This window comes from Camelus dromedarius, chromosome 22 (genome assembly GCF_036321535.1).
Source record: "Camelus dromedarius isolate mCamDro1 chromosome 22, mCamDro1.pat, whole genome shotgun sequence".
Lineage (NCBI taxonomy): Eukaryota > Metazoa > Chordata > Mammalia > Artiodactyla > Camelidae > Camelus > Camelus dromedarius.
Genome location: NC_087457.1, coordinates 13,034,306 through 13,317,391, shown reverse-complemented (window position 1 = coordinate 13,317,391; position 283,086 = coordinate 13,034,306). Strand labels below are relative to the sequence as shown.

Here is a 283,086-nt window from a genome sequence, read left to right as displayed (position 1 = left end):
GGCGGGCTCTCAAATATTTCCAGGATTTATCTCCCACTGTCTATAAAGTGTGTGTCTTGCCGACAATGCCTCCAATATACTTGTCACTTCTTGTTAATCCTCGGAGGATGATCAAAATGGCTTTAATATTGTCTACCGTGATGACGTTCAATGGAACGTCCAGATGGCCTAGGTTCCTTCAGGCTTTATTATGACAGAGGGCAGAGGAGTTAACGCAGCCCTGGGCCAAGACATAAAGGTATACAGTCGTCCATCTCGTATGAATGTGAGCTGCTTTGATCTCCCTGATAGGTATGGGAAAAATGCACTCACCAGATCAAAGGCCTCTACCTGAGGCCACGCTAATCTGTCTAGCACAGATAATGCATCTGACAGAACTGCAGTCAGGGCTCCCGCTTGGCTGAGTTCGTGTTAGTTCACTGTCATCCCTCAAGATCACCTGTTTTCTGCAGAGGCTAAATGGGTGGCTTAAATGAGAAGATGATGCAGACAATCATCCAGGCGTCCTCTAGATCCTTAAGAATGACACTGATTTATGACACTTCCTCCTTTCAGGGTGCAATATTGGTGTTTATTTCCTATTTTGGCCAAGAGGTGGGGAAAGGTTCAGAAGCCACTTGGCCATTCCTGTTCCAACGGCTCTTACCCCACATGCAGAGGAACCGATGTTGTGGTCCTGCCAACTACCAACTTTATTCCAGTTATACATTCGGGGAACAGGGAACTGACCACTGGGTGCATCTGAAGACCCAATAGACCCACATGAGCTGGACTTAGCCGGAGGGACCTTACCGATGCTCCAGTTTCCTGAGAGGCAATGCCAACACAGATCCTATATCCTAAAGTCCTTGATAAGTCTGAGGACTCCCTTGTCCCAGGGAATGGCCACCCAAGTCAATGGCCACCTGTACCTCTGGGGAAGGTTTAAAGAAATTAGTGCCATTGTATCTTAGCTGTGGCATTACAGGGTCCTTTCCACTGGGGACCTGATCTCTCCTTCAGTTGATGGGTCCTAGGTCTAAACATTGACTCAGGTCCAGAAACTGGGCAGGAATCATAACTTTTTATTGGGGGCAACTTCCTGAGCACTGATTTCTCCCGGTTGTACGGACTGAACCATGCTGTTAGGGACCTAGCAACTTGCCCCCAGGAACTCTGTTCTGTTCACTCTGTTCGTGCTTCTCTGCAGACCAGGCCCCCCAACCACCACTCCGCCCTTGCTCTCATGATAACCACGCCTACCTTGCTTCTGGAGATTGCTACACCAGCTGGCCTCTCTAATTCGGGGACCCTAGCATCTCCTGCTGTAACGGAGTGAAGCTCTGTGACACAGCCTCCGATGGCCAGCCCCAGCTCACAGAGGACCGCCACCACTGAGTCTGTCAACAGCGCCGGTGCCGAGGGAACAGTCTGTATTGCTTTCACAAATGGGGGATGGGCTGGGAGGAGTCCCTTGACTTCCTTAAGGAATAATCAGTGTGGGTTTTCCAGCCTTACGTGTAAATCGGCTCTGGCATGGTCACTTCTTCAAGCCTTTCCACCCATTCTTCCACTGTCCACCCCGGCCACTCTGGAATGTCTACATCACTGAGTGTGGGCCTGCGTCTTCTCCAAGCTTCCAACAGTCTCCCTGGCAGCATGTGTTAGCGGTATCTCCCGGGGTCCTTGCTGTGTGGTTGACTCCTGAATGAGAGGAGAGTGTTCCCAGGGCAAACAAATAAAAATGAACAAACGTAAAAGAGCCCTCTCTGATTCTCGTTTTACCTCTCTTGATCCAACACCTTCAGAAAGCATCTCCCCACAGCATCTCCCAGCCTTGGGAAGCACCTGCCGGCTAAGTCCACATCTCCTTTGGATAGAAGCCCTTTCTTCCCTTAGCCGGCCCAGCCCTCTTCTGACCAGATTCTGTCACGACTTCTCCCTGGTTATCAGGCTGGTGGCCGAGAAGGAGGAATGGCCGCACCCTGAGGGGACTCGTGGGGTCCTGCAAACGCAGAGGCCTCGGCACTGTCTTCCAGCCAGGGGTGGAGGAGGGGAGGGTTGGCCCTTAACAGGAAGGAACAGGCTGCCTCTGCCTGCCCAGAGGGGTCAGGGGAAGCTGAAGAGTCAATATTTTTTAATGTACTAACCCAGATGTCCCCATCCCAAGTCTCAGGACCCTGTCGGACAGGCTGGAGGTGACAATCCAGCCTTCTCTGGAGCTTGGCTGCCTTTATCATAAAGTCCTAGGCCTCGTAGTCACTTTTTTCCCCTCTAGCTTCAGGCAATAAGATACTCCTCTTCTGGAAGGAAGCCCTTGGTGTTAAGTTGGTGATTAACTGTCCCCAGCCTCCATTGTCTTTCTCCAATGCATTTAAGAGCTCCCAAGAACAGCTTTGTTTCCTTAGTCCTTATATTTACTACTGCCCCCAAGCCCCTCAAATACCTGAGACACCAGACCTGCCAGAGCATCTCCCTCCATCAGTGTCCCACCTCACCCCACCACAAGCGAAAGGCCTAACAGTGGCACCGCGTGCCAGCTTCCATTAAAACATCACCCATCACCAGGGACGGGGGCCCCGCAGCCAGTCGGCTGGCAGACGATCCAGCTCCCAGAACCCATTTTAACATGTGCTTCCTGGCACCTCTTCCTAGACCAACCGTGGCAGGTCCAACTCCCCCAGAAACAGACTTTGAGATGGAGACGTGCCTGCAGGTGATTTACTGGGACGTGTCCTTGAGAGGGTGTGAAGGGAGCAGGATTGGGCAGAAGGTGAAATTTGGTGGCCATGAAGCTGCAACCCACAGAGAGATGTCCCACCTTGGAGGCAAGGGGACCAGATCTTTATACAGCATGTGCCCAGTCCTTGGGCGTGGGCTGCCCCTGGAGAGGGGGCTCAGCCTTGGGTGAGGGAGCTCCCTTCACTTGCAGGCAGTGCCCAGATAGGGATGAAGCCAAGTCCAGCAGTAGCAACGCTCCCAGCAGCAGGGGAGATTAGTGCCTTTGTCCCCAGCGGGGATCTGGGCAGTCCACACTCACAAAATTAGGACAGTAAGAAAAATCCCTATAAAACTTTTGGTCTGTACCCTCAAGCAGCAGTGTATGATGCCTGAGCAAGGAGAGGTCTGTTCAGACGATCCCGACGCATGCAGGCCATCGCCCATGTGGATGCGATGGTCACAGGAAAGGAGATGGGGGAACAGAGGGGGCTGTTTTGCTTTCATGTTTCCACGGCGAGCAGATCTGTTCATGGAAATGATGCTGTATCACTGGTTCTCAAAGCAAATTCTCACCTAAACCAGAGTTGCCTGAATATTTACCAAAACCTTGCAAAGTGTTCTTAGACTATGCTCCTTGGCCCAACTGCCTACCCAGATGCAGAGAAGGGCAGGACACGAGCAGAACTGCTAGACAGAAGAGTTGTTGGGTGAGCAAGCCACTCGCCGACACACACACACACACACACACACACACACACACACCACCCTTCGCTCAAACTCACCAACAAGAGGGACAGGAGGGCATCTCCTGGAAACAGTAAGAGAAGGAATTACATTTGCTGAGTATGTTTCATGTAACATCATTCTAGGCCTTTTAAATATGGTATTTCCGTTAAACCTCACAACTCTATAAAGAAGGCATTAGTCCTTGTGAAGGTGGAAAAAACCCAAGGTTCAGAGCAGTTGATGACTCGCCCAGGGTAACACAGGTAGGGAGTGGAAGAGCCTACGCTGAGGGCAGGTCTGTGTTCATTTGAAGCCCACACTGTCTTCAAGCAAAACTCGCCCAAGGATGTCCACTCTGCAGAGATGACTGCCACCCCCCGCCCCACCTTCTCCACCCTGGACCACCTGCAATGTACTGCTGTCCGCAGCAGCTACGATGCTCCTTTTAGTCTCTTATTTGCTTCGAAAGCAAAATTTCTGATTTGTTATCCAGTTACATTTGCAGGGAGAAAAGGCTGAGGGCTCAGCAAAAGCCCAAAATCGGCCCTACAGTAACTGAAGCATGGCATTCGGTGTGTTTTTTAATATTACAGACTAGAACACTCAGGTACTCAGAATTGGAAGCATCCGAGAATGCTTGTCCAGATAACAGAGGAGTTCTGTTTCTTGAAGAAACACAACTTTTTATTACGCTTTCTACAATTTCCATACATCCTTTCCTACATCCTTAAACAGGAGTGATAAATTATATGGCATTAATTAATGTTTATTTTACAATAATGACTCCCAGGGTCCCTGACCTAAATGATCCCAGGCTGTTGTGTTTTTGGAGTCCCTGTGTCAGCTTTTTATGGTTCTTGTCTCCTCCCTGGATGTTGGTCACTGTCACGGCTGTCAGTGTGCTGTGTCTACATCAACCTCAGTTTTGCTGTTTCTAATTAAAGTGGGCTTGGAAACAAATAACCAGGCTTGCCGGAATTACGTGTTTAATCATACTACCTAGCTTTCAAGTGAGAGTATGGCGGGGGTGGAGGCTCTTCCTTGAGAAGTCCATGAAATGTTAATGCATTCATTCAGCAATAATTTATCAAGCACTTAGAATGGGCCACTAGGAGCTGGGTTTACAGTAAGAAACAAAATAAACAAAAATCCCTTCCCTTGGGGAGTTTACACTCTACTGGAACCAGAGGAAACTGGCTGCTTCTATTCTAAATATACAAAGGCCGTTTTTGCTTGCTGCCTAGTCCCTTGTTGTGTTCCACGCGCATGGGATGAACAGACAGCTGAGTTCCCCATGCTTGAGGTCTGACTGTCCAATCGGCGGCAGGTACACAAGTTCCGAGGTGTTGTTAGGAGCACAAAGCTAACAGAGAGATGTTAGTTCTATAATTCTGACGCACTGTGAATTAAATGGGCTTTGGTGGGTGGGTCTGGGAACCTGGCCACCAACTGTACCTCTGTTTCTATAGGGAAATGTATTCTGAGTCCAGACAACTGACTTCCCAATGAAGTTTTGGAACAGAACTCCTTTGTAAGTTTAGGACTGTCTGTGTTTCTCTGTAAATGGTCCAAATAACAAGGGTATATCTGACCTAAGGGTTAGAAGGGAGCGTATCTGGGTACCATCCAGCATACTCCACTAACGAGCGTGGATGCCATGGGCAAGCCCCAGAATCTCTCTGAACTTCAGCTCAGACTCTTGCATATTGGGTCTCACGAGTATTTTGTTAATTAAGGGTTCTGCTGATAAAGACAGAAGTCTGAAGAGCACCGCTTAAAAGAATCAATGCATATTTCTCCAATGAATGAATAAATAAGCAAATGAAATGAGTGAACAAGGAAATTTCACTTACATTCCTAATACACTGGGCGTCAAGTCCAAGATGAAGAATATCTCACTAAGAAGTATTTTTCTCTTTTTTCCCCTTTCCAGGTGGCTTCTGACCCAACGTCCAGTCATTTTTGAAAGAAACAGAATGACTGTTCTCACTCCTGGGGAGCCCACATGAGACTTCGGACCTCAGCAGGACCCCAGAGAGAGGGTTGTTTATGCAAGCCCATGGAATGAATTATCAGAGCTGGGAGTGGCTGGAAATCAGGCAGCATGCACTTGTCTGGTGAAGAGGAAGAAAATGAGATACATGAGGAGAAAATCAAGGAAAAGAACTAACTTCACGAACAACCATCCACCCGTTCCCCAGGGCAGGACCAGTTTCCTTCTGGACCTGCCTTCCCCTGGCTGCCCGGGAGGGCAGGGCTGGAGCAGGACAAGGGAGGTAGCTGGCCTGTGTACTTCTAGGCCCAGCTGCTGTTAAGGTCCTAACCCTGGATCCCAAGGTCACACTGATGCCTGGGGATGGTCTTTCTCCCACCTCCCTCCTCTTTGGGGGCCCCATCCCTCGCCCCTACCCAATCTTCTCCAAAGAAGGATGGCTTCAGGGAAAAGCAAACACACCAAGTCTCTCTTTGTGTAGATGACATTCATGGGAAACAGAGAAGGGAGTCCAGGAGGCCTGGGGAGCTGTCACCTCATGAGCAAGTAAGGAAGATTTATGTCGAGGACCAGGATGTGGACATACTAATGAGTTATCCTTTTGTGCCAAGGTAAATTGGATGGGGGAAAATGTGTGTCAGAGAGACAGATCCTGGACTTGGCTGCAACCCTGGCAGCACGTGGGGAAGCCGTCCTCCCTACATTCTCATAACGCAGAACTATCCAGAGCCAGTGATTCTTCCAGACTCTCCTGCAGAAGAATAACCTACGTGCATTGGGTACTTTTTAAGGCCAGCATCTTATTTACATTAACTCATGTAACCCTCTAAAACCTATGAGCTCAGTACTATGACCCTCCCCACTTCGAGATGAGTACACGGAAGCACAAAGAGCTTAACCTGTCCAAGGTCACACAGCTTGGAAGAGGCTAAGCAAAAGCATGAACTTAGATTTAGACTTCAGATCTGACTCTTCCCCACCAAACCGCACATGCTGGAGCCACAGAAAGTGTATAGGAAACCTTGAAGCAAGGGAAGGTGATACGGCCCCTCTCTCCTTAGAGAAAGACACTTCCAAGCTCCCCCACAGGACACTTGGGAAACAAGGACAAAGATGGCAGGGATGTCTATAAATAAGAAGAGTGCCCTGCTATTGGCACAAATACCTTCTACAGGTTCCCAGCAGCCTTTAAGAAAGGACCAGGAACAGAGGAACCCAAGCATTCTGTATGCTTTTTGTTTTTAAATTTTTCAGGGATAACCACTGTAAAAATTGGGATGCGTGGTTCCCTCCATCTTTTTCTATGCATCTATAAATATCCCAGTAAATTCATAGAGATGTGCTTTCATATTGACTTAATTTCTCAGGGCCATGTCCCTTCTTTCTGAGAGGGATTGAGGTGTAGGGGTTAAGCCCTCAAGCTGGACCATGGGAAAGCCTGGGTGCAAATCTTGGCTCTGGCACTCTGAGACCGCTCTGTCCTCTGGACTTTAGCCCTTGGATTGGTGTAATGGCGTTTTAAAAACTTCTTTGAAAATTGACAAATTGGGTGGAAAGAATCAAACATTTGCACTGCCTTTCCTGTATCATCTCTTTGTCAAGCCAACCACACAGCTGATGAAGGAAGGAATCCTTTCCAGAAGGGTTCCAACTAACAAGCACAGAAGGAATGTTAAAATTGTTCGAATCACCCACAAGGATGTCCCTGGCATCAGGTACCTCTCACACTTCAGCCCCTTTGAGGCCCTTTTCTATCATCAGCTGGAGAAAATCCTCTGCTCTTAAAAGGCTGACATGTTTGGATAGGCCCACCCAGATAATCTCCCAAATTTAAGGCCATCTGATTAGTAACCTTAATTACATCTGCAAAATCTCTCTGTCCGCATGCTATAACACAGTCATGAGGGTAACACAAGGGGGTGAAGGCCACAGGGTCATTTTGGAATTCTGCCTATTCCCCTTCCCATGATGTGTGATCTGCCCTTCTCGTGTGATGTCCCTGCCCGCCACCCCTTCCCTCTTTCCTGGACCAGAAGGTTCCCATGTTGGGCTTGGAAGAGTTGTTTGTTTGGAGGAAGGAAAGGAATTTAACAATTAGGGGGAAGTGCTTTATTTTTCTCTAAATTTTACATCCTTCTTTTAGTTTTCGTCTATTAGGGGCCCAGAGAAATGGAGATGAGCAGGGGCTGACACTGAGTGGCTAGTGCAACCTCAGGCAAGTTATCTACCTTTCTCGTGCCCCTGTCTCCTAGTTTATAATGTGGGAGTAATCACAGTCCCTACCAGACAGGGGTTCCACGAGGAATAAGTTAGCTGATATACGTAAAGTCCTTAGAATGCACCTGGCACATAGTTAATCTAAGTAAGTGTCAGCTATTAGCATCTGTAAAAATGTGAATAATTACGGTAAATACTTTATTGGGTTGTTATGGAGATTAAATGAGTTCCTTGGTGTTAAATACCCACTTCAGCCCAGAGCCAGCCACGCAGCCAGTGCTCAGTAAGAGAGCTGTTATGCAGCTGACCCAAGAGCCCCAGGGGCACTGGACAAGAGCAGGGCTCCCTTAGCACAATTCGGACCCCAGAATTACTCACAGCAGCTCACCGATGGCTCCTGTTAACCCCAAAGTAAAGCCCGAACACCACAGGGGGTTTCAGAAGGCCCTACAGAATCTAGAACCTCTTCAAGCCTCATTCTCCACATTCCTGCTCACTCCCCAGATAGAGTCTTTCCTTTCATGCTGAATGTCTTCAGAATGACGCAAAGGTCCCAGCTTACCCTGACTCTCCCTCCTACCCTGACCCCCAATCTGTACTTAATTCCCAGCCATCAGTCTGACCTCAGATGGAAAGTGAGAGCCTTTGAAAAACCGTCCCTGACCGACACACGCACGCACACACATGCACACACACGCATGCACACACGCACAAGTGTGCTGTCCCTCCCTAGGTCCACTTATGGCCTCCTCTGCTCCACCCTCCTGCATTAAAGGGCCTCGGACTGCAATGTCATGGCTGGTTTACCCCACGCCCACCCCCACCACACTGTATACTCTATAAAGCTGACTGTGTACAGACAGGTCTCAGCACATTTTAGTCAATCTTTGTGGGAAGAATAAGGAAAGACATTAGAATGAGCAGTGGAAGTCAGGGTTCCGGTCCCAGATTTGACTCTAATGAGTTCTGTTCTGTGGACAAGTCATTCTCCCTTCCTGGGCCTCCGTTCCTGCATCTGAGACATGCGGATCGGACAGGGTCTTGAGGGGATGGCAGGACTGCCCAAAGGGACTGGGGGTGGGGACAGTGAGGATGGAGAGGGACAGCAAGGAGAATGGGGGGCAGGAAGGAGGAGGAAGGGTGCTAGGCATGAGCCGGGCTGAGTGGGAGCCTCCGCAGAGGCACTCCAGCTGCAGGCGGCTCCCACGCTAGGTATCAAAGAGTTCTCAGTAACAGACGTCCTTCCTGCTCAGAGCCTTTGGTCACACCACCACCAGGAGAGGCGGTGGGGGTCAAGGAAAGAGACGGTGGGAGTTTGTGCAAACCCGGGAAGAGTTGACTTATAGGGCGACGGGTCTCCTGATCACTGTAATGCAGCCAGCATCCCCACGGAGAAGGCTCCAGTCCTCCCACCCACGTTTGCCTCCCCAGGAACGGGGGGCACACTGGCCCCACGCCGGCGGGACTGGGTGCACAGGAACCTATGAAATGTGAATCCGTCACAGGGATAGTATTTTCCCTCATTTTGTTTCCTTTTCCCACTCTTTTTTCCGAAAACAGGGCCTGTGCCTCGACGCCTCCGTTCCACACATTGATTCTGACAGCTCAAATTAATATGTCAGATGCTGTGATCCTCACTGGCGACAGGCCTTCTGACCCTATCAATGCAATCTGCCTCCCTGATTGAAAATCTCTGCACCTCAAATTGATTCAGAGTTTTATAAACATCCTGCAGCCACGATCCAAGGAAGCCACCAGTGAAAAACCTGGGAGAGCTTAATTTGCCCTCCCGTGACCCAGGCCCTCCAACCAGCAGGGCAGCAGGGTGGGATGAGCAAAGAGTTTAAAAGGAAGACCTTAGACTGGGCAATCCTGCAGGCTGAGAGTCTCAGGGACTCCCTCCGCCACAACTGAGCTATGCCCCCGCTTGCCCTGCCTGCATCCTAAAATGCAGTTGGAATGATTTGGTGAGATGGAACCTGATTAGTCATCAGCACTCCTGGGCTGTCTAGCTGTGTGACCTTGGAAAAGTTCCTTAACCTATCTGAGCCTTGGTTTTCTCTCTATAAAATGAAGATAATAATAACCATTCTGCTTAACTCAGTGGGATTGCTGTAGCGATGGCATGAGATGATGCATTCGGAAGCATCACTGATGGAATGCAGGGAATTGTGACTGGTTTTATAACACACTGGGGAAATGGATGAAACAAAATTGGCAAAATGCTGATAACTGCAGATGCTGGGAGATGCGTACGTGGGGATTCACTATGCTCTTCTCTCTAATCTTGCGTATGTTTGAAATTGTCCAAACTGAGTTTTCTTTTTTAAGCAAAATGCACTGAGCCATAAAGTACGTATGTTTTAGAAATATGTGAGTGAGTGTGTGTGTGCAGTGTGTGTGTGTGTGTGTGTGTGTGCACGCGGGGAGGAGAAATAATTTCCCAGTAAGCCCTTCCCCATCTCACATATTTAGGGGTCCCCAGAACCGCCCATCGGAACAGAGTCTTAACTAAATAGTGGTGATGGAGATGAATCTGGATCAACGTGAAAAGATGTTCATAATACACTGTTGGTTTTAAAAGTAGGTTATCAAACATCCAGGGAAAGCATCGTTTCCTGAAAAAGTGTCAGCAGTGGGCAGGGCAGGGCAGGGCTCTCTGCACAGCAGTTCCCTGTCCATGAAGATACTTTCACGCAGAGCCCATCTGACTTCCTCCTCCGTGTGCACCCAGCGCCCTCCTGGACCCCAGCTCCCACTTAGCACTCGGGATGATGACTGATCATTTATCTGCCAGCTCCTGTGAGCCCTCAGAGTGCAGGGCTGGAGTGTGCGGTGGGGACCTCGGTCCCTGGTACCCAGTACAGCACGTAGCAAGTGGTTGTTAGAATCAGCAAGACCGCTCCTCACAGCCACTCAGCCGCTCTGCTGAGGCCTCCCTCCAGCTCCCAGAATCTTCTGTCCCGCAGGTGCTGTCCCTGCAGACCCTCAGGCCCAGCCACCCACAGGCTGTCGCCCCATCACAGAAGACCAGCATCTGTTCCAAGGGTTCTCAGAGGTCTGGGAGGGTCTCAGGACCCGTTTTTGCCAAACATGCACAGGTGACTCTGACAGGCGCTCACACTCAGAGTGGCCTAGCCTGAGCACCATCAGCAGGATGGGTCCTTTACTCTTCAGCCTCTCCGGATGAGGTTCTGGCAACAGCAGGACCGGACAGCCAGCCCCCTGACGATGGCTGCTGCGTTTACCTGCCTACATTGATGCTGCAATGGAAGGATCACAGAACTTCCTCCAGATTCCTCCAGGGCCTCAGGGCAACTCCCAGGGGGTCCTCCAGGCCCCCCACAGAGAGGTCACGCTCTCCATCCCTTCCACCCACAGCTGCCCCAATCAAGCCATGCAAGGGAGGGAGAGCGGGTGGGCAGGAGAGGACAGATGCAAGGAAAGGGAAGGGAGAAACTGAGTCCGGGGGAACCAAGAGACACCAACCAAGGGCACACCCACAGGAGGGCCCCAGCTTTCGGCCTCAGAGTCCATCTTAAACCACAAAGGAAGTTCTCTCCAACCTCAGTTCCTCCTGGTGGAAGCTGACAGTCAAGAATGTCATGGGGAAGGAGGGGACAGAAAAAAAAAGAATGTCATGGCTCAGCAGCCTAGCGGACACTTCCTCCCACAGTCGCCTCCCTGGGGCTCTGGAGAAATGATGAAAACAGGCACCTCCTCCTTACTTCCTCAGCCCTCCACTTCCCAAGTTGTCACAAAACAAAATGCTTTCCAGCTGGTCTCCGTGACTGTAAGTGAAACTACTTGCTCACTGCAAGCTGTCTCCAAAATAGACAATGGCAACCAGATACAGCATTTGTGCCTTCAAAGTCCATCCGTCTAGAGCATGCTGGCTCTGCAACCCTGCCCAGCTGGTGTCTGGTCCCAGGTGTGTTGAGTCTATGGCAAAGTGTGGCCTTGGGCTCAGATCCTGGCCCCCTCGCTCACCAGCTGCGTGAGCTGGTGCAAGTGAATTAATCTTTCTGTGCCTCTGTATCCTCATCTGTAAAATGGGAATCATAAATTGTGTTTACATAGGGATGTTTGGAGGATTCGCTGGGTTCCTATTTGTAAAATGCTTAGCACAGTGTCTGACACATAGTACATGCTCTGTGTCAGCCATCATCATCATCACCATCATCATCATTATCACCATCTCCATCATCACCATCACCAACTCCATCATTGTCACCATCAGCACCATCATCAACACCTCCTTCACCATCATCATCACCATCTTCATCACCATCATCATCATCACCCACCATCTGTATCTCTATCATCACCAATTCCATCATTATCACCATTATTACCATCAGCAACATCAGCACCATCTCCATCATCAGCACAATCACCATATCCATCATCAGATCTCCATCATCATCACCATCAGCTCCATCATATCACCATCATCATCGCCATCTCCATCATCACCATCTCCATCATCATCAACATCATCACCATCATCACCATCACTATTACTGCTTATTAAGAACCCTTGTTTCTGGCTTCCTAAAAATTTATTTTTTTCTTCTCTCCTTCCAAATTGAGCCTCCTTACCTCTTCATTTACCAAGATGTCTATTCTCAAAGTCCAAAGCATTTCTCAAAACCAAAATATGATTTTCCTTTCTCAAGCTCTCTCTCCTCCTTCCTACAGGCCAGACTCATTCATTCATGGTGTTTTATGATCTGCAAGACATTGGATTTTCTCTTGCAAAAGCAACAAAATAGCTTTTGTTCACCCGTGAGTTTGTATTAATAACTGCGGCCAGTTAACAAAGCTCTTTTACTTACACTCTGCCATTAATCCTTTGTGGAGGCCGAAACTGGTAAGTGGGTCACCCAGGGCCCTTTCCTTCCCCATTTACAGCTTGGAAATGACTGAGCTGCAGCTGGACTCCTGGCCTATCTGATCCCAAGTTCAGTGTCCTCCAAATCTCACCTGCCTCCAGGGAGACACAGGTGACTACACACCTGAGAACAAACACTGGCCACTGGGAATACATCACTTCCTGGTGAATCTCACCATTTCAGAGGTCTCTGCAACTGCCCATTGGAACAGAGTCCTAACTAAAACAGGGTGATGGAGACGAATTTGGGTCAGTATGGAAAGATGTTTGTGATACACTGTCGATCTTAAAAATAGGTTACAACACATCACGTGCAACAGGATTTCATCTTCACACACTATCCAGAAAGAAAAGAAACTGAGAGGACATCTACATTCGGTGTTGACCATAGTAGAAAGAATACATTTTGTAATTCTTTTGTTTTGTCTGTATTTTCTAAATACACAAAACACACTATTTCATTGGTCATTTAGAAAAATTGAGTCGGGGGGAAGTGGACACAGATGCACAAAAACTTTACTGTCCACGAGAGTGATGTTGGCTTGGAGCTCTCTCCTTAACGAGGAGAAATGGACTCACAGGAGGAGTCTGGCCTCTACTCAGGCTCGCCGCATGAGACCTGGGTGCCCCATGTGACAGCCGCCCCCACGTTTCCAGGAGAGCCTCCATTCTTCCTCAAAGATAGACTGAGACCAGGGATGGGCACCAGCATCCCAGGCGAGAGAAACAACCATCACCTTCGTCACCAGCCCTAACACGGGCAGAGCACTTACACGGCTTCTCATTTAGCCCACACCCCAGACTGGGAGGTAAGTCAGGCATGTGTTATTCTCCCCATGCCACAGATGAGGAAACTGAGGCCCACAGAAGTGAGGGAATTGGCACAAGATCCCACAACGGGAAGGACTAGGTGGCTATCCATCAACCCCACATTTCCTGGCACTAAGTTTGCCTCACTCACAGCAGGTTCCACTAGCACATTCACCGGCCCCACTCCCCAAAACCTTCTTCTCCTTGCCTGGGGTCTTCCTACCCCAACCTGGTCTCAGAACTTCCTGGCTGGAACCGCTCCCAGCCGGGTGGCTGCAGAAGAGGCCAGGTGAATTTCCTAGCTAGCGCTGCCACACAGCATGCCATAGATGGGGTGGGGGGGGGTGGCTTATACAATGGGCATCTGCTGTCACACAGTTCTGGAGGCTAGAGTCCAAGACAAGGTATGGGAAGGACTGGTTTCTTCCAAAGCCTCTCCTGAGCTTAGAGATGATTATCTTCTCCCTGTGTCTTCATGTGGTCTTCCCTCTGTTCCTGTGTCCAAATTTCCTCTTCTTATAAAGACACCAGCCACACTGGATGGGGACCCGCCCTCATGGCTTCATTTTAATGACCTCTTTAAAGACCCCGTCTCTAAACAGAGTCACATTCTGAAGTGCCTGGGATTAGGACTTCAACATACGCACCTGGGGGGACGTCATTCCTCCCATAACACCAGGGGAAGTCCCTCTCACCTGGAAGGGTTCCCCGAACCTCTCCTGTGGGCACTCCAGCAGGGACTGATGACCCACTGATGTTAGTAACCCCTCGAGTCCTGAGGGGGATGAACTGCCAAGAGGCAACAGTGGAGAAAACTGGGAGTGACGAGTCCTGGGATAGGACAAAGGGGACACACACAAGGGAACTGGGAGGAAGGGCGCTGAAGACGGCGGGTCCCCCACAGGCCGGTGTGGAAAGAGGAGGCTAGACCAGGGCCTCTGATGGTCCAGGCTCCATGGAGACGGTCATGCCATCGGTGAGTGAGGCAGAAGTATGCATCATATTTTTGCCTGTAAAGGAGGGTTATAATAGGACAATTGCTTTCCTAGAAAGGAAAACAATTAGAAAGTTCTGGAACTTTGGGCAAGTCCCTTCCTTATCAGTAAGAGGATCAATAGAGTCCATGGTTTCTATCTTCCCTTCCAGCTCGAACATTCTCAGATGCTAAGACAGTGATTCTTTTTCATGATTTCACTGGAGCTGATCAAATGCTATCTGGAACTGACACATAGTAGGTACTCAAATCAATTCAGCTTCCTTCCTTCATCTGCCCCCTCCTCTTCCCACAGCTGTTCTCAGTTCCCAGGTCCTCTTCCTGGGTTAAAGAAGAGAGGGAAGGAAGAGAGGGCAGCAGAGAAAGCCTCAACAGTTTACACCAGAAAAGGCAAATCTAAGTGGAAAAGAAACATTTATGTGCACTGACAATGGTAGAGGTGCCTGTCTACTTTCAGAGAACTTGGGCCGGACAGATGGCTCTTAAGGCAGCAGGGAACCCACAGATACAACAGGGAAGTAAACGTGTTACTGACCCCAAGGCCCCAGCGGGCACTTTCCTTTCCCACCCCCTCCAGGTGAAGGCTCTGCTCCAGCAACCTTCACTCAGCCTGCCTGGGCTGGGCAGGGATCATCCCATCTGGTCTTGGCATTCACGAGCCAATTATTCTCTGAGATGAGATTCGGGGCACCCTCACACTTCAGCAGGTAACTTCCCAGTGCCAAGGACCCTGGGGAGGAAAGACACACCCCATGAGCCGTGAGCCAGACCTTCTGTCCCCAGACCAGGCTGAGCCTCGAAGCTGGGGATGAAGGTCTGGGGGCGGCGATGTCCAGCAGGACCACAAGGAGAAGGCGCTCAGCTGCTGCTGCTGGTCTTGGCGCCGGGTAGGGTGAAGAAAGAGATCGACTCCTGGCACCAAGTCCAGAACCTCGCTCCAGGTAAAGCACATCTCTGAGAACTTGATGACAAGTTGTTTTCATCTTCAAAGTATGTTTCCTTACCTCACCTAATTTGAGCCTCGTTACAATCTTCTGAGATACTCAAGGCAATTATAATTTCCATTTTGCCGATGAGGAAATCGAGACACGTGCCCTTCTCACCTCGCTGCGGGGGACTGCTCTCAGCTCCCACGCCCCTGTGATCTTGGGTTTGGAAATGAAAACCAGTAACAGCCCAAAAGTCTGAGTAAATGCAACCCCGCTCCCTGTCTTCAAAGTGTCCGTATCCTGCCCTTAGAAGCCAGCTAAGATGTGACAGAAAAAGCCATGGAGTAAATGTCACTTCGACCCAGACTCCAACGCCACCAGCTACTAGCAGGTGACCTAGGACAAGTCAATGGCCTGCTTAAGCTTCAGTCTCAGCCAGGACTCTGTGGAAGGCGACGTAGTTTCATGGCGAGGGTCTTTGTGTCAACCTGAGATTGGGTCTGAATCACAGCTGCCACTTCTTAGATGTGTGACCTTGGGCAGATCACGTCACCTCTCTGAACTTCAAGCTCCCCGGTTATATAATAACAACAATTCACATCTATCCGCCCACGTCTGCATCTGGTGATTTTCATAGATAAGCTCATGTAATCCTCTCCACAACTCTGATGATGCCCTCCCCCTCCTCCGCCCATTTTACAGATGAGGCATTCTTGCCTGAGAGGTGAAGAGACTTGCCGGAGGTTGCACAGCCAGTAAGTGCTGTGGAAGGAATTTCAACCCGGCTCGGAGTGGCTCCCGACCACTGCCCTTCACCTCCACATGCTGCAAGACCGCCCCACGGACCGCAGAAGCCCTCCTGAGCGGCAGCTGTTATTGCCATGACGATGTGGCAGTGCTACTTAACCTACAAACCACTTGTCCGCCTGGTGCCTGGAATGCCCATGCTGGTGACCTCAGATGGGACAGAAGGGCTACCCCTGGCTGGGTGGTGTCCCCTTGAGCAGGGGAACTGGATCTCATGCATGGCTGTCCCTCCCACCAGGACTAATGCCTGTATCACCATCCCCTCCTTGTCCTGGTCAACCACCACCTTACAGCCGTCTACACCACACCTTCCCTCCATCCTGGTGAAGTCTTAGGCCCCAGTCTCTCTCCCCCACCAAGGGCTGCCATCATCCAGGGTGGCTTCCATTCCTGCTCGGATGCCCCATTTCCCAACCCGGCCCCTCACTTCCTTGACCCCATTGCCACGACCCTTACGTTTACCCCTCCTTAGCTACTCTCCCTAGACACCATTCCCAAATCATAAACTCACAACCCATCATTCTTACCACTATCCTTCCCAAAGCCTCTGGTTCTTTGACCCCACCAAGATTGTCAGCCCATAAACACAAACACGCTACTTTCTCCTTTATTCCCACATCTTCATTTTGCTCTCTCTCCAGCCCAGATTCCATGAGCCATCACTTCAACATGCTTACCTGGCTAAGCCGACACGTTTCACCTGGATATCCTGGTCTTGTCCAAGGTCCTCGCATCATACACACCTGGCCAAACGCCAAGCCAGAAAACCCAAGTGTCCATAGCTACACTGGGATCACCAAGCACAGACAGAGGAAATCCTGCAGGATGACAGACTGGCTTCCCCATACTGTCCTTTAGATTAAGTCGAAAATCCTTAACATGGCCTTCAAGGCCTTGGACAATTACCACCTACCTCTCTGGCCACATCTCTTTAACCCATTCAACAGATAACTCCTGACCTACCCCATGTGCTCACAGAGCCCTGGTGGCCCTCCTGCTCACATCCTAGCTTCAGCCACAATAAATGTCTTCCAGTTCCTGAAATACGATCCTTCCTTGCCCTGCCATGTGGTGGGGGAGATGGCGTAAGAGCTGCAAGACTCTTGGGAAGTTTTCCACAGACGCTGGACAGCACAACCTACATTACTCGCCGTCCTCCCAGCCCTCTTCCTTTACGACATCTCGCGAATGACCACGGCCCATACGCTTCCCTAGTTATCACTGTTGTTTCAGGGAAGTTTTCTTATGTATTGGGATTGGAAAGTTATAAATAAATGTCTCAAGAGAAAAAAATAGTAAAAATGTTTAATTAGATGTTATATGTTCCGAGAAGTAGTGATAACAATGGTACCTACCTCATAAGCCATTACTGCAAGAATTAATTCATATATTGTGTGTATGATTATGAATGTATAAATATAAATATGAATTAATCCATATGGCTATGAATTAAATGAATTAATGTAAGTACTTAAAACACTGCTGGACCCATGGTAAGTCTAAATGAGTATTAGCTATTTTCATCATCATCATCTTTATATGCTGATACCCCAGAAACTGGTGACAGCGGCTGCCTCTGGGAATAAGGACCAGAGTACTTAGGGGACAAGAAAGGTAGCACTTTCCTTTTCTATGCATATTTCTTTGTAACTTTTAAACCACTTGCTTGTATATTATCTATTAAAATAAAATAGTTCTAAATTTTTTTAATTGCAAAAGAATGGTATAACCAGCATGCCCAGAGCCCTGGGTTGGTGACAGTCACTTGGCTCTTGGTCTTCTGCAGTCCAGCTCTGTCAGTGGATCCCAGTTCTCCATCTTCACTACCATGTTGGTGACACCATCTGCTGAGCTATGGTGCTAAGTCACCCCACACACCAAATCATTCATAAAACCTTCACACCAACCGTGGAAGATGGGGAATATCACTGTCTCCATTTTAGAGGTGAGGACATCGAGGACCCCAAAAGACAAGAAACTAACCCAGGATCCTACGGATAGTAAGGAGCCGAGCAAGGATCCAGCCGGGTGTGTCTGCCTCCTGAAGACACACTCAGGACCATCTGTGGTTACGGCCCCGAACCCCCCTGCCTGCATCCGACTCCCACCCGCCCAATCTGTGCATAGCCTGGCCCCGCCCCTCCAGAGGTCAAGTTTCTACAGAAAACAGGCTGTGTCATCTTTCTTTATATTTCCAATGCCTTTCCCTCCCTCCCCCCACCCACCCAAAATAATAATAATAATAATAATAATAATAATAATAATAATAATAATAATAATAATAATAATAATAATAATAATAATAGCTTTCCCAGCCCTGGGCAGGAACAAGTTCAGTATTTGCTGAATTGAATTAAATTAAACTTGTCAAAAACAGTCCCCTTCCAGGCCACACTGTCTTCATCATCATTATCATCATCACAGGCAGCTATTTCATGAGGTGTCTACGTGGTGCTAAGTCCTAGAGAAGATACACAGATCTCTAGGTCCTAGCAGATCTAGAAAGAGCTTCCGGATGATACTTCAGGGAAGGGAGCAAGGGCAGGAATTTACTGAGCACCCGGGAAATGTTCTCAGGGCTGCTGTTTCTCCTTCCCCATCCCACACACCCATATCCAAGCCCATGAAATACCGTTGGTTCAGATAAGGTGCTTCAGCCATAAATCTATCATGATGGGGCAAGAGGTTCTATTAAGCAATTACAGAGGTGCCGTTGCACAACAGCTATCAACCTCAAGAGGAAAGGAGCTTCTACCCGCCTACCTCCTGCGTCTCCGGGCTCTCGCTGAGATACCTGCCGGATGCCTATCGGCACCCGAGCTCGCAGGGCCAGCGGGCTGCATTTCAGGTCTAACCTCTCCAAGGCCTTGCGATCCGGGGCTGGGCCCGGGGGCCAGACAAGGCGCTCCCGCACAGAACTGGGACCAGGCGCCCTCCTCAGATGGAAGGGAGATGCTGTGCCCTTCCTGCCAAAAGAGGACATTCTCCCTCACCACTTGGATCCTTGGAAGAAAGGGCCCACCTTGCCCCGTAAACCAGGCATCTAGTCCTTCCAGGCAGCCCAGGAACAGGAGCATCTGCCCCTAGAGCTTCCCCAGAGAAAGGGATAGACTTCCAAGTATTTCAGGGAACAAAGGAGGAGTCATCACCGCGGGAACCAGCCTGTTCAGATCGCCATCAAATTTACCAAACACCTGCTGTCCATTCTCTCATTAGCTGTTATTTCCCAACAGCAGGTCGAGGTCAGCAGAACCAGTGTTAGACTCTTATTTTTCAGGTGAGTCACAATGAGATGAAGTGAATTGTCCGAGAGAACACAATGAGCTAAAGATACATACTAGGTCGGTCCGCCTGAAATTGCTGATAAAGATGGGGCACCCCAGGTCCTCTCCCTCTCAATTCTGAGGGCAAAGGGAGGTCTTGACCCGGCTAAGCCCCAGGGGAGACAGAGCCAGTCTGACCACAACAGGACCACACACAGATGGCAAAGCCACAGGGTCCCAACGTGGACTGGGGGGAGGGGGGTCCTGCCTTAGCCCATCTTTGTATGTTCCACTCTTCTTCATGCGCAGGACCAAAGGGGCATCTGGTCAACCTCAGCAAACCCTCAAATGATCTCAGAACAAGGAGCTGAGTGCAGGGTGCACCACCACATGCCATCCTGGCTCAGGCTGTTCTCGTCCAGATGTGGAGAAAGCATCTCTTCTCGTGACTTCGGGCGTCACCTCTGTCCTCCAGGCTGAGGCCCCACGTGGCCCTCTCTGCCCTTGCCCCGGGCTCCAGGCTCCCTCTCTAAAGCCAGAAGGACATTTGCATGCGGCTGTAATCTACACGCCTAGAAGGAGAGGGATTCTGGTGCTCTTCTGGGTCCCGCCTTCCCTCTTTCTCTCTCTCCACCTCTAAACCCTCTCCACCCCTCTGCATTTCCAACCCCCAGAAGTCACAGCAGTCGTTTTCTCAGTGTTAGATTTCATTGCATTCTACCGAAGTTTCAAGGTGACTTATGGAAAGAGCCTCGCTGTTCACTTCACGGGCAAAAGGCAGGAAGGCCAGCCCATCTCCTACAAGGAGTCCCTCCTTCCCTCGCCTGTGGCCCTGCCTCTTGAATTGAGCTCTGAGAGATTGGATGGTGTCTCTTTTCCTCACCACCCTGCACACAGGCCAGTGCCCAGCATGCAGTACGGGCTCAGAAACTCGCCCCGCACCAGGCACTTGACTTACAGTTCTTAGCACCAGTTTATTTCTAGGGGTCTCCAACTACAGAGAAAAAAAAAAAAAGGCAGAAACAAACAGAAGGGGCAGCGTGTTTAGGGACTAGCTTCACTCTGTCTGGCTTCTTTCCATTTTTAAACCTGTCTGACTCCATCCATCTACCCAGCCTTACTCCCTGACAGGTCCTGACAAACACACTCTGAACTCTGGACACACAGATCTTGGCCAGAGCAGTGTAATTCAGGAAGCAGTGCCAAGCCCTGCCTGCCCTGCGGAGTAGGCAACTAGGATGATTTCAAGGGGTGAGAATCACAAGTCCCTGCCTCAAAAATGCACTGCCTCTCTTCTCACCAGTGCTAGAAACTCTACTGACAGGGAACAAAGCCCAGCCCTGTATAACCATAGCCAGGGATGAGGCTACAAAATAAAACACATCTGCTGGAGCTAAATATTGGCTTAAATTCATACTAGGGTGTAAATGACTGCCAGCAGATCCCTTCCTGAGAGCTAACTGATGAGGATACCTGAAGAAAGGGGTGAAATCTCCTGACAGCGGAAGAGAAGGAGCAACCAGAATCAAGGCTCTTAAGGGGCTTGTCCCAGTAGGGAAAGTACTGGACTGGGGGTCAGGAACACGAATTCTGGTCCCAGCTCTGCTGACTTTAGGAATGTTGTTCTACCTCTTTGAGCCTCTATTCACAAACCTATAAAATGGGGTAATTAAACTAGCCATTCTCTAGGTCCTTTCAAGATTTGGCAAACTGTCATTCAATTATTTCAGCCTGGCTCCCTGCCTATTCATCTCTATGTTCTTACCCTAGCACTGTTCTTAACAGAGCAACTGCTTGGCATGAATGTGCCTGAAAACCCCCATTGTTCAGACCATGAGTCAAACAATGCCTCCCAAATCAGTTCAGAAACCAAGGTCATCACAACCTTCAAGGACATAAAGAGAAACAGAAGACTGAGCCCAATATGCCTACAATCCTTCGGACTAGCAGGAGCTAAGGCTCAATGAGACATAAAAGAAAACTCTGGGATGGAGCATGTGAAATTACCAAAATCCCTCCAGTCTGCAGAGTGATTTGCTTTAACCATCCCTTTTCCTATCCAGTATCTACTTTGATCCTCTCTAAATTCGTGTAAAGTAGACAGGACAAGACAGTTGTCCCCATTTTTCAGATTTAGAAACTGAGTCTCTGGCTGAGGCATCGCAGCAAGGAAGTGGCCACCAGGACTCGAGCTCAGATGCGAGTGATTTCTCTCCTTCCGTCCCCTCCACCACCACCCCACGGTGACCTCAAGATCCAAAAGCGAGCTCAGAAAAGGCAGAGGGAGATGAACCCAGGAGAGAAACCTAAGTAATCTGAGGCCATGGCTGCCAAAGACTCCCCCTTAGCAGGAGCCAGAAACCATCCCACCAGCTCCTGCTTTTAGCTGCTGCCTCCCTGCAGCTGCGGGGCTGGGATGGCTCCCCTCCCCGTGTGCGCACCCCCGTCAGCAAGGTGGTGGGAGCCTGTAGTCTGCTTTCCCATGAGCTCCGCCCAGCCAGGGCCAAGTTCACTCTGGGATAATTGCAAAGCAGGAGACTGCTGCTCCTGACTAATCAAGCAAGTAGGACAGAGGTAAGAACAAACCCAACCAGGAAAGGAGGTGGGGGAGAGAGACAGAAAGAAAGAAAGAAAAATAAAGAAAGAGAAAGAAAGAAAGCCGCTTTAATAATAGGGTAATTGCCCTGTTTAGGATTACAATCTGCCAGTATTTCACTAAACTTTATGACACATGATGACAAGTTAATAGGCCAGATACCTCACCGTGCGTGTTACGCAGAAGCCCCAGCCTCCGGCACAGGGAATTCACCCCCACAGCCAAAAAAAAGAAAAGAAAAATCCAGCCAGGTGTGGGGGAGGGGGCAATAAGGTGGGGAAACTGGTTATTTCTGTTGTCAAAATGGCCCCAACAATAAATCACCATTAATAATACTGTCATCTATCAAAGAAGAGCTCTGGTGGCCAAGGCCTTTGAAGTGGCGGCACCTGTAATTTCCCACCTATAAAAGGTACCTTTGTGTATCTGTCACGCTGGAAGCTGACAGGACCGAGACGCCGAGGAGTTCATAACTTCCCCACGCCCTGCCCGGCAGCTGCCCCCCGGAGCTCCCCACCCAGCAGGGCCTGCGGGCCAGGCTGTCTCCACTCACTCAGCCACAGTGGCCAGGCCTCCGGCTGACAGCAGAACCAGGAGGCAATGGGGAGGGAGTGCAGGGAGAGGGCGTGTGTCCCGGCAGATCCAGGGGCTTCCAGCCTCCTGGGTGACTGAGGAGTGACACCTGCCAGCGTCCCCTCAGCACTAACCCCTAGGAAGGCAGGCCTGGGTGGGCCCGAGGGTGAGACAGTATCTCCAACAGATGGACCCCATCATCAGAGACACCAGGGCACCTCCCCAGGGCACCTCCCCAAGCAGGACTAGATAAGACTCCCATGGGGGGGGGTGTGGTCATGGAGTCCCCCTCATTAACAGGTGCCCCAGAGGAGATTTTCAAACACACGAAAGTCTGTAGTGGCTGCACCAATTTATATTCCCACCAACAGTGTATTAGGGTTCCCTTTGCTCCACATCTTCATCAACGTTTGTTACTTATGATCTTTTTGACAGTAGCAGTCACTGTGGAAAACAGTATGGAGGTTCTACAAAAAGCTAAAAATAGAGCTACCATATATGATCCAGCTTTTCCACTCCTGGGTATGTATCCAAAGAAAATGAAAACACAAATTCAAAAATATACACGCACCCCAGTGTTCATAGCAGCATTATTTACAATAGGCAAGATATGGAAGCAACCTAAGTGTCCATTAACAGACAAATGGATGAAGAAGATGTGGTATCTATATACAATGAAATATTACTCAGCCATGAAAAAGAGTGAAATTCTGCCATTTGCAACAATGTGGATGGACCTGGAGGGTGTTATGCTTAGTGAAATAAGTCAGAGAGAGAAAAATAAATACTGTATTTTATCCCTTATATGGGGAATCTTAAAAAATAAAACAAATGTATGAACATAGCAGAACAGAAATGGACTCACAGATGCAGAGAGAAAACTAGTGGTTACCTGTGGGGAGGGGGTAGGGGAAGGGCAAGATAGGAGTAGGGGATTAAGAAGTACAAATTAGCATGTATGAAATAAATAAGCTACAAGGATGTAATGTATGGGACAGGGATCTAGTCAATATTTTGTAATAACTCTAAATGGAGTTTAATCTATAAAAATATCGAATCACCATGTTGTACACCTGAAACTAATATACTATTGGAAATCAATGATGCTTCCATTAAAAAAAAAAAAAAACCCACACACACAAAGTCTGAGAAGCAGTGCTGGTCCCCGGCCCCAGCCCCTCTGCCAGACCAGGAACATGGGCGCCGGGAAGGGGCAGTCGTGGCTGCGTTCAGGCCTCAGGAGGCTAGAACCAAGGCAGTCAGCTCTGGCGGCCGTAACCACATACCACAGGCAGTGCGGCTTCAACAGCTCAAATGTACTTCCTCACATTTCCGCAGGCGAGACGTCTAGGATCCTAGGACGAGCAGGGTCATCTCTGAGGCCTCTTTCCTTGGCTTGTGGATGGCCGCCTTCCTCCTGTGTCTTCACAGAGTCCTCCCACTGTGCCCACCTGTGTCCAAAATGCCCCCTCTTGTGAGGGCCGGCTCTAATGACCTTACTTTAACTTCATGACCTCTTTAAAGACCTCCATCTCCAAATACAGTCACATTCTGAGGGAGTGGGGCTTAGGACTCCAATACACAAATTTGGGGAGACAAATTCAGCCCATAACAGAACCCTAAAGCTCACCACAGGGTTGAGTCCCCCAGAAGGAACAAAAGCCTGGAAAGCCACCAGATCCACCCACAACATCTGAAACTGGGGTAAGTCTGCATTAATTGACCCCAGCCCCGTCACATCCCATGTCGCTGATTTGCAGCTAGCCTTCAACAGACCCCAAGTGTCTGAATCCTGTCCAAAGGAGCAGCGGGGTCCTGCTTGGTTCTTCCTCCCAGAGTGAGATCCTTTTCAATGTGACCTGGACCAAGATCCCAGGGGCTCTCTAAAAGGGGACATTTACTGAGCACAGACTATGTCCCCAGCACGGCTCCCAAAACTGATATGGTTTCATCTGTACCATGTCCTACGAGGTAAGTACATCAGGAAACCAAGGTCATTTGCCCAAGGTCAACATTTGGCGAGGGCCCAGCCTGGCCTGGACCCCAAGTTTCTGTGACCCCTGATGCCCCGTCTCCATCCCCTTCGCTTCTCTGCATCCTCTTTACACACGGAGATGCTCAATGGTCAACATTTGAGCAGCATCACCTCAGCCTCTGAGAGCCTGCCGACCTGCTAGGAGTTAAGGGCTTGCCTTTAACATTTTATAGAGGATTTAAAGCTACTTTTATCTGTGGAGCACTTTTCCAAAATCGTGGCCATCTATGTTTATGTGTTTTATATAAGCACATACACGGTTTATCGACAGCAATGCCTATGTGCCTCTGTTTTGTGAACCGGCTCAGGCTGGAGGGCGTGGGAACCTGCGCCAGACCCCAGGGTCTCCGTGACGATGGCGTTCCTGCATTAGGTCCTTCCTGTCCCTCTTGTTTTCCTGGTGACTAAGTGAAGGGGTTAAGCTGTTTCTACCACCTCTTCTGAGTCTTAGGAAAGAGAATGGTGGGTTTTGCCAGAACAGTCCCCTGGCCCTTCCTAGAGAGCTCAAGTCTCACCCCTAAACCCGCCAGCACCCTGAGGCAAAGACAGGGCCATTGAGGGCTTCTGCACATCCACACAAGATGTTCCTGAAGCCCACTCCCCGCAAGATGAGTCTGTCTGTCCAGGGAGGGGGCGCCCTCCCCGCCCAATGGATTCTGAGATCTTCCGCCTTCATTGCATTTTCTCCTCCAGCATCGAATTTCTCACGGGTGTCAGTCATACAGCCCCCGAGGTGTCCACAAAATCCAGAGGCACGGCCTCCATGAATGCCAGACAGGGGTCAGGAGGGACTTACTAAAGCCAAGGAGCCCTTTCTTGATGTTGCAAAGCCCTCCCGACACTTCCTGAGGTCCTGATGCTCTGCTCTGGACCAGGAGCCAGAAGATCGGTACCACGGTCTGGCTTCCTGATGAGCCTGAGCTATGTGTGGAGCAAACTCTTCCTCCTCCTGGGCCTCCATCTCTTCTGGAAAATGAGGGGTTTGAGTTCAAGGGTTCTGTCTCCCTCACCCACATCCACCCACCTGTGAAGGTATCCACAAAGCATTTGACAACCACACACACACACACACACACACACACAGGCCATTCCTGGACCCCTCACCCTCGCCTCCTGTTCCCAGGCTCTGCCTTCTCTCCCCCTCCACAAACAAGCACATCTCCAGAAGCAGCTCCCAGGAATGGAGAGGCCCGGCAGTGGCTCCAGAGAGGACAGCTTCTTGGCAGAGACGGCAGTGGGTGGAGTAGAGCACATTTTTTCCTTTGAGGCCCAGAGGGCTGTCAACCCTCTTCAGCTGCCCTGGGGCCTGACAGCCACAGAGATTTACGACCTGGACAGCTCTGATCCAGGCCTCTGATAAACATGAGGAACAGCTCAACTCTAAGCCCCAGAGAAGGAGGTTTATGGAGGGGAATTCAGCCTCCCGGAGAAAGACAGATCCCAGGAGGGGGTGCCTGGGGCAGGTCTGGCCTAGAGGCCTCTCATCAGGCAGAGCTTCCGGCTGGGGTTAGCCTTTGCTGTCTGGGGAGAGGGCACAGGAGCGGGGACCTCCAGCCACAAGAGGCACTGTTCCGAGAGATGTGAAGCTCCCATCAAAAGTTACCCCGGGGAGGGGCCGCCCGCTGGCCCAGGCATCTGAATTTCCTTACACGGACTCACCTGTTCTTCCAAACACACTCCCCACGGTTCTCTAAACACAGACAGACCAGAGACAGAGAGCCGGGTAAGACCCAAGCCGAGAAAGGCACATTTCGCCCCCGCAGGCCCACGGGTTCCCATTCTTGTTGATACTGTTGCTTTCAGCAACGTTGGGAGGTCAATTGCCGGGTTAGATTTCATCCCCGCCTCCTTTCGGAAAGGACAGACAGCAGGACAACCTCCAAGTGGCCACAGAACCCCCCGGCTCTTCCTCTCACCCTCCACTTGGCCCCTCGGGAGGCCAAGGGATCACAAAGAACACCGTGGAACATCTCCAGCTTTGCCGCCTGGAAAGACATCCCAGAAGCAGAGCTACCTCCGAGGAGAGGGAGGAGCCCGACTGTTTCATCCCGACCCTCCTCTTGGACTGGTTGCCTCAAGGTTTAAATCCTGGCCACTTGCATAAAACTGCTCCCCTGGGGTCAGCGGGCTCAGCCCTGGGGACGCCACAGAAGGGCCTTCACAAAGCGGGCCAGACAGGCGGGGTCTCTGCCCTCTGGGGTTTGCCAGGTAACACGGACACCAGGAGACACACATCTTAAGAGACACCCCCGGAAACTGGCAGCCGTTGGTTGGGCCGGCGAGCGCGTCTGCAGCCGTGCAGGCAGGAATAGATACATGTGCATCCAGCACCAAATTGGGTCTAATGACCCTGGCCCGTCTCACAGGGTCAGCTTGAGAAATAGCTGATGTCAGACCCTGAGCCGGAGCAGCTGTTCTCCATTTGCACTCAACAAGAGGAAAGGGCCTTGAATTACAGCACGAGGGATTAAGGTTAAACATTAAGAACAGCTTCCTGGCAAGGAGGGTTGTGAAACACGGGAATGCGTTACCCAGGGACAACCGCGGACATGCCTTCTTCAATGAGGCTTTAAAGGAGAAGGAGGTTGGGAATCTGCCCCGGTCATCTGGTCCATCCTCCTGAAGGCAAGGGCTTGGATTCCACACCCACCAAGCAAGGCCCCTCTGGACACAGGATGACCTCTGCGGCTCCTTACCATCAGAAATGTGATTCTGAAATACTCCCCACACCCTACACAGTAGAAGGAGCATCCAGAGCTATCTCAGGACTACCCTCCGGGGCCGACTTTCAAGCCTTTGTTATCAGCAGTCAGTATTCACAACAAGGGAGGAAACAGGCCGATTTCCAAACGCTCTGGAGACCAAGACAGAAAGTGATCAACCAGCACCAAGAGGAAGCCCTGCAGCCCCAGCAACAGAGAAATCCTAAGTTCATAACCTTTTATTGCCAGGGGGAACCATCCACCCATTTTACAGATGGGGATACTGAGGCCCACGGAGACACAGGCAGTTACTTTGAATCAGAGCTGGGACTGGAAAACCCTGGTGAGGAGCCTGGCTTTACCCCCAACCAGCTGTGTGACCTCCAGCCAGTCACTTAACTCCTCTGGCCCTCAGCAGCCTTATCTGAAAGATGGGAATCTTATAAACATTAAACCTAATACATGGGGCCCCATCATCCGTTCTAGAATGCGACAGACCTAAAGTGATGGCTCTTGCTATCATTCTCAGTTTGCAAATCTTTCTGTTAGTCTGGCTGCCCTGAACGAAGACCTCTAACTTGGAAGAGATTCTTCTAAACTTCCAGATGAAAGGAAAAATAAAATGTTTGGTCCCTAAGACCAAAGAAGGTATATAACTGGCCTTCGATATCTTCCCATCCAAGTCCACTCATTTCACAGGTGAGGAGACGGAGGGTGCCCACAGGAGGGGACGCTGAAGGCAAGCTCGTGCCCCTCAGTGCCGTGGGCAGCCAGCCCGCTCCATGGCCCTGGGGATGGTTTTCAATTCATTCACTTGAAATCCCAGGTCATTCCTTAGTGGTCACCCCTTCCACTGCCTCCAGGTTTCTTATCCTGGGGATGGTACCCAGAGGGTCCCGCAAACCCACGGATTAACTCAATGACCCCAACATCGGGGGTTGCTGGCACCAGAGTGGGCAGGGGTATGTCCAATGGCTTGGCCTCCCCAGCCCCGCCCTCCACAGCCCTCCTGCCTCTTCCCTTCTCCAGCCCTCCCCTGCACACTCTCCATCCGGCTTAGCCCCATGGCCACCTCTAAGATCAGTCCCCACCCAAGACACACAGACATTTAGTGAGCCCTTCTTATTTGCAAAAAAAATTTCTACGTGAGCAAATAGTATCTGATTTGATTCCCCACCCCCACCCCTGACTTCATGCAATATAGTTCTCATTACCCGCCTTTCAAGATAAGGAAACCAAGCGTCAGAGAGCTTGACCATGCTGTCCTGGTCACACAAGGAGCAAAAGTGGCAGGTCTGGGGATTAAACCCCAGTCTCTGAGTTCTGAAGCCAGCCCTCCTTTCTGGGGCAGCTGCTCCAGCCCAGCCCTGGGACGCCACACCAAGCCCTCTTTCTGAAAGCTTCCCACATCGCTTGCCAGTTCTGATGCCACAGTCTTTATCTTGTCCCCAGGCCTGAGTTCTCTTCTCGGTAAAATCTCCTGGGATTGGCAGAGCCCCCTCCCTAGTCCCCAGGTCCCTGAGATCCATGATGAAGAACAGACATCCCTCAGTCACCTGCCTACCCTGGCTTTCAAGCATCCAGATCCTCTGTCATTATGAGCCTCCTGCTTTGAGGGAGGGTCTGTCCCCTCTCTGTCACCTGGATGACCACCCTGTCTGTCTCCACATCCTTCAGGTTATAAGAAATGCCTGGGGAAAGGGACTCCTCGAAGGACCTGCTGTCAGACTTTGCCCCCCAGCCATTCGTGGACCAAGATACTGCAACCAGGCCTCCTGGAACATCCCAGAGAGGACCACAGCAGCAGAGCAGGCAAGAGAACAGACTCTGGAATCAGACTGTGCAGCTGGAAACTCTTGGGTGAGCTCTTTATCTATGTCTCAGGTTTTCCATCTATAAAATGGAAATAGGGAGAGGGGACAACTCAGTCATAGAGCCCATGCTCAGCAAGCACAAGGTCCTGGGTTCAATCCCCAGTCCCTCCATTAAAAAATCAAATAAAATTCAAAAATCATTTAAAAATACATAAAGAAACCTAATTACATCCCCCCTCAAAAAAATGGAAATAGGAGGAACTACTGCATAGTACTCATTCATGACACTAGTTCATATTTGTAAGCAATTAGAACAGAGCCTGGCACATGGTTAGTACAACATCCATGGAATTAAATGACAGTAAATGCCTGTCCCCTCCAGTTTTAAAAATCACAGACCAAGAAACCAGTCCCAGGCCTGGGGAATCTCAAGGTTGGAAGGCGCCATCTCCCTCCCAACACAAGAGCCCTTACAACCGCAGCACCAAGGATGAGCAGCAGGCTCTGGAATACCTCTAAGGATGGGGAGTTCACTACCTTTCAGTCGCCTATCCCAATGTTAGACTGTTTTAACTCAGTTTTTTGGTTTGGTTTGGTTTGGTTTTGACTCTGAACTAAAAGTAGCCTGCCTGGCCCATCCACCTCCTGGCCTGTGACCTGAGCCTGCTCCCTCCCACATGACAGCCCAGCATCCCCTCTCACCCCCGCTCTGGCCGCCCGCAGCTGTGCACCATGATTTACGCGCGGTTTCCATGCTGGCAGGTAATGCAAAGCCGCTTGGCACATCCTTGCCTGCTCCCGGCACCTTTCCTCCCTCAAGCCCCCAGGCCAGCATTCCAGCACGCACACCCCACCCATGCTGACAGCTCCCCCAGGCAGCTCGGCCAAGCTAGGCGTGTCCAGGGCCAGCAGATGGTGCCCAGGGACAAAGCAGGGAGTGTGGGCTCGGAGAAGAGCCTCCAAGCCCACGTCCAAAGACAGGGAAGGGAGAGGCTTTTCCAGAATCTGCCTTAACACAAGCCAAACAAACAGGTGGGGGCAGCTGGGAGGCACTAGCAGATCTCCTGCCCTCTTTAAGGTCCTGTGCTTTGGGGTTAAGCATTGCCCTCTTCCTCTTGACCTTTGTTCAATGTCAAAACCGATGAGAAAAGTATTACATAAAGCCTGTGATCCTTTGGTGTCTCCCAAAGACAGTCACTCAGTAAATGACAGCATTCGAGTTAACCCCAGTTCTAACTATACGCCTGTTCCCTCTGCCACACAAGCTCTTAGGACACAAACACGCTTTTATCTCCTAATCGGCAAAGTTTCTTAGCTGCCAAAAAGGCTTGGAATCAACAGTCAGGTGGGAGTCAAATAGGATGTAGGAGCTGACAGTCAGAGAAGGCTCCCTTCACCATCAAGCAGGCACACACAGCCACTCACTTGACCCTTCACAATGGGATGTTCTTTCCACCCTGGCCACCGTCCCCAGACTCTCTAATCAAAATCAAAGCCCAGTTCAAATTCCACCTCCTCTGAAGAGCTCCCCTCCCATAACACTCCCACCCCACCGCCGACACACACACACACACACACACACACACACACACACCCTTTCTCCTTTCTCTCTTGTTCCACCATAGGTGCTCACAGCTTGGCTCTCAAGATTGTGCAGTTGTTTTCTGTGTTTGAAGTGTGACACAAAGGCTCTGCAGCCAGACAGCCGTGGGTCTTCGCTTCTATTGCAGAAAAGTGTGTTACAGCTCAGTGTTACAGCTCAATTGTGACAGCAACCTGGATCCAGGAGAGAGACCAAGCAGCACTCAGAGATTTGGAGAACTCAGGTTTATTACGCCAGCGGACCCAGAAGAGTTAACACTCCAAGCTCTAAACCCCGTCTGTAGGTTTACACACACTTTTATAGGCTACCAGTTTACATCTTGCAACATCATATGCAAATAATGTGTGACAAAAGTTAACTAATTAGGAACAAGCTTTGTAGAAATGGACCAATCAGGAGAGAGAGAAATGACCAATCAGGAGTGAGGGAAATGGACCAATCAGCAGCGGGAGAAATAACCAATCAGGAATGAGTTCCATGCAAATGAAGTGCTACAAATGGACCAATCAGCAGTTAGTTCAGGGAACCAATAGAATTTCAGGGGTAAGTTCCACTTTCCTAGAAGCAAGCCCTTTCAGAGGCAAAAAAGTGAGATAGAGCTGCTGGGCCAGGGAAACGGATGGTGCTGGCAGGAGAGTAGTGGCCCTGCCTGGGGGTCTTGCCGGTCTTTTTTATGGGGCTTCCCACCTCACTATCTCCCCCTTCCTAGCTTTGTGGCCCTGGAAAAGTTGCTTAACGTCTCTGGGCCTCATTCTCCTTACTATTGAAGGGGGATAATGACAAGACAGACAGCAGAGTTACAAGAGCTAAATGTAAAAGACGTGTCTGCCACAGAGCAAAAGCCCAATCAGTGGGACCTAGGAATACAGTTTGCTTTTTCTAGCATAGGGTAGCTTCTGGAGTTTTGGACATATTCTTTTTGGAACCCCCCCAAAGGGTCCAGCACAGGGCTGGGCACAATCAAATCATCCGTGGGCTGATACAGATGAGCGCCAGCTCAGCCACCAGCCAGTGATAAGCGCTCACCCCTCTGGCCTCCGTTCTCTGATCTCTCCTGACCCAGAGCACAGAGCGGGTGACAAACTACACTCTCAACAGCACAGATGGTCCTCAACTTAACGACGGTTCAATTTAGGATTTTTCAACTTCACGAGGGTGTGAAGGCAATACGCGTTCAAGTAGAAATCGTACTTCAAAATTTGAATTTTGAGCTTTTCGCAGGCTAGCGATCCTGGGTACGATGCTCTCGTGATGCTGGGCAGGGCACCCCGCCACAGCTCCCTGCCAGCCCCGCCATCTCAAGGGGAAAACACAAATGTGATCACTGCCATTCTGCACCCAGACAGCCAGGCTGTTTTCCACTTTCAGGACAGTAGTCAGTCAATTAAAGGAGCGATTTGACACTTGATGATAAAATAAGCTTGGCGTCAGCTGTTTTCGCCCAACTGCAGGCTAACGGAAGGGTTCTGGGCACTTTGAAGGTATGTCAGACTCACACATGAAGCTTGGTAGGTCAAATGTATTCAGTGCATTTTCAACTTAGGATATTTTCAACTCACGATGGGTTTATGGGGATGTAACTGCATCGTGAGCCAAGGAAGACCTCTATCTGTGAAGGGGAGTGGCTAAGTACCTCAGGAGTTATTTGGACCTGGGTCTGAACCCTGGCTCCACCATGAGCAAGTGGCGCATCCTCCCGGAGCCTTCACTTCCTCATCAATAAAGTGAGGGTGACAAGACCGACTTCACAGCACTGTTACAGGAACGGCATCACGTATGCACATCCCGGCACATGACGAGCCTGCGATAAAGGCATCGGTGGTGGAGGTTCCTAATACTATTATTGTTATTATCAATCCCCAGAGTGAAGGGCGAAGGAGGGACACAGAATTCAAGTCACAGCTGCTGTGACAGTAATGACTCAGGATAATTGCTTCTGACAGAGCTGGTAGTAAAAATTTGAAAAATCGCGAATTTTACGTGAACTCCAGGACCTCTTTTGTCTCCAATACTCAGTGTCAGTGGATTGAGCCTCACACCTTTCCCAGAACCCCTCCTGCCAGGTACAGAAAGAAGCTAGACAAACGCTGTCCTCTGCTGTGTGTTGATTCAAAGACACTCATGGCCATCTGGGCTTTACTCTGGCTTGTCTGGTCAAGGCCACATAGCCAGGGTGGCACCTGCAAGGCCTGGTCCCCACTGGGGCTGAAATCACAGGCTCCCTGCCCCTGGGGACAGCCCTGCCTGCCCAAGGTCCATCTCCAAAGAGCAGAACTGCCCGGCAGGAGCCAGGTCGGAGTTCCTTGGCGGACACCGGCAGCCAGAGCATCCTGTCCCACAGCCACGAGGCCCAGGTCATCGCTATGACCCTCTGGGAGGGCCCAGATGGAGGAGGAGGGAGAGGAAGAGTCTCTCGCAGCCCAAGAGAGGAGTCAGGCATGAAACCCTTCTCCCAGCAATGACACTCCCAACTCCCGGAAGCCAAACTGAGCGCATCCCACCCACCCCACCCCACCCCACCCCCAGGCCTCCTCTGAGGCCACTGCAACCAACTGGAGCCTGGCCACCTGCCAACCCGCAAGTGTCCCCTCTAGGTTGGGGACACAGCAGCGGACTTTCCTGCCAGGGTTTGCTGACAAACACCTGTCATAGGCGTGAGTGCTCATGACAGCCCCAAGTGAGTGGCACTAAGGGTAACATCTGCCTTAAAGACGTACCTTTCAGAGGTCAAGGGTGCCTGTTTCAGCAGCCCGAGGGGAAGGTGGAGGTGGGGGCGCTGGCCACCTTGCAGTCCAAGCAGGGGCTCCATTACCGGCACGAACGCGCTCCTCAGCCATCCGCGGACTTGAGGTAACTCTGGGCTCTTCTGCCCGTCACGCAGGAGCAGAGGAGGAGACAGAGGAAGGCACGTGTGTCTTAAGCAGGCCCTGCTTACTTCTGTTGGGAGCGTGCGCTCCCCCTGTGCTTGCGGGAGATAGGCGGGTAGGGGCTCGTGGATGCCAAAACCGCAGCTCCTTCCCTCGCCTGAGAGAACTAAGGGCCAAATCACGCCGTGAGGCCGAGTCCACCATCTTCTTCGTTCGGCTCCCAGGACTTGTTTCCTCGAGCCGCTTCACTCAGGAAACCTTCCGCCCTCGGGCCCTCCCTGTTCAATTTCCAGCCCTTTGCGTCCTCCCTGCAGCATCCTCCGCTCCCACCCCCAAGGAGCCCACCCAGCTCCGCCTCGGGAATTGGAGATCGCGCATCCCTTTGGAAGAACAGGAGAAATTCAAAGCAAAGTTTTCCCCCAAAGTAGGAACCATTACCCACGGGCAAGAAGGTAAGCAAGAAAGAAAGGTCTGCTTTGTGCCAGACAATGAGCTAGATGTTGGAGTTAAAAGACACAGCAATCCCTCAAAAAGGAACTAAAATAGAGTTGGGTGGATAAGGTGTGTGTTTAGCGATTCCCTGGGCAAAGGGAAAAAGTGAAAGATGCCAAAACAGACATGCAGGTAAAGAAAGAGTCGTGGGAGCAAAAAGAAAAGAGAGTCCATAGCCCATGGGGAGAATGAGGGAGGGCTTCTCGGAGTGGGTGGCGTTTGAATCTTGAAGGATATGAAGATTTGGATGCGAGGGAACAGCACATTTCCCGTGGAGAGAAAGAGCAGAAAATGCAAGGACTCAGAGGGAAAGTGTGACAAAGTGTTCCCGATGACAGCACGCCCTGGATGGGCCAGGCGTTGACGTAAAAGTTGAGAGGAATTTATACAAAGACAACTGCTCCATTTCAAGAAAATGGAACAGGTGTCCCAGGGAAAAAAAAAATCCTGACGCTGATTTTTAAGGGGTCTGTGCACGTGATACATGGTGGGTGGTGTTATTATTGTAAAAGATGTCAGGAATAAACCACAGGCCTCTCGGCAGATGCCACAGCCAGATGGGAAGACTGGCAGTGTTCTGACCTCACTTGCTCCCGGTGTCCCAGGATCCCCCCACCCCCACCCCCGCAAGGGGCCCAGACACCAAGTGCTTCCATCAGCAAAACAGACAACAGAGAAACTGCAACACAGCAAAGCCCGGAGTGTAAATACCACCCTTGGTGTCCCACCAGGGCAGGTTTATTACCCCACATCTTCTAGTTCCCATCTTCCCCCAGCCCTGCAACTCACCTTAAGAGGCCATCTTCCAGCTGGGGAAAACTGAGACCCCAGGCACAGAGCTTAGCTCAAAGCAGAAACCAGGAATGGTGATACGGTGACAGGTAGTGCTTATTCTCCAAGCTTGGTGCTAGATTCGTGCTAAGACAATTAGTTCACGCAGTCCTCACCTTGTTATAATCTCCAGTCTGTGGAAGAGAAAACTCAGAGAAATTGAGGGAACTGCCCAAAGTCACACAGCCACTTAAGGGGTGAGAACAGACACTCAAACCCATCCATTTGGACTCCAGGGTGGTTTTTAACTGCTATGCCTGGGGTCAAACCAGGTTCAGGATTGTGGCTGGGAGGGACAGAGCCCGCAGGGAAGGGTGCAGGAGTGGATGGAGAGCCCCAGCCTTTTCAGAGAGCATCTCCCTTCCTTGCAGAAGAGAGAAGTTCCCCAGGGCTGGCAGGGAGGAAGGCCCCTGGGGTTTAACCCTGTATTGGTCCCAAGACAGATTCCTGCATGGGGAGAGCAGTGAGAGAAGAGAAATCAGAACCGTAAAACTTCCCCTGCCACCTAAGGCAGGTAACGGGGAGGAAACAAGGCAGGCAGCCACGTACCCCTCGATCCGTATTTCATAGGAAAGATGATAACAGTTGGACTTGTCACTCCCAAAAACCAGAAACTCAAAGCAATTTGAGATGAACTTTCAGAATGATGAAAGAAACGGCTGGGTTCGTGTTATACACCAAATAAATCACACCAAAATGATAGTTGTAATTCCCCAAAGTACACAGAGAATTGATTTTACTATGACACTTATCATGATGTACGGGTCCACCCCTGCCAGGGCCCATCTTAAGTGGCTCTTCCTTAACCCCTGTCCTCCCAGGTCCCGCTCTTCTGAGCCCCGACGTGCAAAGCTGCCCTGTCCCTGGGTCCTGCTTACATGGGTCACCAGCAGCTTCCAAAGCCCCAGGGACAGCAGAAGCCTGCAGTCAACCAAGCTCCTCTCTGAAATAAGGACCAGCCTCACTGGCTGCGTTTGTGTCTGAGTCTGAGTGAAGGGAGAAAAGAGCGGTATGTTCACAGGATACCTGCTTAATCTTTTAATCTTCCCAATTCCCTGTGCGATGGGTGTCATGACTCACTCCCCTTTACCAGATGGATTAATTGAGGCCCAGAGAGGCCAGCTTACCCAGAGATTTGAATAAAGGTCTTAGTGACTACAAATTGCATTCTCTTCCAACACATCCCCTTGGCAAATGCGCTGCTAAGATGCTTCCCCCAACCCTGGGCCAGAATTTCATTCATTCATTCATTCATTCAAGGGTCGAAAAGTACTTCCTGAGCATCTGTAGATGCCAGGCACCGGTCTGGGGACCGAGTTGAGAATAAGACTCTGTTTCTGCCTCACAGAGCTCACTTGACAAGAATGAATGAAATTGAATGGATTGTAGCAGTGATTCAGTGCTTCAGGGACATGTGTGGTGCTGTTCCACCTTGAGGGGGAACTGTCTGGGTCAGGAAGGCAGAGGAGGTCACTTCCCTGAGGAGGTGACCCCTGAACGGAAAGGCCAAGGATGGGATGGTGCCAACCAGGCAGAAGGATGGCTGCATAGTGGGGCCCGGAGCCTGGAGGCAGCCGGTGTGGCTGGAACGGAAAAGGAGGGCATAACCAGCAAGTCAAGGAAGCTATGGAAAGCCGTCGCAAGGATTAAGCAGGGGAGATAGGGACATGATCAGATGTGTGTTTCATAGTTCATACAACTCAGTAACAAAAGAAAAAAAAAGCCCAGGGGCCAGGTATAGCTCAAGTGGTAGAGCGCATGCTTAGGATGCATGAGGTTCAATCCCCAGTACCTCCTCTAAGAATAAATAAATAAATAAATAAACCTAATTATCTCCCCCCACCAGATAAATAAATAAAAGGACATGCATTTTTAAAAGAAAATTTTTAAAGAAAAAAAAGCCAATCCAAAAATGGGCAGAAGACCTAAACAAACATTTCTCCAGTGAAGACATACAAATGGCCAGTAGGCACATGGAAAAATGTTCAGTATCGTTAATTAACAGAGAAATGCAAATCAAAACCACGATGAGGTATCACCCCACATCAGTCAGAATGGCCATCATTTAAAAGTCCACAAAGTACAAATGCTGGAGAGGCTGTGGAGAAAAGGGAACCCTCCCACACTGCTGGTGCAGCCATTATGGAAAACAGTATGGAGAGTCCTTAAAAACTAAAAACAGGCTTACCATATGATCCAGCAACCCCACTCCTGGGCATAGATCCACAGGGAACGCTAATTTGAAAAGATACATGCACCCCAATATTCATAGCAGCACTATTTACAATAGCTAAGTCATGGAAGCAACCTAAATGTCCATTGACAGATGAATGGAAAAAGAAGTTGTGGTATATTTATGCAATGCAATACTACTCAGCTATAAAAAAAAAAAAAGAATAAAATAATGCCATTTGCAGCAACATGGATGGACTTGCAGATTGTCATTCTAAGTGAAATAAGCCAGGAAGAGAAAGAAAAATACCATATGATATCACTAAGACGTGGAATCTAAAAAAATGACACAAATGAACCTATTTACAAAACAGAAAACAAACTAATAGACGTAGAAAACAAACTTATGGTTACAAGGGGAGAAAGGGCAGGTGTGGAGGGATACTCTGGGAGCTCAGGATTTGCAGATACACACCACTATATGTAAAACAGATAAGCAATAAGGTCCTACTGTACAGCATAGGGAACTATATTCAAAATCTTGTAATAGCCTATAATTAAAAGGAATATATATATTTATATATAACTGAATCACCATGCTGTACACCAGAAATTAACACAACATTGTAAACCAACTATACTTCAACTAAAAGAAAAAAGATTTGTGTTTCAAAAGCTCACTCTAGTGCCGATTCGAGGACCAGGCTGAGCTTAGGCAGCATGGAGGGTGGGCTTGATTTCAAATGGGGGGCCAGGAAGGCATGCGGCATAATGTACCTTTACAGGAATATTTGCATTCTACCAACTGGAAGTCAGAATTATACTGTTCACCATCAAAGGCTGCTGTAAGACTTTAAGAACAGAGACTAGATAGAACAAGTTCTATAAAAGAAGCTATAAACATCAGCCCAGGATAAAATCAAAGAGCCTTTCTGGAAATAAAAATAGATAATGTTCCAGAGTTCATGTCATAAATGAAATCTTTAGCCCCAGATGGTTGTATGTTTTTACATCTCTAACTTCAGCGCTAAGATTAATTCAGCTGTTTTGTTTTTGTCAAGGTTTTTTTTCTGGTCTGGTTTGGTTTGGTTTTGGGATTTTTGTCTTTTTGTTTCCCTGATGCACCTGGTACAATCTTGGTTCTACCTCTTACCAGCTTTGTGATCTTGGGCACAAGCCTGGACTTCTTTGAATTCCAATCTTTTCTCTGACTCGACAATATTATGATCCTATGACTTACAGAGATTCTATAAGTGACACATTTATATCAGACAGTAAATGCTTGTCAAATGGAAGCTCTGGGAATTTACAGTCAGATACACTCCAGAGAGCAAATAACAGGAAAGCCTTCAACACCCCCCACATCAAACCCCCTAGACTCAGGTCTGCTGGACTCCAGCAGTCTGGCTCTGGGCAGAAGACATTCTTTTAAATCAGTATCCACGACAACGTGCCCTGTGGTCTCTACGGTGAGAAGTATGGAGGCAGTGATCAGAATCCAATCAAATGAAAATCATAAAAGGACAAAAAAGGACTCCAGTAATTACCTCCCAATAAGTTTCTTCTCTCTTGAATTCTCCAAGTTGTAAACACTTAATGAGTCAAACTAGAAAGGAGAGAAATTTTTTTTAACATTTTTTATTGATTTATAATCATTTTACAATGTTGTGTCAAATTCCAGTGTTCAGCACAATGTTTCAGTCATTCATGGACATATACACACTCATTGTCACATTTTTTTCTCTGTGAGTTATCATAACATTTTGTGTATATTTCCCTGTGCTATACAGTGTAATCTTGTTTATCTATTCTACAATTTTGAAATCCCAGTCTATCCCTTCCCACCCTCCACCCCCCTGGTAACCACAAGTCTGTATTCTCTGTCTGTGAGTCTATTTCTGTCCTGTATTTACGCTTTGTTTTTGTTTGTTTGTTTGGTTGGTTGGTTTTGGTTTTGTTTTTTAGATTCCACATATGAGCGATCTCATATGGTATTTTTCTTTCTCTTTCTGGCTTACTTCACTTAGAATGACATTCTCCAGGAGCATCCATGTTGCTGCAAATGGCATTATGTTGTCGGTTTTTATGGCTGAGTAGTATTCCATTGTATAAATATACCACATCTTCTTTATCCAGTCACCTGTTGATGGACATTTAGGCTGTTTCCATGTTTTGGCTATTGTAAATAGTGCTGCTATGAACATTGGGGTGCAGGTGTCATCCTGAAGTAGGGTTCCTTCTGGATATAAGCCCAGGAGTGGGATTCCTGGGTCATATGGTAAGTCTACTCCTAGTCTTTTGAGGAATCTCCACACTGTTTTCTGTAGTGGCTGCACCAAACTGCATTCCCACCAGCAGTGTAGGAGGGTTCCCCAGAAAGGAGAGAAATTTAAGTAACGTCACTCCCCTGCCCAAACAAGTTTAGGACAATTATCAGTGACGATAGTGTGACTGAGCAAAACCTAGATACAAGCTCCTACCAGATGCGTTTAAACCAGCGATTTTCAGACTGAAGCAACAGAGGATGACACCATATTTGAAAGGAAAAAGTATCTCACCATTCCCCGTGGGGCTGACTTAAGTTATTTTACGCTAAAGTTAACAGATAAACCGAGTATAAACCCAGTGCTTCTAGCTCTTACGCAAATATAAAACAAAAACAAATTTATGGAATAAATACAATTAAAACTAGCAAACCAATAAAATTCAAATTAACTGTATTAACTTATAATGATGGATAATGATGTCTTGTAGAAGCTAGGTCTGGCACTGGCCACACCAGCAGAAAGATATCATTGTTTTAACCTTCAACTCTGTGGTCAACTTGATTCTTTGGACTTTAACATGATGGACCATCATTTAATCCAGAGGACATCATTTTCTTTGAAAGGCTAGATTGTAAATATTTCAGGCTTTGCAGACCGTATGGGCTCTGTCACAAACTACGAACTCTGTCGTTGTAGCGTGAAATCAGCCGTAGACCATGGTTAATGGGTAGACCTGGCTGTGTTCCAATAAAACTTTATTTACGAAAACAGGTGCCTGGCAGGATTTGGCCCGAGGGCCAGAGTTTGCCGACTCCTGATTTCATCCATCATCTTTATTATGTCATCATTTGGCCTTTTGCCTTGTAACGGTGAATTTCACTCTTAAACTATTGATTTATTATTTTTATGGACCTGTCCATCCAATAATTCACTCCAAAATTCAACCTTGGAAAAAAATCAAACAGAACATATTTCTTGCTTATTTACTGCTTAATCACTGCTAAAGAGTTGATATGAAAAAGGCAGAATCTGAGCAATACACCTTCTAAAGGGGGTACATTTGGGTTCTGTGTGCCTGTGGTTCCCTGGACCACGTGGCAGCTTCGTCCTCTTGGTTCTTTTCTCTGTTTGAACCACAGATTGGACCTCAAACAGTAGCATCCTTCCCCCTTCATTGGACATGAATGTATTATTTAAGGTTGTCAGCCTCAGCTGTTTTCTCTTTATTTTACCATTCAGTCATCCAAACAAAAAAACAATCATTGAGCACTTACAAATGTCAGGCACTATTCCAAGCACTTGAGATCTTAAGTAGGAGAAACAGAACGAAAAAACCCCTGGCTTCACAGATCTTACATTCAGACTGGGGAGTGAGCAGCAGAGATAGACAGTAAAAATAAAAATCGTCTATTAATATCTAAATGGTGTCATTTTAATGAAATGAAGTGAAGGTCTGTGTTGAATAACTTAAGACACCAGCATCTTCACCTCAGAAAATAATCCCCAATTATGAGTTAGCATCCCGAAGGAAGTGTTCTGTGTTTACCCAGTACAAGAACTCAATGCCGGCAGACAGCGAAGGTTTGCTTTGTTTTGTTACTAAAACAGGTCAGCCTAACAGGAGCCAGGCTTGCTCGCCAGCCCATTGGAAGCCCCCATGCTGTCACATCTGGGGCTCCTTAGGTGTCAATGTGCTCAAAGCGCAGAGACTCCAGAACTGAAAGTAGCTGGCACTCTTTGGTACCTACAGGTGACCGGGGATACGCTGGGAATGCCGCTTAGGTGGGCTCACCCCTGGGCAGCCCCTCGCCGATGGCCTGGAGATGATGCAAGCAGACTCAGGAAGGCTTTGCTCAGGTCCTGGCTCCACCGCTGGCCGCTGTGGGAGAGTCAGCCACCCCGTTGGAGTCTTGGTTTCCCTATCTGTAATTCTGGAGAGATAGAAATGCCTTTCCCAGACTCACAGACATAGAAAATGAACTTAGAGTTTCCAGTGGGGAAAGGAGGAAGGTGGAGGGATATATTGAGAGTTCAGGATTTGCAGATAGAAACTACTATATATAAAACAGATAAACAACAAGGCCCTACTGTACAGCACAGGGAACTATATTCAATACCTTGTAATAGCCTATAATGAAAAAGAATATGAAAAGCAATGTATATATGAATCACTATGCTGTCCACCAGAAATGAACACAACATTGTAAACCAACTATATGTCAATTTAAAAAAAAAAAAGAAATGCCTTTCCTGTCTCCCTCCAGAGTTCTTGAAACACCAGATGAGATAAATTACGAAAGAGTTTTGAAAATTAATCAGCTGAGAGCTGGTTTGGCACTAGAAAATAAGTTGGAAGCCTCCAGAGAGGGCAGATCTGTATTGATATGCAAGATGGCCCCGGGGCCACTCCAGCCCCCGGACCCTGTTCATTTGCACTGGGTCCTCACTTGTGTTCAGCCGTGTGTATAGGCGATCTATGAATGGAATGCAGCCAGGTTATTACAATTGGTATTAATATTATTATTATTATTATTATTATTATTATTATTATTATTATTATTATTATTATTATTACAGTGTGTTGGAAGAACTACTAAAAGCCAAATTTCTAAATGCTCCTGGTTGAATCCTCTTTACAAAGGGGACACCTTTATCTTTATTCACATTCATCTTAACTTCATGCTCATAATTAGTTAGCAAGCCTAAAGATTTTTCCCTCTTTTATTTTTCCTGGCAAAAACCCTTTATAGACTGACAATATATATTATTTCTATTATCTTTTGCTTTAATCAGTTTCAAAAAAAAAACTATCCCCCAAGCCCCATTTCTATTACATTTTCCTGCAGACTTTGGAGAAGAAAAAAATCAAAGCCAAATAAAACTCCTGGCCTGCAGACTATATGTCTGCAGGGTCATGGAGAGGAATATGAATGAATATTCGTATTTCCTGAATATGAATGGACGGGAGGACTTCTTTCCCAAAAGCTCTTGAACAAACGTCTATACACACACCCTCATCCTACCCAGCCCCTACTGTGTGAGAGCACTGAATCAGAACATAGACTCATCACTTATTAAGCCCTGACTGTATGCATCTCACTGTCCTACATACATTAATACCAACCGGTGCTGTTTACTGAACTACTGGGGGGAAATCACCCTACGATTATACAGATCTAAACAAACACATAGGCTTCTCTCTTTCTGTTTCCCTCTCTCTCCAGCCGGCTTTCTCCGTCCCGTAACCTCCGACCACGGACCAGTTGATCTCAATCAAACACTGCCCAGAATTCTATCTCATAAGCGCCCAGAGCAATAGCCTGAGGTTTACGAAGTCTAATAATAATGTGGCTCCCAAGAGGAATAAAACATCCCCTCCTCCCAGCCGCCAGGAACCCCACTCCCAGGAGACAAAACAAGGCCAGATAACCCCCCAGAAAACCGGCCCCCGAAGATGACAACATTTTCAATTTGCAATCTGACTTTTTTTTCCCTTTAATATGTGTGTTGGGTGCTTTTCCCATTGTCGAAAGAGCACAGGCCTTTCATTTTCCCTTTTATTTGTCTTGCTGCCGGTACAGTGGAAATGTATTGGCTTTTCAGTTAGTGATTACACATCGTCACATATCCAATTTATAACACCAGGCCCCAAAGAACAGATGTAATAAAGCAAGGGCCGGAAGTCGCAACCTTATAAAACTGAGCTGCCGACTCAAAGGTCTTTACACGTGTGCAGGACACAAAACAGCGCCGACTCCGGGCCTGGGAACTTGTATTTCGCAAACAGTTGCAGATGTTAGGGACACAGCTCCAGTGCGTGGGTGGCACCGGGAATAAATAAAGTGCGAGGCCACATTTCCTAGCCCAAGGACACAAGACCTGGGGCCATAGAGCACTGCAAGAAAGGGCAGAGGTTAACTTCGCTTCTGTGCCCATTGGAGCCAGCCCAGAACAGATCCCCTGAAATCAGGGAACTCTTGTGTGGGAGGTCGGTCTACCTCTCTTGCGGTTTGGAATTCTACTTAGTTGTTGCAAGAGGTTCCCTGGGACTAGGGTCTTGAATAGGGTTTTTGGTTGGCCACCTGCTGGTGACACCTCCCCTGGGCCCTCCCCGGAGACAACCCCCTCCCCAGACTGCAGAAAGGATCTGTTTTGAAGGACAAAGATTTCTTGGGTTCCATGACCGTATGAACAGAAATTATATCACTTATCTCTCATTTTACTCTTTTTTTGATAAAGACAACTAATGAGAAATACAGCTTTCTGTAATTTTCTGTATGTCTGGAGTAAATCATAAAAAGGGTCTTTAATCAAAGGAAGGGTCCTCATTTAAACCAGATCCCACAGGGAAATATACACAAGATCTTGTGGTAGCTCACAGAGAAAAAAAGTTGACAATGAATATATACATGTTCATGTATAACTGAAAAATTGTGCTCTACACTGGAATTTGATACAACATTGTAAAATGATTATAAATCAATAAAAAATTAAAAAAACAAAACAAAACAGATCCCAACTTGGCTCTGTAATTGCTAAGCTGGGGTCTCCACCTCTCTCACACCCTGGAGGAACGGCACCATTATCGTCCTCAGACATCCCGAAGGCGGTGAGAGGTGTTGAGCCCAGGCTGTGTGGAGGGCAGCCCACTCAGGGAAGGGCCATCTCAGAAGCTGGTCACTGCAGATGTTTCCGTATACATATGCCCTTGGACAGCAGAGGTTTGGAGATTGTGAACCATGAATGGAAATTTGAGGAGAACTCCAGAACAGATTCACATCACATTTTGAGAATCTGAGTAAACAGCATACTCATTTATATTTTAATTTTTAAAAAAATTTTTATTATAAAAGTAATCATAGAAAACACAGAAAGGCAAATATATATATGTATATACAAGTAACATAACATATATAGAGATGACTACTGTTAACAATTTTGAGTGTTTATTTGAATATAGTTGAGATCAGCCTGTATAAAATATTTTACATCTGTTTTCCAGTTCATGGTACTTATTATTATACAATTAATTTCTCATGTCATTAAAGACCTCTTTAATGACATCTTTAATGACTCCATAAACGTGCCCTCATTTGGAGACCACTAATTTATTTAACCATTCTCCTACCCTTGGCCATTGAGGTTGTAACTACTTTTTACCAAAACAACTTTTTTTAATATTTTATTTTTATTGTTTAATTAACTAGTTTATTTGGGAGGGGAGGTAACTAGGTTTATTTATTTATTTTTTAACAGAGGAACTGGGGATTGAACCCAGGACCTCGTGTGTGCTAGGCATGCACTCTACCACTGAGCTATACCCTCCCCTCTACCCTAACAACTTTTGGAGCTCCTTGAAGGACACGGCCCAAGACCAGAGGTGAGAAATCTGCAGCCCATGGGCCACAGGTGCCTCTGCCCCCACCCACCCAGCTCCACGTTAGGGTCCTGCTTTAATTACAGCATGACGATCCGAAAGCCACCACCACGAATACCCCTTTGCTCCCACATCCAGAATGAACATTTTAATGGCTAAAGAGCAGAGCAGTTATTCTCACAGACGTAATTCTAGTCAATAAGATAGGTGATCTAAATTGTAGAGGAATCAATTTTTACTCGAAGTCCATGAGGTTTATTGAACGAAATACAACCCATAAATCTTTTCCTTTCTTCTTTTCCTACCTTTGATCTGGCTGATCCTAGTCCAAACTCTTTTAATGGCAAGAGCCAGAAGCCCACAACAAGGAGCTCCAGTGAAAGGCTGGGTTATTACAAGGCTACACAGAGGTCCCGAGGGAAAGAGGAAACACTCAATCGGGCCTGAAGCAGGGCAAAACCAGGGACGTGTGCGCTCGCTCTTTCTCTCTTCACTCACACGTGATCTCTCTGCTTTTCTCTGGGTCACAACCCTCCTCCTCCCTCCTGATCAACTTCTCTGTGTCTGGGTCTCTTATCTATTCAACAACTATTAGTCCCCAAATAGTGCCCGTTGCCCCCAGCTCTACATGGAACTTTCAGCACACGTGCCCAGCATTGGCCAAGAAAACCTTCTGATGCCTGGTTCAGATTGCCGAAAGATGGACTCTTATTGGCTTAGGAAAACACATAAGCCAGTGGTAGCCCTCTGGCCAGCCCACAGTCGGGCTACTTCTGTCACCACCTGGCCCAGTCTATGACAGGGGAGGTCACACGGGCCCTGCTCACCCAGGGGAAGACAGACGTTTCCCTGGAAAGAAGGTTTTGAGCCCACAAGGAGCCCCTGTGGTCTTGATTCTTAACAATTTTAGGGGAGGAGGCTGGACACTGGCAGAGAGGGGATTCTGGGGTTCTGGTAATGTTCTAGTTCTTCATTGGGGTGGCGCTTCCGTGAGTGTGTTTCCTTCGAGATGGTTCATCAAGCTGTACATTTATGATATGAGCAGTTCTCCAAATGTACATTTTACACAGACTTTTAAATATTCATTCTTCACAAAGGTCATAACTATACAACGTAATACACATAACTCTCCCCAAACATTATTAAATCCCATTACCTAGATGCAGGACAAACAGGTTAAGTGATTTCCTCGACGTCACACAAGTAGTTAGTGGTGAGCCACGTCAACGCAGCTTGTCAGACTCCAAGGTCAGTCCTCTTCCTATGACAATCTGATGCTTCCATTTAAATATCAGAGCCTCAACCATGACCCCCAGGCCTGGCAAGACTGATCACAGAAAGAAGAAACAATTGATATTGGAGACTTTTTTTGAGTCATGAACTAACCTTGATGCTGTGTCAGTGGGCACTAGCCAAACTCAACACTGAATTCTTTCGCCTTGCCTAAAGAAGCCATTCCTGCTGAAACACTTCATCAAGAAAGCACCAACCCAAGGTGGTCCCCCTTCCACCAGCCTCCGCAGACAGCGGCTGTACTGCTGAGCTCATGTCTGATACTGTAGCTTTGGCAAGGATGCCTGAGAGCTCTTCCCAGGGCCATTGTTCTTTTAAGGGTCTATTTGGTTCAAATTCAATCAAAAATAAAGGAGTAAGAAAGAAGAAAATTATAAATTGTATTAAATTAAACAAAGACAGAGAGTCAGCTGGCTGGGTTGCACCTGGACCGGAGGCTTCTCTGGAGATTGTGGGTGTGTCCCGTGGGAAAGAAGAGCTTTGTCTCAGGAAGAATTTCCCATCGCAGAATTCATCACAGTTGAAAGGGACTTTTAAAGTTCAACATCTGAGAGCAAAGAATAACATGGACAACACTTGGAAAGCATTTTACAGGTTCCAAAGCCTTTCCACACTCCTCAGTTGATTCTCAAGGCAATCATTTCAGGCAAGAGAGTATCATTATCCCCTTTTACAGACCAGGAAATCAAAACCCAGGCCATTTGCGGACTCACTAAGTAGTGGCCTCCCCTGATTGGTCTCAGGTTGGTTGAATCCAAATCCCAAGCTCTTTCCAACTCCTACACTAGAAACCACACCCTGCTCCAAGGGGACACTTGAAATTTGTCCTTACTACTTCTTGAGAAACCCTGGAACCAGAGACCAACAGAGTTCCCAGAGACCCAGCGAAAGGATGGGTTAGCCCAAGTCTCTGGCTGGTTCCAGGATGAATGTCTGTGGATTTTTACAGAGACACCTGTGTGTCAGTAACACACTGCATTTGTGCAGAGTAGCCCTCGGCCAGCCCTCTAAGTCTGCAAGGTTTAACCGCTTCGGAAGCCTTATCCCACTTGGTGGTGGCCCAGGGCTGCGTGAAGAAGGTTATAAAGTTAATGGGAGCTAGTGGAATCAGTATAAAGGATATAACCCTACTCTTGGCTGCTCCTCTCCAGAGATGAGGGGCTGCCCTCAATGCACCATCATCTGCAGTCCACCGAGAACCCACGTGTTCCTGAGCTGACTCCTGCGAAGCCACAGAGCGAATCAGCTGGAGGGCGCGTGTCCCAGCAGATAGGCGGGGAGCACACACGACCAGCAGGTCCAGGACGATTGCCAGTCCAGGAAAGCGAAGGGAAGTTCCCCCGAATCCCCGACTTCTCCCCAGAGCACCTCGGAGCCCTGCCACGTGCTTCCCAGCGAGACTATTAACAAGAGCCTCAGACTAGAAGGTTCTCGGCCCAGATCTCTCCCAGCAGCAGAAGCAAAACCACCAGGAGCCCATTAGGAGGCCCCTTATCTCCCAATCCCATCCACCCTCCGGGGGCAGGAGGCTGCCGTGGGATGAGGGGGCCCACCCGGTATTTACAACGCATGGCACCTGGACCAATTTAAAAACCAATTGCTTTTGAACAGTGACCGTTCCTGTTCGTGGTCCAGCCCTAAGCATTGACCCAGGTGAAGGAGACCACTGTTCACACAAACGAGGAAGGAGAACTCACAAGGAGCATCTCCCTTGTGTTAGAAATCTCACCTCTAAAGAACTTCCCCTTCTCAGAATCACCTCTCTCTGCACACATGCTCGGATGACCCCATAACAAACCCTCTTCGCTGGGCCAAATGGAGTGATGGTTTAAACATTGCTGCTGCCATGCTGTGCCACTACCTTCACAAGCCTGCCACGGAGCCCCTGCGGTGGGCCTGGCCGGGTGGCTGGACATAGTTGCAGGCAGGAGTCAAACCCCAAGTAGCCACTCACCACCTTCTCCTCCTCGAGTTTCCTAAAGTCCTGCTGATCATGCCCCAGAGGCCCTAACTCTGCCTGAAATGAACACGATGCTCACAGGCTGGGCAGGAAGGGCTCCTGCTGAACCAGAGGGCCGGCTCCCATGGCCGGGAGGACTGGGCCAGGCTGCTTTTCAAAGGAGCCAACCCAGACAGCCTGGGTTCCAACCTTTGAAAATCCCTCCCTATAGCGAGATGTCTATGGGCTGATCATTCCCCTGCCAGCTCCTGCCTCTGCCGTTAAAAGGAAGAAAAACCTGGGCCTGGAAGGGGAGTTGCCGTGGGCTGGAGCCCAGCATGGGAGGACAGACACCCAGATGTCTGTCAAGAGCAGCTATTGACATTTATTGACTGTCTGCAGACAGAGGCTGTGTCAGGAGCTCTAGGGGTCACAGGAGATCAGCCAGGGAGGAAGGCCTAGGAATGCCACATTACCAGGGCAGAACACTCTTCAAACTCCAGCCCTGTGCAGACAGTTGGTCTAAACTACACAACCAGACGAGACACAACACAGTTCCCTCCGCCAAGATGATCCTGCACCAGAATCAAGCAACTGTCCCTTGATCCAGTAGTTCCCAACCAGGGCAGTACCACTCCCTCACGGGTCATTTGGAAATTCAAGGGTTTGGGTTGTCAAAGTGCCCAGGGGGATGCTACTGGCCTTTGGAGGGTAAGAACCAAGGATGCTAAGCCTTCGGCAATGCAGAATTCAATCCTGCACTAAGAACCATCCCACCCAGAATACCAGTCATGTCTTTGTTGAGAAAACCCAACATGTACCAACCCTGGCCTTAATTCTCAGCCTGATTTGGTCTTGTGTCCCTTGAATAAATGTCACAATCTCACACGGTGCCTGCAGGGCCAGGGACTCAGGGGCATCCACGGGGAGGCTGTTCCTCAGGTATAGTTGGCACGGGAAGCTGGGTGATATCAAGTCACAAGCATGGGCTCGGGTGAGCCTTCAAAGCTAAATCCTGCCTGTGTGACCGCGGTCGGGTCTCCAGCTGTACACGTGGATAATAACGTCCTCCTCCCTCGTAGAGTGGTCATGAGGATTCAGTGAGATTGTGTGTTCACAGGGCTGTGCTCAGAAAGTATAGCAATTTCTCCTATTTAGGAACTGTTAGTCCTGAATTCTGGATTTTGGGTTTTCAGTAGCCAACACAGTGGGATACAGAGAAGACTGAGTGGGATGTAAAAATGGAGCTTCATACTCCAGATCTACATTTTTACCCATAGGCAAATGAGCTGACCTCTCAGAGTCCCACCCTTTCATACTTGAACAAGTTCATGTAACAGTAAGTCCTGGGGGAGGGTATAACTCAGTGGTAGAGCGCATGCTTAGCATGCACAAGGTCCTGGGTTCAATCCCCACTACCTCCTCTAAAAATAAGTAAACAAATAAACCTAATTGCCTCCCCCTGACCAAAAATAAATACAAAAAAATAAAAGGGAGAAAGAGAAATTTTCAAAACATTTTAAAAAAAAGTTTTTTAAACAAACCAAAAAAACCCAGTAAATCCTTCACAGGGTGATTGTGAGAATTAACAGATATTAAGAAGTAAAAATGACTTGACTGCTATAAAGAGAGTCACAAACAGAGTGTGTTTCGTCCACATAGAATCATCTAAAGCTAGACCATCCACCTATATGCTGGTGTTTTCTCCTTCACTTAAGATGACATCATTTCTTCTGTGATTCAAAATAATCAATGCAATGACAGATAGAAAGATGTTCAACCTCACTGATAATGGAAGATGCATATTAAAATGTCAGGAGGCCATTTTTCACGTAGCACGTTGGCAAAGATTCCAAAGGCAGATGACATTCCATGTTGTTGAGGGAAACAGGCTTCTCGAATATAAACATCGTGGGTGGAAATATTAATTGATACAATATTTCTAGAAGACAATATGGTGAAATATGCCAAAAATTATATATGTATATGCCTACATATAAACATACAAAGGAAATAATTATTACTTACCCCCAAAAAACTGTACAAAAATGTCTACTGCCACATTCCTTACAATGGATAAAAATTAGAAATAGCCTAAATGTTCTTTCACTGGAGATTGGTTAAATAAATAATACCATCCATATACTGAAATACAGGCAGTCATTACAAAATGTAAAACAGAGCTATATGTAGTCTCATGGAGAGAAGTTTGTATTAAATTCTTGAGTGGTAAATAGCAAATTATCAGACAGTACTCTGTACAATCTCACTGTCACAAGGGAAAAAATACAAACATGTTATAGCTACATTTCAAAAGACCGAAAGACAATATGGTAGATCAGTAGTTATCCCCGAGAAAGAGACTAGGGGTGGGGAGAGGAAAAATAATTCAATTTATATCTACAGGGGCATTATATTTAGTGGTCCATCCCACCAGAATGCAGAATGGTCAAGTTATTTAAGTCAGCCAAAGAGGAGGCCAAAACCTATACATCATTTTATATTAAAATTTTATTATTGCCATGGAGGGTATAGCTCAGGCGTAGAGCACATGCTTAGCATGCATGAGTTCCTGGGTTCAATCCCCAGTACTTCCATTAATAAATAAATAAACCTAATTATCGACCCCCAAAAAGTAACAACTCATGTGACATGCTTAGCATAGTACTCAATAAATTGTTTAAAAATTTTTTTTCTTATAGCAATTTTGTATTAAAACTATAGTGAAAAAAATTTTAAAGGCCAATAATCATTTTATTTTATTTTGTGTGTGTTTCATCTTTTTAAACAATTTTTAAGGGCTACTTTCCAAAAAACTATAGTGAAATTTTGAGGGTTGAAATACAGCGCAGAAACAATTTTTCTGGACCATTGGCTTAAAGGGGTGTTCCCCAGTCCCCCCACTGCCAGTCTGTGTCACTGAAGAGGAACCTACTTGGAACCAAGGTAGGTGAGAAGCAACCTATTTTGAGGGAAGTCTCATTTTTCTTGAACAGTGTCTTTTTTCTTTACTCTTTTTATATTTTGCATTATGTCTGAATCAAGGGCGATTTATCTCAGATGTTGTTTGTGATTCTGGAGTGTTTCCTCCTTGTGAAATGTGAACATGGTAAAGTTGACCTTCCATCTTTTATTCACCTTCATACGATGTGAAGAATTCTCAGGCGAGGTTTTCCTTGAAATACCCGTGGCCTGAATAGAATTAAACATTTAAAAATTTTTTAAAAATTGTTCTGAAAGGTTGTTTGATTTAATGACATGCATGTTGTTATAACAAATAATTCTATAAAGTGAGCCTTAATGACACTATCTAATTGTCTTCGTCGACTGGGGCCGCTAGAACAAATTACTGCAAACTTAACAAATGTTTGTTTCTCACGGTTCCAGAAGCTGGAAGTCCAAGATCAAGGTGCCAGTAGATTTGATGTCTGGTCAGAATCCTTTTCCTGTTTTACAGACAACAGTCTTTTTATTTTTTTAAAGAAATCTTTAGATTTACTTTTCTTAGTTATAAAAATAATAGATGCACACTGTAAAAAGTCTAGAGAACAAAGAAAAGTGAGGGAAAAGCATCACTTATAACTCAGAGACAATCATGGCTAAGATGCTTCCAGCCCTGCCTGTTTGTTTATAACGGAGAACAGAGATTAAGCAGTTTAGTGTGCCCTGACCTTTTTTTTTTTCTCACTGAACATTATAACACAGGCATTTCTTAGGAGAGAACTTTAAACTGTTGACCTTTTGCTACTGGTAGCAAAAACTCTTCAGAAAATGTCAGAAATGCTCCCTGTTTGTTTTAGGAGCCAGAAAGTCCAGAAAGTGGTGAGAGTGTTCCCACTGTCAGCAGGCCAGAGAGCAGGGAAACTCTGGTGGACAGCCTGGTGGCAGCGGCAGAGAGCAGGCAGCCAGCCCCTGGGGGCACGTGGGGCTGAGAAGCCCTGGCAGGAAGCTGAGCCCCACGCAGCCCTGTTCCCTTCTCCCTGGGACCTTCTCCCTTACATGCCCCCTGTCCTCCAGCCCAAATCCTCTTCTTCTCACCAGCCCGGTTCAACCCTTCAGCCCCGTCTTCAGGAGCCTCCATCCATGCTCTGAAGCATCTCTAATCCTCCTGCTGAACAAGAGGGGAGTGGCTGCTGGCAGGAGTAAGAGAACCCCTGAATCATTGTAGCAGGGGAAGAGGTGTCTCAGATGCAAACTTGGAACTCACATTTTCCTAGAACTGTTACTCCGTGTGCTAGTTCAGTTACAGTTCAGTTACTCTGGGAATCTTCCTAGGTGCCCTGAAGATGCTCCTGCAAGGCACGGGCATCTCCACCCCAAGGCCGTCAGAGGACATGGGGTGTACAGTATAGCCAGACAGCCGTTCTCCTTCTGGGTCTGCTTACGGCAGAAAGAGAGCTGGCTCCCTGGTTCTCTTCTCACAAGGGCACATGTTCCATCGTGAGGACACACCTTCATGACCTCACCGAAACCTCCTTACCTCCCAAAGGCCTCACTTCCAAAAACCATCACACTGGGGGTCAGGGCTTCCAAATATGAATCAGTGAGGGGATACAAACATTCCGTCCATAGCACTAATCTACGTTTTCGTCTTATTATTTTGTAGGTGTTCATAATATTTTTGGCTCCCGAAAAGGAAGTAAGGATATCAGATTTTTCCCAAACTTGCCTAGGTAGCCTGCTCTCACCTATCATTCCTATAAAGTGCCAGCTGTTCCCTACATATTTAAGTATTTGAACGTTCATAGATTTGTGCATAAAATGAACACCTTTCACACAGAGTGACTGCATCACTTTGCTGTCGCAATTATACATACACATTTCTTACTTCCACTGATCGATAAGTTTCCAACATATAAAGCATCAGAGATATTCTCACTCCAAGCTACATCTAGAGGACTCGCTTCTATTTCAAAATGAATGTTTAGCTGGTAGTAAATCTGAGTGCTATGACTTGTTCATATCACTGCTGTTGTGATGATTAGATATGAAGCAATCACACAACTGTGGGTCACACACAGGTCCGAGAGGCCAGAAATGCTGATGAAGCCGGCCTCAACTCTCTAGCCTCCCAAAAGCGAAGCCCTAAACTGAGGCCAAATATCAGATTTGGGCCAAATAGTAAAGCCAAAGTTGGCCTTTCATGCATCTTGAACTTATTTTTGTCTACATTGTTTGATTTTTTTTTTACAAGAAGCATGTATTTCTTTCATGATTGAGAGATAATTCTATTAAAATCACCCACCAAAAAAACCAGCACTGTATCCTCAGAAAAAAAAAATAATAAATATATATATATAAGTGGAAATATTGAACTGAACCTTTAAGTAGTTCCCAACCTTTTTGAATAGTGGTCGTTGTCTGGTTGTTGCTTGATGGTGGATTCTGCGATCTGAGAGCTTGTGGTCTGCTGGGAGAGCAGGGTGACCCACAATGCCTCCCACTCAGATGTTCCTGATGGAGTCAGCTGTTTCCCCCGCATCAGACTCTCTGCCCTGCTCACCATGCTCTGAGGCAATGCAGAGGCAGCTGGCTCCAACACAGATCTGACTATCTCCATCCAGCCCCCATGCAAAAATTTGCTTTCTTTCACTGGCAGGATAAAGCTTAATCTTTGAGGTGACATCTTCCAAAAGATGCCTCCACCCCCGACTTTTTCAGTCCATTTCATGCCACCCTTCCCTCTCAAACCACGCTCTCACACCCTGGACTCTGTTCTTCCTGTTTCCTTCACCTTAAGTTCTCTTCCTGGTAAACCTGTACTCGCCCTTCAAGATCTAGCATCAACATCGCCCCCATGAAGTCCTCTTCCCCAATGTCCCAGCAGAATTCATCTGTCCATGCTGCCTGTAGGCAGAGAGGCCCCCCTCCCCAGCCTGCAGATACCTGAAAACAGTTACCACATCATTGTCATCATTCATCCTCAGCCTACGACTCAGATGTAGCAAATACTTCCAGCAAACAGAAGGATCTCAGCCAATGGTGATGGTGAAAGAAAGAATGAATGGATAAGTACAGATAATTTGTCCCAAATTTTGGTGTGAATTTTACACCCATTTCTTGATTTTAATGGAAATGTTTTGAACAGATTCCAAAATCAGAGTTGGGGATCCCTGGACCAGCTGGTTTTCAAGCCCCATTCTCCAGAGACCCCAAGTCCCAAGCAATGACTGAGGGTGGCTGTGGTGTCCCAGGAGAAGCGGGACCCTCCCGACTTAGCCACATGGTACAGCACAGACCCTCCTTGGTCCTTACATGCAGGTTCCCAGGAAGAGTGTGTTTGCAAGGGGTGGAGGGAAGTCACTGCTGCCAGAAAGAGGCTGAAAACCACCAACGTAGACCAAAAGGCCACTATTTGATGAGCAGCTCCTACCTGAGAAGTTCACCTATAAAGCGAGAATGTCATTGACGGAAGAGGTGTTGGCTTGAGAGTGGGATTGGAGCTTCTTCTGAAATGAGCTGTGTGGGAGCCTCAGTCTCCCTCGCCCCCTAAAGCAAGGCCACCAGTCCTGCCATCTGTGTGTGACTGGGGGTGGGGGGAGGAGGAGGAGGACTTGAGGTATAAAAATAGAGTGTTTAAAGTGCACTAAATCTCAGATTGGCAGAGAGATGAGTTCCACTTTTGAATACTCTCTGTAACCCTCCACTCCAATCGAGACATAGAACCTTTCTTTCCCAGGGCCCTGCTGGCCTCCCCACGCCCCCGGCCACTTCCGGCCCCGCCCCCAGTGATAAGCGCTCTCTGACCTCTTTCCCCACAGATCAGCTTTGCCTCCTTTGAAATGTCACATGAGTTGAATCCTAGAATATGTGTTCTTCTGTGTCTGCCTCCTTTCATTTAACCTCATATCTGGAGTTTTATCCATGCTACTGGGTGTTTTCTTCAGTTGTTGAAACAGCCAAATACCAGGGAAGAAAAGAATTTAGAAAGCAGGACAAACACAAACACAGGTAGGAGTGTTAGCTGAGTCTCCGGCAATCTGGAGACCGGAAGCTCCTTGAGAGTAAAAATGATGTCTTATTCATTTATTTGTATTTTCATCTCTTCAAATTATGCCTAGTTCATAATCAGGGCTCAACCAATTTTGGTTGAACTGATAATTATTGTGATTGCATAAGCCATCTGGCCTTTTATATCCTGTTTTTGTTTTTTTTTTTTAATCCACAGCCTAATTGTACCCACCACCACCTCCCGCCGCCTCGTGGAACCCTATCTCCCCATCACAAGCCCGCCCCGTGGACTCTGCCCCTTGTCTTTCCTCTCCGGGCTGTGCACAGGATCTGTTCCTGTTTTCAGCCCTGTTGCTTCCATCTCCAGATGCTAGAATGACTCACTGGGGTGGAGAGAAGGGAGCTGGGAAGGCATAAGGCTGAGTGGCTCAAAGGTCTAGAGAGAAAGCTATCAGGAGAGGATGCTGGCCGGGCCTGGAGAATTGCTGGGAGCAGGCTGGACGCAGTGGTCAGACAGGAGACAGAGGCGGGCCCGGCGAACCCCCCTCCTCCAACCCACCCCGCCGGCCTGAGCTCCAGACACGAGCACCCTGGAGCCCCCCGGTCTCAGTCTGAGCTCCACAACCTTCTGTCCTGGATATGCACTGCGGCCAAGTTCAGAGCTCACCCCAGCTGTCGGGACACACTGTCACTCCAGCTGTTACTGAGCAATGGATTCCTGTTGCCAAGATATGGATTTGGTTTTAATAACAGTTAGTGCAAACACTGTAAATTTACTGCTGCGAGAGAGAGTTTTTGAAAACGTCCACTCTGGCTATAATTTTTCAGCCGCGCCAGCTGTTTGTGCTCAGCTCATACCTGACATGGTGCTTTGAAATAGCAATCACTGTATTTATAAGAAGGCAAGGACTCATAAATATGTCACAAGTGGAATATACAACGCCATATTTCACCATTTTCTATTTTAAAATTGTGAGTTATGGCTGCAGAAATGCACGCCCATTAAAGGTGATATGATGTATTTTCTGCCCTGTTCAGGAGCCCATCCATCATCGAGACAATAAAGAAAACCGCACTTACTTTTTTCCTGTCGTCTGTAATTTATGATCCCCAAAAAGCTGTAACCTTTTGGCAGGCTTTGCAGAAACCACTGCACTGTTAGCAACTAAATAACCTTTTATAAGGTTTTAAATGTGTTGCCACAGTCTCAATGCACTTGCTGTATTGATCCAGAAGATCTTGGGGAAAAAAAAAAAAGAAGTGGGAGGAATGGAGGAAGATGATCTATAACAAGATCGATAACGGCATATAGATTGTTGAAAGATGCTTCTAATGATTTTTGCCAGCCATCATCTTTCAGCGTGCCACGCCCTATCTCTTAGGCTCCGGTCTCGGCTGGAATTGATTGACCTTGCTTTTTCGCTCCCTCCCTCCCTCCTGTCGTGCAGCCAGACAGAGGAGAAGTAGAACGAATTGGCCACCACGCGCTATTTGCAGAAAAGCTCTCAGGATCACAGGGCTGGAAGATGCCAGCAAGATGATCTCAGATGCCCAGATGAGGAAACTGAGGCCAGCCCAGTGGCTGTGACTTGCCCCAAGTCAAGAGGCGTTTTGGAGCAGAGCTCGGATGCAGATACCTGGTTCTCAAGTCCACCCTTCCCCAGCTCTTCCACTCTGCTGTCTCATGTTTGCCCCGGAGGAAGAGGGTGTGCACAGCGCAGGTGAATGCATTTCTGATGAGCCCTGCAGACCCAATAAATCTGCCTGGCAACAAGGTGTAGTGAGAAGATGATGATCTGGAGAATCAGGCAGAACCGGGCTGAATTCAGACCCCACCTCTCACTCCCGTGGGCAGAAACTAGCCTAGCTGGGTCTCTGCTACCCCACCTACAAGATGGCAGTCATAATCCACCTTGGATCCAGTGTCTGGGTGACACTGAGCTCAAAGCCTGTATGTGACAAATGAGCAATAAAAGTGACTGGCTCCGGTCCTGCCCTGTTCAGCCTCCTCCCATCGCCAGCATTTTCTGAGTTCTCCTTCCTCTCCCTTTGCCCCACCTTATCCTCCCGGACGATGGAAACTGTCAGGAAAGAGTCAGCTGTGGAAGAAAGTAAGACGCTCTTTCGTACCACAAAAATCTTTGGTGGAGATGCGTTTCCTTAATTGCCAGCAATGAAAGCAGCTGAGGGGAATATGACGCCTTTCCTCTCCTAAGCACCAGTGGAGCCAGAGTTTGGAGTTTGGAGACCACGCCTGGTCAGTTCCCCCTGGACGGGCCCACAGGTGACCATGGGTAATTGAGCTTTTGACGCTATATTCTTGGTAGGAAAAATCTGCAGGGAAAAAAAAGGTCCTTGTGAAGCAACCGGACTGTGGTGCAATGGATGGGTCTCAGGGAACTCTCCTTCCAGGCAGCCTTGAGTTCTCAAGAGCAGTGCTTTCAGCCCCAGGAACCTGCAGCTCAGGAGCAGGAGGGGACAAAGTATGGCCTGCAGGACAAATCCAGCCACAGCCTGGGTTGGTAAGTAACTTTCATTAGAACGCAGCCACACCCATCCAAATGTGTCCTGTCAGCAGCTGCTTCCGGCTACAGCTGCCCACGTGAGCTCGGTGGTCCCTCCTTGTCCCGGTGGATTGGTTCCAGGACCCCTGTGGATACCAAACTCCACAGATGCTCAAGTCCCTTATATAAAATGGTTTAATATTTGCATATAACCTACGCACATTTAAATCTAGAGATTTAAATCATCTCTAGATTACTTGTAACACCTAATACAATGTATAGGCTGTGTAAACAGTTGCCTGTGTGTGAGAAATTCAAATTTAGCTTTTTGGAAATTTCTGGAATCTTTTTCCTGAATATTTTCCATCTCTGAGGATGAGGAATCCAATGGATGAGGAGGGCCAACTGTAGATCTGACAGAGGCCATAAGACGCACCAAGCCTAAAACAGTTACCAGTTAGCCCCTTCCAAAAAAAGTTGCAGACCCCAGCTCTGGAGTCCACCCAGCGACGCTACGAGCCAGAGGGACTTCCCACACTTGCAGGTGATCTATAAATATATGTGCGGTGATTTGTGCTTTACAAAGTGCTTTCATGAACGTGATCTTGGGTAAGTCTCCCAGCAGTCCTATGAGATGGAGATTCTGATTGTCCCTGTGTTACGGAGACGCACACTGAGACCCAGGAGCCAGATAACTTGCCCAAAGCCCCACGGAGAGTCAGAGGCAGAGCTGAGACCTGAACCCAGGCTGGGTGACCTGAGCGGCCCAGCCTCCCCACCACCCCACCCACAGCGGGAAAGCCCGCGCCCCTCCCACGACCCCTCACCCTGACCTACGGCCAACCAGCTGGCCGCCTGGGAGGGGCCCTTGGCTTTTCTGGGCCTTAGTTCACTTACATCCGAAATAAGGAGTTGCTAAAAAACTCACTTTGAGTGTTGCTAAGGGACACTCTCCAATAATGCTGGCACACTATGGAATATTTCCTGGAGGGGAAAATCTCGCTTCCTTCATCCCGTCTGACCCACCCACCGACAGGCCACAGGAGAAGCTAGTGAGGCAGGCCTGAGGGTGGGGAGGAGGGAGAGGAGGAGCCCCGCTCTGAAGAAGCCCCCCTAAACCCACAGGGCCCCTGGACCCCACACGCCAGGTCGGAGCATGGAGATGGTGGAAGCAGGCCCAGAGAGGCTGCCCGCAAACATGGGTCCTCTCCCTGGCTCCTGGTCACCTGACCCCAGACAGAGAGCAGCTGTAAGGCCAGAAAAGCCCCACTGCCTGTCAGTGGAGAGCCGCCCCTCACATCTCTTGCGTAGCACGAGTCGGGGGGTGAGAGCCAGCATCCCTTTGTCACGCGTCCTGCCCTCTCTCTGTGTCCACATCACCGTCTCTCTCTCTCACTCTTTTCTGCCTTTCTCCCAGAGCACCCCCTACCCCAAATCATTATTAACATTATAAATAAAAGCGAGAGGCAAGTTATTAAATGTAAAATATGCAGAGTTCCTCCCAGAACTCGCCGGGCAGTTCATAAACGTGACGGCTTAATTTTGCTGCTGATCCAGGCAGCCGAGCTTCTCCAGCTCCCGGGCTAATTGAAGTTGTTAACGAAGTGGACGAGAGAGAGAGAATCCCAGTGGCTCCTTTCTGCCTGCTGGGAGCAGAAGGGCGGAAGGACAGCCCTGGACCGGGTAAGTCTGCAGTCTTCACCCCGTCACTGCAGCCACACACACCAGGGGCCTGGGAGCTCCCCGAAAGGGAGCTCCTTCACTGCACTCACAGCTCCGCTCCCCAGCCCAGCTCTCGGGACCTCCATCTGGAGCCACTTTAAGAGCAAAGCCCCTGCTCCTCCCATGTAGAAAAGTGGTTTCAAACAGAGATCAGGGTCGAGTCTACATAGGGTTGGTTTTAGGACAACCAGAGGGATTCCGGCTCCCAGAGGCCCTTGCCCTCAAAACCCAGGCTAATTGGAAACAATCCAAATATCCATCAACAGATGGATGGATAAACAAACCGTGGCATAGCCATACAACGGAGTATCACTCAGGCATGAAAAAGAAAACAGAATAAAGCACTAACACCTGCTACAATGTGGATCATCCTTGAACACAGTATGCTGAGTGAAGGAAGCCAGGTACCAAGGTCACATATTAGATGATTCCATTTATAGGAAATGTCCAAAGTAGGTAAATCCATAGAGACAGGAAGTAGATTAGTGGTGGCCAGGGGCTGGGGGAGCAGAAAGAAAGAAGTGACTGCTTCTTGGGTACAGGTTTTATTTTGGGGTGATGAAAACATTTGTGAGCTGGAGAGATGTGGTAGTCACACGATACTGTGAATTACTAAATGCTCCAGAATTGTTCACTTTAAAAAGATTCCCCTTATGTTTATATGTATTGTACCCCAGTTTAAGAAAAATGCCAAAACCAAACCAAACCAAGGCTGCGTTTAACTTGATCCCTCCACATCTATGAAAGTGGCCCCTTTCTGTGGGCTTCTGACCATTCAATCTAGGATGTGCAGAAAAGGAAACCCTAGTACACCAGTGGTAGGAATGTAAATTGGTGCAGCAACTCTGGAAAACAGTATGGAGGTTCCTCAAAAATCTAAAAATAGAACTACCATTGATCCAGCAATTCCACTCCTGGGTATATATTGAAGGAGAAGAAAACACTATTTCAATACATATACATGTACCCCAATGTTTGTAGCAGCATTATTTACAATAGCCAAGACATGGAAGCAACGTAAGTGTCCATCAACAGATGAATGATAAAGAAGATGTGGTATCCATATACAAAGGACTATTACTCAGCCATAAAAAAAGAATGAAATTCTGCCATTTGCAACAACATAGATGGACCTGGAGAATATTATGCTTAGTGAAGCTTTATAGTTTCCTTGTTTTTAAGATGAGAGAGTTAGCTTTAAATTCCTCAGAGATCCTTTCTGGCTTTAAAAATCTGATCCTAAGCAAAATTAAAAGACAAACCAGGAAATATATGTTTCATAGATATGTCAGAAGTTGGATGTTCTTTATATGTAAAGAGCCTTTGAAAAATCAATAAGAAAAAGATGAATACCCCAAAAGGAAAAAAATAGGTCAATGATGTAGGATTTTGTACAAAGATTTTCCCATTAATTGTAATCAAGAAAAATTGAAAGCAGACTAAATCCAAAGCAAGAAGGATAGTTTATGTCTTAACCACAGCACAGCCATATCACATAGTCATTGGTGACATTTTTTCATAACATTTAATGATAAAGTGTTCATAATAAAGAGGGAAAAAAATGAAAACTTTCAGAATTCCAGTTTTATGTTTTGTTTGTCTAAAAAAAGATATTTACAGATAGATGATAAACAGGCTAGAAGGATATGCATCAAAAAGTTAATATTAATCTCTGAGGATAGGTTAATCATTTTATTTCTCCTTTATACTTTTATGTTTTTCTGAATTTCTATAATGAGCACATTATTTTCTAATTTAGCAAAAATATGTTTAATCTATGATGCAACAGAATAGCAAATTCAGGTTTTACATTCAGCTCCATTAAAATTTCATCCCAGCACCAAAGTGATAAAACCTTCACTGAAATAAATTTTCAAAGGTTATTAAAATCAGTCTTTATTATTCTGCAACTGTTTCTCTATAACAGCATCTGTCTCACTTAATTGTTGATTAACCTACCTAAATTCTCAACTATTCATAAGATGTCTTGAGGGCCGGCATCTAGTCAAGTTTATTCCTAGCACCAAATACCATAATTGGTGCTCAATAGATGTTGGTTGAATCCAGGGTAAGAGTCGAGCTAGCATCAGTCTGGAAGAAATTGAACAAGAGGCAATAGAAGGTGAGGTGGGGAGGGGCCTTGAAGGATGGGCAGTCGTGGACTATTTATAAGTTTGTCCATCTGTTCAGTAAATGTGCTAAGATCACTCACTGTGCTGACACTGAAGATAATGTGTTAAATAGGACCCAGGGCCTCGCACCTTAGGGACAGAGGTAGACCCACAAAAAATGATGGGAACAAAATAATAAAACTAGAACAAGGAGCACAAATGAAGAGACTGTTCATCCTGCTGGCTCTAGAAGGCAGAAAGAAAAGCCAGGAGAAAGGGCAGGGCCATGGGACCAGGATTAGGGGCCACGGAGAGGGTGGGCATTAATCAAAAGCAAGGCTGGGATGCTGGGGAGAGAGGTGGGCTTGGGAGGCAGCACACTTGAGAATACCAAAGAACTCTGCATCCTTCCCCATCACCCGCGTCCACACGAAGCTCAAGGGGAGCCAAGGCACTGGGAACATGCACATCTTCTCAGGAGGGCTCATCCTGCAACTGGACCTGGGTGGGTGTCCCAGCAACTGAGCCCATCACTCTCTCCCTCTGACCAGTGTCTTGGACCTCAATGCCCATCTCTGCAGGAATCTTGCTTCCCCACCCCCTGGCTGGAGGTACATGCCCAGCTCTATGTGGGAAATTATTTTAACCTTGAGGGGAGGCATTCCTCAAACTGGGGAACCCATAATCATGCCACCTGCATCACAACTCCATTGCTTCACGGTGATAAAGGATGAGTCTCTTTTCCTGCATGGCTCCCTGGTTTTAAAGGGGATTACCCTGCTGGGTAAGCTGGTGGAACTTCTCCCAAGGGATGCCTTGAAAGCACGCACAGTCTCCTGCAGACAAGGAGAGGGTTTTCTTCCATCCAGGAACTGCCAGCATCTACCTCAGTGTCGTTGCTGGCCCCGATCTGGAATGCATTATTTGAATGTGGGCAACTGTAAATTAATGTAGTCTTCAGGTTGGCCTTCTCAGCAAAGTAACAAAATGTTGACATCAGCCTGAAAGTCAAATTAGGCTCTGCATTATGTGGTGTGACCTGAGGTGTTGACACCCTGGCCGTGCGCCTTTCGGGCTTCAGGAAAGCACGTGATTGGGAACAGAGCTCATGACTTCAACTGCTTCCCAGAACGCCCCTGCACAGCAAAGAATCTTTGGTGAGCAAATCTGTGATGTGGCTTCAGCCTCTTCCAGGAAATGTGCAGGATGCATTCAGTCATTCTTCACACCATTTCTGAATATCTGCCATGTGTCTGACACTGTGATAAGTTCTTGAGGAACAGCGGGTGACCTCCAGCAGATGGAGATCCAGCCAACAAAATCTTGCCAGGATCATTGTCCCTAGCTACCACCCCATAATTCTCCTTCCTTTCTTGGCCAAGTTGGTTTTACCATGTGTCCTCCCTTCCTCATCTCCCAATCACCCCTCAGTCCATGGCAGGCTGCCGCTGCCTCCCACTTCTCCATGGAAACTGCTTCCACTGAGGACACTGGAAATCTCACTGTCAAACCCAGTGATGGGACTCATCCCTCTGGTACCCAACCTCCTTCCAATGCTCACACTATTGATACATCACTCCTTTCTGAAATTCTTCTCTCTTGTCTTGAGTGTCCCTGCTCCCTTATGGTCTTCTCCAACCTTTCTGACATATAATCCTCCGAAAAGCCCTCGAAGGCATCCCTAGCTTCTACAACTCCAGGATCCAAGCTTCTTGGCGTGAAAAACCTCCTGAGACCCAGCTCCTGCCAGCCTCTCCAGACGTGTCTCCCCACCACTCTCCCCCTCTCCCCGTGGTAATGCCACAGCAACCCCCAACCACGTGCAATGTTCCTCCAGACACCTCTGCGTTGTCTTAAGCCACTAAGTTTGTGGTCATTTGTTACAAACAGTGACAGAAAAGTTAATACAAAAGAGGAAGTTTATTCCAATACAAAAACAAAAGGAGAACTGATCAGTACCAGCCAAGAGGCCTCAGTAGGTGCTGGTGGGGTTCAGTGAGGGGAAAGGGAAATTTCAGTTGAGAGACTTGGCCACACCTTCAGGAAAAGATGACATTAGAGCTGATCTTCAAAGGATTTGGATTTTAGACACAAGGCAATGGGGGAGTCCGAGTGCTGGAGGTGGAGGGAGATGCGAAGAGAAAAGCAGAAGCGGGGGTCCCGAGAACAGGTCGGGGTGCAGACAGGTCTGCCTCTCCCCAGGGTGGGGGGTAAAAAGGGAGGCATGGAAACCAGAGGGAATGACTTCCTCATGTCCGGGCTCCTTGGACCCTGCCCCGCTGGGGAGCACCCCACTCCTCAGGAAGGCTGGCACATCTCCAACCTCGACCCTCATCCCACAGACCAGACTCAGATCTTCTCCCTGATTTAAATAAGCCTGAATCACTGAGGACCTCCCTCCCCAGCACTGAGAGCCCCTGGACAGGGGCTCTTATAGCCTGGCTGGTCGACAACACTTACCCACAGGAAGTAATTAGAGACCAAAACAAGACAGACAATACACAACATAACAGCTAACTAGACTACCACTGAGTGCTGAAGGTGTATTTGAAGTCATTAATGCAATGTGAGGCCAATGAAGAAAGACGTGTTAGCTGGTTTTTTCGGGGACGGTTTTATGGAGGTGGTGGGACTTGAGCAGGGCTCTGAAGAAGAAGCTTCTCCCTAGAATTGAGGTGGAGTCTCTTGCTAAATGCCGCTTTGAGCTCTTGCTGTTTCCAGTTTCTAGATGGGAGGGGGGAAACCTGAAATAAGAACAATTTACGCTCCACGGTGCCCCTTGGGCAAAATTAGGACTGTGGGGGAGCATCTTCTCTGAGCTGCTGACGGCCAACTGGAAGGAGCTGATCTGCTCGGAGCGTGTTGCCCCATGTTCGTGTCGGAAGCATCACAAACAGCAAAGAAGTCTGATCGCAGGGCACTCGGGTGGCCCTTCTGGGCTCTGCTTGGAGGCTGAATCGGGAACAGACCAGAGGATTGCACCAGAGCACGTCTAAGGAAGGCTCGGAGTCCCCCCACCCAGTGTCCCAGCCTTCTTGGGCAGTACAAAGGGGGGCCCCGAGGTCCAGGAACAAGACAGGATTGCCCAGGAAGCGGGTTAGGGAGTGAACATGGAGTCAGCCCAGTCGAGCTGCAATAGTCGGGCAGGAGTGGGGAGCGTGGACCACAGACTTGTCCAACGTGGTGTCACTGGTCTGCCTACGAGATGGAAGGCTGAACACCCTGTTGGTCAAGTTATACCAAAGGGCTCGTCTTTTGTCTTTATTTTCTACCTGGATGAAAATTTGGTTTGGTTTGGCTTTACACTGCCACGAGACGAGGAGACCCGTGACTTACTTTCACGATGTACAATGATTTCATGTGCATTTGGGGGCGTGTGTCCTGCCACTGTCATTTTTTCCCCATCTGGAAAGATGGGGGGAGGGAGGGGGGAGCGGGCAGAGTTCACGCTCCCTGTGACCATGGCCTTCCAATGTCATGGTTTGCCAGCTCACTCTCCCACACACACCCCGACCCACTAACGGGAGGGCGGGAGTGATCCTCAGGGTAGGTGCCATTAACAACCAAAACCAGCTGTGCTTAAGGGCCCCCAGGATACGGAAGGATGGACTCTGTCACCTTGGCAATGCTAACACATCCTCTTCCAAACCTTCTTGAGAAGGCAGAGCCCTGAGCTCTGGGAAGAGGCCAACTGACTCCAGACACGAAGAAGGGCTTTTGAAAAGTGGGGGTGGCTGGAAGACAAACGTAGGAGCCCGGTGCATAATGTTATGTTTTAAACCACTTGCCTTTTTCCAGACTGGGTTATTAAATTAATTCAGAACTTATGCTCACACTTAAAAGATTTCTGTCATATTTTATGAACACGATGATCTCAGAGTAATTTGCACTGGAAATGTGTCATATTAAATCAGGGGCACTAATAAACTTTATTACTTAAACTCCACATGGATCAGACGTGGCAGATAAACCATCCTCCTCCTGCACTCGTACTCATGCCATTGAAATACGGCTCCTCCTATGGGAAAATATAAATAAACTTGGTAATATTCCGTCTGCCCCCCCATAAACGTACCGGTCAGGCTGGAGGCATCACCTGCCCGTCCTGCTTTTCCACACAGAAGCTTGTGATGCGAGTGGGACAGGTTGACCCGGGCAGAGATAATTCTTTGGGATTTTAAAACACTTTGACTCCCGTGGCTTTCCGACCTTCCATTCACACCAGCACGGCCTGGAGGCTGGACTGTGTGTAACTGCTCAGAAGTGTTTTAAGGTACAAGCGTGGTATAAAAAGTGCTAGATGGTGAATTACGACACCTGAGTTCTTCTGGTTCTGCCACCAGCTGGCTCTGTGATCTGAGCACAAATCAGACAGGATGGTGTACGAGAGAGAGCCTGGGCATTGGAATCAAAGGTTTATTTCCATCTAACAGATGTTTTTTTGAAAGTGTAACACAATCCAGGCCCTGCCCAAGAGATACAAGAATGAATAAGAATTCAATTAGAATCCTAGCAGGATTATTTGGGAAACTAAATTAATTATCAAATACGTACACATCTGTATAGGTCTATCTGAATTCTTTGTGATTTTTTTTAATTCATATAAATAAACATGTGTCTGAGACTAGTCAAGAAAATTCAGAAGAGGGAGAAAGGACTTGCCTCCCCAGATATTAAATACAAAATCAACATATTCAAAGTGGTGTGGTATTGACAAGCTTGTACGCAAACTTCTAGCCAATAAAGCTGTGGATCTGGGTGAAAAGAAGGGAAGCAATTGGAAGTCTGTATTTGGAGCACGTGGATAAACAAAATGTGGTAGAGCCATATAGTAAAATCCTATTCAGCAATAAAAAGAGACAAACTACTTTTACCTGCAACAATTCGGACGAGTCCCCAAAAGTATTGTAAATTAAGGAAGCCAAGCATAAAAGAGTTAAGTATTACACGATCCCATTTGTAGGATATTTCTAAAGAGGTCAAATCTCTAGAAACATAAACACTGGTTGCCTGGGACTAAGGGCGGGAGTGGAGACTGACTTTAAATGGGCACTAGGAGACTTCTGGGGGGATGGAAATGTCCTAAAACTGGATTGTAATGATGGTTGCACAACTGTGTAAATGTACTAAATTCATCAAACTGTACATTTAAAATAGGTGAATTTTATGGTAGGTAAATTATACCACAATAAATCTGTTTCATTTAAAAAAAAAAGTGGTGTTGCTTTTTCCCCCAACACTTACTGTAGCACCCAAGGAGCTTTGTTCTGAAATCCTGAAAGGGAGCAGGTGAGGCCGGCAAAATGAAAAAGATGAAATATTGTCCACTGAAGTACTATATGACGCCCAGAAGACAGAGCTGCAGCCTTCAGGGGCTGCTCCATCACAGTCCAAGGAGACAGAGAGCCAGGGTGGGGCCAGGGCTCTCGTTCCTGCAGTGGGAAAGTCACCAGCAGCAACAACGCCCTGTGAAACCGCCAGGTGCTGTTTCTCAACCTCCCGCTGGGACATCAGAACCCCAGGGAGAGGGACCGAGTATCTCCTCACTCTCCCAACACTAAGGAGAAGGGAGGAGTCATTAACACTGAGTGGTTAGAGGGAAGGAGGGTAGCTGGATCTGTGTGTGTGTGTGTGTGTGTGTGTGTGTGTGTGTGTGTGTGTGTGTGTGTGTGTACATGCGCCCTGGCATGCAGTTAAACTCCAACACAGAAACAGACCCATTTGGTTTTTGTTTTTTTATTGAAGTATAGTTGGTTTACAATGTTGTGTTAATTTCTGTTGTACAGCATCATGATTCATCATGATTCATATATATATATTCCTTTTCATATTTTTTATTATAAGCTATTACAAGATATTGAATACAGTTCCCTGCGCTATACAGTAGGACCTGGTTGTTAATCTGTTTTATGTACAGTAGTATGTATCTGCAAATCCCCAACTCCCAATTTATCCCTCTCCCCCTCAACTCCACCCCTCCAACAATAAGTTTGTTTTCTATGTCTGTGAGTCTGTTCGTTTTGTAAATAAGTTGATTTGTCTCTTTTTAGATTTGACATATAAGTGATATCATATGGTATTTTTCCTCCTCTTTCTGGCTTACTTCGCTTAGTATGGCAATCTCTAGGTCCATCCATGTTGCTATGGATGGCATTATTTCATTCTTTTTTAAGACTGAGTAGTATTCCATTGTATAAATATACCACAACTTCTTTATCCAGTCATCTATCAATGGGCATTTAGGTTGTTTCCATGTCTTGGCTATTGTAAATAGTGCTGCTGTGAACACGGGGGTGCATGTATCTTTTTGAATTAGGGCTCCCTCTGGATGTATGCCCAGGAGTGGGACTGCTGGATCATAGGGTAACTCTATTTCTAGTTTTGTAAGGAATCTCCATACTGTTTTCCACAGTGACTGCACCAAACTACATTCCCACCAACAGCGTGTGTGGGTTCCCTTTTCTCCACACCCTCTCCAGCATGTATCGAGAAACAGACCCATTTGTATGTATGACATAAAATATAAAGTTTCATCACAATCATATCACAATTATGTTACACATTTTTAATTATAGGGAAATGATGAGGAGGGAATACACTCAAATGCTGCTCTCGGTTGGTTGCTCATTTTTAACTAGGAAATGAAAAAACTTTTTTGGAAAAACTTCCCTTTCTACATGGGTTGGCCCATATACAAATTGGCAGACAGAATCTGTACAGAGAAAGTTTCTTTATCTGGAAAGGTAAATGCTAAATTCAAGCTTTTGTGTCATGAAATTAATTCTAATCTAAAGATTTTAAAGGATAATCACAGTCTCAAATGTTAATTTCAAAACACACACCATTATTGAAAGAACGGACATATTAGGAAACAGGGAAGCAAATTAAAAACACTCACATTGGGTTAAAACAAAAACCTTTTCTAGCTTCATTAGTTTGGCACTCAAGGTCCTTTATCGCCACCGGAGCCATGTGGTTGCTGGTGCCATTGTCATCATTAGGATGTAAGATGGCAGGGAGGACCAGGAAGGCAGACGTTAACTCTGGGCAGAGGAAAAACCTAAAAAACACAGGTCCTCGGAGATCATTCTTGTGCCTGCATTTCCAGAGTGGCCGGTTCCATAATCAGATTAGCAAAACATTTATAGAATTTCTGCTTTCCCATTATGCTTTACAGACATGACAAACAGCGTGATTAGTTTGTGTGGAAAAGTTCATTGAGGTCAAAGGTAGGAACCACGCTTGACTCTGCCACTCACAGGCTGTCACCGTGCATGTGTCCCAGTTGCTCATTTTCAACTGCGTGTTTCAGATAGAGAGGCTCATTTCCACCTCCAGGGTCGTCTTGAGAATTAATAGTGGAACGTCTGGCAGAGCAGTTGCCACCAAGAGGCCACCCAGTAAGTGGTGGGTCTTTCTCCGTCTCATTCCAGACTTCACCCACTGTTCCTCATCCTGCCCAAACACACACACATGCACACACACACACACACACACACTTACTTCACAAGTCTTACACTGACAATTCCCATGAAAAAAACAATTCCCATCTTCAAGAAGAAATCAACCACACCCCAGATGAAGAGGTTAAGGGCACATCTGCTCCCGGGGAAGGGGAACAGGACCCCTATCTCCCCCTTCCCTTCCCCATTTTGACGGCACCCAAATCTGGCCAGGAATCTGCCGTGACAGGCAGAGCCTGGTGGCCTCGGCTGATTCTGAGGTCAAAGTGGCATATTCAAGCCCCACCAGGACATTCATCCTGGCAACAATCTTTCTCCTGGCCCAGAGCATGGGAAGGGCTGCCCACCACGTCCCCCCAGCCCAGATACACTCTTTATTTGCTGTCATGACAACTTAGGGGTGTGGAACCAGGCACCAAAGAGCTCACTGTTAGGTCAGAAAGGCGGCCTCCTTTCAGAGCACAAACTTCCTCACTCCAGCTGTGTTCCCGCCACTGTTGCCAACACAACGTGACTTGGAAGAAGAGCGGCCACCCCATCCAACGTGGTGGGTCCACAGGAGCATCTGCCCGCCCGTCAGCACTGTGAACTGTTCGGTCCTGCACCACTCGTCTGATGAATCCCAAAATGCTTTTCATCCCACGCTAGTCTGCTTTTTATTTTATAACCCATGTGGGTTTCAAAGCTTGTATTTCCAGATGCATTAGTTTCAATACATAAGATCTATAAGACACATTTGCTCGGGTGACCAAGTCATCCTAGTGTGCTCAGGACCATCGTGGTTTGGGCACTGAAATCCATGCATCCCACAAAGCCTCTCAGTTTGGGGCAAACCAGGACAGTTGGTCAACTTTTAATGGTATGTAATCTTCATCATCCTCTGCTGACACGTATGTGTTTAGATGAACAGGATGAAAAGCTCGGGAAAGAATGTTTAAGTAATTGCAATCCTGGAAAGTTCTTGTAGGGACCATAGTTACGCCCAGCAAGATAGACACAGGCGTGGAACGTGGCCAGACCAGGTCCACCCACCATCCCCACCCCAGCTTTCATGGCGACCTCAGTGCAGAAAGGCATGACTGCAAGTCAGCTCCCTCTTTTCTGGGCTCCCTGAAACAGTCTCTTCCATAAATATTTTAGATAATTTGCTGAAGGAGAAAGGAGATCCGGGCAGTGGTTCTCAAACCGCAGCACACTTAAGAATAACCTGAAAAACATGATAAAAATATGCCTTTCTGAGCCCTATACCCACCTCAGCCCAAAAAGTTTAGCTTGGGTGGGAGTGTCCAAAGAGCTGTCTTTTTAACAAGAATGCCGAGGGGTCCTGACGCACGTCGTGGGTGGAGCAGGGGAGGGTGTGAGAGTTGTTCCCTCTCTCAGAGCAAGTAAGGCAGAACCGTGCAGCAAGGAACTCTTAGTGTCAGGACTGCTGTTTGCCAAAAGGCACTTTCCTGTAAATCTGGAGATCGTTGGAGCACCCAAAGCAAAGCCCGTGAGAGTTAATCCAGGTATCAGTGCTCCACGTACACATACGTGCTGTGTCGTGTACAGATGAGACCACAGCCCTTACAGTGACACTGCAGAACAGGCACTTGATAAGCATTTATCCACATGGATGAAACGGTAGTGTGTTCATTAAGAAAGGGTGATGGGAGTCAGAATGGTGGTTAGCTGGCTGTGGGCGTGTGGGGAGAATGGCCTGGGAAGGGGCATGGGGGAAGCTTCTGGAACACCAGTAACATGCCCCATCTTGACCTCAGTGTGGTTACATGCGTGTATACTTTGTAAAAATTAATCAAACTGTGTGCTGAAGGTTTGTGCATTTTACTGTATTATGTCATACTTTAATTTTTTATGTTTTTTAAAAGCAAAGGGATAATAAACACAAAATTCAGGCTAGTGGTCACTTCCAGAGAAGAGACCAGGAAACAGGACAGAAAAGAAGCACACACAGGCTTTAAATATACAAACATGATGCAAACATACATTCTTTTGTGTGTATCAAATGCCACATTAGAAAATCTTTTAGTAAAAACAGATCATTCAAATAGTTAAAACTCAGGTGCTGAACGCAGGAAGAATTTCTCAAGAAAAATTAATAGAAATGACTTCCAGTGATATTTAAATCCAGGAAGACCGTTGCATTAATTGAGTAAGTGTCCTTCGAGCATCACGCTGATTGTCCCTTCAAGAGACCACTTTGTACGAGGTAGAGCAATAATAATGACAGGCATTACTGAGCATATTCTGTCTGTTGGGTGCTGCTGTAAATGCTTTACATGCATTTAATTGTCATATAACCCTATGAGGCCGGGGCTGTTATCACCCCAATTTAACAGATGGGGAAACACACACAGGGAGTTCAAGTGATTTGCCCGTGGCCTCACAGCAGGCCAGCGGGAGAGCCAGCATTTGCAGGCTGGTTTTGAATTGCAGTCTGGTTTCAGAGCCTGGCTCACTTAACCTCTGCACCACTCTGCCTCTTGCAAGAGGCACGTCTCCAATTTCTGGGAGTTCTCAACCATACCCGACTCCTGACAAGGCCTGAAATGGAGTTCCAGAGTTTTCCAACACCTGCCTCCTAGAGAAGGAGTGTTGTGATGTGTCTGCAGTCACAACGGCGATGAATTATATTGTCATTACCGCCAATAACAGCAGCGATAAACAGGAAGCCCACACTGCACGATATTACGGAGCAGATTTGAAAGTTGTCATGACTGAAGAGTTAACATGTGTCTACATGCCAGACTTTCAGTAAGAAAGAAGTAACTTGGTAACTTGGATAAATTCTCTTTTCTCGCTGAACTTTTTCCTGGCTTTTCCTGGCTTTAAACCATGCACTCGATTTATTCACAACGTGTGTCTTATCTCTCCTCTGGTCTTCCTTGCCAACTTGTGCACAAAACTTAGACCTTGTAGGTGCTTAGCAAATATGTGTGTGATGAGAGCATACATGGCATATAGATAAAGATAAGGTCAAACCCTGCGGTTCTTTGTCAAACTTCCACCTACCCTTTGACCTGGGCCATCAAATTCACTGCCATATTCCCAGGACTCAGAGAAGAGCCTGTAAGGTGGTAAATATTAAATACCAAGTTTGGGTTGAATGAGTGAAAATACGAAGCATGGATAATTCTCCCACACTGTGAAGTGTCTGTGTCCCACTCCTCATCTCTGGGAAAGGTCTCACTGACACCTGGGATGGGTCAACATGTCTCTCTACTCAGGGGAATGAGGAACTGGCTGCTGCACTGCTGGGTCTTGGTGGTGGAATGAGTGAGTTTACAATGGAGTGATGCACAGCTGGCTTGAGAAAACCCTGCACACTGGCCCAAGCCTGTGGCCATGGTGGTGGCCTGTCTTTGGGATTTGCAGTGAGCAGTTCCTACCATGCAGTCTGGGGGAGGATGGAGACGGTTGTAAATGTCTTGAGTATCTTTGAGAATTTTCTTTTTATGGTTTATGAGATACAATGGGATAAATGTAGAACATTGTCTCCATTTAAGGTGATAGACTTTACCTTAAAATTACCACCCTAGTGTCAGCTAGCATCTCCATCTGATCATAGAATTACCATTTCTTTTTTTGTGATGAGAACGTTTAAGATATGCTCTCTTAGCAACATTCACATATATAATACAGTCTTATTGACTATAATCATCATGCTGTAAATTAGATTCCCCAGAATTTATTCATCTCGTAACCAGAAGTTTATATGCTCTGTTAGCCATTCTAACAGGTGATAGTTCATTGTGGGTTTGGTTTGCATTTCCCTAATGATTACTAATATTGAGCACCTTTTCATGTCTCTGTTGGACATTTGTTTACCTTCTTTGGAAAAATGTCTATTTAGTTTCTCTATTTTTTTTTTCCATCGGATTGTTTGGGTTTTTTTGTTGTTGTTGTTGTTTTTGCTATTGAGTTGTACGAATTCTTTATATATTTTGGATATTAACCCCTTATTAGATACATGATTTGCAAATATTTTCTCCCACTCTGTAGGTTGCCTTTTCATTTTGTTAATGGTTCCCTTTGCTGTGCAGAAGCTTTATAGTTTGCTGTCATCCCACTTGTTTATTTTGGCCTTTGCTGTCTTTGCTTTTGGTGTCAAACCCAGAAAATCATCACCAAGACTGACTGACATCAAGGAGCATGACACCTAGGTTTTTTTCTAGGAGTGTTACGGCTTCAGGCTTTAAGTTCAAGTCTTTTTTTTTCATTGAAGGATAGTTGATTTACAATATTACATTAGTTTCAGGAGAACAACATAGTGATTCGGTATTTTTATAGATTACACTCCATTTAAAGATATTATAAAATATTGTCTATATTCCCTGTGCTGTACAATATATCCTTGTGGCTTATTTATTTTATACCTAGTTGTTTGTACCATGTTCAAGTCCTTAATCCATTTTAAGTTGATTTTTGTGGATGGTGTAAGACAGTGGTCCAGTCTCCTTCTTTAGAATTTTCTTTCTTTGTCTACTAAGAAGTCACCACATTTTCTTGGGCTGGGCATCCAGCCCCATGGCAGGGGGAGGGGAGGAATTCCCCCTGCCCAACTTCCATTGCTTGTTTTCTTTGGGGAATTACTCCTCTATCGATAGAGAAGCCATGTGACCGCCCTTTTTAGATTCGAAACATCACGAGTCAGGGTGAGCTATGCCTTCGGGCACCTCTGGAACGGGCGTTTGGGGAAGACTCTTCTTTCCTTCCTGAAATAGCATGCCTTGTTCTTCCAAACTGGACACTGCATCTCCTTCCTCACTCCTCCCCCGCCCTTCACCTCCTCCCCAGCCCCTCCTTCAAGCCCAAAATACAGCTGTCCTCTCTCCTCTTCTCCCTACCCTGCCTCCTTCTGGTCTGCAGTGGGGCGGAAAGCCAGAGTTTGATCCCCAAAGCAGAAAGAACCTGCAAAGCAGCCCTAGAGCCCAGGAGAAATGCCCCGGAAGTGGTTCTTAGGGCCTCGCTCAGCAGAGCATCAGAACCTAACATTCAGTCCCGTTGGTCTGTTCAGATCCATTCGCTGCAGAAAACCCAGTTCTGGCCATCGCATGTTTAGATGTCTGATCCAGAGCATCACTCCGCAAAGCACCAAGCTCATGTCCTCCCACCTCCACCCCCTTGGCTCAGCAACATTTGGGGGTTGCGGCGGGGATAGGAGGACCCTCACCTAGATCACTCTCTGACACAGACTCAGAACCCAGTGACCGAGAAGTTCCTTCAGACACCTCCTTGTCTTCTGCAAGCATCTATTCATTCCTAACATTCGGGGTGAGTTATGGCTCCTGTCTCCACCACTTTGGGTGTCTTCCAATTACTTCCACCCTTGGTCTATATTCTCAGGCTCTCTCTCCACTTCTGTTCTGTCTCCTTCAGTTTCTTTCTGTCCCTGTCTCTTTGGGTCTCTCTCTGCCGTCACATCACCCTGACTCTATGCCTCTGTCTGTCCCTGGGTCCTCCTCCATCCTCCGTCTTCCGGGAGACTCTGGGAAACGCTTGAGCGCGGCCGCTCGGGGCGACAGCGCTTTCATCCCGATCCAGGTGGCTAGAATCCAGTACAGGATTTACGGTGCCCTGACCCTGAGCCGTCAAGAAGGAACAGCCAGATTAATGGGGTGGGCGGGCTGGGGTAATAATCGTTTGTTTGATGTGACAAGCCTGATAGGCGTTGATTTACTTACAGACTGATGGGCTTTTAATTGAGCACCTCCATCCCAGTCACTTCAAAGGCAGGGGAAGTTGACAAGGGGCCCCTTTCACGGAGGACTCCCGGTGACTGACAGCCCCCCTCTGCCCACGCTCCGCTCGCCCCGGATTGGGCCCGACAGCCCTTGACCCGGCCCCTCTGGCAAAGTAACACGTTTTTCTGTGCAACTCAGAAATGGCCTTTTGTCTGCTGCCAAGGAAGGCAGGCCCTGCTCGGAAGGGCCCGTCTCCCCCGAAGGATGAGGAACGGAGGGGAGTGGGAGATGCTGAGACGGTCCAGGAGGGGACCCGGGGGCGCGGCGCTGACGCCGCCGATCCTGCGAATGCTTCGTGGCTTTTCCCTCTCTCGCTGGTCCAGCTCTCCTCACCGCCCCTCTTCCTCCTTGTTTTCGCTTCCTCCCTCTGTTTCAACCCCTCTCTTGCTTTACCCTCCCGAGCTCGCAGCCTCTTCCTCCTCCTCCTCCTCTCTCTCCTCCCACTTCCTCCTTCCTACTTCTCAGGAAAAGGCCAGAAAAGGTGGAGTCGGCTTCTGCTGTCCCTGGAGTGTCCTGTTGACACCAGTCCCCTCCCCATCCTGGGCAGCCACCCTTCTTCTCTCGGGCTGCATGCGGTGAGGCCTCAGACAGGGACAGCCTGGACCCTTCAACCGTGCAGTGAATGGGGCCACAGACCTCTGTGGCCATCCCATTCTTGTTTGGTCTAGAAGAGGCTTTGGTAATAGACATTTCATCCTGTCTGAAATGTTAGAAAATAGTCTTTATTGGGGAAGTACCATCAGAGTGGATTTGCTTTGCTTTTATCAGTTTGTTTTGTTGTGTTAGGTCCTGGTCTGCAGGCTGCCGGTCTTTCTCTGCTCCCTGAAGATACGCCCCAAGCTCTCTCCCAGGGTCAGCTCACTCGCTGCTGCTGGGCTGGGGTCAAAGGGCCCGAGGCAGTGAACACTGAAGGCTCGGCCACCATCCCCACCCTGGGGGCAGAGTCCCTGGACTCTCCAGGGATCCCCTGCAGCCCCCAAGCTTCCGCACTAGGTTGGGGGTCAGTGAGACACAAGCCACCTGACCCACAGCCAAGAGGAGCTTCAAGTTCTAAGTCAAGCTGCTTTAGTGACTGTGGGAAGCCTCGTTCCCTGAGTTTTCTTTTTCCCCTGTAGTAGCTGGTCCCAGATCCTACAGCCAGGAAGTGAGAGAGCAAAGGGCCCAGCCAGGACAGCAGCGATAACTCACATTTGCATAGCATTATTGAGTTTGGAAAGTACATTCACATATATTATCCTAATTCATCTTTCAAGTGCTGTGTGAGGCAGTAAGTACAATGTCGCTGTGCCCTTTCGACACAGGCTAAAATTGAGATTCAAAAGCTATCGTGTTCCCAGGAAGCAAAATAGGTCTCACACCCAAGCACTCTCCATCCGAGCTGGCTGCTTCCTTCACCACGCACCTCCCTGCAGCCCAGAGACTATGGTCCTGTTCCTTCGGAAGCTGCATTTTCTTACTCCAAATGGGTGGTTCGTTCCTGTTTCTCTCCTTTATTTTCCCCTTTTCCAGGTCCTCCCCCAGCTCCCCAACCTCCTGTTTGGTTGTCCAGGGACAGAGGCTCTGGCCCTAGCATTGATGCCAAACCTCTCCCTGTGTCTCTGCCCCAAAGCCACTTCCAAGCCTTGCCTGAGAGCATGATGGTCCCTTAAGATCTGCTTCCCTCAAGGCTCATCCAGGGTCCACATACATACGCGACACGCCTGTGCTTTGAGTTCTCTGCTGTTGGAACGTGTCCACACAGGTTCTCACGCCTAGCATCTGAAGATCCACCCAACAGATCTTTCAGAGCCAAGAAAACATGTGTCTCTCCTAACCTGCAGGAGGGGTAGCCTCTACTACAGAGCTAAGCCCAAAGGCGAGGCTTTTGAGAAACTAATTATCTCTCCCTTCTTTACTTCCAAGCCTTGGATGTATTTCCAGTGATGCACTTAATGTCCTGAGATATCATGATTTGTCTACATGTTTGGTCCCCTCACTGGAGTCTGTGGGCAAGTACCTGTCTTTTCATCTTATATCCCCAGTGTCCAATGGTGAAACTTTTTTTATTAAAGTATAGTTGATTTACAATATTATATTAGTTTTATGTGAACAACATAGTGATTCAGTATTTTTATAGAGTATACTCCATTGAAAGTTATTCTAAACTAGTGGCTATATTCTTTGTGCTATACAATATATCCTTGTAGCTTACTTATTTTATACATAGGAGTTTGAATCTCTTAATCCCCACCCTTATCTTCCCCCTCCCCACCACCCTCTTCCCACTGGTAACCACTAGTTTGTTCTCTGCATCTGTAAGTCTGTTTCTGTTTTGTTATATTCATTCATTTCTTTTATTTTTTAGATTTCATACATACGTGATAACATACAGTATTTATCTTTCTCTGTCTGACTTATTTCACTAAGCATAATACCCTCTAGGTCCATCTATGTTGTTGCAGATGGCAAGACTTCATTCTTTTTGATGACTGAGTAGTATTCCATTGTATATATACACCACATCTTCTTTATCCAGCCATCTGTTGATGAAAACTTAGGTTGCTTCTGTGTCTTGGCTATTGTAAATAGTGCTGCTATGAACATTGGGGTGCGTGTGTCTTTTCAAATTAGTGTTTTGGTTTTCTTTAGATATATGCTGAGGAGTGGAATTGCTGGATCTCACTGTTCTATTAACAGTGAATTTTTTTTTCATGGATGGATCATTTTATTCTACCACTTGAGAGTGGAGACCTTTCTAAAGTATAAAAATCAGGGCCAGAAGTCATCAAGGAAACAACTGATAAATTTGACCTACATAATTTATTTTTACATATTTCATAAACAAAGTCAAATGACAAGAAACAAGTGTGTGAGAAACAGTTGTGCAAATACATGTGTAATAATAATATTGACATCAGCATTACTCAGTGTAACAACAGACCATTTGGAAAAAACAGCCATTAAGAGGGACCAGGTAAGTTAATTTCCATCCCGTAACAGTGAAAATGTTGCTGAAATGATCATTGCTGAAAGTTTTAGTGGAAAACAGTAGAGTCAGGCAGCCTGGAACACATTCCCAGCTCCCCTGCTCGCCAGTAGGAGCCCTTGAACAGGTCATCTAAACGTTCTATTGCCTCTGTTTGCTCATCCATAAAATGGGACCAAAAAAGCATCTACCTCGTAAAGTTACTGTGAGGATTGAATGAGTTTATAACATATTTCATCTAATAACCTACATTACACCATTATCTCAGGTCCAACAAAGAAAGAAAAAAAGGCTGAAAATCTGTGACGCAGGCTTTTAAAAAAAATCAGTGTCAGAGATGTTTAAAATGCAAGGAAAAATGTATCTTAGGATTGGTGACACGTGTCTGTGCAAAATACAAAGAGAGACTGTGCACAGTCCACGCAAGTGAGCTACTGTCCATTGTTGAATTTCATTCTCACAAGAACCCTGTGATAGGCGAGTTAATCCTCATTTTACAGATGAGGAAACAGAGATTCTGAGTGGGCTGACAGAGCCGTGAGCCCCCACCTGCCCTTGAGGTGCTATAATCCACAGTTAACATGAGAGCTGGCAGCTGCCTGCCAAGCTACCAGGGAGTTCGGAGCTGGGTTTTGTTCTCAATTGCATTTGCTTTCCTTAATCTCAGTGTTTCCCCCTCGGGTGTAAATATTCTGCTGCCTCCTCCCCCTTCCTCCTTTATCCTTGGCTCTGATCTGGTTACTTTTCTGCTAATGGCTTCAAGTTTTACTGGACCTGGGTTTCGAATTGTAAGGGACCTCAAATCTTTTCTGGAGCAGGAGGGATGCAAATAACTATAAAGGTAAAAGTCAGCTTTTTAAGATGATACGTAGCCAGTAAAAGTGAGAGAGAAAATGCCCACGAGGACGCATAGGCTCGGCGCCAGTGCCTGGAGAAACTGCCCGCAGCCCTCCCTGCAGTCCTCCCATCGAGGGACGGTGATGCCAGGTGTCCTCATAAGACGCACAGAGCTCAGCTTGCCCCTCAAGCTAGGCTGTCTGCCACACCTGACTCTTTTCTCATGACCCGGTGAGACACTGTGGGTTGGAGCTGGGAGAGGTGACTGGGGGCGGGGAGCATGGGGGTGGGAGAGGGGACAGTTAACTTTTCTACGACTTTCGCTGGTTCTGCTTGGTACCACCCCACCCCCACCTCCAAAAGAAGCATCTCTTTGAAAGAGTGTGAGTTTCTAGCTCGCCATTGCAGTGAGTCTGAGGCAAGGGAGGGCATCCCATTAGCTCCCAATGGAACAAGTGTAAAAGGTCTCCTGTTGTTTTTAACATCAGAATGGGAGCTTTCCGGACATATTTTATTGGGGGTTTGTAGCAGTCTCCCCCGCCCCAGCCCTAGTGGCTGCTCAGGACCCATGGCTGTCAAGATCACAGAAAGATGCCATTCACCCCGTCTGCTTCATTTCCCCAAGTGAGGAATCCCAGTATTTCTACCTCTTCTACCAGACTTGTGATGCTCATGGTAAAAGATAAGGAATAAACTAGGACCGAGTATTGTACTGGGTTCTTCTCTCCCATGTGAGGAAGCCACGAGCTGGCGAGAGGATCATATCTGTGAATTTGCTTGGGGTTTTTGGGATGGAGAGGCTTTTTCTGGAATTTCAACTTTCTCACATGCTCTGAGACCTGTTTGAGTAAAGAGTGGGGCTGAAAGCTGGGTGAAGAAGGGAGTTTAGGGGAGGGGACAGCTCAGTGGTAGAGTGCATGCTTAGCATGCATGAGGTCCTGGGTTCAATCCCCAGTATCTCCATTTAAAAAGGAGGGGGATAGTTTAAAAAAGACAATTGCATTAGGGAGCTTTGCCATGGGGCACAGAGCGTGCCGTCCCTCGGTACTGTTCTCCCTCCAGGACCAAAGAAAATGTGCTGTTTTGCTATTCGTTCATGTACATGTAGCTCAGCTCTAAGTCACCCAAGAAAGAAGCCACACACCAAATCCCTTCTGATGCCCTCTGTATCCAAGACTCCTGTGAGATAATCCTTTTAATGGAATCTTTAAGAAATGGGATATAAATCAGCAACCTTTTATCTCACCTGAAGATTCACACGGTGTACATGTCTATCTACGTGTAGATGGTAGCAGGTGACTTTTTGGGTAGATGTCCCCATGTTTTTAGGCTCTATACTTTTCCAATATCCAAATCTATTTTTTTCTGGGTACAAACATATAAATTTTAGAGATCAGAGCCCAGAAAACAGAGGCACCTAGAGACATTTCAAAATTAAAACACACATCCCTCGGAAAAATCTTTTTTGTCATTTGCAACCAACAAAAATGCCTATTGTTATGACTCGCTCATAAATAACTTGATTTTGGCATATGCTTTCATACCAGACAGAAGATGAATAAATTAAATTTGATTTACAACCTTTTTCATTTTTATTAGCACTGCTCTGAAGAGTTTATGTAAAGGACGTGCCAGAGCAGTTATGCCAAATGTTTTAAGGCGTTGGTATTGATATTATATAAATTAAGGTGTTTTAATTTGCATTCTTTAATTAACTAAATACTGGCAGAAAAATAAAACACAAGGGCAGCCCTGACTTATTGCCTCTATTAAACTGCTGACGTCTCCGAAAAGATGCTTTAAGTAATCCAATTCATTCGGAGTGGGGGAGGGCAGGGGGATTAACACTCTCTTATTTGGCAAAATATATTGGGGTTTAAAAAACCAATATCCTGCTTGGCTGGCAGGGTGGTTGTGGGGGTGGGGGTGTTCTAAGAAGGTCTGAATTTGTGTCCCTAAGGAAGAAGCTGACCAAATGCTTTAATTATCCATCCTGTTCAGGTCAGAGCTGAAGGGCCAGGGTAGCCCAGCCCTGCCAGTGGGTGTGGGCAGGCCCCTGAGCGCAGGGCCCTGCAGACCTGGGCTGGTTGGCTTGGTGACTGAGGGCTGTATTACTGCCCATCTTGGAAAAGGCAAGCTGGCTGAATTAATCCAATGGCCCAGTGGATCCCCTAGCAATATAATTATGTCTAGAAACCAAGGAGAAAACTAGTCAAAGATCCTTCAGTGGAATTAGCTGCTTCTGGTCCATCTTTTCCATCACACACAGGACCCCCAGACCACAAACCAGACTGAAAAAAAAAAAAGAAAAAAACACTTTCTGAAAAGCCAGGAGTGATCTAATTCCTTTCCAACCTGCCCAGAGTCCTGTCACCACCTCCAGAGGGTTTTTTTGAATTCACTCTTACGGTGAAGACCATAGCTTCTTTCCCATCCAAGGTCTTCCTTTCCCCTGCTTTCTGGATTGTTCTGATTGTTGCTGTTTCTCCTCTCCTGGTCACGGCTCATCTCCTATCACTTCCCCTCCAGACTCGTAGGGAGGACCTGCTGTAAGTAGAAGGTTACCACCTCCTGTGGTTGGCCAAAGGAAAGCGTTTGCTCCTGAAACATAGGTGAGAACATTTTATTCCTCTTCCCTGCACCCACCGGGAATGAGCCATCTGCATGAGGTCTGACTGTTCTACCATTCCCGGAGTGTCCGACTTTAATTCTCTGCCTGGACCGAGAAGCATCATGTCAAAGGCGGACCTGTTGGGACTCAAGGACGTCCGTCAGGCTGACCAGAGACATCACCCAGGGAGAGGCGGGGCTGGGGAGCCGAGTCCACCTTCCTCCTCTGTTCTCACTGCCTCTCCACCTCCACCCACGTGGTCCCTTCTGAGGGAGCCCAATCAGAAGCAGTTCAAGGGCAACGCAAGCCCCCTGGTCCAGACCTCTGAGTCCTGTCGCCATGCAATGTCCCCACCCCAGCTTTCTTCCTGGATGCCTTTCTTTACTTGCTCTAGGAAGAAAGGATGGATTCCAGCTTTTAATAAGGAAAATACTGTTCTCCTCTGCCAGCATCCTACCCCTCTGCTCGTCCCCACCCCCACCCCCAAATCGCACTTCCTCGGCATTTCCCATCTTGCAGCTCTGTCAGTTGTTTTAAAACAAAAACATGTCTCCTGTCAGAAATAAGATTGTCACTATGCATTTTGACTGCAGTGGTGAAAAATTCACCCAGGGCCTGACGTGGAAGAGGAATAAACATATGGAGAAGGACCCAGTCTCTTGGTGGTTCTTTAACTACTGTAGCTTTTCTGGTTTGGATTGTGTGGGTTGTTTTTATTGTTATCGTTGTTGTTTTTAATCATTTGATCAATGATTTATTTACTTAAGGAAATGAATGAGAGAAACAAAGACCAACGGACAGAACAAGGTCGTGTTGAACGTTATCAAGAGAGGCCTTGGGAGGGGTGGCTCAGGGCGCCCGAGAAAGGTCTTCAAGACGTTAGAATTGTACTTTGGACAGCCTGGAATGTTCCTTTATCCTGATTTCACAGCCCATCAACACCCGACCGCCCAGTCCTGATGGTTCCTCCCAGTGTCTCAGGGTCAAGGTCATGCACAAAAAGTGAGACTCGGTGGCTCCAGGAGGCCCAGGCCTTGGAAGGAACAGGAAGGAACAAGAGAAGGGCTCGGGCTGTGCATTTTTGCACTGAGAAGCTGCAGGTCCCACAACGCCTGGGGACTGGGATACCCGGCTGCACTTTTTTTTTTTCCTGGATAAATGGTTGATAAAGCAGAAAATTCTTATCCTCTCAACCCTTGTTGAGAAATCATATGTCCATGCCTTTTGGTACCTTTGAATTCTGCAGGGAATACTTATTCAAAAATGGAAAAATAAAAATAAGAAGGAAGTGAAGACTGCTTATCCACCTTGGGGAGTGCTCTTCATCATAAATAGGTAAGTGCACTTTTCTCCAAAAAATGAATCATAATTTAAATCTACTTTTAAAGAGAAGTGATTTTGTAAATCCCCACTCTGAACAGAGCACTAGACTTGGATACTTCCAGCCATCGGTTTGGTTGAGACCCCACCTCTCGGGTTTCCTTCTCCCAGCAGAGGCTGGCAGAGGGCCACAGAAATAAACACTCCTCGAAATTGTTCTGACATCTTGGAATTTGGTTTTATCAAATCCAACCAGTGGTAATTGGGCCACTGCCTGAGCAGCTCTCCCCTTTGCTCTAATCATATTTGTTGAAATGAATTTAGAGCTACACACCCCCAGCTAGTTGGGAGCCCAGCCTAGAAAAGGGCAAGTTTAGAGGTTTATCCGCCAGAAGGAGGCGGGACCAGAGAAACATCACCACCTTCATGGCTGAAGCCCACGGAAGGGTCAGAAGCAGGTGGGACATCCACCCTGTGCAACTGAGATACACTTTGCCACCACGATTCTCCTGGGGGCCCAGTGGTTCCAGCTGGGGGGTGCTCAGAGCATGGGGGCAGAACGCTTGGGTAGACTTGGTCCCTGCTCCCCTCCACTTTGCTCTTGGACTCACCTTATACCCCAATGAGAGATGCTATGTGAACACACTTAGGATAAATTCATCCTGGCACCCAGAGTGCTCAGTAAATGTGGTGGAATCTGAACCCAACTTAGAGCAAATGCACTTTAAAACAGTGGGCAACTGGTCCAAACTCCCATGTGAAAAATATGTAAGCTACAAGGATATATTGTAGAGCACAGGGAATATAGCCAATATTTTATAATAACTGTTTTTAATGTTTAGCCATTTTTTAGCAATTTTTTATTTATTTAATGGCGTTCTTGGGGCGTGAACCCAAGACCTCATGCATGCTAACCACATGATCTACCACTGAGCTATACCCTCCCCCCTTATAACTTTCAATGGAGTATAATCTATAAAAATTGTGAATTACTATGTTGTACACCTGAAACTAATATAATATTGTAAGTCAACTATGCCTCAATTTAAAAAATAATAAGTAAAAATTTTTTTTAAAAGTGGGCAACTAAACTACAGGGTACTGAGCAGGATTTAAGTTAGGGCCTCCTGGCTTTTTCTTTTAATCTGCAAAAGAAGCCCACAGCAGCCCAAAGGAAAGAGCTGCCCTGCCTTTTAGGAGCAGGGAATGTGCGTGCCAGGGAGGTGGGAGGCCGGGACTGGCCGGCTCGCTCTCATCCTTACTGTCGTGGGACCTCGGGCCTGCACCTGCCAAGCGGCCAATAAACAGTAACTGGATGAATTCCTTCACTCTAGCCCAATCCATCCAGTGAATGTTTGCCTCACTTCCTTCTCTGCCTCAGTTTCCTCTCTACCTTAGTCTCCTTCCTGGAGAGGAAAAAAAATCCTGGTTGCAAAGACCAGCGTTCCCCAGAAGACGGTTGAAGTCTGAAGTTACTTGCTTCCCATTTCTTCTGCTCCTCTCTCCCCGGCTCCAGCCTCCCTCGTACTCAGCCCTGCCCTCAACAGCCTGGCCCAGAAACAGCTCTGTGCATCTGAATCTCGGTTCTACACTTTCTGACTGTGTCACTTGGGCAAGTGACTGAACCTCTCTGGGACTCAGCTCCTCATCTATAGAACAGGCATAGTAATCGTCCCCACCTCATCTGTTTGTACAGTGAGAAGAAAATGAGTTATTCCATGTAAGAGACTCCGAGTCTGGCACACAGCAAGGCTCAATCAATGGTATTATTTACCCCAGGTAGCACGTGCACTGCCAATCGCATTTGAGGTGTTGGCAGACTACGAAAGTAAGTTCCCTCCCAGCAGTATTTGCAACTTAAAAGAGGAGTCTCTAAGGAACTTGAAGGCCCAAAGGAACAAAGTAGTCGAGGGTGACGGCCCAGGGCTAAGGGTGATGTATGGGGCGGGGCAGATGGAGGGAGGAGAACTTCAAAAGCACACCTCCTCCGGCCCCCTCTCCCACCAGCCCCGCCTATCTCCCCGGGGCTGATAGGAGATAAACGAAACCACTTCTTCAAAGCACGCTGCTCAAGGACCAGGATCAAACATGGGGCTGGAAGATAAACTTCAGTCTACATTTCCTTTGTCCATCCCTTCCCACCGAGCCTCCAAAGGAAATTAAAGGGGGAGGAAAAGTAGTTAATTCCTCCTTCTTTTATCAGAAGGTATCACGGCCCCATCCTCCCTGCAATGGGCTGGGATAGGAGAACCAGGGAGATAGGGAGGCCTCTCCTTGCCTCGCTGGCGGGGTTGCTTGACTTTAGACTCCTCCAGAAGCTCTCAGAGTCCCATTCTTCATCTAGCAAAAGGGATAAAAAAAAAACTGCCGAAAATAACTCAGCATCTTGTGAGATGATAAACACAGATTTGGGAAAAGATCCTTTAACAGGCTCATAGGGTTGACATTGTGCAAAATGCTAAGTCATCCACCATGAGTCTTTTTGCTAATACGGTGAGAGGAGATAGAAATAAACAGCCCTCCATATGTAAAATTCTTTTTCATTCACCAACAAACTTTCATGGGGCGCGTAGGGCATTCAGACTGCCTGGATTCACACCCCTACCTCTTACCAGCTGAGGCTTGGGGCAGGTTACTAAACCCCTCTGTGCCTCTGCTGCCTCCTCTGTGAAATGGGGTAACAATAGGGCCTACTTCCTTGGGCTTCCACAAGGATCAAACGGGATAATTCGTGCAAAGTGCTTACATGAGTGTTTGGCTTTTGGTGTTGGCTGGATGTCATTAAACACCCTGGAAGGCAATAAGAATACAGAGAGGATGAGGACAGTAGGGAAGAAGTCCCAGTCCAGCGGGAGAATGGAAGTAAATAAATAATGGCAGATGCCCTGGGATGGGTGTAATAATGGAGCAGAATCGGAGCTCTGAGAACACAGGAGAGGGGCTGCTGGAGTGGGCTCCTCTGCAAGGCTGGCTTTGCCTGACTCATGCCCCTCTGGCCTTCTCAGGCCCGGGGCTGTGATAGGACGGACGGAGGCAGGGCCTCCCAGGGCCCTGAGCACACTGCGCTAAATCAGGGCTCCTGGCCAAGGCAGTAATTACCAGCCGCTGAAAGATATTAAGCGCCAGGGAGGAAAACCAAGTCCTTCATGAGGCAGACTTTTCAGAGTTCTTACAGCTTGTTTAAAAAAAAAAAAATGTAAATAGTTACCCAGTGAGATATTATTTCATGTTGTAGCCATTAGGGTTTGAGTGTTATGCAGAGAGAGGCGATCATTCAGGCAAATTCCACCTCGGCCAGGACTGAAACTCAGCATTAACCCCACACAGCAAATCCACCACCTCTCCGCTCCAACTGACTCAGGTGTTTTTTTCCCTGGGCAGCGAGTTTTATGTAAATTAACGTCGTGAAAAAAAAATCTATACATATTCAGAATTTCCTAAAGGATTTTCTTGATGGCTTCTGAGAGGCGATTTTTTTTTAAGGCCATAGTTGGCTGGAGGGGTGAGGGGTACTCTCCTTTGGGTGGAATTTCGGGCCAGCTGGGGTGGGTGCTCAGGGCCTCCAGATCCAGGTGTGCAATGGCTGTTCTCCAGAGCAATCCCCCACAGACACAGACGATCACTTACCTGGGTTTTTGTGGCAGGTCCCAGACGTGGGACTTGCATCGTCTGGTCTCGGCCTCCCGACCCTGAGGTGACCACTCTTGGGTTTTCTACAGGAGGAAACCGAAGCTTGGGGAGGTTTCCTCGCCAGGGCCACAGCAACCATGTGGTTCAGAGGCCCAACTCCCAGAGACCTGACTCCAGTCATGTGCCTTTGGGTAAGTGACTAACCTCCCCACTCTGTAAATGGGAATGATAAACGATGATATCTGAAGCTTGTCGAGTCTGACACACCCAGTTGTCATTCTCCACCACCTTGGCAGGGGGCATTCTCAAGCAGCCCTAGTGGACTGGCACCCCGCACTCCCAGGGCTCTCTGGGAGGGGCCTGGAGAGAGGGCTGTCCCTGAGCCGCATGTCTGCCACTTTTCTGCAAGCGGAGGACTTGTGCGCTGAAAGTCCGCCATGTCTCACATGGCTTTTTCAACCACACCCCATCACCTTCAATAAACACGGCCCAGCCCAATACTAAGCCTTATTCCTTCCCAGGTGACAAGCCATTCCTTTGAATACGGCCCTTGCTTTAGGCCACTAGGGCCCCATTTAGAACTCTGTGGAGGTTAGCGTTTCAGCTAAGTGAATGTCAAGTACTGATTGTAATAATCGTCTAGTATCTTTTAATTAGGCCTCTGGCCTGGCTAAGTGTGGTTTTCTATTTTCCCTTCCAAGACAATCAAATTGATCTGGCCAAAGGGGCCCTGATGCCCTCATCAGCACCCCAAAGGGAAGGGTGCCTCTACTCCCTTGCTAGCACTTTCCAGGAGCAGGGCAAACAGGCCTAGTTTCCACCTAAGTGTTGTCGGCACCCCCTGTTCCTAGGGATTAGCTGTGAGCTAAGGGAGTGGGTTTTTTAAGGACAGTATATGATGCCCTGGGCAAACTCCCCAGCCTCCAGCTGGGCCATGCTGTCCTCACCTCCTCCTTTCTCCCTTCTTTCACTCATTCCTTACCTTCTTCCTCCCTTTTCCTCTCCAAATAGACTAAATATTTTATCACCCTCCATTCTCTCCTCCCTTTCTGCTGCCTCCTGCCCCTCTATTCCTCCCAAATTCTGAAATGCCTTTGTCTCTCTCCCCTCCCTTTGCTCCCAGCTGATTCTCCATTAATCATCCCTAACACACATCTGCTTGGGTCCTAGCAGTTCTTGGCTGGTGCTCACAGCTGAGCTGGTTACAATAATCAAGAAGGGGTCTTTCGTCTTTTCCTGTCTCCTAGCTCTCCTCTCTTCCCAGCTCCTCCTGCTCCTCCAAGGTGCCCACAAAGGCCCACCCACTTCCATTCTGGAAGGTTCTCCCAAGGGCCAGGTGGCCTTGTCGGCTGAAGCAGCCCTGCAGTGGACTTCAAACTTAGTATTGGCAGTGGCAGGGATGTCACAGTACCCAGAGGCTGGCGTGAGCAGATTGAGGGTGCGGGGGATAGGGACCACTATGGTAAAATAAATGGGGTCACCCCCCTGTCTTGTACCCCTCTTGCTGCAGTATGGACTACATCACCCAGTCAGGGCATCCCTTGGCATTCGCTGTAATCTGATAATTGAGGTAGGGAAAGCCTGAGTCATTTCTTAGAGGTTTATACATACTGCACCCCTAAACAGACGGATCCAGGGAGTAACTGATATGGCCTGGGAGTGGTGCCTGCTGCCTTCTTTATTGAGCTAAAGGTTCGTGACTGCCACTTGTTATTTCTGATAGTTGTTACTGTCTGTTGGAAGAACCCCTTTGAAATCATCTATCCCCATCTTGGGTTCTCATTGGATCTCAAGGCGTTGATGAAAGAGTGACAGTCAGGGACCAGTAGTCCTGGAAAAAGATGCCCCCAGTGACAGGCCTGACAATCGGAGTGACGGATTCAGGCTGGGAAAGTGGAACTCTAAGCGAGTCAGTGACACCAGCGCGCCTCCACCGGTCGCCGAGAGCACGGAGAAGTGGTCTCTCCCCGGAGGCCGGTGCACAAAGGACCAGCTTCACCTTCTGATGGGCGGACCAGGAACTTTACGGTTCTCAACGTCAGGACTCTGACTGTAAAATCTCTGCCGAGTGTGAAGCTGCCGATATAAGATTTATCCAGAAGACGTAGGGGGAGTGGGTTGGAGGAGGGAGATACTGTTATTTTTTATTAGAAGTTTTTATTCCGAAATTTCCGTGGGAAAACCTAGTGCATTTTTCCCCGCAAGAAGAAAAGGATGGGGGAACGCACCTCTGGAGTTCGTATCGACGTGCAGCACTTAGAGATGCCCCCTCCTCCAGAGAGATCCCCTCCTCCTCCTGGGTCCACCCCACCCCCGACAAAAGCAGCTAGTCGCGGCGCAGTGAGAGAATTTATGCCTCTAAACAGGACACTGTAAGAAACCTGAAACACACCCAAACATCGAACCTATAAATCAGTGCGCAGGCACCGCGCGCCAGGCGCGCCCTGGCGGTGCGCATAACCTGCGGAACCGCGCTTTATCGCGACCATCTCACCCCGGAAGGGAGTCCTCAAACTTGCAGGCTTCGGACAGGACTGGCTCAAAGTAGTTGGAGCGGTTTACGCCGCGTACCGAGAACCATGGATGCGTCCAAGGCTCGGGAGCTTCCGAATGAGCACACCCTGGAGAAGCCAACTAGAGGAAGAGAGCTGGACCGGAGCTGAGTCCGAGCAGCGCCCGAGCAGGGCCCGAGCAGAGCGGGGGCTCTGGAGGCGCGGCCCACCCCTACGCGGCCTGCGGGAGAGGCTCGGCCTCCGCCGTACCGGAGCCGGAGCCCGGCGCTCCTAACCATCCACTCCACCCCACCCCACCCCAGACACCCACGGCCTGGCGGGTGCCAGCCCCCGCCAGCACCACCCCCCGGAGGTGCGAAGGGAGAGAGCAGAGAGAGACAGGAAAGCCAGCGGAGGATAGGGCGCAGAGCCCAGGGTCCCGGAGAAGTCCTGTCCTCCCTGGGACCCCCGGCAGGGGCGGCCCAGCTGGGGGGAGGGGAGGAGTACGGCGAGCGGTAAAGGCCGAGGCGGTGGCGGCGCGCGGGCGAGGCCCCTTTAAGGCCCTCCCCTCCCACCGGCAGCGCCGGTCTCCGCCCGCCGCTCTCCCCGCCCCGGGGTCCCGGCGAGAGCTGCGATTGGGCGAGCGCGGCGATCCCTTTGAAGTGTGGCTGCCGATCGCGGCTATTTGACGTGCGGCTCGCGGAAGGCAAAGGTTTTTGTGTTGCTCGCCGGGGCTAGCGGCGGCGGCGGCGGCGGCGGCGGCGTCGGTGGAGGAGGGGTGGAGGCGCGGCGACTGCTGCACCGCGCTCGGTGCTGCGGAGCGAGCCCACCCGCTCCGGGAGCTCGCCTCCCCGGAGCTACCCCCCCTCCCCGCCCCCCCCCCAGTGGCGCTGCCTCCTCCAAATGAGCGATTCGCCCGCTGGATCTAACCCAAGGACACCCGAAAGCAGCGGCAGCGGCAGCGGCGGCGGCGGGAAGAGGCCAGCGGTGCCGGCGGCGGTGTCCCTCTTGCCCCCGGCGGACCCCCTGCGCCAGGCTAACCGGCTTCCTATCAGGGTCCTGAAGATGCTGAGCGCTCACACCGGCCACCTCCTGCACCCGGAGTACCTGCAGCCGCTGTCCTCCACTCCCGTCAGCCCGATTGAGGTCAGTCTCCTGGTCGCTGCCCGCCCAGCGCCGGCCCCATTCCGTCCACCACTGCTGGGCCCACGACCCTGCTCCCTGCGCCCCGGGCTCCGTGCGACGCTCAGGTCCGGCCACACTGGCGGATGGAGTGAGGAGGGACGGAGAACAGAGGGATCCGAGCCCACCCGGTTCTCCCTAGGCTTCTCCGGGGAAGGTTCCCCTTCCACACTCGCCTTGCCGAGCTACGTGTTTTCTCCTGGATTGGGTTTGCTCTTGGATTCTCCACTGGGTCCTTTACTTTTCCTCGGCACCCAGTTTGCAGGCCAGAGATGATCTCTCCTGGGCCTTTCCTGCCCCCACCCCTCCACCAGGGTTTGTTCTCTTTGAAGCCCAGTCGCCCCCGTCCCACTCCTCCTCTGTCCCATCCGGTTAGAGCGCACTACGCCCAGGCACTCCCGATCCCAGGTCTTTCTTCCTCCCACTTCCCTGGGTGCCCTCCCCGGGAGGGAGGGGCTACGGAGAGAGCGCCAACGGCAGCCCTGGCTTCCAAACGCGCGTCTCCCCGCTCCTACCCCGCGGCGCCACCGCCAGAAACCCGTCCCAAGCGAAGTTCCCCAAACTGAAGGAATAAGTTTTTGCCTAGACAGAGAGGAGGGGGAGATTAGAGGGAAGGGGGCTGAGTCACAGCCCTTCCCCCAGCCCCGACTAGAGAAGTCACCTTCTCCGGCGGTGGCCTTTGGTAGACTACTTCCAATGCCCATTCCCCAAAGCCTGTGGCGCATTACAGGACCCGGTGGAGCAAGGGATCCCACCGACGACGATTAGTGTGAGCGCAGATCCTCCAGCTGCCCCGCCCGCCCAGCGCTCACAGACCTCTCTCCAAGGCCTTCCCGCTCCGTCGCGCCAACTTGCGAGCTCCCTGAGCCCACCCAGTTCCCCAGGCGCCCCGCTTGCCTGATCGGTGGGTCTCTAGTCTCACCCCCTTCTCCCTCCCCTTGCCGCTGTCTCCCACAGCTGGACGCCAAGAAGAGTCCTTTGGCGTTGCTGGCGCAGACTTGCTCGCAGATCGGCAAGCCGGACCCGCCGCCCTCGTCCAAGCTCAATTCGGTAGCGGCGGCCAACGGGCTGGGAGCGGAGAAGGACCCTGGCCGCTCCTCCTCGGGCGCCGCCTCCGCGTCTGCTGCCCTCAAGCAGCTGGGGGACTCCCCGGCCGAGGACAAGTCCAGCTTCAAGCCCTACTCCAAAGGCTCCGGTGGCGGCGACTCCCGCAAAGACAGCGGCTCTTCCTCCGTGTCCTCCACCTCCTCCTCCTTGTCCCCCGGAGACAAGGCGGGTTTCAGAGTCCCCAGCGCCACCTGCACGCCGTTTCCCCCGCATGGAGCGCCGGTCTCCGCGTCGTCGTCCTCGTCCTCTCCCGGTGGCTCCCGGGGCGGCTCCCCGCACCACTCTGACTGCAAGAACGGCGGCGGGGGCGGCGGCGGGGAGCTGGACAAGAAAGACCAGGAGCCCAAGCCCAGCCCTGAGCCTGCAGCCGTGAGCCGCGGCAGCGGTGGCGAGCCGGGCGCGCACGGCGGCGCCGAGGCCGGGGCCTCCGGGCGCAAATCCGAGCCGCCCTCCGCTCTGGTGGGGGCTGGCCACGTGGCGCCAGTGTCGCCCTACAAACCGGGCCACTCGGTGTTCCCGCTGCCACCCTCCAGCATCGGCTACCACGGCTCCATCGTAGGCGCCTACGCCGGCTACCCGTCTCAGTTCGTGCCTGGCCTGGATCCGAGCAAGTCCGGCCTCGTGGGAGGCCAGCTGTCGGGGGGCCTGGGCCTGCCACCGGGCAAGCCTCCCAGCTCCAGCCCGCTCACCGGGGCCTCCCCGCCCTCCTTCCTGCAGGGATTATGCCGCGACCCCTACTGCCTGGGAGGCTACCACAGCGCCTCGCACCTCGGAGGCTCCAGCTGCTCCACTTGCAGCGCGCACGACCCGGCCGGGCCCAGCCTGAAGGCGGGGGGCTACCCGCTGGTGTACCCCGGGCACCCGCTGCAGCCCGCCGCGCTCTCGTCCAGCGCCGCGCAGGCCGCACTCCCCGGCCACCCGCTCTACACTTACGGCTTCATGCTGCAGAACGAACCGCTGCCGCACAGCTGCAACTGGGTGGCGGCCAGCGGGCCGTGCGACAAGCGCTTCGCCACCTCGGAGGAGCTGCTCAGCCACTTACGGACTCACACGGCCCTGCCCGGCGCGGAGAAACTTCTGGCCGCCTACCCGGGGGCCTCGGGCCTGGGCAGCGCCGCCGCGGCCGCCGCTGCCGCCGCCTCCTGCCATCTGCACCTCCCCCCGCCCACCGCCCCGGGCAGCCCCGGGTCGCTGTCATTGCGGAGTCCACACACTTTGGGGCTAAGCCGGTACCACCCCTATGGCAAGAGCCACTTATCCACGGCCGGGGGCCTGGCCGTGCCGTCCCTCCCCACAGCCGGACCCTACTACTCACCATACGCGCTGTACGGACAGAGACTGGCCTCAGCCTCCGCGCTCGGATACCAGTAACTACAGCCCTGCCTCCCACCCCGACCTCCTCTCCTCCCCGCACCCCCACCCGCCTCCGCTGCTGCCTCCACTACCGCTTAGCCCTGACGGATCCCCGCCCAGACCCTCCCCACCGGACTGTGTATTTATTTACTATAATGTTAGCTTACAAGCTGGGAATATAAGTGCATTAACGGCCCACACGAGTCAATGGTATGCAAAAAGTCCGTCCCCCCTTCCCCCAAATAATAATATTAATCACGCAAGTAACTACATGTCCCACCCCCTCTTCCTTTCTTGACTCTTTTTCTTAGATGTAAGTTTTAAATTTTTTTCCTTTGGCTTTTTTTTTTTTTTTTCTTTTTTGATTGGTTTGGTTTTTAGGGGAAGGAGGGAGAGTTCGGGTTCTGTTTGTTTTGTTTGCCCTTCCTGGAGATTTTCTTGCATGCTTCTTAACTGTTCAAACTACATTTCTTCCATCTCTTTTACCCCCTCTTTCCCCTTCATTCCTTCTTGTTTCCGTCCATTTGAGGTTCTGTTGTTTTTTTTTTTTTTTCCTTTGTACAAGTAACAGAGAGGAGGATTTTTTTTTTTTTTGTAACTCATTTGGGGGTGCAGGGAGTGGCCTTGGGAGCTGGAGGTCTTGTGCTTTTATTAACCTGGAACTCTGCTCTGTGACTCCTCCCTTGCCACCCTCTCCGCCCAGGGTCCTTGGTCTTCACCCTGGCCCTCAAAATTAGAGTCTTGTTCCCCTGTCTTGCTCTGAGCAGGAGCCAATGGCCCGAGAGGCCTCCAACAGAGCTACTCTTCTTCCAGGCCCCAGACACCCCGGTGGTCACACTGCCTGCTGGTGGGGGACCTGCAGGGCTCATCTTACTCAAGTAAAAGTCCTAGAAGGCTCTGCTGGCATGAAACTTTGCTCGTATAGTTTGCGAAGTGCTTTTATAGCCATTGTTTTTCGCTCGGTCATTGGGGCAGTGGTCCCTGTCTTGGCGGTAGGGGCTAGGTGTGTGATTCTTGCTAGATCCTTCCAAAGCAGACCAGTGGTAATATCAGCTGGCAACACACCCATGTTAGCGCTTTTGGGGGAAGGTGGGAGAGTCAGGGAGCACACGGATCGCAGCAGTCCCCGTCGCCCCCTCCCAGGCCTGACCCAACAGAACCCCCAAAGTTGGCCGTGGGCTCCCTCAGTTACTAGGATTGAAGACTCCAGCCCCTGGGTCTTCTCCTCACACCCTCCCTCCCTCCTGGTCTTATGCAGCCGAGCGGGGGCCGCGGGGCCTGTTTGGGATGAATAGAGCTCTCCCTTGGTAAGACTTATTTTGTTAATAAATGGAATACTTGGCTATATTCACACCGTGGTGTGTTTCTCTCTTGCTCAGCCACCGTCCTTCCAGACACATAAGCAGACGCCCTTCTTTTACTCTTGTTTAAAATACCTGATGGTCTCCTCAGATTGCCATTCAAGGACGAGTTTAAGAAAGGGGAGAGATGAAAACAAAACTTCTGCCAACGCATTACAAATAACATAAAACTGCCCTTTTTTTCCCCTCAACTTGGTTATTTAGCTCCCAGCCTCACTTCAAAGGCCTTGACATTTCCTGGGGACAGGGTGGAGGGAGAGTGTAAATGTGGGTTTTCCTCTGGGCCTAGATTCGAGGTGCAAGGGGCTGAGAAGAGAACCAGGACCCAGGGCTCAGAAAATTCTTGGCAGCACCGTCCCGGAGCCCTGCGGGCGAGGAAGGACGATGTGCCTCGGGCGCCACCTGGTGGCAGGAAGGCGAGAGACTGACGCCAGCCCCCGACACCTTCCACGCTTCGTACTCCAAATACGGAGGATTTCCTTGCCCTGACAGTGCCTTCTACACACCTTGAAACCAAAGGGTGCAGGCACCTGCTGAGAAAGGTGCTTCGCAAGGCTTGGGGGCTCCCCCAAGGCCAGCACTGGATTGTTGACCCCGGTCATCTGCACCCCCAGAGACTTATCCGCACCGGCTTTGGGTTTTGCCGAGAAGGCGCAGCCATTGCTTGGAACCTGGAAGCCACCCTCAGTCCCTGTTTTCTTGAGCTCTCACGATTGACACCGACTTCTGGAAACGGGCAGGCGAGGGTGGGGTTGCCATTTGGCGAGATGGTGCTAGAGGGCACCTCCCCACTGCGCGGGAAGTCTCTGGGGCCCGGAGGAGAAGACGCTGGGTGCCCGGGGCCTGGGCAACCATCCCGATGCTAACTCGCGTCCCACCCCAACCCCTGGGCTGGAGGCGCCCCTCTGCCCACCTCCGAGGCCGGCCTCGCTCAGGTTCCTGCTGCCGGATGCCGGGCGCCCGCCGCTCACGGCGCTGCGGGCCAAGGTGCACGGCACCTGTTGGGCGCACGGCAAGGTGACCTTCCTCGCCCCCTCCTGGCCGACCAGCTCTGGGAGCTGCTGTTGCTGTTCGTGTTGGTTTGCTTCGCTTTCTCTGTGAAGAATGCGAGTTTGGGGCAGTTCCTGCTCCACAAACACTGTGCTTCTGAAACGTCAGTAGACCAGAGGTCAAGGGTGGAAGAGGGCTGGAGGGGTGCTCTCTCTGCCCAAGCTATTTCAGCCCGAAGTAGGCCCCAAACTCCTCTAGAGAGTCACAGAGTGCGTCTCAGCCTCATCCTGCGGCATCGCGGATTTTGATAAAACCTCAGCATAATATGTTTTTTGAGGGTCTTGGTTTGGGCTGGGAGTTTGCCCGTATATCCTTGTTTCTGGGCAAAATCCCTTCCCTAGTCAGGAGAACCTGTTTTCTGCAGAAAATGGCAGTTTTGGAGTAAGACTGTATGTGTGTCCCAGGAGAGGGGACTTGGGCTGCTGGCATCATTGTGCATGGGGTGGGGCGGGGAGTCAGGGAGAGGCTGAATGGGCTGGAAAGGTCCCAGTGAGAGCAGCTCAGGCCCTTCCTGGGGAATCATCCTTATCCCACTTGTCAGTTCAAATTGGCCCAAAGCTTTAAAAGACCTGAAGTGTAGTGACTTGCTTTATTTTGTCTTTTTCTCTGCTGTTTTGCTTGCTCTTGGTTATTTCCTTTCCCATCCTCCCTTCCTCGCAAATCCCCCTCTTTCCTTCAGATACCTTTTTTGGTTGGTTTGTTTATTTGTGTTTTTCTAATGCCTGCTAAACCTGCCAGAAATTGCTCCCTCTGCAGGGGGACGTCTTAAACTTTTCTTTTTCTTAAACTGTGCTCTTCAGACCTCCTGACCTAAGGACCACAGGGCTCCCCTGTAAGGACAGGAGAGAGGAAGAGACTATCTCCAACAGCAAACTCTCCATAGAGCAAAAGAAACTTCTCTCTAGGTGCTTGGCTTACCAGTGAGGTGTGAGAAACCTCCCATGATTGAATTGCCCCCAGAAAATGCATTATCGGCCTTTGCATATGGAGAAGGATGCCATTGGCCTGATTGGAAAAAGCTGTCCCCAGCTACCACTGTGACACCCAGAGCAGGCATTGTAGCCTGGAATGGCCCAGTTCTCACCCTCAGATGTCAGCTCTCCCCACCATAAATGGGAGACGATCCTAAGACAGGTGGCCCTTTTCATTAGCTAGTGGGGAGTTTTGTTACTTTCAGGAACCATCTTCTCCTTAAACTCCGTGGTGATTTTCAAAGAGATCAGTGCTCCCCATCAGCTGCTTATTTGCATAATTAATTCATCCAGCAACTCTTCTTGGAGAATCACCTCTACCTTCAATTGCTCCATCTCCTTTCCTTCCTCACCCTCCGAGCCCCCTTTCTCCTAATCTCTCCCTGGTGCCAGAAATGGGGCTTGTTGTTCCCAAGACACCAGGAAGGGTGGCAGCCCCAGCTCTGGAACTTGAGACCCTGGGCGTTCCTGGCTCTAGTTCATATTTTCACACCTCTTGCCTGGTTATTTTTGTGGCCTTGTGGGCAACAGTGGGAGGAAAGGAGGAGAAGGAGGGGAAGGTCTCACCCTCAGATCTAGATCTGACACAGAATTTCAGGGTAACGTTTTAACTTCCCAGTCATCCCCCTAAACCCAATCTTGAGAATCCATAGCCCAGGTGGGAGGTGTGGGGCCTGCCACCATTTTTATGGGGCCACAATTGCCTTGGCCTACCCAGCATCCTGGGATGCCTCTCAATATCTGGGCTCACTCCTTCCTGAAGTACATCTCGGTTTCCGCAGAATCCATCTTCCAATAATACCATGGCTCCGTACTTTATTCATCATTCTGTAGAGGAAGCTGCACTCCAGTTTTCTATTTGATTTGATTTCATTCATCCTGTCTTTTTGCAAAATAGATGGCAGGGCGCATCCGATAATGTATGGTTTAATTTGGAGCACTATGGGTTTGAATTACCATTTTCATAATGCGCTGCGCATTAATGTGTTACATCATTTATAAAGAGGGATGTGCTGGGTTGCAAACTTTCTCCCGAAAGCCAAAGTCACCTCGCGGAAACAAAGCCAAATCACATCGACCCAGCTCCTTACCTCGCTGCCAGAGAAATGCTGGCCTCCCCACCCAGGTGAAACCTGCCAATGCACAGAAAACCCCACGTGAGGGTTTTGTGTTCATATAATGCAGGTGGGAGTCCAGGTTGTGGGGGGAACTTGCACATGGCTGCCCGGGAGCCGTCAATAACAGCACAAACCCTCATGATTGCATAACAACAGCCCTGCAGCCAAGCCCCTTTGCGGAGACCTCCAGCGGTGGCTCTCCCTCGACCCTAATCCCAGCACTCCCTCCCCAATGGCTGTAATAACACCAGCTGTCTGTTACTCAAACTCTGACTGAGGAGGAAAAAGCACTGATTATCCAAATACAGTCATTAAAGGGGAAATGTGTTTTTAGGACTGTCAGAGTGATTAATGAGGGCTAGCCGTCTTTGCAAATGCACTGTTTAGTCTAACTGGCAGCTTCTATTTTCCTATTGATTTATTGCAGCCGTTGCCGGGCCTCGGTGTGTGCGAAGTCAGGGCACTTCACAACTGTGCCCTGTTTAAACAGGAAAAGCGTGCACCATTTTGTCCGGGAGGGAGGGAGCAGCCCCAAATCTCTCCCTTCAGTTCGGTCTCCGGGGGCCCAAACCAACAAAGAAGACATTAAAAACCTGCAGCCCCGGAGAGGGAAGGAAACAGCCTCCCCCTCGGTCGTCCCCAGACGCTCAGTTCCAAGGTCAGCGGAGGCGCACTGTGCCCCCCCCAACCCCGGACAAAGCCCGCCCTATTGTCACACTCAGCATGCCGCATTCTCTCCTCCGGTCCCCCCAAACCAGCTGCCAGCCACTGGGGCCAAGAACAGGAAAGGCACCCAGCAGAGGGGGAGGTGGGGAAGGGGGCTGATGGGCTCAGCCAAGCTGAAACAGAACCCAAGCCACCCCACCGTCCAGCCAGGGGTGGGAATCAGGTCAGAGGGTATGTAATAAATTGATGGGGTCCCAGTGGTTGATTTCAACTTTTAAAAAGAGGTGGTGGGTTGGGGGACCTGAAGAGGAAGACCAACTCCACTCTGCTAGTACAGTTAACATTTTGACAAATGATGTATCTAATGACCAAAACAGAGAAATGGCAGCTTGAAAACAGAGACCCAGCATTGGGGGAATTATACTTCCAGGCGGCCAATCACGAAAGCAAACAGAATTCACAGAATTGTCCAGTGCAGCGCTGAGTGATGCCAGGAGACACAGCAGAACAGTCAGACCACTTCCCTGCCCAATTTAGCTGGGGAAGACAGGGAATGAGACCGCATTTTATAGCACTTAGGCTGATCCAATGGTCCAGGAACGACAGTGGTGAGCAGGGCAGGATGTAATGAGAGGCTAATTGTGCAGATCCGAGGGTCGAGCTGGAAGAAGATCTCTGAAGATCTTCTCTGAGGAAGATCACTGAGGCTGGACGTTGGGGAACTTCCCATGGGAGCTCCGATCTGTTGGGAGGCCCCACAGTGCCCCGTGGGCCTGCCCATCCTCTTTTGAAGGTTGGAAGAGGATGAGGCCTTCATTCCATGGTGGTGAGAGGGCTGAGCCTGAGCCCCAAGCCAGTGGTCTCCCTCTAAGGCAGACTGAGCAACAGGCTTTCCTAATCAGCTTGCACCTTCCAAGGAGAATCCCAGACATGGAAATGGTTTGTGCCTCTTCCCAGATGAAGCCTTCTTTCCCGGGGGGCAGGGGGTGGCATGTCACCAGCTTTATTAACACTTCCCAAGGCAGGAAAAGCTGTCAGTGGATCTGGGTGACAGATGACCTGGGAAAACTTTCTTGAAGAGAAAAGAAACTGAACCCGCTGGCTGGAGTGAAAATCAAGTGACCATATTGTTCAAAATGGAGACCAAGGATCTGAGTGGACTTTGGTGAGTTTGAGGACTGTCCTGAAAAGTCCAGAAAGTCTAGTCTTTGTACGAGGAGTAGAAAGAGCATGGAAACAGGAGTCAGAAAACCTGGATTTTCCTCTGGTTCTGAAACTAAATTGCTGTGTGACCTTGAATAAGTCACTTAATCTCTCTGAGTCTCCCCCCGCCCCATTTCTGAAGTGGAAGTTGTTGGACCTTGTAATCTTTAAGCTCTGTTTTTTACAGGAAGCATTTTATCTTATTTATTTTTTTAATTGAAGTATAATTGATTGAAATATTATATTAGTTTCAGTTGTACAACATAGTGATTCAATTTTCTTACAGATTATACTCCATTTAAAGTTATTATAAAATATTGGCTATATTCCCTGTGCTGTAAAACATATCCTTGTTGCTTATTTATTTTATACCTAGTAGTTTGTATCTTTTAATCCCATACCCTTGTCTTCTCCCTACCACCGCCTACTTTCCCTCTTCCCACTGGTAACCACTAGTTTGTCCACTTTATGACTTTGTTTCTGTTTCATTATATACATTCCTTTTATTGTTTAGATTTCACAGATATGGTAACATACAATATTTGTCTTTCTCTGTCTGACTTATTTCACCAAGCATGGTACCCTCTAGGTCCATCCACATTGTTGCAAGTGGCAGAATTTCATTGTCTTTTTATGGCTGAGTAGTATTCCATTATATATAGATACCACATCTTCTTTATCCATTCATCTGTTGATAGACACTTAGGTTGTTTCCATGTCTTGACTACTGTAAATAACGCTGCTAGGAGCATTGGGGTGCGTGTTATCTTTTTGAATTAGTGTTTTCATTTGCTTCGGATGGATACCCAGGAGTGGAACTGCTGAGTCACACAGTAGTTCTATTTTTAGTGTTTTGAGGAGCTGCCGTACGACTTTCCACAGAGGCTGCACCAACTTACATTCCCACCAATAGGGAGCAAGCGCTCTCTTTTCTCCATGTTTGTCGTTTCTCGCTGGAATCTTCTGTGAGTTTATAAAATGTTTAAAGGGTGAAGCATTACGGTGGTCAGAGTTGGTGGTTCCCAATTACATGCAATTCCAAGTTCCCATCAGGACAGTCAATGTGGAAGAGCCAGAAAAAGAAACCTCACGACTTCCCCTGGGTGATGGAAGGCGGGTGGAGAGTACCCAAGAAGAACATTGTAAGGTTGACTTTCCATCCAGGGAACTGGCCCCAACAAAATGAAATAGTAAAAAAAAATTTTTAATTTGATGAAATGCTGAGTATTGGATGACACAGGGATTTCGGAAGCTGCTTGGGTGCTTAAGTGGGTCAAACACTATTATTTTAAATAATGCCAAGGCTCCTGTGAGGTTAAACCAAGGTCTACAAGAATCATCCTATTTTTCATAGCCTCCAGCCAGTTGCTTTCGGAAATATAAGACTGGCAAGGGAAGAAATGAAAGGCAGATAAAAATCAAACCACAGCCAGGGGACCTTTGCCCTGGGCAGTGGGAATCTCCTTAGCTCTTTGGAACATTAAATAAAATCATCCTCCTGGTGTTTAAATCAGAACCAGATTTTAGGATGGAAATAGTCATTTAGAAAAAGTCACTGCACGTTCCCCCATCCTGATTGTTCTCCTGGGGATGTGAACATTCACACGTGTGAATGCATGTGTGTGTGTGTGTTATATACGGGTTGGTACACAGTCCATAAAGGAAACAGCATGACTGTGCTCTTCCTTCTTACTCTTGACAACTTCAAATACGGGCAGCACTAAACCAATATACAGAAATAGTAGGCCAAGCCTACCCCAGAGCAATCTCCACAGCCTCATTGTGCCTGTGTGCCCTGGCACCATTAAATACAATCACATGTGCTGGGCATTTAAAATTTACCACAGACCTCCAGTTCACTCTCATGAGACAACTGGTAGTTGGAGAGGTTAAGGAAATTGCTCAAGATCTCACAGTTAAAGAGCTGTGAGGAACCGGGATTCTAACGCGATTCTGACTATTAAACTCTTCGCACTGAGCCAGGAACTTCAGACTCCATATCCAGGAGGGTTTAGACTGCAGGTGGGTACAGCAAGGGGAACTGCCCCATCAGAATGTCTTGGCCAGAGTGCCTGCCTGTGTTGGGACCTTGCTGGACACCAAGCAATTGATGCTACATTGGTCCTGTTGCTTCCTTCCAGGAGCGGAGATGCCACTCAGTGCACTGGGTTTGACTCACTTAGTAAATGTTACAGAGCGCCCACTGCAGACCAGGTACTATGGTTTTCTCTGGGCACTAAAAAGATGGAAGAGACCCCGGCTCTTGTCTCAAGAAGCTTATAGTCTACTAGGAAATAGATATGATGAATTAAGAGCTTCTTAATACTGTTGCAATAGTCAGTAGAGGCTAGATTATGCTGTGGTAACAAATTAACCCTGAAAGCTCAGGGGCTTACCACAACGAAAGCTTATTTTTCATTTACACTACACCTCCATTGTGGATTGACTAGGATCTCTATATCAATCAGGATTTGACCAGAGAAGCAGGACCAATACTGCAGTAAGGCATTTATTGTAAAGCGTTAGCTTACACAGTTGTGGTGGCTAGCTAAATAAGCCAGAAGCCTGTATAGCAGGCAGGCAGGCAGGGAAGATCACAAGCAGGCTGAAACTCTACTGGCCTGAGCCCTTTGGAGTCGCTGAGCTCAGGGAAGGCCAAAGCCCTCTTTAAAAGGGCTCACCTGATTAGGTCAGGCCCACCCTGGGAAATCACCCTTTTGACTTAGTTGATTAGGGACTCCCAGCAATCCTGCAAAATTCCTTCCAGGAAGCAGAGTTTGAGTAAATAACCAGGCTTCTAATTCCGTCTGAACAAGGTGACACTTCAGAAAGCATCAGAGTATTGAGGGCCTAGGGTATAGCTCAAGTGGTAGAGTGCGTGTTTAGCATGCATGAGGTCTGGGGTTCAATCCCCAGTACCTCCATTAACAAAATAATTAAATAAATAGACCTGATTAGCTCCCCCAAAACAAAAAACTTTAAAAAAAAAAGCAAGCAAGCAAGCATCACAGTATCCCACAGAATCAGTCAGGCCCACGGACAGCCTCAGTGGTCACAGCAGAGGGAGAGCTGGAGGGTCTTGCATGAACAATTACACAGCTCAGGCCAAAAATGACACCCATCACCTCTGCTCGTAACCCTCTGGCCAGAACTGGTCACATGGCCCCTCCTAATTGCCAGGGTGCCCTTGTGCCCAGAAAGAGAGGAGAGCTGGAGGGGTGCCCCATGGGTACTCTGAGCAGCTTCCATCCTGCCCTCCCCAGGCTTAGGGCAAAACTGAGTTTGTGGCGAGATAAAGACTTGTGGTGACCGTCAAGGGCTACTTGGTGAGTAAGGCAGAAGCCAGCACAGGAGTCTCCTCTCCCTCACTCCAGCTCACCTCCACCCGGCTTCCTCAGGTCCCAAACAGAAGCCCTTCCAAATCCACAGAGCCCTGTTTACCTGGAGAATATTTACATCTGAAATTGTAGGAAACAGGTGCAGAGATGGAAGGCTGTAGTTAGACAAGGCTGGCCTCACTACAGTTAGGACAAATCTCCAAGGGCTATGAGACCCCAAATTTCAAACAGGTTCGTGACCTTCTGCATATCTCATAGTCCCAAGATCTCCACCAAGTGGCTGGCACAGAACCACATATTTGAGTGTTGAGGCAGCACATTTAGAAGCCCTCCTCGAGGGGAGGTTATAGCTCAAGTGGTCGAGCTCGTTCTTAGCATACAGGAGTCTGGACTCCAGCAAAGCTTCCGCCTGTAAAACTTACAAAAAGCTAAGGACTGATTCAAAGGGATCATGATCACTGGTCACCAACAAACAAGTGCCATCAACAGCACGTCCTCAGGGAAACGGGCCCGAACACAGCCTTTTTCCTTCTCTAACATTTATTAAGTGCTTGCTGTATGCCAGGCGGACACTGTGCTAAGCACTTTCCATACAAGGTTTTATTTAATCCTAGCCACCAATCTTTGCAGGAAGTCTGCTCTTGAACACATTTTGCCCAAAGCCAGTAAGCAGCAGAGGCAAGATTCCTACCAAGTCTATCTGATTCCAAAACCCTCTACACCTGCCCCCAGAGCCATCTGGCCAAGGGAGCACGAGGAGGTCCACAGCCACCCATAACACCTGGCCTGGGCTGCGTCAGCCTGGAAGGGGGCATTTCTCTAAATCCTCCAAAGGCCCCGGCTGGGAGGGGGCAGGAGAGGCAGAGCCCTGCTGACTTCTGATCCTCTCCTCTAAAGACCACTGGTCAGAAAGGCCCTTAAATCCCCTGATCCCAGGCTCACTTGTCACAACTGAGCTTTGAGTGCACATACCCTTGTGGAAATATTTCTCGAGAACCCACTAAGTGTGCTAAATGCTGTCAGAGGACAGAAGATGCATAAGACATGACACCACACATCAAACTGCTTGCAACCTAGTAGGCAAACCAGGACAAACACCTACTAATCACATGAAATAAAATGTGACGTTAACAAATGAAGGGGACCCAAGAAGAGTGCCAGGCGTTTGGAGCACGCTGGGAGCTGGAAGGGCTCTTGTTCACTCGGCCCCCTGAAGAGGAAGGAGGGGTCTTCCAGGCCAGTGGGGGGCAGCTGAGCAAGGCCAAAGCCAGGCTGTGCGAGGGGTATCGGGGGACCTCTCCAGCCCATGCCAACCAGCTGCCATCTGCAGGGAACACCAAGGCATCTACAAATGTAACTTAAGGGCATCCATGCTTGGGGCCACCAGCAGAGGTGGGGCCACCCAGCAGGCTAGTCAAAGCAGTGACAGCCTCAGTACAGACACAGCACGGTGAAGGGACCACAGCAGAAGGAAAGGGAGGCTCTTTACAAACTTCAGCTCTGGCTCCCCCAGCTTGTGGGTCCAGCTCACCTTGTCCCAGCCGCCCACCCTGGTCTCTCCTGCTCCAGGACCCACCTTCCCGGCTTCAGTATCAGCCTCAAGGTCCAGAGCAGAGAGAAGTGCTCGGGAGTCTCTGGACAGTGACCCTAATGGGTGGGGCCCCCATATCCATCCTTTACTTGAGACTCATCTGTCTTCCCCCAGCCCCGCTCCCTTCTCTGGGAACATGGGAGGAGAAACTGTACTTGGATGCACCCTTCTTGGCACTCCTGGTCCCTAATCATCACCCTCCTCTCTACCCCTCCCCCCCACGCCATTCCGCCCCCCAACACACACACACTCTCCCCTTCCCTCCCCTCTCTGCCCTCCCCCACCCCTTCCCCTCCATTTGTTTCAATGAACAGCCCCTTTTATCTATTCTGTAGGTACAAATGAAGCTGTCAAATTTGATCAGGCGCTTGATATGACAGGCTGTGGGAGTCAGGACCCCTCGAACAGAGTGTGTCTTGTCTGTCACAGCTGGCCTGACACTTCCCATAATGCCCGGACTGATGAGATTCTGAGTAGGGCCCAGCACATTTTCAACTCTATTTTGGGTGAAAACCCTTCTTGAAAGATCTTGAAAGGAGCTGGCAGTTCAGCCGCCCAGATGATTAATGAGGGTTGGCTCCACTGGATGGATTTCTCCTGGTGCCAGCAGGCTAGAGCGTGTCGCTGGTGACGTCTCCCAGTGCCACCCCTTCGCAGCAACACCCCCCCAAAAGCCTATCCCCAAACGTGGGACATCCCCCGCGCCACCCCTCACCTCTGCCCGCACCCACCTCTAGCCCCGCGCGGCCCCGTCCGCCCCCTCTGTCTCTCTCCGATGAGGGAACAGCCCAGCATATGGAAAAAGTTAGACGGCGCAGCTGGATGAGGCCCGGCTGGGTGAGCGGGGCCTGCTGGGGGGCTCTGAGGGCCTGCGGGGCACGGAGGGCGGGCTGAGAGGGGATGACAGGCAGTGACCCAAGCTCTCCTGGAACGCCATGTCGCACGCCCCAGTGGTCAGGGTCGTGGGCCTATCCACTTTTTCTCCATGGATCTCAGGAGATCTGGGGACAGAAACTAGCGGGCATCTTGCACCCCAAAGAGTTAAGACACCAGATTCCTTGTTTAGCTCTCATCTCAGTGTTTCTCAGAGGGAGCTCCACTGACTTTTGGAGCAAGACAGTTCTTTACTGGGCAGGACCCTCTTGTGCAGGGTGGAAAGTTTAGCATCCTTGGTCTCAAGACACTACTTGTTGGTAGCACTATGTCATGGTTGTCATGGAGACAACCCCAAAATATCCCCTACAATCCCATCGCTCCTGCTCCCCCAGGGGGGCGTGGTACCAGCCCTGGTTGAGGACCACCACTGGGGTAAAGAGTGTCTCTCCATCCCTTGCGCCTTGAGGGCTGTGCCCACTCCTCTGCCTCCTCCAGCTTTTGGACTCCATCAGAGAAGAAAGTGGGTCCCCATAACCAAGGCCGTCACCCAGGATCTCTTGTGGGGGAAGCTAAGCACATTCCATGGGGCCAGGCCATGGGGAGGGTTCCTGAGAACACCAAGCCATGCCTGCTTGCCTCACTCCCCATTTTCTTCTCTCCCTTTCCTTCTGAAAAAGAGAGAGAAATTTCATAGCTTACACACCCCCAGGCCACTGGGTAAATGTCCGGCCAGCTCTGAGATCATCCAGACACCAGATGGACCCAGTGCATTCACTGTGCATCATTTCCTGAGCATCTACGACACGCCCAGGCGCTGGGCTAGACTCCGGGCACACGCTAGTGAGCTAAAAGACACACAGCTCCTGCCTGCATGGAGCTTACAGGCTAATGGGGGGGGGGGAGCTAAACAAATCAATATATAATTATAAACTGTGGTAGCAGCAACGATGGAAAAGCGAAGCATTCCTTAGTGTGTGCAGAGAGGGTGTGACAAGGAACCCTCGTTTAGAATGAAGGTCGGAGAGAGCCTCTTTGAGGACACGACCCTGCAGCCGAGCCCTGAAGGCTGAGTGGGGTTGGGCAGCTGAGAGGGAAAGGGTCTCCGCTGGGGAATCTGCCAGGTTCTCCTGCCATGAAGGCACTGTCCCGCGTAGTTGTGCCTCTGTGGAAGGACAAAAACTCAGCCTGAGCCCTGGAAGTACCAAGAGGCGGGAGATGCCAAGGGGCCCCTCATCACCCTCCACCGGACCATAAATTCCTTAAAGGCAAAAAAGTTCTCTTAGTCATCTCTTGGTCCCCTGGGACAGGACCATGTACGCGATGGACAACCAATCAAAGTTTGCTGACTCCTATTTAAGTGGAAAACAGCGAATGGGCTTAAACATTTGTCTTTGACCTGAAGTCATTAGTTGAGTGAAAGAAAAGACATGAGGGTAAAACTCAAAGGAGGGACAAAAGACAGAGCAACCAGGAAAGAGAAAAGAAGGCCTGCCCTCCTCTGATGCCCGGAACCAGCTGCTCCAGTGGCCTTTTCTTCTCTTCAGTGCAGAACAGGAGGGGTGGTCCTGGGAGCCAGACAGGGGTCCCTCTGAGGACTCTGGTTAGAGCAGAAAACCCGGGAGGCAGGCAGAGGAGACCCACCTGGGGACAAGGAGTCACTGACCTTCCTCTGCCAACTCACCTTGGCGGCTGAAATCCCCCCACCCACTCAGCCCTTGGAGTTAAGGAACAATGTCCTGAAAAAAACATCACAAAACGTGCTTGTGAAAGGGGTAGCAGGAGGAAGCAACCTCCTTAGTCCATCGGTGCTCACCTGTTCAGGAACAGCCCCTACCTGCGTAGGCAGAGAGCAGGGTCTGCAAGAATCAGATGTAAGACCACTGAGGAGCAAAGGAGCTGGAACACGACCATTTTCCCAGATGCTCGCCCCCTTGGGAGGAGCTGGCAGCCAGGAACACACACACCAAGAATGCAGTGGAAGAGGACTTCCCTTCAGATAGCAAGCCCTCAGATTCTCTATCTGACCCTCCTCTCCCTCACTCAAAGCCACAGCTGTGAGGGAGGGAGCCAGTGTGCATCACTGAGCCCCCAGGGTCCCGTCCATGCCTGGCACACAACAGGCACTCCATAGATCTTTCTGGAAGAAATGAATGAATGCATAAGGTCGTAGAGAGATTTTGAGAATGGACCCCAATGAGAAACAGTCCCCCTCTCTGCAAGGGGACCCAGATGACCAGTGAAAATTCAGACCCCAGTTGCTGGAAGCCATCCCTGAAATCAATCAAGGTCCCCCCAACCTAGCAGATAGGGGTCCCCACCTGAGGAACTGACCCCACCAGCTTTGGGAACAGAACCGAGGTCCCTGTCGCCTTTCAGAATTTCTTCAGGGAGAAAAAGAATTTTCCTTGCCATTGGGCCAGAACAGAAAAACAGGCCTAAGAGGGAAAGGGTCGGCCAAGAACAATATGCTCCTCTCTGCCCCGTTTTTTTAGGACCTCAGCTTCTCTTCTCATCGAGGAGGAAGAGACAGAGGAAGTGGGGGGAATCAGCCTAACGACCCCCCACCCTCCCCTCCATGCCCCCTTGCTGGGACAGAGGCCCTCATAGGCAGAGTCGAAGAAAAGTTTTCCAAGACTGATTACCAAGAGGGTAACCGGGTACACGGAGCACATGTGAACAGGCTCCTCGTTTCCAATTCAGGACTGTCAGGTGGTGATTAATGACTAACAGCCACAGAGCGGCCTTGATTGCCAAGTGCCGTATTGTTAATGCCGACATTTAATGATGCCGGACACGACTCCAGCACAATTCCACGCCATCATCCGCAAATAGCGCTCGACAGACTTAATTGGTTAAGTATTTGTGTGTGTGTGTGCGCGTGTGTGTGTGTGTGTGTGTGTGTGTGTGTGAGAGAGAGAGAGAGAGAGAGAGAGAGAGAGAGAAAGGCAGAGGAAAGCGTAAAGGGCAGAAGAAAGAGGTGAGGCGTCTATGTGGGAATCGACCCTCCATTCACATCTGTATTTTATCTGCATAGCTGTGTTATCACACGAGTTGGGGAGAGTCCATAGGACTGTATCTGCAGACCCGCCATATGACCTCCATCCCCAGCAGAAATGTCTCTGATCCAGCAAAAGCCCGCACGCCACCACCCCCCTGCTCCCAGCCACTCCACCTGACCCCTCCTGTGGTCTCGGCACCACCACTACCACCGCTGTCTCTGCGGGGCAGCTGGGAACTGGCATGTTGGTGAAGGGTAAACACACGAGACAGCGTTGAAAGAAGAAGTTGTCTAGAAGTGGGCCTGGATCCAGGGGTCCTGAGAAGCCACTTTTTCACTGGATTCAGATCAATGGTGTCCTGGCCCGCCTGACTGGTCCGTTCTCCCTTTGCCAGAAGAGAACAGTTACCCCCATTCCGGAACTCAACCCTCTCCTAGCAGAGGAACTGAGTCCATCCGATTGTTCCAGAAACAGAGTCCCAGGCAACAGGGACAGAGAGATGGACCCAGCGAGGATTCTCGGGACCAACTGAGGAAGGTGACAAAGGGCACAGGAGAGGTGATCTTGGCTCCAAAAGGGCAGATCAATTCAAGGCATCCATATTCGTGGAATCCTGGCGATGCTGACGCGGTGGCCTGGCCTTTCAGGGACAGAGGGAGAGAGAGGGGTGAAACCCAGAGAGCCAGCCATGTGGTTGGGAAAGTAACAAGGAGACAGAGAAGACCAGCCTGGACGATGGTTGCTGAGGACACAGAAGCAGCATGGATGGTGCCACCGGCATTCAGGGGAGAGGTCAGTTCAGGGGAGGGGCTGGAAATGTCTAGAAAAGGCAGAGAATACACAACTGGTCTGAATGACAGCAGCCCTCAAGTACAAGGGGCTGGGAAGGCCATTATCCAGGTGAGGGTTTGGAAAGTTGAATTCCCATTAGTTCCCCTTTAAAGTCTTGTTCCTGGAAGTGTGAGTGGAAGACCAGCAGCCTCCCATGCCTGTTAGCAATGCAGAGTCTCAGGCCCCACCCTAGACCTGTAGCTCCAAGTCTGCATTTGAAAGGTCAAGTTTGAGAATCACCACTCTAAGTGTCCTGGTCAGGAAGCCGCACACAGAGGCAGGCTTGACCCAAGGGCCTGGTGTCGGGAAGTCCCCTGACACCTGCCCACAGTGCTGCTCACCCCAAAGGAGACCAGGGTTCCCTCATCTTCCCTGTCCCCCCGTCCCACTCCTGGGGCCCAGGGAACCATGGCCCAAACACCTTGGAGAATCATCAATGTAGGTCCAGGTGCTTTTTTCCATTCAGACCAGAGGCCGGGCAGGCTAGGATTTTAGGCCTTGCTATACAACCCAGAGGCCCTGGGTGGCTTTGTGGGGCTCACCCCCGGCTGATGCCCTCTGTGGGCTGAAGGGCTTGGGTCATACGAGCAGGTGGCTCTCTCCTGTGGGGTCCTGGGTCTGGGGTCTTTGTCCCAGCCCAGTGGTTGGAACCGATATGCCCCACACTGGGGAGTCCCCTTCATCACTGAGGCTCATGGAATGACCGCCCGGCCTGCACTGTTAGGCCTTCCTGACTCCCTGACCGCCCTGCTCCCACCACCCTGGCTGGGACAGGCTCAGGCTCTGAAAATAATAATTAAAAGCTAATTTATTTTTTCTTGTGACTCCGGGCCTGGGGGTTCCCCAGTTGTGACCCTCACCTTCCAAACCCCTAAGATGAAGCGCACATCTTCCTGGCCTTAGTCCCTCCCCCTTGAAATGAGACACCGTTATGGACTTTTCCCACCAGCTGCCTCATCTTCCCCCTCCTGCCCAGTTAAGCTTTCCCCTCAGGCTTCTTTAAAGGCTCCTGCGACCTCGATCCTGAAGCTTGACCCCACTCTGAACACACTGGAAAGAACTGGAGCCCGGACGTGGTTCCGGTTCTGGCTCCACTGCTCCCTGGGGGCCCCGGGGTGAAGCCCATCACAGATCTGGGCCTTGCTTTCCTGCTCCTTGAGCCAGAGGACGGGATAAGATGGATGGTCTCCTTTCTGCTGTAACACCGTGATTTCCTGTCCGAGGATTATCGCGAGGACCAGATAAAATGAGAGCACGGATGTCACGCTGGCCGGAGCCGTTCAGGACGATACACAAATATTTGGCCATAAGGCGTCTCCTTCCCTCTGATCACCCACCAGTGCGAGTCTTTGTAAGTGTCCTCTTGTGTTCGTGGTTTGTGGTTTCCTCGACAGATTGGGAGCAACACGAGGTTAAAGTTGGCGGTTTCTATTTCTTTTCCATCCGCCCTCAGTGACTAATACTCACAGAAGCCACTCAGCAAGGTTGCTTCCCAGGTGATAGACTGATTACCCTCCCAGCGGCGTGTTCATGTAAATGGACTGGTAAGAAACGGAACAGAAAAGTGGTCCCCTTTGCTTCTCTGCTTGGGAAGGTGAGGACCCTCTTTTAAATATGCCCCGCCTTAAAACTAGTTGGACATGAAAATTCAAATAGAATTTTTTTTTATTCTGAATAGAGTTCCATTAAGGCCTCTGGAACTCCCTTTTTTAAAAAATTATATAATTTATTTATTATGGGGGAAGTAATTAGTTTTACTTATTTGTGTTTTTTGATGGAGGTACTGGGGATTGAACCCAGGAGCTTGTGCATGTATGCTCTACCTCTGCGCTATACCCTCCTCCCTTCAAATGGAATTTTAGTACCACCTTGCAAATTAGCACATACTGGCGTGCCTAAAGCTTAACTCCATTCCCAAGGAATTACTGAGTGTCCTGCGTGCTGGGTATTGAGCCCCTGCTCAGGAGAAGGGGAAATGTGAAAGAAGTACTAAAAAGTAACAATTTTTTTTTAAACAAATGTAGCAGGACTTAGATATCAAAACAAATACTGTCCCATTCAAAATGGTTACTTTGGAGATCTCTTTTTTGGGGGAGGCAGGGAGTAATTAAGGTTCTTTTTTTTAATGGAGGTACTGGGGATTGAACCCAGGACCTCGTGCATGCTAAGCACATGCTCTACCACTGAGCTGTACCCTCCCCCTTCAAAATGGTTACTTTGGAAAGATGTTCCTCTTATTCTGCTATCTGACCTTGCTCAAAACTCTTTGGAACTCTTTAGAAACCATCTTCAAAGTCCTTCACATCCTTCATTGACAATGACGAAGCTGTCTGTGTTGATGAGGGGAGAGAAAGGTCTCTGGAAGCCAAGCTGGATGGTCAGGCTTATTCAGGCAGGTCAAGAATCTAAATCATGTGCATCTTATAATGACTCGTAATACACAACAGGAATGACAAGCTGCCTTCCCACGTGAACATGTCAAGGGTCCTCTGTCACTGACTTGCAGGAGCTGGGCTGTGTCTGTAAAAACTGATCTCATGATGGACTTCTTTGTTTCTACTCTTTCCCACCCGCCCACCCCCAACCCCCATTGTCTGTCCTCAACCCAGCAGCTAAAAACATCAGTCAGATCATGTCACTCATCTGCATGAAACCCTGCAAGAGCTCCCATTTCACCCAGAGTAGAAGCCAAGTTAATAGGGTGGCTTCTGAGACTGTACCTGACCCAGCTCCCTGTTCCCTGTCTGACCTCCTCTCCCACCCCTATCTTCTCCAGCCACTGGGCTCCAACCACACAGCCTCTTTGTCGATCCTCCAAATTAGCAACTTGGCTCTAGAAATCTTTCCTCTGTCCAGAGATCTTTTCTCCCAGATATCCACTTGGGCAAAATCCCTCATTTCCTTCAAATCTTTGGTCAGTTCTCACCTTCTCCATGAGACCTAGTCTGACCTTGTATTTAATACCTCTATTCATAATGCCTTGTATTTAATAGTGTCCATTTAATAACTCTACACGCACACACACACACACACACACACATGCACGCACACCGAACACACTCACTCCTGATCCCCCTTACCTGGTTCTTTTTCTTTTTTCCATGGCACTTACCACCTTTCATTAGGCAATGTAATTTATCTAGATATTATTTATAGTGTTTATTGTTGTCTGTATCTCCTGGTTGGAATCTAGGATCAGAAGGACCAAGGTCTTTGTCTGTTTAGTAGAAGCCCAAAAGCCTAGACTCAGCTCATAGCTGGCACTCAATAAATACATGTTGAATTGAATTGAGCTGAGTTAACTTGAGCTGAACTGAATTGAACTGAATGACAGGTCCCAGATTATATATAGTCCCTGCTTCCAGTTGCTTACAAATCTGATGCTTAGGACTAGAGACACACACATGAAAGCGACAAAACAGTACAAAACAATACATGACGAAGTGGAATCCACAGTGATGCTGTAGGAACTGTGGCAGAGATGAGTGCAAGGGGGAAGGAGGGAGAAGGGCTGACCTTTCTGTCTAGTGGAGCAAATCTCCTTCTTGTCCCCAGCACATTCCCGGATCATTCCAGGCACTACTCATTTGCTCAGGTCATCCCTCTTTCCTTGATCGATCTAGCCCTCCCAGACTTCTCTCTCCTCCCAGTTCCTACAGTACTTACTTCACGTATCTATGTATTAGATACTTACTTTATGTATGTATGTATGTATGTAGTCTTTAAATAGAGACTCCACGTTCTGTGATGTGTATTATTCCCCCAGCTCAGGACCACATCTTTTGCTGCTTCTTGCTTTCGAAGGGTGCCCGTAATGTGCAGCAGAGGCAGCTGACAATGAGTGGCACAGTTGGCTGGTCAACACGCAGAGAGAAAAGAGGAGGGCGTTCCAGGCACAGGAAACTCAGGAGCAAAGATACCACGGTGAGAATTGACGGGATGAGCCTAAAGATATTACACCCATAGTTCTCAGCCCAGCTGAGATTTGAATCATCAGAAGGTATCTCCATGTGGGGACTCCACCGCAGACCAATTTTATCAGTAAGACTCAGGGAATGTGGCTTAATCATCACTATTTTTCAAATGCTCCCCAAGTGATTCTAATGTGTAGGTAGTTAAGAACAACCACAGTAATAGAAAAAACAGATGTTTAAAAAAAATGTAAAGAAAGTTATAAAACAGGCCTAAAAAAACTGTATTTGCGCCTGTCCTTTTCCATTTTGCTCCTATTAGTTTGTCTTGGGAAGTCATCTTGGTCACAGTAGTGTGGACAGATCAGCTGGGGGCAGATGCTGCTTCCTCTGCCAGGGAGGGAACAGGCAGCACCAGCCAGGCCAGACCAGGGCCAATCTCTATCCAGGGGATTCAGAAAAGTTTGTGGAAACCAGGGGATCAGTTTAGAACACTTGAAATGTTATGTTACAATTTCTCCCCGTCCTAGGCTGGCAGCATTCGGCTCACTCTCGCTCATGCCTGCCCATCGGTAGAGCCAAGACGGATGCAAATTATGGTCAGGCTACCATTTCAGAAATTCCTGGCTAATTCTTCACTCCCCCTCCTCCCTCCACATCCTCTGAAATAGAGCAGAAGTGGCACTTCCTCGCTCTAAAAGGTCACTTGGCTCAAGCGCATTGAAGGACACGCCAGGAACTCGAAGAGCTAGTGAGTCGACGCCTGGCCTGGCCCATCCCCTCACCTTTCCAGAGCTGGTGCCTCCTCTCCTCCACGTGCAAAACTCGAACCGACCTGGCGACCAGGCTGCACTTCCCGCGAGCTGCCTTCAGGGGGCGCCTGTGCAGACGGGTCGGTCCTCCCACCCCACCCGCCGCCTGCACCTCCCACACACAAACTATCACTGTCACCAAAAGTCGCTAGTCGCCAAATGCCACGGTTAGGGATGAGGCTGACAATACAAGTGCCTCTGGGAAAGGACACGGGCTTCCATTCAGAGGAGGGCGTAAAGGATTGAGATGAAAGCTCTTCCTGAGCGCGAGATCTGCTTATTTGGGAGCGGAGGGTAGCTGGTGGGAAGAGTAGGAAAGAAACAAAAAGGGTAATATGTTGGCATTTGGTGGCCGAAGGAGGGGGAGAGGGGAGTGCCCGGGAATGGGGGGGGGGGGTAGGGTGAAAGACGAGGCTGGGGCGCTGACGACAAGCTTCCCCAGCTCGGCGGGCTCGCCAAGTCCCAGCCTGCATCCCAGGGGCCCGACCTCGGGGGCGGCCTCCCCGCACATCCTCGCCCCTGGTCCCTGCGCAGGAATCGCGGGCTGCCAGGCTCTGGCCAACCTGTGGCCCCTCCACGCTGCAGATGGCCCCTTGAAAAGTCGAGGGGGAAGAGACCAGCCCCCAGCAGCGAACCCCATATATACGGAGGTAACTCGAAACCCCAGAACTGGGCCACGGGAGGAGGGGGCAGGGGAGAGGGGGGTGAGGTTTTTCCACTTCCATTCGCAACTGTCAGGCGGGTGATTAATGACCAACAGGTTTGGAATCGCCTTTATTGCCAGATCAGTATTGTTGCCCGTGACAGCTAATGAGGTTGGACAGGCTTCTCCACACTGAGCTTTATGGGGCCGGCTCCCTCCCCTGCAGAGCTCACAAGCCCTGCCAGCTTTTGTGCACTGGAATGTTCCAGCCCCACCACCACCTCCCTTCCTTCTTCCAAACCACCTCCCCCCAGTGCCCTGAACCACCATCTCACCAGAACATGGCCATCCACAAAGGAAGCTGGTACCAGGGGTTCCCATCCCCAGTCTGCTTAGAGAGACCCATCTCTTCCACCCGGGTGCCCCCTCCCTACCCTGCAGGAGCCTGAGCAATGGGATTCGTGGGAAAAAAAGGAAGGGAAAGGAACAAAAGCAAACATTAGGGCCCTTGGGTTTACATCCAGGGGAAGGTGCTTCTGCACACCTCCTCTAGACAGTCCGACCAGCTCCCTCCACCAGCCTTTCCCCCATCGGCTGTAAAGTTCAAGAAGTGCTTTACACACTTACCACTTCAACCCAGCAAATGTGTTGAGGGGATGAGGATGCAGGAGTGAGGGAATTTAGGAAAGGAGGTCTAATAACAGTTAATAAGGATTTTTAACCAAAAGCCTAGATACGCAAAGCCAGGTTTCAGTGCAGAAACCAGCTTGGTCCGAGGGCTCCAGGTCAAGAAATGCCAGCTTTGTTTTCTGCTCTCTTACAAATAATCTTTACCTTTGTGCTGGTTCACATCTTGACACAGTTAAGCACGTGTTTGCCTGGGGTTTAATATTTGAAGGAGTTGGAGCAATGTAATAAGCAAACAGCTTAAAAGGCCCAGAAAGACCCCCCTCAGCTTAAAAAATCTATTACTTTTCAATGTGATATAAATGTATTTTGCCTCTGCTCAGAGCAATTTCCTAGTTTACTCTTATTAAACCAGGAGACGGCTTAGCAGAGTTCTTGATTTATGAAACACATACTAGATTCATTAAAACCTTAAAAGATTTAATACATTTTATCAGGACATTAAATCCGTGCAGGCTTTTTAAATCAAATACCTGCCACCTCTCATCCCCCACACCCAGCACACTTACTCAAGAACACTAAAATGTGAACTGACAAACATTATGAGTGTTTCAGGCCTGATTTCTAAGTGGCATTAAAGTCCTCCCCTCCAGGATTTACAGCTCGGCCTCTCCCCACGTCTGATCTTCTGAAGAACAAGTGATTTTCCTCTTTGGAATTCATTTCAGTAGGATGAGCTGAGAGCTACATTCTGAACAGAGACACGTGTTTCCCCCTCTCCCATCCCATAGCCAGAGGGTTTTATCATCACAGGTTCTCCAGGACCCACCAGCAGTACCTGCTCCCCCCACCATCTTCCAACCTCCCCAGAACTCCTCCTGGGCTCTGCGTCCATTCATCCACATTCACGGCATCGCCCCCATTCTCTGCTCCCCTGACTCTCTTAGCCCATCCGGCAGCTCCTGGATACCACGTCTATAACCCATTGGGATGCCTGTGAAACTCACTTTCTCATTCTCAATCCCCTCCGCCCCCATTTTTAAGTCTTGCTGTACAAGAGTGGTTCTCAGCTGGGGGCAATTCTGTCACCCCACACACCCGCCCAGGGGACACTCATCAATGTCTGGAAACATTTGATTCTTACAACTGGTGGGGGAAGGGAAGGGATTGCTACTGATTCTTAAGGCTAAAGACCAGAGATGCTGCCAAGCATCCTGCGATGCACAGGACAGCCCTCCTCCAACAACAACAACAAAACAAAAACAAACACGAAGAATTATCCAGCCTGTGATGTTAAGAGTGGCAAGGTTTAGAAACCCTGCTGTAGAACCCTACCAGGTACAAGTGGTCTCCCTGCCCCTTCTATGCTTTCATCACTTAGGACTATGGTTTATAGCAAGTAGATGTTCAATAAATGTTTACTGAATTGAACTAAATTTCTGTCCTGATACACTGAAATTTTCTGAATTCACAAATAGAGGGGGGAAAGTTCATTGCATTCACACACAGAGGACCTGCCCATGACCTTGAGGAAGTGACCTAACCACCTAACTTGCATGTCCTCATCTGTAAAATGGGTCATGGATTATTATGAGGATCAAATGAACTAATGTAACTCAAAGCACTTTTAATCTTTAACCAGGAAGGTATGACCAAAAGGAGTCTATCTGAGATGTACAGGGATGTATGGATCAATATTTGCAGACCAAATGCCATAACACCTTTTTTTTTTTAATTCCTAATATTATTATTGATTCAGCGATGTCAAATGAAGGGGCATCCCAGGCAAAACAAGCCAAGCCACACCTCACACACCCAAGCTCCTTGCATAATTTCTCAGGGTGGCTGGCTGTTTTCTCATCACTTCCCAAATTCACTGTGGACCTTGACCAAGCCCCTCCTCTCTGGAGACTTCCTTCCCTTTGCCCTCTGTTTCTCCATGAGTGAAATAAACAGACTGGATTAAAATCACAGGCTACACTGTCTATGTCCATCAACAGCTGGGTGGGTAAACACGTTGTATAACTGCAATGGAATATTACACACCAGTGAAGAGGAATGGACCATTGATCTATTTAACAACATAGATGACTCTCCAAATAATTATTCTGGGTAAAAAAAAAAAAAGCCAGACAACCCCCTCCACAAAAAAGAGTGCATAGTGTAGGGTCCTATTTATATAAATTCTTTACATGCAAACTAAGCAAGAACGACAAGAGACCAGCTGTTGCTGCTTGAGAATTAGGGGGTGGGGGTCATGGAGAGGGGTGAGAGGGAGAGATTACAAAGGGGCATGAGGAAATTTGGGGGGGTGATGCACATGTTCATTATCTTGATTGTAGCCACGATTTTACAGGAATATACGTACGTCAAAACTTATCAAATTGAACACTTCATCTGCACTTAATTGTGCGTCAATTATGCCTCAATAAAGCTGTAAAAACATATAATTATGAAATGATCTCTAGGTGACTTCCAACTGATTTCCAACTCAATTTTTTTTCCCATGATTCCTCTTTGATCCCTTTACAGAACTCCCTTGAAGGAACATCATTAGCCTCAAGCAAATATCCTTTTGTTACTAGAAGGCACCGATCCTGGGTTTGCCAGCTGAAAAACTTCTGAGTAAATCTCTTCATAACTAAGGATATAGGGAATGGGGTATAGCTCAGTGGTAGAGCACGTGCTTAGCATGCATTAAGTCTTCAGTTCAACCCCCAGTACCTCCATTAAAAAATAATAATAATAAATAAAATTAAGGAATGGTTAAGATTTTTAAAAATAAAAGCAAAAAATCCTTTTAATATTTAAGGCTATTTTAAAAAATAAAAGAGCAAAAAAAAATTTTAATATTTAAGGATATAGTTCCTCATTCCTCTTCCCCCAAGCTCACCAGAATCTTACTGGGATCAAATGTCCTGAAAGATGACCTCTATGCTCTGTTTAGGGCTTTAAGTAAAGAAGAAAAATCAAAGTCAAACAAATTTTTTTCTAGCAACTTCCACTGTTGTGATATAAATGTATTGAAGCCAAAGATTTTAAGAGTTGCCTGGTTCCTTTGGGGCTAACCTGCTTACTGATGAAAAGGACTCTGTGAAAGAAGGGGTCTCTTCCATGGTTAGAGTGGCAACCCCCACAGGCATGTTAGCTTGCTGGTGGACAAAAGAGCAATGCAGAGATCGGGAAATGTGGGTGGCTGTGGCTGGAGTATTTTTTTAAAATCCCACTTCAGCCTCCAACTGCAAAATGAGCAAGCCCCATTTAGAGTGTTGCAATTTCTGACCACTGATCTACATTCCTGAAAGGTTACATGTAAAATAAATGAGGGGTGTGTGTGTGTGTGTGTGTGTGTGTGTTTGTGTGTGTGTGTGTGTGTGTGTGTGTGTGTGTCTTGAGTTGAATCATTATCTTCTGATTCATTTACTATAGTGAAGAAATAGACTTGAGATCATTTGAATTCTGCCTGGGCAACTTACAAGCTTTATGATCTTGGGCCATCCCTTAACTTCTCTAAGCTTTAACTTCCTCCTGTAAAATGAGCTGAACTCAAAGGGCTGAGCTGAAGATTATATAGAATGAGAAAGGCACAGGGTCTGTTACATGGAAAGCATTCAAGAACACTTTATGAAATCCGTATTGTAAATATCTATGGAGGTATAACTTCGGAGTCTTATTGCTTCTTTTGATAAGCCTTTATTTGGTTATTACTCAATTCTACATGACTTAAAGCCTACCCTTCTCGCTTCTTCTGGGATAGTAATAATCTGAATCCACAAACAGGCAAGAACACGCTAAGGAAATTTGCTATTTAAAACAGCAATAGCTAATATTTATTGAACATTCAAAGTTTGCCAAATATTGTCATATGTGCTTTTCTTGGTTTGTCATTGAATCTTTACAACAGTCCTATGAGGTTCCTACCATTACCTGCATTTTACAGATGAAGAAACCAAGCCAAGAATAAAGTCATTTTCCCAAGGTCACACAGCTAATAAAAGGCCGAGGGAGAGGAGGTGGCCAAGGATTTAAATCTAATCAGTCTGACTGGAATATCTACACTTAACCACTACTCCATAAGTTTTTTTTTAATGGATTCTTAAACACTTTTGTTAAACAAATCATCACAGACTTACTTCTTTGGTAATTTTGGATATTGAGTCATAAAAATCACGGGTCTCTTAAGGAAGGGATTTTCAGAAATGTTAGATCATCATCTACCACCCCCTGCCTCTAGACAGGGCCATAGTTAAACTCAGGCCTGGTTAAAAAAAATTTTTTTTTAAAAAGCCTCCTGAGAACAAAATCCCACAGCTTGCCTCATAGTTCATTCCAAAGTAGTCAGGAAATTCTTAAATTACAACTAATTTAAGTCCTTTATCTGAACGCGAAGCCCCATTCCTTGGGCTGATAAACCCCAATACTTCCATTTCTCTTATTCATTCACTCAACTATTAAATAAACACTTATTTAGTGAACTATTAAAGAAATATTCATTAAGTGTGCTGGGCCAAGTTCTACCACTGAACATGGAAAGAAAAGCTCTTAAGTTCTGATATAATCAATCAGGAAATTGGCCAAGTGTGTGCACATACGCGTGTGTTGGGGCGGGAAGGTGGGGGAGGAATTTGCAGTAACAGGGTGGGGAGAGGAGAGACCCTTATCTACGCAGGTGGGAACAGAGCTCCCAGGCAGCACCATGCAGCCCGCTTGTGGCCTTAAGGTATCATGAAATATCCCAGCAGAAAGTCATGCAGAGCAAACCCCCAGGAGGCGGCGGGCGGGGTGGGGGTGGGGGGGGTTGGAAATGGGCCAGTCCCAAACAGCCATGCCTGGAAAATCTACACTTTCCTTTTCCTGCGTCCTAAATCTGTCTACCACCACCAGCTTGCCGTCTGCCCAGTGTAAAAGCGTTCCATGGAGTGAAGGCTGTAATTAAGTGGACTCTTTCTCTTCTGTGAACAAAACTTCAGTGGCTGAATAAGAAACGGCCCAGTGTGATACCGCCGCCCAGTGAAGGCTGCAGTCTGGGAGACACAAAGCCTGGATGCTGGGCCTGGTTCCTCTGTGCCGTCCGCCTGTTACTGAGCACCTGAGCGCCCGGGATGTTGAGGGAAGGCGCAGTCCCCGCCCTCAGGGAATTTACCGTCTAGGCGGGGGATGCTGATAAGCACCTTGCCCTGTGCGCGGCGGCAGGAGTTAAACTCCGGACGTTAAAACAGCTCAAAGCAGGTTTTCATCCACTGCTACCCTCCACCTCACTGAACCTAAATTTTGTTCACTCAAATTGCGATAATTCCTTCTTAATCTACTTTACGGTGCTGTGGGGACCTCAAAGGCCAAAGCTCCTAGAAAAGCATAAAGGGCAATTCAAAGTAGGGACTCTTGATTAGCGACGTAATGGTGCTAATCTGCTCATTTAAAGGATGTGTTTCATTCAGCGGAGCTACAGGAAAGCGGAGCAGAGGGCTGGAACGGTGGCAACTCGGCGGTACCTGCTCCAAAAAAAAAAAAAACAGGCTTCGCCTAATGCGGAGGGAAATCCGGAGCAAACTCCAGAGTCAAAACCTCGGAGAGGGACACCTCGGTCCCAGCACCCGCAGCCACTCGGGTCGTCCCCGGGGTCACTCTCCAGGCGCCCGCACCACCCCCACCCCGGCAATCCCAGAACATGGTCCCGATCGCCCGGAACTAGTCTCGGGCGCCCCCTGGCGGCCAACCGCGGACACCGAGCGTTCGGAGCGCGGGGGCGGGGCCGGAGACCTAGGGAGGAGAGAGGGGTGTGATCTTCTCGCGTGAACTAATGGCGTCATCGAAGCGACGGGCCCGGAAGGAAGCAGCGTGCTGAGGGGTGTGGCGGTTTCTGCGGTTGCACTGGAGTTCGGACGAGTACGGAGCGCCTGGAGGGACAGCCTGGTACGCGGCCCCCGCCCCTTAGTGCGCGCGCTGGGCCTCGTTGTGGCTCCGGGCCGCAGCTGATCAGCCGTTCTCCCGGGGCCCCGCCACAGCATCCTCTCTCCCTCAGGAGAAGGGGAAGCCACCCCTTTCTGTCCCGTCTCTTCCTCGCGAGCTCCCGGCCGGGACCGAGCAGAGGCTCTTGGAGCCTCCAGCCCGACCCGAGGCTCTTGGGACTCTCAACCCTCTCTCAGAAGAGGGCAGGGAAGGAGCGCGAGGTGGGGAGGCGGTGACTTCGGGGAGGGAAGGGCTTTTGCAGAAAGGACGCAGTTGCTGATGGGTAGCTGGAGGCCGCATGGTAAAATAAGCGCCTCGCAGACGTCTGCGCCCGGGTTGCGTTAGACCCGGGAGGCAGAATCCGCGCCCTGCGCAGGGGGGCCCAGGCACGCCCGACTGGGAACCTCACTGTCAGTTACGGTAGTTTTTCCAGATCATTCAGTGTTCAGGGAATGAGTCTCTGGATGCCAACTCTTTCGCGTGCTGGTGCCTGAATGCAGTTAGACCCAGGAGCCTAGAGCCTTCCAAGCTTGGGGAACCACCTTTCTCCTACCCATGGACTCGGGGAATCTGGCAGATGCAAAGAGCCAGTCAAGCATAGGGGAGGGAGTGTGGCTTCAGTGTTGCTCAGATCCCTGAGTCGTTTAGGAACGAAGGAATAACGGGAAAGGTGGATGAGAGGCCAGAGAATCCCGCCGTGGAACTCTGCTCGCATGCTGTCCCTGTCGCTCCAGCATCTGAAAGGAGTAAATAATGGTTTCCTTCGAAATGGCAGGCAATTAGGACTGGGAGGCTCTGACCAGAATTACATGGCCACAACTGCCTGTCGTTTGACATCCTCTGTAATTTGGGCCAACATGACTGCAGCTGCCTCTCTTCCCTTTTACTAATATGAGTGGCTCCAGTGACAGCACTTTCCCGTTCACAGGAAGAGAAGGCTGTGTTCTGAACGCTGCCCAGTTGGCACGGGTTCTCCCTTGGGCCATGGCTGTGTCTGGAGCCACCGCCTCTTGGAGGAGGTGGGGGATGTAATTCCACAGTTAAGGAACGGGAGTGTTGACTGAGAACAAGGATGAACAGAGTTGTAGATCTAGAGGCCCCCCGCCCTCCTCAGTCAGACCGCACATGTTTTCCTCTCTTTTTCCCCAGGGTAACCGTTCCCTGATGGCCCAGTTGGGAGCAGTTGTGGCTGTGGCTGCCAGTTTCTTTTGTGCCTCTCTCTTCTCAGCTGTGCACAAGATAGAAGAGGGCCATATTGGGGTGTATTACAGGTAAGGCAGCGACAGGGAGAAGCTGGCAACTTCCTATTAAGTGACTCTCTCTCCTAGTCAATGTTTAACAGACTCTGCTGAAGAGCTGTGTTTGTATTTTGTTGAATAAGAGCGTCTTTTAGATTGAGCTTTTGTGTCAGTGACCACAGGGAAGGGAATACACACACACACACACACACACACAAATATGTATCTAAATGTAAATATAAAACTTAGTAGTCTAAGTTCATGCCGTGGATGGCGATTGATAAACGTGTACAGAGATTTAGAGACAAAACCTAAAGGCTGCCGTACCTCTTGAAGATCATCTCTGAAATACTGTTTCCTCCTACTTCCCTCTGGAAATCTTGGTGCTAGGAGCTTGCCTCTGATGAGTACCAGTTCTTGATGGCAACTTGAGGAGATATAATTTGGACCTACTCTTTAAAATTAACATTTCAGAACAAATGGAAGAGCCTGCCAGTTGATTTGTGTCCATCAAGGCAGGCGCTAGGATAGTGGCTCTTAAAATAACCCATTATGTCACTATTTTATTGCTCTCTCTTAAAAAAAATGTGTATTTGACTCAAATAACGTAAAGCAAAGAAGCATTTATAAACCTTGGGTTGCTTTCCTTTTAGTAGCCTCCATAACCCAAGTTTTTTGCTTTAAGTCTAAATGAACCCCTTCTTATATGTGCCCCGTGATGCTTTTTTCTGAATGCCAAGAGCAAGTTCTTAAAGTCTGATTGGGTTCCCCTCTCCCCTTTAATTATCTCTTCCCACCATCTGCTTAGATGTCCCCCAAAATGGCTTTTAATTTTACTGTCATTTACATATAACGTGATTAGAAAGATAACTCTACTGTAAAAATATATATATATATATTTAGATGGTTTGTAAAATGTCCTTGAAGTTGTTATTCTGGTTGTGCATGTCACAGGACTCCAACGTTAGCACCTATATTGGTCACTGTATCACTGAATTTACTGTCCTTATGGACTGCCACAAGCTCAACAGATGTGACGAAACAAAACTGCCTTCCTCTCTTATCTCAAGTAGAGCCAGAGATTCTACTGTCTTGATTCCGCTTAGTTCTATGTGCCAGTTTTTCTCGCTGCAAAAACTTGAGTAATGGTTTTAGGTTTTGCCATCAGGCTTCCTATAATATGAGGGTCGAGCTGAGAGGAAGAGAGGGGTCTGTGAACGTGGCTTTGGCACATGTCACGCTATACTGAATGCGGATGGGGCCGGGGAGAAAGTGGGCCCAGGCGGGACTGATGTAATAGGGACTTTTTGCTGAGCTGAGCCTGCCTCTGTCTCCCTCCTCTGCAGAGGCGGTGCCCTGCTAACGTCCACCAGCGGCCCTGGCTTTCACCTGATGCTCCCTTTCATCACATCGTATAAGTCTGTGCAGGTACTCTTGGCTCGTGGGGTCGACTTGGACGACTGCAGATTTGGGGGCGGGGTGGTGATTGATGCATGATTTGGAATGATTTAGCCATTGGATGAGTGGATGAGTATAATACTGCCTTTTGAAGGAATCATTTCAGAATAAGTCATATGTAATAGATGGACAGACAGACAGATAAAGAAGGAGGCTCCATGAGTCATCTTCTCTGGAATTTTACTTGATTGTTGAAAGAGCTGACTGGGGTCATTGCCTTGGCCACCAATCCCAGCCGAGAATCATTTTTTTCACTTCAAGACAAAGCCAGAGAAGAATCTGTTCTGAACGCGTAGAAGGAAAAGTAGGTTGTATGTGTCTGTGTGTTTTAAACCACAGGCTACCAAAATAGTTGGAAACAAAGCACGGTAATTTGGCTTATTTGAATTTGAGAGATGTGAACATAATTGGGGGACGGGGGAAGAGGCTGAACTTGGTGAAGGGAAGCGACATCTAAAGTGGGAGTAGGGTTAGTGATGATGGATCTAAAGCCGGGCTAAGTTAGACGAGCCGTCTCTGAAGTATGTCCAACTAAGAGGAAGAGGAAGATTTAGAAAGTGACTATTATGCTGACCTTGGGAAATGTCCTGGGGCACCTCATCAGCACTTGCCCCGTATGCCCCTTACTGTGCTGTATGGTTTTCAAAGTGCGTTCATGCACGGGATCTCATTGGAGTCCCAGGTCATCCTGAGAATGGGCTGAGCAGGTTTTATGGGCCGAGAGGTTAAATAAAGAATCTGTTGTTTCAAGACTAGCAAATGGAAGAGACAGAAGTAAGCGCAGGTCTTAGGACTCCTGATCCAGGGTCTTTTCTACCAAAGCATTCTTACTTGTTCCTATGGTAGCTCATTTACAGCAAAGCCAGGGTAGTTACCTTTGTTTGATTTAGCCTCCAACTCTGTAAGTGAGAGGAGTCAGTGGGGATGTTCACCTTTAACAGAGGCAAAGCTTAATACAAATAAATATTCAAGGACAAGGCTATTTAGGATTCCCCAAATAAGTCACTTTGGTTTTTTGTTTGTTTGTTTGTTTCTTTTTTTTTAAAGTCACTTTGTTTATCACTGCCCACCTTTCAGCACCTTCTGTCTCCCCTATTTCCAGACCACACTCCAGACAGACGAGGTGAAGAATGTACCTTGTGGGACGAGGTAAGGTGCCCAGTAACGCTGTTAAGCCCCAGTGACAGGCAGGGCTTCTGCTGCTGAGGAAGAGACAGGGAAAGGGGAAGCACCCCGTGGTGGTTTTACCGAGTTCCCTGCCCCCGAGCTCCCTGTGTTCCGAGCTGACGAGGTGGTGGAGTGCAGTAGAGAAGGTCACTGGAAGGGCCTTGAATGCCGTGATGAAGGCTTTTAGCAGATGAATGACCTGCTGGAGGAAGATAACTTTAGCACAACTAACTATGGAGAACTGTGGAAAGCAGGTCCGGGGTGACCTTAGGGGCAGGCAGTCCCAAGAGAGCATCAGTGTAGTGGTCCGACTGCAAAGTAAAGGAAGTCCAAACAGGACTAGAGTGACAAAGTAAAGCACACCACGAGGAAGTGCTCGGCAAGTACAGGATCACAGCATCGCCCTGGGCAGCTGCCTGACCTCGTCACAGAGTCGTTGTATTTGGAGGAGACTTGGGTCGAAGAAGAGACTTCAAAGACATAAGCTAATGCAATGGTGAACCTGGATTAGAGCCTAATTCCAAAGTAACAGCTATAAAACACATTATGAAAAGTGTATTAGTCATCTTGGGCTGCCGGGACAGCACACCACAGAGTGGGCGGCTTAAACAACAGAAATCTAGTTTCTCATCGTGCTAGAAGCTCAGAGTCCAAGACCAAAGTGCCAGCAAGGCTGGTTTCTGCTGAAGCCTCTTTTCCTCGCCTGCAAGCGGCTCCCTTGCCGTGTCTGCTCCGGCCTCTCCTCTGCGCATGTGTGGGGAGAGGAAGATCGCTGGGGTCGGCTCCTTCCCTTGACAAGTCCAGCTGGACCAGGGCCCCACCCTTATGACCTTATTTAACCTCCATTATCTCCGTAAAGGCCCTGACTCCAAACACAGTCACATTGAGGGTTAGAGTTACCCCATGTGGATTCTGGAGAACACACAGTTCTGTCCATGCCGGGAACTTTGGGGGAATTTGAAGGACTGGGTATTGGATGATAAGGAATCATTGCTCATTTTCTTAGGTTTAGGAATGCTATTGTGACTATAGGAGACTGTCAACTATTCTTAGGTGACTGATGCTTGCCAAAGTATTAAAGGATAAAGTATCATGACTACAGCTTGCTTTGAAACGTTCAGGAGAAAAAAAAAAGTAGATCGATCAACAGGTAAAATGTGAACAATTGTTAAATTTAGATGTTAGTATATGTGTATTAGTTGTACCATTCTTTCAACTTTCCTGTATGTTTGAAAGTTTTTTATAATGAATATTGGCAGGGAAGGGGAAAAGCTGAACCAAAGCGATGGTGAAGACAGAATGAGAAATGGTGACCAGAAAATTCCACACTTTTAAGTTCTGAGAACTCCGTGACCTTTAGTCTTTTCCCTTTGATTGCTTTCATCAGAAGTCATTGCTGATTCAGAAGATATGAACTCCTCTTTTCTTACCCCAAAAGAGTCCCTTTTTCCTTGTGGAGATATTTTTAAGACGCATGATTCCTTGGGAGATTGTGCTAGAAGCTCAGAAGGTCTCCAGCCTGGAGATCCATGTGCCCCTAACCTCCCATGAACTCTCCTCCTTTTCTGCCAAGTCACACGCCCACCACCACTTCAAGGAGAGGCACCATATTCCAGAGCTTTCCAGTGACTGCTTGTCCGTGCTTCCTCCCACAGTGGCGGCGTGATGATCTACTTCGACAGAATTGAGGTGGTGAACTTCCTGGTCCCACATGCAGGTACATTCTGGAAGTTCCTTCCCCCCACCCCCACCCCCGCCCACTCTCCCCAGCGTGTCCCCCTCACCCCCACCCCATGTCTGTCCCAGCTTATTCTGAACCTCTCCTCCTCCCAGTGTACGACATAGTGAAGAACTACACAGCTGACTATGACAAGGCCCTCATCTTCAACAAGATCCACCACGAGCTGAACCAGTTCTGCAGTGTCCACACGCTGCAGGAGGTCTACATCGAGCTCTTCGGTAAGAAGGCCTCTCGTCCTGACCTGCCTGCTGCCCCTGCTACCGCGGGGCAGGCCGGGGACTAAGGGACCGGGAGTGGGGAAGAACCTAGTGCTCAGGAAGTGGGCGGTCGCACAAGGCCTTCCTGAGAGACGCTGATGACAGTGGAAGGAAGTTGCCAGAGTGGTCCAGCTCTGGGCGCAGGAGCCAGAGTGGATGGGAGGGCTCAGTCGGGCCTGAAGTGGAGGACCAGGATGGAAATGCGTCCCCACTGTCCCTTAGCATCGTTCTGTAGTGAAGATGGGGGTGGTTCTAGAACCTTAGAGATTACGCAGCCAGCCCAACATCCTCCTTTCAAGATTAGGAACCAAGGCCCAAAGGGACAGCGTCCCAGAGGTGGCTGCTGGCCAAGCTGAAGCGAGTGCTAAACTCCCCTGGCTCTGCTTCAGCATTCTGTCCCCACGCCACCCTGGAGAAGGCACCCGGAGGAGGGGCACCCTGTTCGGGTGCTGAGAACAACAGGAGTCACCTTTCATTCTCCAAGGAGGACAAGGACTGTAGCCCCTCGCAGTTTCTAGAACGTTTGTGACTTTTGGTACTTGGTTTTTTTTGTTTGTTTGTTTTCAACCCTGTACATGTAGAGATGAATAGGAAAATGCTTGAAACAAAAAGGACCCATGTGCTTAAGCAGACACTTCCTGTCCTTTTTTCTGGTCTAAGTAAACACAGCCCGACTTCAGCAGCAAGGGAAGGAGGCGTTGCAGTCATAGTTACAGCTCTTTTGGGATAAAGTGTTTGGTTTAAACGTGTTTTAGCCAGCGCTAAAAACAAACCACCTCTGCAGCCAGTGGTATGATTATTCTTGACACCAGGGCTGGACAGTGGTTTCTCCCAGGAGTCTTCATTAAAAGGCCCCTGAGTGAGAACATTCTGCAGAGTAGACAAAGGAGGAGTCATTGGTGATGCCAGTCATCTTTCTTTTTTTTTTTCTTTTCTTTTCCATTATGGTTTATTACAGGATATTGAATATAGTTCTCTGTGCTATAGGAGAGGACCTTGTTTATTTTATACATAGTAGCGTGTATCTGTTAATCCCAAACTCTTAATTCGTCCCTCCCCACCCCTGCTCCCCTTCGGTGACCATAAGTTTGTTTTCTATGTCTGTGAGTCTGTTTCTGTTTTGTTAGTAAGTCAATTTGTATCATATTTTAGATTTCACATATAAGTGGTATCATGGTATTTGTCTTTCTCTCTCTGACTTACTTCACTCAGTATGATCATCTCTAGGTCCATCCATGTTGCTGCAAATGGCGATACAAGTGATCTTAATTAAGCAAACGGCCTGTTGCACTGTGTTTCAGATTTGGGAAATCATCAGAGGCCCTTATAGCTTTTCTGCAGTAGAAAATGAATCTAAATTCACTTCGTAAGCTTTGAATTCTTTTACTGAGTTTGGATTCAGTGTGCTTTTAAGAAAAATTGGGTAAATTTGCGGGGTTTTTTTTTTTTTAACCTCAAACTGATAGAACTTTATAAAATATTAGTTTTCTCTCTAGCCACTGTTTTAGAACTTGTGCCGTTAAATGAATTACTTGAAAGCATTTGAAACAACCAAGGACAAAAGGTCTCTAATTTCCATGAAGAGAGAATCAGGATGTGAAATTGTTTTGCATTAGAAAACTTCTCACTGTCTCACAGATGAACTTGGCAGCTTAGAGAAATGTAGCTTTTCATGTACAGAGGAGCCGGGGAAGTGTGTCTGCTCTGAGATGTTTTTCTTTTTAAAGTTTGTTCTTGTCAGCAAGCACCGTTCTGCTTAGAATCCATTTGCACCTGCAGAGGAGAAGCTCGATCCTGTTCCTTGAAGGATCTGGTCCCCTCCTGTCAGGACTCAGAGCCCTGACCTTCATCTTGACTGCAGCTGCCATCACTGCTAACTGCAATGCGTCCTCTTTGCCCATTTTATAAAAATGTCACCCAGTACTTGTTCAGAAGTTTATCTGAAGAACCTCTTTGTGTTAATAGGCATTTATCAGCATAATTGTCCCATATAAACAGCTTAGTACTGGTGTCACTTTGGTAGTAAACCAACTTGCAAAATATTTCTTCCAGATTTTCCTAGAAAGTTGCTAGGCCAGGGTCACAGGTTTCTGCCTTGACTCAGATATAATTTGGTCTGAGAAACAACTGTATTATTACTTTATGGAGGGCACAGGCCCCCTCACTTAAAGTTTGGTTGGCCTCCTATTTACAATAGACACCATGGAATGGAGTGTTAACCTCCAGCTGTCAAATTGTGAGCCCCGGGTTGGCTGTGGGGTGCTACCTTTATGGGCCTTTCTCGGTGCCAAGAGGCTCATGAGAGCAGGTCCAGCGTGTAAAACATTCAAACCCCTGCTTAGTGATACAGTGGTCGAAGAGAGCACTGTTTGAAATCCTAGCCATCAAAGCACAGTCATTCAACAGCTTCCTTATTTTGGCCTCTCGCTGGCTCAAGCACATTGCTGGACACTGAGGGCCTCGGTCTGGACATCTGTAAAAGGCAGGAGTTAGACTCGCTGTTTGGCAGAGGCTCCTGGTTCGGCCCCGGTGACCAAGAATGGTCATTTAAAGCAGATGGCAGCTGACAGTAAGGGAGGTGGTTCCGATTCGATGTCCCAACTCGGTTTTGTGGTGGCCTTTTCTTGGGCCCTTCCAGGGTCTTACTGAGGGTCTCACGGGCAGCGGGCAGGGAAGAGCAGACCCGGCCAGAGAAGGCAGCCTTGGTGCTGCTGTTCTGGGATCGCAGCTCGAGGGGGCGGTCAGTTATCTCTCTGCCTCTGCTTGTTCTCGAAACGACTCACCTGTGGATTCCAGACAAAGGAACAGCATCAGACAAGACATCAGAGGACTTGGGCTCGTTTCTGGGACTGGAAATTGTCATTTTCCCCTCGTGTGATTTGATGGAGGTCCTACAGGCATTGGTCCTCCTTGGGGCTTTCCTTGACGTCAGAGTGTTTCTCTTATAGAAACTTGTAAAATTACTAGATTTCATGTGCTTGGCTCTTTTCAAAATACCTAACATGGCCCTTCCACCTTCCATTTTCATGAAAGTTGGGTGCACACCTTCTCTTTTGCTGACTGAAGAAATGTGCTAGTTTTAAAGCTCAGTTCCCGTTTGGAGGCCACAGAGAAGGACGTCCTCGAGCCTGGCTCGCGAAGCGGGACTGCACAGGCCTCCGCTGTGAGTCTTGCAGGGGCTCATTAGGTGCCTGGGCTCGGATGAGCACTCTTCATTGGGAGGGCCTTTTGCCTGTAGGTGCATTTTTGAGTTGGTGCTCCCTTGGCTTGTATTCTGCCCCCATCCTTCCCTCCACCCTGCCTAGAAAGTGTCACAGCTCCTTTTCTGTCTTTCTTGATTTCAGATCAGATTGATGAAAATCTCAAACTGGCCTTGCAGCAGGACCTGACTTCCATGGCCCCTGGGCTCGTCATCCAAGTAAGCATGGCCATGGTGGGAGCGCCCCCTCTCCAGGGGGACGGCCTGCCTGTGCAGGAGGGGCACGGACCAGTGAGAGCCGGTCCCTCAGCACCCTCACCTCCCCATCAGGTGCTGTTTTTATCCTTCTCCAGGCTGTGCGGGTGACAAAACCCAACATACCCGAGGCCATCCGCAGAAACTACGAGCTGATGTGAGTGTGCCCTCTGCCCGAGCTGTGACTACCACTCTCTCCCGCCTCCCACTCATCCCACCCCAGGGGTATCCAACACTCTGCCAGGCTGCTAGTCCCCTCTTGAGTGTCTGTCACAGCCCACTGGCCTGCAGGATGGAGAGGGCATGTCAGCATGCTCACCTGGGCTCTGTGACTGTGATTGAGAGCCTCAGAGCAGGGATGCTCTTAAGAGGGCCAGGGGGCCTCCTGTGTGCTTCATGGCTCGTGCCAAAGAAGACTGGAGGGAAAGGTGCCTCAGTGGGCAGGCGGGGGCCTTTTCCTCAAGTAAATCCTGCTCTATTTCCCACAAACGAATCTGGGAGGAAAAGGAGGTCCATGTGACTGTCTGTAGCATATCCGCTTTAACCTTGGACCTGAAACAGGCTTCCAGGAGACAGGAAGAAATCCCAGTCGGCCTTCCTCGGCAGGAGAGTTGGGCTTTTCCAGGGAACGGTGGAGTTCTGCAGAAACTTACCCTCAGCAGCCTCACAGCAGCACCCTTTTCTCCCCTCCAGGGAAAGCGAGAAGACAAAGCTGCTCATTGCGGCCCAGAAGCAGAAGGTGGTGGAGAAGGAGGCAGAGACAGAGCGGAAGAAGGCCCTCATTGGTCTGCATGTGCTTCTGGGATCCCCTTTCGGGGCCAAGGGGCTGGGGAAGGGGGCAAGACTCGAGGAAGCCTGGCCCGTGGTCCTCCGAACCCCTGCTGTACGCAGGGGCGGCTTTCCTAGTCCCAGAAGCAGAGCTGGAATTGTCAGATCACGGCTGGGGGCGTGAGTTTGAGTTTCCGCGTAGCTCTTAAATGAAAGGAGGCCAGCCCGTTCATTCGTCATTCACAGCGGTGAGGACACTTAGTTAGCCCTTCCTTACTCTGAGCCGAGGGCTTTTCTAAGCACTTGTACGTGAACTAGCTCGCTCTTCACAGCCCCTGGGTGAGAAAGTCACCATCATTCACCTCATTTTACTGAGCCGAAGCATAGCGAGGTTAAATTACTTGCCCAATGTCACATGGCAAATACGTGGCAGAAGTGGGGTTCAAATCCAGGGACTCTGCTCCCAAACCTGGGTTCTTCACCGCTGCACCCAGCTGTCAGCCACAAACCCAGCTACTTCCTGAGGGAGGCAGCAGGAGGAAACTTGTTAGGGAGTACCGTGATCCTTAAACTGCTCCTTTGGGAGACATGCCCTGTGACTTAGGAGCGAGGTCAGGGTTTGCTCCTGGCTGTCACCCTCTGATGTAGGGCTCCTCCCTTGGGCCCAGGTCTCCCTCATTCCTGTCTCGTGCTGCCGCTGAGGTCCTGTGCTCACTGCGCATTCCCTCTCCGCCCCATGGGCCTCCGTGCTGCCCTCTGGGCCAGTGGCTCTTCACCAGAGCTTGCCCAGCCCTCTGCATAAGGGACGCGGATCAGGCGAAAGGTGCGGTGTAGTCAACCTTTTGACATATCAGAGCGCTAAGCCTTTGTCCACCTTGTTAATACAGAGGCAGAAAAAGTGGCTCAGGTGGCAGAGATCACCTACGGGCAGAAGGTGATGGAGAAGGAGACGGAGAAGAAGATCTCGGAAATCGAAGGTGAGCCAAAGTGAACTTCACGCCTGCCTTTCCCTCCGACCCCACTCTGAGGCCAGGGGGTGGGAGAGTCATTTCCTTGGCTCTGTAACCTGCTCTAAGATGTCATGACTTCTTTGGAACATCACTTGTTCTCTGTGTGCTGACTCGAGTCTGGGGGAGAGTCGAGCCAGGCTGGCACTCATATTCCACTTCCGAGAGATTCATTCAGTCAACAAACGTTAGCTGAGTGCCCTCAAGACCCTTATGCGAGGCTTAAGAGAAGGGAACCCTCGTGGGCCCTGCTGTCTTGAGCTCACAGTCTGGCATTGGGAGGAAACCAAGGAGCGAGGTCAGAACAGCAGCTCTCTCCCTCCTGCCTTGCCCTCCTGCTCCTGGAATTCTGTCAAGACTGTGGCTTTGGCCTCTAAGTCTGCTCTCAGATCCCCATGGTTGTTAAGCAGGGTGTGAAGCAGACACTTTTTCAGCACCAACAACCCAAGCTGGAGAGAAGCATTTTCTTTGCCAGCTTTTCTTTTTTCTCACCTCTTTTCATTGGAGTGTAGTCAGTCTACAGTGTTGTGTCAATTTCTGGTGTAGAGCACTGTGCTTCTGTCATACATGGACACACACATACTCGTTTTCATATTCTTTTTCACCGTTTGCCAGCTTTTCTGAACATGACTCACCTTCAGTTCCCTGCCCCTCAGCCCTCACCTCACTCCCACCACCCATATTCTGCTCCAGGGGGTACCTTAAACGGAGCAAATCAGACAACAGAAATGGGACCTCCAGGCCCAGCTTCAGGTGACGAGTGCTGTGTCCAGTCACAGCACGATGGGGCCTGTCGGGCTTTGTAGCAGCTTCTCACTGGGGAGCCCTTAGCAGAACAACATATGTTTATTTCTTATAAATACGGGTCATCAGGTGCCAAAACCAGTTGAGTTGGCCTCCAGCAGCCAGAGCCTCAACCAGCCTGCAGGCTCCTCCCACCCAGGGCCCTGCTGAGGGTGCAGTGGGAACCCACCCACAGACCCAGCTTCTGCTACAGGTGTCACTCCCACGAGGCTGGCCTCATTCCCAAGGCCGAAGAGTCAATATCAAAAATTTTGTGTCAGTTTGACCAAAAGCTGGTCTCATACATTAAGGAAGCGTATTGCTTGCATAGTAGAAGCTTAAATAGGTCTTAACCCCATAGAAAACAAACTTATGGTCACCAAAGGGGAAGAGGAAGGTAAGTTTGAGATTAGCAGATAAAAACTAATGTATATAAAATGGATAGACAACAAAGTCCTACTGTATAGCACAGGGAACTACATTCAATATCTTATAATAACCTACAATGAAAAAGAATATATATATATATATATATATATATATATATATATATATAAAACTGAATCACTTTGCTGTACACCAGAAACCAATACAACATTGTAAATCAACTATACTTCCATAAAAAAATATAAATAAAATAAATAGGTCTTAACCCAAATAGGTGTTAGTCTGGACCACGACCTGTAATTCCCTTAGAGTTGTGCCAGCTTAACCACCGTAAATGAGAACCTTTTTGGAATGACTGATGGAAACGAAAGGGAAATGAAGTTGGAGAGTGGCTGAACTGTTTCGTTTATGGCGGTCGGTTTTAGGACGGATCTGCCTCTGGCTGTGTCCGGAGCCTTCTTTGGGCTTCTCTTGCTTTTGCTGAGAGTACAGAAGAGTTGAGGTGGAGAGCTCAGAGCCTGAAGGTTGAGGCGGGGGTCCCACCCCACTCCTCCCAGGCACAGAGCTACCACAGGAGTAAACAGGTAGAAAGAGGAAGCGTCTCTGGGTGGCAGTGCCTTTCTCGACGATGCTGTCGAAGAAGACGTGGTCAGGCACAGCCACAGACTTGCTCAGAGCTTGTCTCCACTGCAGTCAGAAGCTGTCTCTTGGTTGATTTTCACAACAGCTTGCAAAACTGGAAAAAAAAATGCCTTTTTCCCAGTTTCATCCATGAGGAAATCAAAGCACAGAGAAATAAGAGCCATCTGCCTGAGGTCACAGAGGCAGTCAGGGAAGGTGGCCGGGCGCAGCCTACTGATCACCTCGGCGCTTCAGTGTGCTGTGTTCTTCCCTTAAGATGCCGCGTTCCTGGCCCGGGAGAAGGCGAAGGCGGACGCCGAGTGCTACACGGCCATGAAGATAGCCGAAGCGAATAAGGTAAGCCCAGCACCGCCTGCGGAGGGGGGTGTCTCTGGGTCCGGGCTTACACTGCCTGAGAGTCCCTGGTGTCCAAGACCACCGCCCCGCAAGCCCCTCATGGCCGGAAGTGAGGACCCCTGTGCTGGGTGGGCCAGGGCCTTCCCTTATGTCTTACCTGGGCCTTGATAGTTTAATTTTGGTGTTAAACACAGAAATCCCTAAAATTCTCGTGGTCCTCAAGGTGAGACCCTCCCTGTGAAAAGCGAAGGGGCACCACCCACAATTTCCCAAACCTGGCCCCACAGACGTCTTCCGTCCTTTTGTTTCCTTGCAGCTGAAGCTGACCCCGGAGTACCTGCAGCTGATGAAGTACAAGGCCATCGCTTCCAACAGCAAGATTTACTTTGGCAAAGACATCCCTAACATGTTCATGGACTCTGCAGGCGGCCTGGGCAAGCAGTTTGAGGGGCTCGCTGACAAGCTGAACTTTGGCTTAGAGGGTGAGCCCTCGGAGGCAGACGCTGAGGAGAACTGAATGTTTCTGGACACAACCTCAGAGGACACTCAGAGAGATCTTTATTTTTTACTGATGAACCAGGATGCCCCTCCCTTCCACCCAACCTTTTGACTCTCTTCCACGAGCCATGGTGAAAAAAGAAGACATGGACTTAAGTCTATTCCCCTTCCTGGGAAGGGAGGGCAGGGATTGGTGATTTGGGGTTTTATTCAGGTAAGTAGGTTATATGACTTCTGTTAAGATTTGTGAACCCTGGGTTAGACCTTTGACCTCCAGATTCTGATTTTCGCCCTTTTGAAGCTGGCTTAATTAGGGATGCTGTCAAGGAGGAGTGGGAGAAATACAGGGTGTTGCCTCCAGGTGATTTGATTTCCCTTCTTTGGGAAAAGGTAGTCCAGTGTTCTCATCCTGCCTCCAAGGTGGGAGATGCCTGTGGGGGAGGCTCAGTGACTGAGCAAATGCGAGCTTATAAGTTTGCCAGCAGGGCCCTCGAGAATGCTGGCTTTCCTGGCATTGCTGTCGGTGCAGACATGAGCTGCCGCAGAGCTGCACTTTCTGGCAAGGAAGATCTGGTGCTAGGTTTTGCAAGCTTTTCTACACACCGGCCTCGTGGCCCCAGGGCTTGAAGAGTGGTGGCTTCTGACTCCATTGCCCAGAGTCAGGGTTTGGTCACCACCACACAGTTCTTTTTAAAACTTTTCACCTATTCTGCGAGTTGGTGTTTTCTCCTCTTAACCTGTTCATTGGTTCTGCTCAGCATCAAGAAGATGGAACAAAGATCTCAAGCGTCTTCAGAGCTGTTGAAGTGGAACCATGGTATCCATTAGCCACTGAGCACCTGTTTGGCAAATAATGTGTGTTCCTTGGGATCAAGTGTCTTTTCATGTTGAGTAGCTTCTCTGGGGGAAGAAGAAGGGTCATCCAAAAGAGTTCCCAGTCGCAATGCCTATGGCTCGTGCTGGGAGTTCGTCTGACATAGTGACAGAAGGAAGCCCATTCTCTACGTGGTACGTGTCTTGAAACCCCAGGCTCCCAGGTCCCACACGGGGGTCACACTGAGTGTGAAATCTCCAGGGACAGCTGTGTGGGTGCAGGTCAGAGTTCACGCCCGAGTCCCTGTGTTAGAATGGCTGCATCAAAATCCATTCAAATGTTTTTCCATTACTAACTAGGCGATTTGGATGGGGAAAGCAAACATGAAGAAAAGGTTTTCTTATGTCCTGAAATTGGAGGCGGGGTGGGTACCAGATTGCTAAGTGGATGGACTTGCCTGCGCGTCGGGATTGGCTGTGACAGGCTCCAGCGTGGGACGTGTTACTAGCTTTGTTATCAGCTGTCCCCACCGCCGTACCCCTCTTCCCTCTTCCCTCGGGGAAACTCTGAGTGGAACTTTCTGGCACAGATTGCCATCTCATTTTCAGTCCCACGCCCAGACTTCTGATTTATCAAATGGCCCCAAAAGTCGAGCCAGCTTGCTCCTAAGTAGCACGAGGCTCGTTGGGAACTCAGGAAGCATTCAGCCTGACCAGGAAGAAACAAAGGGTTAACTCCTCTCAGTTTAGATGTGGCCCTTCTCTGGTCTAATTTCTGAGACTTAGAATTCTCAAACCACTGGTCACACTTTGTGCAGGCAGCCGAATGTTCCTGGGCAGGATGGACTGTCATGCGCTCAGAAGTCCTTCCAAGAGGCCATTAGTCTCCTAAGACCAACGTAAGGTATCCATTACTAAGATACACTCACGCTCCTCCCACTTCAGTGCCATCAGTCACCGGTCAGGAGCAACATGTCACCTCCAGCATCCCTGATTTGCATATTTATCGGCTTCTCTGCTCTGAGACTTTCTACCCAAGCCTCAGAAAACACTACTTCACTGCAGTGGAACACGAAGCAAGGCTGTCTCAGCCTCTGAACAGCACACTTGCTTAGGCTCTTAACTGGAAAGTCTCTCTAATACTAACATTCTGCGACAGCTTGTTCCTTGCCCTGGATCACAAAGGAGCCTCACTGAAGTCCTGCTGCACCTGCCCCCCTCAAGGTTAATGTCACTGCTGCTTTAAGCAAAAATATAACCATTGTAGTACCCATCAGTTTAAATCCAATGGTTGTCTGTACCTGCCTGAATAGTAAAACCATGGAAGTCTGCCATGTCCTTAGCGTGGGACATCTAACCAGTCTGTCTGTGTGACTTTCATGTCTTTAAGAACACTTAACTAGAAAACCTGATCTGAAAACCTTTAAATTCTAAACATGGAAAATGTGATCGCCTGCAGTTTTGTAGGCAGTAAAGTCATGGCTGCTATTTATAAATGGAACTTCTATCAAAATAAGTAATTGTTTATAAAATTCAGTTTTTGTAGGATTTTTCCAAGGAAAAGTCACCTTGGTTGAATGTTTCTCACTCATTAAACTTTGCAGAAGTGATTCATATTCAGTACTGTTTTTAATCACTTTTTTAATATCAGGACAGAATGTTTGAAAGGAATCCAAAGTGCGCTAATAACTTTTGTATGACTAAAATAAATTTGGGAGACTCTCTGATCATATTAAGTTGAGGGAGGAAAAAAACTGTGAAAGAACATTAGCAATACAATTATCTCAGTATCTGCAGGGGGTTGGTTCCAGGACCCCTGCAGATACCAAAATCCTGGGATGCTCAAGTCCCTTATATAAAATAGTGCACCATTGCCCTCAGTATCCACAGGTTCTGTATCCATGGCTACAGTGGGCTGACTGTATGAATCAAAAAAAGGTAGATGTTTATAAAGGATCTGTTGCAGTTTCTATGTATGGGTCTATGTATCTTTCAATATGGACAGCATTACCATTTATAGAGAGCGAATAGTGAAGGTGAGATCGTCATAATTAACTGGCTTATTTAAGTTCAAGGATAAAAGTGTATCCTGACTAGTGGCTACTCTGTGTCTGGGAACTTAACCACTTTCTACTGAGTGGAGTTTTAGCCACTGTTTCCGTTGTTTTTTTTTAAAAGAGATAATAGCCAATCATTTTGTGTTTGTTTCCCATTCCTCTTTATTTCTGCTTTTGTGCAAGCTGGTGATTGAACAGTCAAAACTAATTCTACTTTCAGAGAGGCCTGAGGGCTTAATGACCGCCTTTGTCACTGAGAAATGATTCTTGTTCATCACTCTACAAATGATATGCTGGATTAACTGCCTTGGGTTGATAGATGGAGGAACTGTTTTGAACAACACTAAAGGTGTGATTTTATGTCTCAGTTTTATTTTCAGTCTTGCTAAATAAAATGAGTCTTTATATTTTTTTATTAAAGTGATATTTAGCAATAGCTAATATTAGGCTAAGTGATATAAAGAGATAAAACATCCTTGCCTAGTAGAGTTAAGTCAAGACTGCCTCCAGAGTATACTCAGATGAATATCTATCTGCATTATTAACTTGGAAACAATGAACAGCTAATTTGTGAACATAGCATAATTCCTGGTATGTGCTAGAGAGATTTATCATAAAGAATCCATATGCTGGGGGGGGAGGGCATACTCAGTGGTAGAGTGCGTGCTTAGCATACACGAGGTCCTGGGTTCAATACCTGGTACCCACCCCCTTAGAAATTTTTTTTAAATAAAAAACCTAACTCCCCCCCGCAAAAGAATCCATATACTGTTGCAATTCTGCTCCAAAGAGCAGAGATACTTTCAATTGGCCCAAAACTCATTTTGATATCAATTCAATGAGAAAGTCCCGGTCTCTGTTTGGGAAAGCTGCCCAGCCTAGAGTTGCCGAATAAAATACAAGATGCCTAGTTAAATGTGATGTTCATATAAACAATGAATAACTTTTAGTATAAGTATGTCCCAAATGTTGCATGAGACATACTTAAACTAAAACATTATTTGTTGTTTATATGAAATTCGCATTTAACTGAGTATCCTGAACAGTTGACCCTTGAACAACCTGGGTCCACTTTTACATGGATTTTGTTCAGTAAACATGTACTACAGGACTATACAATCTGCGGTTGGTTGAAACCAGAGATACAGAACCACATATCCGAGGGCCTGCTACAAAGTTATGCTAGGATTTTCCTCGGTGCCGGGGCCAGTGCCTCTAACTCCTGTGTCGTGCAAGGGTCAACTGTCTTTTTATTTGCTAAATCTGGCAATCCTAGCCCATGATTTCTCAGGGGTTTTTTTAATGGTGCTCCCAAACTGTTCTCTATTGGTTTGAGAGCTATAACAGAAATATTATGACTCTACAATTGAATAGGTAAGTTAAGAATGTATTTACTAGAGTTAAACTGCCAAGATTCAAATCCCTACTCTACCACTTCTTAGATGTATGGTCTTGAATAAATTCTTTACCCTCTCTGAGACTCAGTTTCTTCCTCTATAAAATGGGTTGAATGGATGAAATGAAGTAACAGATGTGAAGGGGGTTAGAACTCTGCCTAGCATGCACAAGTGTTCAAAAGTAACTTATTTTCAGGCATCTGGAAAAACAGGCTAGAAAGCACGCAGGTATAAAGTGGGTACCACTAAGTGGGAAATCAAGCAGATATGATCAACATAGACGAAGATTACAGGTAGGCTAGCACATAGAGAAAGGAAGGGGCAACACTGCAATGCAGCAAACAGTATTGAGAATATGTAGCAATGTAGTAGGTGAAAAATTAGCCAGTTTGGCTCTGTTGAAAGGAATTGCCCATTTCTGGGCTCCAATTAAAAAAAAAAAAGGAAAAAAAAAAGATTTGAAGAGGCTAGAAAGAAAATGTTAAACCCAAAAGAAAAAAAGTAGTTAAAAATTAAGGCTTATGGGACCCCAGAAAAGGCAGAAGTTTAGCGACTTTATGTTCATAAAAGTTGCATCATTATACAACACAGGGAATATAGCCAATATTTTAAAATAACTGTAAACGGAGTATAACCTTTAAAAACTGTGAATCACTATATTGTACACCTGTGACATATAACATTGTACTTAGGTTTAAAAGGAAAAAAAAGTTGCATCATGGTCAGCTAGATATTGTCTAGCTGCTCAGAGACCAAAGAAGAGGAAATCAGCTCGCAGAACAGAGCATTTAAAAAGATTTTACTTAAAATAAGACTGGCTAAAATTTGAAACAGGGAGAAGTGGTTATCTGCAAAGAGAAAATAAATAAATCCAGGGATTAGCACAGATAACATTTTCTTCTCTGACGGGCTTCAGAAATTGGGGAGCCTCTATGCTGTTTGGGATGGTTTAAATGTCATTCTCTCCATATGAAAGATCAGATGATCTCTAAAGGTCCTCCCCAGGTCTAGGGTTCTAGACGCCATATTGACATTTCAAAAGCCAAATATGACAGCATGTTTGCAGAAGGATTGCTGTCATGGCTTCCCTACCTGAATTCATTTAAACTGGGACGTGGGCACTATTTTTCCGTTTCTCTTCAGAGCCAGGTAACCTGGCAACAGTGATTTTCTATTATTTTATCTTTGTTTTTCATTCCCTGAAAGAATCACAGTAAACTCAGAAGGAAACAATTTTAAAATCCACAAATGTTTTTCTCATGATTCAAGGCCTTAGACTACAGAGGCCAATGTTTTACAAGCTTGATGGCATTTGTGGGAAGTATACTAGATTTTTATTAAACTGTTTATAAAATCTGTTCCTCTGGGTATTTGGCTTGCTAAATCTTTCTTTTCCCCTTTGTCCTAGCAGACTGTTGGCATGATTTAAAGACAATTACTGATGATGAAGTGACTAGACTTGCATTTTTCAAGGGTTAAGTGGTAGGGAAGGATGAAAGGTTCAATTAGATGGTTGATGTCCCACGAAGAGGAAGAGAAGAAACTGAAAAAGAAAATAAGGAGGGAAAAGTGGGATAAAATTAACTCGAAAGCACAGCTAAGGCATTAAAAAAAAAAAAGTAAAGAAATTGGAAAATGTGAAGTGATAATAAAAATGGGGTCTCATGACCTTCTTGTCTTTACTTCCTTTCATAAGGTCATAGATGGTTAGAGATGAAAATATCTTAGAAATGAATCCACAATAAAGCCGGTCCTACTCATCTTGGTCTCCCCCTGGCTCCTTTATAGAGAAAAATGCCTCAATAAATGTTGACTGAACATATAAGCAGGGGTGAGGGGCCTAACATTCATTGAACACTTGCTTTGGGGGAGCACTCTGCTAAGTGTGTGTCACATTACCTCGATTGATTCTTACTGCAACTCTGAAGGAGGTGTTGACTCCATTTGATTAAAAAAACTGAAAAGTTCAGTAACTTGTCCAAGATCACGGTTTAGTGATGAAACCAAGATTCAACTTGTATCAATCCCATACCACAGCTATCCTTATTAACTTGAAAGCTTAAATCACTCTTCTGATACTTTTCTGGCAGCCACACTCACACACAGCATTGGGGTGGGGGGTTGATCTTGTAATTCAAAGACCTGATCTATTAAATAAAGACATTCCTACATGTTGTCATAGTGACCTATCACCTGGATTAGGCATCCCCTAGGTCCATGAAGTATTTACGGTTTTTAAAATGTTTTCCAAACAGTGTATCAATTTAAGTACGTCATGCTCACCCAGTCCTTCCTCATCCCCATCACCTTCACCCCTCTGTTCCTCCCACTGCTGACTGCTGGCTAGCACCTTCCAACCTTGTATTTCTACAACAGGCATCTATTCACACCATGAAGGGCTATTTTGGTCATTTTTAAATCTTTATTACTCTGACAAGAAGTAGAAATTATCAAGTCCAGAGACATTTGATTAGAACACAATTACTGTTAATGTCGTTGGCAACCCTAGTCTACAGATAACCCAGTTTTGTGTACCTGGTAAATGGAGACTTCCCAAAAAGAACTCCTTGAGAAGTTCTGCTCAAAGTGGTTTTCCCAGAGCAGACATGTGAAATTCTGTCTCAGTTCCTGGGGTCTGGGAAGACGGTGAGAGAAAAAAGTACGAATATTGCCCTTTCTTTCCAGAAGGCTGGAAGTAAGCCCAGTCACCTCAAGATAACCTGGAGAACAACCTTTAACCTTTCTCCAACATAATAGCATCTCATTTATTAAGCTGAATTAATGTTTAAGAATCTTTCAATAGTACAGCCAAAAGGGCTTTCGTTAACAAAACTGATTTCTACTTGCGCCTGGCACCTACTTCACCATCTGACTATGAAGTTTAGCGTTTTCCTGTGTTGGCCATTGTATGGTTTGGCTCCTCATCGTGTTTGTGACCTCCATAACGCTCAGAGCTGGACACGCAGGAGACTCAGGAACCGGGCTGTGTGCTGAGCTCAGGCTGGTCTGTCTAAAGCTCTCCTCCCAGCAGGTTTCCTCACTGGGAAGGCAGGCAGCACCAGCCACCAGCGGGACTGACCAGCTGGTACGTGGACAGTCCAACTGAGGCTTGCTGTAAGTCCAAACTACACACCGGGTTTTGGAAATTAAGCACAATTAAAAAAGAATTAAAATATATCATTGTTTTTCTATTGGTTACATATTGAAACCTTACTCTGGATATACTGGGCTATATAAAATGTATTCATTAATTTTTTTTTACTCTTTATATGCCTATTAGGAAATGTTAAATTACATATATATGGATCGCATCATACTTCTACTGGGCAGCACTGGTCTAAAGGATGACCAGAGGAAAATACCATGTTCTTTAGAAACAGTCTTCTTTTATACCTCTTAAAGGTTCCTCCCGAGAATCATCTGAGATAAAAGCCTGCTCTCCCGCCCCAGCAGCTTCTCATCCTGGTCTCCCGGCAAAGGACCCCGGGAAGAGGATCTCGGAAATAGGCAGCGTTTTCTGCAATCCTCGCGGGCGGCGGGGGCGGCACGAACGGCGCGGGCGGCTGACGTAGAAGACCCGCGGGGCGGCCCCGGAATGACAAAAAGAGCGCCCACGCGCTCGAGCCCGTTGCTTTCCGCGGTGACCTCCCCAAGATGGCGCTGCCGAGGGGGGCGGGGCCGCTTGCCACACGGCCAAAGTCCCGCCTCCGCGCCGACAATTGGCTGAGACGACTTGGTGGTGAGCGGTGATTGGGCCACTCGGAGACGTGAGCTGGGCGGGACCGGAAGGGGTCTCAGCCTAGGGTGCTGAGGGTCCGGGGCTGGACCTTGGTCCCTGGGGGATGTGGAGAGCTGGCAGTATGTCGGCGGAGCTGGGAATCGGGTTGGCTCTGCGGGCAGTGAACGAGCGCGTGCAGCAGGCTGTGGCGCGGCGGCCGCGGGTGAGGAAGGGGACCGCGTGGGGACGTTGGGCGGCCGCTTTGAGGAAGGGGGACACCTGCATGGGAATGGGTCGTCACGGTGACGCAGAGGGGTCTCCCGGAGGGGCGGGATCTGCCCGCCGCCTTGGCATTGGCGCAGGTTGCAGAGCCCCCAGAAGGCTAGGAAAGGACTTCCTCAGCGACCTCGCGTCGAGTCTGTCAGGTTTTCTGGAGGTAGGCTCAGTTGAAACAGAAGGTATTGCTGCCCCGGGAAAATGACCAGTCTCCAGGTATCAAGACCCTTCCCCGTCCCATGCCTGTGCCCAGAGGCTGTAAGAGACGACGTCCACTAAGGAAGCGCCCAGAAGAGGCCAGATCAGCCGGAGATCACGTGTGTGGCAGCGCCTTAGCTAGTAGTCACTAAATGTCAGTTTCACCTGCAGGCGGAGAGGGTGGATTGACCAGATTTTTGGAAGCACCAGAGCTGCACTTGCTCGTTTGGGGCAGGAGGGAACTGACATCCAATCTCAACTAGTTTAAGGGGAGTTTTTTTTTCCTTCATATGTGTATTTTGTCTCCTCTTGGAATTTAATTAGACCAGAGATCAATATCTGCCCCTCCTCGGTGCAAGTTTAAGGTGAACGGTGTGGAGTGAGACAGACTTGAATAGAGGTCAAAGGTTTCCCTGGCCGAGGATTTATGGCATCAGAGCTCAGAATGCTTGCCTGGAGACAGAAGACCTGTATTAGTACAGCCTTTCCTTGGCTGTTAATTAGATTAATTAGGCTGTTAATTAAGTAATTATGCTGTTAATTACCTGGAACAAGTCACTTAACTACTCGGGCCCTCAGTTTCCTCACCTGTACTGGCAGTGGAAAGCTCAGAAAGCTCTAAGCTCCCTTCTGGCATTAATGTTTGTGATTCCCCAAGAAAAAGCTAGAGATTCGCCTAGTAAACATCACACTAGGGGGTTCTCCCAGTGTAGCTCTCAGGCAGACGGGCTGCCTGTTCCACCATTTTCCTCTGGAAACTGTCCGTGCATCAGCATAATCCTAAGAGTTCTGACATGCCCCATGAAAGGTTGGCAGCAGCCCTCAGAAGGAAGGGGAAACTCTTTGCTGATTGATTGAACTCCTCAGGCCCTCTGAGTGCCCTGTGATTTCGTAAAAATCCCAGAGGGTGATGGGGTGCATGAACACTGAGCTAGATGGGGATGGGTGAGTCTCTTCTCCATCTCAATTTGGTTGCAGTAGAATGCAGGGAAGCCCTGCTTTTTACTTAATGGCCATGAGCAAGGGGGTCAAGAGGCCTAATCCTGAGTGCAGCATCTTCGGTGTCCCTGCCTCAACTCTGCCACTGGTTCTCGATCAGACTGAGCAGTAAATTAGAGTTACACTAGGTGGGTTGCTTTTGAGAGGGTATGTGGGCAATATGAATCGTTACACCAGGACCGGGGTGAGTTTCCCAAAACGGTTAATCTTGGGGTTTCAGAAGCCAGAGATGGCCTCCTTTCTGGTCAGAGAGTGATGCCCTCCCTTAATGACGTGATTCTTAAACCTCCAACCTTGTTACGCAAGAGAATCATCTGGAGAGGTTGTTTTAAAGGAGATTCTGAGACTCCAGCCAGAGATGCAGATCCAGTGGGTCTGGAGTGGGACCCAGATGGTGCTGCCGCAGTCAGTCCAAGGCCACACTTTAAGGAACTGCTCTTTTACCTGCTGGCCCAGCTCTCCTGAGAGAGAAAAGTCTCTCACTAGATATTAAGGTGGCTAACATTAGATTTAGACTCCGTGCATACGGTAGACATTTGATCAACATTATTTGATACTGATCTCCTTGCAGTAGGAGAAAAATGGATCTTACCAAATGCCAAGTTAAAGACCTGTGCAGATCTCCTCTACCAAGTTAGCCTCTAAGACTCATTGGGATAATATTCCCAGACGTTCACTCATCTGGCTCTTTCCCTCTTGGCAGGAACTTCCAGCCATCCAGCCCCGGGTAGTAGCGGTCAGCAAAACCAAACCTGCAGACATGGTGATCGAGGCCTACAATCATGGCCAGCGCACTTTTGGGGAGAACTACGTAAGAGCCCTTTTCCAAACTGCCCTTGGAAGAGTCATGTTTGCCTGGCTTCTGACTCATTCTGTTTTTACCCTTTAGGTTCAGGAACTGCTCGAAAAAGCATCCAATCCTAAAGTAAGTGGAATCTGAATTCTTTAGTTTGTACCTAAATCTTGGCTCTTCAGTTGAAAATGAGACCCACGTTGGTGGCTGAGTTTCAGAGCTGGAGGTCAGGCTGAAGGTAGAAATGTCTACATTCTTCTGAGCCCCAGATATTTCTCATCTAGATTTTCTTTCTTTATTGAGACCATATTTTTCTCCTTTGTGGCTATTTGAAAAGGGTGATTTTAGGAGCTTGCTTTAATCGTGGATCCTTTTGAGATTTGAAAGCTTTAATCGGTTCATTCTTAATGGGAAATATCTGGAGGAAAGAGGACGCTGAGGGGAACATGGAAGAGAAATGAACAGAAGAAGCCTTGGGTTTTTCTGTCAGTATCCTCAGGAACCTGCCGGAAGATGGTGATGGTGGTTTATTGCATAGACAGGAAAGGTCAGAAAGGAATGTGCAAAGTATCTGAGCCAACAAGGCCCCCACACGTGTTGGAGTCAAACATGTTTACCTCTTTCAGATTCTGTCTTCGTGTCCTGAGATCAAATGGCACTTCATTGGCCATCTACAGAAACAAAATGTCAACAAATTGATGGGTAAGATGAAACCCTAAATATGAAGACAAAATTTCCTCATCAATGTATCACAGTACCTTCTGTGGAAGAGAGAACAGATTTTAGAGTAATCCTAATTCACCATTTGTGCTTTGCAGTTTCTTGTAGGAAAGAAATCTTAGTTCTTAGTATAAGGAGAAAACATCATGACAGGAAGAGAGTGAACTCACAACTGACTGGGTAATATAAACTTGGAAACCTACCCTACCTCACGTTAGGTAGTTTTTGGTGGTCTTTGAAATAAATTATAAGGAATTGAAGCCCTTAAAATTTTTCGGCTGGCAAAGAAAACATTTTTTGTCCTTTTCCCTTTAAATAAAAGGCCACAGTAAATAAAATATAATAATATACAGTAGTACAAATGCAACCTACTGCAAGTATAATATATAATAGTACAATACAGTATACAGTGAAATACAGTAAATAATGTAAAAATAAGAATTAACTATAGGAAAACTTAACTGCATGGCACAGGTGGAGAGCTTAAGTAACTGAATACTTATTTCTCTCAAGGTGTCAAAATTAAAGTAACCTGTATTTATTTTTTGAAACAGCTTTATTGAAGTGTAATTGACTTACAATAAATTGCATATATTCAAAGTATGCAGTTTGATAAGTTTTGGCATCTGTTTGTACTTGCGAAACCATCACAACAATCAAAATCAGAATGGCCATCATCAAAAAGTCTACAAATAATAAATACTGGAGAGGGTGTGGAGAAAAAGGAACCTCCTACACTGTTGGTGGGGGATTGAAGTTTGGTGCAGCCATTGTGGAAAACACTTTGCTGTACCCCTGAAACTGACAGTGTTGTAAATCAACTCTACTTATTTGAAAAAAAAAAAGAAAAGAAATAATACGTATAAGGTGATTAACATATTGCCTGGAGGATTTCAGTGTTTATTAAAAGTAAGCTGCTAATGTTGCTTCTGTTTTGTTGTTTTTTAATCTGAGGCAAGACCAATACTTCATGTCACATGCATCTTTGGGAAAGAACGTGGTTTTGATGACTTCAGCATCTCCCTGAGCTGTCAGAGGGTGGGTGGTTCTGATGTTCTTGTTGAGTAAGAGCACCCCCATCCCAGGAAGCTGGAGAATGTGGGGATGTCATGCCGGGGGGGCACTTCGGCTTTCCCTGATTATCCCTTCCTTATTGTCACCTTGGCCTGTTTCAGTTTGAACCGAGATTTAACCAGATCAGGCCTGCCATGTGTAATCTCTATGGTTATCAGCTTCTTTTTTTTTTTTTACTGAAGTCTAGTCAGTTTACAATGCTGTGTCAATTTCTGCCGTACAGCATCATGTTTCGGTCATACGTGGACATACATAGATGCCTTTTCATATTCTTTTCATTATAGGTTATTACAAGGTATTGAATATGGTTCCCTGTGCTGTACAGTAGGACCTTGTTGTTTATCTGTTTTATATATAGTAGTGTGTATCTGCTAATCCCAAACTCCTAATTTATCCCTCCACTTCCCCTACCTGGTAACTATAAGTTTGTTCTCTAAGTCTGTGAGTCTGTTTCTGTTTTGTAAATAAGTTCATTTATGTCATTTTTTTAGATTCCACATATAAGTGATATCGTATGGTATTTTTCTTTCTCTTTCTGTCTCACTTCATTTAGGTCCATCCATGTTGCTTCAAATAGCATTATTTTATTCTTTTTTGAGTAGTATTCCATTGTATAAATATACCACAACTTCTTTATCCAGTCATCTGTGGATGGACATTTAGGTTGCTTCCATGTCTTGGCTGTTGTAAATAGTGCTGCTGTGAACATTGGGGTGCAGGTGTCTTTTCAAATTAAGAGTTCCCTCCGGATACATGCCCAGGAATGGGATTGCTGGATCATACAGTATCTTTATTTTTAGTTTTTTAAGGAATCTCCATACTGTTTCCCACAGTGGCTGCACCAATTTACATTCCCACCAGCAGTGTAGGAGGGTTTCCTTTTCTCCACACCCTCTCCAGCATTTATCGTTTGTGGACTTTTAAATGATGACCATTTGACTGGTGTGAGGTGACACCTCATGGTAGTTTTCATTTGTATTTCTCTGAATTACCAGCTTCTTGAAGTATGTGGACGGATACATGTGCCTGTTGACGGCGGTGTGTCATTGCTTCCCTGTCTTCGTTTGTCTTTTGCAATTAGACAGCATTGCAACATTTGAGCACATGTCTAGCAAACCTGTACCATCAGTATTCTTAGTAGAACTGAGACTTAACTTTTTTCTTCCTGGGAAATCACTTTTCCATCCACCAAGAAAAGATTGGTGGGGTGTTGCTTGTCGTGAGTGGGTGAATGAAGAATGACCTTGCCTCTTTCTCGTCACAGCTGTCCCCAATCTCTTCATGCTGGAAACAGTGGATTCTGTGAAGCTGGCAGACAGAGTGAACAGTTCATGGCAGAAGAAAGGTGCTCTCGAAAGGTTAAAGGTTATGGTCCAAATTAACACCAGTGGAGAGGAGAGTAAGTGACCAGACCTGGACTGAGGGTTTTCTTCCCCTAGGATGGTCGGGGCTCAGGAAGAATGGTGGGTGGAAGCATTTGAGCTCCGATCACAGGAGGAAACCACAGACATTTAAGTTAGCTGTTGTATGTAGGGTCTCGGTGGCATGGTGACGTCCCAGCCAGTCCGCATGTAATTCTCTAACACATCATGATTTGTTACTTCTTAATTTTTGAGGAGGGAGGTAAGGGGAATCAAGAAGGGGATTGTGTGCTTTGGATTTTTGTTTGTTTTGTTTTTGTGTTTGTTTTGGTGGAGTTTGGGTTTTTGTGGGGGGGGGGGTTGAGGTTTTTTTTTTTTTTTTTAAACGGAGGTCCCCTTGTCTGAGAGTCGCCTCCTTGCTCATAGGAGGGGGCAGGAAGAGAACTTGCGTCTGGCTTCTTAAAACATCTTGTGGGCGTGTCTTCTGTTTCTTTTTGTGAAGGCAAGCACGGCCTGCTCCCTTCAGAGACGGTGGCCATGGTGGAACACATCAACGCCAAGTGCCCCAGCCTGGAGTTCGTGGGGCTGATGACCATAGGAAGCTTTGGGCACGATCTCAGTCAAGGACCGAATCCAGACTTCCAGGTAGTCGGGGCTGGGATGGGGAAGCATCCAGTGAGGCGCTGCAGCAGGGCTGGCTGCTCACGCCACAGACATCCCAGACATTACCACCCTCTCCTGAGCCCTTCTCGTGTGGAGAACGGAGCAGGTCCCAAGCCCCCGCAGATCTTTCTCAGCTGGGCTGAACCTGCCTGACACGGTCTTTAGAGAAGGGGGTTTCCAGCCTCCTCTCCAATGACTACCCATTTCCTTGAAAGTCAGAGAATTCGCTAAAAACCCTTTCCATAACTTCTGGTGATTTTGATGGGCCTTGAGACCATGAGGAATCAAGAAGTCATCTTTGTCAGAGATATTCAGATCCAGCCACTCTCAGGCGTCCTCAGAGGAGACAGGGATAAAATGGGCATCGCGCTTGTCTTTCTGGCAGGTGTTACTGTCCCTCCGGGAGGAGCTGTGTGGAAGGCTGAGTGTCCCTGCTGACCAGGTTGAGCTGAGCATGGGCATGTCCGCCGACTTCCAGCACGCGGTAAGTTCCTCCTGGGCGCCCGCGGGGGCCTCAACGTCGGGTCCCAAAGGCCACAGCAAGAGTCCTTTTTTGCTGGAGAAACCTCTGAAATGCTTCACTGTAGCAACAGGGCGCCCAGTAGCTATGGTTCCCCACCCCCCACTCTAATGTCCCCCAGCCCCTTCTCTTTTGAAATGAAAATGTATAGAAATTCTAGCCTGACACATAATTCTTTAAAACACAGTGGAATCTAAAGGAAAATAAGAAGAAATTAAACGACAGGTTTTTAAAAGGACATTTCACGATGTACATGCTTGGGCTTGGTTATGTGTCAGTCAGTCACGATGAAGTCTGCTGATGATTGAAGGCTCATGTAGGTTCACCGTGAAGGCAGCAGCTGTAAATATATACTGATGTACGTGTGCTGTGTTGGCAGCGCAAATCCGCAGTCTCCCGGAGCACTAAATAACTTGATAAAGTCCCCCAGGTCAGAGTTTAAACTTCCCTCTGGGTATACAGAGGTGGTTTCAGTCCCTAGTTTGCACTCCACCCAGTAAACGTTGGTCCCTACTCTGGAATAGGAGAATGTATTAAATGTATTAAATCAGTGCTCAATTACGTGGAGGTTTTTCCATCTACGTGGCCACGACTCATGAGAAAAGGGAATGGGCTGGAAGACAGCTCCTCGTGGTGCAACTCTGTCCCCGTCTGCTGTCCCTGTCCCCTCCCTGCTAAGTGCCAGTCACAGTCCCCAGTCTCTGCGAAACCCAAAGAAATCCTTACTTATTTCTTACACACCGTGTCGGGGGTCATACTGCCGCCAGGGAGAACCAGTGCCCCCTCGTCCTTGCTGCGTCTTCATTCTTTTTCCAGAAGCCTCTCGAATGAGGCATCTGCTGCATTTCAGTCTTTTCAACTCAGCCCTCGGTACTCACTTCCACAGATCGAAGTAGGATCTACGAATGTCCGCATAGGAAGCACCATTTTTGGAGAGCGAGATTACTCAAAGAAAGCCACCCTGGACAAGCCCACAGCAGAGCTGAAGGCCCCAGCGCACACGCCTTGAGCGGGGCTCAGCCCGTGGGCTGGGTCCACAGAGGCAAGCTATGCACTCACCTGGGTTTCCACATCGATGGTCGATGTCCCCTACGTTACAGCACAGCCACACCCTCCTGGCCACCTGGAGAGAGCACACTGACGACTGTGTGGACTGTGTGCATTGATGGAAACCATCTCACTGAGTGTCTGACTCAGGAAGCTTGCTTCAAGTGGTGGCTATGGATTGGATTTGAGAAATCCAGACGTGTCTGCAGAACGGATACCAGATCCGCAGCCAGGAGTTGAGTTCAGCCTTGAACTCTGCCCAGAGGCACCACCCAACCCACGAATGCCCTTCCCAGGTTCAAACTCCATCATGGATACCTATAACCCTCCCAGAGTCAGAGGGATGGGAATCTGTCATCCACTTTAACAGGAAATGCCCTGTTAGCAAGTCCATACGAACCACCTCGCAGTAGGCATAACAGCAGTGCGGTTTCAGCCCCCAGGTTCCACCCCACCCAGTGAACATCTCTACTGCGGAATAGCAGTACAGGTAACTTCAGGAAGTGCCTGAAGTTAATCCTCCAAACCCACATAGTACTGATGAGACTTGTGTCATCGGCCAGCCTGTGGTGTGGACCCTGAAAATTACAGGGCAGCTAACACAAGCGGGCCTTGGGCCTTTCTGACCTCCTCCTCAAGAGACAGGACTTTGAGCTTTTCTCCCTGGTCCTGACAGTGATGAGAATTGAGTGATGCGCTTTCTTCTCCACCGCAGTTCCCGTTACAGCGGCCTCTTATCAAAGACCAGTGAATCCCAGAAATGAAAGGGTCCTTCAAAGCCAGTTCGGGGTCACAGTTTCAACAAGGCCTGGCTTTGAGGTCCCTGTTCCTGAGGAGCACTTTTTAGGCACATTTATAGCCTCCTCTCCCGACCAGATTTATAAGCCAGAATTTTGCAACTCTTTCTGACTGTTAAATTGAGTAGCAAGCTCTTCAAAAACCAGAAAGCGCAATTCTCAGATAGTCACAACAGATGACTTTAGTCTGGGTCGTTGTTTGTTTTCTAGATGAGGTTTTCTTATTTATTCAATCCCCAGGCTTTAATTTTATGAAATAACTTCCAGAACACAATGCTGCTGCCGAATGTAATTTTGTAAAACCTAACCCGTGACGATTCCTGGACTGTTTCAGTCAGAGCTACAGTGCGATATTTCAGAGCCTATTAAATAAAAATGTGAGTTTGAATGATGCCATCTGTGCCAATTGCAAAGCAAGTAAAAGATTTATTTTCTGTGATCTGGTGGAGTGAGTGAGTATAGAGGGGGAAGTGGGGAGCCACAGGAAGCTGCCGCGTCACTGGCATCATACCAGCTGCCTTTGGAGAAGGGCTTCCCTCGGGTCACAGATGCATCCAAAGCCACACCGTGGACGAAAGAGGGATTCTGCGTTTTGAGGGCAAGACAATGAAGTGTTGACATTTCAGGAATTACAAAACTAAAGGTTATCCCTTGCTGCGAGGAACTCTTTTAAATCGCCGCTAGATGGCACCGTTGGCTAACGCGGGGCGAGCGCTGGCGCTCCCCTGTCTGCGAATTACCTCTGAAGAGGCTCCACCCCTTTCTCTTAAGGCAGAAACAGGCTGGAGAGGACGCAGTGTTTCCCAGGTGATACGGCTGATTCTCACAGAGCCACGAGGTTCTCTCACACACCTCATTTCTTTGCAAACTTGGCTGAGGGTTCTGAGATTGGCTGTGGAACCTTTTGGGAGAAAATGGTCTCGTCTTAGCAACAGAGAGCTGTCTGGCTCGTGCCTGGACATCGAAAGCCAAGAAGGCGGAGAGCCCCAGGAGGCTGACTCAAACCCAGATCAGGAAGGGAGGCCAAAGTACGTTGGTCCCATGTGCCCGCTGCAGGCTGGAGGGACCTTTGGCAGAAAGAAAACCGAGCAAAATTGTAACTTGGCCTTTTTTTTTTTGGAAGTGTAGTGAGTTTACAATGTTGTGTTAATTTCTGGTGTACAGCATAGTGATTCAGTTACACACATATACATATATATATTCCTTTTCATATTCTTTTTCATTACAAGGTTATTACAAGATATTGAATATAGTTCCCTGTGCTATACAGTAGGTCCTTGTTTGTTTATCTGACTTTGTCGTTTGTCACACGGACCGGGCGTGAGTACCCCCAGATCTTCATCAAGGCCGTGACAGTATCCCCAGCGAGTTTCCTGAGTGACAACATCACGCCTTCCCGGGTCAGACCAGCGCACAGCCCCTAAATCACCATCCCCTGTGACGTCTCATTTTACGCTTGTAGCGGCTGGTAGAGTGATTTAGGCTACTGGGCAGCGTCCCTTTGTGGACGGGGCCCTGAGGCCCAGAGAAGGTTCAGTGCGCTCCTTGCCTGAGGTCAGAGTGGGTTGGTGGCAGGACAAGAAATAAATTCAAGACCTTTGATTCCTGGTCCAGAGCTTGGTCCCCACACCACACTGGTATCTTTTGTTGTCTCAGGCTTTAATAATTAGTAAGCAGCGTATTCTTAGATTTATAAGCTTAATTTAAGAGAGCCTTATTATGGTAAAAGAAATGTATGTTTTCAGCCTGTAGTCATTGTGGAGAACTGATACATCTTCAGGCAGAACAAACTTGGAAACTACAAGCAGAAAGGATGAGGAGGAAGGAGAGAATTAAACCCAGCCAGAGTGGAATCCGCCTTCCCCTTGCCTTCCCTAACACAGACTCAAACGATGCCCTAGGCTGCAGTCCTCAGAGCCAGCAGAACTGTCCCCTCCTGTCCCCAGAGCTAGACAGCCGGTGAAGTCTGTTCCCCAAGGCTGGGCAACGAGGAAGGAGACCAAATGGGACATTCTGAAAATTCAGGACATCCTTGTCCTTCAGACAAGGTGGCCCTGGTCTTCCCATAGAAGCACTGAATTCAGGAGGAAGGACTCACCCACCAGTTCCTGAAGGGCTGCGATTAGCATGGATGTGCAGTAGTGCACTTGAAATGATTTGCTCTGGGAACTGACTGTCTTTACCATGAAATCAGTTGAATGCTATTACATCAGCCTTGTGACTAAGGGTGAAAGAATCCAGCTGTCCACCAGGACGTTTTACTAATCTGCATCCCCCATTCCAAGAAGCGCAAAGGTAAAGAAAGGGGCTTTTCTTTCCACCCACTTTGCATCAACAACACCCAGTTGCACCCAGTTGGCACCCAGTATGTATATGCTCGGGCTGCGTGAGGTTGAGTAGCTATTTACAAGGTCAAGGACCCTTAAACTTAAGTTCCTCTCCTGTGATCACGTCGAGGTCTCAAGGGACCTCAGAGCTAGCGCTCTCTTTCCTCTGAAGTCCAGCAGAGAGGCGCTGAAATGGTATGAAGTGGAGACAGAGGTGGGGGGTACTTTCGGCACCTTCTTTGGATTTAAAATGAATTTTACAAGCTCAAGTTTCCTGAGCTTTGAGCTCACGAAGGAGTAGAAGCCACCCTCTGAGTCCCGATCGCCTTCTCGGAGGTTCTTTCCGCCGGCTGGCCACGCTCCTGCTGGTGTTCCCCCCACCCACACGCCAGCAGAGCTAAGCTTGACCCAGCTGCCAATCTCCAAAATAAAATCAATGTGTGACCTTATTCACCAGCTGTACCGAAGAAACTAGCACAGACTGGGGCCAACTTTGAAGCCAAAAAGGGAAGATGAGAAGTTGGGAGAGGGAGAAAGAGGAGGGGTGAAAAAAAAACTTGGCTGGACATGAAAGGTGTCTTGTCTGTCTGTTCCCCATTAGGCGCAATTCTCTTGCAATCTGCAGGCTCGACATAATTCTCTTGACCAGAAACTCTCCAGAGAGATAGTGTCAAAAGGAAAAACAAACAGAATAGCATCTCTGACAGCAAAGTCACTTAAAAACCTATTTTGGGGATGGGGTTGGGAGGGAGCAATGTCTGCACGTTGGGGAGAGCGCTCCTCCCAGCAGGCCACGTAGGAGGACCACTTACCCCAGGACTGGACAGGGACAGGAGGGGGAGCCGGGGAGGTGACTGGGGAGCCAGGCTAGGAAGCAGAACCCCAGCTCCTCTGCCCTCCCAGCCCCTCTGAGGCCTCGAGATCTAACTTGTCTGGCTTTCTCAACTGTGCACTCAACACAAAACCCCAAGGTCACTGGGCTTTTTACAGCCTGCGGTGCACTGAGGGGACTTCAGAAGGATGATCTTAGAAAAAAGTGGTCCCAGTTTGTCCTAACTCCACTCCCCGTTTTCTGACGGTCCCCAGCAGCCACAGACTGAGAGCCCAGCCATCACTGTAAGCCTGTTCTCCTCCACCCGCCTTTAAGCAAAGCCATCAAGTGTTCCAGAGGCCAGGCCCCACCCTTGCCTGCAGGAGCCCCGGGGGGTTAGGATTCTGGAGTCAGGGTGCAGGGCGGGAGAGGGCGCAGTTCTGCTCTTTGTTATAGAAGAGAGCTTTTTTGAAAGGAAGCAAAACTCATCAGAAGAAAAAAGTAAGAGCTTTTCCCTGCCTTTCGGACTTGTTTATTGCCAGGATATCTGATTTCAGCAGAGGAAGCCGGCACCGAAGCAAGGTTTTTATTGGCCGGGAGCAAGAGGAATTCAGGGTTTGCCTTTGATTTGGCTTCCCCAGAACGAGAGGTACAGAGGCGTCCTCTCTGCTTTGATGGAGCAGCTCTGTACTTTGGGGCCCCCCGAACTCCGATTCTGCAGCAGCAGCTAAAAAGCCCTCTGGAGGATGAGGGTGGAGGGCGGGGCCCAGGGTGAAAGGTGGCCTGGTGAACATTTCAGAGAGGATAGCAGAATAGGGGACAGGCGTTTAAAAAGTTCTGAAATTGGCTCCAGGGCTGTGCTCTCTGCCCCCCTCTCCCCTGAGTGGGGGCCTGAAGGAGGGAAGGTCTGGTTTGGATGAAAAGCACAGTGTGTCTAGTTGACAGAGCTTGGCGTGATGCTCACGGGCCGGGCCTGATGGTTTCAATGTGTGAGGAAGATAAAGGCAGGTCAGCTCTGCCCGCGGCACCCCTCAGCTGGGCCAGGGGCCCTGGGGAGGGGGTACCAGCTGGGCCACAGGCTCCAGTGGCTGCCACCCGGCCCCCAGGGCTCCCCACAGACACCTTCGTGCCCAGACAGCAGCTGTTTGGGGTCTGAAGCCCCAGCCAGCCTGATCTCACCCTCTGCCTCAGCCTCCCTGCCTCCTACTTATTTCCGAAGCGGGAGCATCTCCTCTGCGGGAGAAAGAGGGGTGTCCCTCCCTGGCTTCTGGGTGAGCCCAGCTGTCTCAGCCTCTCCCTTTTCTCCTCTCTGCATCCTGTTTCTGTCTTTCCCTGTAACCCCCCCCATCACTCTTCCCCCACAAACCACTGGTGACAGGAAGGGCCCCGAACCTGAGGGCTCCAGGTGTCCTTGCTTTACTGTTGGGCCCGTCGGCGGGTGGGAGTTTGCTGTCAGTGCGGGACCTCGGGGGCGGGCGCTGTTGGTACAGGGCAGCCCCACTGGCGGGAAGATGATGTGGCCTGGGTGTGGTCCTCTTCCCATTTCCAGGTTTCTGACCAGAAGGTCCACGGGAGAGCCACCTTCCTCCTCTCCCCAGGCCTCACAGCCAGCCGCGTGTGCCTGGGTGATGGATTGCCGGCCTGTCTCCTAAGCCGAGCAGGCAGGCTCCCTGGCCGCGGTGTGGGCTGTACCCGGCCAGGCTTTGCTCACCTGCGAGGCCCAGGTCCCCTTTGGCAGCCACTGTGCCGTTTGGCACTGAGAGCTTGAGTCCCAGGGCCTCGCGGGGGCCGGGGGTGGGGAACGGGGAACAGGCCTCTCACTGTGTCCACTTCAGGGAACCCAGGCATCAAAAGGACTTTGTGCAGTGGGTTGGGGAACATACTCGCAGGGAGAGGAGCTGTAGAAATAGATGGAGAGGGACTGCGCTGAGGGCGGGGAGCTGTGTGCGCGCGCACACACACTCGTACACACACGCACACACAGCTGTGAGGCTTGCTCCAGGATCTGACAGCAGTTCCCTGCCTTGGTTCCCTCATCTGTAAATACGGGTGATACTGAGAGCATCTGTCTCACGGGGTCCTTGTGACATTTAAACGAGATACAGCACGTGAAGTGTGCACGGAACCAGCACACGGGGAACGCTCAGGACCGTTGGGGAGCACGGGCTGGACCCGGCAGGCTGGGCTTTGTGGTCAGTTTGAATCTCCATGGAGGAATGGGGCGGAGCTCTGATGGATGGAGCAGATAAGGACTGTCTGCCTTCATAAACGAAACATGATTCCCGGAGGAGGCCGAGGAGGAAGGGAACCCTCCAAGAGGCGATTAGAGCTCTCAGTGTCTGACAAGCTCCGGGGTCTCTCACCGGGTACAGCTGACAGGAGGAGGCTGGACGTGGGGCGGGGGAAAGGCCAGCTGCCCCTTCACACGCTGGCCGAACATGGACACCCAAGCCTCCTCTTCTGGTCCCCCTAGCTTGAAACTAAAAACCTCGCTTGAGACTGGGGCATAAAAACAGCAAAATCAGCCCAGAGTGAAACCAAAACTAGACACTGGCTCACACACCCTGGGCGTCGAGACTCCAGGGACACACCCTCCCTCTCCAAGTGCAGCCCCGGGACGGGAGGCCCAGAGCCAGGGCCCCTCTGCTGCGCTTCTCCCAGCCTCCCCTCCAGCTCCACGGCCTCCCAGGGCCCAAAGGCAGCCCAACAGGTCTTAGGGACTAGAGCCCATCTCTTGCACAGAAGCCTGACCTTGACCATCCAGAGAGAGATGGAGAGAGGGAGAGGGGGATGCTCAAAGAGGGCAGAAGAAGGGGAAGGAAAAGCAGAGAGAAGGGAAAAGAAGCAGAGGGAGCCCCTGGCCAGACAGGCATCAGCAGGACAGCTGCCACCAGGGGTCTGGGTTCCAGACAAAGACAGACTTTTCCAGCAAATCAGAAATCCACCCTGCCAGGCCACTGCTTGGCCTCAGCTGTGAGAGCGTTTCTCTGAGGCGCCCCTCAACCTCCCGTGACTGGAGGGGCTGCCCATCCACTCCAGGCGGTGGGTAGTGACCCATGGGAACAGGACGGTGGTACCCGGAGACAGTGACAGCGACCAGAGAATCAGGCTTGAGCATCTCAGGAGAGCCACCGGGAGGGGAAGCTCTTGAATGCTGGATTTGCAAACCCACTCCCAGGTAGGGACTCTCCCTCAGGTCCGAGGCCTCCTTCCGGGGCTGTTTCTACAAAGAGTAGTGTCCTGTTTCTAAAAGCAGGACTGGGTAACAGCCACCTCTGCCAGCAGGACTGGAAGGAGGCTGTGGCTTTTCATCATAAATTCTTCCACGCTATTTCATTTTTTCACCATATGCGGTATTCCTTTGATAAAAATAATTTTTGTAAATAGTGGTGAGGGCTGGGGGCTGGCTTAGCTCTAGACAAACCTGTGAGGTCGGCCTCAACCTCGGGTTCCCTGCTGCACAATTTGCAGAGGGACAGCCCTTCCCCACCCCAGCCCAGCAAACCCTGCAGGCTAGTCTGGATGGTCCTCCACCTCTCCACCTGCCCAGAATAACTCCCACAACTTCCTCCACCGGCTTTTTTGCTCCTCTTGTCATCTTCAGTGCTGCTTCAGGCCTCCCCGGGGTGGGAGGGGCCCAGGAGTGCTCCTCGGCCCTGGGTCAGGGGGGTCAGGGAGATCAGAGGGGGGCACCTGCCTGACTGGCCCACCACAGTGCAAGATGGCAGGTGGAGTGGGAGGGCGTCCGGAGAGCTGGGGCCACCCAGCTGCTCCACTGAGCACCCCTGTTACAGCGCAGAAGGGAGGGAGGCCGAGAGGGCCCTCCCAGCCACGCACTCACACAACACGCACTCACACACACACTCACGTGCACACACACACGTTACTTAACCTGAGTGCCAACGTCCTCATCGGTGAGAGAGAAGTACACAGACATCTGGGGCAGTGGTGAGGGTGGAAGAAAAACGCTGCACACAGAGTGCTCAGTGCCCAAGGGCCTCGATAAATGGCACCCTGTTCTTGCCCGTATTTTCTTTTCTACAACCTTGAAGCCACACGCCCACACACCTGTGTAAAATGCTGGCATCCCGCCACCATCTCTCCCCTCCACTGCCCCCAGCCACCCCCAGACACACACACACACACACACACACACACACACACACACACACACACACACACACACACACACACACACACACACACACACACACACACCCTTCTTTTGGCCAGAACTGCTTCCTGCTTCCTGCTTCTCTTCTGTCCCGGGCCTGAATCCTCTGACCCCAGTGGGGCTCAGGGAGAGGGGTGCTGGCCTGCAACTGGGCCTAACCCTCTCGGCTGCCTCTGGGGAGAACAGGCTGTAGGTGGAACAGCCCCTGGATGGAGGGGTGGGTGGTTTCCTAGAACAGGGCATAGACCCTAAGGAGCCTTAGGACCAGGTGGGAAGCTAGGTGCCTCGGCCACAGAAAGACCTGACAAGAGGCCTCCTGGGTCCTGATCCACCTGGGAGGCCCGAGGCAAGAGAGGTGTGCGTTGTCCCTGAGCTCAGAGGGGCCTAAGGGCTGGCCGGGGAGAGTCCGGAGTTGGGAGGGGAGGGGGGAGAGTCCGGAGTTGGGAGGGGAGGGTGCAGCCTCCCACCCTCTCCCTTACTCCCTCTGACAGCTGGGGTCTGTCCTGTGTTCAGGCTCCTCCCTGCACAGGGGGAGGGAAGCTCCCAGCCTCCCTCCTGGCCTGGCCAGGCTGCTTATCCTCCAGACAGCTTAGCCCTTACTTCCTCTCCCAATTGATCCCCAGTGGAAACCAAGTGCTGCCCACCCCCATTACTCTCTCTAAAATGGCCGTCTTCCCTTCACAACGTGCAGCACAAAGTGTTGTTATAGACTCATCTGTGTCCTGGTTTGTGCCATCCCGGCCCCTCCTCCTGGACTGCCAACCCCGTGACAGCAGAAAGCTGGGTCCTCAGCTCCGAGCATCGCAGTGGGCCAGACTCTTGATTCTTTCCCCAAATCACACCCTTCCTGAGTCTTCACCAGCTTAGCAAAAGGTGATGCCACTCTTAGCCTAAGCCAGACACCTAGGGGTGGCTCTGGACACATTTTTCTCACTCCCCTCTGGTTGTTTCAGGGATCCCATGGGACTCAGGCTCCGCCCGCTCAGCTCCCAGGTCCAGCCTCCCTTCGCCTCCCCCACCACCTCCCTCATCCGAGATGCCACAACGTGGCCACTGGACTGGTGTCCTGCTCCCTGTGCTCCTCCCACTGGAGTCGTCAGGGAGGAGATTTAAAAGGCGAATTCAGATCAGATCATTCCCTTTTCAAACCCCCTAGGCTTCTGTTCTCATTGAGAATAAAATCCGAAGTCCTGCCCGTGGCCCACAGTACCCCACGTGATGAGGTCAGAGGCCCCGTGACCGCTGCTCTTGTCTCCCCCTGGCTCATTACGCTCCAGCCACTCTGGTCCCTAACCCTCCCTGGACTGAACACAGCCACCGCTCTCCCACTTTGCTTCCACGTGCTGTGGCCTCTGCGTGCAATGCTCTGTCCCCCCGAATCCATGGGGCCTCAAGGGGAGGTAAGGGAATTTCTTGGGGTAATTGTTGAAAGCCCTCTCCTCCCCTGGAAATTATAAAGCGTGGCAGTTAAAACTTTGAACTCTGGAGTCCGGAGTGCCTGCTTCAAATCCTGGTTCTAGCACTGCCGAGCTGTGTATCCTTGGGCAAGTTACTATGAAGATGCCTCTTCCCCTCAATTCCCTGTCTATTAAAACAGGCATCCTCACCCTGTTATGAGGACAAAATGAGCTAATTCTTGTAACATGTAGTCACACGTGCCCAGCACGTAACAAGCACTCAAGTAGATACTGGCTGTCCTGATGTGCACACTCTCCTGTGCTCACTCTGGTAACCAGAGGGCGGGGACGGTGACCTTGACCCCATCTTCCACTCTCAGCTGCCCCCGGAGCGGAGGGTCTGGTCGAGCACAGGGTAAGAGACCCCAAATACTCCTTGACAAAGGGGAATGGGCTTTGAGGTTGGAGGTGAGAGGTTGACTAGCAGCCAGCACCTGGCAAAGGCAGGCTTCTTTAGCGAGGGGCTTAGAGGATGTGAAACCCCAGCCTCGCAAGGGGATAATTACGGTCTAGGAGAATCAGGTGGTTACACTTCTGCCCTAGACTGAACTACACTTTTGGTAAGCGCCCCCACCTCGCTTCAATCAGGATTATTCAGTCCCTATTAACCACGGTGCCTTATCCCTACTGTAGTAAGAGCCGATCACACGCTATCAGGGTGAAGCTTCCTAATCAGATACCCTGAGGTTGGGAAATAAATTTGAGTCATCCTTCTATCTCAGACAAACTTCAAAACAAAAAGATCTCGTGGAGGCAACTCATCCATTCCACCCCACGCCTCTGAGGACTGATAACCAGGAAGCTTTGTATGGACGAAGCTTGGAGTTGCTCAGGAAAAGAGAGCATTAAAGACGAATTGGAGGGTGAGTTCCCACCCCTGGCTCTTCACCACTCAATGATTCGTTCTTGTCATCCCTACTTATAAAACGGGGAAGTAACCCCACTCACTTTCCTGGGTGGGATAGAGGCCAAAAGTGATGATCAATAGGATGGGACAGGGTTTTGTAAATGTCTCCACCTCATACCTCATTCTTACCTGTAGACAAGCATCGCCTCATTAAATGTCATTTGGCTTCGATTCAGCCTCAGACAGCGGGTGTTTAAATGGAATTCCTTTCTGGATTTAAAGTGTCTTCCTTTTGCAAAAAAAGGAATGACAGAAAAGCTGTGTAACCCAAGCCAGAGGCCTCCTCTGCTCTTGTCTCTGAGAAGCCCCCTGGCCTGTGAGCAGGAGGGCTGGGTGGCAGACCTGCCTGTGGGCCGTGGCTCTGTGACACCCCTTCCTGGGAATGCAGGCCCAGCCCCTGCGGCCTGCCCTGCTTCAGGCTCCTGCTGTGGGAGGCCAGTCCCCTTCTCCCCACCTCCATTTGCAATCACTATTTATTTATCTTTGGAAGTTGAAGGAACCAGAGCAGGCAACTGGGAGAGACTTGTGGAGCCAGAGAGGGAAAGCAAAGCAGCCAGCGTCTGCCACCCACGCCAGGGAAAGAACCCACTTCCCTGCAAAGGGGGTGGGGGCTCGGCTGAAAGGCCACCATGCTCGGAAAGGTGCCACACGCCAGCAAGGCCAAGGGCACAGAAGGACGGTGATGGTCACCCTTTGGTGATCCTGCCCAGGGGTCCCCCAACTGAGGCAGCCTGCATCTCCACAGCAAAGGTGCTGTTAAGTGGCAGAAAAGGCAGTCTTTGTGGGGAAACTGAGGAATCGAACATGCAGGGCCACAGTTCAGTTTTCCTTCTGTCCCTAGCCCTGTTCCCAGCTTGCATTACAGTCCATCCAAGACCCAAGGCAATTTTCATCTCCATCTGCAGTTGTCAAAGTCAGAGCTGAGGACCCGGAAACTGAGTGCCCTGAGGCACCCCACCCCCCCACTCATTCTCATGCATTCACAAACCAGGGGGCAGGCAGGGCCCCATTTTGACCCCAGAGATGAGATACCCCAGGATGTTAGGGGCCATGTCAGTCCTAGAACGGGTCCTCCTGACTCAGTGCCGTGTCCTTCCCACACCCAGCACAGATCCCTGCTTTTCTCTTCTCTGTTCCCCTCATTCCCACCGCCCCCACCCCAAACACAAACACACACACACATACACACGCACACATAGGGATGTGGAAAAGGTAGGCAGCCAGATCTGGCCTGTCTGCCTTGGCCTTTGACCCCCTCCTTGGCCAATTGACATGCACCCCCCGCTGGGCGAGGTCACCCGGCAGCGAGGAGGGTCTGCACCTCCATGGTCTGTGGCTTGAATCCTGCAGTGGTTGCAGCAGGGCTGTGAGAGGGAGCGGGGCTTCCAGACCGGCCCATCAGGTCAAGGGCCAAGAGATACCCAGCCTCAGCAACCCCAGAGCGGTGAACAAAGTTCAAACCAAAACACGGACCACCAGACATCTCTGGTCAAGCCTACAGGTCAATGAAAGCCCCCAGAAACGTCGGGGTTCCAGCTGAACGGGCATGAGTCGGGGCGGGGGGGGGGGGGGGGTGGTTAGGGGAAAGTGATGGCGGTTGGCTCTGAGGTCTGAGATGGGTTGTGGAGAGGAAGATTCCTGGCTCGGGGGGAGAGGGGCGGGAGGGAGAAGGAGACTAGGTCCAGGGCCAGTCGTGTGCAGGGGACACACTGGGCCTCCAGCCGGCTGGGCCGCCTTGGCTCCGAGGAGGGCAGCGGCCTTTCTGCGTATCGGGAGGCGCTAGGGCCTCGCGGACGGACGCGCTGGCGAGGGGAGGGCGCCCTCTCGGGAGGGCGGGCGGGGGCTGGCGGCGGCGGGAGCGGCGCCGCGCCGAGCTGCCTCCATCCATGGCACGGAGCGGCGGCGGCGGCGGCAGGAGCCCGGCGCGATCCGCTAGATCTCAGCCCTGCCCCGAGCAAGCAGGCGACGCGGAGGGGCCCGGCCTCAACCCGCCCGGGAGCGCCTCGCAGAGACTCGGGCCGCGCCGCCGGGGGCCGCCTGCTTTGCGCTGACAGCCGCGCCCGCGTCCTCCCCGCCGGGGCGCTCGCCGGACATGCCCCCGGGGCGCGGCGGCGGGGACCCCGGGGCTTGCCTCCGCCCAGGGCCCCCCGCCCCGCCCTCGGGCGCCCCGGGCCCTCGCTGAGCACGCCTCCCGCACGCCCGGGTCCCTCTGGCCAGCGCGCAGACGGGCCCCAGCGCTGTCGGTACCCGCGGGGCGATGGGCTGATGGGCGCCGCGGGACGCAGGATGCGGGGGGCGCCCGCGCGCCTGCTGCTGCCGCTGCTGCCGTGGCTGCTGCTCCTGGCGCCCGAGACCCGGGGTGCGCCCGGCTGCCCTGTCCCCATCCGCAGCTGCAAGTGCTCAGGGGAGCGGCCCAAGGGGCTAAGTGGCGGCGCCCCCAACCCGGCGCGCAGGAGGGTGGTGTGCGGCGGCGGGGACCTCCCGGAGCCTCCTGAGCCCGGCCTTCTGCCTAACAGCACTGTTACCCTGTGAGTACCCTGCTCCGCCGGCCCGGCCCGATCCCCGACGAGGGGGCGAATGGAGACCAGATGGGAAGGGTGGGAAAAGAGGGTCAGGGACGATGCCGCCACTTCCGAGACTCTAGGACAGGCCTGAGTCCAGAAGCTGAGAAGGGAGGCTTGGAGAAGTAGGGGAAAGAGTAAAGTTCCAAGGGTGTAGAGGGAGGAAGGAGCTTAGGGGGCCGGGTGCGCCCCAAAGAGAGGCACCGCGAGCGCCCACTCACCTGCACAGGTGAAGGGGACTACGCGCTGGCGGGACGCCCACGCCCCTTGAGTTTCCAACTTGGGCTGATGTTGCGGACTTCGGGGACCTGATGTGGGTGGCATGGGGGAAGGCTCAGAAAAGATGAACGCCCGCGGCCGAGTAGGTGGCTGTGGTCATTACCACCGCGGACGCGTCCCTGACCGCACTGGAGGAGTCTCCTGGGTTCACCCCGCGGGCCTGGCTCCTCCAGGTGGGGGACGCTCCAGCCGACCCCGAAGCCTGCCAGCCTATATAGGACAGGCGGGAGGGTGGGCTCGAAACGCTCTGTCCTTGGGGTGCAGGCGCTTCTGGTCTAAATGAGACTCTGGCGTCCTGATTCCTCTTGGGCCCCTGTCCCGCCACGGGCATCTGTGAAGTGAGCTTTGCTCTGGGCCCTGCATCCCTCCCACTTCTTTCCCTCCCCGGATATAACATGAGCTTTGGCTGTTTCACGATTGACTTCTTTGCGCAAAGATTGCGAAGAAAGCAAGCTGGCTGAGGGGAAGGAACCGTCCTTCCGTCATCCCGTTTCCCTTCTCAGCCAGGGCCTTATTAAGCCCTCACTTTGCTGGCAACCAGCTTGGCTCTTTGCGCCGCAACCCCACCGCAAGCCGCCCCAATGGGGGGTCCGAAGTCTCCGCAACCGCAGTTAGCGACCCCTCCCCACCGCAAGGATTTCCTGCGCAGACCACGTGCTCGGAGCCCCACGCGTGCCGTGGAGTGGAGGGTCCGGCCCTAGCGGCGGCCCCTTCCTTTCCTGTCATGGATCCAAACTCCAAGCCGCTTCCCCTTCCCTGTCCTCCTGACCCCAGTGGCAACCGTTTCCCTACCGCCCCTTGCCCGGAGTTGGAGCTGGCTCACAGTCTGTCCGATTGTGTCCAGAACAATACAGTAACGCCTCTGGTTGGGTGAGTTCAGAGGCTGCCCGCTTCCTGACAGGACACAACTGGTCAGCCTCTGACGTTGACCGCCTGGCCTGCATTTTCCCAGCTGGGGTGGGTGTGTGTATGTGTGCATTTGGGGAGGTGGAAGCCGGGTGTCTGCTCTCTCCCACGTCCCAGCAGCTCAGGCATATGGTCATGGCCTGGGAAGGCAGCTGTGGCAGCCGATTCAGGTCCCTCAGAGGGTCCACTGGTGTTGAAGTGTCCAGACAGGCCTGGGCATTCCCCAGCCCACTCAGTTCTGGAGGAGAAAAATGCTTGCTGTGTGGAATGGCTGGGCGGGTGTCTGTGTGAGTCCCCGCTAGGCAGTGATAGTTGGGTTCTGGGGTGGGGTGGGGGTGGTGCGTACTGGATCTTGTGGCTAGGCTCACACACATGTGCTGGGATTAGGGAATACTAACATACTGAAGGCAGAAAGAAGGGGGGGAACCTTAAAAAAAGGTGGTTTTGCAGTACATCTTAGAATGATTTGGCAGCTAATGTTTTCCAGCCATAGCTAATTCCAATCGACCCACTCTGAGCAGAAAGCAGGGCCAACACTTGGTGAGAATTTGCTGGGACAGGGTGGCAGCCAACAGCTCAGCTAGCTCACCTTGCCATCCCAGACCATCCCCAGAAGGCCTCCTCCTGCCCCGTTTTCCCAGGCCACTGACCTACCTGGCTTATGGTACCTTCCAAAGGAACAGCCCCCCTGCGCCTAGCCAGACATCCCCAAGGACAACAGACAGGGCAAGTTGGAGCGGCCCCTGATAGCCCACTGACCCATCAGCCCCGGGGGCGACTAACACCAGCCACGGACACATCCCTTAGGCTCTCCCCACAGGCTCCACATAATCCCATCCTGATTGCAACCCTTCCCCCAGGCTGGCTTCTGAAGGGAAAAGAGCCCACGTTCTTCTTCAGCAGAAGGTGGGCAAGGATTCTCTGCTGGGGGCTCAGCGCCTCCAGCACACCCATCCCTACCCAGCGTCCATCTCGTGCATCTCGAGGGAAGAGGAAGAGGAGGGCTGGGAAGGGGATTCCACTGCTCCAGCCTGGCAGCCAAGAGAGGCTGCGAGCACCGGAACCTTCCCACCTCCCAGACTCCTCCTCCTTACTCTTTTGAAATTCTTTTTTTCCACACACATTTCCCCTTTCACCTCTTTGCCCATCACCTGGTGCAAACAACAGGACTTGAGCCAATAGTCTGCATTTTGACTTTGCCTTCCCTCTGCCTCTCCTGTTTTCCTTCAGAAAGGGCCACCAGCTCTCAGTCCCCTTCACACAGCACCCTGGCCGCATGGGTCCTCTGGGGGGACTCGGGCCCCCACCTTGGCCGACTGTTCAGGCAGAGAAAGTGCCAGATAAGGCGCCTGTCTGCAAGCAGCCTGCCGTCTCTGTTCAGCTGCCAAGCCGTTCAAGGGCAATCCTGTGAACCGTCCTGTTCATCTCACTGCAGCCCCTTCTACCTCCACCCTGTTATCTCAACTTCTGCCTTCTGTTTTTGTAGACTGCAGGCCCCCTCTCCCCATCCTTGGCTTTTTCCCCCTCTCTAATGGATTTTCATTTGCACTTTTCCAGGAAAGCAGAACTCTTGGCTTCCTTCCCAATCCATCTGTCCCTCCGCACCCCCCCAGGCTTACGGCCCAGTCCGCGGGGCAGCTGTGGGCACGAGTGTTCCCTGCCGTCCAGAGCAGGAGGCTTGATGGGTCTCCCCGGAGGGGAAAGGTCTCGTGGGGGATGGGTTATCACAAGGCAAACCTGGTTAGGGGAGGAAGATGCAGACCACTGTGACCCCCCACGCCCACCCCTGGGCAGCCCTCTGGTTCTGGGTTCTGGGAGTTAGAGTGAGGGGGAGGAGGGATAATAAGGAATTCCAGGAAAGGACTGATAATGGATAACTCTAGAAGGAAATCTGCTGTGAGGACCTCCCAGGACCTCTGAGCAGCCTCTCGGAGGATACCAAGCAGTGTCATAAATTCCTGGGCCCCTGGGCTGGAAAGGGCCTTAGGGATCAGCAGGTCCAGGCCCTACTGCCGCATCTGACAGCTGAGCACACTGAGGCCAGATGCGGAGGGGGTCAGGTCTTGCCAGCGGTTGCAGGGCTTAGCTGTCACCAGCATCAGGATTAGCTGCTTGGATTTGCTTACTTTTCCTCTCAGGTAAGAGACTCCCTGTTCACCTGGCTGGACTTGGGACCCAATGGACTCAAAGGCTGCTTTAAAAAACCCAGTTCCTTCCCAGCAGGACCCAGGCCCTTTGACCTGGGAACATTCCAAGGCTGGGTGGGGAGGGGGAGCGGGCATGGGACGGGTCACTCACTCCAGATTCTCCCAGAGCCGACAAGCCCTCATCCACTCGGCCTCCCCTTTCGGGGGACTGCCCATCACTTAGGCCAACCTCGTAGGGGAGAAAGGGTATTTGCCCGACAGATGTGCCTGGCAGTGGCTGGGACCTTTTGCTGTGAGTTTGGTGGTCTTCATGGAGGGGAGGGGAGCCCCCTGCACGGCCCCTGTGCTGGTCCCAGCCTCAGGGAAGCAGTTCTTGAACACAGATCTCCCTCTGGACCTCCAGCTCCAGACAGGGCCCTCCCCTCAGGACCCCTCACTCCAGCCACCAGGATCCAGTTTGGGAGGGGGGACTCTGGGGCAAAGTGTGCCAACCGTTTGCACAGAGCCTGAGGGGAGGGGAGAGACACTGGCTGGAGGGGCGGGCCCATGCGGCTTCCCCACCCCCTTCCATTCCACCCTCTTTCCCCCATATGGTTCTCATAAGGTCTGGGCTCAGAGACAGCAGCCAGAGGAAGTGGCTGTGTACAGAGAGCTTTTGTGCGGGAGAGGAGGGGGAGGGAGCGAAGAGAAAGGAGAGAGGGAAGAGGTAGGAGGGTGCAAGGTCTCAGCTGTAGCCCCCCGATGACGTGGGCTCTGGGACCCCTGCTTCTCTGAAGTGAGGGCCCCAGAAGAAGCCCACGTCGCCCCCTTCCCTGACCTTTCTTGACTACCCACTGGAGGAGCCAGCCCAGCTCCAGGATTCATCAGCCCCTTCCTGGAGGTCTTCCTGGAGGAACCCCCGCACCAGGCAGAGAACAGAGCCCGCCTCGCTTTCTGGTTGAGTCCTCAGCACACCCAAGAGACCAGAGGTGCCGAGCCCCAAAGACAACAGCTATAATTCAGCCTCCCAGGGGGACCAGGACCCAGGATGGGTTATTTGGCCTGAATTATTCAGAAGCCATACAAGGACCCAGCCGCTCCTGACCCCCAAGGAAGACCTTTCCTGACACCCACACAGATCGCCCCTCTGTGTTCGGGTTGCAGGGAGAGGCAATCCCTACTCGTGGTGAGTCTGAGAATTTCCCCCAAAGACACAGGCAAACCAGTGTAATTCGAACCTCGCCATAAATTGACCCTTAAATTTGGGGTCATGTTTTGAAAGGGAGCGAGTGTTTCTAAATTTCTGCCACATGGGAGCCATTGGGATAAGAACACTTTCCTGAAGGAGAAAAAGTTCCAGCCACCTTGGAGTTGATCCCTGTCCTCCCATTCAACGAACTCTCCTCACTGAAGCCCAGAGAGGGGAGGCGAGTTCCCCAATGCCACACAGCCTAGACGAGGACCCCTCACTCCCCCACCACCCTGAGATAGAGCTGGCCCTCCTTCTCCATAGGACTGGACAGAGAGCAAGGGAGGAGAGAGGAGGGAAAGAGCCCTGGGCTGAGGAACCAGAAGGAAAATCCGGTAACTGCTAGGAAGGGGCTGTTCAGAGGGGCTGTTTATTTTCATTCCCCCAGCCCAGCCGCTCTGTTCTATTTAGAGCTCAGACACTGACAGGACAAAGCTGCCTCCTCCCCTTCCTCCCTTCTCCGGGGGCCCCCATCCTTCCCAAACTCCAGAACATTCCTCTGCTTTTAGGACTGGGTGATGGGGGTGGGGGAGCAGACATGTGGAGTGTAGCTAACTCGGACAGTCTCCTAGGACCCGGTTTTCCCAGCCTTGGGAGTGGAGAGAGACAGGCTGGTAAGATGGATGGGGCCAGGTGAGGGGCAGGGGACCAACCTGTCATGGAGGAGCAGGGAACCGGCTGGAGAGAGCAGCCGAGGAGGGAGTTCCCGCCTGAACTTGAGGGGCCAGACAGCTCCCAGCTGGAAAGCTAAGGGGAGGTGTGAGGGCCCCCTCTTCCCTCCCCTCTCCCCGCCCCCACTCCCGCAGGGCTCTGCCTGCTGGGAACCATGTTGGAGCAGAAACTCTAGACTTCAGTCTCCAGGAGACTCAGTATCCAGGATGGGAAAAGCCATCAAATGTAAGGAGTGGGAGTCTTCAGTCCAGACCCTTCTGTTACTGAGAAGACCCCCAGGGAGCAGCTGACCTGCTCAAGGTCACACAGCTCCTAGCCAGACCCCAGGCCTCCCGCCGGTCAGCCGGTTCCCACACAGACCAGTCCCAGACGTCCTCCCTGGGGACAGGGCTGGGAGGTCCACTAATCTGCTTCCTCCATGAGGATGTGCGAGCCTTGGGAAAGGGGCGCCCACCCCCAGTGATGGCCTAACACGTGTACTGAGGAGACCCCTGTAAGACATCACTGTGGACTTGGCTGGGGAAGTGGAGGCAAGAGGAATCCGCCTCTGACAGGAAGACTGGGATTCACGGACCACCTCCACCTTCCCTGGAGCTCTGCCCCTCCACATACCCATCCATTCACTCCACCAGCCCCTGCTGAGTGTCCTGTGCCCCGGAGTTGAGAAACCTTGTCTCTGCCCTCGGGGGCCTTGCAGTCTTCCTGGAGCAGGACAGGAGCAGGGCCTCCTCTGGGGTGGAAGGATTAAAGGACTAATTTACACTTAGATATTAAAGACTGATAACAGACCGAGCCTTTCAGGTTTTTGTGTATTTAAAAAGAAACCCATTTTCTTCACCTAGAAGCTTGGTGGTGATGTTAGGCTATGTGTGCAGGAAGGGTTTAAGGTCGTTTGGGAGTAAATTCCCAGCTTCCTCAAACTGGGTGGACACCCACACACAAATAGTCCATCCTGTGTGACCGCCCTCAACCTTCCATGAATGTTTGTGGACCCGAGTGTCCCACAGGGCCAAGCCTAGCGCACAGTAGGTGTTAGTGTAGATTTGGAGAATGAATGAACGCCCAGGGGTGAATGATTACAGCAGACACAATTGTATGCGCTCAAGCCCCAGTGCTAGGGGCCCCCAAATCCCCAACATGACCACCCGCCACCACCATGACGGGTTAGTCCTCCCATCCCAGCCCCAATTTCTTGGTTCTGCCCACTGACCATCAGGATGCGGTGCTGTTGCACAGAGAGTAGGTTCGAGACAAGGAGGCAGGAAGGCCCATGTGTAGGAGCCGTTGCAAGACAGTGTCCCTCTTGACCTTCACCTCAGGCCCTGCCTGGACTGCTGGCTTCGAGGCCAAGGTCAGAGGCCATCTCAGGACATGGCCCTCTAAAGCCTGGGGAAGGGAGGCCCTACCTGGGTGTCTGCCTAACCAGTAGCTGTCCAGGGTCGCCTGGACAGACTTCCAGCCAAGGGAGAGCTGGCCGGAGGTGCTGGCGTACTGTGCGTCCCCTCCAGCATTTCTGTCCCCTGCAGTCGGACTCAGTAGTCGTTGGGCAGCCTTTAGCCTGAGGTGGGTCACAGCAGGGCCCGTGGACTAGAGGCGGTCTCCTGTTTGGAGGCCCCATCATTGTATCAGCCGTGCTAAAATGTACCCAAAACAGAACCAAGTATTGCCAATTGGTATAACGTGACATTTGGTAGTTATATCGTTAAGCATTCATTAATTTAATTTTGTAGCATTTATATTTCAGGAGTGACTTTTTTTTTAGGTTTCAAATGTCCTCGTGGGCCCTGGGTGCTGTGCCGGCGGGGGTGAGGGGAAATGCTGGAATGTTGTTTCACCTTAAGGTGCAGCTGGTGATGGGACTGAGGCCTTTTTGGTGTCAGCAAGCAGACCACCCTCTGCCCCCCACTGAGGGTCCCATGAAGACACTGTTAGGGTACCAGCTGCAGGTGTTGGAGACGGAGCCTTCCCAGCACAGAGGTCCTTGGCGATGGCTGGATTCCAGTCTCAGGCTCCCTGGAGAGCACCGAGCCCCAGAGTCCAGGCCTGTGATCCTTGCATCTGTGTGTTGTGGCGGGGGAGGCTGGGGGGATGACATACATGACTCTTCCTGCACATGTGAGAACCTTTGGTTCAGGCCTGTGCTGGCCCCACACCCCACGAAGCAGTGCCCACATGACCCCTCCAGGGTCATCTTTGATGTTGGGCTGGGACCTGGTGAGTCCCTGTGGCTGCCCAGAGGCCACAAGGCCTCTGCAGATGCCAGCCACTCACTCCCTTGGCCTCCAGCCTCATTAGCGGTAACTCTGCTGGCTTCTCTTCCCTAAAATAGGACCCTAGCCGGGAGAGAGTTCTGAAATGGACTCAGTGTGCCCCCTCTCCTTGGCCGGATTTCAGATTCTAGGGTAGAGAACAGGGCACCCCAGGGACTGGCCCCCCTTCCTGTGAAAACGTGATGTTAGGGTAGCAGACTGCGGGTGCGGGGGGAGGGCGGGAGGAAGAGGCTGAGGCTGCCGCTGCCGGGCTGGGCGAGCCTGGGGCCTGAGAGGCGTGGTTGGGAAGGCGATGTACCTGGCAGGCTCCCTGTGCTGGTGCGGGGTGGTGGGGGGCCAGGGAGGCTGAGCCTGTCCGGGTTGGGTGGGGGCGTCGGGATGGGGTAAAGACTCGTCGTGTCTGAAACTCTGGACAGAAGCGTGTGGCCGCCCTGCCTGTTTTCCTCCCAAGACAGCCTAGTGTGGTGGGAACACTTTTCTTCCTACTGGATGAGGCTGTGCGCATGTGTGTGTATGTGCGTGTAGGTGTGCGTGCGTGTGCGTGTGTGTATTTCATTTACCCCATTAGCAGCCCCGTAACTGCCAGCTCCCTGCATACCCCCAAATATTCTCTGTCCCAAGTCAGTACCCCTCTCCCTGACCAAACCTACAAGGGGCACCTCCAGAGAATGAAGCTATTGGGCACCAGTGAGGCCATTCTGCCGATAATCTGGGTCTGAAGTAAAACCAGCTCAGCCCAGTCTAGCTTGTTAAGGCCAAAAGGTCCAATTCTGGGTGTTTGAGGACTTAAACCATACCGACACCTGCTGAAGTCTGTCCAAGAGCTGGAAACATGGCAAGAAGGGGATCATTGGAGGAGAAGGATGCAGCACTGTCTGCCTGGTTGCCCCTGCTTCTGTGAGTAGCTTAGAGGGTGGGGGGTCGGGAACAGCTTCTCAGCCATGAGGAAAAAAAGCCCTCATTTCAAGGTTTTCCAGGCTGGAGGTTGCACTGGGCTAGCCAAGCCGGAAACATGGGCTGCTGCTGACCCCCACCCCCGCCCCGCTGTGCCCTCTCCTCCCCAGCCCAACAGAGGCTGCCTTAGAGAGCTTGGGCCCTGGGGTGGGAGCCGGAAGATGAGTTGTTCTGGACCAGAGGCTGGTCCCCACTTGCCCTGGGGGCTTGTCCCCATCCTTTACTCTGCTCCCACGCGTACATGCACGCGCACCACCCTGGTTGCCTCAGTATCTCTCCGGCAGCCCAGACTTCCTCCTGGGTCGGTGCTGGCTACAAGGAGACTGATCAGGGATAAGGGTTAAAGCCACCAGCCCCTTGTGGCTCCTGAGTACTTGCAGTGTGGCTGGTCTGAATTGAAATGTGCTGGATTGAGAATCCACACCAGATACTGATATTTCCCCAAAAAAGGAAAATATCTCACTGATAACTTTCTATATCGATTACATGTTGAAATGATAACATTTTGGATACATTGGGCTAAACAAAACATATTATTAAAATTAATTTAATTTTTAAACTTTTTACAAAATGTGGCTACTAGAACATTCTAAATTCCATATGCATCTCACATTGTACTTCTGTTGGCTGGTGCTGGGTGAAAGAATTTGGGGGGTGTGAAATGTGTTCAAAGGTTAAAGGCCAAAGAGTCTGGAGAATGTGGGGTACCTATCCCCCTGACCCCGCACCACCTCTGGACTAGTCTGGACAGGGTTCTCCAACTAGGATCCCTGGATGTAATCTTGGGGATCAGGCAGTTGGAGAATTTTTTAAATTTTCTGTTTTCAATTCAATGATCTTTAAAGAAAAGTCTTTGGCAGATGATTTTGAGATAACTTTTTGTTCTAAGGTATTTTCAAAGTGTAAGGTTCTCCTTTCTAAAGTCAGCGTTTCTCAAACTAGAATCCTCAGATGATATTGGCAGGAAATAAGAACCTTTTCCCCTCCCTTTAACAGTCCATACTCTCCTCAAGTTTGAGAATGTTCTCGGGGTTCCCCTTCATGCACGGGGATTTGTGATAATCTGGCCTCCCATTCCTCTGTCCTTCCATACCACTTACCTCTCCCCTGTGCCCTCATCTTTTTTCCTCCCCAAGACCCAGGGAGGGGCAGCCCCTGGGGGAAACCCTGGGGGTTGGGGGAGGCTGAAACAGATGCCCCTTCCCCACCCTTCTTCCTGACATTTCAGGACCCGCCCCAACATGCCTAAGAGGTCCTCATGCCTCGCTGACATTTAATGCAACTTCTGAACCTCAGACTCTGAGGATGTGTGAGGGCATGAGCTGCAGATGAGCTGGGCCGGCTTTGACTTAAAAGTCTCACCATCCAGAGGCTGTCAGCACCGAGAGGGCCACCCCAGCGCCACCAGGGCCTGGATGAGACTGTTCGGCGCCCTAAGAACTGACAAGATTATGATTGGCCACTCTATATAATGCAAAATAAAACTATCCGAACCCATAAAATGAGAACAGAGGTTCGTGAAAGTTCTAAGTGTTTGTGTGACGACTACTGTGATATACTTTCTGAAATATCAAGATGACGGTGTGTGTGTGTGTGTGTGTGTGTGTGTGTGTGTGTGTGTGTGTGTGTGTGTGAAGCACTTTGGACCCATCCCGAATTCCTCCACACAGTCACCCTTCAGTCCTCACTGGGAAGTGTCACTACTGAAGGGATGGGTTAGGTGGAGACCAGAAGGGGAGGAGGGGTGTCTGTGGAGAAGGGAGACGGGAGGAAAGAGATGAGGGGTCTACCTCTTCCCACTGACCCAGAAAGCCCCTTCCACCCTTGCCTCCTTCCCAGCCACAGTCTATTTTCCATGTGCCTCCTGACCGTGGAGGAGCTGGGGCCTCAGATGTCTGGGGTCCTCTCACTGCCTGTCTTGGCATGTGCAGCCCCACTCCCAGTGAGCTCTGAGCTAAGCCCTCTCGTGCCCTGTCCCCAGCCCTGCCCTCTCCCTTCCTGTCCAGCCCGGAGGCTGCCCACCGGAGAGAAGGCCTGAGGCCTGCACCTCTGTCCTTCCCCGTCCGTTTTCCACCACTCAGAGCAAAGAAGGGAACCCCTTTGCCTCAGCCCGGGGCAGGCAAGAGGTTGGGCTGGGAGGCTCATTAAAGCTTTTTAATAAGCAATTAACTCATGGGATGAGCCCTTTGGCTGGTCTGAACGCTTTCCTCCCAGCAGGTAGCCTGGCAGAGAAAGGCTGAGTGGGTGGGCAGAGGGGGTTCAGTCAGGAGCTTGGGGCCCCTTTCCGCACCCCCAAAACAAATGAATAAATAAACAGGACTCCAAGTGGGCAGAGGCTGAGGCCTGGGCTTCCTCCCGTCCCGTCTCCCGGGGGGGGCCCAGGACTCCATCAGTTTCTGGTCAAGGCTGCAGCCAGGCTGGAGAAGCCCGGGCACTCAGTCCCTCTGAGCTGGCGGCCTATGGGTGGGGGGTCCCTTTCTGGTGAGGTCCTCGAGCTCACAGAGTGTTGGAGACCCCGAGGAAGGGCAGCTCCTCCCACATGCTCCCACACCTGCCCCCACACCTGCCGGGCTGCTTGTTCCACCTGCCAGGGTCCTGACCAATTCAGATCATTCTCCCCACTACTGTCCTCAGGATGCTAGGCTGACGGCTTGAGCAAGACAGAGTAGTGGGGGCAGGAGGGGGGCGCTGTGGGCTCGGCGCTGTGGGCTCGGCCCCGTGGTTCCAAGGTGCAAAGGGAGCATTTCATCTTCACACCTGCTCAGCGCACCTGCGTACAGAGCCCTGAGTCAGACCCAGGCTGGGGGGAGGCCCAGGGCAAGTGAAATGCCTGAACCGGGGCTCAGTGAGCCGGCCAGCCTGTCCAAACATTCACTGGCTCCTCCCTGTGATCTCTTGGAGCAGATGGTGGGGTTGTTCTTTGCACAACTTCAGGGGGCGCCACTTATACAGAAGGCAACATTCTCCCATCTGTGTTCTCCCTGTTCCTTCAGGCTCTTGAGCAACAACAAGATCACTGGGCTCCGGAATGGATCCTTCCTGGGACTGTCCCTGCTGGAGAAATTGTAAGTGCTTGGGCAAGTTGGGGCAGAGGTCATGGGCAAGAGTTCGATCCAGGGAGGATGAGGAATATTGGCTGCTGAGGGACACCCCTCCCCGCAACCCAGAGCCTGCTGGCTAAGGAGGGCCCAGAGTCAGACTTGATCACCAAGAGGAGGGCAGAGGGGCTGGTCTGGGAGAGAGCGACCAGCTCCCTCACGAGGGACGGCAGAGAGAAGTAGGGACACCTCGCTGGTCCAGGCGGGATGGGGCTAAGGGAAGCTCATTAACGCTTTTTAATGAGGAATTAGCTCGGAGGGTTGAGCCCCTTAACTGGCCAGAAGCCGCCTCCCCCTCCCAGCTGGGGGCCCAGCATAAAGGGCAGAGAGAGGATTTAGAGGGACTGAGGCCTCTTTCCTCCTTCCCTAAACACAATCAACAAACAAAGCTCCAAAGGGCCAGAGCCCTGGGCTGAGGGTGGGGAGAGTGGATCATATCTGATTCTCCACCCCACACCCCGCCCCACCACTGCCCTGGTTTACAGCTGCATCAGAACAGCATCTTCGGGCTGCCCTGTGGGGCCCGGCAGGCTGGCGTGGGATTCAGGGCTGCAAGGGCTCTGCTGGCCCGAGAGAACTTCCTTCTCAGAGTTAGGGACCTGCCCTGGTCACGGGCAAGTCCGTGCCAAATGAGGGGTTTGAATAAACCCTTGTTGCAATTCCCGGTCCAGCTGGTGGCTCCCAGATCCACAGCCTGTTACAAAAGCTTTGGGTCTTGTCTCCTCCGTGGAGCACCTGGGCCTCCTGCCCCTCCTGGAGCCCGATCCTTGCCCTCTCCCCCACCTCCAAGCCCCTCTCTCCTCCCTGGGCTCCCACCCTGCTGGGTGTTCACAAGGCCTCCAACAGGGCCCTGCCGCCTCTAGTGCCATTTTGCCTAAAAGTCTTGGATCAGAGCAATGGAGGATAGTAAAGAACAAGGCAGAAGCGCGCTCTCGAAGAGCCAAAGAAATTGCAGTCAGTGAGACCACACACTCCGCCGTGTGGATTAGAATGAAGCAGGTTGGGGTTTCCGTAAAGTCCAAAGGAGGGATCAGCAAAGGCTGGACCGTCCAAGAGCAATAGGGATGCACTGTCCACACTCTCTGTCAGACATGGAGTGTAGATCTTTAGCCAGGACAACAAGCTTATGAGTTCGGCTCTATCACACCTACTTCACAGGGGAAGGGAAGGCCTCTCCCCCCTCCCCTGGGGCTGTGAGGAAAGCTTGACGGCCTGGCTGGGTTAGTGGGGGTGGAAAGGGCCCAACCCGCACTTGGGATGGAAAGGCAGAGTGGGCTCTGTGTGATCGGGGCGTGTTGAGGGTGGGAGGCGTCCAGTTTGTTGTCCGTGGCGTATGTACAGCCGCGGCCAGGTCCCTCTGCCCGTCTGCTCAGACAGGGAGAAAGGGCTGCCACCAAGCTGCTATTTAAGGCCCCTTTGGTACCAAGAAATAGGGAAAGATTTTATCTCCCACGAGCAGCTAAGCATCCGGGAGCTGTGATTCCTACACTTAGCCCAGGCTTGGTCTTACAGGGCCGAATGGCCGGAAACCAGACGCTCCTTCCAGGGATGTTTTGGAGAAAGACAAACCACAGCTGCCTGCTGCCCTTTGCCCCAGCCGACCAGGGCCAGTCACCGGCCAGAGTCCGTCTCCCGAAACCTTAGCACAAGCGAGAGCTGCCGGGAGCCTCTTGAGGCCTCGCAGGCATCTTCCCATCTTTGCCCTTTCACCTCATCAGCGAGGGACCTGCTAATTCTGCCCTCTTGTCCTCGTCCTTCAATCTCTTGAGGGTAGATTTTCCCACGATGATGAGGAGAAGGCCCTTTCCTTCCCACCCCTGCAAACCTACCCACCCGGACTTCTGTCTGCAGCACTGGGACCCGGGTCACCGCCCAGCAGGTGCATTCAGACCATGGGAAGCAAGCAGAGAAAAGTGAGAGGCGAGCCGGGAACAATGACTAAGTGCTTAGAAAGGGCACTGGAGTGAGAGTTCAAAGTCGTGAGTTGGAGCCCCTGACCTGGTAGGTAGGAATCGTCTGGTAATGTGCTGCAGAGATGTTTCCTGAGCTCCATGTGTGCTGAACAGGCAGACCAAGTGTGAGCTCCGTGTGTGTGAACAGGCAGAGCGAGTGCCCGCCCCCGTGGAACTTACCCTCCACTGACGGGACCCAGAAAATAGCAAATAAATGCATAATAGGTCAACAGACCATAAATGCTGCAAAGAAAACCAAAGTGGAAGGGTAAGGGGGACAGAGAGCAATGGGTGGGGGTGCTGCTTTATGTAGTGAGGTTAAGGAAGGCCTCGCTGAAGGTGACAGAGCCCAAGCCCCAGGGAGGGAGGAACCTGGCAGGACGGGGAGCCGTTGGGAAGACCCTGGGGGCCAGTCTGCCTGGTGAGTTTGAGGCACAGAAGAAGGGCGGCAAGACGGGGGGTGATGGGAGATGGAGTCAGAGGGATGCCTCACTTTGGGGCCTCAGTTTCTTCATCTGTAAAAAGTCAGGGGACAGGGTGATTTGTAAAGCACATTATGGACTTAAAATTCCACGATCCTTGGATGTGTGTGTGTACGTGTGTGAGTGTGAGAGAGAGAGACCCACAGTCCTGCAGGAGAAGAAAAAGAGCAGAAAACCCAGTGATGCAACCAGGATTGCAGAGGAGGGGAGGCCTCTGGGCAGAGGGGATGCCAGGTTCAGCATGTGCCCGTGCCTCCCAGGGATGGAGAGGTAGTGCAGAGGCTGGAGGACCCCAGGGTATCCAGCCTGGCTGGTCACCACTGTATCAGGCAGGCTTCTCCAGAGAGGTAGGACCAATAGGAGATGTGTGTGTGTGTGTGCGCGCGCGTGCGTGCATGTGTGTGTGTGTGTGTGTATGTGTGTATGTCCTTATATAAATATACAAAGAAATTCTTTTCTTTCTTTATAAAGAAATTTATTTTAAGGAAATGGTTCATGTGATTGTGGGAGCTGGCAAATCCAAAATCTGCAGGGCCAGCCAGCAGGCTGGAAAGTCAGGCAGGAACTGAAGCTACAGTCTTCAGGCAGAACTTCTCTGGGAAAAATCAGCGTTTTCTCTTAGGGCCTTCAACTGATTGGATGAGGCCCACCCATATTAGCAAAGTCAGCTCCTTTAGTTAAAGTCAACTGATTGTAGATGTTTATCACATCTACTAAATACCTACAGAGCAGCACCTAGATTAGTGTTTGACTAAGTCACTTGGTGCTGTTGTCTGGCACATGAAATTAACCATCACAATCCCTACCCGCTACCCCAGGGCTAGGGAGAGGTCCTAGAGATGCTAATTCATCAGGTCGGCAGGGGCCTGGGAATTGTTAACAAGGTATGCAGGGCGATTCTCATGGTCACTGGGGTTGGGAACCAGTGGACCAGATGACCCCTGCACTGTGGGCCCATTCATCACAAATGAGACGCCGTGGCCTGGCATGCAGTTGGTGCCAGGAAACACTGATCTCTCTGTCCTGTCGGGCTCTACTGTCCAGGCCGGGGCAGCTGAACCCATGGCAGTCTCACATCCCACAGTCCATGCAGCAAGTCCTGTGGGAGGATTGAGGCCTGTCTGAGAACTGAAACAGTAGGTCTGGGCTGCTCCAGACTGGAGTCTGCCAGCCTGTGCTGAGCACCCCTTTGGCCTCTGCGAACGGGTCTGGTCTAAGTGTGGGGGGAGCAGATCTGCATGGACCCCGTTTGGCAGCACAGGGCCCTGAGGCTGGAGAGGGGACACAGAGAGGGCGAGGAGGGGATGTGCCTGAGAAGATCCCGTGGGAGGATCCGTGCTCCAGAGCAGTGGGGGTGGGATGGGAGGACATACCTTTGTCAGCCAGGCAGGCTGGACAAGAGGACATGAAACAGTCCAGCAGAGCTCATGGCCAGCCCAGGAGTGTACAGAAGGGCCCAGACATGTGAAGCCCTGTCTCCAAGCCCTCTTCTTTGTGACCTGCTGCCCTCTGCATGGACTGGCCTCATGTTGCCCAGAGGAAAGACTTTTTGGGTGGAGGGGGAGGTGATGAAACTCCTCCCTGGAGCAAAAAGAGGCTGGGATTGAATGCCACCTCAGTCATTTGCCTTCTGGGTGCCTGTTCAAGCCCCAGACTTCTCACCTGGCCCATGGGGCAGGGCGCAGCTCCCTGGCAGGTCACCCGGGAAGAGGGCCGGGGACAGCTCGCCTCTCAGTACACGGCTGTCCCCTTTTACTCAGAAAGTTCCAAGTGGCAAGCTGTCATACTGGCTGCCCCTCACCACTTAGACTTGTCCAGAGCCCCCAGCCCTTGGGGGGCAGTCATGGGGTTGAGGTGTACACTCGGGGATTCCTTTGGTCCTTCGCATCTCTGCCCAGATCCCCCACATTCAGCAGGGAGCAGGCCACCAGAAGACTTTCCTGGGCTCTGGATGCTCCAGTCACAGCGAGAAGCCCCCAGACCCGGGACCGAGCCAGCCCCACGGCAGACAGCCCCCAGGAGAGGCCCAGGGAGCAGGGGACTGGGCGTGCACGCCTGTGTGTGGGTCTGTGTGGACACACGCCCCTCAAGGCCTGTGCACGCCTGGGAGAAAGGGTCTGGGGCGGGGAGCCTGGGCAGCCCCAGGATGATTTGTCATTGCCTAATGAGATTAATGAGCCCTGGGGGCTGGTATGCAGCGATGCTGGGGCGCTCATTAGACGCAGATGCTCACGGGAACGATGGGGGGGCCTGGAGGGGCGGCGTGCGGCTCACCCGCCAGGTGGTTTCCATTAATCTGTGGGCGGAGCCAAGGGTAAGGCCAGCGGGCTCTGTCCTTCCTCCCCCTCCGTCGGCACTCACGCAGGAGAGGAATGCAGCCGCAGCCGAGAGGCTGCCCCGGCTCTGGCGCAGCTGAGGGCCCAGGAAGGGAGGCTGTAGGGTTTGGGGACAGCCCTCTTGCTCGCTGATGTAGGCCCCATGCCTGGCACAGGGTATGTGCTCAATAAATACCTATTGGATGAGATCAGAGACAAGAGGGGCTGGGGCAAGGAGGTGGGAGGGAAGCTGAGACCATCTGGGGTTTCGGCCTGGCCACCAGAAACTCCCTCCCTCTCCTCCCCACAGACAACCTCCATACCTGCAGGGGTGTTCTGCCCTCTCCTCTGCCAGCCCTCCCCCACCCCACCCCCAGCTTTCTAATGAACCCTGGAAGTCCTGGAGGGCCCCGGAGAGCGGCTTTGTGGCCTCCAAACCTATAATTTGGTTTTCAAACCCACAAGCAGGGAGGTCTGTTGGGGCCAAAGGGAGCCCCACCCTGTCCAAAATGTGGGTACATGCATGCGCGCGCACACACGCACACACACACCATCATACAAACTCAGACACTCTTAACAGCTTTCTTGAGACATAATTTACATACCATAAAGTTCATGCGATTAAAGCATATGATCCCAGGACTTGGAGTATATTTACACAGTTGTGCAATCATCATCATCATCTAATTTTAGAACATTTTCATCATCCCCTAAAGCTTTGAATCATTAGCAATCACTCCCCATTCCTCCACCCCGTTTCCCAGTCCTAAACAACCACTACTCTATCTTGTCTCAATAGACTTGCCTATTCTGGACAGTTCATAGAAATGGGATCATACACTATATAATCTTTTGTAACTGGATTCTTTCATGGAGCGTTATATTTTCAAGGTTCATCCATATTATAGCAAGTATCAACACGTCACTGCTTATTATGGCCAAATAGTTTTCCATTGTACGAAGATACCGCATTTTGTTTATTCATTCCTTAGTTGATGGACATTTGGGGTGTCTCCACTTCTTGGCTTATGAATAATGCTGCTATGAACATTCCTGTATATGTTCTTGTGTGCATGTATGTTCACTTCTCTTGGATATATACGAGGAGTGGAATTACTCGGTCATACGGTCACTTTAACTGCCCAGCTGTTTTCCAAAGTGGCTGCACCATTTTACACTCCCACCAACAATGCATAAGGATTCCAATCTCTGTTTTTTTAATTCTAGCCACCTTAATAGATGTGCAGTGGAATCTCACTGTGGGTCAGATCTGCATTTCCCTAACAGCATTGAGCGCCTTCTCACGCATTAATTGGTCATTTGTATATCCTCTTTGAAGAAATGTCTATTCAAATCCTTTGCCCACTTTTTTTTCAGCTGGGTTATTTGCCTTTTTATTATTAAGTTACAAGCGTTCTTTATGTCTTCTGCATAGAAGCCCCTTATCCCCAGACATTTTCTCTCATCCCGTGGGCTGTCTTTCATTTTTTAATGATATCCTTTAAAGAGCAAAAGCTTTCACTTTTTATTAAGTCCAGCTTATCAATCTGCTCTTTTATTGCTTGGGCTCACACACTCACTCTTACATACTCAGCTTCCTGAGCTCTTCTCTTTCCCATGAAGGGCATAGGACAAGATCTGCTCCCAGGAACACCCCGCCCCCAGCTTCTGCCATAAGGTGTCCTTCTCCTCATGTGGACATAGACACAAGGAAAGGGGTGTGTCTGGGGTCTGGCCCGTCTAGGTTGGGCAAGGTGGGTAGAGAGGGAGGCTCCACCCATAGGCTGCACTTTCTCCAGCTTCCAAGACCAGGGCTCTGTGGAAGCTGACGGGGGGCGGGAGACTCCACATCACAGAAACATCTGTGTATCCTCGTGACCTTGCCCAAGAAATGAAGGGATCCGATTAGAAAGTCTAGAGCAGGGGTTCGTCACCTTGGTTCCACAAGCCCCTGAAATTGTTACCGGAAAAAGGGAAATAAGAATTACCTCAGTTCTTAGTCACCCGAAAAAAAAGAATTTCTAACAAGAGACAGAAAGCGTGATATAAGCGAAATTTTTATTAGTGAAGTAGAAAGACAGTAAAAGACAGTATACTCCCAAGACCTGGGAGCGGGCCAACCCAAGAGACGAAAAATGGCGCTTTGTTTTACCTGTTTTTATATCCTGTTTCATGATTGATTGATTGATTGATTGACAACTCAGGTTCCCTGCGCTCTGGCCCGCCCATCCCCTTTTGGGCAGGTTCATTGGGTCAAGTTATACCAGGGCCCCCTCCCCTGCGCAGCTGCAGCGCTTTGGTTTTAACTGGCTTCTTTTACTGGCCCTCTTTTAGAGAAAGTAAAAATGTCTGGAGTCCCTGTCCCTGAATGCAGACACACTGCCGTTTTGTGGGTTGATCCTTTCCTCTTCCTCTCCCCCTGCCCAGTGCTCATTTCTATCTAGACTACCTAACAAAATCATGTGCACAATGTTGAGGGTAGTGCATTCTTCTGGGGCGGGAATCCACAGCCATCATCAGATTTTCAAAAGGATGTTCTCAGCCAAGAAGGGTGCAGAGCCACCAACCTATAGGCACCTTGCAGGTCCCCCCAGAATCTGAGCTCTATAGCAGCATTTCCTCCTACTGCCAGGGGAGCATGGCCCCAGAGCTGCATTCCCTGCCTCAGCTGCCCAGGGGCCAGACCCCAAACCCCATCAGGCTATCAGCTCAGCTCAGGGAGCCGCCCCTGGCCTGTGCCCCCTTGGGAGAGGACCCAGGACTGGTTGGTCAGGGCCAGCAGGCCAACTCTGAGGGTACTCTGTCCAAGGGCTGCTTTGGTCACCCTGGAAGCCACTCTGAGGGCATGAGGCCAGGGGTCAGAACCACTGACACTTGCTGGAAGCTCCCGTCTCAGAAGGCCCCAGCCTGGCCACAGGCTGCAGGAAACCCAGGGCAGGAAGGGGCTGGGCCCAAGCGGGCTGCCTTGCTCCCATCTGCAGAGCATCAGTGGGGCAGCCGGGTGGGGGTTCTGGAGGGGGGCTGGGGAGGAAATGAGAATAAACACAGTAAGCGGAGAGGGAAGGGGCGGGGGGCTGTGGCCTGGGCCCCTTGGCAGCCCATGAAGGGAAGTGACACAATGAGGAATGTGTTTCCCTCTGCCCGTCCCCCGCACGGGGTGGGAGGCAGAGCCCTGAGAATGGCCAGACCCCAACAGGGGCCGGGGGGGGGCACAGGCTGGAGCAGCATTGGGGAACCGGGCTGTGAGGGCGGGGGTCTGGGCAGCAAGAAGGGGGGTGACCGGCAGGAAGGGCGCTTAGTCCGCTGTCTCCAGCCTCCACCCTGCATGAGCGTTCTAGGGGCTGCGTTCTCGAATGTTCCCTGTCTGCACCCAGCACTGGCCGCCTCCCAGCACGCTGGCTGTGGAAGTCATCCCGCCTCCAGGAAGCCGGGCCCTTCTGGTGGCTTTCTCTTCTTTCTCAAGGGGGCACAGGGTTGTGGAGAGGGGGCTGAGGTATGAGGACCCATGGGCTGTGGCAGGGATCAGCAGGGGATCCATTTCATTTCTCTCTGTCTCTGTCTCTATGGTTCTGTTTCTGTCTCTCTCTGGGGGTGTTTACGTCCCCAGCTGGGACTGCCTGTGTGAAAACAGGCCCCCTGGTGGGACGGCACCTCCCCATCCTGGACACCCATTTCCTCTCCCCCAGCAGGGAGCCAACTCGGTTAACCCCCTCCTGCCCATAACCCAGAGGTGCCCCCGAGCTTTGACAGGCAGAGCCAAGAGCCCCTGCCTCAGTCTGGACTGGGGGTGGCAGGGCCTTGGAAAGCAGGTTGACCCCAGTGGCCAACCTAAGTTGCTTATTCTAGGAATCCCCTGTCCTTGCCCTCCTGGTCCTTGGGTGGGGCCGGGAGGATGTCAGAAAGCCAGGAGCAAGCTGGGAGGCTATAGCCCCCTGCCAGGTGCCAGGAGGGGAGGCTGGCAGGCAGTGAGGCCTCCTGGTAAGGTCTCTGTGGGCCTGTTCTGATTTGGGTAGGAAAGACCCAGGTGGCCCTTGGGTAGGTGGGCGAGTGGCTGGTCATCTAGGCACCTCTCCCTGTGGCTGTGCCCATGCAGAGGATGGAGTGCTGAGGCAGGCCAGGGGGCCAACCCTCACCTTGGGCCTCAGTGGTCCCAGAGGGCTAACGGGGTTGGTGGGGGGCTGGGGCCAGGGGGGCACTGGCCAGTCCCCTGTGGGCAGAAAGTGTCCCTTCAGCCCTGCCTCTACTGCCCCTGGGGGACGTGACAAAGGGGAGGTTGAGTTGGAGCCACTGGACCCTGGGACAGAAGTGACTGACGATTCACCTGCAGTCTGCGCCTCCTGGTGGGTGACCCTCGGCCCTGTGGAGCCCGGGGGAAGGGGAGGACCACCCTCCTCTGTCCAGTCTGTGACTTGCTGGAGCTGAGCCTGAGGTGACACTTCCCCTGTTCCCCTGTCGCCTTCTCTCCTCACTGTGGGTCCTAGGAGACCTGGGGGAATGCAGCAGGTGACCACAAACAAGCCTTCGCCCCTTTGGCCTCAGCTTCCTCATCTGAGGACTGAGGGGCCAGCCTGGGGATGAACTGCCCTGCCTGGAGTCAGAGACTTGGGTCAGCATCCATGTGGTCACCAAGCAGTCCCGTGACCTTTTCCTCACCTGCCAGACGGAGAGATCTGCAGGCTGGTGATGAAAGTACCTGTCCCTTTACCTTCATGTAGCAATTTACAAAAGACCGGAACACCCCTTGTCAATGACTCCCACAGCAGCCTTGAGAGACCGAGAAACTCAGGGCAGCTCAGAGGTAAAGCACGTGGGAACCGAGGCCTCCTCTGTTTCCACCGTGTTCCACCTCCTTATCCCACCCGTCTCTTGGCCTCTGCATCCTCCCCGACGCATGTGACCAGTACTCCCTTACGGTAGCCAGGGAGGCTGAGGGGACCCATCTGAGGGGCTGGGTCCTTCACCAACCTCCCAGCCAGCACTGAGGAGAGCAGGGATCGAGAGGGAAACCAAGAACCCAGCACTTCTGGAGGCAGGGAGGCTGCCCACCCCCAGGGGAGCCATGTGGCCCCCCTGAGTGAGCAGGAGAAGTGAGAGGACCCCACTTGCCTCCCACAGGGACCTGAGGAACAACATCATCAGCACAGTGCAGCCCGGCGCCTTCCTGGGTCTGGGGGAGCTGAAGCGCTTGTGAGTGGCCTGTCCCACCCCCGCCCCCGGCCCTTCTCATCCCTGAGAAAGTCCCATGGGCCCACTGTCCCCCTTCTCGGCCTCCCTCACTGCCCCCTCCACAGCACATGGGCTGGGGACAGACCAGCAGACATTCAGAACCCCAGTCCCATCTCCTTTTTTCTCCACTCCCCACACAAGCCCCAGCACACTTTTTAAAATGTGTGTGTCCCTCACAAGTAGATCCGTGTGCTGCCACGTGGCCGACTTGCTGAGGTTGTGTGTGTCTCCCCAGAGATCTCTCCAACAACCGGATTGGCTGTCTCACTTCTGAGACCTTCCAAGGCCTCCCCCGGCTTCTCCGGCTGTGAGTGAGGGGCGGTGGAGGGGTGGGCAGAGGGAAGGCTCCCCGACACCCTCACGGGAGCCTGTGGTCTCTCCCCTCACCCCTCCCTCCTCGGGCCCAGAAGAGCCTGAGACCTCGTCTCCTGCTCCCTGCCCCCTGCAGAAACATATCTGGAAACATCTTCTCCAGCCTGCAACCTGGGGTCTTTGATGAACTGCCAGCCCTTAACGTGGTGTGAGTATCCTTCCCCAGCCCCAGGACGCAGGCCTTTGCTTCCTTCCTCTGCCCAGGAGGGAGACACATAAGCACCGTGACCATGTGGCCAGCCTCTGAGGAGGCAGTACCGACAATGGCTGCAGCTCCACCATGCGCACCTTCTCGTGCAGGGGTGGTGTGGAGGTGGTGTGTGTGTGTGTGTCTGCACACAGACACACACACACACACACAAACCTCTGCCCTCCCCGGCCCCCTCCAGCCTCAGTCCCTCCCTGGGGCTCCATCCTCACCCCCATAAGCCCCCACTCCCTCTGCTTTACCCTGAGGCCCCTCCACCCGCTCTGCAGGGACTTTGGCACCGAGTTCCTGACGTGTGACTGCCACCTGCGCTGGCTGCTGCCCTGGGCCCGGAATCGCTCCCTGCAGCTGTCGGAGCGCACGCTCTGTGCCTACCCCAGCGCCCTACATGCCCAGGCCCTGCGCAGCCTCCAGGAGGCCCAGCTGCGATGTGGTGAGCAGAACCCCCACCGCAGGCCTCAGGTCCTAGGCTCCTTCCTGAAGGGCCATGCTGGCTCACGGCTCCCTGTGTCTGCAGAGTCGTGGTGCGGTGGTCTTGGTCTCCAGGGCATCCTCTCCCTCGGATCCCACTGGGGGCCAGTCCGCCATCAACTTTTCTGAACTTCCTTTGGGGCTGCTGTCTGTTTATGTTTTCATCTGGTCCCACCTCTTGGGGTGACAAGTGTGCTGTGAAAGGGGGCTCTTTTATTCGTCCACAGCCCGCCTGCTCTTCTCCCGTTCTCTTATCTCTGGGGACTCTCCTGCCCCCTTCTCATTCCCAGCCGGAGCGGGCTCCTGACAGAGGGGCCTGGCCCTGCCCCTACTGGGGCCCCCTGCCGGCACACTCGGGCCTCACTGCTGGTGTCCCCTCCCACAGAGGGGGCCCTGGAGCTGCACACACACCACCTCATCCCATCCCTCCGCCAAGTGGTGTTCCAGGGCGACCGGCTGCCCTTCCAGTGCTCTGCCAGCTACCTGGGCAACGACACCCACATCCGCTGGTACCACAACCGGGCCCCCGTGGAGGGCGACGAACAGGCAGGCATCCTCCTGGCAGCCAGCCTCATCCACGATTGCACCTTCATCACCAGGTACAGGCCCTGCGGCCCCTTCTCAGCCCACGGCACCCCTCACCCCCTGCCCCAAGGAGCTGGTTCCTGGAAAAATGTGTGCGTGTGTTTATGGGGACCCAGGACTAAGTCATAAACGGTCTGGAAAAAGGATCAAAATTAAATGCTTGATAGAAAAAAATGATTGCAAGGCCACATCTTCAGTGCCTTTCCAATGCTAGAGCGGCTCTCACCTAGATCATGGGACCTGATCGCTCCAAAAGTCTTGCAAGAGGTATTATTTATCTTCCTGATAGAGATGGGGAAATTGAAGCTCAGAAAAACACTATCATAAGGCCAGTCAGACTTAAAGGGGTAGGTACTTCTATCCCTGGCTGGATTAAAGAAAAAGAGCCTGAAGCTGGTGCCCTGTGCACCCCAGGGCTGTGCCTGGGTGCTCCGGGAGGGCGGCGTGGGCGCTGGGAGCGCCTCCAGCCAGCCCTCCGCCCGCCCGCAGTGAGCTGACCCTGTCTCACATCGGCGTGTGGGCCTCAGGCGAATGGGAGTGCTCGGTGTCCACGGTCCAGGGAAACGCCAGCAAGAAGGTGGAGATTGTGGTGCTGGAGACCTCGGCCTCCTACTGCCCTGCTGAGCGCGTCGCCAATAACCGCGGGGACTTCAGGTTCGAGAACCCTCCCTCACCCCCTGCTCCTGCCTCTGGGACCGCAGGTGACCCTTCTCCCTGACTGCTCTAAGGTGGAGAAAACACCTCCTTCTGTCACTCAACTCTAAGTCCCACTGTTGTATTTAGAGACCATATCTTTTTGTATAAAACCATCCTCCGAGATGTACTGTGCACAACAAAGGGTTTTTGTTTTTGTTTTTGTTTTTGTTTTTGTTTTTTGCTTCCTTACACGAATATTTTACAAAGTTTTCCCACTACGAATATCACATTTTAATATCCCAGTGGCCCCTTCAGTGAGGCAGGGCAGGTGATCTCCCCATCGTACAGCTGAGAATACTAAAGCCCAGAAAGGATAAGTGACTTGAACTCAGGACTCCAAGTCCAGCCCCTCCAACACCAGTGCCAGCCCTGTCTCAACAAACGCAGCCTTAGAAAGAAGGTGGAACTTGGGAAGCCCTTGATTGCCAGTCCGAAGGCAGTCTTCTGGACCCCTCCCCCAGGTCCCAAGGGGTCTGGCCTCACAGTTCTAAGGGCAGGGGAGGGACCCTCGCCCTGAGGAGCCTGGGTAATCGGAAACTTCCCATCTCTGTCCCCAGGTGGCCTCGAACTCTGGCTGGCATCACAGCCTACCAGTCCTGCCTGCAGTACCCCTTCACCTCGGTGCCCCTGAGCGGGGGCGCCCCTGGTACCCGGGCCTCCCGCCGCTGTGACCGTGCTGGCCGCTGGGAGCCGGGGGACTACTCCCACTGTCTGTACACCAACGACATCACCCGTGTGCTCTACACCTTCGTGCTGGTGAGGCCGGGAGAGGAGGGGAGCTGGGGGCGTGGGGAATGGGAAGGAGAGAAGACTGCTGGGCCCACGGGGTCCAGGGAGGCCACCCTCGTGGCTGCTCCGCCCTCCTCAGGATGTAGCCAGGGGTCAGGGGGCCGGCACATCGTGTGGTGCTCCCTCCTCTAGCCCCTCTGCCAGGGGATTCAGAACTCCCAGGGCCACACTAGGGACATGTGAGCCCCTCTCAAGCATCTGTCCCCCAGCACAGCAAGGGCAGCCTTAAGGGGGAAAACAAGGACAGCGTGATGTCGTCCCATTGTCCTTAGGCCGGTGGCAAGAGCAGTGGGTGGCCTTGAGTCAAGGAGAGCTCGCTCCTTACATGCTCCTTACATCCCACCTGGACTAGACCCCACTCCGCGGCCCTGTCACCCTGAGCATTAGCACAGAGGAAGGGGCCCCCGGGGCCGTTCTGGGGTAAAAAGAGCAAGACTGGACGATGCCCTTTCTTCCCCACACCCTAGATGCCCATCAACGCTTCCAACGCGCTGACCCTGGCCCACCAGCTGCGAGTGTACACGGCCGAGGCTGCCAGCTTCTCTGACATGATGGATGTAGTATATGTGGCTCAGATGATCCAGAAGTTTCTGGGTTATGTCGACCAGATCAAAGAGGTGAGATTCAGTCCGGCCTGTGGAAACCCCCCGCCCCCCATCTGCTCAAGCCTCTGGCACCCTGGCCCTGGGTCCCAGCCCTCAGTGACTCCCTGTGCCCTCCCTGCCCAGCTGGTAGAGGTGATGGTGGACATGGCCAGCAACCTAATGCTGGTGGACGAGCACCTGCTGTGGCTGGCCCAGCGCGAGGACAAGGCCTGCAGCGGCATCGTGGGTGCCCTGGAGCGCATCGGGGGGGCTGCCCTGAGCCCCCACGCCCAGCACATCTCTGTGGTACTGTGGGTCAGCTGGGTGGACCCTCCTCAGGGGTCTGGCACAGGGAGGGACCTTAGAAGCAACTGGGACCAGCCCTCATTATCCGGGAGCAAGTCCTCCAAGTGTGCACCTGCTGTGCGCCCAGTGAGCAAGAACACTGAACACAGTTGTGCACAATCAAATCCCGAGTCATCAGGGGCAGTGCAAGGGAGAGGGAGGCCAGTGACACCAGTTATGCATGGCCTTACGGGTGGGCAGGGAATGCACAGGAGGAAGGGGAGGAGGAGGAGAGACAGGAGGAAGGCTTGGGAGCAGGGCAACAGTACCAGGAGGGAGTGAGGGGTGACGGAGACTTCTGTTCCCTGGGAAGAGGGGTATTTTCAATGGTGGGCCTGAGCAGAGCCGGGCATAGCATCTTCCGCACATGTGAGGTTGTGCTGGGCAGTTTGGGAGACACGAGGAGGTGGGACGTGGACCCTGCCCTCCGGCCCAGTTGGGGCAGAGCTAGGACAGGTTAAGAGGTGAGCCGGATACAAGGTGGGTGTGAGTGGGTGGGAGGACGGGACTGCAGAGTGGGAAGAAGGTGCTGTGGCCGGGCTTGGGGAGACCACCGCAGACTGCCTGGCTTGAGAGACAGAGAGGAAGCAAGGGGAGGGCGTCGGCCTGAGCAGATCTGTGGTCTCGGGCAAGAGAAGGCCGAGAGAGGGGTGACCAGGTCCCTGTCCCCAGAATTCGAGGAATGTGGCACTGGAGGCCTACCTCATCAAGCCGCACAGCTACGTGGGCCTGACGTGCACAGCCTTCCAGAGGAGGGAGGCAGGAGTGCTCAGCGCCCGGCCTGCAGGCTCCAGCCAGCATCCCTCGCCTGAGCCAGAGCCCCTGGCTGACCAGCAGCTCCGCTTCCGCTGCACCACCGGGAGGCCCAATGTTTCTCTGTCGTCCTTCCATATCAAGGTGGGCACCGGGGCAGGGAGGCTGCTGATGCAGGCATCAGATGCAGGTGCCTAGGGGCGGGGGGGGGGGGGCGGTGTGAGGGGAAGCAGGGCTCAGAAAGGGGGGCCAGGAGAGGTGGGAGGAGGGGCTGGAGGACACCAGTGCCCCAGGGGACCCCAGATGTCTCTGAGGAACTCCTGTGTCCCCCCCAGAACAGCGTGGCCCTGGCCTCCATTCAGCTGCCGCCCAGTCTGTTCTCATCCCTTCCGGCTGCCCTGGCCCCCCCAGCACCCCCAGACTGCACCCTGCAGCTGCTTGTCTTCCGAAACGGCCGCCTCTTCCGCAGCCATGGCAATGCTTCCCGCCCTGGAGCCGCCGGGCCTGGCAAGAGGCGTGGTGTGGCCACCCCGGTCATCTTTGCAGGAACCAGTAAGGGCTTGAAACCCCCGCTTACCCACCATCGCACCGCCCGGGGTTCCCTCCCACTGTGTGCCCTGTGCCCCTGTCCTGCCCTTACCTCGCCTGCACTCTCGACACCCTGGTGGAGGCGATGAGGATGGTAGCCCCGCACCATTTTGAAGGATGATGTGGGGCAGAGACATCCTTTAAAGGAAGGTATTGGTGGAGAAAAGGCTCAGAAGACACTGGATTTCATATCCCAGATTTGCCAGATTTCAAAAGGGCTGTAGGCACAAATCCTCCACCACAAATCTTCCTCCGTCTTGTCCCCGACCGACCACAGCCCCAGAGTCCTCCCTTCCTGGGCATGTTGCCACCACTCACTTGTCACTTAGGGTGGGCCACCTCCCGGCACTTTTGATTTTGACTCATCCTTGTGTCTCCCCAGTTAGGCAAGGACCTGGGGGGCAGGCCTGCATCTGGCATATATCTCCCAAGCCTAGAGCAGGCATCAGTGTTCAGTGCATGAGCCCGCCTCCTGCCTCCCGGGCCTGTGTGCCCCTGAGCGGACCCCTCCCTCCCCCACAGGTGGCTGTGGTGTGGGAAACCTGACAGAGCCGGTGGCCGTTTCCCTGAGGCACTGGGCTGAGGGCGCTGAGCCTGTGGCAGCTTGGTGGAGCCAGGAGGGGCCGGGGGGACCCGGAGGCTGGAGCTCTGAGGGCTGCCAGCTCCGCTCCAGCCAGCCCAACGTCAGCTCCCTGCACTGCCAGCACCTGGGCAATGTGGCTGTGCTCATGGTGAGTGTAGTGGGGGCCGGGGGCACTCTGATCACTGAGGCCACAGAGAAATGGGCCTCGGGGCAGTCAGGACTCACGGGGAAATAACCCTCTGGTCTTCCCCACACCTGTTCACCTTTCAGGAGACAGGGAGGTCCTGCCTCCACTCCCACATCCCGACATGGAGAGAGAGGGACCAGGAACCCCCCAGCCTGGTCTTCACAGCCTGTCCTCTCCGACACCCAGATGGTTAAAGTGAAAAAAAAAAATCTGAGATCCTTTCTTCTTTCTAGTCCCCCTCCCCGCTCAGCCCTGTCCAGCTCCCTCACCCCCGGCACAGCTCACAGCCCGCCTCCCCAGATGCTGAGCGGGCATGCAGCTCTACCACAGAACCTTCCCCCTCCTTCCTCAACACTGATTTGTAGGCTGGGAACCTGAAAAGTCCCAGAAACGCAGGTCATTAACACTACTGAGACTGACTTTCCTTCCTAAGAGTAGATGTTGGGGTGCTTACATCTTTGCCGCCTGGATGGCCTGAGGCCCAAAGCTGACTGGGCTTGGGAAGAGGGAAACTGGCCTGGGGGACTGGCCAGGACTCCACGGGGCGGCCTCTCTACCCTGGGCTTCCTAATACTCATCTCCTCTCCCCTGCCCTCCCAGGAGCTGAGTGCCTTCCCCCGGGAGGTGGGGGGCCCAGGGGCAGGGCTGCACCCCGTCGTGTACCCCTGCACAGCCCTGCTGCTGCTCTGCCTCTTCTCCACCATCATCACCTACATCGTCAACCACAGGTGGGGGCTCCTGCAGGGAGGGAGGGTGCGGTGGGAAGGCCACAGGGGTCACTAAGTACTGGCAAGTGTTCCTTTCCTGGGCTCCTGCCTAGACTTTTACTTGAAGGTTCTGGGGCTGGAAAACACAGGGGTTAAGGGGTCTGTCACATTCACACCCATGCACGTACATGGATATCTGCCTTTCCCCCTTTGGCTCTGCCAGTGACCCTGAGAACCTATGGGCCTGACTTGGGTGGCCCATTAATTAAAGACTGTTTCTGAGGCAGCTCCATCCAGGTGTCCCGGAAGGGCTGGCACATGCTGCTGAACCTGTGCTTCCACATGGCCATGACCTCCGCCGTCTTTGCTGGAGGCATCACACTCACCAACTACCAGATGGTCTGCCAGGCGGTAAGCAGGAGAGGGGCTGGGGTGGGGGCCCCAAGACTGATGGCAGCCCAGGCATACAGTAGGGAGGCACATGGGAAGAAAGGGGTGCTTGTGCTAAGAGGCTCCAGCTCCACTGTTCTGTGTCCAGCCCTGTGGGGAAGGTGGGCATGAGAGTAGGGGGCGGAAGGAAGCAGAGAAACTAGGAGACAGGACTTCAAAGTGGAGAGTGGGGGTTTGCAATGGAAGAGAGGTTGGGGACAAGCCAGGTAGCAATGGCAGGGTCGTGGAGAGTCCCCGGTGTGGGAGAGAAGCTGGGGCTGGAAGGAGAGAGGGTAACAGCAGGGACAGAACCTTGGGGAGGATCTGGGTGGAGCTGGGGGCTGGGCACGTGGGAGGTGTGGAAGGTCACTGCAGGGCTGAGGTTCTGGGATGGCCGGTCCGGTCCCCCAGCCTCAGTGCTTTGACTCCCCAGGTGGGCATCACCCTGCACTACTCTTCGCTGTCCACGCTGCTCTGGATGGGTGTGAAGGCCCGCGTCCTCCACAAGGAGCTCACGTGGAGGGCGCCCCCTCCACAGGAAGGGGACGCTGCGCCGCCTGCCCCCCGACCCATGCTCCGGTGTGTGCCTCCATCTGTCAGCCTTGTGGAGGGAAAAGGCTCCGGGTTGGGGGATACGACACCAAAATTGGTTCTCGCAGGGTGGATGCAGGGTGGGTCCAAGGTCCTGGGAGGTCACACTCCAAAGACAGAAGAGGCAAAGCCCTAGATGGTGCCAGGTTGCCCAACCCCTTGGAAGGGGAGCATCCTTGGGGTTTCAGGCCTGACGAGGCCAGGAGAGAAGTGACTCCAGAGAACATAAGCAGGGATCCTGAGAACCTGAGTGGCACGCCTGGTTTCTGCACCGCTTAGGATGACAGCAATTCTGGCCTCTATCCCTTAGAACAGTCTTGGCCAAGTCCCCTAGGGATCTACTGACCCTGCCCTGTAGGGGGCCTTGCATCTCTGACAAAAAGAAAAAAAAAAAAAAAAGACATAATTTCTAGGGAAAAAAGAGGTGAGACAGAGACCCTAAGTTGAGGGCTCTGAGAACCCGTCCGCCCTCGATCCCCATCTCTTGACGCCCAAACCCCGTTCCTCTCCAGGTTCTATCTGATCGCCGGAGGGATCCCACTCATCATCTGTGGCATCACAGCTGCGGTCAACATCCACAACTACCGGGACCACGGCCCCTAGTGAGCGTGCTGCCTGCCCGCCCCACACCTACCAGCCCCGCCCTGCTGCCTCCTTCACCGGCAGGGGCAACTGCCTCCCCCCTCCCCAGCCACCCACCCCCAGCCCCTGCATGTTGACTAGTCTGCCTCCCCACCCACCCGGCCTCGGGGCCCCACCTCAGACAAGCTGTCCATGTCTCCCCTCAGCTGCTGGCTCGTGTGGCGTCCAAGCCTGGGAGCCTTCTACATCCCGGTGGCTTTGATTCTGCTCATCACCTGGATCTATTTCCTGTGCGCCGGGCTGCGCTTGCGGGGTCCACTGGCACAGAGCCCAAAGGGGGGCGCCAGCAGGGTCTCCCTGGAGCCAGGGGAAGAGCTGAGGGGTCCCACCAGGCTCAGGAGCAGCGGCCCCCTCCTGAGTGACTCAGGTTCTCTTCTCGCTGCTGGGAGTGCAGGGGCCATGACGCCCGGGCCTCCAGAGGATGCTGACGGCCTCTATTCCCCGGGAGTACAGCTGGGAGCGCTGGTGACCACGCATTTCCTGTACCTGGCCATGTGGGCCTGCGGGGCTCTTACCGTGTCCCAGCGCTGGCTGCCCCGGGTAGTGTGCAGCTGTTTGTATGGGGTGGCGGCCTCGGCCCTGGGCCTCTTCGTCTTCACCCACCACTGTGCCAGGCGCAGGGACGTCCGGGCGTCCTGGCGCACCTGCTGTCCCCCTGCCTCGGCCTCCCGCGCCTCCCCGCGAGCTGTGCCTGCCGCCCCCGAGGACGGGTCCCCGGTGTTCGGAGAGGGGACCCCGTCCCTCAAGTCGTCCCCGAGCGCTAGCAGCGGCCACGTGCCGCCCCCGGGCCCCTGCAAGCTCACCAACCTGCAGCTGGCGCAGAGCCAGACGTGCGAGGCGGGGGCGGCGGCCCGCGGGGAGGGGGAGCCCGACTTCACGGGCTCCCGGGGGGGACTCGGCCCGCGCCACCCCAACAACGTGCACCACGGCCGCCGGGGCCACAAGGGCCGAGCCAAGGGGCACCGCGCGGGGGAAGCGGGCGGCAAGAACCGGCTCAAGGCGCTGCGCGGGGGCGCGGCCGGGGCGGCCGAGCTGCTGTCCAGCGAGAGCGGCAGCCTGCACAACAGCCCGTCCGACAGCTACCCGGGCAGCAGCCGCAACAGCCCGGGCGCCGGCCACCGGCTGGAGGGCGAGCCCATGCTCACGCCGTCGGAGGGCAGCGACACGAGCGCCGCGCCGCTCCCCGAGGCCGGCCGGCCGGGCCAGCGCCGCAGTGCCAGCCGCGACAACCTCAAGGGCGGCGGGGGTGGCGCGCTGGAGAAGGAGAGCAAGCGCCGCTCGTACCCGCTCAACACCGCCAGCCTGAACGGCGCCCCCAAGGGCGGCAAGTACGACGACATCACCTTGACGGGCGCGGAGGCTGCCGGGGGCGGCTGCATGAAGACAGGCCTCTGGAAAAGCGAGACCACAGTCTAGGATGGAGGCGGGCTGGCCACATGGGGGCCCTCAAAGACGTCTATCGGTACGTCCCCAGGTTTGAGGCAGGAGTGCCTTGCTGCGCCCGGGCTCACCAGCTTTAGTCCTGGACCCTGGGGAAAGGAGAGGCAGAGGCTGCCACTGCCGAGGGGCCATCCCTGCGGAGTAGCGACAGACAATCCCTGAACCTCAGGCAGGATACAGTTCCGTCCCAGCCCAGGCTAGTTTCGGCAGCACCTGCCGTCCAGGGGTGGGAGGGGAGGTCCTATCAGCCTGTGGAGTGACCAAGAGTGGAAGGGACAGCACAGGTCAGATGGATTCCTCCTAAGGTACTCCCCACACCTGTCCACACCGTCTCACTGGCCACCATCAGCCCTATCATGCAAACATAGATGATGGGAGCCAGAGAACACTTCTGTCCTCACTGCCCTCCTCTGAAGTCACCCATCTGTGCCCAGATCCAGTTTTTGGCTTACAAGGGAGCCAGCCAACTAGATGAGTCAGGCAACCAGGGCCAATGGGAGGGAACAAGGTGCTGCTTTTCAGATTAACAAGAGGAGAAGGTGGGGCAGGGTGAAAGGCGGCAGTGGGGGAATCAACTAGTTCCATGGAAGAGGGGCAGGTGGAAGGCTGCACAATTAGGACTAGACACCATTCCCACAGGACTGGCAAACCATACAGCAGGGCTCAGAGGTGGCCTTCAGGACAAAGCCAAGGCCTGACAACTAAGAAGCTTACTACCTGATGACTGAGGATGATCTGAGGGAAGTCGAGAGAGCTAGTGCTTAGATCTGGGGCCAAAGCTAGTCATGCCTTAAACCCAGTTCTACAAACCATGCCCTTAAGAGGGGCTCCAGGGCTAGGCTGCGGCGCGGGAGGAGCACTTACTGTTCAGTTACAGAACTCGCATCCCGCCAAGGGACCGAGGAAGAGCACGTCCCTCCCTCCCTCCCTCCATGAGGCCCCATGGGAGAGGCGTTCCAATCATTGGATCTCCAGCTCTATATTAAGGAGAAACTTCCAAAACATCAAACCAGCTTCCGGCCTTATAGAAGCCTGAGCCAAATCCCCGAGGCAGGGGTAGGGCCCCTGCAGCTCACCTGGGGCCTCCACCCTCACTACTTTTATTTAAACACCAGCACTCACATTTTGCCCCAACCTAAAAAGCCACCACCAGCCTTTGATCACAGGACCCAGCGAAAGCGGAGGGAACCTTGGGCCTTGTAAAGCCACAGGAGAACCAGGCCTGGTCCACACCCCCACCCAGGCTCCACGTCACCATAGCCTGACCACTAAGGCGCGAGAAGACGCAGGGGTTGGGAGAAAACCCACACGTGACGGGATGGATCCTGTTATTTATGCTTGCTGCACAGACAATATTAGAAAACAAAGCAAAAAGCGAAAAAAAAAAAAGCTTCGTATTATTCGTCCACATATGCTGGCTGCTGTTTCCATACCCTGCCGACGCCTTAGCACTGGAGAGCTTTTTGCAATACGCTGGGGAGAGGGGAGGGAGGGAGGGAGGAAAAGTGCCAAAGAAAACATGTTTTTAAAAGCTCGGGTTTTATACAATAGAATGTTTTCTAGCAGATGCCTCTTGTTTTAATATATTAAAATTTTGCAAAGCCCTTTGAGCCATGACCTTACTCCACCCACGGCCCTTTCATTATGTGGGAGAGGATCTCTTGACACCACACACATGAACTCACCAAAGCCTCTGATGGACGCAGGGCAGAGGGCTGCCCAGTTCTTGTCCTCTGAGGGCTGACACGTTGAGAATGCCAACTGCTCGGCCCCATCAGCCCTGCAGTAGTGTATCCAATTCGAACCAGGAGTAGGAGAGCGCCTGACAGTCTCCTAACAGTCCCAGAGGAAAGCCAGCCCACAGAATAGGAACACAGACAACCCACTTTCTGGGACCAGGGGATGGGACTCTCTCTGACCCAGCGTCCCTGCCTTCCTTCTGACTTCTACTCCAGCACCTGGGCTCCCAGTAACTGCAGAGCCTCTCTGGGGTCCTTTAAACAAGAACAGCAATATTTAAGGACTTGTATACACTGATTTCTCTAGACATGTTGGGCCTGTTATCAGGCTGCTATCAGAAGGGTGATGCGCCCATCACCCCGGATGTGCATCAGGGAGGGTTAGGAACACTCGTGGCAGCCTGCCTAGCAGCTTGGGCTCTCTGGAAGTCCCTGACTTCCTGAGGGGTACGCAAATACTGTTCGATTTCACTATCAGAAATGTTCTCATCTCCGGTGACTGTGGACACAGGCGGGGTGGGACAGATCCGCTTTGGGGGCTTCAACATGCAGGGTGGGAGGAGGAGAGCAGGGCTTGCTGGCCGCTTCCCCTCAGGCAAATCTAAGGAGCTACCCTCCACCGCCTCTGTTCCCTGTCCCTGCCCCTGGCCCCGGCCCTGTAGCTCCTTCTCCCCAATGTCTGTCCCTGCCGTTCCATCTCGAAAAGCCTTCCGGACCAATGTGTGGCGATGCTGGAGAAGGTCACCAATGTGCTTCACCACAGACCGTTTGTCAAGCTTCAGAACCTGCAACCAGGCCAGCTGCTCCGCCATCCGCAGCAGCACGGCCAGCAGCTCCTGCAGGCGGGAGGAAGCAGGGTAGGGCAGGTCCACGTTCGCCAATTTACAAAACCGGGCAAGGGAACACGTCAGCCGATCTGAAGGCTGCAGCGACTGCCAAGCCAGGAAAGTAGCGGCGGTGATGACAGGCAAGGGATGCCGCCCGGTCACCAGCCACGTCTCATCCGCCAGCTCCACCAACTGCAGCGTTCGAGACAGCATCTTCTCTTTGTCTTCCACGTACTTGGCTGGCACAGATGGGGAGGCTTGAAACAGTTTGAAGCTGCAATAAGCAAAATGAGGGTCTGGTCTCAATACCTATGGGGAACTGCTCTTCCAAGGTGAGGAAGATGGGCAAGCTAGTCTATTCTCCTGGGAACACTCAAGCTTGCTGGGCACAAGTTTATCCCGGTACCAAGGGAAGATAGGGTGAGTTTCCTGATGGAGAGGGGAAGGGCAGGAGGATGCAGAAGGGAGCTAACATTTGTTGACTGCCACCCCCCATCAGCCATTGTTCTGAATGCTTTACAAACGTTCTCCTCTCATCTACTCCACACTCCATTCTGTGCATTTATAGTTGAAAAACTTGCCCCTAGTCACCCAGCTAGAAAGTAACCAAGCTTCAAACCCCAGACTATTTGACACCAATAGCCTTTGTCTTCCACATACTTGGCTGGCACAGATGGCAGGGCTTGAAACAGTGTGAAGCTGAAATAAGCAAACTGAGGGTCTGGTCTCAATACCTATGGGGAACTGCTCTTCCAAATATTTGTCAGGCAAAAAGAAAAGAACACAGCTACTTACAAAAAAAAAAAAACAAACAAACAAACAAAAAAAAACACTTCTAACTCCAGCTCTGTCATTTCTTAGCATCCCTTCAACACTAACTGCAGATGATCCTTCTGAGACAGGGTTGTATTCAGCCAAGTAGGCCGTGTACAATATGACAGGTGGAACGCAGGAGCCCTGTGCCAAGGCCAATACCTACATTCCTACATCATTAGGTTCCTGTGAGAGCAAAGGGATTTGAAAATTCTAGCATTCAGGAAATGTAAAATGGGATTAATCTGGTTAGTACTAGGCACCGGAGAAGGAGAAGAGATTTTTCTCCCGCACCCTTGTAGATGAGCTTTGGTCCAAAGGAGATGGTCAGAGGTAAAAGGATTCAGGTCTAAACCCATCCCATCCCAGTGTCTCCCACTAGGCAGGTACCTGCTACAGTAGGTCTTCACCAGGTCTACCAAGCACAGAGACGGCACATCCAGTCCCAGGAGTTTCACTATCTGCATGTAGGTGCCAGAAAATACATCCAAATCTGCATAGAGCAGGGTGCAGATGGTTCCCATGGTCAGGGGCCAGTTACGCTGCCGGCAGGTAATTAAGACACAGCACCCCACCAACACCTCCTTCTTCTGCAGCCTGGCAGCTCGGATGCCAGAGTGCCGGTAGGCCTGTTGGTAGTAGGCAACTGCTGTGTCTTCAAATGTTGGTGGCAGCTGCAGAACTCGACAGAGGTCTCTCACTCGGCGGAGACCTAAGAAAACCCGCAGCAGGAGTGTGAGGGGTCCCAAAAGTACATTAAAAGGATCATACACCATGACCAAGTGGGATTTATCCCAGAGATACAAGGAGTTTTCAATATCCATCCATCAATCAATGTGACACACCATATTAACAGACTGAAGAAGAAAAGCCATATGATCGTCTCAGTTGATGCAGAAAAACCTTTTTATAAAACTTAACATCCATTTAAAATAAAAACTCTCCAGAAAGTGGGCACAGAGGGAACATACTTCAACACAATAAAAGGCCATATATGACAAACTCACAGCTAACATGGTGAAAAGCTGAAAGCATTTTCTTTGAGATCAGGAACAAGACAAGGATGCCCACTCTGCCCGTTTTTATTCAACATAGTTTTGGAAGTCTTAGCCACAGCATTCAGACAACAAAAAGAAATAAAAGGAATCTAAATTAAAAAGGAAAAAGTGAAACTGTCACTGTTTGCAGGTGACATGATACTACACAGAGAGAGCTGAAAGGAGCCACCATGCAGCTCCCAGCAATTTCTGCTAAACTTGCCTCAGATAGCAGATGCACAAATAATGGGCCTTTCTACAATAAAAGTGACACTTGGTGAGGTCATTCTAAAGGCATAAAGACATCTGTGCAAAGAAGTCACATTTCAGCGCCCATCTTTTGGAGGCTGGTTTGATTTGGGGCCGGGCCAAGCCAAAGTTTGATCTGGGCTCTTTGAGTCAATTTCACACATATCCTCAAGAAAATCTAAACCTTCTACTGATTTGCTACCTCTCTTAGAAACATCTCCATCCTTTATTTCTAATTACCATTCTCTTCTATGCTGCATCACACGGTAATGCTGAAAACAGGAAAGGCAAGCAGATGGGCTGGACCATCAGGAGGACTTTCTTTAAAGCCACTGTATCAGAAAAGGTTGATTCTTACCTCGTTGCTGGCTGCGACTAACTTGTTCGTTTTCCCCTGTGCTTCGGGAATAGGTTACTTCTGTAATATAGTGGACAAAAAATAGCTTGTTTAGATTTTATTCACCAAATCCCTGCCCTCCTGCCACACAAAACCCGAGGAGCAGAACCCAAATCATCAGGTAATCTGCTCCCTGTCTCACAAAAGGTGCCCATCCTTACACCTTAAAGTGTAAAGATGTCTATGACCACAAGCAGTACTAGAGACTGAGGAAGATCAGGACTCAGGAAAGCAGTTCCAAATGTTCTAAATTTCTACTTGTCCCTCCTGTACATCCAATACAGGCAATTTTCCTGCCTGCAGATTTTGAGGGCTGCGTTGGTCAGGGACTTGGAAAGCAAAGAAAAAACGATGCTTTTGCCAATCAGTGTTCAAAATTACTTCAGAGTAATAGTATTTCCTGTATTCACAAGGAACTGACCCACAGTCCTCCCATCATGTCCAGATTAAGTAAATTGAGTGGAACTTTGTTTCTCTCTTTGCTTTACTTATTCTAAGTTTATTAATACCTACTACATATACCAGATACGGTGCTAGGGAAACACGTGAACGGCAGTTCCTGACTTTCTGTAGCTCACTCGTTCACTTTCGACCGTTTTCTCCCATATTTAAGTGTGTACATGACAACCAGAGGACAGGAGATAAGCAGAATCTAACGTCAATCCCTCCACCGCCCCAGGCTGTACCCAAGGCCCTGGAAAAGCCGGCACAGGTACCTCGGAGGTTGCCTTCGTCACTGAAGGTGGTCGTAAGGACTCCCTCGGTGACCACGCAGCCGCATTCGGAGCACACCAGCTGGCTCTGCGAATAGTGCGAGTCTTCCACGAGCTCAGTGGAGCCGCAGTCGGGGCAGCGGCCTCCGCCTGGCATCTCACAACCCGTCCAGAGCCGAGGAAGCTTCGAGGCAACCGCCTCTCAAGTCAACAACAGCCACAGTGCAGAAACAGGAAGTAGGAGGGGAGCTTTCTAAGCTCTGCACCTTTCTCTTCCGGTCAGGGCGACGGCATTACCATAGGTAGTTCCCTCCGCGCCTGCGGCGGCGCGCCACTTCCGGTCCCGTTCTCCTTCGGACTCGGGTAGAAACGTGAGCTAAGCGATGAGGTTCCTGGCCTGGACTGCGTCTTCAGGACGCAACCTGTAATTAGTTCCAAGTGGGCCAGACAAAGGGTTGCATGTGGGTGCGGTTACCACCTACGTGTACTCGCATAACGGAGAAGAAATTATGGCCGTTCACAAACGTCTCTCCTTTCGAAAGCGCTAAGAGAATCGCAGATTCTCCGCTTCTCTTTCGTAACGAATGTTTACTTTTGCCATAGTACAAAATTTGTGTCTAAAAGGGAGAATAGCGTAGTGAGAGAGCAGGAAATTGTGTTCTTTACACAGCAGCTTCCCCTCGAGCAAATTGTTTGCTGTCTTTGCACTCCATTTTTCTCCGCTGTAGAATGAGAGCATTATAAGATAAAATGGGGGGTGGGGGGTTTCGGGAGAACAAGGATGTTGAGTTAAAATCCAGAGTGGCAACCTCAAATGCTTTCAGAGGCGAGGCAAGGAATGTCTAAAGGAGTTGGTGAGAAAGACTATACGGCAGTCAGGCCTTTGACAAACTGAAGATTCAAGCAGATTTGAATGTTTTTGAAACATTGAGCTTTAAGATGCTAGAAGATCCTAGCTTCAAAGTTCCTAGCATGGTATAGTTCAAAGAAGCTTGAGCAAAAATGTGCCCTAGCAATGTTTTTTTTTACAATGAGAAACCAAGCTTACAAATTAGAGATTTTTGTATGTCATGTTTGAACACAAATTAAAAGTCACTAAAGAGAGTGTGTTTTTTCATAAATAAATCCTAATAGCACTCATTAAGAATAAAGATTTTAACACTTGAAAGTTTTAGAATCGGTTCTGTCTGGAAAAAAAAAAAAGAAAGAAAGTTGAGTTAAATGACAAAGACAACCAGAGGTCAGTCCCTTCTGACTCCAAGAAAATAGATGGGAGTCATCATAGCAAGTGCTGAAGGTATGTGGAGAATTTCTGTTTCTCAGGCTGATAATGGAGAATATCAGGAGGGCCTTGAAATTATCAGATTTTAGAAGCTGTTGTGGGCTCAATTTCAACCTTGCTTTGGGAGTTGGGGTAGAGGGTGAGATCAGGACTTCCCACTGAGAACAGAAAACGACTGGACAGCTCCCATGCAGACTGAATTCAGGGACAAGAGTGTCTTGTCAACCCCTTAACAAATAGAGATACTCCCTTGAGGAATTAAATACAGGTTACAGCTGCCTTCCTTAGAAGACCAATAAATTATGTGCCCTGGAGCTGAAATTTTTTCAAAATAAAAATCACGCTTATTAGTCTGAAGAGACAAGGCAACACAATGACCATGTACCCAGTGAGTTCTCAAACAGGATTTGAGCTTCAAACATAAAGCATTCTGATCAGACAGAGCTATAGCTTCTTTTGAAAGAGCTACAGTTAGCCATCAGGTACAGAGGACTCTCTATGCCTTAAGAGACTGTGAGTTCCCCGGACCATGGTACAGAACAAGAGCATCTCTGACAAAAAATGATTGCATTTTGCCTATAATCCAAGCACCAGCCTTCTCTGCTGCAGGTGTCACTTTCCTCCAGTATAAATTGAGAAGGATATGCTGTGCCTTACAAGAATTGTCCATGCAGCCCCTCTGGGTCACAAGTCCCTCACCTCTTCTCACAGCTATTTCAAAGTCTCCCCTCCCTCCCTACTGCACAACAGAACTCTCTGCATCTTGGGCCTCAGTGAGTGGACAGGATTCCAGGTGTTAGTTGGCCAGTGAACACAAAGCAGCTAAACTTCTATTTGTTTCTTTTTACACACAAGCATCACATGGAACAGTTAATGGACTTTACTGAAAGGTTGAAGAACTTAATGTTATTATAGTATAAAGGAAAATTTTTTTTGTGAAATGGGAACTTTCATCAGGCTCTCCTCACAGGTCAAGTGGAAAGCATTAAAAACCAAATAAACCAAAAAAAAAAAAAAACCTTCAAAAGGTGTCAGTCCCTTCTTTTCCACATTCAGTCTCTCTCTTTGATAGCCACATCTAAGGATACCATCCCTTCCCCCAAGAGACTGTATTCTCAGAATGTGAGGACTACCCTCCTTTTTAGAGAAGTCCCATTCACGACCACAGGCTTTGATCAGACTGGAGGATCCACCCCTCCCCAAACCAAGGGATGCAGTAATCCCCAACAGTCCATTCCCTGACATACGAGTTGCTCCTTCCAGACCTATACCACGCGAGGGCTTCAGCACGATGGCCGTGGGTGGGCTTTGGCATTCCAAGTCCCCTCTCCTCTAGGCTTCCCTGCCGGTGTGAGGTATGGCTGAAGATTTATTTCTGGTTGTCCAGCAGATCAACACTGATACACACTTGCATGCTCACGTGTGTGCACACAGCTCTCGGGGACATCCACTTGTTTTAGACAGTGCGGTGGACATCCGCACAGGGAAGGGGAAAGATGTCCTTAGAAGCAGCATAATTAGCATTGGGCATAGTTCTTTATGTTTTCATATGGAACAGCATCAGACTCCTCTCATCCCCAATTTTGTGCAGATCTGGAAACTAACTATTTTTTTAAAGTGGGATTTTGTTACAGAGTTATCTACCCATACCTGAGCCTGGAAATTCTGCTTTTCCCAACACACACATAGCAAAATGGAAAAGCGGCTTTATGATCCTCTAATCCTAGGGGTAGACAGAAGGAATTCTCTTTTCCAGCCACAACTATGTAACTATGTGATGAAGTAAGACAGCCTTGCCCTCAGACATAAACAGGCTGGGAGGTGGGCAGGACCCAGGCCAGAAGATGGCGCACTCTACTAAGACATGCCAAGTCTGGGGTTCATGTTCTCAGGAAGAAATGTATTTATTTAGGAAATTTATTTGCCTTCCTTCAGGAAATCGGAACAGATGCATCATCCTTAGTGCCTTTCCTGCTGCTATGAACTCTACTAAGGTTGCCATCATTCAACGACAGTGATTATCTGTTTAACAGACACTTCTTGCAACCCTGTCCCCTCCCCTCCCCCAGCCTGTGAAACTGGAACTGTGTTTCTCGTCTGTATCCCCGGAGTCCACATGGTACCTGGCACGCAGGCTGTTGGAATGCTGAGTGCCCGGGCTGGGCTGGATTAGAGCAGAAAGCTGCTGGCATCTGCTACGGTCCAGATGTGAAATCCGGATCATAAGGCCAGAGTTCTTTCTAGAGAGGAGACAGAGGAGGAGGGCACTGTGGGTGTGGCCTGAAAGAAGCCCTCGGCTAGATGAGTGTATTCTGATTAGTTGTTTGTCTGTCCGACTTCCCCTTTGTTACAAGTCTCTGTGGGGATGATCTGGCTTTGTCATCCCTGTGTCCCCGGAGCACCTCCTGTACCTGTTCAGCTCCCATGAGCACCTGGTGGGACTGTCAGAAGCAGCAGAGACACCAAATTCCTGAGGTAGGATCATTTCTAATCTGGAGAAGGTAACCAGGGGAAGTTGGGCTGCTGTCAGGGCCTCACCCCTGGGCTCCTTCAGGCTCAAATGACTTTAACCCAGTTTCACTCTGAGCCCAGAGGACAGTATCCTGTTCACACTGGGCCTTGGAGACTTTCTGACTGGATTTCCTCCCGGTCTCCTCACCTCTTTGGTGGACACTGTTTCTTTTCCAGTACTTCCGGTGACACGGCCTCGGGACAGGACGTGGCCAGGACTTCCTAAACCCTGGTGGCAAAAGCCTTCCCTCTTTCACTTTCCCCTTTTGAGTTGTTTATTCTGTGACCCCGACAGACTTTCCCTCCTCTGGACTGAGGGTCAGTCACTGTGTTCAATTTCTTGACTCCTACGAACAAAGGCATCTGGGAACTCTGAGAGGGTGGTCGCAGGCCCCGAGCTGCACAGGCCTGGAGCATGAGCAGTCACCTCACCTGGCACTTCCCTCCCCAGGGAGCTGTGGCTCATCCGGCTGTGTCTTGACGGGGCATTGGGCCACGTGGGCTCCACTTTCCCTGCCTGCTCCAACCCTCCGGGATTCCAGGTCACTCAGAACGTGATCTCCTTGGCCCCCAAGATGATCCTAAACCAGGGGCTGGCGAACCTTTTCTGTAAAGGGCCAGGTGGCAAATATGTAGGCTTGGTGGATGATAAGGTCTTTGTCTCCATCACTCAAGTCAGCGCTTGCAACATGGAAATAGCTGTAGACACTTACTTAAAAGAGCATGGCTGTATTCCAATAAATTTGGTGGACACTAAAATTTGAATTTCATGTCATCTGTGTGTCATGAAATATTATTATTTTGATTTTTTTTCTTTAAAAAAAAGTTTTTTGCAGGGGGAGATAATTAAATGCATATTTTTAGGGTTTTTTTGATGAAGGTACTGGGGATTGAACCCAGGGCCTCATGCATGCTAAGCACACACTCTACCACTGAGCTATGTCCTCCCCACCATTTTGGTTTTTTTAATTGTTAACACATGTAAAAATCTCCACTATTCAGTGTGGTGGTGTTGACTGTTGTCATCATTCTGGCCATTCCAAGTCTAGACTTATTCAGCCCACATTTAAAAAAAAAAAAGAAAAGGGGAAGTGCATCCTCGGCTTGAGGTCTTCATAACAAGAGAGAAGCCATAGCTTGCTGACAGCTGCTCTAGAACTCCAGGTGGGAGAGGTAAGGAGTGCAAATCCTTTCTTAACAACCTGCAGTGGGACCCCAAGCAAACTCAAGTTCTGATGCCTCTGGAGGTGGCATCATCTGCATGACGGAACTATTCTCTGTCTTGATGAGAATAGAAATAGTACTCAGCAGTGCTTAGCAAAAAGCAGAAACTCAATAAATGGGCCTTCTTTTTGTGGTCCAGGTTCAGCCTGAAGTGGGCAATTGACACGCAAGGACAGAAGCAGCTTTCTCTCGGCATCACCGTGGTGACTATTTCCAGGGCTCAGGATACAGGCGTCTGTGTAAACTAGTCAAACATCGAATGGTGAAGTGAGGGCATTCTCCTTCAGGAGATTTGGTGGCTTTGGGATAGCTGGCCTCACACAGCTCAGCTAAGCCAGTTTTGAACTTGAATGTGAAACGTTTGCTTCTGTCTTCCCGGGAGGGGAAGAGGGCAGAGCCCAAAAGGTGATGCCAGCCCACAACAGAAGCCCAGCCCTGTCCACTTAGAGATGGGGCCCAAGGGCTAGAAGAGCACATGCTGCTGACGCTTCGGCCGTGGTTAAAGACAGGTAACTGTCCCCTGTGAGTGACATTTTCCATGGGGAGGTGCGCAGGGTACCCCTCCAAAAACAAGGGAAATGAACCTTGGGAGGGAACACTGGGGGTCATTTATGTGAACTTTCTCTTAGAGTCTCTCCTTCCAGAAGGCTTTTTGTTTGAATCAAACCCGGAAGGCTGGGAGGGTTTTTGTTTGTTGTTTGACCTAATTTGTTTTAGTTAATTAAAAAAAATCGTAATACAATTTTTAAAGGTACTGATCTGGGCAGTCCTGAACCCAGTGTGAATTCACATCATGCTCCAGAAGTGAAGACTTCACCCTCTGGGAGATCAGTGGGGCAGGGCTGGGGAGGTGGGTGGTGGCATGGAGGGGAGGGAATCAAGGAAGTGGCCTTGTTCATATGCTCAGCTGAAGGTGACCGCTGCCAAGGCAAAGGTGGCAGCTTTTAGCACTAGGGACAGGAAATTCAGATAATGTTCTTTGGGTAAATGCCATGGTCCCTCCAAAATACGGGAGTTTCAGGGTGAAGGAATCAGAGGTGTCCCATCCTCTACAGGAGAAGGGGCACCAGGACTCCTGGGTGCCAGGCAAGGTGGCAGCAGCAGGAATCCAGGCGAGAGACCCTCGTGAGGGGACAAACACTGGTCTCCCAGCGAGAGGTTTTCCAGGAAGACAGGAAATTTTTAGTGCACCCATTATGAAACTACAGACACAAACTTCTGAAAGGTAGTACCATTTTATTTAGTGTTGTAGGAAATTTTAGGTTACTTCTTAAAGACAAAACCAAAGAAATTCAAAATTCCCCAAGTAACAAAGCAGGAAATAATAATTCTATAATCCAAAAATGCTGGGTGGGCTTTCAATCAGAAGGAGGAAGAGGTCAAGTTAGTAGCTCACATAATAGACAGGCGCAACCACAGGATTGAGGTTGATATGAATACTAGCAGGTTAAGCGCTCCACCTAAGGCAACAGACCTTTCACAGCCTTGAGGGATCATTGCTGAGTAGTTCTAAAAAAGGAAAAAAGGCTGATGGGGAGAAGGCGCCCAGGGAAGGAAGATCTGTATCATTTAACATTAAATTGCCTTTGGTCTTCAATCCAGCCTGTGGCTGAGTGTCATGGCTCCTCCTCCCTCTGTGCCCTTCTGAGCCCCCACTGTTAGCAAAGCTGGAACCCACACACGTATCCCATTCACCATGCACACACCCCTCCACCCGGGGTCATGACTGTTCACCTGTCTGTATGGCAAATGGCAGACTTCCGTGCGCCTCCATTCTGCTACCCAAGAAGGCTGACATTCAGGAAATAAAAGGGGTGGGCGGGACATCTGCCAAAGTCCAAGGACTAAGATGATATGAAAACAACCGGGCAAAGGATTGACATGTTTTCAGCAAGCTGGCCTCTAACTGAAGTTCGCTGCAAGGTGTTCGGTATTTCATCAGATATGTCCCTGAAGTTCTGACTGCTCTTCCCGGAGGGCAGCCAGGCAAGGCCGAGAGCAAGCTGCTCCTGCTTCTCCAGAGCATGGCCCGCTCCCAGGGCCCGTCAGTTCCATGAGCACTAACAGCAGCTAGAGGCAAATCTGGGCTCTCTCTGTGCAGACAGATGGGTGTAAGCCCTCAGCCCCGTGCCAGCTGCAGGAGCTCCAGCCCTCCAACCCCCCAGCCTGTGCTACCGGCTCCGAGCAGGCTCCAGCTTTCCCAGGTGAGTTCTCCCTCACAGTAGAGTTCTCAAGGACAGCTGTTAGCCAGTGGCCTCCAGGTGACCCGCTCTGAGAGGTGTCAGAATGCTACATGTTGAATTTTTTTTTCCAGCAGTGGTAGAAACCAAACACCCTCGAAGTAAATTGTCCTTCATTCTCCAGTTCTCAAGTGGTATCTCAGAGCAGAGAAGTTTGCCTCCACCTGGATGTCCCTCTCAAACCTGGACTGAGTCCCACACCCGAGGTCCTAGCAGCACATCTCTCCACAGCCACCACCTCTTGGGAAGAACTTGGGCCTTCACACCAGCTCTTCCCAGGAGAAACCACTCAGCACACCTGCCCCCCCCCCCCAGTGCCCTTGGGTTATCACAGTCAAAATACATTTACATCAAGTAAAAAACACATTGCAGAGCAGATATATACACATACATTTTCAGAATTCAAGAGAATACACGGCTTTCTTTATAGAGATGTAAATAAATTTCATAGCACTACAAAAAAAAACAAGTCATCTGAGAAGTTTACAGTGGTCCCCAGGACTGGAGGAGAGTATTAAATAAAACAGCTATATTAAAAGCTACTTAAAAGCTAATCAGGTAAATCAAGTTCAGTATCATCCTTCAGATTAAAGTGCTCTGATACTAACTCACGTGGCAGCCAATGGGACCCTGAAAAGGGATTCCGCTGCCAATAATCTTGCTTCTTAACTTCAGTATAACAAGAACGAACACGGAAGAGAGTCCCAGTTGAATTACTGCTGTTATCTCAGCCCTGCCCGCCCCCTTGGCCAGTGATACCTGTCCCCCATGGGGGATGTTGAGAGTTGATGAGATTCTGTCAAAACTGGGAGGGAAAAAATGAGTAATGCAGAAACATGGTATTTTCAGGTTACTAATCAGTATCAGGTTACTAACAGTGAGATTACCTGAAGAGTCTGCACAGATGCTATTAGTTAAGAAGGGCAAGTGTCCTAATTAAATATATATAATGTATATATATATATATATGTGCTAATCTAGTTTTCAAAATATAGCGGTCTGAAAATAAGTATCTTCTTGCTTTTCACGATTTTATAACAAGGCAGGGAAATGCTGGGAAGAGCTGCTAAGGAAACCAGGGATTCCAGTGAAGGCACCGGGAGGGAAGGGCCACAGGGGTCCTGCTGAAATCAGGTGGAACCACTTTAGTAACTGCTTGGGTCACCCGGTCCCTTATCAAGGCACTGGCCTGGCCACCCCGGCCAGCAGGGACCCTGCTATTGCAAAAAGAGGGACTCTGAGCGCCTTCCCCAGCTGCAAAGAGACTCTAACTCCCCTGGTCTCCCTTCTGTACCTCCACAGACAGGCCCTCTGGATTGACAGAGAATGGGTTTTAAGGCTACAGAGTAGTGGCAGCTGATGTTTGCAAAAGGCAGCTTGTTCCAAATTTAAAAGGCACATCAGAGGCGCTCCCTAAACGCCTCTGCTCCAGTCAAAACAAAAAGACCATGTCTAAGAAACCAGGCAGGTTTACCTGGTGGCAAAATTTCACATCTGCAGCCAAAAAGCCACGCCTGAGCTACTCAAAAGCCGAGAAAGTTCTGTGTAACACAGCCCCAATCGCATGGTCCTTGGCATCTCCCCTCAAGCTTTAATGACTGGGGGAGACGTACTTTAAAAATCTCAACATCAAACAAGGAAAATCCCAACGTTAAAATACATTAATACCCCAGTGCCATCTGAACCCTCTGGACCAGGATCAGGTCTTGTGACGTCTCTGGTCAGGGCATAAAATATTTACAACATGGCTAAAGGCACAGTGGCATTTGAAAAGAAAACCCTGGGAATGTACAATAAAAGATTCATTGTAATCATTAACCTGACTTCCCCAGGCAGGATGGACTCTTGCCAGATAACAGGCAAGGGAGACGGGGGATTCGGAGCCTGGGCGCAAGCTCTCAGGCACGCCGAGTCCTCGGCCTCGGGAGCGGGCAGAAACAGACTCACAAAAATGTCTCGGTGCCGGAGGCTGACGACTCACATCTTTCCTGCTTTTTTGCCGACCTGCGAGGGGACCCGTAGGATGTTGGGGGTCTCCTCCATGACCCGGACCAGCAGGTTGTCGATGTAGTCTTCCAGCTGGCGAACCTGAGACTCCTTTTTGCTGATTGTTTCTTTCTGCCTGAGGACCAGCTGGATCAGCTCATCGTGGGTCAGCTGTGCGTAAGCAAAGGCAGGGTCCGAGGGCTTGTATTTCTTTGGAGAGGGGAGAAGCAGGGAGGAAAGTGATAAAGTCAGCAAAGTCAAACATCTGAAAGAAATATGAAAGAGGTTTCTTAGTGACTAAGTCTCCTGGGAATTCGTTTTTGATCTGGGTGGAAAACAGGTTGTTGGCTGATGAAGTTTTCTGTAAAGGGCCTTTTATTCCTTTAGACTTGCTGAAGGCAGACATTCATGGGGTCCCCCTTCTAGACCTCCATGATTCTACTGGTGATTTCCCAGTCTTCAACCAAAAAGTTGCATGTCTGGGAAAGCACTCTGGAGACTGGTTGAACAACAATAAGAATGTACTTAACACGGCTGAAATGGACACTTAAAGATGGCTAAGAGGGTACATTTCGTGTTGTTTATTTTATCACAATTATTTTTTAAAGCTGCCTGTTTGCATAGCCTATCAAGAAAAAAAGCTCCATAAACAATAGTCAAGAATTTGTCCTCAGGGGTTTTCAGATTATACCTGTTATCAAAAGATTTTATTTATTCAGAAATGTTGATTACATAAGATGGTCTGCAGGAGAGTTTGGGAGATGGGAAGAAGCAGTTGTCACCTGGAGGGAGGGCAGGCAGGTGGTCCTCGAGAGGCGAGGCCAGGTCCCCACAGTGCCCGCCACACCTGGGGCTTCACCTGAGGTTCCAGGGGTTGGGGTCCAGAGAGGGATGACATGCCCCCGGTGCTGGACAACCAAGAGACCACGGCTACCCAGGTGCTTGGGACAACCCCCAAAGATGGAGTGGCATCTGAGCTAGACACTGGAGATGAACTAAAATTAATCTTCCCCTCCAAGTAACAGGATTTTGTTTTTAATTATAAAAGGAGTAATTACTCATCATAGAAAAATCTCAAATCCAGAAGACGGAAAATATTATTACCCATAACTCCAACACCTAACATTTGGGTCTCTTTCTTATTTTTCCTGAGTTTCTTTAGGATATTTTTTATAACTTTACCATCATACAGAATCAAGTTTTATAGCTTTTTTAAAATTATTATTTTGTGAGCATTTTCCCACTATTCAATTTTAGAAAAATTGCCTTTTAAATGGACGTGCAAAATTCCATTATATTTTAACCGTCTCTCTGTTGCTGGATATTTAGGTTGGTTTCAATTTTCATAATTACATAATAACATATTTATTTAAATGCATGAACATAAACTTTTGGTCATATCCCTAAATATCCTCTTAAGGCAAATGCACAGAATTGAAAAGGCTTGTACACTTAAGGAACTTCCTACAAACTGTCAAACAGCTATTCAATTTGGATTCTGTAATCTAAAGAGGAAAGTATGTAGGACTTTGAAATCATTGGTAGTTCCTATTTTTGTGATGACGACTAAAAAAATTAAAAGGCAATCCAACAATTACAGAAAGTGAGCAGTGGCCGTGGAGAGGAAGAGGTGCACAGAAAATACCCATTAAATCAAGAAACAACAGGGCCCATTGTCACATATTTCCTTCCAGGATTTTCACACTGGATTTTTCCCCCATAGTTGTCCTAATAATGACGTATATTCAAATTTGTATCCAACTTCTCCCATATAATATGACAGATGATTTTTAGATCTAGTTGGCTGTATTATTTTCAAATGGAAGTGCTGAAGCCACCTGAATAAATAATACATTCCTAGTTATTAATCATCTATAAAGGATGGCAGCCCTGAAACAATAACCCCAAAAAAAAAAAAAGCCATTATAGCAGTGATTCAGCTAGCTTTTCATAACTTCAGCTATGCAATTTCTTTTCCGAACCTCTCTCTTACTTCGCGACATTCCAAAGGGTAGTTATTTTTATAAACACTGTTTGTGCCTTAGTACAAAGACTCTATTCTATGGCCGGCCAATAGCGATCTCCAGAAACCTTTGCACTTTGACTCAGAATATTTACTAGCCATGGTCCAGGACCAACCACCCGCTTTGCTGCAGCCAGGCAGAGGGGCAGCAGGCGGGCACGGAAACTGTGAGCAAAATAAGCAGCAGTGGCCTTTGTTTTAAGGCCAGTTGCTGTCTTGGTCAGGGCTGGGAGATAAGCCCCTGGTTAAATGAGCTCTGAAGAGTAAACAGAATGGGAACCAAGGGCCTTCTTGCTCACTTCCCGAAAGCTAGGTGTTTGTTTCTCTTTGGAGCCAAGCTGCATTCCACAGTAAAAGGAAGAGGGCAGAGGAGGCTGCCGAGTGACTCCAGTTTTCAGTATTGTCCTTTCCATGCTGTTCTACCCAGTTTCCTGGTAAATATCGTTAACCCCGGGAAGGCAAAAGCTGCCTGTTCCACACAACCACAGAAGCCAGCCAAGCCGAGCTGATGCAGTCACAGTCCATTTTTCAGCTTGGGCTAAAATATAGTAGGTACACAGTTCTGGCTACAGCTGATCATCATTTTGAGAATGATGCTGATCAACGATGCCCTGTCAGTAGGCACCACAAGGGAAGAGAGGGCAAGGCTGCCAGAAGACGCTAACTTGTTTTCAGCAACAGTTTGTTAGCATGACTCAGCCTCTCCACCCGAAACTCAGGTCTCCGAAACTCAGATCTCTGGCTTTTAGTGAACCTTCACCCCAGCTCCTGGAGGCAAAGGTGGAACGGAGCCAGAGGCATTAACCACCACCCAACAGTTAAAAAATGCTTGGAGGGAGTTGGGGAGGGAAATAGCTCAGTGATAAAAGTGCCTGCTTAGCATGCACAAGGTCCTGGGTTCAATCCTCAGTCCCTCCATTAAAAAAGAAAAAAAAAAATGCTTGTAGGAATGAAGGAGACGTGAGAAAAGTTTCATTTTAAAAACACAAAAACTCTGTGACATCCTAGAATCCACGGAACTGTAAAATCTGATTGAATGAAACTTTCAGATGCCCAGCACTATAACAGAAATAAAGTTTATGTCTACCAACTGCAGTACCCAGCGGTCAGTTAGGAAATTCCTCTCCGCGTGTTTGAAACACATCTTTGCTCGTTAATGGTCCCCAGTTACTCAGTAAATCATTCTCCTCCATCCATGTGACAATGAGTCAAAGACCAGAGGTGTGCAACAAGGCACAACTCTAAATCCCTCTGATTTTAGAACCAGAAAGGGCAGGATGAAGACACGCCACAGCAGAGAGCACCTGGGGGGTTGGTTTTGTTAATGTTCATCATCCAAGCCTTTTAAAGAGAAGGAATCCTCTAACTGAGCAATATTCTTCCTGGAAATCTAGCTTAAGGAAATAATCTACAAGAAGGGAAAAGATCTATGCAAGCAATTGTTGACTACAGTGTTATTCATATTGAAAAACAGAGAACAAGCTAACAACAACTGGGGAGTGGGTGATGGCATAACCATTTCTAAGAATAATTAAGTAGCAACATGCAGACATGTTTCCGATCTAATACTAAGTGAAAAGGAATCTCAGAGTGTTTACATGCAGGTGATGGAGCTGGAAAATCACCATTTTGCAACTAGCATATTCACCAGCAGACAGCAATGGAGAAAGGCTGATGAGGAGCAGGATATTTACATGGGCTGAAATTAATTCCCCACACACTTCTCACTCATCGTCGAGGGAAGAAATAGCAACTTTGCCCTGAAGAAACTAGCGGACACCGCCTGAACCAAGGCATCAGAGTTAACACCCCACTAATGGGACAGGCTGGTGTCAGGGGCCTCTTCACACGGCGCGCTGAGAACATTATTTCTATGGTTAATTCCTGCCAAGAATGCGCAGCCTTGACCAAACCACAAGGAGACATAAGACACTTCATATTTAGGTTTAAAAGGAGCATGATGTATGCAGCTTACTCTCAAGTAATTCAGAAAAAAATATGTACATAGATACAAAGAGAATGGAGAGGGAGAAGGTGAGAAAACAAATCTGTTGAAATGTCAACAGTTGGTGAATTGGGGTGAGAAGCACACAGGAGTTCTTTGTACTATCCTTGCAACATTCTTAAAGTTACAAAAAAGTCTATCTATGCAATGTTTACAATATAAGAATTTTACTTTCTTGCCAAGAGGAGAAAAAAACGCGTGGGAAAATGAACGTATCTGATATGAATGGGCCGGGGGTGGTAGTGGTGGTGATGCTTTCCTCTTGTTAAAAAGAAGTCCTGGTGTCAATCATGTTGCTTGAGACTCAAAAAAAATTCAGCTGCTGCCAAATAACTACAAGGGGAAAAGTAAGCATCCAGTGGAAAGTGCAGGGGCTTCCAGAGATGATTCAGAGACAAGAGGCATATGGTTAAGTCACTCCCAGCATGACCTGCTGCCCCAGGAGGTGTGTGTAACGGTGGGTCTGACAGTGTGTTCTGTCGATCCCTAACTAACACACCTCTTTCTGCAGAAGACGTACCTTCATTATGGCTTCGTTGATCAAGTTCTCACTGATGATGGTGGCAGTTCCCAAGCTGGAGTTCGCAACCTTGGTGGCTGTCGTGTTCATCGGCTTCACAGGATGAGGTCTAAAGAGAAGGGGACAGAAGCTTTAGACATGTCTGTAACGGCAGAGCCCAGAGACGGCCCAGCTCCTGGAGGCAGCCAGCAGGAGCGGTGGCCGGGGGGCGTAGGGACATGCCGCACTGGCATCTCCGGTCCCTCACACGCCACCATTCCTTCAGAAGTGAGAGCCATCAGCACCAAGCAGCCACACGCAAGCCAAGGCATGCCTTATAGCCGGGTGTCCTGACCTTCTCACAAGACCCGTGGTCTTATTCTCAACGTCAGGAGAACAGTGGTGGTTGCCAGAGGCAGGGACGTAGGGATCGGTGAAGGTGGGTCAAAAGGTACAAACGTCCAGTTATAAGTAAGTTCTGGGATATAATGTAAAAGCACGATGGCTATGATTAAAATACTGAATTAGTTTTTCAAAGTTGCTCAGAGTGAGTCTTAGAAGTTCTCATTACAAGGAAAAAAAAATCTGTGACTCTGTGAGGCAGTGGATGTTAACTGAACTTGTGATCGTTTCACAATACGTACATTTATCAAATCATTACATCATACACGTTAAACTTATCAACTTTCTATACCTCATTCAAACTGGGAAAAAACAAAGAAACAAAGGAAGAAGAAAGAGTTCATAACAAACATGCCTGCTTTCTACTGGGCGGTGGTTAGAGCAAGATTTCAGCACTGCTGGGCTCTCCCACCCAATGTCATCTGGTTTCTGAGACTCTAAAATAAACGAGTGGTCACGGTGCTTCTCTGCGATGAGAGCTCCAAATCAGACCATGCAGAACGAGCCCTAATCTATCTTTGAAGATGACTGCTACTGTGTTCTTGCTACAAAGTTCCTGCTGCAAACGCAGGGGTATCTTGTGTTGTCCCCAGCCCAGGGGACAGCCCTTCCAGCGAAACGGGGGGGATGGACCATCAGAACAGCTGCAGACAAGAAGCAAAGGGGAGGGTGCTGGTAACATTCAGGAGGACGGTCTCCCCGACTCTCACCTGTGCTTGGCTGACCCCGATCCAGCGTTTGGCTGAGCTGAGACCGGCTGTGTCTCTGAGGGTGAGACCCAGGCCTGAAGAAGCGGCTTCCTCTTGCCAGAATTTTCCACTTTACCTGCGGAGCCCTCTGCTGTTGCTTTTTTTTGAGATTCTGCTGTATTGGTGTGGTGGGTGTCAGAGTGTGGAGAGCTGGGGGGAGGGTGTGTGGCAGGAAAGGGCTCAGGAAAAGGGGTGCTGGCCCCAGGGGGAGCCAGGGTGGCAGGAGGCTGACCTGGCCTCCCATTTCCCACGGGTTTTGCCTCCTCGCCATCACCAGGGCCCCGCGGCTGTTCATCCAAGTGAGAGCTCTCGCCAAGACGGGGCTCATGAACTGCTGGGGCTGGAGTCTGCTCTGGGGAAGCTGGGGCAGGTGCCCTGGGCGCTGCCCACCTGGGGTCCTGCAGGCTCTCTGCTGACCTGCTGGCCTCTCCGCTGGGGCCTTTCTCCATCTCAGGGCGAGTGGGCAAGGTGCTTGGGGAAGAAGCCCCTCCTCCCAGAGCCGCCACCTTGGCTGGACCCCTGTTGTCTTCATCCTGATCCACTCTCTCATCATCCGATGCGACTTCGGGGATGGAAGGCAGGGTCAGGTCCAGATGGGCCATAACTGGGGGCTTCATCTCGCAGGTTGACTGGAGGCTGCACGGGGGATCAGGCAGCAGACCTTCATGGTCACTGGCTTTGCTCTGGTTTCGAGCCATCCAAGTGTCGTCTCTCTCAGTCCTAAAGAGGGGACTGTCTCTCCCCGAGCTGGCCGAGCGTGTGGGGCCCTCTGAGAAAGCCCCCTGGGAGGATAGGAGGGGAGGGCGACCCGCCAGGGAAGCGGGCCCAGGCTCCCTCTCCTGTGACTCTCCTGCATCCCACATATTTCCAGGGACAGCCCCTTCTCGAATTGGCCCCTGGGGGTCCCCTCTGTCCCTGTGGATGAGCGCAGGGGCCTCCTCCACCTCCTCTTCCATAAAGAGCTTCTCGGAAAACGATACCCACTTCTGGATCTTCTCTCCACCCTCGCTAGCATCCAGACCCATCTCTTCCCATCTCTGCATCTCCGAGTCGAGTGAGGGGACCAACTCTCCCAGGGGAAGGGCGGCTGCTGCTTCTTTAACTGCAGGACTCACCCCACCATCTCCGGCGGTGTCCCCCACAGGTGACCTAGACGGACCCTCCGAGTCTGTGTCCTTCCCCATCAGAGGCTCCCCTGTAAGGCTTTCAGTCCTGCCTCTTCCAAGAGAAAGGGCAGATGTTACTTCTCCAGCCTCTTCAGATGAAGGGATGTCACCTCGTTTTTGGGGGGGAAACCCCAGAAGCTCTTCTTCTTGCCCCATATCAGGCAGTGTCAGGAAAGACTGTTCTGGGTCATTCCGGCTGGTCTTCCCCATGGGAGAATCTTCCATTCCTTTACCCACCGGAACGGGGGGCTGTTTGGGAAGTGAGCCCTTGGTCCAAGAAGTAGTATCTGGAACTTGTATTAAGCTCTCCTTTTGCAGCTCTGCTTTAAGAAGCGAAGGTGGTTCTTCAGAACTGGCTTGGCCCGTGTCTGTGGACAGCCAGTTTTCAATCGGAGTGGACGTGGAGATGGGGGCTACTATGGGGGATGAGAAAGAGGAGGAGACAGAAGGAGACTCAGGGGACTGGCTCTCTGAATCATGCCCCGGTTTAGACGGGACAGGTGTCTGATCAGAACTGGAGGAGAGAGCAGAGAAAGACAGAGCAGGGCCGGGGCGGGGAAGGAGGCGGGGGCGGGGTGTGGGCTGACCCTCTGGAGACACGTCCAGTCTGCAAAAAGGACAAAATAAAACCTGCAGGTCAGTTGCAGACGCAACGTGAGAGGCAAAAAGAACATGTAAAAATAAAGGCTTTCGAAAGGCGAGAACTTTTTTTTTTTATACTGGGGGCAGTACCTTGAGAAGCTAGAGGAACATCAGTGCTTAACCCACGAAAGGCACACTTTTATCACCAAGCACGGCTGCCACAGAAAGGTCTGTGGCAACAGAAACAAGAAGATCCAGGCAAAGCAACAGTCTACAGTCTTGTCTGGTGATAAACAAAAAGCATCTAAAAAGTGCAAAGCCATACAAGGCACACCACAAGGCAACAGGCAGACTTTGAAGATAAACCATGTGTGTGTGTGCGCGCGTGTGTGTGTGTGTGTGAAATCGAAGTAGGCAGAATCTCAAAAAAAAGCCTCTCCCACCCTAGACCACAGGAATATCGTGTGAATGTGAGTCATGCTGAGAAACAGAACCTCCGAGGCTCTTGTGACAAGGCGCAGAGTAAACACACACTGAGAACTCTCAAGGGTCTCTCAGGCCAGCAAACCCACGCCAAAGTGCCAGGAGGAAAGTCTACATCTGCCCCGGAGGGACGGTAAGAGCTTAATAAACCAGGTTCCGCACATACCACCGCCGAAACCTGGTCTTCCCCAACGGCTACAAGACCCAGGCATTCCACTGCGGCCTGATTATCTCACTGAGATGGACAAACCAGTCCCAGGTACTTTTGCCAGAAGCAAAAATGTTTGCCGAGAAAATGCTTGCGGCAAAGATGATTACACGCAGGAGATGCCGGACTGGGGACAGACCACACCTGCAGTGGCTTGGGGCGGGGACACGTCACTGCAGTCCGTGCGGGTGGGCCCGGCTGGCAGCAGGGACTGGCTGAGAAACAACTCAGACTTCTACCCGGACCACCATGGACCAACAAGCAAGGCCTGCCCTAATGTAGGCCAGGCTGCGAGGCCAGAGGGAGGGGCCGAGACTTACCGGGGTTTCACAGCTCTGGTCTGGGGAGCCCTTGGCAAGGCAACTGGTGGTGCAGGTGGAGACTTGGGCTGTGGGTCAGCTTCAGGTTCTGGGATCTGCACACCTTCAAAGGGGTTCAGGGATCTACCTCGTTCGGAGACAACAGCCGCCGGCTCTTTCTCTGACCTCCTCCCAAGGTCTTCAGCTGGCCCCAGCCTGTCCTCCCGGGGTTTCGCCCCCGAGGGCGGGCCTTCCCGCTCCTTCCTGGGGGCAGCAGACGGGCTTTCGCCCTCACTGCCCTTGGCTACGTCCTTCCTCCCCGTCACCAGGGAGAGCAGAGAGGACTTCTTGTTCTCCTGTTTCTTGCTCTCTTTGGTTTCTTTCGCAGCCTCCAAGGTCGCCGGAGCAGTGTTCTCCCGAAGGTCCCCGCTGCCCCTTGGCTGGTAGGACGGCAGAGTCATGGACTTGAAAGAGTCCTTTGTGGAAGACTCAGAAGACACAGCACCTCCCTCCCCAGGCTCTTTCCAAGGCTGAGTGGCCAGGTTTTCCGTAGAGGAGAACAAACGCTTCTTCCTGAAGCCCTGGGGGGACGGGGAGGAGGACGGAGAGCTGTCCTTGGTCTCGCTCTTGGCTTCAGGCTGCTCCACGTAGACGTGGTTCCCGTTGATACAGACGTTAGAGCGGGAAAGGACGTCATTCTTTGACCGAAGGCCGCCCAGGAAGGAGAGCCCTTCCTTCTTGGGGAGGCTGAAGTTGATCTGGTTCAGCTGCTTAGGATCCTCGCTGGCTGTTCTCTTGTGAGACAAGACTGTGGGGAGAAGTGAAAAGTCAGGGGGATGGGTCACAACTGGAGAGGGAGAGGCTTTTGCCTACATCTGAGAACATTTTTGGCTGTCACAGCTGGGTGGGGGGGGGGGTGCTACAGGCATCAGCAGGTGGAGGAGGCCAGGGTGCTGCTAAAGATCCTATGGTGTACAGGGTGGCTCCCACGACAAAGAGTTATCCACCCAAACTGTCAATGTGCTGAGGCTGAGAAACCCCGCGTGGGGCCAAGGAAAAGGGCAGCGCTCTTGGTAGAGGCACAGAACCTGGCCAATAGCAGGGATTTGGTGGTTGAAACTGAAGTTTAAAATACACAGTTCAGAGTTAAGGGAACTGGATTCCTCAGCTTTCATTAGGGATGCATCCCATGGATGCTCAATATAAATACCCGATGAATTAATGAAATATCAGAATTACCGTCAGGTTCCATGGTTTCACCTTTAATAATAAAAATACTCCTGAATGGATTCATTCTGCTAGCTCCAAAAGCTTGTACTAGTGCACGTCAGTCATAGAGCCCAACATTATGGAAAAGGCATTTACACAGAAACCAGAGTTATATAGAGAAGGCTTCCTAACCAGGATTACCCATCACCACCACCACCAACACCACCACCACCACCACCACCACTACCACCACCACCATCATCACCACCACCATCATCATTATCATCAACCATCACCAGCACCACCACCATCAACCATCACCACCACCACCACTACCATCATCACCACCACATCACCACCACCATCATCACCATCACCACCATCACCACCATCATCATTTTAATAACTGAAGAGCTGAATTAGCATCTTTCTCTTAAGATTTGTTTGTTTCTTCTCTCCCAAAGCAAAGTTAGCTAAGCTGAGAGAGAGAGGCCACGTAAGAGGAAGGAGGAGGAAACTCACCATCTGAGGCAGAGGACGACTCATCCTCGTCATCATCCTCCCACCGGGACTGAAAGTCTCCAGGACGAAGCAGCACTCTGTCTGACTTTGAAGTGGGCAGGACAGACATGGACTGGGAGAGTGGCGTTTTCTGCAGGTTGGACTTGGAAAACAAGGTCTTGATCTTTGACTTCTTCTTCTTGTCTTTGGAAGGAGACTCGTCATCACTGTCCGCCGCGGGTGCCACGCTGGGGACGATGGCTGATGCGGTATCTGATGCGCTGTCCTTGTTCTTCGCCTTGATTTTGTCCTTCAGTTTCCCAAACGGATTCCGAGACTTGTCTTTCACGGAGAGGTCAAACATGCTAGCGGTCATGTTGTTTCTCATAAACTGGATGTCAACCTCAATTTCTCCTCGCTCTTTATCCTTCTTTCCTGGTTTGGATTTCAAGGTATACCACCTACAAGGAGAAAGGCTGAGAGGTCACCTTTGAACTGAAGGGCTGCCACAATGTTCACAGCCACCCCTCTCCCCCATACAGACGCAGCCCAGCCTCTCTTCTTTGGTGGGGAGGACAGAACTTACAGCTTTACTTCTGAGAAGACACCCCCTGGGCAAAGATGGGATCTGACCCTCTACTTAGTGTGTAGTCACCTAAAATCTTGATTCAATAAAGAGGTATTTCTAAGAACAAAATAAACATTCCATCAGATCACTTCCTATGACTGGTTTTTTCCTTCAATGTAGGAAAAATGCAAAGATCAACACACAGTTAAGGTACAATGCAAGTCTACAACGGCATCTCAGAGGAAAGTGAGAGTTGAACAGTCCCTGCCAGGGAGTGATGGAAAATATAAGACAGAGTTAAAAATATTTATTAAAGTAAAAGAAGTGAAATAAGCCAGTCACAAAGTGACAAGCGTTGTATGATTCCACTCATGCGAGGTGCCTGGAGCAGTCAAGAGACAGAAAAGAGAATGGTGGTTGCTGGGGTGGGGTGGGGAGTCAGTGCTTAAAGGTCATAGGGTTTCAGTTGGGAAAAGAAAAGTTTTGAAGATAGACGGTGGTGACGGTTACACAGCAATGTGAGTGTACCTAATGCACAGAATTGTATGCTTAAAAATGGTCAGAATGGCCAATTTTGTTATATGTGTTTTAACACAATAAGAAAAAATGAGAAACTGACAGCAATAATAATAATAATAATCAGCAAAAAGAATATTTCAAGCATTATTCAAGTACTTCTCTTGGTCATTTGCAAACCATGTGACAACAAGGCAAATGATAATATACCGGCCCAAATGCACTGAAAGACAAACCAGAGAAAGGAAATCTTCCCATGTTATTTCCACCCGGTGGCCTGCAAGGATGAGCCTGTGAGTTGCCCAGCCTCCAGAGAGCCAACAAGTCCAAGCATACAGTCTACCCACGGCCACCCCAGGGTCACCCTCACACTGAGAACCCACATTCTGATGCTCTTTTCAGAGACCTAGTTTAGAGCTGAGGGCCGTGAACTTTAAGGAAATGATGGTTTTGCCCAAAGAAGCAGGATTTCCTCTTTCACCTCCAGCCTGTCTTGCTCACAGGGCAGATCGCTGCCCCCACTATCTGAGCTCACCCTACACTTAAAGGGGAGCAGAAGCACACTGGGAAGTACCCTCCTTCAAGTCTCACAAGAATGACTTGAAGTCGCTGTTACACCCACTCTGCAGATGAGGTAATCGAGGCTCACAAGTCAGGGATCTAGTACAAGGTCTTGCCACTGTTAAGGGCACACAGCCAGGGTTCTGCACCAGCTCTGCAGCTTCTCCAAAGGTCCCTTCCCTCACACCGAGACTCCTGCCCTGTGTTCCCTCCTAACTCACCTTTGCTGACCACCCCCTTTACAACACACAGGAAAGAGGTCTGAAATTTAAATTCTTTCTAAGGAAGGTTTAAGCTTCAAAGTTGTGCCCTAAAATAACAGATGGGCGGAAAGCCCACTGTAGCTGGCATCCACCGTAACTCTTAAGGTTACACGTAAAGTCCAGCATACAAAGTCATCAAGAAGGACTTGAATTGGATTAACAAAATACAGCCAAGATCTGAAAAAATGATGTGAGCTACGATTTTGGACCTCTAGGAGAAATCTTTTATGATTTTTAAAACTACCATCCACAGCTGGAGGCGGGGAAGATGCAGACAGACTCACCCCGCCAGCCAGCCCAGCCGAGGGTCTTTCCAATACATTTCCCGTGGCCTGGCCTGGAACAGTTTGCATATTTGTCACTTAGATGTTGAGAGGATTATTTGTATCTTTCTCTTCTGACAGTCATGTGCTGAACGGTAGCCTTGGTGATGAGGGGTGGTTCGCTTCTGTAAATACCAATGGTAAGTATCTGAAAGGGGGAAGTTGCTGAAAGCTGAATGCGGAGGCTCAGATGACCACACTAGCCACAAGCAGAGAGCCTCACCTCTCTACCCAGGGGTGGGGCATCGGTCACGGCCTTCTCCCAGCTCTTCCACACAGCCTCTCTGTTTGCCCTCCCAGGGGACGAAAAGACCTTCAAAGAATGCCACTTGCCAGTTCCCGGAAGGGCCGCCTTCCCCAAAGTTTCGGCACCAAAGTCTGTTTATTTTGAACAAAGCTGTAACCAACTCCTGGATCCTCCTGGAGGCCTGTTACCACCTGATGTACCAGTTCAATCCCTGGGCAGCAGAGGGGGATTTGTTTTGGAAACTTCTAACACCACTAGGAGGTGTAAACAGGCACTTTGGACTGTTCCTGTTGCTTATTTTCACAAGCAAACCTAAAACCAAAGACCAGGTGGCCACAGGGCTGTTTAAGGATGTGAACAGCAGACGGAATCACAGGCAGGTAAGCAGCCCATGTGAATCTGTGCTGGATTTATTAAAGCTGGAAAGGAAGGCAGGAATTCTTCCAGCAATACTATCCTGATCATTAAATTCAAACAGCGTAAGCAAGGAGGCTTTGACACAAGCATAACTTGATAATCTGTGAAAGCCACGATCCGTAAATATCTCACCCTAAGAAATTCCAAACCAGAACATATTTGTGGGTTTCAACATTTAAGCACTGGTTCAAATTTTAAGTGTTTCTGTCCATTAGACTTTCAGTGTGCCTCACGGAAGTAGTTTATAAATACTCAGGTCCCAGGTACAGCCACACAGCATGTGATGGCAGGGGTGGGTGTGTCCCATCTCTACCCAGAAAGCTTGCATTATCTCAGAAATCAGGGCTGGGTTTTTCAGTACAAAGGGCAGAGTACAGAAAGCAAGCCATAATCCCAATGGAGCAAGTTGATTTTTAAGCCCATATTTTAAAAAGAAAATTCCTGCAACCTTTCAAAAAAAGGAAAAAATAAAATGACCCCTTCTATAAGCAAATAATCATTTGTACTTAGAGTTAAAACTCAGTTCTTCCAAAACGAAAAAAGGATCTCTGAATACATAGAAAGTGACAGGAAACGTATACCAACTGTGTTTGAAAATCGTAACAGGCAAAGGGTAAAAATTCAAATCATACAAAATGATTCAGAAGGAAAACTTGTCTTCAGACCCCTCCATGTCCCTCAGTCAAGTGAGGATCTTGGGAATATACGTACAAGTCAAAATGCATATTATCCAAACAGGCTGCCTTACTGTTTGGGAGTTTTTTGGGTTTTGGTTTTCTTGGTCAAACACAAGACGGCAACTGCTAAAAATATAGGAAAATTCATTTAAGTCTTCCACATTTTCAGAAAGGTGTCTTATTAAGAGCAGCAAGGGGATGTAATAAAGAACGAGCTGGGTACGGGAAGGAAGCCATGCAGGACACAGAACACGGGATCTGCCTCCCGAGTGGCCCCGGCTGGAGAACCAGTGCCTGGAACTACGCTGTCAAATCTGCACTTTTAAACAGTCATTTTGAGAACAGCTAAAACCACCCAAGCGTGCCCCATGCTCAGGGCTGGTTTGCCTCTGAATGTCTGTTTCTCAGCACGAGGAAGCTGATTCCGGGGGCCTTCCATCAGAATGTGACAGTCAGGGCCGTGTGGTTCCTGCCACTGGGAAATGAAAGGTCTCACGGTGCATCCCTGCGGACACGCGGGATTACACTTGTGAAGGACTGACTGGTACGCCTGCAGTTGAAACAAACATGTTTTCCCTTTGAAACATTCCAGAGGGTAGACGCAGACAGAAAAAATGATGGCTTCAAAGATTCCAGACACAGAGAAATGATGGCTTCAAAGATTTGGTTCAAATGTTTTTTACATGGTAGGCACTGTTAATAAAAATGAAGAGGTCAGAATTTTTTTTTTAAAGAAAAAAAAATTTTTTTTACGGAAAAAAAAAGGAAGAAACAAAAAATGAAGAGGCCAGATTCTGCCCTGAAGAGCTTACCCACCAGTGGGATGGGGAGCAGGCTCACCAAACATCCCAGAGGGTTTGCCACATTGAAACAACTGCTGCTTTTTCTTCCTGACTACGAAGCGTGAGAAAATAATTAGACATGAAAAGAAACTCCTGCTAAATCATACAGTTTCATCACAAATACGGACTCACACACAAAGAAAGTTCTCAGCTAATTTAAATCCCCAGGGGCTCTAAGAACCACTTACTTGGGGACTCAGTAAAATGAATTAACACTGCACCCTCCCACTGGACACAGGAGGCTCCAGGAAAGACACGGCAAAGGAAGACCATCAACTCTACGAGTCACTTCATCTTTACGTGTTAGTGTTCATTTCAAGGGATCCTCGTCCATGGGTCCAAGGTCAGTGGTGGACTGCCTCTTTCCCTTACTGTGCAAAATCTCAACAATGACTTGTCGCATGAGTCAGCCCCACGGTAACCAAGCTTCGTGGCCCAAGGGATGATGGCCTCAGGTGAGGAAGGAAGCAGGAAGAACAGAGCAGCACCTGAGTGCAGTGTTTGAGATGGAGGACGCACTCGATCTTTCTTAGACGGAGAAATTTAAAAAACCAGTTCATTGTTTTCCCCGGGGAATAAAAATAAGGCTGCAAGTCATGTGGGGTTGGCAGATGAGAACATGTACAAGGGGTTCTGAAAGGGAGTGATTCCACATGGGGAAAAGGCCCAGCCTCTTCTCCTGGTAGCCTAGAAGCAATGCGTAGCAAACAGGAACTGAGGTGCTTATGACCTATAAAATGTTCATGGTGTGCACCCTGCAGAAGCTAAGCAGTCTAACGAGTTTTGTTATTGACCCAGGTAGCTGGTCCTCATTATCTAACTCTGAATACAGAATCACCAATCAGCCAGCCTTGCCTCCTGAGGTGGACCGTCTCCCCTGCCCACTGTCAGCTACTTGCTGGTAGACCTTGAGGGTTGCAAATGGCTCCTTTTTCACCCTAATCCCTAAAACAGCCATTCTGACAGCACTGAAAGGCTATCTGTAGCCACCAAATTTGATCCTAAAAGGCTGGTAAATGACAATGGTAAAGAAGAGATGACAGAAAAAGCAGGTTGAAAAGACTTTTGATCTTTCTATACTATTTGCTCTACAGAAATTCCCTTAGAAAGAATTTAAAACAGGTTACAGAAAAACTTTTTTAATGTTTAAAAAAACTGACACATGTGTTAATCCAACCACTCATTCCCTTTTGATGTATTTTCTTGAAGTCTTTTTGCTGTACGTTTTAATAACTAGCCGAGAGACTTTAGACAATTTACTTAACTTCTCTGTGGCTCCAGCTCCTCTTCTGAAACAGGGTTAAAAGCACCCACCTCCTTAGTGGAAGTGGTAGACAATACTAAGATCTACCTTTATTTAAACTACATTTGGAACTTTGTGTAAATAGAAATAAACATGAGTTTATTTCAAAAAAAAAGGATGTTACGAAGATTAAATGGCATAATAAATATACGTAAAGAGCTTAGAAGAGTGTCTGGCACTTAAACACTCCATAAGTGTTAGCTATGATTATGACTTAGTAAGACACATGCAATTCCGTCGTAGTGTGTTAAATGTAATTGTCTCACAGTCTTCACACTCACCATTTTTAATGGCTGTATGGGATTCTGTGAGGTGCGTTTATGCCACAGTTCACCCGTGCACATGGCTCTCAAAGGGAATTTAAAATATCAACAGTTCAGACTGACTGTATTCCTAAGGATCCACACTTAGGCCAGCAAACACAAAGAACAATGATCTGCATTTGAAGGGAGTAGGAGAAGACTCAATTGTAAAATCAGTTTGTAGGACACAATTTCCAGAAGTAAAAAGTACACACGATTTTTTAAAATACCATGATCAGCATACACTTTCTGGAACTGATAACAAGATTTCATGACCATCAGATAGAATTCTACAGGGTTTCTTTGTAGATGGGAGAGACAAGAAATAGAGGGTCCCCAAGCTATTTCAGACATAGGCCAAGACGACATAACTGGGTAAAGTATAAGGATCAAAAGACATATTTCCCAAGTTGAAAGCAATCCCAAACTCCTTGTAGGTGAAGACTAAAGGAAAGGCATCGGTCTTTTAAGATTCTGTAAGAATGAGAAAAATGCCCATAAATGTCCACTGCTCCTCCAATCACCTAGTACAATTTTTCAGTTGATCATATCTCAAAAAGCCACAAATGTTAATAATAGTCTACCATCAGATCAGGTATCTCGCCTCTTGCCCAAATACAAATGCCACTGGCGTATTCTCTGAGGTCTGCCAAAGAACAGTCTCGCGGCAGCCAGGGGGTCCTCTGTGACTCCTGCAAAGAGACATTAAGGACGGAAAAAGAATATGCAGTGGTTTGGTCCACCACCTCTTGGTCAGGATCAAGGAATACAAACTTCAGCAGGACAGACATCAAAGAACATTCAGTCCACTCTCTACCCAAAGACAGACTTATGCTCCTTTCTGTGAGAGTTCTGGCAGCAAAGCATCCATGATTTTAGCTTGTAATCAAGGTAAGTCCCAAAGAGGAGGGGAAAACCACACATCCAGAGCGTTTTAAAATCCTGTTCTAACAATAAATGGTTAGTAAAAAGGAAAAGGAAAACCCCAGAGGACTGGGGCTGTAGGAGGCGACACCCTTAAAGAAACAGCCCAGGACCCGCCTGTCGCTGGTGCCCCTCACACACAAGCAGATGCCCTGTTTTTTTATGATCACAAGAGGCCTTTTCACACCAGGCTTTCTGGAAGCCTCACTCGTTCTCCCCAGGCTAGCCATGTCCTTTTTAACAGAAGAGAATTTTAGAAGTGAAGTGTGTAGCAGTCACACCTCTAGAAATGTTTCTTTGGGATTTCCTATAAAAGCCTTCCCTCTGCTCCATTCAGAGGCCAGCATCCAGGAAAAGACACTTAATTACTGCTGCCTTTTTTCTCTCTGCGGGCACATTCCTAAATGTGTCCCTCAGGGACACCCTGGAGACCAAAGCCCTTGATTTTTCTCTAACAGATTATCTACAGACCTCTCCCTGCAGGAAAGGAATTTCTCGTCTCATTAGTGGCTAAGAGCAGCTCCTTTGCCAAAGGCACCGTGAGCTGCAGGTGACATGACCAGGTTCTTCGGTGCCGAGCAGGGGCGCTGACAACAAGCCATCCCCCAAACTGGGACACCAGGAAACAGAAAGAAGCAGGGCTCTGACCTCCTACTGCGGCCACCCCTTGACTTTAATCCAAGGCCTAATGTGAGATTAAACAGTTCTCCACGTCCACAGGGCAAACGACCGCAGCCACTCACCCAGAGATGTCCGAGCCCCTGGGCCAGGTCACACAGCAAAGAACGAGATGGAAGTGATCCCTGGCCAGGGGGACAGTGGGTGAGCGTCCAGCCTGGTCTCCTCCTGAGCCAGCTGGGGCATGACCCGAGGACACCTTAAGGGGAGCAGAACCCACTCACCAAGTTTATTCCAAGACAGTTGATGTAGGCAGCAGGCTGGTTTTCGTCAAGGGCTGATACAAGGATCTGAGTGTTAATTTTGTTGGAATTCAAAGGCCCTGAGGTTTAGAGATCCGCACCAGATCCAGAACCAAAGGCCACCCAGGCACTGCTCTGAGATGAAGATAAGGCCTTGAATGAACTCCTATCACTCCCTCCACTGGGGGGAGGGTGTCTTAATCCCCTGGAGCTAAACCAGAGCTCACATCCCTCCAAAAGGTGAGACGCACATGGCACTTAAAATTGTAGCAGTTTAATGGATAGCTAAGATTATTGTTAAGGGGGAAGAAGGGGGAAAGGTATAGCTCAGTGGTAAAGCACATACTTAGCATACACGAGGTGCTGGGTTCAATCCCCAGTACCTCCATTTAAAAAAAAATTTTTTTTTAAGGGGGGTAGGGAGAGTGATGTCAGCAAGTATGTCAGAGTTGATGACATTTTAATAAGCACATGTATTGTTTTTAATGTAATTAGAAACTTTTTCAGTTAATAACTACAATCAAAATGACACAGATGCTATTCATAAAAACCTCCCTCTGATGGCAGTTGTAGAAACACAACCAAAGTCTTTGTAACCAAAAGGAAGTTTAAGCAAAACAAAAAGGGCACAAGGCTCTTTCGCACACGCGCCTTCCCTGATGTGAAGAACTTCTAAATAGTGGACTTCCTGGCGTCCAGAATTGTATTTTTCATGTATGGGTTTACCCTCCCTCATGTTGTGTATTATTTTCTCCTTTTCTTCGTCCTGTATTCCTTGCAGCAGTGACCTCACCATGGAGCACACGGGGTGAGGTCCCACCAGCTATGCTATTACAAAACAAAGCCTTGGCCTGTGTTAAAACTGCCAGTACCTGAAGACACACAGATACACACCCTGGTTTCAGTGGTGTTTCCTGCTCATTCACTCCAACATGAGACTCACCTCACAGGCATCACTGCCCATGTTGCCTCTGTAATGGTGACCTCACTCTCATATCACGGTGACAGAAAGAAACCAGCCACCATTTCCTGGTTCGTTTTCAACAGCAAGTTCTCCTGATTTTATTTGTTCATTCTTATCACTTCCTCTCACTCATCCCCACCCACATCCACTCCATCGCCATTACGCCAACGGAACCTCTGAAGTGTTTCTGAAATCCACCCACCTCCATCCATCACCACACCCGTCACCCTGGTCCCCGAACCACCAATGGTTGCCTAGATTACTGCCAGAGCCTCCCATTTTGCCTGTCTGATTCCAGGCGCGGCCTGCTCCAAATCTGTTCTCCACCCAATAGCCATGGTGATTTTTCACAAACTAGATCACATCACCCCTCTGTTTTCAAAACTCAGTGGCTTCCACCACTATTAAATGAAGCTCCTGCCTTCCTCCTCAGCCTCAATCGACACAACTTCTCCAGCCTCCTAGGAGTTCCTCCCTCAGGGCCTTTGCACAGGCTGCTCCCCCTACCACTACCCTTCACCAGAAAAATTCCTCTTTATCCTTCAGATCTCCACCTCAGAGAGGCTGTCTGCAATCTCCTGCTTTACATTATGTCCCTTTTGCTCTTTTCTCTTACGATAACCCTGTTCTTTCCCTCCACAAAACTTATCATAACACACAGTTATTTATGTGTTCATTTGTTGACTGTCTATATCCCCCACAAGGCTCTGAGCTTCCTGAGAGCAGGGATCATGTCTGTTCTGTTCATCATTGTTTACAATGTATACCCAGTGCCTAGTACAGAGTAGACATTAAAAAATATTTACTAAAAGTATGGATGAACTTTAAAGACAAGGGGAAAAAAAAAGTTAGAACTTTCCCCATGCTATTGTCTTACAAATATGATCATAATCAAATCAGACCACAAAAAACATGAGGAAACAGTGACTCTGAAGCACCCTCCCCCTTCTTAGTCATTTCGTTCCCCTGCTGGATCCCAGAGCCCACAGATCACTGGTCTTGGGCACTGAGCTATCAGTTTCCAATGCTAGGTGGGAGGGGACGGTGCCGGGTCAGAGGTGGGAGGGTTTCCAGTGAGGCCCAGTGTCATCTTTAAGGGGAATCCCAAGCAAAGAAAAACCTAACTAGTAACAACATTGCTCAGATTTTCCAGTCTGCTACAAAAAAGCTAAACATGCTTAGGAAACTCAAAGATACATGCACAAATTTGTGAATTCTAGATCTCTGCTCATCTATTTCTCTGCCTCCAAATCTCCAAGAAAAACAACTACCTGGACCTTCTTTTTAATCACCTGAATTTCCTTTGGTAACTTACTACACCGTCTTACTATACTTAGAGTTCTCCCAAGTGTCTCGCCTTTATAAGTATCCAAGTCCTCTTGTATGCAACCAAATTCCCTCTTCATACTTCAAGAGATACAAGAAACTGACTCTTCATCACTCACTCACTCTTCAACCTGGAAGGCTATCACAGTATTATATTTCATGCTATTTAGTTACACAATGGCCTTCTGGGCAGCAGCCTGAATGAATATTTTAATCTGTCTTTAAGAGAGCATTTCCCCCAATTTTATTGCTCTTAGTATCCTAAAACGGTTTTGTTTGTTTCTTAAATCAGTCTAGGACCCCAAACTACACAAGACCAGAGAGCAGAGCAGAGAATCTCACATGTTGGTCACCTGATTCTGCCTCTCAGCTTCATGTCTGTTTTATGATCTTGGGACTTAACTGACCCTCATTTAAGGCCCAACTGAATGAGACCCCAGGTCTTTAACAGATACGTACACACAAACTGGCTCTCCGTACCCACAGGTTCTGCATCCTTGGATCGAAAATATTTTGGGGGAAAAGAATTCCAGAAAGTTCCAAAAAGCAAAATTTGGATTTGCTGCACTGGCTACTATTTATGGCATTTACATCATATTTACAATGCATTTACATCTTATTAGGCATTACAAGGAACCTAGAGATGACAAAGCATACAAGAGAACTGCGGAGGCTAAATGCTAATATTAAGCCATTTTACATAAGGCACTTGAGTGTCCACAGATTTTGGTATCCCTGGGTAGAGGAGGTCCTGGAACCAGTCACCCTTGATATGAGGAACAACTGTATCAGTGCAAAACCAATTCATTTAAATCTCTTCTTTTTATTTATTTCTGTATTTTTATTGAAGTATAGTCAATGTTGTGTCAATTTCCAGCGTACAGCATCATAGTTCAGTCATACATATTCATACACACATTCATTTTCTTTTTCACTATAGGTCACTACAAGATATTGAATATAGTTCCCTGTGCTCTACAGTGTAAACTTGTTATTTATCTATTTTATACATATCAATTTCTTCTTAACTAAAGGGGCCATACACACTTCCCTGTTAAATGTATCCTATCCATATGAAAGTCTGTTTCGTGTTTTAAAGATCTGTGTCATCACACTAAACAAGGTCCCCACAACCTGAGTCATTACAAAAAGCATAGTCTTTTGACTCCAAATATGTGATAGACGGGGGCTTATCAAGAGAACAAATGGAAATATTAGTAAGTTAGCTCTTAATGCCTTAAGTTTCAGCTCCGGGGCCCACGGGAGAAGAAAAAGTCATACTCCAGAGCAGCAACTCTTCTTTGCAGAGATTAACACACAAGCACATGTACACCCACACCAACCTATAGACCAAGATTTGAGCTTTTGTTTTGTTTCTAGCTTTTAATGTCTAAGGTGGAGTCACAACCATTAATAACTAATTCAAATGACTTTCCTAGCCCAACCAGTTTTTTTCTGTTAAACTTCTGCCTCTCAGTGTATATCTCGTGCTCCAAATTTCAGCTACCTTGAGCACGCAGGTGATGTACCAGGACGCCAGACAGGCTTAGTTCAACTGGGTTCCCCCAGGACTTTGGAAAGTCCCAGGAAGTGACAGATAGAAAGCTTGCAAGTTCATCTACTGCTAGAGGAGCAAAGATGACATCCTTTGCAGTTATTAATAAAAAACATCGACTAAGCACCATTTTCCCACAAGTTGATACTAAGTGGGCATAAGCTCGTCTAATAGAGATGGGAGTAATCACCTAGGTTTGGGAATACATCGGAGAGGATGAGGAAAATGAAGATGCAGAGATTGAACGCTTCTTTGTTCTTTGCTTTATGAGGGGGAGGCAATTAGGTTTACTTATCTCTATTTGGAGGAGCGAATGGGGATTGAAACCAGGACCTTGTGAATGCTAAGCATGCGCTCTACCACTTGAGCTATATATACCCTCCCCCCACCATCCTTCTTGCAATAAGGAGCTTGAGGAGGTTTTCGTTCCTCACAAAGCAGTAACAGACCCTTTTGAATCTCTACACTGGGCTCCATTAATACAGGAAACTGGAAACATCTTATAAACATCAATTAAGGCTGGCCACAAGCTCCATCTATAAATAGGGAAACTTGGGTGTTTGGAGACCAAGCTGCCCGAAGCCCAACAATGAGTCAGGGCCAGAGTGGACACCAGACCCAGAAATCTGGAATCCCCATCTCTGGCAGGTAGATGTGATCTATCTTTTCAGGGAATAAAACATTCACGTAAAAAACAGACGGCAGAGATATAAGATCTGCACATCTTGGGATAGGACAAGACAAAAGATGGCCAACAGTGCCGAGTTGAAGCTGGAAAGGAAGCCAACCCAAGGCCCCAAATGTCATTTAATCAAACGGAAAATTAACACTGCTTCAGCCCTGCTCAGCAAAGACACAGCTGCTCACCTCATGGCTTGTAAATCGATGCCTCAAAGATACCCCATCCACCTTCACCTTGAGGCTGTCTATTTTTATCTGATTTGAGTTCAGAAATACCTATTCATCTCTGACCAGATAAGGGAAGCAGGTATTACAGTTGCAAGCACCCTACAGAAAAGGGAGTCCAGTCACTTCAAATCATCTGGCTTTTCCTGTCTCCTTCACCACAGAAAGTTAAAACACTGTTTATATCTAAAACACAGTGTGAATCAGAGTGCTTCATAAACTGCAGGAATTAGGTGATAACATGACTGGCTTGCATATTTAAGGTCCAGCAAAGTAACCAGTTAAGTTAAGCAAGGCTAGCTTTTGATATACTAGAGGAGCATAAGCAAATGTTCCATTCCAAACACCTGCAAGAGAGAACCAATAAATCGGTCACACGCTGGAGTGATTTCCCAGCAGGATTGTGATACCCTAACACAGAAGTCTTGAAAAGGGAGCCACAGGTGAGCAGCCAACCACCCCGAGTAGGACTGGAGACAACGTGACAAACTCCAGAGAGAAACAATGCCTACTTTTCAGTTCAGCTTGGCCAAGGGCTCCAGCCATCACTGGGAAATCCTTACTGACACGCGGCCCAGGGCAAACAAGCTTAGTATTTCTCGCTCTGAAAGTTAAGACCAAGCTGTTCTAGCATTCCTGGGGGAGGAGAGGAGGGAGGGAGGGGCAAATTCTCTCGACCAACCCCTTAGGCGGCAGTGAGGTGGGGGCTGGGGAAGACAGCCCTCACCCGGCAGCCAGCATTCCCCACTCCTCAGCACCCCCCACCCCCCACCCCCCACCGGGCACTGTAACGCCCAGCGCTGTCCCTGGGCGAGCCTCTAGGGCCATAGTGTCAGTGGGTTTCACTGCTCCGGTTAATCCTCCCTGAGCCCTGGCCGAGCCATTCTCCAAGTGTCCGGTACAGTGAAATACCCAGGAAGCTTTCCACGTAAGCTAATGCGTATATCAAATATACACTCTACCCACACTAATAAGCCCACATGCATTTTTCAACTCATCAAAAGTTCATTAAATGATTACTAAGTTTCAGGCGGGGAGTGCGGTCCTGCAGATTTAAAAACGCCCCCGGTACCCCTAACCCCGCTTTCAAAGGGCCCACATACCGAGAGAGCTGGGGTGGGATAGCCCAAGGTGAAGCTAGGTGAGAATACTGTTACTGGTCGAGGGGATCCCTCTCGAAAGCCCTCGCCCCGTCCGTCCCCTTGGGGAGACACACTCAAAAAGGGTCTCACAGCCCAGGTCACGCGTCCTCGCCCCCGGCCCGCACTCACTGGGTCTTCCTGCGGCCCTGGTCCCGGTGCAGCTCCCTCAGGTCCACCTCGGCGCGGCCCAGGAACTTGTCGAGGCCGAGCAGCGCGCGGTGCAGCACGGTGAGCTGCAGGGTGGCGGCGGCGGCGGGCGCGGCCTCGGCCGACAGCAGTGGCGGCAGCTCGAAGGTGGCCTCCTCCCGCCACACGGGCGCGCCCAGGCTGCGCTCCGACACCGAGGTGGCGTACTTCTCCTTGCCCACCTGGATCACCGCGTACGCGTCGCTAGTGCCCCCGGGGCCCTTGGCCCTCAGGCCTCGCGCCTGCAGCACCGTCACCTGCACGTGGGTTGGGGACCACACGGCCCCCAGGCCCCTGCCCGCCGAGGCCGCCAGGGACATGGTGACGGCTCCGCGGTCCAACAGAAAGCAAACAGGAGATCGCCGCGACTCGCGGCGTCTACGGCCCGCCCCGCCGCCCCGGCCACTTTAAGGCTTCCGGCCACGCCCCCTCATGGCCACGCCCCTCCACCCGCCCCACCTGCGAGTGCCGGGCCCGCCTCCGAAGCTCAGGCCCAGTGGAGCTCCAGGGTGCCGAGGGCGGGGCTGGCGCGGCGCGGGAGGGGGCGGGGCTTGGAGAATTCCAGTCTGAGGGTGGGTAGGTGACGGCTGGTGTCCCCAACTCCCAAAGATCGCGTGGTCCAACCAGAACTGGCCGGAGCAGCGACTGGGCAGTTAGACTTCATTTCCAATCTGGCGTTGCCAACTGGCAGGTGTGTGGCCTTGCACAGATGACTTAACATCCTTGGGTCACAGTTTCTTTGTCTGTAAAATGAGCTAACAATCACCCCATAGAATTGCTGTAAAAATAAAAAATAATAATGTCACCTGGCACAGGGTGAGCTCAATAAACGGTAGCTATGAGGGTGATAAGGGATGCGATCCTAAATTCACTGTTTTTCCTGCTTTGGCCGTTACTCTGGAGGAAAATGGGTTCAGGGATGGTGCCAGGTGATGGGGACCCAGAAGGGTGATTTGAGAACCTGGAAAGGGGAAGGTAAAGGAGGGGGGCGGGAGGTGGTGTGGGAGTGTTGTTTTGCCCCACCCTCACCAAATAAGGTGAGGCCCAGAGGCTAAGTCGGGGAAGGTGAGGAAAGGAGGAACTGAAAATGGGATTGCCAAACGGGCCTCCCCTCTCGGTTCCTCATTTCTCCCTGGCTGGACCCTCCTCAGTCTCTCCTAGGCCTTTACCTCTGGGCGCCCCGTCAGACATTTCCTTGTTCTATTAGATTGGCCCATTCCCTTCCTTCCCAATATCCCACTTCAAAGAGTCAAATATTGATCATCAGATTGCAAGGGTGACTTTGAAGGTTTTTTAGGTTTTACAGTTAAGGAAAGGCTCAGAGCAGAGCAGTGTTTTGTTCTAGTCCCTACAACAGAGCCGAGAGTAGAACCTGGGTGTCCTAACTCCCATCCAGTGTTTTCGCTTAATCCCTTGCTTCTTCCAGATCCTCAGAACCCCAGTCTTGAGACTCTAATGAACTCATCTCTAAACAGAAACAGACTCTCATACATCGTAAACAATTTTATGGTTACCAGGGGAAGGGAGTGGGAAGGGATACATTTGGGCATTCAAGATTTGCAAATATTAACTACAATATATAAAAATAGACTTAAAAAAACAAATTTCTTCTGTATAGCACAGGGAACTATATTCAATATCTTGTAATAACCTTTAATGAAAAAGAATATGAAAACAAATATATGTATGTATATGTATGATGGACATTATGCTGGCCACGAGAAATTGACACATTTGTAACTGACCATATACTTCAATTAAAATATATAAAGAACCCCAATCTTGGATTGCTTCTAGTTTCCCACCTGACCTCTAGGTTCATCTCCCTTCTAGCCACACTGTACACCGCCTGCTCGAAATCTTGCAGGGTTGCCTCACCACCAACTACATTAGCCTCAGACCTACCAAAGATTTCAAGGCATTCCTATCTGGGCCGCATCCTGAATCACTCTCCTCCATCTCCTGAACAAACTAGTCCAGATAATCTCCCTGCCTCAGGCCTTTACTCACTTGGTATCACTCCATCGCATGTTTGCCCTGCCCACCTCTCTGCCTATCCACGTCCTGCCCACAAGAGGGCTTCACTCAGATTTCTCCAAGATTTGGTTTCTGACAGCCCTCTTCAAGGCAGGACCAGGTGGTGACTTATTTGTCTCCTCCATAGCCCCCAGAGGAAACCTGGGCACACAGTAGGTCCTCAGGAAGTGCTATGGAATTGGAGAGTTTGCAGGTTATCCCAACCCACCATGGAGTACATAGTGTTTCCTTTCACGGTGTAAGAAATTAGAAGACAGACATTATGCCTCAGGTTTGCAACTGAGGGCGGCTACCACGAAGGAAAGGCCTATTTAGTAGGTTGTAAATATTTAACTGTGATCGGAAGGGAAAAGGATGCAGGCACCAGACGTGTAAGTGGCAGGAAAGCCTAACAGAACTCTGTTGTTTGTGCCATTTCCCCTGCTTGACGATCTGTTAACCTCATTCAACCTCGTGGCTCTGTTCATTATCATGAAGATTTATTGAGAATGCGCTTGGCGCCCAGCATGGGCTAAGGGCTGCGGATGGAGGGCACACACCCAGTTCCGAGGCACACCATGACCCATGCTGTGAAGGAAGTCCTGTGTTAATAAAATGCTTTGGATGTTCCGAGGAGAGAGCGATTTCTCTAAGCAGGTGGATTACGAAGGAAGTGCCTTGAGCCAGGCCCTAAACAATACCAAATTTGACAGGCAGACACGGGGACGTGGAGGAAGAGCATCTCAGGAGAGAGCAGACCAGCCAAAGCCAGGGGGCACGTTTAGGAGTTATGAGTACTCCACTGGAGCTGGATTGTGGGATACTTTGGGAGGACGCTGGGGCTGGGTGGGGGAGATAAAACAGCCAAGGTAGGTGGGCCTAGATCAGGCAGATAATGAACACTAAGCTAAAGGGAGCACTTCAGGTGGTAAGGAGGTGTGAGCAAAAGTTGCCAATAGCAGGGCAGGTCACAGCCAGATGCCTGTCCTCATTTCCACCTGGGACTGTCTGCTTCTGGCCCCGTTCTGCCCCACCCATGACCCATCGGCATGACTATTCTAAGTTGATACTGCATTAAATAAGGCACCACCGTACTCCCCTCTGCCCACGGTTGTCCTACCTGTCCTCTGCTCCTCTGCACCCCAGCTGGACCAAGTCAAAGATTTTCAGCTCTGGTTTCCTTCCCCCACACTCACATCATTTGTGATGCCCCCACAGTAAAAAAAAGGAACAGGGATGAAGCGTAGCAGGACAGCCTGCTGGGTCTCACATGGGCTGAGTAAGATGCAAAGCATCCTATCCACTGGTGGAAAGGAATAGAAGGCAGAGGGAGAGGGATGAGGGAGGAAGAACCAGGAACACTGGTGACGTCATGTGTTTGGGTTTCTGTCAGACACCAGCAGGCTCTGTGTGAACGCAGAGGGGGTAGGCTGGGGGAGAACAGGGCTGCCTCACCCCTACCCTCCCCAGAGAAATCCAGACCCTGCTCTCTAGACACGAAAGGAGTGGAGTTGACCAGAGGTGAGAATTGGAAACTTGTCAGAGGAGAGATGCCAGGAGGTCCAGTACAGGGCGTGCTTGGGAGCTGGCTTGCTGCCCTCCCACAATGCCTTCTTGTGGCTTCCTCCCCTCCTCCCACCACCACAGCACCTTGTCCCTCAAGGCTCACCTACTGACTGCCCAGAGTCTAAGAGGCTGTCTTCTCCCAGGTTTATAGAGCCACAGTCCAGGTGGGGGTGCACAGGCCCAGCAACAAAGACAAGGATGAGGGCCAGCCCGGTCCCCACCTGCCCTCGGAGGAATTCACCTGGGCCTGCTGACCCCTGTCGGGTTCCCTGAATTCCAGCGGTTTTGTAAACACCTCCCACAGCCAGGGTGTGGAGAGATGACTGCTCTCTTCTCTCGCCCTGCCCCGCCTCCAGCCCTGGCCGGGAGAGGAAAGAGTTTCAGTGGACAAGGGGCCCGCCCGGCAGGTTAGACCTGTCCTCCTCCCAAAGCAGCAGAGCAGAGAGAGCCTGGGCCTGGGCCTCTCCCTGGGAACACTGAGCTTTGCAGTGAGGTCTCAGGGGGATCTGCTTTTAGGCTCGGCTGGAAGGTTTCCCCTCCGCAGACATCACGTCCAGCCACTCCAGGTGGGAGGCAGGGCCGGCCTCCCCATGGCCCCTCAGTATCCCCCAAAGCATGACCGTTCTCAAAAGTCACCCTGGGGATGGATGCCTGACATGCCCTCCCGAGGGAGGAGCAGAAAGGGGCTGGTGGGGCTGCTGGTCCTTCTCCTTCGCCTCAGACACTGGGGTGTGGTGACAACCATCCATCCATGTGACTCATTTGCTGGGGTGCTGCATAAACAGCCCTCTGGCTTCTCAGGGTCCAGCTGCCTCAGCCTCCTTCCTGCCTCTTAAGTTGACTGAGATTCTTTCCAGGTGCAGGAGCAAGGGCATCCTGCTTCTCCACAGGATCCAAGTTCTCTTTCCTTTGCCCCCGGGGGCTGTGGCAATGAGAAGGCTGAAACCACGGCCCAGCGGACAGAGGAGGGAGGGTCTCACCAGGCAAATGGCTCAACCATTTCCCTACAATCTTGTCGACAGTATTACTCTGTTGAACAAAGCTTCCCTCACGGATAACGACAGTATTACTCTGTTGAACAAAGCTTCCCTCACGGATAACATAAAGGTATTGTCTTTCCAACCTGTCAGGTCCCTTCCAGGAAGAGCCCTGAATCCCACAAATGAAAGGCCAAAGAGTGTGCAGCCCTCACCTTCCCACCTGCTGCACAAAGCTTTCCCTCTGCCGCTCCCACGCGGAACCGCTGCCTGTCTCCCAGCCTGTTGCTGCTACTCTGAGTCAGCACTGGTTTTACTCCCTGGCAAGCACCCCAAAGGTGGGAGATGTGTTCACCTTTGCCGTAACCATCTCTAGTTCTCCCAAGTCCATGCTAGTGGACAGCAGCCCCAGTTAAGTAGAGGAGACATGAAGGACCCCTTAAACCTTCAGCATTAATCCATTCCCCTCCTTCCCCCTCTACCGCCACCTGGATAGCCATCTTTTTAAAATATAAGGTTTACTGTTTCTAATTATAAAAGAAATCTGCGTTCATCATAGATGTGAGCCATACTGCACCTTTCCAGAATCAGTTTCACTGCATACGGGGGTGGGGAAGCAGAAGTTTTGAGTGTTTACTCCTCTTTGAATTGTCTCATTGAAGCTGCCCCTCAGGGTCTTGTTCTCTTCCTGGCCTCTCCCGTATAAGCCACAAGCCTCTACTTTCTCCACCGCTGGGACACCCCCCCCCCCCACTTCCTGGGACACAGACCTCATCACAGCAGAGCCAGCCAAGAGGGGAATGTGAGCAGCCCCACCATCCCTTTACTCCTCTTCCCTCTCAAGCCACAACACATGACACAGGGCTGATGGCTACGCTGACTTTTGACACCCTAAGGAATTCTAATGGAGACCTGGAAGCTTAAAGCCAAGCCCAGCCCTTGATGCTTTGAGAGGTCTGAAGCGGAGAACCAGAATACAGCCCTTTACTTAGGGTTTCCCTGTAGGGGCCACACCAGGTTCTAACCAGCTTCTCTCCTTAAGGGCCCTCTTCTTACCTGCCCCTTTCACCCCTCTTATGAATCTCTGCCCACCTTTGAGAAATCCCATCCCTTACCCATCCTAAGATGTGTAATATCTCTCCCAAGTCTGAATGATTCACGCTGGGGTAACTTCTTCCCCACCACCACCCCGGGGACCCACGCTCCAAGTTTGGGGATGCCTTCAGCAAAGAAGGCCAGTGATACTAAATTTTCTAGAAAAGCATGGGAAACAAAAGGGCCTGTTCCATGGCATGATTGGGTCCTCCAATTCAAGTTTTCTTCAAAACCTTTCAGACCAAAAAATACATATACGTGTCCCCAAAACAAACATTTCTGAGAGAGGGTACCACCTAAACCCCATAATGAGAAAGAAAATATTGTCATCAGCATCCATGATTTTAATATACATATGTATTGAAATCTAACATATTCAGAATATGGAAGAAAGATGTTTATATGACATAGGAACAGATGTCTTAAAACATTTTCTTATAGCATTTAGCATAGGTATAAGCAAGGAAAGAGGAGGAAAATGAAAATGTGCTGTAAACATGATATACAGAAAAGTGCACGAAATTGTCCAGCCTGGTGAATTTTCACCACCCAGATCCAGAACTAGGTTAGAGTCAGCACCTGCAGAAATCTCCCTGGAGTCCCTCACTAGGCTCGCTCCTTTCCAAAGGTAACCACTATCCTGACTTCTATCCACATAGATCAGTCTTGCTCTTTTTGAACATTATGTAAATGACTTGTATACGTTAGGTGTTTATTTGAGGTCTGGCTTCTTTTACTCCGTTTTATGTTTGTGAAATTCACCAGTGGGGTTCACGTAGCAGTAATTTGTTCACCTTTATTGTTCTGTAGTTTTCCACAGTGTGACTATACCACAGTTTATTTTTCATTCTACAGTTGAACTTCTGGCCTCCAGAACTAACAGAGAATAAATTACTATTGTTTTAAGCTGCCAAGCATGCGTGGTAATTTGCTACAGCAACCACGGGAAATTAATACAAGCCTATTAGGAAAAAATTTGCTATAGATTCTCCTATGTCTTTTGGTGCATCTGCATAAACATACACACACTCCTAAGAATGGAATTGCTGGATCACAGGGTGGATATACGTTTAGCACTAAGAGATATTGCCAAACCCTTTTCCAAAGGAGTGATACCAGTTTATACTCCCATCCACAACTTCTGAGAGATCCAGTTTCTCCACGTCTTTGTCAGCGTTGGTATTGTCAGTCTTCCCTAGTCTGTCCCTCTGGTGGACGTGCAGTGGTCTCCGTTTGTATTTCCCTGATGACTGATGAGGCTTTGTGCTTGTTTATCGGCCATTTGGACATGGTCTTTCATGATGTGTCTATTCGTTTCTCTTGTCCATTTTTCTTTTCGTATTGATTCTTCCTTATTGATTCACAGGCTATATATAATATATGTGTGTATATTCCACCTTTGCCAAAAAAAAAATCTAATGCAAATATCCTCTCCCACTCTGTGGCTTGCCTTTTCACTCTCTTAGTGGTGTTTTTGGGTGAAAAGAAATTCCTACATTTAATGAAATACAAGTTACCAATCTTTTCTGGTTAATGCATTTGTATCCCATTTAAGAAATCTGGGGGTAAAGGGTACAGCTCAGTGGTAGAGCACATGCTTGGTGTGCACAAAATCCTGGGTTCAATCCCCAGTGCCTCTGTTAGGGGGAAAAAAGATTGAAAATAAATAAATAAATAATTTTATTTTTTCTTTTAAAGAAATCTTTGCTGCCTCAAAGTCATGAATACAGTCTCCTTTATAATCTTCTAAAAGCTCTATTGCCTTACTTTCACATTTAAGCTAGCAATCTATCTAGGATTAATTTTTGTGTATTTTTAAAAGATAATTTTCCCCCAAAGAAGCTTAAACCATAACTCATACAGATATAAAAATGAACACATGTTAAATTTTTATTTAACTTATTAAGAAAGAAAAGTAGCAAGGTGTTTCAACCTGTTTCAAGGTGAATCCAAAGAACAGACACGTGTTTAGGTCAGGAATACTGAAATGAATGTGCAAATTGACACAAAACTGGTTTTTTCCATGGGGGGTGGTGTCCATCCATCAGATAGAATTTATTTTCATAAGTTTTGCATTGCTATCGATTACCTACAAGTTACAGAGTTATAAAACAGCTGCCATAAAATCAAAATCAGATAACACAAAGCTATGCCACAGGAAATGCAGTTTTCCTTGAAGCACAAAATTTTCTCTAGTATATAATACGATAGGGGTCAAGGTTCTTTTTTTTTCCCCTCTTAGACTCACTGCCATTTATTAAAAACCCCAGCTTTCCCCACCAGCTCTTCAATGTCACCATTATGTGTGAATTGGCTTCTGAACTCTATCCCACTCCATTGGTCTGTTAGTCTATTCTTTTTTTCTTTACTGAAATAGAGCCGATTTACAATGTTGTGTTAATTTCTGGTGTGCAGCATAGTGATTCAGTTATACCTATGGATATATATTCCTTTTTGTATTTTTTCATTGTAGGCTTTTACAAGGTATTGAATATAGTTCCCTGTGCTATACAGCACGACCTTGTTATCTATTTCATATATAGTAGTGTGTGTCTGCAATATGTCTATTCCTGAACCAGTGCCACACCCACCGTCTTAATTATTATAGCTTTATAATACATATAGGTATCTAGTAACATGAAGCCTTCAATTTTGTCCTTCCTTTGTCTACATGTCTTGGCTATTCTTGGTCCTTTGCATTTTCATGTACATTTTAGAATCAATGGTTCATTTCTTTTAAAAAAATTGCTCAATTTTGATTGAGATTGCATTGAGTTTATAGACTTATTTGGAGAAATTTGACATCTTTACAATATTGAATCTTCCAAACAATGAACAAGGTATGTCCTTTTTTTTTAAACATTTTAAATTGAGTTATAGTCATTTTACAATGTTGTGTCAAATTCCAGTGTAGAGCACAATTTTTCAGTTATACATGAACATACATATATTCATTGTCACATTTTTTTCTCTGTGAGCTACCACAAGATCTTGTATACATTTCCCTGTGCTATACAGTATAATCTTGTTTATCTATTCTGCATATGCCTGTCAGTATCTACAAATTTTGAAATCCCAGTCTGTCCCTTCCCACCCCCCACCCCCTTGGCAACCACAAGTTTGTATTCTATGTCTAAGTCTGTTTCTGTTTTGTATTTATGTTCTTTTCTTTCTTTCTTTCTTTTTTTAAGATTCCACATATGAGCGATCTCATATGGTACTTTTCTTTCTCTTTCTGGCTTACTTCATTTAGTATGACATTCTCCAGGGATATCCATGTTGCTGCAAATGGCGTTATGTTATCGTTTTTTATGGCTGAATAGTAAGGTATGTCCTTTTGAAGTTTAACTTCTCTCAATATTTGTCATTTTCTATATAGATCTTGTAGGTCTTTTGCTAGATTTATTCCTAAATATTTGATATTTTTGATGCTATTATAAATAGTATGGCTTTACATTTTCCATTTTTTCCTTCAGGCCTGCAAGGAGTGAAAAATATGGCTTCTAGATCTTTAAATGGCTGCTCCCTTGAGAACACAAACATAACCATTTGAAAATGATGTTAAATTCTTAACCTAAGGCCTTCCTCATTCACCTCAGTTTCTTCTTTTTTTAAATCTCAAGCCTCTTTTATTTATTTTATTGAAATATAATTCACATAACATAAAATTCACCATTTGAAGTGTGTAACTTGGTGGGTTTTAGTATTTTCACTATGTTGGGCAGCCACCACCATTATTTAACATTATCATCACCTGAACATTATCATCACCTGAAAAAGAAACCCCATACCTCTTAGCAACCAATGCCAGTTCCTCCTCGTCCATCCCCTGGCAACCACTAATCTGCTCTCTGTCTCTATGGATTTGCCTAGTTTGACATTTCTTACAAATGGACTCATACAATGTGCGGCCTTTTGTATCCAACTCCTTTCACTTAGCCTAATGTTTTCCAGGTTCACCCAGGTTGTGGCGTGGGACAGTACTTCACCTGTTTTCTCTCATCATTTCAGTTTTCATCCAGTAAGGGAGTAAGGGGGTCAGAGTCAAGGCTGTTGGGTTCTGCCTCCTTTTTCCACAGGAGATCCTTTCTCTGCCGTCAGTCGCGAAAGATCCTGGATGTTATGGTGACTAAGAGACGGAGTCATTTTCTTATATTAGCACAAAGTTCAGCCAATATCAGAACATCTAACCTTCTAGAACCATATTTTTCTTTCTATTTATTTGTGTCCTGCCCTGTTTCAAAAAAGATTTAAGGCTGCTTTCAAAACCACATAAGCGAAGATAAACAACATAATTAGAACACAGGAAAGGTGAGGCAGAGGGAAAACGAGGGTAGGGGCATGAAAGTGTGCTAAGAGTGAGCGGCGTGCCATGGAGCCCCAGAGGCACGCTGGGCTTTGGCCTGTTGGGCTTTTAAAAACTTGCTGAAGCTGTCAAACCAGTGTTGTTTTCATTCCCCAGAATCCTGTCATTGTTGGGGACAAAGCCCAGTGAAACAATCAAATCTGGATTCCTAGGACAGAAGGAGACCTCCTACCTAATCCAATGCTCTAACCAACGCAGAAACCTCCGCAGTTGACCACGCAGTCCACGCTTTCTGGAATGCACACTCACTGGAGGAACTCCTGAAATTTAAAAATATGTCTAAGGAGGTGGTTTTTCAAGTATTTGCTCTGTTTTACTGTGGAGTCCCAGACTTCTCAGAGCAGTTTAGCTTTCTATGGAAACGGGGACTCCTAGAACCAGAGGGCACAGGCAAAGCCTTCGAAGCCACCCTGAACCGGGAAGAGGGTGAGTCAGTCTGGGGGATGGAGGGTGTGTGGGAATGCCTGCTAATTTCCTTACCCCTCCCAGACAAGCTGCAGGTGGCCACTACCCAGGACTTCACCTGAACAGCATTCCAAAAACATTTCGGATACCAACACATGTGAGAAAACAGATGAGAACAGATCTCAGCCTCCTCCTCCGCAGGGCCAGCCAAGGAGTTCTTTAGAGGTCAAAGAGGAAGAAGATTCTGATCTCCCATACCCTCCTCTGCTCTGGCAGATGGAAGGAGGGGGAATTACCAGGGTAGATGTGCTACATCTCAAGTTAAAAATTCAGGTTTCGTCTTCCCGGCTCCCAAGTTTGCTAAACAGCACCACCTACTGTCTCAAAACTCAGGAAACAGGAGAGAGCGGATGTGTGTGAGCTTTGCAGATTCACATTTAGAGTGGACTTGAGTTTCCCTCCCTCTGTGCCCATGAGACTCTCAGGAAAAGCCCTCTCCTCCACAGCGCCTGCCTCCTCCACTTCAACCCCTCCTCCATCAAAACCTGCCAATTTCCCATAGCTTTCTGTGAATTCCACTCCCAGCACCACATCAATGATTTCTCCAACACCAACTCACCATTGATTAAACAGATCCTAAGCCCAAATTCAGCACTGCACTTCCTGGTAGGAAGGAGTGGTTAGCTGCTCAGGGTCTGGAAGGGTAGACCCCTAAAAGTTCTCACGGAGGATGTGTTGTTGGCTAGTACCTTTTTTTTTTTTTTTCAATATTGATGAAACACACATAATATGAAATTTACATATTTTAAGTTGTACAGTTCAGTCCTGTTAAATGTATTCACATCCTCGTGCAACCCACCTCCAGAACTCTTTCCATCTTAATCCCAGTCACATTTTCAACACCACTCTCCCTGAGTTCTTTCTACTTCCTGTCTCATAGCTCAAGTTCTTCTTGGTAGCCATCCATTTTTTCCCGTTGACACCATAAAGCCTCGTGTGAGGGCCCAGGAATACTGCCCCAAAGAGGTACTGACTTTGTCTGCAAGGGAGAATTCAGGAAATGAAGACCACACTCAGGGGCCAACTCTATACTTTGACAGATTGAGGCTGCTGCAAATAGCCCAGATTTCTGCAGAATTGCCCTATCCGAGGTGGCATATCTGGTTCATGTTCTATGGAGCAAGGAGCCAATTAATTAATAAAAGAGCTATCACAAATATTTGAGAACCTTCTATGTGCCAGTCACAGATTCAACAAGACAGATTCGACCCTTGTGCTATTTTACATTAAACTGGCACCGAGAATTAAACAAAATAAATACAAAGTGTGGTAAGAAGTATAAAGGAAACAAAAATATATTTGGAGGGGAGGAACGATCTTACTTTGCAGGATGGTTACATAAAAGCCTTTCAGGGGGAGACCTGTAAGCTGAGAGCTGGGCCCCACTCAATGAAAAATACCTGACCTTGCAAAAAGCAGAGAAGGCGTTACTGGCAGGAGAGACTGTGCAAAGGCCCTGAGACAGGAAGCCCTGTTTATACTGGAGGAACTGGAAGAAGGCTGCTGTGGCTGGAGTGTGGGAGAGAACAAGGGGGAGAGTGGAGCTTAAACCTGAATCACGGGGTCAGGTATTGTGTGTCCACGGGAGGGGAGTAGGCGAGCGCACAGATCTGGCTGCCGCAGAAAGGGAACCTAGAGCGAAGAAAGAGGAGGCCTGCTGGGGGCGCTCAGGAGCAGTTCGGGGTCCATCCTCCATGCCCTACCCCCATCCCACCGCGGGTCAGCCTTCCAGTCTTTTTGCCCAGGGTCCCAGGCCGATTCCTAGGTAGAGAATGCCTTTCTCCCACCCCTGGGCTCCCACCTACCCTCAGGCTTGTCGTTGGCCCCTTGAAAACCCCCGCCCGCGGTCGGATGCTCGGCCGCGGGTACCGCCCGGGTCTCCTAGGTCCGCTCTGTCCGGGAGGCTGCGCGCTTGCCCCACCACAGAATACATCGTCGGCTTTCCTCAGCCCAAGGTGGGGCGTCCTCCGGACCCTGGTCCCCCTCAACGCACACACACCCGGGATTTGGGGCCGAGCCTGGGGCCATCCCTGCCTGCGGAGAACGGAGTTTCCTGATGCGTCTGCAGCCACTTGCAGAGCAGTGAAAATCGGGCCCCTCTCCCCGATTTTCTTTTACTACTAGGTCTTGCTGGGTCTCACAGCCGATGAAAAAGAGGGGAAAGGCAGCCCAGAAACTCTGGGAAAGCTCAGTGGGCGCACCCACAACTGGTGTGCTGCGCCCGCACGCGTGGGTACGCGTCTCCATGATCCCCTGGAACCCCCTGGAAGCCCCGCGCGCCCAGGCGGGGAAAACCTCGGGGTCCCCGGGCACCAACAAGATCCCCGACCGCAGGTCGAGGGGCGGCGGTGTCTGCACTTTGGAATACGTCCTCCTCGGCGCGCTCCTCCCGAACATGCACATATCAGGTACCTGAGGAAGCCTGGGCCAGCCAGGTCCCCGTCGCCATCAGTGATGCCCGGGAGGAGCCTGCCCCGCTCCAGGAAAGACCGAGCCGCCGTGTCGGTGCAGAACCGCCCGAGCCGGGGCCTGGAACCTGGCCTCCCTGCAGCCTTGCCGGCCGGCGGCTGCTCTCGCTGGTGGAGCCCACGTCCTGGCACAGCGCTTTCCCCGTCCTAAGAAAGCCTGTAGAACAGTCCCCTGCTCCTACCTGTGCCTTCATCTCCTTGTCCGCACCAGCCCTGCGGTGGGCAAGTCCCCCTCATCCCGCCTTCCCCGCGCAGAGCGCAGAGGACGGAATCTGCTCCGAGCCGACGTGGGTCTCCAACTCTTGCTTCTCCGCGAGGCGCCAGAGGTCGAGTTGGCTCCGCGCGTGCGGACCCTGGAGGCTCCTCTCAGACCTGAGCAGCCTCCTTCTGGGCCCCGTTCTGGGTGCTTATTACCAGCTCGGGGTTAGAGGCAAGAGCCCTTGAGGGGCAAGAATGATGGGTTGATGGAAGCAGCCTGCGTGGGGAAAGGCAGCATCCGCTGCAGGGGTCAAAGCACCAAGCATATGGACTCTTGCAGACCTTCCTAGCTGTGCGACCTGGGCGGGGCAGGTTACTGATGCTCGCCCAGACAGTAAAAGAGGGTGATGATGGTGATGCTGCTGCTGCTGATAATGATAACAACAACAACAACAACAATAGTAATAATAACCACCTACCTCTTTGAATTGTTATGAGTACTAAATAAGTGCTTAGAACAAGACAGCTTGAGACAGCATCCCACAGTCATTAGCTATAATAGTAATGGTTATTGTTACAGTTTGGACTCCTTCGAAGAGCCAGATGGGTTCACTGACAATTTCCTCAACTGAAGACCCCACTTCAGGGGCCAGTCCTGAAGACCTTCGGAACCTACAGTTTGGGCAACTAAGTCCTCTTGAGTTAACCTTTTCCTGAAACTCACTTAGCACTTATTACATGTCACCTTTTATGATTAACTCCCTTTTTTTTTTTTTTTTACCATGTGAGTTGTATTTCCCCAGCCAGAGTGGAGGGCACCATAAGAGCAGCCACTGTGTCTTATACCTTTTAGTATCCTGGGGGTTTGCAGAGTTCCATGTATTAGCAGATACCTAGTAAGTATTCATTCCTTATTAATATGCCAGGGACCCTTGCTCAGGTGGTTCTCAACCCTGGGATATCCTTCCAGCTCCCCTTCACCTATTATCCCGATCCTAGCCATGCATCAAAAGCCAAACCAAGTCCTGCCTCCGCATGAGATCTTCCCCAGCTATTCTGGCCCACTCGAAGTGTTCCTTTTCTAAATTCCTGGCATATTTACTGTCTAGACAACCTATTGTGACTTTTTATTACATTCAGCTTTGAAATGGCACTTCTGTTTCAGTGACTAAGGTTATCTTCCAACACGACTGAAAACCTCTGGAGAAGAGGATCTATACTGTTCCTGGTTTTTTGTTTTCATTTTGTTTTGGGGTTTTTTTTTTTTCTTTTTTTGCACACCTTCTGATGCCCAGATGCTATGGTCTGAATGTTTGTGTCCTCTCAAAATTCCTGTGCTGAAACCTAATCCCTGATGTGACGGTATTTGGCTGTGGTTAGGTCATGAAGGTGGACCCCCCGTGCATGGGATTAGTGGCTTTATGAAAGAGACTCCTCACTCCTGACACCATGTGAGGTTACAGCCAGAAGGTGCTGTTTATCAACCAGCAGGTGGGCCTTTCACCAGACACTGAATCTGTTGGCAACTTATCATGGACTTTCCAGCTTCCAGGATTCTAAGAAATAAATTTCTGTTGCTTATAAGCCACCCGTTTATGATATTTTGTTATAGCGGCCCAAATGGACTAAGACACTGGATTAGGGCCTTAACATGGCAGGTACTCAACAAATATGAGACATCCCCTTCTTTTCTGGGTCTCTTTTTCCCCTTCTTTGCTGAGGCCAGATCAGTGCTCCATAAACAAAGAGTGCTTTGCAGAGAAATGAGTTGTAACAATGAACAATCAGCACAGGATTTTTGCAAAGACTGAATCTTTTATTCCCATCAGGAGTCATTTACTTTTGGAAGTTACTTCTCAGAGTCCTTTGTGAAGAGGACAGCCTCATTGATGCTCTGAGTGATGTAATCTATGTTACAGGCATTGATACAGGTGAAATTGATCCTCCCATTCCTGGGGATGTAGATATGCCTTTTCTTGACCAGGTATTCCACCTGTTGGGCTGGTGATAACCACAGGGTCTCAGATCCTGCGGTGGCCACCTCTAGCTCCTCTCTAGCCCAGGGCAGGTTACGGAAGATAGGGAGTGTCAGCATTTCTGGGGATCCAGAAGAGTCTTTAAAGCAGTTCCACTTTCCTCAGGAAAGAATCAAGGTGTAGGGTAAAGCTATGGACTGGCATCTAGTCCATGAACTTTATGCTCAGATACAAGCCCAAATTCAAGGTCAGGAAGAGGGGAGCTTCCCCCTCCTAGACACTTACAGCTGAGTCCAAGATAGCTGTGGGGCCCCTTCTGCTCAGTGATGTGATCCCAGGAGCCAGGGGTTCCCAGGAGCCGGAGCTTCTCCTTCACCTTTTCCTTGATGAGCATGATGTTATCCACAACCCCTTCCAGACTCTGCTTCCTGCCAAGGGAAAGGCAGCAAAAAATTAAAGTGTGAGATCGCCCCATGCTCTCAACCTCCTCATTGCCTTTCCACTCTTTTCCATTCAAAAGCCCCCAACCAGAGCACCTGAGGTCACACTCGTGGAGCCAGGGCATCTGGGATGGTTATAAATGGGAGGGGTTCCAGCCCATAGTAATGTAAGCAAGCAAAGCAGACTGTTAAGCAGACTTTGCCAGAGTAGCAAGCCTTTGATACTTCTTCATCTCCACCTGCAATCTTGAGGAGTTCCAATAATTCAATAATAATTTGTCCTGTGTCCAAAAATAAGGTCCTATTACCTACTCCCTCAAGGTTGGGCACTCTCAGTTTAGACACTGACATTGGTACATTGGCTCCTCAGTAACAAAGAGGCAGCATGCGCAGGAGATGCACCCACTGCATCCTGCGGATCAGCAGGTCTGTGGTATCCAGAGGCTCTGCCCTTCCCCCGTCCTGTGCTCACCCCTCACCCTTACCATTCTCCCTGCAGAGCAGGGTTACAGAGGATGGAGGTGATAATGCGAGCACCCATGGAAGGAGGGCTCAGCCACAGGGCCCGGGCGTAGTTCATCAGCTGGGAGAGGACGCACAGCAGGAGCTCGTTGCTGAGGGCCACCACGACAAGGATCCCGACTCCTTCATCTGCGGCATTGGGACGGACAGCCTGTCTCAGCCGTCCCCACCATTGCCAAGGCCTTCCCCTAGGTCTCTGCCTCCAGTCTGGCAGGAGACAGAGCTGGGCTACAGGGCCCTCAGCCCAGCCCAGCCCGGCCAAGCTGGTAGCCAGGCCCCAGGAAGTTGCCAGAGGCTCTTCTTCCAGAAAAAAGTAGTAGCCACATGTAAGAGTCTTAAAGGTGGGAAAGACTTGAAAGATCACTAAGTCCCACCCCCTCATCTTAGAGGAAACAGCGTTGCCTAAGGTAGGGGATGAGATGTCTAAACTGGAGTCAGTTTTAGTAGCTGAGTTGAGACTGTACCACAGAACCTGACTTGGGGCTCAGTGCCCCTCCCTTCTGCCTCCACCACGCCCCCTCTGGAAGCCTGGGCTCTCTCCGGCAGGTAGGACGTGTCAAGCACATCGCTTGGGCCCCTGGCATGGCACCAATTCAGCACCAGGCCCTCCCTTCTCCTGCCCACACCATACCGTAAATGCCAAAAATTTTGGACAGAGACTGGCTGCAGAAGAACTCAAAGCCTCGAGACACAAAGTATTTTAAGAATCTAGTCTCTTCTTCCAGATCACCAGTGGATAAACCTTGACAGGGAATGTCAAAAAATGGAAATATCCGCTTGCTCTGTAGGAGAAAAGAAAGTGAGACAAGGGACTGATGGAGGAGACGGGGGTGCGGTGAGAGACGGGAGAGTCAGGCGGGAGGGCAGGCGCACCTTCATCGTGGACATCAACTTTATCCACTGACTCTGTGACAGCTTGCAGTTGGTGACGTTCCCCATCACAAAGACACAGCCGCGCGGGGCCTGCTGCAGGTAGAGACTGTCCCGTCAGGCACAGCACCTGCCAGGTGGTGGTGGCCCCGCGAAACTGGGAGGAGACGTGGTCCTCCGTGTTGGTTCCTACTAAAGGGCTTGGAATCGAAGCCTCGAAAAGGCCTTGGATGATTAGTGGGGTGGAGGGAAGGAAAGGAAAATTAAGTGTAAATCAAGCCTGGGGAGACGTTTCTGAGCGGGGCACCTCTACCTCTACCACATCCAGGAGCATGCTGGGGTCCAAGCACAGTTTCGTGGAGTCCCAGAAGGAGTATTCATAAACTGAAAAACCCAAGTCCTGGAAGATGAGTCCATACGATTCTGTGGGAACACAGCTCCCTATTAGCTGCTACATCAGAGAACGGGCCTGGGGGTCGGTGGCCAAAGGTAGGAAAATAACAGGAAAAGGAAAAGCATGCTTTGGCCCACCCATCATTTTTCTCATGACAGAGAGTGAGGAGGATAACAGTGAAGACTGCACATGGGGTGGGACTCGGGAACAGGGCAATGGGGACCTGCTGTCACCCTCACCTGCCCATCACTCACCTTTTTGAGAAGAAATGATGTAAACTATTTGAGAATCCCGACACCAGGTTTTGAGAAACTGGGCTCCAAGTTGGAAAGCACCACTGTCACCCACAGTGTGCACACCCCCTACCTGCCAGCAAAAATTAAGCAGGAATAGTAGAAGAGTGATGGGGACCCCAATTCCCCCAGGTGGTGACATTTCCCAGACAACGCTTGGGAAGGGGTACCACTTTCTCCAGGAGGTCAAAGCCACATGCTCCAATACATACATCTCCCTCCACCCACTCATTTAACCAGGTTTACTGAGCACCTACTATGTGCCAGACACTGTAGTAGGCACTTGGGATATACCAGGGAACAAAACAAAGACCCCCACCCTTGTGGTGTTCACGTCCATAGCAATCGTGGGCAGCCTTTGTCTGCAAAGGGCCAAAAAGTAAATATTTCAGGCTTTTGGGCCATATAACTACTCAATTCTGCCTTTATAAGAGAAAGCAGCTCTTGGCAAGACAAACTAATCAGTTCCAATAACATTTTCTGGACACTGAAATTTGAATTTCGTGTAATTTTCATGTGTCACAAAATAATAACCCTCTTTTCATGCTCAATCATGAAAAGAACATAAAACCATTTTTAAAAGGGTAATGGCGATGCTAGCACCACTTCAGACTCAGATCATTCCCTTCTCGAAAGAGCCCGCGCATCAGCGGTGTGGGCTGGTGAGGAGAGCCCCGGCTTTGGGCTCCGATCCTGGCTCTGCCCTTCCATGACTACACTCGGGACTCTCTGACCCTCGAGGGGGCCCTCCGAAGTCTCTTTCAGATTTAAAATTGTGCAATCTCTGATCTCCGCTCCTTGTGTCTCTGTGAGTGAAGGAAGAGCCCTGCTTCTCACCCTGTTCTCCATAATGACTTGGCTGTTCTTTCCAAAGAGAAGACTCAAGGAGGCCTGGATGAATGAATTCATGCCCATCACTGGCATGTACTCATAGTTCAGGGAGGGATCCTGTGCGATCTGCAGTCGGATATTGCGCACCATGGAGGACACCCAGGGTTGGCCTTCCTTGGTCATGCAGACTGTCAGGGGAAGAGCAGAGGGAACTTTGGGCGCCAGGCCTTGGTGCCTCTGAGTTTGGGCTCTGCAGACAGCCCACCAAAAAATTCACCTGTCCTGGCTCTCTAAGAGCTTTGGAAAGTTGCCTAGGAAAACGCAACTTTCCTTTTCTATTCCCCTCTTTATGAAAAGAATGTGTTGTTAGCGAATGTGTATAATTTTTGCCTTTTTTAAACAGACAACAGAAACCTCTGCCATTTTAAAGGACAAAAATGACTGACATCCAGGTGGCCAACAGGTGCATGAAAAGATGTTCAATATTGCTAATTATTAGAGAAATGCAAATCAAAATTACAACGAGTTATCATCACACACCAGTCAGAATGGCCATCATTTAAAAGTCCACAAACAATAAACGCTGAAGAGGGTGTGCAGAAAAAGGAGCCCTCCTACACTGTTGGTGGGAATGTAGACCGGTGCAGCCAATATGGAGAACAGTATGGAGGTGCTTTAAAAAATTAAAAATAGTGGGGATGGGGAGGGTATAGCTCAAGTGGTAGAGCGCATGCTTAGCACACACAAGGTCCTGGTTTCGATCCCCAGCACCTCCTCTAAAAATAAATAAACCTAATTACCTCCTCTCCCAAAAATAAAAAAAAATAATTAAAAAATTAAAAAAAAATTTTTTTAATTAAAAATAGAGTTCCCATATGATCCAGCAATTCCACCCCTGGGCAGATATCTAGAAAAGATGAACACTGTAATTCAAAAATATACATGCACCCCAATGTTCATAGCAGCGCTATTTACAATAGCCATGACATGAAAACAACCTGAATGTCCGTTGACAGATAAGTGGATAAAGAAGATGTGATATATATATAATGGAATACTACTTAGCCATAAAAAAGAATGAAATAATGCCATTTGCAGCAACATGGATGGACCTAGAGATTATTATACTAAGTGAAGTAAGTCAGACAGAGAAAGACAATATCATATGTTATCACTTATATGTGGAATCTGAAAAAAAAAAAAAGATACAAATGTACTTATTTACAAACCAGAAGGACTCATGGACATAGAAAACAAACTACAGTTACCAAATGGAAAAGGAAGGAGGGATAAATTAGGAGTTTGGGATTAACACATGCACACTACTACATATAAAACAGACGAGCAACAAGGACCTACTATACAGTGCAGGGAACAATATTCAATATCTTGTAATCACTTATAATGGACAAGAATCTGAAAAAGAATATATACGTGTGTGTATGTGTAACTGAATCATTTTGCTGTACACCTGAAATTAACACAACATTGTAAATCAACTATATTTCAATAAAAAATTAAAATTAAAAAAAAAAGACAACGCGAGAGTTATAGATGCATGAAACCAAACAAAGGTGACCCTGACTTGCTCGGCGGCAAGGGCTGGCTGCACACTGAAAGTGTCCGTTTCAGGAACTAATCTATGTTCAGGCGCAGGAGGGGGAGGCGGGTAGAATGAAGAGGCTGAAGAAAGCGCAGTGTCCCTGCTGTCCTGCGTGTAGGGCTGCGGGAGGATACAGCTCTTACCAAACCCCTGAAGCCCCGAGAGAAGGGCAGAGGACACAGAATGACCCGGGACATTTTCTGCTCTTTTTCCCACTGGGCGATTCTGTTAACAAGGACAGATCTCTGCCTGCGGAGGCTCCCGACTACCTCCGGACTCCTCTGCCGCGGTGGAACTCTGCCCTCCTAGAGGTAATTACGGTATACTACATCGCACACTACTAAACTACCACGCACGCATCTACCGCTGTAGGCCAGGAACATCTTGTTAGGGTGATCATCTTGTTTGTAGGTCTTCAGCAAGCTGCCTTCCAGCTTCTGGGCTAGAGGCACATCCGTGAACACGGACAGACTGGGCATCGCTGAGCGAGAGTGAAGCCAAGACTATGCCTCCGCTCCTGAGCTCTTCTGCCCGGCAGCCTTCCTCCAAGTCTGGACCAGACAGGCCTGCCTCTTCCCAGAACCTTGGCGGCTCCAACGCAGAGGCTCCGGACAACCGGTTACCGGAGCAACAGAACCCCACCACGCAGTCTCCGTGGTGGCCATCCTCAGGGCTGTGGGAATATTCCAAGGCACTTAGGGAGCATCCTCTGAGAGAAGGGGTTGGGGGAGAGCAGAGGAAGGAATTCCCAGGTGCTTCTCCTTAACTCACTGCCTTCTCTAGTCACCGTATCAGAATAACAGGTCAGCCCCCTAGAAGATGGAGAACCGCGGGCAGGCAACGAGCCATGGCAGGACTTCTGCAGCAGAGAGAACCTCAGACCCAGCAGCGGTGTGAGTCGAGGGATAATGTTTAAAGAACTATTGCTTTCATTTTGCTCAGGCCTCCAGATGTTCAAAGGAATAGAAAGAAAACGCTGTTTTCTCCTGCAGTTATGTTAATAAAGAGTCCAATGGTTAGAAACAAAGTAATTTGCAACTTGGTCAGTCCTGTTTTTCTCAGTGATCTAGAAGCAAGCACTTCTACAACTGTGAACTGTTTCAGTGGAGGCCGAGCCGCAGATGCAGAAGGTAGATGTCAAGGGCAGAAGGAGTTGGCTTCTAAAGTTTGAGGTTACAGCCCACTAGCCGGGGCAGCCAATGACTGCCTGATTGTGTCCTGCGAAGAGCCAGCCCTCTTCACTCGGGGGAATCTGTGTGGTTCAATCTGCACTCCAGGATCCACCCCCTAATCAGGTCAAAGTTAGACTTGACCTCGGGCCCCCGTCCTTGCACGGCCCCCTCCCCATCACATTCCTGCTTCTCCAACTTCTTTGCAGGGCACAGCCTCTGCAAATCACGTTCCCAAATCCCTGACTCCAACTCCACCTGTGCTTCCAGGGAAACTGCCTTGAGACAAATGACTGTGAAAGTTATCCCTATTATGGTAAAAACAAACAAACAAACAAAAAAAACCTTTAAAACTTCAAAGAACAAAGAACACAGATATCCAACAATCAGTCCACAACCAGAGCTAACATTTTGATGTACCCTCTTCCAGTTTTCTTCTCTAAGATGCTTCTATTTTAAGATTATTGATATCAAAATGGCCGTGTCATTTTTCACCATATTTTTTTCACTTCACATTTCCGTTGTGAGAATCTTAACATCTGTGCCAATGAGAACTTTCTATGGGCAAGTAATAAAAATCCCAAACCAAAGTAGCTCGAGCAAGAGATGGAATTGATCAGCCCTGTAACCGGGCGGGCCAGGCTGTCTCTGACTTCACTGGGTGGGTCAGATTAGAGCGTAAGGTGTCGTCAGGGTTCCAGCTTCATCTTCTGTGGTTCCCTTGGCTCTGCTCTTCGGGCTGAATCTGGGCGTGGGAGCAAAAGCCAATGTAGCACATGTGCAAAAAAGGATACATATTTGAGGAATTTATATTGCAGCTGTATTGCAAATCAGCTAAATGCCAATTACTGAAGGAATGTTTACATTAATAATGGGATGTCCATATAATGGAATTCTCTGCAGCTGTGAAAGGCAGCCCTACGTGTACAAATGTGGGAAAATCTCCAAGATACATCATTAAGTAAAAACAAAGGAGGTACTAATAGAGAGCAAAGTGGGGAACATTTTGGGGGAAATAAAAGATACGTCTGCATGTATCTCCACAGAAAATCTCTGGAGGGATTCCTGAGAAGCAGGTAACTGCGATTGCCTCTTTAAAGTGGAACTGGCTGGTTGGTAGACAGGACAGGGAATAACACTGACTTGCTTTCCACCATAATGTCTGAAGCAAGGTCCTGGATCAACACCCCACCGTGCACAGCAGACAGCAGGCAAGACATACGAGTAGTCTTCGCTCCCCAGGGAAACAGGGAGCTTGCCGGTTATAGGGGGGATTGGCTTTCCCCAACTGGCTCATGTTGGCTCATCAGTTACCAGGGAAACCAGCAGAAGGGCACGCCCCTCACCGCCCCTTCGATAAACTATCTTAGCAGAGATGAAGATTAGAACAATCACTAACTGGTGCAGAGGCATTTACTGACTAGGCTCTATGATCAGAGGGAAGATCAGTCAGGTGAGGGGCATGTAGATGAGGCAGGTGCTGGGGGAGCAGGGGATGTACAGAGAGCAAGAGAACAGCCATCTTGAGTGGGCCGATCGTCCACTTACGGATCCAACTCCAGCTTCTTTCCTAACTTCAGACCTGGGAATCCAAATGCCTCTTTAATATTCCAATAAATCATTAATAGATTTTTCAGATTTACTGTGTCCAAAAACTAACTCATGTTTTCACATCCTCCCATCATTTTCCCCCCATTTTAGTAAACGGCAAGTTCATTCTGCCAGGTGCTCAGGCCAGAACTCTTGGTCCCATCCCCAACTTCTCTCTTTCCTTACACCCTACATCCAAGCCATCAGCAAACCCTGTCGGTTTTACTTTGTAACATATCTAGAGTCTGTTCTCTCAATAAGAAGTTTTTGCTGGGAGGGATGGTTGGGTGGATGAGCAGAGGGTATAATCTGTGTTTAGATGAATGACAGAGGGTACAGTCTGTGTGAAGGTACAGAAACCAAGAAAAATGAATTCTTTAGTGAATTAAGTCTGGTTGGAAGAAAAGTGTATGGGGGAGGGAGTGGTGAGAAATCAGGTTAGGAATGTAGGCACTTGTCCATCTGATGCCAGGTCCTTATGTTCAGGGATCCGAATCTCACTCCCAAATGATTCAGAAAACCACTGAGTGATTTTAAGAAAGAGAATGACACTGTCAGATCTATATTTTAGAAAAATCCCTCTGGGAGCTTGCGGATGATGAATTGGAAGAGAGCCAGAACAAGGCAAGAAGTCCAAGTGTAGGCTATTTTAGTTAATTCGATTAAGAAGTGATGAAGGCTTGGGATATGGCAGTGGCTAATTGGTAGACTTGCCAGATGTCCTCCATAAAAATACCAGGCCCCAGACCAAGCGTGGAGGGAGATGTTGGTTCTGAAAAAGAAACTGCCTAATGTAAACAATATCTTCCGTATCAATAATAATGTTCACTTACTTTTGCCCAAATTTTCTACCTTTTTTTAAACATAATAAACAGAGCTTTTTCATTACAACAGCTTGTAAGAAATGTTCAAAAGCAAGGGCAAGGTTTTTTAAAAAATGTTTCACGTAAGATCGGAAGTGAGCAGAACACACGGGTCAAACCAGCAAGCCCGCAACCCTACGGCAGGGAGGGGTGTGAGAGTGGGTTAGGGAGAAAGAATGAGTTTGCTCTTGAGATTAGTTCTTCCCTCTGAGTCTTGATGCTGCTGGAGCAGTAATGTTTGCCATCAGCCCCATGTTGCTGTCCTTTCCCCAAGATGAGAAGAATTTCCCCATCGGAAAAGCCACTGCCTGTGGCTCTGGACGAATGTCCCAATGTCAACTAGATTCAGACTTGGACCCAAGGGGAGCGCTCAGAGGGGCCCGATCACATGATCCAGTGACTGGGAGAGGAGACAGAGAAGCCGTGGGTGGCACTGAGCTGATGCAAATCTCTCCCATTCCCAGCTCTGCCTTCTCTGGGGAGAAGTGACCCATCCCCTCTCCCTTCTGAGAATACGAACAGTGGAAGCAATAAAACGTCATCTCGTTTCTTGCTAAAGAGACTTCGGAACTGTGTTTGCTGTGCCTTTATGTTATCCAGTGAGACTCCTCACTAGCAAAACAGAAAGGAAAACTGTAGTTAAATGGGCTCTGGACCTTTGGCTCCTAATTTTCTTAAAAGGTGTTGGGGGCAGGGGCAAGGAGTTGCAGAATGTCTGGTCATTCCCTCACTAGTGAAGGACAGAGGCTGAGATGCTGTTCCTGGAACAGGCAGGCAAGAGTCTCCCACAGTCCTTTGGAGGAGAGTAGAGCATGACAGATCATGGGGACTTCCTGAGCTCCGGTCCCATTGTATTTTGGTTTCTGATAGGAACTTTTTAAAAACAGCACCAGAGCAAGACTGTTAGAAAGAGCAGAGCCTGAGGCAGGATCATGAGGGAAGTCTATATTTGTTTTCTATTGTGTCACAAATCACCACAAAGCAGCTCAGAGCCACAAACACTTACTCACAGTTTTCATGGGTCAGGAGTCCGGATACCGGTTAGCTGGGTCTTCTGCTCAGGGTCTCACCTGGCTGCAATGATGATGTTGTTGGCTGGAACCACAGTCTCACCTGGGGCTCAGGAGCCTCTCCCAGGCTCACATGGACTCTTGCAGCTGTAGAATGCATGGTGGTTAGCTCCTTCAAGGCTAGCGGCAGCATCTGTCTTCTGTCGCTGACCTTCTTTTAAAGGGATCACCTGATTAGGTCAGGCCCACCCAGGACAATCTCCCTTTTTACTTAAGTCAACTGATTAGGGACCTTAATTACATCTTCGATATCCCTTCACCTCTGCCATATAATGTAACATGACCACAGGAGTAACATCCCACCACCTTTGCCATTTCTATTTGTGAGAGGCAAATTACAAGCCCCACCCACATTCAAGCAGAGCGTCCTTGGAGGTCATCTCAGAATTTTGCCTACCACAGAGTCCAAGAGCTTCTGGCAAGAACAGCACTTCCCTGAGGAGGGACTGGAGTGGATGATAATCTTACAAGACCAGGACTCTTAGTGAAAGTGTAGTGGGTTGAACAGTAGCCACGCCCCAAAGATATGTCAACCTGGAACTTCAGAATGTGACCTCACTTGGAAGAAGGGTCATGGCAGACATAATTAAGGTCAGGATCTTGAGATGAGATCATCCTGGATTAGGATTAGGCCCCAAATCCAAATCTGATGTCTCTTATAAAGAAAAACCCGTGTCTTTATAAGGGGCAGAAAAGGAGATGACCCTCAGGGACACAGTGGGAAAGTGAAGACAGAGGTAGAGATGGGACTGATGTGTCTCTAAGTCAAAGAAAGCCAAAAATTCCCACAGCCACCAAAAGCTGGGAAAGAGACGTGGAACAGATTCTCCTCCAGAGCCTCTGGAGGGAACCAGCCCTGTCCACGCCTCAATTTTGGTCTCCCAGCCTCCAGAACTGTGAGAGGACACATTTCTGTTGTTTTAAGCCATGAAGTTTGTGGTAATTCGTTGCCGCAGTCTTTGCATGTGTAATCAAGTTAAAATGAAGTCATTCTGAAGTAAGCTGGGGGCTGATCCAAATGGCTGGTGTCCTGATAAAAGGAGGGAAATGTGGACACAGACACACTGAGGGAGAAGAAGGCATGCAAGGGTGGAAGCAGAACTTGTAGTGATGCAGCTGCAAGCCAGGCAACGCCAATGTCGGCCGACAACCACCAGGAATGGCCAGAGACAAAAAAGGACTCTTGCCCAGGAGCCTTCAGAGCGAGCATGCTCCTGCAGTCAACACCTTGATTTTAGACTTCTAGCCCCTAGAACTGTGAGAGAATAATTTTCTTTTTGCGGTCCTGTGTTATGGAAGGCTTGGCAAACTACGACATCATCTCCCTCTTCTGGTTCCTTAGGGCTCCATTCTCATGAAGATACCATAAAGCACTGATGTCCAGAAGTGCCCTCAATCTTAAACCTTCTGTGCATCCTTAAAATTAGCTCATTGTACGTGTTGCAACCCAATGATATGGTGAGCCAAACCAGGACCGAAATGTCAGGCACAGGCCAGATCAGGGTCTGAATGGGAAACAAGAGCAGGAGGAGGAGGTGTTCAGTGACACAAATGTGAAACCAGCGGAGTCAGTCCGAGGTGGGGATGAACCTGCAGAAGAAAGACCAGGAGGACACACCCACGGTGACCAAAGACAGGTGGGTCCAAGAACCAGGCTGTTTATGGAAGCAGAACTAAACAAGGACCAAAACCAGGAGACCTGGGACTAGTCATAGCTCCGTGCTCTGATGACACGACTTCCACTTCAAAAGCAGCCTGCAGGAACTAAGGAGAGCAGTAATATAATCTCCATTTGACTCGCAGGCAAACAGAGATGCTACAGTAACGTGCCCAGTGTGACTGATTGTGAGCAGTGTGTGTGGGGAAAAGAAAGTGAACTTCGGAGTCTGGTAGCCAGGGGTAGCAAACTCTGACTTCTGTGTGCTGTATTTTTACTCTTTTGTCACTTCAGCAAAAAACTTGAAGAGCACCTCTTTCCAAGTTGGCATATTTATTGGTGTTCACTAAAGGGTCATTTCCTTCCTTCTTTTCTTACTTGTTTTTCCAACTCCAAATCCCATGCAGTGTAGACTACCAACCACAGTGTTGCCTTTCATTGACGAGTAATCATGGCTACTCACAATTCACCTCTCTAGAAGTCAGTTTCTACACCCATTTTATCAAAGGGTGGGGCTAAACCTTTTCTAGGGTCTCTTCCAGCCAACTTGGGAAGTCCACACATGTTGTACCTCACATCGCCATCAGGGGGCGCGCCTCGCACCGGTGAGCCCTTTGATGGAGCGCCCCTGCTCTGCATAAACGCTGAAGCTGCAAAGCTCTGCCTAGAGATTCGCGGAGGTAGATGAGAGCCAGCCATCCCTGTCACCCTCATTTCCCTTCTAAAGGCAAGAGAGGAGAGGAAGGTTTATTCGCCGTTTATTCTGTAGATGAGGAAACTGAGGACAGCATTTTGATTTTCCTCAATCTCATGATAGGATGAGCTACGAAATGTTCAGTGGCCTTCTGGAGTTTGTGCTAATTAAACTGAGTTGGGCGGTATACCTAATTAGCCTAAGGCAGACTTGGCCAGGGCTTTTGGGCCCTAGGGTGGGGGAGGGTTAGCAGAACTGGACCCTCATTGCCGGCTCCACTTCTCCCCCGGACAGACACACAAACACAGACATACTCCCTCCACCACGGGGTCTGAGAGGGAGCCTGGATCTCTGGCTTTGGGGACGGAACCATAAAGAAGCACCTTTTCCATGGTCTTCACCTGGGCCCCGAGGACAAGAAAGAGAAGCTTCTCCACTCTGTAAGGGTTGGGGGATGCGCTGGTGTAGGATAATAGCCCTGTGACTGCCCATGGGGACCCCAACATGCATTTACCACCATTCCCCAGAAACTTCCAGGGGGAGAGTCCTAGAGAAGTCTGTCATCACCCTCCGCTGACCCTAATTCTGCCTTCTCCTTAGCAGTTCCCCACAACCCTCCCCAATGCAGAAGGCATGTCAGCTCTGAGTCCTCCAGCTTAGCCCTCTTCTCTCAGTCACTTCTACCCACACCCAGGCAGGGCCAGGGGTTCCCAGGGCCCTTTTGTCCTCATTGGTCTGTGAGTCTTCACATCTCCAGGCTCAGAGGATGGGTGTTTGTCTTCCACAGCTGAGTGCTCGGGCCCTGTGCTAGCAAGAGCAGTCCGCCAGGCATCCAAGGACGTAAATCCCCCCCAGCCTGACACCTGGCCACAAGTTGCTGGAGAAATGACCAGAGTTGCTGGCTGCCTCTCCATCTGTCAGAGGCACTGATGACAATTCACAGACGGAGTCCGCAGCTCCGGTGCAAGTCTAAACACTCCCAAGGAGGCTGACAGCTGGCACACGGGTGCGTGTCGAGCAAGACTCGAGCCGTATGAGCTCCTGGATCGCGTTCAAGGACAATTCTACAATCCAGAGCCCCCTTCCTGCCACCCCCAAATCATTCTTCTCCCCTGCCTAGGTCTGACCTGGCAAGTTCGCTCAGAGATGTTGGGAAAATATCCCGAGATGTGGAGAGAGGCCCTCTTACTTATTCCTAGGCTAAAGCAAGACTTCCCTCTCCACTAAGGGTTCAGAAGTTGAGTCCTTGCCAAGAAACCTTCCACACCTCAGACACCAGAGATCGCGCACCGCTCTGGGTGGAAAAGGAGAAAGTCATCTGTGGTATGCAAACATCCTAAGAAATAAAACCTGGACTCCTGGACAAAAGAGCCGCCGAGTCCAGGTCCAGTTTCCAGGGAACACCCATATGTGGAAATCCACTGAGCTTATCCTCAGGGCAGATCAAAGTTTTATAACTCCGGAGCCCCTGAACTTAGTCGAGGCATTGTAGTTGCTGTCATACAACACGTTAAACTTCTGATGATTTACTGGCACTCTGCCCATGGAGTTGAAATAAGAACTCACAAAAATGACCCAGGGGTTTCCACAGAAATTTTCTTTCCATAGGAAACTGCCTGATAAGGTTGCTAAAAATTGGAATAAAGGGGGAGGGGAAATGATCAACGAGTAACTTCAGTTTGACTTCAAAGGGATGATATGGACTTCCGCAGCCCAGGAAAGGAAGTGGGAAGGTGGAAGTTTGGGAAAGGATGGGAAATGTCAGAATATATTTATAACCCAAGACGTCTGCCCAACACAAACAATGCTCTGTGCCTCCAGACACACCCACACACGTCTAGCACCGAGCAAAACTGGCTCCTGATGGCAACGGGAGCTCATGAATCCACCATAGGCTTATAGAACAGGAGTGACACTTCCTCCTGTGGGCCCTCCGCTCAGTCCTGGGAGTACGATGGCTTCCAGGAGATCGGAAAGGGTGGGGAGGCAGAAGTGTCAAAGTCTCAAACTCTGTTCCCTTCACCCAAACAGACTATTCATCTTTTTGTTTCATGAGGATTAGGAAGAAAGGAGCAAGGATTAGTCCTAATTTATTGCCTCTGTCAAAAGCTAGCTCCAAGAAGGGAGTAAGTGGATTATGAAAAGAAAACAAGTGGAGAAAAAAGAGGGTAACGGGTAAACTGCATTCAGTAATATTTATTAATTTGATTTTAAAAGGAAAAGAAGAGATCCGTCCTAATGGTTCACCTCCTTATGAACCCAGGAAACCTCCCCTACCCCAACCCTAGAGAAGTCCTTCTGACACCGCTGTGAGGTAGATCAGAGCCATCCTGTGTCTTAAAGTGACCCAGGCTGGTGCTTAGACAGCCAGCATGAGAGAACCAGGGACAAAACCCCAAACTTGACTTTTCCTAGCATCCTCTTCTCAGCCTGGGTCTCCAGGCCTCCAGGACACTGAATGGTTCCGGAGGTCCGGGTGGCAGGAGGAATGGAACTGGGGGGGAGGGGGGTCTCTTAGCCCTAAGCACACAGCACACAAGTCAGTAAGGTGATGTGTGCCCGGCCAAAGCTACCCCACCTGCCGCAGGGGCAGCAGGGCACAGGCAGCCAGACACTCCAGCTACTGAGGTAGTGGTGAAGTTCAGGGCTGGGCTTTAGAAACGTTCTCTCAGCAAGAAAGAGAGAGGATGGTGAAAACCCACTTGGTAAGAAATCCCCCTCCCCAGCCAGGCCCCCCTCCCCCTCCCATGGCCCAGTCATCAGGTTCAGGAGGGCGGAGTTTTCCAGCTGGGAAACTCCACAGGGCTCATTCTGAACAGAGGCCAGAGGCTTTCCAAAGGTTCTGGATCAACGGAGTTATTTCTTCAAGGCCTAAGAAAGTCCCCAGGAAGCCCTGGAAAAAAAAAAAATGGAGATGTCTTGGGATGAGAGGGCAGAGGATGGGGAGGAGGGCACTGGGGGCAGGGAGTGGAGGTCAGGAACCTGGGAAAGCACCTGGAATTACACAAAAGCTTCCAGGTTCCACCCAACCACAAAGGGCCACCCCGAACTCCAACCCTGCCCTGTTCCCACCAGGAAGAATTCGTGATCACGGGTTTCTTGCTTCCATTGGCCCTCAGGTGGGTTCTCACCTTCAGAGCTATCAAACCTTTCAAAGAAACCAGAGCTGAGCCCCAGGACTGGGAAGGGGGGTGGGGGTGGGGGCTCTAGTCTTCTCTGCAAGTCATAGTCAGCCCAAGAGGTGGCAAGAAATCTGGGCAGAGAGAGAACTGAGCTAGAAAACCCAAAGTAGAGCCGGACAGACGGCTCAGAGCCCTCGGGCACAGTTCTCCCGGGCTGAAGAATAACCCGCCCTCCCTCCTTTGCTTCAACCCCAGGGCGGAGGGGGTCGGATATGGGAAAGGAAAGGGCCCTGGGTTACATTTTGGCTCCCTACTCCGTGCCTTCCTTCTCTCAGTGCGGAGGCCCTCTCCAGCCCCATCGTCTAATACCAAAAACCAAACTCAAATAATTGACCAAAGGAGACACCGAATGCTTTTTGATCCCGAGCCGCAAACCCCTTTGCCTCGGCTACCTACCGGTCGAGCGATGGGCGCTGCCTGGACTCCGCCGGGGTAGTCAGGGCCACGGGGACGCCAGAGAGGGCACCGTGTGGGGAGGCGGCGGCCTGGTGCTCCCCCCTCCGGCAGCGGCACAGCAGGCGGCGGAAGGCTCTGCGAAAGTCAGGGCTGCGGCAGTAGATGAGAGGGTTAAAGGCAGAGTTGGCATAGCCTAGAGAGTTAAGGGCGAGGAAAGCCGGGCCGGGCACCAGAGAGGGGCCGCCGAGGGCGCGCACCACGTTGGCCACAAAAAAGGGCAACCAGCAGAGAGTGAAGGTTCCCATGATGAGACCCAAGGTGCGCAAGGCGCGGTGCTCCCGTAGGGGCAGAAGGCGAGCCGGCCGCCGGCCGCAGGAGGGGACACCCGCGGGCGAGGCGCACGGCCGGGCGGGGCCGGGGGACCCGGAGCGAGACGGAGCCGGCGGAGACTCTTCTGGCGGGAAGCGGCCCCGCTCCCGGCGCAGCAAGCTCAGTTGGCGCCTAGCCACGACGAAAACTCGCGCGTAGACGAAGAGCATCACCAGGAGCGGAAAGTAGAAGGAGACCGAGGAGGAGAGCAGCGCGTAGGGCATGTTGGAGGCGAAGGCGCAGCAGCGCGGGTTGGAGTGGCAACGCTGCGCCTCGGCGTCGGCCCCCATGCGCCACCATTTGCTCATGATGGGCGCAAACGACACCGCGGCGGACACGATCCACACCAGGACCACGGCCGCCCGGGCGCGGCGTTTGGTGACCAGCGCCCCGTAGCGCAGCGGGTTGGTCACCGCCAGGTAGCGGTCCACAGCCAGGGCGCACAGGGTTTCAATGCTGGCGGTCACACACAGCACGTCTACCGAGGTCCACAGTTCGCAACCAGTGGCGCCCAAGGGCCAGTGGCCGGTCAGCGCCAACGTGGCCCCCGGCGGCACTACCAGTAGTCCCACCACCAGATCGGCTGCGGCCAGCGAAGTCACGAACACGTTGGTCATGGTCTGGAGTCTTGGCGTCCGGGCGATGGCCACTATTACCAGCAGGTTGCCTCCCACGGTGGCCAGCACCGCCAGCGCCAACAGCGCCCCCGCCAGTGCCACCGCCCACGGCACCCCTGGCAGCCCACTCGCGTTGGCAGTATTGGGCCCCAGGGTGGGGACATCTGGCCACGGAGCCAGAGAGCTATTCCCATGAGGCCAAGGAGCCATTCCCGCGTCGCGCGTGGAGCGGGAGAGAAAGAGGGAAGGGATATCCCAGCTTAACCGGCTCAGGGGTGGGGGCAGCGGGGCGTGGAAGCGATTCCCCCGGCCTGGGCCATCTTCCCCAGTTGACCAGGAGAGAATGTTCAGCCTCACCACCCCCCACCCCCACTCTTGGGTGCCACCGCTGGGGAGTGGGGGAGGAGTGGCGGCCCTTAAAGGAGCAGCGACCAATAGTCTAGACGCTCGGCGTCAGGAGGGGAATTGGGGGATGGGGAGGGAAGAGAAATGGATACCCGACGTCTCTATTAGCCAAATCTGGAGTACGGCCGCTGTGACTTCCCTGCCACGACGTGCACGCTCCTGCGGTGACCAGCTCCACGCGCTCAGCACAGTACTCCCGCGGCACTGGTTTTTCTGGAACTCTGCACCAATTTCCCCGGAAGGTCCAGCAGCAACGCTAGGGAAAGGGGAATGAAGAACCCCCGCTCCTTTACCGTTTTGTCAGGGGAAAAGGTAACCCTCCCAAGGCAAGCGGAAGCCCCCACAGTAGCCCGCCATCTACTGGGGTGCCCTCCCTTAAGATATTGTAAGTTAAGTTTACATAGGGCAGCCAGCGTCTTCCCTCTTCTCCTGAGACCTCCTTCCAATGAGATCTGGCCCCTTCCCTTCTATTCATTTACCTTCCCTGTCACTCTAGTTTTCTGTTTTGTTTTGTTTTGTTTTGTTTCCTTTTCAGCTGATAGAAAAATCTTCCATTTGTCAGCAGTCTTTATCATTGTCTGCTCATTTTAATATGGATTTGGCCTCATGTAGCCTGAGAGGCTGAGAGTTTCCCTTTATCCATCTTCCCCACTCCACAGTGCCCCCTCTGCACACTTTTCCACCTAGAAAACTTCTAGCTGGTCCCCTTCTCTTAAAATGCTCCTTTTGTCAAGACGTGCTAAACAGGACCACATGGGTCCCAGGTTGAGGCTCATCCAGCCATCACCCCCAGCTCTCCACATCCATCACGATGGCAAAGTGTTCCCTCTACTTCCTGGAAGATTTTATTCATAAACTTTTAAAAATTAGAAGACACTGAGTTGAGGAATCCCCATGTTGTGTCCTTGTGTGTGAAACCATGGACCTGTTTTTTCTTCTGTTATCTTTTTTTTTTTTTTGGCATTCTTTTTTATTGAAGTATAGTCAGCTTACAATTTTGTGTCATTTCTGGTGTACAGCATCCTGTTTCAGTCATACATATACATGCATATATTCATTTTCATGTTCTTTTTCATTATAGGTTACTGCAAGATATTGAATATAGTTCCCTGTGCTATACAGTAGGACTTTGTTGTTTATCTATTTTATGTATAGTACTTAGTTTCTGCAAGTCTCAAGTTGGTTTTCTATGTCTGTGAATCTGTTTCTGTTTCATAAATAAATTCATTTGTGTCTCTTTTTTATATTCCACATATAAGTGATATCATATGGTATTTTTCCTTCTCTTTCTGACTTCACTTAGAATGATGATCTCCAGGTCCATCCATGTTGCTGCAAATGGCATTATTTTATTCTTTTTTATGGCTGAGTAGTATTCCATTGTATACATATACCACAACTTCTTCATCCAGTCCTCTGTTGATGGACATTTAGGTTGCTTCTTGGCTATTGTACATAGTGCTGCTGCGAACATTGGGGTGCATGTGTCTTTTCAAATATAGTTTTCTCCAGGTATAGGCCCAGGAGTGGGATTGCTGGATTGTATGGTAAGTTTATTTTTAGTTTTTTAAGGAAACTCCATACTGTCCTCCATAGTCATAGGCCTGGTATTTTAACACCTCTTGAAGTCTCCCCTACAGTCCAGTTGGAGGTTCCCCTCGCCTGAAGAAGCCCAGAGCCTCCTCCCCTTCCTCACTCGCTCCCCTCACCCAGACAGAAGGCTGGTTCCTGAGCCAAGCTCTCCCAGTCTCTAAGCCGGGTCCTCTCAAACTAGTTGTGGGGAGGTGAGGCTGCAAAATAAGCCCCTGGGTTCAAGTTGTAGGACAGGCAGGAAGATATAATACCTTTATTAAGTCCTATCAGAACCTGATCCTTGAGCTGTCTTGCTTTCTCCTCTGAAACAATGGGGCAAAAGGGAAAAAAAATTGTAATGGAAAATGCCTCCAGGGCCATGCCTTAGTGAGTCTCTTTTGAACAGCCCTGTATTTCAAAAGAACTCGGTATAGTCACTGGTCTAACCAATCCCTCTGGGAGGCCAGGGGCTGGGAGTTAGACTGGAGGGGAAGTGAGGACCTAAAATTATCCCCAAGGAAAAAGAACCAATTCGTCTCCTGGGGACCCAGTAGCTCACCCACGAGAGGGCTGTTCAGTGGCTCCCAAGCAAATGCCTAGTCTTTACATGCAGTACCCCAAGCAGGCCTAGCGGGTGGAAGTGGAGGGGCCTAGCCTCTGCCCCCCACCCCCAGTCATGCCCTGGTGGTGACGGCCCCACTCGGCTGGAGTCTTGACTGTGGCCTCCTGTTGACCATCAGGACAGTCACTCCCAAGCCAGGTTTTGCAACACCCCAGAGTGTTGCCAGTTATCTCAAAGGGGTGTCATAAGATTCTCAACCAGTCATCTCTAAAACAAATCCATGTCATCCAGCAGTCCCCACTCCCCTCACTCCCAGGACACCAGAGTGTGGGGAGGGGACAAGGCAGGGAGAGGGGTGCCAGGAAGTCCAGCAACTTCAGAGTTCAAAGCCTGCCGTTGCTTTAGGGGTGACCTTGTTATTCTGAGGAAGTGTGTAAAAATGTTTATGTTTCAAAAAAGACAAGATTTCCCAAACTATGTGAGTGTGCCTGCATTTGGGGAATGATTAGGCTGATAACCAAAGGAGATTATGTGGAGAGGAATTCCGGCCCCTGTTGGAGGAGGCTTTTATGAGCCAGCAGAGAGCAGTGCTTCAGCACCTGGCGAGGGGCCCCACTGCTCCAGCCATGCCGTCCCCCCTCACCCCCCTACCTCCAACCCCGGCTGCCACGGCCATTCTCAGGCTGACCTCCTCCCTCCCATAGTCCCCCAGTCCCCAACCCCTGCCTTGGTCTGTGGGATTATTCTCTTTTTTTGTGCTTTTGTGTTTCCTAATTTTATCTTTTGAATAGGTAATGCATTCACATTATTCAGCGATCAAAACATACAAAATGTATGGGAGGTTATAGCTCAGTGGTAGAGTGCGAGCTTAGCATGCACGAGGTCCTGGGTTCAATCCCCAGTCCCTCCATTAAAAAAAAAAAAAAATGCATGGGATAGAAAATTTCCTTCATCCTGGTTTTCAACTCCCTAGCAGGTCACCACCATTAGTCTCTTGTTTCTCTTTCCAGTAATATTTTATATATGAACAAGTCAATTCCAGATGCATTTGCCTTTGTCCTTTCTTTTCTACCCAAGAAGCAGTAAAATGTACCCACCGTCCTGAACCTTGCATATTTTACTTTAACAATATATATCTCTGACCCCTCCATGCCAAAACACAAAAGCTGACATTTTAGTATTCCACTGTTTGGATGTACCATAATCTGTGAAACCAGTCGGCTATTCAGAGGCATCTGATCTACTTCCAATCTTTCCGAATAGATGACATTGTAATCGTGTGATTTTACACGTGTGTGAGTATATTTGGAGAATAAATCCCCATAAAAAGAATTGCTCTTTTGTGAGGTATATAGTTTGCAAATTCACGAGATACTGCCCCACTTCCTTTTCCAGGCAATGTACTCATATACCCTCTTGCCATCATTTTTGCTGGTCAGCCGAGGGCTGGAGGCAAGTGGCCTCCTGCTCTGGGAAGTCATCCTAATGACTGGCCCCAGGGGAGCTGGTGCTGCCCAGTGTGTAGAGGTCAGCCAACTGTGGATAGAAGCAAACATTGCCCAGAGAGAGCTTTACTCTGGCCCTGGGTCCCCAGATAACCTTTGTTCTGCGCCCTTGGAAGCAGACTGTGAGTGTGGGCCTCTGAATCTACTGAGGTCAGGCCCCCAGGCTGCTGCTGTTCATGTGTTAGGGGCTCCAAGGATGCAGGTCATCCTGTGGTGTCAGGCGCCCAGTTGTGTGATGGTCCGTGCTTCGGCAGAACAAGAAGAGGCAGCAGCTGCCTGATGCACAGAAGTTCTAATGGCAGGTGTTCTCTCCTTCCCTTGTTGGTTGTATCTTGTGGTCCATCCTGTAAGTATCGTGGCCGGGTACTGTGTGTGCCTGTGTCTATGTGCGTGTTTATGTGACAGGGTAGGAGGAAGCCTAGGGGACTTCAGGTGACTGAGCCTTGGACTTCGTCCAAGACTATATGTGTTCCAATTTTCCCCTCAGTTTCCTGTCTCTCTTCTACTGTAACCATCCATTCAGTTTTTGAAATGCTGTGTGTAGATGTGGACTTCCAAACTGATGGTTTGGTGTTTGCTGTTTCTCCTTTTGTCACAATTAGTCTGGGGGATAAGATGGTGATGACACAGAGTAAGGGCGAAAAGGGGTCTTAAAGATCAAATTCAACACCAAGATTTTACCGAATTAAAAAGCTGGTGGGAATGTAGTTTGGTGCAGCCACTATGGAGAACAGTATGGAGATTCATTAAAAGACTAAGAATAGACTTACCATATGATCCAGCAATCCCACTCCCAGGCATATATCTGGAGAAAACCCTAACTTGAAAAGATACATGCACCCAATGTTCATAGCAGCACTGTTTACAGTAGCCAAGACATGGAAGCAACCTAAATGTCCATCAACAAATGACTGCATAAAGATGTGGTATGTATATAATGGAATACTACTCAGCCATAAAAAAGAATGAAATAATGCCATTTGCAGCAACATAGTTGGGCCTAGAAATTATCCTACTAAGTGAAGTCAGACAGAGAAAGACAAATATCATATGATATCATTTATATGTGGAATCTAAAACAATGACACAAATGGACTTATTTATGAAACAGAAACAGACTCATAGACATAGCAAACATTATGGTTACCAAAGGGGGAAGGGAGGAAGGGAGGGATAAATTAGGAGTTTGGAATTAGCAGATACAAACTATATAAAATAGACAACAAATTTCTACTGTATAGCACAGGATATCATATCTTGTAATAACCTACAATGAAAAAGAATATATATATATGTGTGTATATATCTATGTATATATATAACTGAATCACTTTGCTGTATACCAGAAACTAACACAACATTGTAAGTCAACTATACTTCAATTTTAAAAAATTAAAAAATAGAAAAGCTGAGGCCTGGAGAGGAAACTGAGGTGGGGCCACAACCACACAGTAAAGGTTCATCCCTGACAGGTGCTCGGGCATCCTAGGAACTAGCACCTCCCCTGGCTCCCTGCCAGTCTGTGGCCAGTGCCATTTCCCAGCCTGTCCTCTAGGACTCAGAAAGGACCTTGCCCAGCCCCTAGAACTGAAAAGGAGCCCCCAGCCTAAGACTTTCCTTTTCTTCTACAACATGGCATGGCCAACTCAACCTACATCTGATGCTCCCCAGGGAAAGGAGCTTGAAAGGGAGGCAGAGAAGGGGCCTCCATTCTTAGGAAACAAGGTCCCCTGGTGCCTAAGGCTTAGGACAAGAGGCTTAAATGGGCAGAGAAATGGGTGGGCATCTAGAATTTTCTAGCAGAGACTTTTCTCTTGTCCTTGGTCATTATGGAAGAAAGGACTAGGAAATGTTTCTTTTTCTCCTATAGTAGGAAGAGAAATCTTTGTTCTAATCTCTGAATAATCACTAAAATCCTTGACCAGTAGAGAGGCTGCTCCCCCAGGACGGGGAAGGATCACACAGCCCCCCTGCAGACCAGACAGGAATTTCTTGGGGTTCTGGAAGGGAGGTGGGGGAGGGATCTGGAGAGTTGGGGAGGGAGACGAGCAGGAGAGGGTGCCCACCAGCCCCCAGATCGTGCCTTCCGAGTCACCCTGGATGCTTTTTTGGCTCATTTCCTTATATCCCATTTCCTTGATTGGAGAAGGAGCAACGTGGGAGAGGGCGGATCCACTGAGCTGCTTGGATCTGCCATCTCCCTGGGAGAGAAACTCAAACAAGCTAGAGCCTTTCAGGCTCAGAAGGAGACTGGCACTCAAGCTGCACATTCTCTGGCCTTTCTGCCCCATCAGCCCAACTTTCGCCCAAGAAACAGGTGCTGAGCAAAGGGGGCCCAGTGCTTGGAAGGAGAAGCAGCAGAACAATGAGATGGTTTCTCCTCCGACGGGGACACCTAGGCCTCGCATGATGAGCCTCTCCAGTTAAGATGGAGCAGAGAGCTTTCCTGTCTGGGAAGAGGAAGGAAGCTGAGCCCTGCAAACCCTTTTGGATGGCCAAAGCCCATCAGGAAGGAATCCAGCCTGGGGGTGGTCAAAGTGCAGATGGCAGCGGAGAGGCTGTGCCCGGGGGAAAGTGTTTCCTGTTTTTGAAGACGTCATGGATGGGAAAATGCCATTTTCTTTTAATCCCAAGGGGAGGGAAGGGATTTTGCTTCAACAGGAGGGGGAGGAGGAGGAGGAGGGGACATCCTTGAGCCTGTCATGCAGCAGTCATCATGGGAGGACCTTGCTGGTGGGGGCGTGGCAGCCCCAGGCTTGCTGGGCACTTCTCTCTGTGCCAGTCCCTACATCAGGCCTCCTGATACAGAGGTGACTAGGACCAGCTCCTGCCCCCAGGCAGGGGGCTCCCAACGCATAGAAGGAGTTGGGGTTCACTCTGTTCTGCGGGAGCAGTGCTGCCAGTCTTGAATCAGCAGCCTTGGGTGCAGACATCGGGAGGGACAGCTTTGTCCCGTGGTGGAGAAGAGAAGGAAAGCATGGAAGGGCACCCCTTGGGGACCCCAAGATGACACCTTCGAGGACAGCCTGCTGTGCCTTTCACTCAGCCTTGAGACGTCCTCCTCTGGCCTCAGCTGGAAGCTTGTTCTACCTTCTCTGCTGGACAGGGGTTTGGGCAAGTGTCAGGCAGGGAGGTGGAGGTACAGCGGGGGCTGGAGCCTGGAAGCAGGTCTTTATCAGTGACCCCCTCTGCTTCCTGGAATTTGGATTGTCCCCTGGTTCCTTGAAAGAGACAAAAAGTTTAAGCCAGTGACAACAGGGGGTGCAGAAGAAGAATGGGTGAAGGAAGGGCGGAGTTCTGAGCTGGGGCAAGTCAGGGTGGGGCTGGGCTCCCCCAGAGCAGGAAGGTGGCTTTGTTTGGAGGGGCACAGTTTATCTGCAAGCCCAAAGTGAGGAGGGCCTGGAAGGGGTGGGGAACAGGGAGACAAGGAGAAGGATATAAACAGTGCTGGGAATGCCGGCTCTCTCCTGGGAGGTTGGGGCAGTGGAAGACAGCCCTAGATTTCTAAAACACATCTTTCCCTTTTTGGCATCTGGACCCCATTAAAATATTCCAGATGAGGCCCTTGACATTCAAGGCCCAGGGTGCCTGTGGATTCCAAGACCCCTTCAGGACCACAGAATCCTAAAGAAATGGCATTAGGAAGGGAAAGAGTCCTTGTTAAGGGCAGTGTGGGCCTCCCACTCCCTCACTCCCTCTCAGGAAGAAGGAGGAGCCAGTAAAGCAATTGGAATCAGTTTCAGGAGGTGCCAGGGGCCTGGGGACAAGAAGGATCCATCGTTTTGGGGAACCAGTTAGAGAACTGCCCACATTCTTTGACTGGCCATCCATCTTCAGAGCCGAGATACACACCCAGCAAGGCAGAAGCTCAGAAGGGAGAGCTCTCTCCTAGGGGCGCACACACAGACGGGCGCAAGTGTCCCCCTCACACCCCATACACACGCAGATCAGATATTTCATCATCAGAGTCACACAAACTCAGAGATGCATACACACGACCAGAGACTCAGACGTACACCCACCCCCGCCCAGAGAGTCATCACATGCATGTGCAAAGTCGCGCACACCCAGCCCAGGCCCACTTGGCCCTAGATGCAAGCCCCCAGCCCTGCACCAAAGCCCCGAGCCTGTGCTCTACGTGGGCACGCTCCAGCTGTTGCACTGGGAACGAAACAGCAAACCTCAAGGCCGCAGAAAGCTCAGCCCCGCGCAGCAGCGGAACCAGGTCAGAGGCCGGCACACTTGGCTGCATCTCTCACCACTCATCTCTCAGTAGTGGTGCTAATGGCGCAGAACTGCAGGTCCCGAGTCTGCCGTGGGAAAGTCCTTTTAAAGCATGAAAGGCAGAGCAGCCTAAATTAAACCCAGCATCAGCCCTGCCTGCTCAGAGGGGACAAGTCACTGGCTCCCCAGCTCTCCCCAGTGCGTTGTCATTCATCCCAGGGAAACTGCTCAGGCCAGTCCTTTTTTTGGAAGAGGATGGCTGAGAAAGAATGCCTGTCCTCTTGTGTTGATTACTCACTCATCAGTCAACACTTACCATATACAACCCGGAGCTGGGCACCAAGCTAGGTGCTGGGAGACCCTGAGAGTATCTGACATGGTGGCCAACTTCAGAGTCCCGGAAGGCAGGACTTAAACACAAGAAAATAACAGAAGGGCAGTGAGCGTCGGTGATCACCAGATTCCAAGGAAGACGAAATCCCTTCCAGATGAGGGGGTTCAGAAAACAATCTGATGAAGATGGGAGTTGTAGATGAGTGCTAACAAGCATTAACAAGTTTTCAGGGTGACACAGAATGTGACTTGAAGACAGAAAGATGGCTTCCTCCAAGGAAAACATATTCTCCTGAGAATTCCATCATTACAAATGCATGCGCTTTACTGAAGGTTTTATTTCTTATTAAAATGGAAATACCTCTGAAAGAACGTCTCTTAGGCAGTTATACCTAAGGGTGAATGACTTTACAAGCTCCATTGCTGAGAAGAGTTTGCCCAAGGGGTAGAGTGTGTGAGGACCTTGGATGCTCTTGGGGAGGAAGGGGGAAATTTCTTTCTGGACAGACAATCCAAGCCCAAGCATGGGCAGGGTTTGGGGGACTGAGCCCTTTGATGAAGGGGAGGGATGGGCCCTTTGAACAGCTTATGCGGGGTGATACCTCATGTTCAAAGCATAACCAGTAAAGTGCAATGGATTGGATCACGATTCTTCCGTGAAACTTTGAAACAAGGAACATTTTGGCAAAATAAGGGGAAGGAACTAAGGGCTGGGTAACCTGAAATCCAGGCTGACCAGTCGCAAAGGTGATTACATGTTTTGGTGGGTTTTTTTTGAGGGAAGAGGGTAATTAGGTTGTTTTTTTTTTTTTAATTTTAATGCAGGTACAAAGGACTGAACCCAAGATCTCACACATGCTAAGCACACACTCTCCCACTGAGCTAACCCTGCCCCTGTTTAAATTAAAACAATATAGCACAATTTTGTAAATCAACTATACTTCAATTCTAAAATATGATAAATAATTAAAAAATAAAACAGTGGTGGAGACAAAAAAGGAGCTTACCACCAAACAGCCTGGTGAGGCTTGGAGATTGACTAATTCAACCAGGGTTCTTTACAGAATATTAAACCTCTTACAGCTGCTTTGGTGTTTATATGACAAACTCATCACAGGCCAGCAGGAGACCTGTTTGGGGTTGACCAGCCCTCCAGGGAAATTCAGGGCAACTGGGGGCCTGTTGGGGAGTGTCTGGGTTCTGTGTCATGAGTCAAGTTGTCCCAGGTTCCTTAGGACCAGGACAACTGGGACTCAGGGGCCCACTTCTGAAGACTCTACCTGGAGTCTCTGAGGCAGCCAGCACTGCCCTACATCTGTCATACAGGGAGCAGACTAGAATGAGTCCAGCCTTAGGAATGCAGCAAGTTAAATGGCTAATTCTGTTTTCTAGCTTGCCTCCAAATCCTGTCTCCTTCCTGTCTGCACCCTTCCCTCTTTGTTTCCAGTGTCCTAAGTACATTTTGTAAAAAGAGATCAAAAAACAGAAACTATCCCCCTCCCCGTCCCAGACAGCCCCACTGCCTGTCCCCACTTCACTTCCCAAATTTCACACTGGCAGACAACTGTGTCCAACCTCTGCATCACTGGGGAGGTCTTCCCCAGGGGCCATCCCTCCTCTCTGTTCCCTCAGCTGCCCCGAGGGAGAAGGAGGCGGCCTGGGGGTGGAAAGGGAGCAGTCGATCTAGGGGTGAGGGGGCCCCAGGTGTGGAGGCCTTCGTGGGGGCTGTGACAAAACTGGCCAGTAGAAGGGTGGGAGGGGAGCTGCCTTGGATACCAGCAACCACTCAGAGATAGAAGGGGAGCCTTCTCTGGGCCTCTGGCTAAGCAGCTCAACTTGTGGGCAATGTGGAGGTATCAAAGTGGCACGGCCTAGGGACCCCACAGGGCAACGGTAGGAGGGGGCGGTGAGAGCCGTGGGAAACACAGGCGGAGGGAAGACCCGTGATGAAGCAGCCCTCTCAGCCCCATGCTGCGCTGGGTCCTGGCAGCCACCACAGCCACCCAGGCCCTGCTCGACCAATTAAGCATCATTCAGGGCTCATTTCTTCCTTGAGCTTCTTTGCTTGGTTTGGCTTACTTTCCACTCACATGTCTGGGCTCACATCTCCCTCTAGACAAGAAAGTGATTCCAATGTCATGATACCATTTAAGACCAAAGGCCGCAGCCCCAGGTGCCAGGGAGGCGTTCCGGGATGGCGCAATGGGAGTGAGGAAGGCTTGGGCCTGCGGGAGACAGGGAGGATGCTCAGGCATCATCTGTGATCACCAGGGAAATGCCGTAGGGCCCGTGGGATGGGGAATCCGCACCCATAGGCTAAGGAGTTGCATTTTTAGTCACTTCCAGCATCTGGAGTCCTCTCTATAGGCTGCAGGAAGGAAGTCCCTCCAATGTAATCCTGCCGCGACCTCCCCCACCTCCTCGATATAAAAATGAAATGCTTCCTACTGTATAGCACAGGGAGCTATATTCAGTGGCCTGTAGTAACCAGTAATGAAAAAGAATATGTCTATATATGTGTAACTGAGTCACTATGCTGTACACCAGAAACTAACACAACGTTGTAAATCAACCATAAATAAATAAAGCCACTATCACCACCTCCAAAAATAAATAAGTAAATGAAATGCTGCCTCTCCAAATGCTTTCAGCCTGGGAACCAAAGGGTCACTGGCGCCTGCTTTTCATTCCAGCCACTGTTTCCACTCCTCCCGGCCCCCACCCAAGCCCTCCACCCCTCATGAGCCATTGAGTACTGGAAGAGGAAATGCCAGCAAGATGGGGGGCCTGGTGGCCTCATGGGCTCCAAAGCAGAGCTTGGCTGTCCTGATGTCATCACCTCGGGCTCTTCCTGCCCAGCTCTGGGCTGGTGCTGGCAAGCGATGAAGCCTCTCGGGTTGCTGATGCACCCTGGAAACAAGATGCTTGCTAGGGACCAGGCGACTCCGAGAAGAGCAGGGCAAGAATATTCATCTCAGTCTGTTCCGTCCACAAAATAACTGAAGACCCACCGGGTACAGAACACCTTCCAGGGCCTGGTGAGAAACAAAAAAAGTAGAAGACACAATAATGTCCTTCCCAAGTCCCACGTATTGTAGGTGTTTGAATGCACAGCTGAAAAATAGGAACACTCACCAATTTTCATGTTAATGAGGGCAAAATAATTTGATGAAATTCAAGGGGGATATGCAGAGGAAAGTATAGGAGCTAATCCAGGAAGATTTTTTCACAGGTGAGTTTTTTGAGTTTTTTGAGTTTTGAACTGTTTCCTGATGGATGAGGGTGCAAAAATGTGTGTATATGAAGCTTATGATTAGAGGTATAGTTTGCATCCCTGCAGCAAGAAGGATGTTACCTAGAGAAGGAAGAACACAAGTGAAAAACATTCAAACCAAAGATACCCTTACCCCTTTGCAACAAGAAACGTTAAGTGTGAGGTTTGGAAGATGGAAGATAACGAATCAGCATGTTGGAACAATAGAGCATTCTAGCTAATCAAACCCTTTGTTTTTTTAACAGTACCTGTTTTAAAACTCTTTCTTATTCCAATTAGTATAAAACCATGCCTTTTAAGAATACTGGGATGATTTTAGGCTTACCCCAAGACATATTGTGGATATCTGGAAGTTATTTTGTTAAATAAAATCCTGAGAAAAGGGGAAGTTCTCACAACATATAGGACTGAGCTAATGGAAACAGATTTCCTCCTAACCCCACAAATACATAAATGTGCTAGATAAACAACTCTCTCTGTTTCTCTCTCTCTCTCTAAAACCAAGGTTAAAAAAAAATGGAAAGGAAATCCCCATATTCTAGAACCAAAGATGGAACCCACAGCCAGAGAGAGCTGTCTTGTGACCCTGACCAGGCCATCAGGGAAGGCACTGGGCCTAGGTATGGGCTAGAATGGAGACCCTTGGGTAAAGCTGCCCAAAAAGGAACTCGAAAAACTGTTGCACCAGTCCAGAGAAGCAGAAAGCAAGATTGCTGTGTCTCAGAGCACAAGATGGGGGGTGGGGGTGGGGGGGAGAACAGTCTCCTATAAGAAATTACCAACTCAAGCCTACTTTGTGTGGATCTAAACTTCCACCACCTGCCCCATGAGGTGAGAATTCTAAGCCATGCAATTAACATGAAAGCTCCTGCAGGCTGTGTTCAACCCGAGGGTCTCAGCAAAAGAAAATGCAAAATGGCTTTACGTCTAGAGCATTCTCACTGAACTGAAAACAGCCCTGGCTGAAGATGAGTACGTGATAAATATTTAAAAACCACAAGAAGAAATGAAACACCTGAAGAAAGCTAAGAAAACACAGGTAATGGGAGGGTCAGCATTCCGAGAACGATACATAATGGAATAATCTGAAAGACACTGCAAAATAAGCAAACTTAAAGTTACTAACAGAATAGAGGCTGTAATGAAAAAAATAGGGCATTTCTAGAAAAGGGCAGCCAAACGTGGAAAAGAGCCAAATAGAACATCTAGAAATGAGCAGTCACCGAAATTCCTGATTTCCCCTTTGCGTGTGACTTGTTCTGGGTAGCCCCAGTTTCCATCCTGCCTCTTCACCGAAATTTGCAGCACGTTCTACACCTCTCCTTTCTCGCATTGAAATGAGAGTTTTCAGAAGGCAAAAGGGCAAATGGTCTATTCAGGATCAAGTCTAGCACATAACTATTAATCAGGAACAGGAAGATACCAGTCTGCCTTTAAATGATGGGTACACCTGGGGAAAGTGGAACATGACACCCTCCCCCCGTCCTCCGTGCCTCATGAAACCAGCAGCATTTCAGATGCTTCCTCCCAAACACCAGGTACTCTTCTCCCTAAAGTCCCTGCCATTCATGAAGGAGCTCAAAGAGGGTGAGGAATTTTGTCTGGGAAATAAAACTCCCTGTGTCCACTACGGTATTCGAGTGTCCCTGTGACTGTGGACGGTTCAGTTATCAGATGAGGGGGAAGCCTCCTGAAGTTCGATCTCTACCCTCAAGAAAGAGCTGGCCAAGGTTTCTTCCTCCTCCTATTTCATCCTGGTCTCCTGTGTAGCTTATATGGGGTAGGTAATTCCTTCCAGTTTATTCTTTTTTATTTTAAGATTGATTTAATTATTCTAAGGCCTGTGTTTTTCCATCCAAATGTTAGAATAAGCTAATCTATGTCTACAGAATATCTTGCTGGGATTTTGATAGGAATTACGTTAAACCTGTAGATGAATTTGAGGAACGTTAATATGTTTACTATGTTGAGTCTTCCAATCCACGACCACAGTATATCTCTCCATTTATTTAGGTCTTCTTTGATTTACTTCAGCAGCATTTTGTAATTTTCAGCTTATAGATCCTGTTTGTGTTTTATTAAATTTACACATAAGAATCTTGTTTTCTTTGGAAAAATTATAAATGGTATAGCATATTAAATTACTGCTTCTGCCTGTTTCTTGTTGGTACATAGAAATGTGATTTGTGCATTATCTTGTATCCTGTGTTCTTGCAGAATTCACAATGTGGTTATAAGAGGTTTTTTGTAGTCTATGGGATTTTCTTTATAGACAATCATGACATCTGCAAACAGGGACAGCTTTATTTCTTCCTTTCCACTCCGTGTGCTTTTTATTTCTTTTTCTTGCTTTATTGCAGTGGCTAGAACTTCCAGCACTATGTTGAGTAGGAGTGATGAGAGCAGACATCCTTGCCTTGTTCCCAGTCTTAAGGAGAAAGCATTCAATCTTTTGCCATCAACTATGATGCTAGCTGAAGACCTTTTGCAGATGCAAAGTTGAAGTAGTTCCTCTCCATTCCTTAACTTGCTGACAGTTTTTATCCTGAATACATGTTGGATTTTGTCAAATGATTTTTCTGCACCAATTCATAAGATTACATGATTTTTCTTCTTTAGCCTGTTGATATGGTGGACATATTTTTTAAATCTAAACTTGGTGTGATGGACATCTGAATATTGAATCAGACTATATATCTGGAATAAATACTACTTGGTCATGGTATGTCATTCTTTTTATATTAATTATTTTATAATGATGGATTCAATTTGCTAATATTTGGTTGAGGATTTTGAGAGGGACATTGGTTTAAGTTCATAAAAGATACTGGTCTGCAGTTTTCTAAGTCATGAGAGATACTGGTTTATAGGTTTTTTTAGTATTGTCTTTATCTGGTTTTGATATCAAGTTAACACTTGCCTCATAAAATGACTTGGGAAGTGTTCTTGCCTCCTCTGTTTTCTGGAAGAGGTTGTGTAAAATTGGTGTTTATTCTCCTTTAGATGTTTAAAACTGGAGTGATACCATCTGAACCAGTCGATTTCTCTTTGGGGAGGCTTTGGCTAAATTATAGAATCTAGAGCTGCAGAAGACTTTGGAAATCAAGTCCCACATCCTTCACTACATATGAAGAAACTGAGCCTTGGGGTGAGACAAATGACTTGCCCAAAGCCACAGAGCTAGATAGCAGCAGAAATGGGAAGAGCCTGTGGTCCAGGATGCTCATTCCAGCTCTCTTTGCTCCTCAGTAAATGGTAGTGGCTCAAAAAGCAGAGTCTTTCTTTCAACTTTTAGACACCTGGCATTCACGGCCCCATCACTCTCCCGTAGGAGATCAAACGCTTCCCTGTGTATAAGCCCTTGAAAAGAAGGTTCCCCACGTCCCTTCCAGCCCACAGTTAGAACCAGAAAGGGCAGAGGTCAAGAGCAGAGCTGGCAATCCAGGACCACGGGGGAGAGAGAGAGAGAGACAAAGTTTTGGTAACTAAAATCTCCCAAGAGAGAAGCAGCCACAGGGTTGATCAGCATGTGTACCAGCTCCCTCTATCGGTCTGATGAGCACTCGGATGAGAGATTGGGTCAAAGAGGTACAGAGAAGGTGGGCACCTCCCCCAACAGGGTGAGCAAACAGGAGGAAGTTAGGTCTTCCAGCTCACACCCCTCTAGTACCATCCAGAAGCCACTTTCCAAACTGCAGGTAAGCAGGCAGAAGAAAGGAGAGGATGGATCACACGTTCACACTAAGACAACTCAACTTTCCTATGCTGGTTCCTCTTCACTGCTACAGTGCTGTCCAGCAGAACTTTCTGCAATGGGTATGTTATATATCTGTGCTGTCCATCAAGGTAGCCACCAGTCATATGTGGGCAGTAAGCACTAGGGTTCGTAGTGCAACTAAAGGACTAAATTTGTGATCTTATTAAATTATAATTAATTCAAGTTGAAATAATCATATAGGACCAGCGGCTACTGTATTGGATAGCACAGATCTAGAGGAACCCCTGTAAATGCATTTATGGACAAACCTGAAAAGCAGGGGAACATCAGAATCATAATCTACCATAAAATAAAGAAGCAGGAAGATACAACGAGTCACTTAAAATTGAGTTTAAAAACCCCACTCCTCAAACTTGCACCAATATTACGTGATGCTCTGGTTTCATTTTATTTGGGGTCTGTGCACACTAGTTTTAAAAAATCCACTCAGTCGACTTGCCTGCATTGCTCACACAAAGCTCGGGAAACGTGCCCATATCACCAAGGATCTCAGGCTCTCCCTGCCAAAGGCCAAGGTCAAGGCTCAGACCAAGGCCGCAGCTGCAGTTCCCGCTGGAGCTCAGGTTCCAGCTCAGGCTCCCAAAGGCCCTCAGGCCCCCAAAAAGCCTCCAGAGGAGAAGCTTTCATCTGCTGATGTGAGGATAGAAGGACTGGTGAGACCCCTGGGCTGCTGTCTGCATGGAGCTCATGTCCTGTCCTGTTTGTACAAATAAACCTGAGGCAGGAAAAACAAAAAACAAAACCCAAAAGTTTGCAGTAAGAAGACCACTAGAGGGCGCGCTAGCCCAGCAGCCAAGAGGCTGGGAACCAACCGCGGGTAAACCTCTCGCCCTCAGGGGAGACTCTTCGGTTCCCCTAGCCCTTCCCACGCTCTGGGGTGGCTCTGGCAGAGTAAATCGGGCCACCCCTTCCCATCACACCCTCATGTCTTTCTTTTCTTTTTATTCGTCCGCATGTTTTCTCATGTGTACAAGCCAATCCACTGACCCTGAGGTCTGGATGGCAGGCTATCTACCGGCCGTGCAAGGATACTTAATAAATGTCACATTTTGTGCCTCAGATAACGGAAATGGAGAATCCCAGGCAGAAGCCCAGGCCTGGAAATCAAGAGGCGAGCTCTGAGACAGCTCCACACTCTCCAGAAGCCCACCATGTCCCAAACATTGTGCTACACGTTTTATCTAGGTAGATAGCATTGCCTCCATTTTACAGATGAGAAAATTGCATTTCAGAGTGGTTGGCAAAGGTCACATAGTGAACTCAGGATGTTTTCTTTACAAAACCTGTGGAATTAACACTGTGCCATCAGCTTTGAGTTCAAATATGTCATGGCTGAAGGCATTGCTTTCTGTGAGATCCACTGAGGCTGGAAGACAATTTTGGGGTTCAGTTGGAGTCAGAAAAAGGGAAAGAGAGGGTAGTTACATTGGAGCCCCTCCTGAGGAGCTGGAGGAGGGCACGGTCACCAACCAGAAAAGCAGGCTGGACCCACCCTAGGCAAGAGTCACCAAGGGTCTTGTCTGTCATGGACTGAATGTGTCCAGCCCACAGTTCATGCATGATGGTAACAACAGATGGGGTGGTATTGGGAGATGTGGGCCTTTGCAAGGTTGTAGTAAGGTTTAGATGAGGTCATGTGGGTGGGGACTTCTATGATGGGACTGGTGTCCTTATAAGGTCTCTCCTGTGGTGAGAAAAGGGCTGGCCTGAAAGGGAGGTCAGACTGGGTTCTGGTCCTGCCTCAGGCATTTCACAGCTGTGTGATCTTAGGTAAAACCCTGTTTCTCTCTGGGCCTCTGTTTATTGGGGGGTTTTTTTGTTTGTTTGTTTTGTTTTTTAATAAGATGGTAAGTATTGTTCTGGATGCCCTATAATGTTAAAATTTGATGAGTCCATAGTTTTCTGGGAGGACAGTTCTAAGACCTTTAGGATCACTTTCATACCTCATTCTAGAGCAGCGCTAGCCAATAGAATTTTATGAGCCATAAATATAAATTTCTTCTGGTCCTGCCAAAAAAGTAAAAAGACGCAAGTGAAAATAATTTTAATAATAGATTTTACTTAACTCAGTATATTAAAAATATTATTTTATCCTCTAACTCAGTACAAAACAAGTTATTGAGATTTTTATTTTTTTGTACTAAGTCTTATAAATCTAGTGTGCATTTTACACTTGTAATTGTGGATTAGCTACATTCCAAGTGCTCAGCGGGCACCTGGGACCAGAGGCTATCATACTGGACAGTGGAGACCTAGAGTTTAGTTCAGGAGTGACTTAACCCAGTCTATCTTCCCACCTCCAGCTCACCCTCCTGTAGTCCATTCTCAAACTCCACAGCCACCAGTCATGTTTCTAAAAGATAACTGTGTCACTCCCCAGCTTGAAAGATCTCTGATATCTCCTACCCTTGGAGAACAAGGTCTAAACCCCCGGGGCATTTTTAAAATCCTTTACAATCCGGCCAGATGTTCCTTTTAAACTTTTCTGTCTCCTCTTCCCTTACAAGATGTGGCCAGAGCAGGCTTTTCCGTCCTCCATTAGAGATCTCCTTGAAGAGTCATTCATCCTTTCGTTCGTTCATTCATTCATTCATTCATTCATTCATTCATTCGTTTTAGGAGAGCCTACTAAACCTCAGGCAGCATGGGGGGCGACGGTCCCAAACTCAAAGGGCTGTTAGGAACCTTCTTTGACAACTTTTACCCCTCCCCCGACGCGCACCCCTACCAACGTCCAGTCCCTCCCCGCCCCACCTCGCTCCAGGTTTAGTCCTCAACACCCAGCTGTGTGGTTTGTCCACGTGGCCGCCTCCCACACCCTCTAGGGGCAAGGAATGTGCATTCTTGGCCCCTCTTCCATGCCTGCCACATCGTAAATGTTCAATGAACTGATGAATGACTAATCAACCCCCACTTTCTCATC

The 283,086-nt window shown here is 49.6% G+C and overlaps 8 protein-coding genes and 1 long non-coding RNA gene across 14 annotated transcripts; 5 read left to right on the top strand and 4 right to left on the bottom strand.

Moving 5' to 3' along the window:
• Positions 1-88,218: 88,218 nt before the first annotated feature.
• On the top strand, positions 88,219-93,233 carry ZNF703 (zinc finger protein 703). The gene is made up of 2 exons (XM_031440119.2): positions 88,219-89,390; positions 90,384-93,233. Exons 1-2 carry the CDS (start codon positions 89,148-89,150, stop codon positions 91,902-91,904), a joined length of 1,764 nt encoding a protein of 587 aa, XP_031295979.2. The 5' UTR covers positions 88,219-89,147; the 3' UTR covers positions 91,905-93,233.
• Positions 93,234-119,695: 26,462 nt separating this feature from the next.
• On the top strand, positions 119,696-137,916 carry ERLIN2 (ER lipid raft associated 2). Of its 3 annotated transcripts, none has more exons than XM_031440115.2 (12): positions 119,696-119,796; positions 120,982-121,103; positions 122,417-122,498; positions 123,631-123,677; positions 125,351-125,412; positions 125,529-125,654; positions 129,038-129,111; positions 129,246-129,304; positions 129,841-129,932; positions 130,803-130,892; positions 132,991-133,070; positions 133,387-137,916. In XM_031440115.2, exons 2-12 carry the CDS (start codon positions 120,997-120,999, stop codon positions 133,585-133,587), a joined length of 1,020 nt encoding a protein of 339 aa, XP_031295975.1. In that variant the 5' UTR covers positions 119,696-119,796; positions 120,982-120,996; the 3' UTR covers positions 133,588-137,916. The 3 variants fall into 3 exon arrangements, with proteins under 3 accessions (XP_031295975.1, XP_031295977.1, XP_010979431.1); XM_031440117.2 differs by lacking the exon at positions 119,696-119,796 and adding an exon at positions 119,831-120,053; XM_010981129.3 differs by lacking the exon at positions 119,696-119,796 and adding an exon at positions 120,106-120,578.
• A 3,699-nt stretch (positions 137,917-141,615) lies between these two features.
• PLPBP (pyridoxal phosphate binding protein) lies at positions 141,616-159,826 on the top strand. 2 transcript variants are annotated; one of them, XM_064477466.1, is made up of 8 exons: positions 141,616-141,776; positions 143,730-143,837; positions 143,916-143,951; positions 144,446-144,521; positions 146,878-147,012; positions 147,477-147,619; positions 148,023-148,121; positions 159,493-159,826. In XM_064477466.1, exons 1-8 carry the CDS (start codon positions 141,678-141,680, stop codon positions 159,559-159,561), a joined length of 765 nt encoding a protein of 254 aa, XP_064333536.1. In that variant the 5' UTR covers positions 141,616-141,677; the 3' UTR covers positions 159,562-159,826. The 2 variants fall into 2 exon arrangements, with proteins under 2 accessions (XP_064333536.1, XP_010979430.1); XM_010981128.3 differs by lacking the exon at positions 159,493-159,826 and adding an exon at positions 149,044-150,440.
• Positions 159,827-161,579: 1,753 nt separating this feature from the next.
• ADGRA2 (adhesion G protein-coupled receptor A2) lies at positions 161,580-195,176 on the top strand. Its single transcript, XM_031440113.2, has 19 exons — positions 161,580-162,205; positions 173,688-173,759; positions 183,657-183,728; positions 184,003-184,074; positions 184,216-184,287; positions 184,617-184,780; positions 185,204-185,417; positions 185,893-186,057; positions 186,657-186,855; positions 187,356-187,505; positions 187,617-187,778; positions 188,490-188,714; positions 188,906-189,122; positions 189,681-189,889; positions 190,529-190,656; positions 190,923-191,046; positions 191,498-191,643; positions 192,168-192,257; positions 192,444-195,176. Exons 1-19 carry the CDS (start codon positions 161,943-161,945, stop codon positions 193,711-193,713), a joined length of 4,014 nt encoding a protein of 1,337 aa, XP_031295973.2. The 5' UTR covers positions 161,580-161,942; the 3' UTR covers positions 193,714-195,176.
• Positions 195,177-195,290: 114 nt separating this feature from the next.
• BRF2 (BRF2 RNA polymerase III transcription initiation factor subunit) lies at positions 195,291-199,761 on the bottom strand. Its single transcript, XM_010981127.3, has 4 exons — positions 199,516-199,761; positions 198,761-198,820; positions 197,507-197,828; positions 195,291-196,577 (listed from the first exon to the last, which is right to left on the bottom strand). Exons 1-4 carry the CDS (start codon positions 199,667-199,669, stop codon positions 195,848-195,850), a joined length of 1,266 nt encoding a protein of 421 aa, XP_010979429.2. The 5' UTR covers positions 199,670-199,761; the 3' UTR covers positions 195,291-195,847.
• A 3,346-nt stretch (positions 199,762-203,107) lies between these two features.
• Positions 203,108-219,597, top strand: LOC135318899 (uncharacterized). The gene is made up of 2 exons (XR_010377324.1): positions 203,108-203,269; positions 218,845-219,597. It is a non-coding gene; the product is annotated as an uncharacterized LOC135318899 (long non-coding RNA).
• RAB11FIP1 (RAB11 family interacting protein 1) lies at positions 205,746-233,216 on the bottom strand. 3 transcript variants are annotated; one of them, XM_031440112.2, is made up of 6 exons: positions 232,767-233,216; positions 218,903-219,342; positions 217,193-217,979; positions 214,395-216,206; positions 213,304-213,412; positions 205,746-208,965 (listed from the first exon to the last, which is right to left on the bottom strand). In XM_031440112.2, the coding sequence occupies exons 1-6, from the start codon at positions 233,141-233,143 to the stop codon at positions 208,747-208,749; spliced, it is 3,744 nt and encodes a 1,247-aa protein (XP_031295972.2). In that variant the 5' UTR covers positions 233,144-233,216; the 3' UTR covers positions 205,746-208,746. The 3 variants fall into 3 exon arrangements, with proteins under 3 accessions (XP_031295972.2, XP_064333535.1, XP_064333534.1); XM_064477464.1 differs by having other exon boundaries at positions 208,765-209,020; XM_064477465.1 differs by lacking the exon at positions 214,395-216,206.
• A 14,607-nt stretch (positions 233,217-247,823) lies between these two features.
• Positions 247,824-253,382, bottom strand: GOT1L1 (glutamic-oxaloacetic transaminase 1 like 1). The gene is made up of 9 exons (XM_010981124.3): positions 253,268-253,382; positions 251,307-251,488; positions 250,431-250,542; positions 250,096-250,205; positions 249,786-249,878; positions 249,544-249,694; positions 248,876-249,041; positions 248,236-248,378; positions 247,824-247,975 (listed from the first exon to the last, which is right to left on the bottom strand). The coding sequence occupies exons 1-9, from the start codon at positions 253,380-253,382 to the stop codon at positions 247,824-247,826; spliced, it is 1,224 nt and encodes a 407-aa protein (XP_010979426.2).
• Positions 253,383-262,187: 8,805 nt separating this feature from the next.
• ADRB3 (adrenoceptor beta 3) lies at positions 262,188-264,900 on the bottom strand. Its single transcript, XM_031440111.2, has 2 exons — positions 263,525-264,900; positions 262,188-262,839 (listed from the first exon to the last, which is right to left on the bottom strand). Exons 1-2 carry the CDS (start codon positions 264,718-264,720, stop codon positions 262,818-262,820), a joined length of 1,218 nt encoding a protein of 405 aa, XP_031295971.1. The 5' UTR covers positions 264,721-264,900; the 3' UTR covers positions 262,188-262,817.
• Between the last annotated feature and the right edge of the window lie 18,186 nt (positions 264,901-283,086).

Bases quoted from the DNA above. Each gene is read 5' to 3' on its own strand.
- ZNF703 (XM_031440119.2), top strand. From the start codon at position 89,148: ATGAGCGATTCGCCCGCTGGATCTAACCCAAGGACACCCGAAAGCAGC. The intron at 89,391-90,383 runs GTCAGTCTCCTG...TGTCTCCCACAG, and splicing joins CTCCCGTCAGCCCGATTGAG to CTGGACGCCAAGAAGAGTCC.
- ERLIN2 (XM_010981129.3), top strand. From the start codon at position 120,507: ATGAGAGGCCAGAGAATCCCGCCGTGGAACTCTGCTCGCATGCTGTCC. The intron at 123,678-125,350 runs GTAAGGTGCCCA...TTCCTCCCACAG, and splicing joins AATGTACCTTGTGGGACGAG to TGGCGGCGTGATGATCTACT. The intron at 129,933-130,802 runs GTCTGCATGTGC...TTGTTAATACAG, and splicing joins GCGGAAGAAGGCCCTCATTG to AGGCAGAAAAAGTGGCTCAG.
- PLPBP (XM_010981128.3), top strand. From the start codon at position 141,678: ATGTGGAGAGCTGGCAGTATGTCGGCGGAGCTGGGAATCGGGTTGGCT. The intron at 147,013-147,476 runs GTAAGTGACCAG...CTTTTTGTGAAG, and splicing joins TAACACCAGTGGAGAGGAGA to GCAAGCACGGCCTGCTCCCT. The intron at 147,620-148,022 runs GTAGTCGGGGCT...TCTTTCTGGCAG, and splicing joins GACCGAATCCAGACTTCCAG to GTGTTACTGTCCCTCCGGGA.
- ADGRA2 (XM_031440113.2), top strand. From the start codon at position 161,943: ATGGGCGCCGCGGGACGCAGGATGCGGGGGGCGCCCGCGCGCCTGCTG. The intron at 162,206-173,687 runs GTGAGTACCCTG...CTGTTCCTTCAG, and splicing joins CCTAACAGCACTGTTACCCT to GCTCTTGAGCAACAACAAGA. The intron at 187,506-187,616 runs GTGAGATTCAGT...CTCCCTGCCCAG, and splicing joins ATGTCGACCAGATCAAAGAG to CTGGTAGAGGTGATGGTGGA.
- BRF2 (XM_010981127.3), bottom strand. From the start codon at position 199,669: ATGCCAGGCGGAGGCCGCTGCCCCGACTGCGGCTCCACTGAGCTCGTG. The intron at 197,829-198,760 runs GTAAGAATCAAC...GGGTTTTCTTAG, and splicing joins TAGTCGCAGCCAGCAACGAG to GTCTCCGCCGAGTGAGAGAC. The intron at 196,578-197,506 runs GTACCTGCCTAG...TGCTTATTGCAG, and splicing joins GTGAAGACCTACTGTAGCAG to CTTCAAACTGTTTCAAGCCT.
- RAB11FIP1 (XM_031440112.2), bottom strand. From the start codon at position 233,143: ATGTCCCTGGCGGCCTCGGCGGGCAGGGGCCTGGGGGCCGTGTGGTCC. The intron at 217,980-218,902 runs GTGAGTTTCCTC...TTCTCCCCACAG, and splicing joins GTCGTCCTCTGCCTCAGATG to TCTTGTCTCACAAGAGAACA. The intron at 208,966-213,303 runs GTACGTCTTCTG...CCCTCTCCAAAG, and splicing joins TCAACGAAGCCATAATGAAG to AAATACAAGCCCTCGGACCC.
- GOT1L1 (XM_010981124.3), bottom strand. From the start codon at position 253,382: ATGCCCAGTCTGTCCGTGTTCACGGATGTGCCTCTAGCCCAGAAGCTG. The intron at 249,042-249,543 runs GTATGGTGTGGG...CCAATGCCGCAG, and splicing joins CAAAATTTTTGGCATTTACG to ATGAAGGAGTCGGGATCCTT. The intron at 247,976-248,235 runs GTAAGTGTCTAG...GGTTATCACCAG, and splicing joins CAGCTATCTTGGACTCAGCT to CCCAACAGGTGGAATACCTG.
- ADRB3 (XM_031440111.2), bottom strand. From the start codon at position 264,720: ATGGCTCCTTGGCCTCATGGGAATAGCTCTCTGGCTCCGTGGCCAGAT. The intron at 262,840-263,524 runs GTAGGTAGCCGA...TTTTTTTTCCAG, and splicing joins CAGCGCCCATCGCTCGACCG to GGCTTCCTGGGGACTTTCTT.